This window comes from Rhinoderma darwinii, chromosome 2 (genome assembly GCF_050947455.1).
Source record: "Rhinoderma darwinii isolate aRhiDar2 chromosome 2, aRhiDar2.hap1, whole genome shotgun sequence".
Lineage (NCBI taxonomy): Eukaryota > Metazoa > Chordata > Amphibia > Anura > Rhinodermatidae > Rhinoderma > Rhinoderma darwinii.
The window spans coordinates 53,678,514-53,966,871 of NC_134688.1; the positions used below are offsets into that span (position 1 = coordinate 53,678,514).

At 43.7% G+C, this 288,358-nt stretch overlaps 4 long non-coding RNA genes across 7 annotated transcripts; all 4 read right to left on the bottom strand.

Annotated features, from left to right (window-relative positions):
• Window positions 1-13,767: 13,767 nt before the first annotated feature.
• Window positions 13,768-137,933, bottom strand: LOC142740552 (uncharacterized). Of its 3 annotated transcripts, XR_012880770.1 has the most exons (7): window positions 137,862-137,933; window positions 136,488-136,554; window positions 135,607-135,671; window positions 135,028-135,159; window positions 14,655-14,721; window positions 14,392-14,456; window positions 13,768-14,013 (listed from the first exon to the last, which is right to left on the bottom strand). It is a non-coding gene; the product is annotated as an uncharacterized LOC142740552 (long non-coding RNA). The 3 variants fall into 3 exon arrangements; XR_012880769.1 differs by lacking the exon at window positions 13,768-14,013 and having other exon boundaries at window positions 14,273-14,456; XR_012880771.1 differs by lacking the exons at window positions 13,768-14,013; window positions 14,392-14,456; window positions 14,655-14,721 and adding an exon at window positions 134,147-134,195.
• A 31,112-nt stretch (window positions 137,934-169,045) lies between these two features.
• LOC142740554 (uncharacterized) lies at window positions 169,046-172,828 on the bottom strand. Its single transcript, XR_012880772.1, has 5 exons — window positions 172,757-172,828; window positions 171,393-171,459; window positions 170,512-170,576; window positions 169,934-170,065; window positions 169,046-169,101 (listed from the first exon to the last, which is right to left on the bottom strand). It is a non-coding gene; the product is annotated as an uncharacterized LOC142740554 (long non-coding RNA).
• Window positions 172,829-201,636: 28,808 nt separating this feature from the next.
• Window positions 201,637-207,530, bottom strand: LOC142740555 (uncharacterized). Its single transcript, XR_012880773.1, has 8 exons — window positions 207,428-207,530; window positions 205,732-205,798; window positions 204,851-204,915; window positions 204,273-204,404; window positions 203,389-203,455; window positions 203,126-203,190; window positions 202,614-202,747; window positions 201,637-201,818 (listed from the first exon to the last, which is right to left on the bottom strand). It is a non-coding gene; the product is annotated as an uncharacterized LOC142740555 (long non-coding RNA).
• A 27,496-nt stretch (window positions 207,531-235,026) lies between these two features.
• LOC142740556 (uncharacterized) lies at window positions 235,027-240,748 on the bottom strand. Of its 2 annotated transcripts, XR_012880775.1 has the most exons (7): window positions 240,486-240,748; window positions 239,601-239,665; window positions 239,023-239,154; window positions 238,124-238,190; window positions 237,861-237,925; window positions 236,402-237,482; window positions 235,027-235,097 (listed from the first exon to the last, which is right to left on the bottom strand). It is a non-coding gene; the product is annotated as an uncharacterized LOC142740556 (long non-coding RNA). The 2 variants fall into 2 exon arrangements; XR_012880774.1 differs by lacking the exon at window positions 235,027-235,097 and having other exon boundaries at window positions 236,318-237,482.
• Between the last annotated feature and the right edge of the window lie 47,610 nt (window positions 240,749-288,358).

Sequence of the window (288,358 nt, forward strand, 5' to 3'; positions counted from 1 at the left end):
CCCCAGAAATACAATGTCCCGCACAAGGGTACCTGAATAGTCCAGATGGTGGCCGCAGCTCTGGCACAGATGAGATTGGAGCAACAGATGGTGCCAAACGTAGCGGATGACACAGGAGCCGCAAGTTCCTCCAGACGTGGCGGATTCCTCCAGACGTGGCAGACTCCTCCAGACGTGGCAGATGACACAGGACGTGGCGGATTCCTCCAGACGTGGCAGATTCATCTGGACGTGGCAGAAGACACAGGACGTGGCAGATTCCTCTGGTCATGGCAGATGACACAGGACGTGGCATATTCCTCTGGACGTGGCAGATGACACAGGACGTGGCAGATTCCTCTGGACGTGGCACTACTAGATACTAGGGCAAAGCACGGGAAACAGGAACGGGGAACAAGGTACGGGTAACAACAGGAACGGGAAACACTAAGGGACCATTTGCAAGACAGACTGGGAAAACTAACAACGCTCAGGCATTGAACTAGGGGGCTGGACCCCTCTTATAGCCCAGGGTACTCACGGGTCAAAGGTCGTTCAAGATGTCCGGTGCGCGCGCTGCCCCTTTAAGAGCGGGGACGAGCGTGCGCGCGCACCCTGCGAGTACCGGCGAAGGTGAGTGGATGCAAGCGCTGGCGTCTCCTGAGGAGGAGGCTGGGGCCAGCGCTTGCCGACTCGTGGCTGCGGCTGTCAGCGGTAGGTTGGAGCTAACAGCCTGCAGCCACGGACGTTACAGTATCCCACCTCTTACGCCCCCTCTTCTTGGGACCGGAGCGAGAGAGAAACTTCTTTAGAAGAGTAGGGGCATTGAGGTTCTCCTCTGGCTCCCAGGACCTCTCTTCGGGACCAAACCCCCTCCAATCCACCAAATACAAGGTCTTTCCTCTCACTCTCTTGGTGTCCAAGATCTCCTTTACCTCAAAGATGTCCAAGGAGCCGCTGGGAGCAACCGCAGGGCTGGGAGTCTTGGAATAGCGGTTTAGGATCACAGGCTTCAGGAGGGAGACGTGGAAGGAGTTGGGAATCCTGAGGGTAGGAGGCAGCCGAAGCTTGTAGGCGACAGGGTTGATCTGCTGTAGGACCACGAATGGTCCAAGGAACCTGGGAGCGAATTTGTATGAAGGCACCTTCAAGCGAATGTTCCGAGAGGACAGCCAGACTTTAGTCCCCGGAAGATACTGAGGCGGCTCTTTTCTCTTAATATCTGCCTTTCGCTTCATGCGATCTACTGCCAGCAAAATAGAGGACCGGGTCTGTTGCCAGATTTGCAGGAAGTCCCCATATGCAGTGTCAGCAGCGGGAACCTGAGATGAAGTCGACACAGGGAGAGGAACTCTGGGATGTTGACTGTACACGATGTGAAACGGAGTGGAAGTGGTGGACTCACTTGTGTGGTTGTTGTAAGAAAATTCGGCCCATGGTAGAAGCTGTACCCAGTTATCGTGCTGTGAAGAGATGAAATGGCGGAGATAATTTTCCATGATCTGGTTGATCCTCTCAACTTGCCCATTGGATTGGGGGTGATAGGGAGAGGAAAAGTCCAATCTCACATCCAGGACTTTACAGAGGGCTCTCCAGAACTTGGAGGTAAACTGAACCCCCCGGTCGGACACAATGTGAAGAGGCAAGCCATGCAAGCGGAAGATGTGCTGAATGAAGAGACTTGCCAGACGAGGAGCAGAAGGTAGGCCGGTCAGCGGGATAAAATGAGCCATCTTAGAGAACCGGTCCACCACCACCCAGACAGTGTTACATCCTGCTGACGGGGGAAGGTCAGTGACGAAGTCCATCGCAATGTGCTGCCAGGGGGCATTGGGTACAGGCAGAGGTTGATGCAGGCCGGCAGGCTTGGAGTGAGTCACTTTGTTAGAGGCACACACCGTGCAAGCAGAGACAAAGTCCAGAACATCCTTAGGCACCGTGGACCACCAAAAGTGACGAGCAATTAGGTCTCTGGTTTTACGGACACCGGCGTGCCCAGCAAGTTTAGAACTATGTCCCCAGCGGAGAATTCTACTCCTGTCCGCCAACCGAACAAAAGTCCTCCCAGGAGGGATGTCTCTAACCTGCAGAGGATTAGCAGAGACGATGCAGGACGGGTCTATGATGGTCTGGAGGGACTCCACCGTGTCTTCCGTCTCAAACGATCTGGACAGGGCATCGGCCCTCACATTCTTGTCCGCGGGACGGTAGTGGAGCGCAAACAGAAAACGGGTGAAGAACAGCGACCACCTGGCTTGACGAGGATTAAGTCTTTGAGCGGACTGAAGGTAAGTGAGATTCTTGTGGTCGGTGAAGATCAGGATGGGGTGAGCAGCACCCTCCAGAAGATGTCTCCACTCCTCCAGAGCCAATTTGATGGCCAGCAGCTCCCGATCTCCAATGGAGTAATTGCGCTCAGCAGAGGAAAACAGTCTAGAGTAGTAGCCACACACTACAGCCTTTCCTTTGGAGCTCCTCTGGAACAGAAGTGCGCCTGCACCAACAGAGGAAGCGTCCACTTCCAGTGAGAACTGCCGAGATACGTCAGGATGATGGAGGATCGAGGCTGAAGTGAAGGCACTCTTCAGGCTATTAAATGCAGACTCTGCCTCTGGAGTCCACACTTTGGCGTTCACACCCTTCTTGGTAAGGGTCGAGATGGGAGACGTCAGAGAAGAGAAGTTAGGAATAAACTGCCGGTAGAAATTGGCGAATTCCAGGAACCGCTGTATGGCCCTTAAGCCTTGGGGACGTGGCCACTCCAGGACAGCCTTCACTTTCTCAGGATCCATCTTGAGGCCTTGATCCGAGATGATGTAGCCCAGGAAGGGCAGAGAACTCTTCTCAAAGACGCACTTCTCCAGCTTGGCGTATAAATGATTCTCCCTCAATCGTAGTAGAACCTGACGAACATGCCTCCGATGAGTCGTTTGATCTGGGGAGAAAATTAAAATATCATCGAAATAAACAACAACACAGACATAGAGTAGATCTCGGAAGATGTCGTTAACGAACTCCTGAAACACTGCGGGAGCGTTACACAGTCCGAAGGGCATCACCAGGTATTCGTAGTGCCCGTCCCGGGTGTTAAATGCCGTCTTCCATTCGTCACCCCGGCGAATCCGGACTAGATTGTAAGCCCCACGCAGGTCTAGCTTAGAAAAAATTTTGGCCCCTCGTATGCGATCAAATAGCTCAGAGATGAGTGGCAACGGGTATTTGTTCTTGACTGTGATTAGGTTGAGGCCCCTGTAGTCAATGCAGGGACGAAGGGATCCATCCTTCTTTTTAACGAAGAAGAATCCAGCCCCGGCCGGGGAGGAAGATTTTCGTATAAAACCCCTCTCCAGATTCTCCTTTATATAGGCCGACATGGATAGAGACTCAGGCAGGGAGAGAGGATATACCCGTCCACGGGGAAGAGAGGCATTAGGAACCAGTTCAATGGGGCAGTCATAGGTGCGATGTGGAGGCAGCATCTCAGCCTCCTTTTTGCTGAAAACATCTGCATACTGAGCAAAATGGGGAGGCAGTCCCGACAGCGACTGAGGCAGAGAAGGCTTGACAGGATGGATCTGCAGCAGACAACGACCATGGCACTTGGAGCCCCATTGGAGAACCTTTCCAGAATTCCAGTCCAGGACTGGGGCATGTAGTCGAAGCCAAGGCAGGCCCAGCAGAACAGGATTGATGGCTTTGGGCAAAACAAGGAACGAAATAAATTCAGAATGAAGTACTCCAACCTGGAGCTTCAACCGCTTGGTTCTAGAGGTAATGGGATCAGGCAGAGGCAGTCCATTAACTGAGGCAACAGCCAAAGATGTCTCCAGGGGAACTGTGGGCAGCTGAAGATGAGCCACAAGCTGTTTCTGGATGAAATTTGCAGCAGAGCCAGAGTCAAGATATGCAGAGACTTGATGCGTCCTGTCGCCGGATACCAGGGTCACAGGAATAGTCAGTTTGGAAGCGAATCCTCTGTTAGATTCTGTTCCACCTAGTGTTGTCTCTCCAACCAATCCCAGGCAATGGGGTCTCTCCGGCCTCTGGGGGCACAGACGCACAACATGGCCTCCATGGCCGCAAAACAAACAAAGTCCAGAAGTGCGTCTGCGTTGTCTCTCCTGGGTAGACAATTTAACATAATTACTCTGCATCGGGTCCTCTGGTGGGACGACTGAGGAGGATTGCGGGACAGCAGAATCCAGCCTGGGAATTTCTCTCCCCCGGAGAACCTCTTGGGAACGTTCCCGGATCCTCATGTCGACACGTGAGGTGAGTAGGATAAGATCGTCCAGGGTAGATGGCAGAATTGCGAGCAGCCAGCTCGTCCTTGATCCCTGAAGACAGTCCCTGCCAGAATGTAGCCACCAAAGCCTCGTTGTTCCAGGTCAATTCAGCAGCCAGGATACGGAACTGAATGGCATACTCGCCCACGGAGAGGTCTCCCCGGTGTAGGGTCAGCAAGGATGCAGCAGCCGAAGAAACTCTCCCAGGTTCCTCAAAGATCGAGCGGAAGGTCTGTAAGAAGCACTGCAAGTCCCGGGTCTCTGGTCCCTGATGTTCCCACAGAGGATTGGCCCATGCCAGGGCTTTGCCGGTAAGGAGAGAGATGATAAAGGCGATCCTGACGTCATCCGAACAGAAGGACCTGGCATGTAGTCTGAAATGGATCAGGCACTGATTAAAAAATCCCCTGCAGGACCTCGGATCTCCGTGATAGCGTGGTGGTAGCGGCAAGAAACACAGGGGGTTGGTACCGGTACAGACAGGAAGTGTAGCAGGCGGAACCGCAGGAACGGGTGCGGTGATGACTGTGGACGGAGCAAGCAGCCGATGGGCTATGGCGTTCACCGACAGGAGGAGCTGGTCTTGTCGTGACTGGAGATCCTCCATCTCAGCCAGCATGGCTTGTGTAGACAACGTCGCAGGTTGACCAGCGGGGTCCATGGCCTGAGCGTACTGTCACGAAGCGGGTTAGTGGACCCACTAGGCCGTACCGCCGCAGCGGAGAGGCAGCTGGCCAAAGAGGACACCCCATAAATACAATGTCCCGCACAAGGGTACCTGAATAGTCCAGATGGTGGCCGCAGCTCTGGCACAGATGAGATGGGTGCAGCAGATGGCGCCAAACGTGGCGGATGACACAGGAGCCGCAATTTCCTCCAGATGTGGCGGATTCCTCCAGACGTGGCAGATGACACAGGACGTGGTGGATTCCTCCAGACGTGGCAGATTCCTCTGGACGTGGCAGATGACACAGGACGTGTCAGATTCCTCTGGACGTGGCATGACTAGATACTAGGGCAAAGCACGGGAAACAGGAACGGGGAACAAGGTACGGGTAACAACAGGAACGGGAAACACTAAGGGACCATTTGCAAGACAGACTGGGAAAACTAACAACGCTCAGGCATCGAACTAGGGGGCTGGACCCCTCTTATAGCCCAGGGTACTCACGGGTCAAAGGTCGTTCAAGATGTCCGGTGCGCGCGCTGCCCCTTTAAAAGCGGGGACGAGTGTGCGCATGCACCCTGCGGGTTCCGGCGAAGGTGAGTGGATGCAAGTGCTGGCGTCTCCTGAGGAGAAGGCTGGGGCCAGCGCTTGCCAACTCGTGGGCTTGCCAACTCGTGGCTGCGGCTGTCAGCTGGAGGCTGGAGCTGACAGCCCGCAGCCACGGACGTTACACCCCAGTTTTGACCGTTTGTACAAACTGAGACCCCTATTAGACCATTTCAGTGCTCGGTTTGCCCAAGCATACACCCCCGAGAAGTGTATTTCTATTGATGAGTCCCTGGTACATTTTAAAGGGAGGCTTCAATTCCGCCAGTACCTGCCGAGTAAGAGGGCAAGGTATGGCGTAAAGATGTATAAGCTGTGCGAGAGTGCATCAGGGTATACCTACAAATTTAGGATGTATGAAGGGAAGGACAGCAGTATTCAGCCCCCAGAATGCCCCCCCTTACTGGGAATTAATGCAAAAATTGTGTGGGATTTGGTGCACCCACTGCTGGACCAGGGTTACCACCTCTACTTGGATAATTTTTATACCAGCGTCCCACTCTTCAAGTGCCTCGCTTCCAGAAGTCCTGCGGCATGCGGCACTACTAGAAAAAATCTGAGAGGCCTCCCTAAGATTCTGCTTGGGCAAACACTCAGAAGGGGTGAAAGCAGGGCACAATCTAGCAGCAACATATTGTGTGTCAAGTACAAGGACAAGAGAGATGTCCTTGTATTAACAACAATACATGGCCACACCAGTACCCATGTACCTGTACGAGGTACCAGTATAGAGACCCCCAAACCAGACTGCATCCTGGACTACAATAGGTACATGGGAGGGGTTGACTTGTCAGATCAAGTCCTGAAGCCCTACAGCGCCATGCGGAAATCGAGGGTGTGGTATAAGAAGCTGGCCGTGCACATCATACAGATGGCATTGTACAATGCGTATGTGCTACGTCGATGTGCAGGCCAGAGGGGAACTTTCCTGGAATTTCAAGAGGTGATTATAAGGAACCTAATCTTTAGGATCAAGAATAGGGAGCATCCAGTACTTCTGGAAGCGAGGCCACACGCATCGTACCAGGGCAACACTTTCCAGGAGAAGTTCCCCAAACTGGCAAGAAGGGAAAAAGTCAAAAGAGGTGCAGAGTCTGCTCAAAGAGGGGGATAAGGAGCTAAACAATATACGAATGCAACACGTGTCCCGAAAAACCAGGGCTCTGTATGAAAGATTGTTTTCGAATTTATCATACATCCCTTAATTTTGAATTTACCCTGATACACTCCGCACAGCTTATGCCCCTCATCTTTCCCTTCTGAGCCCTGCCGTGTGCCCAGGCAGCTAATAACAGCCACTGTAAAGGATCTGCCAGGCACAGCGGGGTTAACGCCCATAGGTAATCAGTCGACACCTGAGTCTATGTCTCTGAGACTGACTCCAGCTTCCACCACTCAGGCTGGCAGGCTTAGGAGTGGGAGAGCCTATCGCAGCCTGGCCAGACTCAGCTAGCTCCCGCCCTCTGTCTATTTATACCTGCCTTTCCTGTTCCTCCAGTGCTTGTGATTCTTCTCGTGTGGTTTCCTGGCCCAGCTACAGCTCCTGACTATTTGATCCTGCTCCATACTGACCCTGGCTTACTGACTACTCTTCTGCTCTGCGTTTGGTAACTCGTACACTCCTGGTTTGACTCGGCTCGTTCACCTCTCTTGTTGCTCACGGTGTTGCCGTGGGCAACTGCCCCATTTCCCTTAGCTTTGTGTACCCTTGTCTGTTTGTCTCGTGCACTTACTGAGCGTAGGGACCGCCGCCCAGTTGTACCCCGTCGCCTAGGGCGGGTCGTTGCAAGTAGGCAGGGACAGAGTGGCGGGTAGATTAGGGCTCACTTGTCCGTTTCCCTACCTCTATCATTACAGCCACATGTAGGGTATTGCCGTACCCGGGAGAACCCAAATTACATCTTATGGTGTGTATATCTCCAGTGGCACATTCTGTGCACACTATATCGGGCATGGACATGCCATATATATATAGAAAATTGCAAATCTCACTCTGCCCCATCTGCTGCACATTATCTTTTACACAGTATCTGTGGGGTCAAAAGGCTCAATACACCTCTAGATGAATGTCTTAATGGGTGTAGTTTTTAAAATGGGGTCACTTCTCAGGGGTTTCAACTGTACTGGTACCTCAGGGGCTTCTGCATACATGACTTAGCACCAGAAAAACTCTAGTAGGCCAAATGGTGGTCCTTTCCTTCTGAGCCCTCCCATGGGTCCAAACCATCACCACAAATGGGGTATTGCCACACCAAGGACAAATTGGGCAACAATATGGGGTATTTTGTTTCCTGTGAAAATAAGAAATTTTGATAAAAAATGACATCTTATTGTTCTACACACAGGTATCCAGGCTACCAGGACTACTATTATGGGTAAGGCTATCTGAGTTATTAATGTTGGGAGTATTTTACTCTAGAAGACACCCTTTGGACACTTCTGTCCTTAACAAAACAGCTCACACTCAAACAACTAACGTTATATACGATAGCACACTGCCCTATTCATATGTCCTTAATATAAGGACATTAAACACACCACACACTTGGTTTTCCTACTTACCTGTGTTCATATCATATAGAGTCTCTCCACTCATGTACCTTTTTAACATGTATGTTTTTATATGTATTTAATAAAATTTGTTATTCTTTTCATATATACTTGGCTCTATACTCTGTTTCTTGTGTGTGTATAGGGTTTAAGTAGAGTATAACAGAGAGAGTTCCCAGCATTATCATTCCCTTACCCCCCTACAACATTACGAATTATATTCACTTGGGACTGGTGTTGTTTTATTAAATTTCTTTTGATTCTCTTGATTTTTTTGCTGTTTTTGACATTCCACTATGTTCTGCATAAAGCTTAGTGTCAGCTGTACTGTGACTTCTTTATCATAACGGAGCCATACCAGGCCCTTATACACCCTATATGCTTCCCCAATAGAATCCATAAAACATAAAAGGGCCGAGCAGTGCTCCTGGGTCTTTTCGCAAATCACTCTAGCTAGAATCGCAAATGAAAACGTTCACCATATTAACCAATTGGTAAACATTTGCGGAATCAGGAGATAACGCCTTTTCTCCTCCTCCTTCTTTTATGCTCTAGCCCCCTCTTCCCCTGATCCAGATAGAACTTCTCCAAGGGGAGGAGGGAGAACATCTCCACATACTCATCCTTCCATATTTGTTTCCTGACCTCCTGCTTAAAATGGGCACCGATCCCTCGAAGCAGACATACACAGCCAAGTTATCCCTGTTTACCTAATTAGGTGTTTCAGTCTGGACTGAGACCGCAACCGCCTCATAACTCACCGGAAGAGGGTTAACAAGGGAAAATGTTTTACAGGACCGCCCACACGAAAACCTGGGATGGACCCGCACCCTTCACCAGGGAACCGCCCACCATGTTCAGCAGGCACACCACTGAGTCCCTCAGGCATCTGCACACGCCTCCTGCTGTGTTACCCCACAGCCCCTAGCGGCAGGGGGCAAACCTGACCTAAACAATAATGGCACCAAGCACCAATAGTGATGCTTTTGAAAAGTATCAAAAAACTTTATTAAATATAGAGGACAAATGAATAAAAAGTGTCACACAATAGATATAGCAACATCTCCAGAGTGAAATACACAGGGTGAACACATGCCCATAACAATACGGATACATCTTATTTATAAAGTGTATAGTGCTAAGCAATATATATGAAATAAGGATATATATACCATATATAATATAAATTGTCTTTACAATACTGCAGGATGGACAAGGACATGGACAAGAAGCTAAATACAAGTAGTGATGGTCCTAGGATAGGTGCAACACATGTTCAAAAGAGTACAGCATATGAAATAACATGCCTCAGTATATACCCATCTATATGACACAACCGGGATGACGCCAACCACGACGCACGTTTCGGCACAGCCTTCATCTGGGGGTGACATCATCTCCTAACAGGTATAATATAATAATATATATATTATATATTATTATATTATATTATATTATATAAATTTCGGTATAATAATGATACAACAGTAAACTGGAGATGACCGTCCAACACTGCGAATTTAACCCCTTAATGACAATACGCCTTTTCACGGTGGTCATTAAAGGGGTTCTCTGGAAAAAACTTTATGGTCTCATGTTTACTTGATAAAGTGGTTCTGTTTCCACTAAACGCGTTGTACCTCAAGAGACCCTCTATCTCTCTTTTTTATGTATGTTTTATTATGATCTATTGTTTTAGACAATTAATTATATATATATATTTTCTCAAAAAAGTATTGCGCCTGGATGGTGTCTCTTTTTTACAGTGGATCCCACCTGGTTCCCACTGGTTTTATCTACCTGCTCTTACTGAAGATGTCCTCAAAACTGGCTTAATGAGATGGTAGATCGGAGAGTGACTGAGGCAGTGGAGGCAAAACAGGGCGGGCCTGTTGCAGGCAGCGGCTAAGGCATCTTGGCCCCCATTGGGGGACCTCTCCAGAACTCCAGTGAAGGACCTGGGCGTGTAGACAAAGCCAAGGCAGACCCAGCAGAACCGGGTTGATGGCTTTAGTGAAGGACTCCGATTTGTAACGTAAGTGGTTTCATGATAGCCACAATAGGATCGGGCAATGGTAGTCCATTTACAGAAGCAACAGCAAGGGATCTCTCTAGAAGAACTGTGGGTAGATGTAGTCGGTCTACTAAATCCTGCTGGATGAAATCTGCAGCTGCCCTGGAGTCAAAATAGGCAGAGGGGAAGTGTGATGTCTCTCCCGAGATGATGGTCACAGGAATAGATAATTTGGAAGAGGTTTTGATGTTTGGCATCATCCCACCTAGAGTTGCCTCTCTAGGAGTTGGAGTTTCCCGGCTTTTGTGGACATTGGCGCACGAAAGGGCCTTTAAGGCCGCAATACAAACACAGACCTGAAGAGCGTCAGCGCTGTTTCTCCTGCTCGGACAACTTGACTCTGTCTACCTGCATTGGTTCCTCAGGTAGAGCAACAAGAGGGGGCAGTAGTGGTCCCTGGAACGAGGGTGCTAATCTGTGAAAACGTCTCTCCACCGAACCTCCTCATCGCGTTCCTGGATCCTCATGTTGACCCGGGTAGCCAACAGGATATGGGCATCCAAGGTAGGTGGGAGGTCGCGGGCTGCCAGCTCGTCCATAGTGTGTGAGGACAGTCCATGCCATAGGTCGCCACCAATGCTTCATTGTTCCATGCCAACTCTGCTGCCAGGGTACGGAAGGAGATGGCATACTCTCCTGCTGTGGACCCCCTTGCTTGAGGGTTAGCAGAGTCGCTGTTGCTAAGGATGTTCGACCCAGCTTCTTGAACACGTCACAAAAAGTCTGTTCGAACAGGGCTAATTCCGAAAATTTGGGCCCCTGTCATTCCAGGATGGGGTTCGCCCATGCGAGGGACTTGCCAGCGAGGAGGGAAATAATGAACGCTACCTTGGCCTCATCAGAGGAGAAATGGTGAGCACGCAGTCATAGCGAGGAAAAAGAGGCAGTGCAACTGTGGATCCAGAAAACAGACAGTAGGAGTATTAGGCAGTGGAACGGCAGCAGTCTCTGGGGAAGGAACAGGGAGTTGATGCAGTCGGGCGATGATGGAGTTTACAGCCACGAGGAGTTGATCCTGACGTGCATATAGATACAATATATACTATTGGGGTCCACCCCTTAGTAATTGCTGACGTGCATATAGGTCACGCATATCCGTCTGTATGACCTGAACTGTGGTCTTAGGCTGGCCAGCGGGTTCCATGGCCTGAGCGTACTGTCACAATCTATGGAACATATGTAGCTGACTTTAGCTTGACTAATAACGCATTAAATACACGGTGGAAAGATCCCTTATCTTGACCTTTTCAATGACTTCTCAATGGTTATTTTTGTGTGATATCACGTTGCAACAAGTTATCAGAGTCAAGTTAAAGATGGCTACATCCCTATGTGGACCCACTAGGCCGTGGGCTCCAGCTCAGATAGGGCTAGGTGTGGCAGGTTGCGCCAGACGAAGCGGATGGCACCAGGAATGGTAGATGACACACAGACGTGGCATATCCAGCCGGCGGTACCACACGACTCTGATAAAAGGCAGGCACAGTTAGGAAACAGCAAGGGATACAGGAAATCGGATGCAGGGAACGGGAACTCTGGGATCAAGCAGGAAAATACTAAGGGACCCTTTGCAATACAAACATGGGAAAAGTACAAACAACGCTCAAGCAAGGGGTGGAAGGGCAGATACCTTTTTATAATCCAGGGTGCACTGGGGTAGGATAGAAAACTTTTAGGAAGTGCGCACGCTGGCCCTTTAAGGCACTCCTCGCACACTCCAGGAAGGGAAGGCCGCGCCAGCCGTGGTCTCTGGGGAGGTGGCCAGGAAGTTGCGGTCGCGGCCGTTCATCACAGGGTGAGCGACAGAGGTCCGCAGCCATAACACTGAGATTTTTTTGATGTTGTATATATGTACTGAGCAGTGGCGTAACTACCGCCGTAGCAGCCGTAGCGGCTGCTACGGGGCCCGCAGCATGAGTTGGCCCGTTACGCCCGCCGGCACGGGCACCCACCATGGCCGGAGGCTCCGCTGGCTGCCGCTATGGCTGCTACAGCGGGACGCCACTGAACTCTACTGCAGAGCAGGGAGGTATCTCCCCGCTCTGCCATTAACTGGTTCCCGACCGCTGGCTGTATTTTTACGGCCAGCGGTCAGGGTCCTTAAAACCCGAGCCATAGACTTTTTACGACTCCGGTTTTAACTTACTGCCCGCGCGATCGGGCTGCTGAATGTCGGGTCTCCGGAGGTGAGTGACTGCCGGGGACCCTGAGGAGAGGGTAGAAGCAGCTTTCGCTGCCAGCGATCACACATGTATCCCCTATCCTGTGGATAGGGGATACATGTATTTTGTAGGACACACTGTAGGTCGCATTTTTTTGGGAGGGGGACGCTGTATGGTGTTCCCTACAGGGGGGGGGGAACGCTGTATGGCGTTCCCTACAGGGGGGCTGTATGGCGTTCCCTACAGGGGGGCTATATGGCGTTCCCTACAGGGGGGGGGGCTCTATGGCGTTCTCTACAGGGGGGGATGTATGGCGTTCCCTACAGGGGGGGGCTGTATGGCGTTCTCTACAGGGGGGGGCTGTATGGCGTTCTCTACAGGGGGGCTGTATGGCGTTCTCTGCAGGGGGAATGTATGGCGTTCTCTACAGGAGGGCTGTATGGCGTTCTCTACAGAGAGGGCTGTATGGCGTTAGCACTGTCCAATAAATATACAGTAAACAGAAGAAAATACGGTCCAGCAATTCTCATGACAATGTGATGACTTTATTAGAAAAACATTTTATAAACCACACGGCATGTTGAAGTGATGATACAAGACTGCTTACGCGCTTCGAAAGCCAACTACATTCTTCGCAAATGTACGCCATCTCCTCCAAACAGTCAATTACATCAGAAGTCCAGTTCCTTGTGCTGCATGACTCGTGGACGCCCTATCCGTGGCGATATCCGTGTCCTTTCCACTGCTTCTCACTTGAGTCCTGTAGGCACAAAAAACATTCTGCAAGTATCCATTGTCATCCGTGCCTGCAGATTCTGCTTTAATGATGCAACTCACTCAACTCCTTGTCTATTTCATCGTTTACTGATGCCTCTTTTAGATGCGACAGATGTATTTTTTTTATACTTACCAGCCTGCTTCACAGGCACCATCCCTTTTTATTGGCACCTGATCAATAAGGGGGTCCTTGCTCCACCACCATAACACTGCAATACTAAACAAAATCTTCCATAGACATCACAAAAACTAAACAAGCCTTTCCTCCCTTATGTTTCCCAACAGTTCCTGGCACAAGTGTGTGTAGGTAGAAATCAACAAACATGTTTCCTGGCCCCAAACTTTACCCCCTCTTTCCAGTAAAGGATTGGCTTTTGGTATCACGCCTCCTCGCTTTTACCTTTTTACTTTATCCTGCGTAAACATTTTTTTCAGCATTTTAAACGTCTTGCCCATTAGCCCATCTATCCCCAACATCAGACCACTTATTATCATCTGACAGATCAGAATCAGACTCAACCAGCTACTGTTGCCTTCTTCTGCTTCTCTTTACATCCAGATGTGCTGCTCCTGTAATTCCAAACATTGTGCCAGTACCCCGTGTTCTAAACATTTTGGCAACCCCAAGGTGTCCCTCTCCCATGTTGAGATTATGAGGCCCTACTGGGATATTGCTGCCTTCATCGACCCTGGATCCCTGCGCAAGGATCCTGGCCCTTGGCCCATCATCGTGCCATGTTCCCTCAAATTTTTTCTAGAATGATACCATTGAGGATACCTGCCTTTATTCCTTGATGCCATTTGCTCCAAACAATCCAGTACACCCCAAGTCCAGGTCCTTGTGCTGCATGACTTGTGGGGTCTCTATACGTGGCAATATCCTGGCACCTTCCATTGCTTTCCGCTTGAGTGCTGTAAATATAAAAACATTCTGCCAGTGTCCATTATCACCTATGCCTGCAGATTATGACTGTGTAATGAAACTCACTTAAGTCCTTGTCTATTGCATCCTGGCCTTGACACATCGCAAATGTTCTTGGCAGACCAAAGCTGTCTAAAATCCCCCTACACTCCCTCACCCAATTACCTTACACCTACGTTCAGTCCCAAACCGACGCATGTGGCCAGCATTTTAGACAAAGATACCCCTAACTTACATTATGCCTATTCCTACCAACTATCCAAGGTTCCCCACTGCTACGCCTTTCTTGGCATTTTGCCCGCTCATTACTTTTTCAATGTACAGAGCTACTGGTGGATACTGTATATAGTAACTAATGATGGACATACCGCATATAGATGAAATATTACTTCAGAGAGTCCCCCTGGCAGCAGGCAGCCGATCTCAAGAAATTCTGGAACAAAAAGTATAAACTGTGAAGATATTATGACGTGCGCTTAGTATGGTTCATCATATCAACAAATATATGTTCAGCCTATTGAAAACATGTGGGAGATTGTTCCCACAGTCTTGTCATGTGTCTCTATAGGAACATTCTGGATGACATCACATTATAGAATTTCTATAGGTTGTTATTTGCTATAATACTTACATATATACAGTGCATCTTCTAGCATGTCGGCTGTCACTGGTGCCACATATTCAGATGTTATAAATGTCTGTAAAATACATAATGGGTTTAATGCACATACATAAAATAACCCCATATCTATAATGAATAATAATATATTTACTTTCACACATTTCATTTTCTATCACAGGGCGAGTCCAATGCCCCTCTGCCACACAAATAACACCAGCAGTATAATGGCACATAATAGTTGGAGGACCCTGGTATAGATTTTGTATCAGGGACCAGGAGCTTATTGTTATTCTTCTATATAATCTTATCCTTAATGGAAAACTTCTAATTTGTCTTTTGTGGAGTCTTTTGGACTGGAGTAGAGAGAGTAGAAAATGGTAAATTGGATTTCTGGATTCAACAGACAAAATAATTATTAAAGGGGTTCTCTGACAGTTTCATAAACCTTAGTCTAAGCCGCATATGGCTAAAAATAACAAATTGTCCCTACTCATTTTTTAAATTCCCTGTGCATGCACACATGGTGTTAAAAAAAATCCGGCCTCCTCCTACCCCTTCAGCCGGCCATTCCATCTCCAGAATTGGTGCATTTTTAGGAGTATTATTACACCAATATTTCCTAACATCTAGTTTAAATATAGGATAGTACCTGCTGGCCCAGAATATCCAACGCACCCGATTGCAAGTGCTGTCCATATCTTTCTTAAATTTGTTACTCCACGATCCAACAGGTGTGTAGCGCGCCAAGTTCCTCTTCATCCCGTGGAGGCGCGTTCTTCTGGTACCAATATTAGTACACCATTCCTCTTCTACCTACAACAAATGACCCATTCTTTATCCACAATATGGGAAAGAATGAGGGGCACAATGCCAATTCGAACTGGAAAACATTCTTTGTCTTAACATGAACAAACTTGTATGTATTCTGGACTATCAGACTGTAAAAAATGAATTTAACAACATGTGTGCAAGCCTTCAGTGCATGCACACATGGTGTTAAAACAAATCCGGCCTCCTCCTACCCCTTCAGCCGGCCATTCCATCTCCATAAGTGGTGCATTTTTAGTATTATTACACCAATATTTGCTAACATCTAGTTTAAAGTTAGGATAGTACCTGCTGGTCCAGAATATCCAACGCTCCCGATCGCAAGTGCTGTCCATACCTTTCTTAAATGTGTTACTCCAGGATCCAACAGGTGTGTAGCGCGCCAAGTTCCTCTTCATCCCTTGGATGCACGTTCTTCTGGTACCAATATTAGTACACCATTCCTCTACTACCTACAACAAATGACCCATTCTTTGCCCACAATATGGGAAAGAATGAGGGGCACAACGCCAATTCGAACTGGAAAACATTCTTTGTCTTAACATGAACAAACTTGTATGTATTCTGGACTATCAGGCTATAAAAAATAAATTTAACAACATGTGTGCAAGCCTTCAGTGCATGCACACATGGTGTTAAAACAAAATCCGGCCTCCTCCTACCCCTTCAGCCGGCCATTCCATCTCCAGAATTGGTGCATTTTTAGGAGTATTATTACACCAATATTTCCTAACATCTAGTTTAAAGTTAGGATAGTACCTGCTGGTCCAGAATATCCAACGCTCCCGATCGCAAGTCCTGTCCATACCTTTCTTAAATGTGTTACTCCGCGATCCAACAGGTGTGTAGCGCGCCAAGTTCCTCTTCATCCCTTGGAGGCGCGTTCTTCTGGTACCAATATTAGTACACCATTCCTCTTCTACCTACAACAAATGACCCATTCTTTTCCCACAATTTGGGAAAGAATGAGGGGCACAACGCCAATTCGAACTGGAAAACATTCTTTGTCTTAACATGAACAAACTTGTATGTATTCTGGACTATCAGGCTATAAAAAATAAATGTAACAACATGTGTGCAAGCCTTCAGTGCATGCTAACATGGTGTTAAAAAAAATCCGGCCTCCTCCTACCCCTTCAGCCGGCCATTCCATCTCCAGAATTGGTGCATTTTTAGGAGTATTATTACACCAATATTTCCTAACATCTAGTTTAAATATAGGATAGTACCTGCTGGCCCAGAATATCCAACGCTCCCGATTGCAAGTGCTGTCCATATCTTTCTTAAATTTGTTACTCCACCATCCAACAGGTGTGTAGCGCCAAGTTCCTCTTCATCCCTTGGAGGACAGTTCTTCTGGTACCAATATTAGTACACCATTCCTCTTCTACCTACAACAAATGACCCACTCTTTGCCCACAATATGGGAAAGAATGAGGGGCACAACGCCAATTCGAACTGGAAAACATTCTTTGTCTTAACGTGTGACAAACTTGTATATATTCTGGACTATTAGACTGTAAAAAATGAATTTAACAACATGTGTGCAAGCCTTCAGTGCATGCACACATGGTGTTAAAAAAAAATCCGGCCTCCTCCTAACCCTTCAGCCGGCCATTCCATGTCCAGAATTGGTGCATTTTTTGGAGTATTATTACACCAATATTTCCTAACATCTGGTTTAAATATAGGATAGTACCTTCTGGCCCAGAATATCCACTGCTCCCGATCGCAAGTGCTGTCCATACCTTTCCTAAATGTGTTACTCCACGATCCAACAGGTGTGTAGCGCGCCAAGTTCCTCTTCATCCCGTGGAGGCGCGTTCTTCTGGTACCAATATTAGTACACCATTCCTCTTCTACCTACAACAAATGACCCATTCTTTGTCCACAATATGGGAAAGAATGAGGGCACAACACCAATTCGAACTGGAAAACATTCTTTGTCTTAACGTGTGACAAACTTGTATGTATTCTGGACTATCAGGCTATAAAAAATGAATTTAACAACATGTGTGCAAGCCTTCAGTGCATGCACACATGGTGTTAAAAAAAATCCGGCCTCCTCCTACCCCTTCAGCCGGCCATTCCATCTCCATAAGTGGTGCATTTTTAGTATTATTACACCAATATTTGCTAACATCTAGTTTAAAGTTAGGATAGTACCTGCTGGTCCAGAATATCCAACGCTCCCGATCGCAAGTGCTGTCCATACCTTTCTTAAATGTGTTACTCCAGGATCCAACAGGTGTGTAGCGCGCCAAGTTCCTCTTCATCCCTTGGATGCACAATTTCTGGTACCAATATTAGTACACCATTCCTCTTCTACCTACAACAAATGACCCATTCTTTGCCCACAATATGGGAAAGAATGAGGGGCACAACGCCAATTCGAACTGGAAAACATTCTTTGTCTTAACATGAACAAACTTGTATGTATTCTGGACTATCAGGCTATAAAAAATAAATTTAACAACATGTGTGCAAGCCTTCAGTGCATGCACACATGGTGTTAAACAAAATCCGGCCTCCTCCTACCCCTTCAGCCGGCCATTCCATCTCCAGAATTGGTGCATTTTTAGGAGTATTATTACACCAATATTTCCTAACATCTAGTTTAAAGTTAGGATAGTACCTGCTGGTCCAGAATATCCAACGCTCCCGATTGCAAGTGCTGTCCATATCTTTCTTAAATTTGTTATTCCACGATCCAACAGGTGTGTAGCGCCAAGTTCCTCTTCATCCCTTGGAGGACAGTTCTTCTGGTACCAATATTAGTACACCATTCCTCTTCTACCTACAACAATTGACCCACTCTTTGCCCACAATATGGGAAAGAATGAGGGGCACATTGCTAATTCGAACTGGAAAACATTCTTTGTCTTAACGTGTGACAAACTTGTATGTATTCTGGACTATCAGGCTATAAAAAATAAATTTAACAACATGTGTGCAAGCCTTCAGTGCATGCACACATGGTGTTAAAAAAATCCGGCCTCCTCCTACCCCTTCAGCCGGCCATTCCATCTCCAGAATTGGTGCATTTTTAGGAGTATTATTACACCAATATTTGCTAACATCTAGTTTAAAGATAGGATAGTACCTGCTGATCCAGAATATCCAACGCTCCCGATCGCAAGTGCTGTCCATACCTTTCTTAAATGTGTTACTCCAGGATCCAACAGGTGTGTAGCGCGCCAAGTTCCTCTTCATCCCTTGGATGCACGTTCTTCTGGTACCAGTATTAGTACACCATTCCTCTTCTACCTACAACAAATGACCCATTCTTTGCCCACAATATGGGAAAGAATGAGGGGCACAACGCCAATTCGAACTGGAAAACATTCTTTGTCTTAACATGAACAAACTTGTATGTATTCTGGACTATCAGACTGTAAAAAATGAATTTAACAAAATGTGTGCAAGCCTTCAGTGCATGCACACATGGTGTTAAAAAAAATCCGGCCTCCTCCTACCCCTTCAGCCGGCCATTCCATCTCCAGAATTGGTGCATTTTTAGGAGTATTATTACACCAATATTTCCTAACATCTAGTTTAAAGATAGGATAGTACTTGCTGGTCCAGAATATCCAATGATCCCGTTCACAATTGCTGTCCATACCTTTCCTAAATGTGTTACCTCACAATCCAACAGGTGTGTAGCGCGCCGTGTTCCTCTTTATCCCTTGGAGGTGCGTTCTTCTGGTACCAATATTAGTACACCATTCCTCTTCTACATACAACAAATGACCCATTCTTTGCCCACAATATGGGAAAGAATGAGGGGCACAACGCCAATTCGAACTGGAAAACATTCTTTGTCTTAACATGAACAAACTTGTATGTATTCTGGACTATCAGGCTATAAAAAATAAATTTAACAACATGTGTGCAAGCCTTCAGTGCATGCACACATGGTGTTAAACAAAATCCGGCCTCCTCCTACCCCTTCAGCCCGCCATTTCATCTCCAGAATTGGTGCATTTTTAGGAGTATTATTACACCAATATTTCCTAACATCTAGTTTAAAGTTAGGATAGTACCTGCTGGTCCAGAATATCCAACGCTCCTGATCGCAAGTCCTGTCCATACCTTTCTTAAATGTGTTACTCCACGATCCAACAGGTGTGTAGCGCGCCAAGTTCCTCATCATCCCTTGGAGGCGCGTTCTTCTGGTACCAATATTAGTACACCATTCCTCTTCTACCTACAACAAATGACCCATTCTTTTCCCACAATTTGGGAAAGAATGAGGGGCACAACGCCAATTCGAACTGGAGAACATTCTTTGTCTTAACGTGTAACAAACTTGTATGTATTCTGGACTATTAGACTGTAAAAAATTAATTTAACAACATGTGTGCAAGGCTTCAGTGCATGCACACATGGTGTTAAAAAAAATCCGGCCTCCTCCTACCCCTTCAGCCGGCCATTCCATCTCCAGAATTGGTGCATTTTTAGGAGTATTATTACACCAATATTTCCTAACATCTAGTTTAAATATAGGATAGTACCTGCTGGCCAGAATATCCAACGCACCCGATTGCAAGTGCTGTCCATATCTTTCTTAAATTTGTTACTCCACGATCCAACAGGTGTGTAGCGCGCCAAGTTCCTCTTCATCCCTTGGAGGCACGTTCTTCTGGTACCAATATTAGTACACCATTCCTCTTCTACCTACAACAAATGACCCACTCTTTGCCCACAATATGGGAAAGAATGAGGGGCACATTGCTAATTCGAACTGGAAAACATTCTTTGTCTTAACGTGTGACAAACTTGTATGTATTCTGGACTATCAGGCTATAAAAAATAAATGTAACAACATGTGTGCAAGCCTTCAGTGCATGCACACATGGTGTTAAAAAAAATCCGGCCTCCTCCTACCCCTTCAGCCGGCCATTCCATCTCCAGAATTGGTGCATTTTTAGGAGTATTATTACACCAATATTTCCTAACATCTAGTTTAAATATAGGATAGTACCTGCTGGCCCAGAATATCCAACGCTCCCGATTGCAAGTGCTGTCCATATCTTTCTTAAATTTGTTACTCCACGATCCAACAGGTGTGTAGCGCGCCGTGTTCCTCTTTATCCCTTGGAGGTGCGTTCTTCTGGTACCAATATTAGTACACCATTCCTCTTCTACATACAACAAATGACCCATTCTTTGCCCACAATATGGGAAAGAATGAGGGGCACAACGCCAATTCGAACTGGAAAACATTCTTTGTCTTAACATGAACAAACTTGTATGTATTCTGGACTATCAGGCTATAAAAAATAAATTTAACAACATGTGTGCAAGCCTTCAGTGCATGCACACATGGTGTTAAACAAAATCCGGCCTCCTCCTACCCCTTCAGCCCGCCATTCCATCTCCAGAATTGGTGCATTTTTAGGAGTATTATTACACCAATATTTCCTAACATCTAGTTTAAAGTTAGGATAGTACCTGCTGGTCCAGAATATCCAACGCTCCTGATCGCAAGTCCTGTCCATACCTTTCTTAAATGTGTTACTCCACGATCCAACAGGTGTGTAGCGCGCCAAGTTCCTCTTCATCCCTTGGAGGCGCGTTCTTCTGGTACCAATATTAGTACACCATTCCTCTTCTACCTACAACAAATGACCCATTCTTTTCCCACAATTTGGGAAAGAATGAGGGGCACAACGCCAATTCGAACTGGAGAACATTCTTTGTCTTAACGTGTAACAAACTTGTATGTATTCTGGACTATTAGACTGTAAAAAATTAATTTAACAACATGTGTGCAAGGCTTCAGTGCATGCACACATGGTGTTAAAAAAAATCCGGCCTCCTCCTACCCCTTCAGCCGGCCATTCCATCTCCAGAATTGGTGCATTTTTAGGAGTATTATTACACCAATATTTCCTAACATCTAGTTTAAATATAGGATAGTACCTGCTGGCCAGAATATCCAACGCACCCGATTGCAAGTGCTGTCCATATCTTTCTTAAATTTGTTACTCCACGATCCAACAGGTGTGTAGCGCGCCAAGTTCCTCTTCATCCCTTGGAGGCACGTTCTTCTGGTACCAATATTAGTACACCATTCCTCTTCTACCTACAACAAATGACCCACTCTTTGCCCACAATATGGGAAAGAATGAGGGGCACATTGCTAATTCGAACTGGAAAACATTCTTTGTCTTAACGTGTGACAAACTTGTATGTATTCTGGACTATCAGGCTATAAAAAATAAATGTAACAACATGTGTGCAAGCCTTCAGTGCATGCACACATGGTGTTAAAAAAAATCCGGCCTCCTCCTACCCCTTCAGCCGGCCATTCCATCTCCAGAATTGGTGCATTTTTAGGAGTATTATTACACCAATATTTCCTAACATCTAGTTTAAATATAGGATAGTACCTGCTGGCCCAGAATATCCAACGCTCCCGATTGCAAGTGCTGTCCATATCTTTCTTAAATTTGTTACTCCACGATCCAACAGGTGTGTAGCGCGCCAAGTTCCTCTTCATCCCTCGGAGGCACGTACTTCTGGTACCAATATTAGTACACCATTCCTCTTCTACCTACAACAAATGACCCACTCTCTGCCCACTATATGGGAAAGAATGAGGGGCACAACGCCAATTCGAACTGGAAAACATTCTTTGTCTTAACATGAACAAACTTGTATGTATTCTGGACTATCAGGCTATAAAAAATAAATTTAACAACATGTGCGCAAGCCTTCAGTGCATGCACACATGGTGTTAAAAAAAATCCGGCCTCCTCCTACCCCTTCAGCCGGCCATTCCATCTCCAGAATTGGTGCATTTTTAGGAGTATTATTACACCAATATTTCCTAACATCTAGTTTAAATATAGGATAGTACCTGCTGGCCCAGAATATCCAACGCTCCCGATTGCAAGTGCTGTCCATGTCTTTCTTAAATTTGTTACTCCACGATCCAACAGGTGTGTAGCGCGCCAAGTTCCTCTTCATCCCTTGGAGTCACGTTCTTCTGGTACCAATATTAGTACACCATTCCTCTTCTACCTACAACAAATGACCCATTCTTTGCCCACAATATGGGAAAGAATGAGGGGCACAACGCCAATTCGAACTGGAAAACATTCTTTGTCTTAACATGAACAAACTTGTATGTATTCTGGACTATCAGGCTACAAAAAATAAATTTAACAACATGTGTGCAAGCCTTCAGTGCATGCACACATAGTGTTAAAAAAAATCCGGCCTCCTCCTACCCCTTCAGCCGGCCATTCCATCTCCAGAATTGGTGCATTTTTAGGAGTATTATTACACCAATATTTCCTAACATCTAATTTAAATATAGGATAGTACCTGCTGGCCCAGAATATCCAGCGCACCCGATTGCAAGTGCTGTCAATATCTTTCTAAAATTTATTACTCCACGATCCAACAGGTGTGTAGCGCTCCAAGTTCCTCTTCATCCCTTGGAGGCACGTTCTTCTGGTACCAATCTTAGTACACCATTCCTCTTCTACCTACAACAAATGACCCACTCTTTGCCCACAATATGGGAAAGAATGAGGGGCACATTGCCAATTCGAACTGGAAAACATTCTTTGTCTTAACGTGTGACAAACTTGTATGTATTCTGGACTATTAGACTGTAAAAAATTAATTTAACAACATGTGTGCAAGGCTTCAGTGCATGCACACATGGTGTTAAAAAAAAATCCGGCCTCCTCCTATCCCTTCAGCCAGCCGTTCCATCTCCAGAATTGGTGCATTTTTAGGAGTATTATTACACCAATATTTCCTAACATCTAGTTTAAATATAGGATAGTGCCTGCTTGCCCAGAATATCCAACGCTTCCGATCGCGAGTGCTGTCCATGCCTTTCCTAAATGTGTTACTCCACGATCCAACAGGTGTGTAGCGCGCCAAGTTCCTCTTCATCCCTTGGAGGCGCGTTCTTCTGGTACCAATATTAGTACACCATTCCTCTTCTACCTACAACAAATGACCCATTCTTTGCCCACAATATGGGAAAGAATGAGGGACACAACGCCAATTCGAACTGGAAAACATTCTTTGTCTTAACGTGTGACAAACTTGTATGTATTCTGGACTATCAGACAGTAAAAAATGAATTTAAAACATGTGTGCAAGCCTTCAGTGCATGCACACATGGTGTTAAAAAAAATCCGGCCTCCTCCTACCCCTTCAGCCGGCCATTCCATCTCCAGAATTGGTGCATTTTTAGGAGTATTATTACACCAATATTTCCTAACATCTAGTTTAAATATAGGATAGTACCTGCTGGCCCAGAATATAAAACGCTCCCGATCGCAAGTGCTGTCCATACCCTTCCTAAATGTGTTACTCCACGATCCAACAGGTTTGTAGCGCTCCAACTTCCTCTTCATCCCTTGGAGGCGCGTTCTTCTGGTACCAATATTAGTACACCATTCCTCTTCTACCTACAACAAATGACCCATTCTTTGCCCACAATATGGGAAAGAATGAGGGGCACAACGCCAATTCGAACTGGAAAACATTCTTTGTCTTAACATGTGACAAACTTGTATGTATTCTGGACTATCAGGCTATAAAAAATGAATTTAATTACATGTGTGCAAGCCTTCAGTGCATGCACACATGGTGTTAAAAAAAATCCGGACTCCTCCTACCCCTTCAGCCGGCCATTCCATCTCCAGAATTGGTGCATTTTTAGGAGTATTATTACACCAATATTTCCTAACATCTAGTTTAAATATAGGATAGGACCTGCTGGCCCAGAATATCCAACGCTCCCGATCGCAAGTGCTGTCCATACCTTTCCTAAATGTGTTACTCCACGATCCAACAGGTGTGTAGCGCTCCAAGTTCCTCTTCATCCCTTGGAGACGCGTTCTTCTGGTACCAATATTAGTACTTTATTCCTCATCTACCTACAACAAATGACCCATTCTTTGCCCACAATATGGGAAAGAATGAGGGGCACAACGCCAATTCGAACTGGAAAACATTCTTTGTCTTAACGTGTGACAAACTTGTATGTATTCTGGACTATCAGGCTATAAAAAATGAATTTCACAACATGTGTGCAAGCCTTCAGTGTATGCACACATGGTGTTAAAAAAAATCCGGCCTCCTCCTACCCCTTCAGCCGGCCATTCCATCTCCAGAATTGGTGCATTTTTAGGAGTATTATTACACCAATATTTCCTAACATCTAGTTTAAATATAGGATAGTACCTGCTGGCCCAGAATATCCAACGCTCCCGATCGCAAGTGCTGTCCATACCCTTCCTAAATGTGTTACTCCACGATCCAACAGGTTTGTAGCGCTCCAACTTCCTCTTCATCCCTTGGAGGCGCGTTCTTCAGGTACCAATATTAGTACACCATTCCTCTTCTACCTACAACAAATGACCCATTCTTTGCCCACAATATGGGAAAGAATGAGGGGCACAACGCCAATTCGAACTGGAAAACATTCTTTGTCTTAACGTGTGACAAACTTGTATGTATTCTGGACTATCAGGCTATAAAAAGTGAATTTAAAAACATGTGTGCAAGCCTCCAGTGCATGCACACATGGTGTTAAAAAAAATCTGGCCCCCTCCTAACCCTTCAGCCGGCCATTCCATCTCCAGAATTGGTGCATTTTTAGGAGTATTATTACACCAATATTTCCTAACATCTAGTTTAAATATAGGATAGTACCTGCTGGCCCAGAATATCCAACGCTCCCGATCGCAAGTGCTGTACATACCTTTCCTAAATGTGTTACTCCACGATCCAACAGGTTTGTAGCGCGCCAAGTTCCTCTTCATCCCTTGTAGGCGCATTCTTCTGGTACCAATATTAATACACCATTCCTCTTCTACCTACAACAAATGACCCATTCTTTGCCCACAATATGGGAAAGAATGAGGGACACAACGCAAATTCGAACTGGAAAACATTCTTTGTCTTAACGTGTGACAAACTTGTATGTATTCTGGACTATCAGGCTGTAAAAAATGAATTTAACAACATGTGTGCAAGCCTTCAGTGCATGCACACATGGTGTTAAAAAAAATCCGGCCTCCTCCTAACCCTTCAGCCGGCCATTCCATGTCCAGAATTGGTGCATTTTTAGGAGTATTATTACACCAATATTTCCTAACATCTAGTTTAAATATAGGATAGGACCTGCTGGCCCAGAATATCCAACGCTCCCGATCGCAAGTGCTGTCCATACCTTTCCTAAATGTGTTTCTCCACGATCGAACAGGTGTGTAGCGCTCCAAGTTCCTCTTCATCCCTTGGAGGCGCGTTCTTCTGGTACCAATATTAGTACTTTATTCCTCATCTACCTACAACAAATGACCCATTCTTTGCCCACAATATGGGAAAGAATGAGGGGCACAACGCCAATTCGAACTGGAAAACATTCTTTGTCTTAACGTGTGACAAACTTGTATGTATTCTGGACTATCAGGCTATAAAAAATGAATTTCACAACATGTGTGCAAGCCTTCAGTGTATGCACACATGGTGTTAAAAAAAATCCGGCCTCCTCCTACCCCTTCAGCCGGCCATTCCATCTCCAGAATTGGTGCGTTTTTAGGAGTATTATTACACCAATATTTCCTAACATCTAGTTTAAATATAGGATAGTACCTGCTGGCCCAGAATATCCAACGCTCCCGATCGCAAGTGCTGTCCATACCCTTCCTAAATGTGTTACTCCACGATCCAACAGGTTTGTAGCGCTCCAACTTCCTCTTCATCCCTTGGAGGCGCGTTCTTCTGGTACCAATATTAGTACACCATTCCTCTTCTACCTACAACAAATGACCCATTCTTTGCCCACAATATGGGAAAGAATGAGGGGCACAACGCCAATTCGAACTGGAAAACATTCTTTGTCTTAACGTGTGACAAACTTGTATGTATTCTGGACTATCAGGCTATAAAAAATGAATTTAATTACATGTGTGCAAGCCTTCAGTGCATGCACAAATGGTGTTAAAAAAAATCCGGCCTGCTCCTACCCCTTTAGCCGGCCATTCCATCTCCAGAATTGGTGCATTTTTAGGAGTATTATTACACCAATATTTCCTAACATCTAGTTTAAATATAGGATAGTACCTGCTTGCCCAGAATATCCAACGCTTCCGATCGCAAGTGCTGTCCATACCTTTCCTAAATGAGTTACTCCACGATCCAACAGGTGTGTAGCGCGCCAAGTTCCTCTTCATCCCTTGGAGGCGCGTTCTTCTGGTACCAATATTAGTACACCATTCCTCTTCTACCTACAACAAATGACCCATTCTTTGCCCACAATAAGGGAAAGAATGAGGGGCACAACGCCAATTCGAACTGGAAAACATTCTTTGTCTTAACGTGTGACAAACTTGTATGTATTCTGGACTATCAGACAGTAAAAAATGAATTTAACAACATGTGTGCAAGCCTTCAGTGCATGCACACATGGTGTTAAAAAAAATCCGGCCTCCTCCTACCCCTTCAGCCGGCCATTCCATCTCCAGAATTGGTGCATTTTTAGGAGTATTATTACACCAATATTTCCTAACATCTAGTTTAAATATAGGATAGGACCTGCTGGCCCAGAATATCCAACGCTCCCGATCGCAAGTGCTGTCCATACCTTTCCTAAATGTGTTACTCCACGATCCAACAGGTGTGTAGCGCTCCAAGTTCCTCTTCATCCCTTGGAGGCGCGTTCTTCTGGTACCAATATTAGTACTTTATTCCTCATCTACCTACAACAAATGACCCATTTTTGCCCACAATATGGGAAAGAATGAGGGGCACAACGCCAATTCGAACTGGAAAACATTCTTTGTCTTAACGTGTGACAAACTTGTATGTATTCTGGACTATCAGGCTATAAAAAATGAATTTAACAACATGTGTGCAAGCCTTCAGTGCATGCACACATGGTGTTAAAAAAAATCCGGCCTCCTCCTACCCCTTCAGCCGGCCATTCCATCTCCAGAATTGGTGCATTTTTAGGAGTATTATTACACCAATATTTCCTAACATCTAGTTTAAATATAGGATAGTACCTGCTGGCCCAGAATATCCAACGCTCCCGATCGCAAGTGCTGTCCATACCCTTCCTAAATGTGTTACTCCACGATCCAACAGGTTTGTAGCGCTCCAACTTCCTCTTCATCCCTTGGAGGCGCGTTCTTCTGGTACCAATATTAGTACACCATTCCTCTTCTACCTACAACAAATGACCCATTCTTTGCCCACAATATGGGAAAGAATGAGGGGCACAACGCCAATTCGAACTGGAAAACATTCTTTGTCTTAACGTGTGACAAACTTGTATGTATTCTGGACTATCAGGCTATAAAAAATGAATTTAACAACATGTGTGCAAGCCTTCAGTGCATGCACACATGGTGTTAAAAAAAATCCGGCCCCCTCCTAACCCTTCAGCCGGCCATTCCATCTCCAGAATTGGTGCATTTTTAGGAGTATTATTACACCAATATTTCCTAACATCTAGTTTAAATATAGGATAGTACCTGCTGGCCCAGAATATCCAACGCTCCCGATCGCAAGTGCTGTACATACCTTTCCTAAATGTGTTACTCCACGATCCAACAGGTTTGTAGCGCGCCAAGTTCCTCTTCATCCCTTGGAGGCGCGTTCTTCTGGTACCAATATTAGTATACCATTCCTCTTCTACCTACAACAAATGACCCATTCTTTGCCCACAATATGGGAAAGAATGAGGGGCACAACGCCAATTCGAACTGGAAAACATTCTTTGTCTTAACGTGTGACAAACTTGTATGTATTCTGGACTATCAGGCTATAAAAAATAAATTTAATTACATGTGTGCAAGCCTCCAGTGCATGCACACATGGTGTTAAAAAAAATCCGGCCTCCTCCTAACCCTTCAGCCGGCCATTCCATCTCCAGAATTGGTGCATTTTTAGGAGTATTATTACACCAATATTTCCTAACATTTAGTTTCAATATAGGATAGTACCTGCTGGCCCAGAATATCCAACGCTTCTGATCGCAAGTGCTGTCCATACCTTTCCTAAATGTGTTACTCCACGATCCAACAGGTTTGTAGCGCGCCAAGTTCCTCTTCATCCCTTGGAGGCGCGTTCTTCTGGTACCAATATTAGTACACCATTCCTCTTCTACCTACAACAAATGACCCATTCTTTGCCCACAATATGGGAAAGAATGAGGGGCACAACGCAAATTCGAAATGGAAAACATTTTTTGTCTTAACGTGTGACAAACTTGTATGTATTCTGGACTATCAGGCTATAAAAAATGAATTTAATTACATGTGTGCAAGCCTTCAGTGCATGCACACATGGTGTTAAAAAAAATCCGGCCTCCTCCTACCCCTTCAGCCGGCCATTCCATCTCCAGAATTGGTGCATTTTTAGGAGTATTATTACACCAATATTTCCTAACATCTAGTTTAAATATAGGATAGTACCTGCTGGCCAAGAATATCCAACGCTCCCTCTCGCAAGTGCTGTCCATACCTTTCCTAAATGTGTTACTCCATGATCCAACAGGTGTGTAGCACGCCAAGTTCCTCTTCATCCCTTGGAGGCGCTTTCTTCTGGTACCAATATTAGTACACCATTCCTCTTCTACCTACAACAAATGACCCATTCTTTGCCCACAATATGGGAAAGAATGAGGGGCACAACGCCAATTCGAACTGGAAAACATTCTTTGTCTTAACGTGTGACAAACTTGTATGTATTCTGGACTATCAGGCTATAAAAAATGAATTTAACAACATGTGTGCAAGCCTTCAGTGCATGCACACATGGTGTTAAAAAAAATCCGGCCTCTTCCTACCCTTTCAGACGGCCATTCCATCTCCAGAATTGGTGCATTTTTAGGAGTATTATTACACCAATATTTCCTAACATCTAGTTTAAAGATAGGATAGTACCTGCTGGTCCAGAATATATAACGCTCCCGATGGCAAGTGCTGTCCATACCTTTGTTAAATGTGTTACTCCAGGATCCAACAGGTGTGTAGCGCGCCAAGTTCCTCTTCATCCCTTGGAGGCACGTTCTTCTTGTACCAAGATTAGTACACCATTCCTCTTCTACCTACAACAAATGACCCATTCTTTGCCCACAATATGGGAAAGAATGAGGGGCACAATGCCAATTCGAACTGGAAAACATTCTTTGTCTTAACATGAACAAACTTGTATGTATTCTGGACTATCAGACTGTAAAAAATGAATTTAACAACATGTGTGCAAGCCTTCAGTGCATGCACACATGGTGTTAAGACAAATCCGGCCTCCTCCTACCCCTTCAGCCGGCCATTCCATCTCCATAAGTGGTGCATTTTTAGTATTATTACACCAATATTTGCTAACATCTAGTTTAAAGTTAGGATAGTACCTGCTGGTCCAGAATATCCAACGCTCCCGATCGCAAGTGCTGTCCATACCTTTCTTAAATGTGTTACTCCAGGATCCAACAGGTGTGTAGCGCGCCAAGTTCCTCTTCATCCCTTGAATGCACGTTCTTCTGGTACCAATATTAGTACACCATTCCTCTTCTACCTACAACAAATGACCCATTCTTTGCCCACAATATGGGAAAGAATGAGGGGCACAACGCCAATTCGAACTGGAAAACATTCTTTGTCTTAACATGAACAAACTTGTATGTATTCTGGACTATCAGGCTATAAAAAATAAATTTAACAACATGTGTGCAAGCCTTCAGTGCATGCACACATGGTGTTAAAACAAAATCCGGCCTCCTCCTACCCCTTCAGCGGCCATTCCATCTCCAGAATTGGTGCATTTTTAGGAGTATTATTACACCAATATTTCCTAACATCTAGTTTAAAGTTAGGATAGTACCTGCTGGTCCAGAATATCCAACGCTCCCGATCGCAAGTCCTGTCCATACCTTTCTTAAATGTGTTACTCCGCGATCCAACAGGTGTGTAGCGCGCCAAGTTCCTCTTCATCCCTTGGAGGCGCGTTCTTCTGGTACCAATATTAGTACACCATTCCTCTTCTACCTACAACAAATGACCCATTCTTTTCCCAAAATTTGGGAAAGAATGAGGGGCACAACGCCAATTCGAACTGGAAAACATTCTTTGTCTTAACATGAACAAACTTGTATGTATTCTGGACTATCAGGCTATAAAAAATTAATTTAACAACATGTGTGCAAGCCTTCATTGCATGCTAACATGGTGTTAAAAAAAATCCGGCCTCCTCCTACCCCTTCAGCCGGCCATTCCATCTCCAGAATTGGTGCATTTTTAGGAGTATTATTACACCAATATTTCCTAACATCTAGTTTAAATATAGGATAGTACCTGCTGGCCCAGAATATCCAACGCTCCCGATTGCAAGTGCTGTCCATATCTTTCTTAAATTTGTTACTCCACGATCCACCAGGTGTGTAGCGCCAAGTTCCTCTTCATCCCTTGGAGGCACGTTCTTCTGGTACCAATATTAGTACACCATTCCTCTTCTACCTACAACAAATGACCCACTCTTTGCCCACAATATGGGAAAGAATGAGGGGCACAACGCCAATTCGAACTGGAAAACATTCTTTGTCTTAACATGAACAAACTTGTATGTATTCTGGACTATCAGGCTATAAAAAATAAATTTAACAACATGTGTGCAAGCCTTCAGTGCATGCTAACATGGTGTTAAAAAAAATCCGGCCTCCTCCTACCCCTTCAGCCGGCCATTCCATCTCCAGAATTGGTGCATTTTTAGGAGTATTATTACACCAATATTTCCTAACATCTAGTTTAAATATAGGATAGTACCTGCTGGGCCAGAATATCCAACGCTCCTGATTGCAAGTGCTGTCCATATCTTTCTTAAATTTGTTACTCCACGATCCACCAGGTGTGTAGCGCCAAGTTCCTCTTCATCCCTTGGAGGCACGTTCTTCTGGTACCAATATTAGTACACCATTCCTCTTCTACCTACAACAAATGACCCACTCTTTGCCCACAATATGGGAAAGAATGAGGGGCACAACGCCAATTCGAACTGGAAAACATTCTTTGTCTTAACGTGTAACAAACTTGTATGTATTCTGGACTATTAGACTGTAAAAAATTAATTTAACAACATGTGTGCAAGGCTTCAGTGCATGCACACATGGTGTTAAAAAAAATCCGGCCTCCTCCTACCCCTTCAGCCGGCCATTCCATCTCCAGAATTGGTGCATTTTTAGGAGTATTATTACACCAATATTTCCTAACATCTAGTTTAAAGTTAGGATAGTACCTGCTGGTCCAGAATATCCAACGCTCCCGATTGCAAGTGCTGTCCATATCTTTCTTAAATTTGTTACTCCACGATCCAACAGGTGTGTAGCGCCAAGTTCCTCTTCATCCCTTGGAGGCACGTTCTTCTGGTACCAATATTAGTACACCATTCCTCTTCTACCTACAACAAATGACCCACTCTTTGCCCACAATATGGGAAAGAATGAGGGGCACAACGCCAATTCGAACTGGAAAACATTCTTTGTCTTAACGTGTAACAAACTTGTATATATTCTGGACTATTAGACTGTAAAAAATTAATTTAACAACATGTGTGCAAGGCTTCAGTGCATGCACACATGGTGTTAAAAAAAATCCGGCCTCCTCCTACCCCTTCAGCCGGCCATTCCATCTCCAGAATTGGTGCATTTTTAGGAGTATTATTACACCAATATTTCCTAACATCTAGTTTAAATATAGGATAGTACCTGCTGGCCCAGAATATCCAACGCTCCCGATCGCAAGTGCTGTACATACCTTTCCTAAATGTGTTACTCCACGATCCAACAGGTGTGTAGCGCGCCAAGTTCCTCTTCATCCCTTGGAGGCGCGTTCTTCTGGTACCAATATTAGTACACCATTCCTCTTCTACCTACAACAAATGACCCATTCTTTGCCCACAATAAGGGAAAGAATGAGGGGCACAACGCCAATTCGAACTGGAAAACATTCTTTGTCTTAACGTGTGACAAACTTGTATGTATTCTGGACTATCAGACAGTAAAAAATGAATTTAACAACATGTGTGCAAGCCTTCAGTGCATGCACACATGGTGTTAAAAAAAATCCGGCCTCCTCCTACCCCTTCAGCCGGCCATTCCATCTCCAGAATTGGTGCATTTTTAGGAGTATTATTACACCAATATTTCCTAACATCTAGTTTAAATATAGGATAGGACCTGCTGGCCCAGAATATCCAACGCTCCCGATCGCAAGTGCTTTGCATACCTTTCCTAAATGTGTTAGGCCTCATGCACACGACCGTGTTCGGTCCGTGATATACGGTCCGCATGTCGGCCGCATGTCCCGGACCGAACACAGTGCAGGGAGTCGGGCTCCTAGCATCACACTTATCTATGACGATAGGGGTCACTGCCTGTCCGCGGAACTACTGTCCCGTACTGTAATCATGTTTTAGTGTGTGACAGTAGTTACGTGGATAGGCAGTGACACCTAGCGTCATAGATAAGTATGATGCTAGGAGCCCGGCTCCCTGTACTTTGTACGGTCCGGGACAAGCGGCCGACATGCGGACCGTATATCACGGACCGAACACGGTCGTGTGCATCAGGCCTTACTCCACGATCCAACAGGTGTGTAGCGCTCCAAGTTCCTCTTCATCCCTTGGAGGCGCGTTCTTCTGGTACCAATATTAGTACTTTATTCCTCATCTACCTACAACAAATGACCCATTCTTTGCCCACAATATGGGAAAGAATGAGGGGCACAACGCCAATTCGAACTGGAAAACATTCTTTGTCTTAACGTGTGACAAACTTGTATGTATTCTGGACTATCAGGCTATAAAAAATGAATTTAACAACATGTGTGCAAGCCTTCAGTGCATGCACACATGGTGTTAAAAAAAATCCGGCCTCCTCCTACCCCTTCAGCCGGCCATTCCATCTCCAGAATTGGTGCATTTTTAGGAGTATTATTACACCAATATTTCCTAACATCTAGTTTAAATATAGGATAGTACCTGCTGGCCCAGAATATCCAACGCTCCCGATCGCAAGTGCTGTCCATACCCTTCCTAAATGTGTTACTGCACGATCCAACAGGTTTGTAGCGCTCCAACTTCCTCTTCATCCCTTGGAGGCGCGTTCTTCTGGTACCAATATTAGTACACCATTCCTCTTCTACCTACAACAAATGACCCATTCTTTGCCCACAATATGGGAAAGAATGAGGGGCACAACGCCAATTCGAACTGGAAAACATTCTTTGTCTTAACGTGTGACAAACTTGTATGTATTCTGGACTATCAGGCTATAAAAAATAAATTTAATTACATGTGTGCAAGCCTCCAGTGCATGCACACATGGTGTTAAAAAAAATCCGGCCTCCTCCTAACCCTTCAGCCGGCCATTCCATCTCCAGAATTGGTGCATTTTTAGGAGTATTATTACACCAATATTTCCTAACATTTAGTTTCAATATAGGATAGTACCTGCTGGCCCAGAATATCCAACGCTTCTGATCGCAAGTGCTGTCCATACCTTTCCTAAATGTGTTACTCCACGATCCAACAGGTTTGTAGCGCGCCAAGTTCCTCTTCATCCCTTGGAGGAGCGTTCTTCTGGTACCAATATTAGTACACCATTCCTCTTCTACCTACAACAAATGACCCATTCTTTGCCCACAACATGGGAAAGAATGAGGGGCACAACGCAAATTCGAACTGGAAAACATTTTTTGTCTTAACGTGTGACAAACTTGTATGTATTCTGGACTATCAGGCTATAAAAAATGAATTTAATTACATGTGTGCAAGCCTTCAGTGCATGCACACATGGTGTTAAAAAAAATCCGGCCTCCTCCTACCCCTTCAGCCGGCCATTCCATCTCCAGAATTGGTGCATTTTTAGGAGTATTATTACACCAATATTTCCTAACATCTAGTTTAAATATAGGATAGTACCTGCTGGCCAAGAATATCCAACGCTCCCTCTCGCAAGTGCTGTCCATACCTTTCCTAAATGTGTTACTCCACGATCCAACAGGTGTGTAGCACGCCAAGTTCCTCTTCATCCCTTGGAGGCGCTTTCTTCTGGTACCAATATTAGTACACCATTCCTCTTCTACCTACAACAAATGACCCATTCTTTGCCCACAATATGGGAAAGAATGAGGGGCACAACGCCAATTCGAACTGGAAAACATTCTTTGTCTTAACGTGTGACAAACTTGTATGTATTCTGGACTATCAGGCTATAAAAAATGAATTTAACAACATGTGTGCAAGCCTTCAGTGCATGCACACATGGTGTTAAAAAAAATCCGGCCTCTTCCTACCCTTTCAGACGGCCATTCCATCTCCAGAATTGGTGCATTTTTAGGAGTATTATTACACCAATATTTCCTAACATCTAGTTTAAAGATAGGATAGTACCTGCTGGTCCAGAATATATAACGCTCCCGATGGCAAGTGCTGTCCATACCTTTGTTAAATGTGTTACTCCAGGATCCAACAGGTGTGTAGCGCGCCAAGTTCCTCTTCATCCCTTGGAGGCACGTTCTTCTGGTACCAATATTAGTACACCATTCCTCTTCTACCTACAACAAATGACCCATTCTTTGCCCACAATATGGGAAAGAATGAGGGGCACATTGCTAATTCGAACTGGAAAACATTCTTTGTCTTAACATGAACAAACTTGTATGTATTCTGGACTATCAGACTGTAAAAAATGAATTTAACAACATGTGTGCAAGCCTTCAGTGCATGCACACATGGTGTTAAAACAAATCCGGCCTCCTCCTACCCCTTCAGCCGGCCATTCCATCTCCATAAGTGGTGCATTTTTAGTATTATTACACCAATATTTGCTAACATCTAGTTTAAAGTTAGGATAGTACCTGCTGGTCCAGAATATCCAACGCTCCCGATCGCAAGTGCTGTCCATACCTTTCTTAAATGTGTTACTCCAGGATCCAACAGGTGTGTAGCGCGCCAAGTTCCTCTTCATCCCTTGAATGCACGTTCTTCTGGTACCAATATTAGTACACCATTCCTCTTCTACCTACAACAAATGACCCATTCTTTTCCCACAATTTGGGAAAGAATGAGGGGCACAACGCCAATTCGAACTGGAAAACATTCTTTGTCTTAACATGAACAAACTTGTATGTATTCTGGACTATCAGGCTATAAAAAATAAATTTAACAACATGTGTGCAAGCCTTCAGTGCATGCACACATGGTGTTAAAAAAAATCCGGCCTCCTCCTACCCCTTCACCCGGCCATTCCATCTCCAGAATTGGTGCATTTTTAGGAGTATTATTACACCAATATTTCCTAACATCTAGTTTAAATATAGGATAGTACCTGCTGGCCCAGAATATCCAACGCTCCCGATCGCAAGTGCTGTCCATACCCTTCCTAAATGTGTTACTCCACGATCCAACAGGTTTGTAGCGCTCCAACTTCCTCTTCATCCCTTGGAGGCGCGTTCTTCTGGTACCAATATTAGTACACCATTCCTCTTCTACCTACAACAAATGACCCATTCTTTGCCCACAATATGGGAAAGAATGAGGGGCACAACGCCAATTCGAACTGGAAAACATTCTTTGTCTTAACGTGTGACAAACTTGTATGTATTCTGGACTATCAGGCTATAAAAAATAAATTTAATTACATGTGTGCAAGCCTCCAGTGCATGCACACATGGTGTTAAAAAAAATCCGGCCTCCTCCTAACCCTTCAGCCGGCCATTCCATCTCCAGAATTGGTGCATTTTTAGGAGTATTATTACACCAATATTTCCTAACATTTAGTTTCAATATAGGATAGTACCTGCTGGCCCAGAATATCCAACGCTTCTGATCGCAAGTGCTGTCCATACCTTTCCTAAATGTGTTACTCCACGATCCAACAGGTTTGTAGCGCGCCAAGTTCCTCTTCATCCCTTGGAGGAGCGTTCTTCTGGTACCAATATTAGTACACCATTCCTCTTCTACCTACAACAAATGACCCATTCTTTGCCCACAACATGGGAAAGAATGAGGGGCACAACGCAAATTCGAACTGGAAAACATTTTTTGTCTTAACGTGTGACAAACTTGTATGTATTCTGGACTATCAGGCTATAAAAAATGAATTTAATTACATGTGTGCAAGCCTTCAGTGCATGCACACATGGTGTTAAAAAAAATCCGGCCTCCTCCTACCCCTTCAGCCGGCCATTCCATCTCCAGAATTGGTGCATTTTTAGGAGTATTATTACACCAATATTTCCTAACATCTAGTTTAAATATAGGATAGTACCTGCTGGCCAAGAATATCCAACGCTCCCTCTCGCAAGTGCTGTCCATACCTTTCCTAAATGTGTTACTCCACGATCCAACAGGTGTGTAGCACGCCAAGTTCCTCTTCATCCCTTGGAGGCGCTTTCTTCTGGTACCAATATTAGTACACCATTCCTCTTCTACCTACAACAAATGACCCATTCTTTGCCCACAATATGGGAAAGAATGAGGGGCACAACGCCAATTCGAACTGGAAAACATTCTTTGTCTTAACGTGTGACAAACTTGTATGTATTCTGGACTATCAGGCTATAAAAAATGAATTTAACAACATGTGTGCAAGCCTTCAGTGCATGCACACATGGTGTTAAAAAAAATCCGGCCTCTTCCTACCCTTTCAGACGGCCATTCCATCTCCAGAATTGGTGCATTTTTAGGAGTATTATTACACCAATATTTCCTAACATCTAGTTTAAAGATAGGATAGTACCTGCTGGTCCAGAATATATAACGCTCCCGATGGCAAGTGCTGTCCATACCTTTGTTAAATGTGTTACTCCAGGATCCAACAGGTGTGTAGCGCGCCAAGTTCCTCTTCATCCCTTGGAGGCACGTTCTTCTGGTACCAATATTAGTACACCATTCCTCTTCTACCTACAACAAATGACCCATTCTTTGCCCACAATATGGGAAAGAATGAGGGGCACATTGCTAATTCGAACTGGAAAACATTCTTTGTCTTAACATGAACAAACTTGTATGTATTCTGGACTATCAGACTGTAAAAAATGAATTTAACAACATGTGTGCAAGCCTTCAGTGCATGCACACATGGTGTTAAAACAAATCCGGCCTCCTCCTACCCCTTCAGCCGGCCATTCCATCTCCATAAGTGGTGCATTTTTAGTATTATTACACCAATATTTGCTAACATCTAGTTTAAAGTTAGGATAGTACCTGCTGGTCCAGAATATCCAACGCTCCCGATCGCAAGTGCTGTCCATACCTTTCTTAAATGTGTTACTCCAGGATCCAACAGGTGTGTAGCGCGCCAAGTTCCTCTTCATCCCTTGAATGCACGTTCTTCTGGTACCAATATTAGTACACCATTCCTCTTCTACCTACAACAAATGACCCATTCTTTTCCCACAATTTGGGAAAGAATGAGGGGCACAACGCCAATTCGAACTGGAAAACATTCTTTGTCTTAACATGAACAAACTTGTATGTATTCTGGACTATCAGGCTATAAAAAATAAATTTAACAACATGTGTGCAAGCCTTCAGTGCATGCACACATGGTGTTAAAACAAAATCCGGCCTCCTCCTACCCCTTCAGCCGGCCATTCCATCTCCAGAATTGGTGCATTTTTAGGAGTATTATTACACCAATATTTCCTAACATCTAGTTTAAAGTTAGGATAGTACCTGCTGGTCCAGAATATCCAACGCTCCCGATCGCAAGTCCTGTCCATACCTTTCTTAAATGTGTTACTCCGCGATCCAACAGGTGTGTAGCGCGCCAAGTTCCTCTTCATCCCTTGGAGGCGCGTTCTTCTGGTACCAATATTAGTACACCATTCCTCTTCTACCTACAACAAATGACCCATTCTTTTCCCACAATTTGGGAAAGAATGAGGGGCACAACGCCAATTCGAACTGGAAAACATTCTTTGTCTTAACATGAACAAACTTGTATGTATTCTGGACTATCAGGCTATAAAAAATAAATGTAACAACATGTGTGCAAGCCTTCAGTGCATGCTAACATGGTGTTAAAAAAAATCCGGCCTCCTCCTACCCCTTCAGCCGGCCATTCCATCTCCAGAATTGGTGCATTTTTAGGAGTATTATTACACCAATATTTCCTAACATCTAGTTTAAATATAGGATAGTACCTGCTGGCCCAGAATATCCAACGCTCCCGATTGCAAGTGCTGTCCATATCTTTCTTAAATTTGTTACTCCACCATCCAACAGGTGTGTAGCGCCAAGTTCCTCTTCATCCCTTGGAGGACAGTTCTTCTGGTACCAATATTAGTACACCATTCCTCTTCTACCTACAACAAATGACCCACTCTTTGCCCACAATATGGGAAAGAATGAGGGGCACAACGCCAATTCGAACTGGAAAACATTCTTTGTCTTAACGTGTAACAAACTTGTATATATTCTGGACTATTAGACTGTAAAAAATTAATTTAACAACATGTGTGCAAGGCTTCAGTGCATGCACACATTGTGTTAAAAAAAATCCGGCCTCCTCCTACCCCTTCAGCCGGCCATTCCATCTCCAGAATTGGTGCATTTTTAGGAGTATTATTACACCAATATTTCCTAACATCTAGTTTAAAGATAGGATAGTACTTGCTGGTCCAGAATATCCAATGATCCCGTTCACAATTGCTATCCATACCTTTCCTAAATGTGTTACCTCACGATCCAACAGGTGTGTAGCGCGCCGTGTTCCTCTTTATCCCTTGGAGGTGCGTTCTTCTGGTACCAATATTAGTACACCATTCCTCTTCTACATACAACAAATGACCCATTCTTTGCCCACAATATGGGAAAGAATGAGGGGCACAACGACAATTCGAACTGGAAAACATTCTTTGTCTTAACGTGTGACAAACTTGTATGTATTCTGGACTATCAGGGTATAAAAAATGAATTTAACAACATGCGTGCAAGCCTTCAGTGCATGCACACATGGTGCTAAAAAAAAATCCGGCCTCCTCCTAACCCTTCAGCCGGCCATTCCATGTCCAGAATTGGTGCATTTTTTGGAGTATTATTACACCAATATTTCCTAACATCTGGTTTAAATATAGGATAGTACCTTCTGGCCCAGAATATCCACTGCTCCCGATCGCAAGTGCTGTCCATACCTTTCCTAAATGTGTTACTCCACGATCCAACAGGTGTGTAGCGCGCCAAGTTCCTCTTCATCCCGTGGAGGCGCGTTCTTCTGGTACCAATATTAGTACACCATTCCTCTTCTACCTACAACAAATGACCCATTCTTTGTCCACAATATGGGAAAGAATGAGGGCACAACGCCAATTCGAACTGGAAAACATTCTTTGTCTTAACGTGTGACAAACTTGTATGTATTCTGGACTATCAGGCTATAAAAAATGAATTTAACAACATGTGTGCAAGCCTTCAGTGCATGCACACATGGTGTTAAAAAAAATCCGGCCTCCTCCTACCCCTTCAGCCGGCCATTCCATCTCCATAAGTGGTGCATTTTTAGTATTATTACACCAATATTTGCTAACATCTAGTTTAAAGTTAGGATAGTACCTGCTGGTCCAGAATATCCAACGCTCCCGATCGCAAGTGCTGTCCATACCTTTCTTAAATGTGTTACTCCAGGATCCAACAGGTGTGTAGCGCGCCAAGTTCCTCTTCATCCCTTGGATGCACAATTTCTGGTACCAATATTAGTACACCATTCCTCTTCTACCTACAACAAATGACCCATTCTTTGCCCACAATATGGGAAAGAATGAGGGGCACAACGCCAATTCGAACTGGAAAACATTCTTTGTCTTAACATGAACAAACTTGTATGTATTCTGGACTATCAGGCTATAAAAAATAAATTTAACAACATGTGTGCAAGCCTTCAGTGCATGCACACATGGTGTTAAACAAAATCCGGCCTCCTCCTACCCCTTCAGCCGGCCATTCCATCTCCAGAATTGTTGCATTTTTAGGAGTATTATTACACCAATATTTCCTAACATCTAGTTTAAAGTTAGGATAGTACCTGCTGGTCCAGAATATCCAACGCTCCCGATCGCAAGTCCTGTCCATACCTTTCTTAAATGTGTTACTCCGCGATCCAACAGGTGTGTAGCGCGCCAAGTTCCTCTTCATCCCTTGGAGGCGCGTTCTTCTGGTACCAATATTAGTACACCATTCCTCTTCTACCTACAACAAATGACCCATTCTTTTCCCACAATTTGGGAAAGAATGAGGGGCACAACGCCAATTCGAACTGGAAAACATTCTTTGTCTTAACATGAACAAACTTGTATGTATTCTGGACTATCAGGCTATAAAAAATAAATTTAACAACATGTGTGCAAGCCTTCAGTGCATGCTAACATGGTGTTAAAAAAAATCCGGCCTCCGCCTACCCCTTCAGCCGGCCATTCCATCTCCAGAATTGGTGCATTTTTAGGAGTATTATTACACCAATATTTCCTAACATCTAGTTTAAATATAGGATAGTACCTGCTGGCCCAGAATATCCAACGCTCCCGATTGCAAGTGCTGTCCATATCTTTCTTAAATTTGTTACTCCACCATCCAACAGGTGTGTAGCGCCAAGTTCCTCTTCATCCCTTGGAGGACAGTTCTTCTGGTACCAATATTAGTACACCATTCCTCTTCTACCTACAACAAATGACCCACTCTTTGCCCACAATATGGGAAAGAATGAGGGGCACAACGCCAATTCGAACTGGAAAACATTCTTTGTCTTAACGTGTAACAAACTTGTATATATTCTGGACTATTAGACTGTAAAAAATTAATTTAACAACATGTGTGCAAGGCTTCAGTGCATGCACACATGGTGTTAAAAAAAATCCGGCCTCCTCCTACCCCTTCAGCCGGCCATTCCATCTCCAGAATTGGTGCATTTTTAGGAGTATTATTACACCAATATTTCCTAACATCTAGTTTAAAGATAGGATAGTACTTGCTGGTCCAGAATATCCAATGATCCCGTTCACAATTGCTGTCCATACCTTTCCTAAATGTGTTACCTCACGATCCAACAGGTGTGTAGCGCGCCGTGTTCCTCTTTATCCCTTGGAGGTGCGTTCTTCTGGTACCAATATTAGTACACCATTCCTCTTCTACATACAACAAATGACCCATTCTTTGCCCACAATATGGGAAAGAATGAGGGGCACAACGCCAATTCGAACTGGAAAACATTCTTTGTCTTAACATGAACAAACTTGTATGTATTCTGGACTATCAGGCTATAAAAAATAAATTTAACAACATGTGTGCAAGCCTTCAGTGCATGCACACATGGTGTTAAACAAAATCCGGCCTCCTCCTACCCCTTCAGCCGGCCATTCCATCTCCAGAATTGGTGCATTTTTAGGAGTATTATTACACCAATATTTCCTAACATCTAGTTTAAAGTTAGGATAGTACCTGCTGGTCCAGAATATCCAACGCTCCCGATTGCAAGTGCTGTCCATATCTTTCTTAAATTTGTTATTCCACGATCCAACAGGTGTGTAGCGCCAAGTTCCTCTTCATCCCTTGGAGGACAGTTCTTCTGGTACCAATATTAGTACACCATTCCTCTTCTACCTACAACAATTGACCCACTCTTTGCCCACAATATGGGAAAGAATGAGGGGCACATTGCTAATTCGAACTGGAAAACATTCTTTGTCTTAACGTGTGACAAACTTGTATGTATTCTGGACTATCAGGCTATAAAAAATAAATTTAACAACATGTGTGCAAGCCTTCAGTGCATGCACACATGGTGTTAAAAAAATCCGGCCTCCTCCTACCCCTTCAGCCGGCCATTCCATCTCCAGAATTGCTGCATTTTTAGGAGTATTATTACACCAATATTTGCTAACATCTAGTTTAAAGATAGGATAGTACCTGCTGATCCAGAATATCCAACGCTCCCGATCGCAAGTGCTGTCCATACCTTTCTTAAATGTGTTACTCCAGGATCCAACAGGTGTGTAGCGCGCCAAGTTCCTCTTCATCCCTTGGATGCACGTTCTTCTGGTACCAGTATTAGTACACCATTCCTCTTCTACCTACAACAAATGACCCATTCTTTGCCCACAATATGGGAAAGAATGAGGGGCACAACGCCAATTCGAACTGGAAAACATTCTTTGTCTTAACATGAACAAACTTGTATGTATTCTGGACTATCAGACTGTAAAAAATGAATTTAACAACATGTGTGCAAGCCTTCAGTGCATGCACACATGGTGTTAAAAAAAATCCGGCCTCCTCCTACCCCTTCAGCCGGCCATTCCATCTCCAGAATTGGTGCATTTTTAGGAGTATTATTACACCAATATTTCCTAACATCTAGTTTAAAGATAGGATAGTACTTGCTGGTCCAGAATATCCAATGATCCCGTTCACAATTGCTGTCCATACCTTTCCTAAATGTGTTACCTCACGATCCAACAGGTGTGTAGCGCGCCGTGTTCCTCTTTATCCCTTGGAGGTGCGTTCTTCTGGTAACAATATTAGTACACCATTCCTCTTCTACATACAACAAATGACCCATTCTTTGCCCACAATATGGGAAAGAATGAGGGGCACAACGCCAATTCGAACTGGAAAACATTCTTTGTCTTAACATGAACAAACTTGTATGTATTCTGGACTATCAGGCTATAAAAAATAAATTTAACAACATGTGTGCAAGCCTTCAGTGCATGCACACATGGTGTTAAACAAAATCCGGCCTCCTCCTACCCCTTCAGCCCGCCATTCCATCTCCAGAATTGGTGCATTTTTAGGAGTATTATTACACCAATATTTCCTAACATCTAGTTTAAAGTTAGGATAGTACCTGCTGGTCCAGAATATCCAACGCTCCTGATCGCAAGTCCTGTCCATACCTTTCTTAAATGTGTTACTCCACGATCCAACAGGTGTGTAGCGCGCCAAGTTCCTCTTCATCCCTTGGAGGCGCGTTCTTCTGGTACCAATATTAGTACACCATTCCTCTTCTACCTACAACAAATGACCCATTCTTTTCCCACAATTTGGGAAAGAATGAGGGGCACAACGCCAATTCGAACTGGAGAACATTCTTTGTCTTAACGTGTGACAAACTTGTATGTATTCTGGACTATCAGGCTATAAAAAATAAATGTAACAACATGTGTGCAAGCCTTCAGTGCATGCACACATGGTGTTAAAAAAAATCCGGCCTCCTCCTACCCCTTCAGCCGGCCATTCCATCTCCAGAATTGGTGCATTTTTAGGAGTATTATTACACCAATATTTCCTAACATCTAGTTTAAATATAGGATAGTACCTGCTGGCCCAGAATATCCAACGCTCCCGATTGCAAGTGCTGTCCATATCTTTCTTAAATTTGTTACTCCACGATCCAACAGGTGTGTAGCGCGCCAAGTTCCTCTTCATCCCTCGGAGGCACGTACTTCTGGTACCAATATTAGTACACCATTCCTCTTCTACCTACAACAAATGACCCACTCTTTGCCCACTATATGGGAAAGAATGAGGGGCACAACGCCAATTCAAACTGGAAAACATTCTTTGTCTTAACATGAACAAACTTGTATGTATTCTGGACTATCAGGCTATAAAAAATAAATTTAACAACATGTGCGCAAGCCTTCAGTGCATGCACACATGGTGTTAAAAAAAATCCGGCCTCCTCCTACCCCTTCAGCCGGCCATTCCATCTCCAGAATTGGTGCATTTTTAGGAGTATTATTACACCAATATTTCCTAACATCTAGTTTAAATATAGGATAGTACCTGCTGGCCCAGAATATCCAACGCTCCCGATTGCAAGTGCTGTCCATGTCTTTCTTAAATTTGTTACTCCACGATCCAACAGGTGTGTAGCGCGCCAAGTTCCTCTTCATCCCTTGGAGTCACGTTCTTCTGGTACCAATATTAGTACACCATTCCTCTTCTACCTACAACAAATGACCCATTCTTTGCCCACAATATGGGAAAGAATGAGGGGCACAACGCCAATTCGAACTGGAAAACATTCTTTGTCTTAACATGAACAAACTTGTATGTATTCTGGACTATCAGGCTATAAAAAATAAATTTAACAACATGTGTGCAAGCCTTCAGTGCATGCACACATGGTGTTAAAAAAAATCCGGCCTCCTCCTACCCCTTCAGCCGGCCATTCCATCTCCAGAATTGGTGCATTTTTAGGAGTATTATTACACCAATATTTCCTAACATCTAGTTTAAATATAGGATAGTACCTGCTGGCCCAGAATATCCAACGCTCCCGATTGCAAGTGCTGTCCATATCTTTCTTCAATTTGTTACTCCACGATCCAACAGGTGTGTAGCGCACCAAGTTCCTCTTCATCCCTTGGAGGCACGTTCTTCTGGTACCAATATTAGTACACCATTCCTCTTCTACCTACAACAAATGACCCACTCTTTGCCCAAAATATGGGAAAGAATGAGGGGCACAACGCCAATTCGAACTGGAAAACATTCTTTGTCTTAACGTGTAACAAACTTGTATGTATTCTGGACTATTAGACTGTAAAAAATTAATTTAACAACATGTGTGCAAGGCTTCAGTGCATGCACACATGGTGTTAAAAAAAATCCGGCCTCCTCCTACCCCTTCAGCCGGCCATTCCATCTCCAGAATTTGTGAATTTTTAGGAGTATTATTACACCAATATTTCCTAACATCTAGTTTAAATATAGGATAGTGCCTGCTTGCCCAGAATATCCAACGCTTCCGATCGCGAGTGCTGTCCATGCCTTTCCTAAATGTGTTAATCCACGATCTAACAGGTGTGTAGCGCGCCAAGTTCCTCTTCATCCCTTGGAGGCGCGTTCTTCTGGTACCAATATTAGTACACCATTCCTCTTCTACCTACAACAAATGACCCATTCTTTGCCCACAATATGGGAAAGAATGAGGGGCACAACGCCAATTCGAACTGGAAAACATTCTTTGTCTTAACATGAACAAACTTGTATGTATTCTGAACTATCAGGCTATAAAATATAAATTTAACAACATGTGTGCAAGCCTTCAGTGCATGCACACATGGTGTTAAAAAAAATCCGGCCTCCTCCTACCCCTTCAGCCGGCCATTCCATCTCCAGAATTGGTGCATTTTTAGGAGTATTATTACACCAATATTTCCTAACATCTAATTTAAATATAGGATAGTACCTGCTGGCCCAGAATATCCAGCGCACCCGATTGCAAGTGCTGTCAATATCTTTCTTAAATTTATTACTCCACGATCCAACAGGTGTGTAGCGCTCCAAGTTCCTCTTCATCCCTTGGAGGCACGTTCTTCTGGTACCAATCTTAGTACACCATTCCTCTTCTACCTACAACAAATGACCCACTCTTTGCCCACAATATGGGAAAGAATGAGGGGCACATTGCCAATTCGAACTGGAAAACATTCTTTGTCTTAACGTGTGACAAACTTGTATGTATTCTGGACTATTAGACTGTAAAAAATTAATTTAACAACATGTGTGCAAGGCTTCAGTGCATGCACACATGGTGTTAAAAAAAAATCCGGCCTCCTCCTACCCCTTCAGCCAGCCGTTCCATCTCCAGAATTGGTGCATTTTTAGGAGTATTATTACACCAATATTTCCTAACATCTAGTTTAAATATAGGATAGTGCCTGCTTGCCCAGAATATCCAACGCTTCCGATCGCGTGTGCTGTCCATGCCTTTCCTAAATGTGTTACTCCACGATCCAACAGGTGTGTAGCGCGCCAAGTTCCTCTTCATCCCTTGGAGGCGCGTTCTTCTGGTACCAATATTAGTACACCATTCCTCTTCTACCTACAACAAATGACCCATTCTTTGCCCACAATATGGGAAAGAATGAGGGACACAACGCCAATTCGAACTGGAAAACATTCTTTGTCTTAACGTGTGACAAACTTGTATGTATTCTGGACTATCAGACAGTAAAAAATGAATTTAAAACATGTGTGCAAGCCTTCAGTGCATGCACACATGGTGTTAAAAAAAATCCGGCCTCCTCCTACCCCTTCAGCCGGCCATTCCATCTCCAGAATTGGTGCATTTTTAGGAGTATTATTACACCAATATTTCCTAACATCTAGTTTAAATATAGGATAGTACCTGCTGGCCCAGAATATAAAACGCTCCCGATCGCAAGTGCTGTCCATACCCTTCCTAAATGTGTTACTCCACGATCCAACAGGTTTGTAGCGCTCCAACTTCCTCTTCATCCCTTGGAGGCGCGTTCTTCTGGTACCAATATTAGTACACCATTCCTCTTCTACCTACAACAAATGACCCATTCTTTGCCCACAATATGGGAAAGAATGAGGGGCACAACGCCAATTCGAACTGGAAAACATTCTTTGTCTTAACATGTGACAAACTTGTATGTATTCTGGACTATCAGGCTATAAAAAATGAATTTAATTACATGTGTGCAAGCCTTCAGTGCATGCACACATGGTGTTAAAAAAAATCCGGACTCCTCCTACCCCTTCAGCCGGCCATTCCATCTCCAGAATTGGTGCATTTTTAGGAGTATTATTACACCAATATTTCCTAACATCTAGTTTAAATATAGGATAGTACCTGCTGGCCCAGAATATCCAAAGCTCCCGATCGCAAGTGCTGTCCATACCTTTCCTAAATATGTTACTCCACGATCCAAAAGGTTTGTAGCGCTCCAACTTCCTCTTCATCCCTTGGAGGCGCGTTCTTCTGGTACCAATATTAGTACACCATTCCTCTTCTACCTACAACAAATGACCCATTCTTTGCCCACAATATGGGAAAGAATGAGGGACACAACGCCAATTCGAACTGGAAAACATTCTTTGTCTTAACGTGTGACAAACTTGTATGTATTCTGGACTATCAGGCTATAAAAAATGAATTTAACAACATGTGTGCAAGCCTTCAGTGCATGCACACATGGTGTTAAAAAAAATCCGGCCTCCTCCTAACCCTTCAGCCGGCCATTCCATGTCCAGAATTGGTGCATTTTTAGGAGTATTATTACACCAATATTTCCTAACATCTAGTTTAAATATAGGATAGGACCTGCTGGCCCAGAATATCCAACGCTCCCGATCGCAAGTGCTGTCCATACCTTTCCTAAATGTGTTACTCCACGATCCAACAGGTGTGTAGCGCTCCAAGTTCCTCTTCATCCCTTGGAGGCGCGTTCTTCTGGTACCAATATTAGTACTTTATTCCTCATCTACCTACAACAAATGACCCATTCTTTGCCCACAATATGGGAAAGAATGAGGGGCACAACGCCAATTCGAACTGGAAAACATTCTTTGTCTTAACGTGTGACAAACTTGTATGTATTCTGGACTATCAGGCTATAAAAAATGAATTTCACAACATGTGTGCAAGCCTTCAGTGTATGCACACATGGTGTTAAAAAAAATCCGGCCTCCTCCTACCCCTTCAGCCGGCCATTCCATCTCCAGAATTGGTGCATTTTTAGGAGTATTATTACACCAATATTTCCTAACATCTAGTTTAAATATAGGATAGTACCTGCTGGCCCAGAATATCCAACGCTCCCGATCGCAAGTGCTGTCCATACCCTTCCTAAATGTGTTACTCCACGATCCAACAGGTTTGTAGCGCTCCAACTTCCTCTTCATCCCTTGGAGGCGCGTTCTTCTGGTACCAATATTAGTACACCATTCCTCTTCTACCTACAACAAATGACCCATTCTTTGCCCACAATATGGGAAAGAATGAGGGGCACAACGCCAATTCGAACTGGAAAACATTCTTTGTCTTAACGTGTGACAAACTTGTATGTATTCTGGACTATCAGGCTATAAAAAGTGAATTTAAAAACATGTGTGCAAGCCTCCAGTGCATGCACACATGGTGTTAAAAAAAATCTTGCCCCCTCCTAACCCTTCAGCCGGCCATTCCATCTCCAGAATTGGTGCATTTTTAGGAGTATTATTACACCAATATTTCCTAACATCTAGTTTAAATATAGGATAGTACCTGCTGGCCCAGAATATCCAACGCTCCCGATCGCAAGTGCTGTACATACCTTTCCTAAATGTGTTACTCCACGATCCAACAGGTTTGTAGCGCGCCAAGTTCCTCTTCATCCCTTGTAGGCGCATTCTTCTGGTACCAATATTAATACACCATTCCTCTTCTACCTACAACAAATGACCCATTCTTTGCCCACAATATGGGAAAGAATGAGGGACACAACGCAAATTCGAACTGGAAAACATTCTTTGTCTTAACGTGTGACAAACTTGTATGTATTCTGGACTATCAGGCTGTAAAAAATGAATTTAATTACATGTGTGCAAGCCTTCAGTGCATGCACACATGGTGTTAAAAAAAATCCGGCCTCCTCCTACCCCTTTAGCCGGCCATTCCATCTCCAGAATTGGTGCATTTTTAGGAGTATTATTACACCAATATTTCCTAACATCTAGTTTAAATATAGGATAGTACCTGCTTGCCCAGAATATCCAACGCTTCCGATCGCAAGTGCTGTCCATACCTTTCCTAAATGAGTTACTCCACGATCCAACAGGTGTGTAGCGCGCCAAGTTCCTCTTCATCCCTTGGAGGCGCGTTCTTCTGGTACCAATATTAGTACACCATTCCTCTTCTACCTACAACAAATGACCCATTCTTTGCCCACAATAAGGGAAAGAATGAGGGGCACAACGCCAATTCGAACTGGAAAACATTCTTTGTCTTAACGTGTGACAAACTTGTATGTATTCTGGACTATCAGACAGTAAAAAATGAATTTAACAACATGTGTGCAAGCCTTCAGTGCATGCACACATGGTGTTAAAAAAAATCCGGCCTCCTCCTACCCCTTCAGCCGGCCATTCCATCTCCAGAATTGGTGCATTTTTAGGAGTATTATTACACCAATATTTCCTAACATCTAGTTTAAATATAGGATAGGACCTGCTGGCCCAGAATATCCAACGCTCCCGATCGCAAGTGCTGTCCATACCTTTCCTAAATGTGTTACTCCACGATCCAACAGGTGTGTAGCGCTCCAAGTTCCTCTTCATCCCTTGGAGGCGCGTTCTTCTGGTACCAATATTAGTACTTTATTCCTCATCTACCTACAACAAATGACCCATTCTTTGCCCACAATATGGGAAAGAATGAGGGGCACAACGCCAATTCGAACTGGAAAACATTCTTTGTCTTAACGTGTGACAAACTTGTATGTATTCTGGACTATCAGGCTATAAAAAATGAATTTAACAACATGTGTGCAAGCCTTCAGTGCATGCACACATGGTGTTAAAAAAAATCCGGCCCCCTCCTAACCCTTCAGCCGGCCATTCCATCTCCAGAATTGGTGCATTTTTAGGAGTATTATTACACCAATATTTCCTAACATCTAGTTTAAATATAGGATAGTACCTGCTGGCCCAGAATATCCAACGCTCCCGATCGCAAGTGCTGTACATACCTTTCCTAAATGTGTTACTCCACGATCCAACAGGTTTGTAGCGCGCCAAGTTCCTCTTCATCCCTTGGAGGCGCGTTCTTCTGGTACCAATATTAGTATACCATTCCTCTTCTACCTACAACAAATGACCCATTCTTTGCCCACAATATGGGAAAGAATGAGGGGCACAACGCCAATTCGAACTGGAAAACATTCTTTGTCTTAACGTGTGACAAACTTGTATGTATTCTGGACTATCAGGCTATAAAAAATAAATTTAATTACATGTGTGCAAGCCTCCAGTGCATGCACACATGGTGTTAAAAAAAATCCGGCCTCCTCCTAACCCTTCAGCCGGCCATTCCATCTCCAGAATTGGTGCATTTTTAGGAGTATTATTACACCAATATTTCCTAACATTTAGTTTCAATATAGGATAGTACCTGCTGGCCCAGAATATCCAACGCTTCTGATCGCAAGTGCTGTCCATACCTTTCCTAAATGTGTTACTCCACGATCCAACAGGTTTGTAGCGCGCCAAGTTCCTCTTCATCCCTTGGAGGCGCGTTCTTCTGGTACCAATATTAGTACACCATTCCTCTTCTACCTACAACAAATGACCCATTCTTTGCCCACAATATGGGAAAGAATGAGGGGCACAACGCAAATTCGAACTGGAAAACATTTTTTGTCTTAACGTGTGACAAACTTGTATGTATTCTGGACTATCAGGCTATAAAAAATGAATTTAATTACATGTGTGCAAGCCTTCAGTGCATGCACACATGGTGTTAAAAAAAATCCGGCCTCCTCCTACCCCTTCAGCCGGCCATTCCATCTCCAGAATTGGTGCATTTTTAGGAGTATTATTACACCAATATTTCCTAACATCTAGTTTAAATATAGGATAGTACCTGCTGGCCAAGAATATCCAACGCTCCCTCTCGCAAGTGCTGTCCATACCTTTCCTAAATGTGTTACTCCACGATCCAACAGGTGTGTAGCACGCCAAGTTCCTCTTCATCCCTTGGAGGCGCTTTCTTCTGGTACCAATATTAGTACACCATTCCTCTTCTACCTACAACAAATGACCCATTCTTTGCCCACAATATGGGAAAGAATGAGGGGCACAACGCCAATTCGAACTGGAAAACATTCTTTGTCTTAACGTGTGACAAACTTGTATGTATTCTGGACTATCAGGCTATAAAAAATGAATTTAACAACATGTGTGCAAGCCTTCAGTGCATGCACACATGGTGTTAAAAAAAATCCGGCCTCTTCCTACCCTTTCAGACGGCCATTCCATCTCCAGAATTGGTGCATTTTTAGGAGTATTATTACACCAATATTTCCTAACATCTAGTTTAAAGATAGGATAGTACCTGCTGGTCCAGAATATATAACGCTCCCGATGGCAAGTGCTGTCCATACCTTTGTTAAATGTGTTACTCCGCGATCCAACTGGTGTGTAGCGCGCCAAGTTCCTCTTCATCCCTTGGAGGCGCGTTCTTCTGGTACCAATATTAGTACACCATTCCTCTTCTACCTACAACAAATGACCCATTATTTTCCCAAAATTTGGGAAAGAATGAGGGGCACAACGCCAATTCGAACTGGAAAACATTCTTTGTCTTAACATGAACAAACTTGTATGTATTCTGGACTATCAGGCTATAAAAAATAAATTTAACAACATGTGTGCAAGCCTTCAGTGCATGCTAACATGGTGTTAAAAAAAATCCGGCCTCCTCCTACCCCTTCAGCCGGCCATTCCATCTCCAGAATTGGTGCATTTTTAGGAGTATTATTACACCAATATTTCCTAACATCTAGTTTAAATATAGGATAGTACCTGCTGATCCAGAATATCCAACGCTCCCGATCGCAAGTGCTGTCCATACCTTTCTTAAATGTGTTACTCCAGGATCCAACAGGTGTGTAGCGCGCCAAGTTCCTCTTCATCCCTTGGAGGCGCGTTCTTCTGGTACCAATATTAGTACACCATTCCTCTTCTACCTACAACAAATGACCCATTATTTTCCCAAAATTTGGGAAAGAATGAGGGGCACAACGCCAATTCGAACTGGAAAACATTCTTTGTCTTAACATGAACAAACTTGTATGTATTCTGGACTATCAGGCTATAAAAAATAAATTTAACAACATGTGTGCAAGCCTTCAGTGCATGCTAACATGGTGTTAAAAAAAATCCGGCCTCCTCCTACCCCTTCAGCCGGCCATTCCATCTCCAGAATTGGTGCATTTTTAGGAGTATTATTACACGAATATTTCCTAACATCTAGTTTAAATATAGGATAGTACCTGCTGATCCAGAATATCCAACGCTCCTGATCGCAAGTGCTGTCCATACCTTTCTTAAATGTGTTACTCCAGGATCCAACAGGTGTGTAGCGCGCCAAGTTCCTCTTCATCCCTTGGATGCACGTTCTTCTTGTACCAAGATTAGTACACCATTCCTCTTCTACCTACAACAAATGACCCATTCTTTGCCCACAATATGGGAAAGAATGAGGGGCACAATGCCAATTCGAACTGGAAAACATTCTTTGTCTTAACATGAACAAACTTGTATGTATTCTGGACTATCAGACTGTAAAAAATGAATTTAACAACATGTGTGCAAGCCTTCAGTGCATGCACACATGGTGTTAAGACAAATCCGGCCTCCTCCTACCCCTTCAGCCGGCCATTCCATCTCCATAAGTGGTGCATTTTTAGTATTATTACACCAATATTTGCTAACATCTAGTTTAAAGTTAGGATAGTACCTGCTGGTCCAGAATATCCAACGCTCCCGATCGCAAGTGCTGTCCATACCTTTCTTAAATGTGTTACTCCAGGATCCAACAGGTGTGTAGCGCGCCAAGTTCCTCTTCATCCCTTGAATGCACGTTCTTCTGGTACCAATATTAGTACACCATTCCTCTTCTACCTACAACAAATGACCCATTCTTTGCCCACAATATGGGAAAGAATGAGGGGCACAATGCCAATTCGAACTGGAAAACATTCTTTGTCTTAACATGAACAAACTTGTATGTATTCTGGACTATCAGGCTATAAAAAATAAATTTAACAACATGTGTGCAAGCCTTCAGTGCATGCACACATGGAGTTAAAACAAAATCCGGCCTCCTCCTACCCCTTCAGCGGCCATTCCATCTCCAGAATTGGTGCATTTTTAGGAGTATTATTACACCAATATTTCCTAACATCTAGTTTAAAGTTAGGATAGTACCTGCTGGTCCAGAATATCCAACGCTCCCGATCGCAAGTCCTGTCCATACCTTTCTTAAATGTGTTACTCCGCGATCCAACAGGTGTGTAGCGCGCCAAGTTCCTCTTCATCCCTTGGAGGCGCGTTCTTCTGGTACCAATATTAGTACACCATTCCTCTTCTACCTACAACAAATGATCCATTCTTTTCCCAAAATTTGGGAAAGAATGAGGGGCACAACGCCAATTCGAACTGGAAAACATTCTTTGTCTTAACATGAACAAACTTGTATGTATTCTGGATTATCAGGCTATAAAAAATAAATTTAACAACATGTGTGCAAGCCTTCAGTGCATGCTAACATGGTGTTAAAAAAAATCCGGCCTCCTCCTACCCCTTCAGCCGGCCATTCCATCTCCAGAATTGGTGCATTTTTAGGAGTATTATTACACCAATATTTCCTAACATCTAGTTTAAATATAGGATAGTACCTGCTGGCCCAGAATATCCAACGCTCCCGATTGCAAGTGCTGTCCATATCTTTCTTAAATTTGTTACTCCACGATCCACCAGGTGTGTAGCGCCAAGTTCCTCTTCATCCCTTGGAGGCACGTTCTTCTGGTACCAATATTAGTACACCATTCCTCTTCTACCTACAACAAATGACCCACTCTTTGCCCACAATATGGGAAAGAATGAGAGGCACAACGCCAATTCGAACTGGAAAACATTCTTTCTCTTAACGTGTAACAAACTTGTATATATTCTGGACTATTAGACTGTAAAAAATTAATTTAACAACATGTGTGCAAGGCTTCAGTGCATGCACACATGGTGTTAAAAAAAATCCGGCCTCCTCCTACCCCTTCAGCCGGCCATTCCATCTCCAGAATTGGTGCATTTTTAGGAGTATTATTACACCAATATTTCCTAACATCTAGTTTAAATAAAGGATAGTACCTGCTGGCCCAGAATATCCAACGCACCCGATTGCAAGTGCTGTCCATATCTTTCTTAAATTTGTTACTCCACGATCCAACAGGTGTGTAGCGCGCCAAGTTCCTCTTCATCCCTTGGTGGCACGTTCTTCTGGTACCAATATTAGTACACCATTCCTCTTCTACCTACAACAAATGACCCATTCTTTATCCACAATATGGGAAAGAATGAGGGCACAACGCCAATTCGAACTGGAAAACATTCTTTGTCTTAACGTGTGACAAACTTGTATGTATTCTGGACTATCAGGCTATAAAAAAGGAATTTAACAACATGTGTGCAAGCCTTCAGTGCATGCACACATGGAGTTAAAAAAAATCCGGCCTCCTCCTACCCCTTCAGCCGGCCATTCCATCTCCAGAATTGGTGCATTTTTAGGAGTATTATTACACCAATATTTCCTAACATCTAGTTTAAATATAGGATAGTACCTGCTGGCCCAGAATATCCAACGCTCCCGATTGCAAGTGCTGTCCATATCTTTCTTAAATTTGTTACTCCACGATCCACCAGGTGTGTAGCGCCAAGTTCCTCTTCATCCCTTGGAGGCACGTTCTTCTGGTACCAATATTAGTACACCATTCCTCTTCTACCTACAACAAATGACCCACTCTTTGCCCACAATATGGGAAAGAATGAGAGGCACAACGCCAATTCGAACTGGAAAACATTCTTTCTCTTAACGTGTAACAAACTTGTATATATTCTGGACTATTAGACTGTAAAAAATTAATTTAACAACATGTGTGCAAGGCTTCAGTGCATGCACACATGGTGTTAAAAAAAATCCGGCCTCCTCCTACCCCTTCAGCCGGCCATTCCATCTCCAGAATTGGTGCATTTTTAGGAGTATTATTACACCAATATTTCCTAACATCTAGTTTAAATAAAGGATAGTACCTGCTGGCCCAGAATATCCAACGCACCCGATTGCAAGTGCTGTCCATATCTTTCTTAAATTTGTTACTCCACGATCCAACAGGTGTGTAGCGCGCCAAGTTCCTCTTCATCCCTTGGTGGCACGTTCTTCTGGTACCAATATTAGTACACCATTCCTCTTCTACCTACAACAAATGACCCATTCTTTATCCACAATATGGGAAAGAATGAGGGCACAACGCCAATTCGAACTGGAAAACATTCTTTGTCTTAACGTGTGACAAACTTGTATGTATTCTGGACTATCAGGCTATAAAAAAGGAATTTAACAACATGTGTGCAAGCCTTCAGTGCATGCACACATGGAGTTAAAAAAAATCCGGCCTCCTCCTACCCCTTCAGCCGGCCATTCCATCTCCAGAATTGGTGCATTTTTAGGAGTATTATTACACCAATATTTCCTAACATCTAGTTTAAAGATAGGATAGTACCTGCTGATCCAGAATATCCAACGCTCCCGATCGCAAGTGCTGTCCATACCTTTCTTAAATGTGTTACTCCAGGATCCAACAGGTGTGTAGCGCGCCAAGTTCCTCTTCATCCCTTGGATGCACGTTCTTCTTGTACCAAGATTAGTACACCATTCCTCTTCTACCTACAACAAATGACCCATTCTTTGCCCACAATATGGGAAAGAATGAGGGGCACAACGCCAATTCGAACTGGAAAACATTCTTTGTCTTAACATGAACAAACTTGTATGTATTCTGGACTATCAGGCTATAAAAAATAAATTTAACAACATGTGTGCAAGCCTTCAGTGCATGCACACATGGTGTTAAAACAAAATCCGGCCTCCTCCTACCCCTTCAGCGGCCATTCCATCTCCAGAATTGGTGCATTTTTAGTATTTTTACACCAATATTTGCTAACATCTAGTTTAAAGTTAGGATAGTACCTGCTGGTCCAGAATATCCAACGCTCCCGATCGCAAGTGCTGTCCATACCTTTCTTAAATGTGTTACTCCAGGATCCAACAGGTGTGTAGCGTGCCAAGTTCCTCTTCATCCCTTGAATGCACGTTCTTCTGGTACCAATATTAGTACACCATTCCTCTTCTACCTACAACAAATGACCCATTCTTTGCCCACAATATGGGAAAGAATGAGGGGCACAACGCCAATTCGAACTGGAAAACATTCTTTGTCTTAACATGAACAAACTTGTATGTATTCTGGACTATCAGGCTATAAAAAATAAATTTAACAACATGTGTGCAAGCCTTCAGTGCATGCACACATGGTGTTAAAACAAAATCCGGCCTCCTCCTACCCCTTCAGCGGCCATTCCATCTCCAGAATTGGTGCATTTTTAGGAGTATTATTACACCAATATTTCCTAACATCTAGTTTAAAGTTAGGATAGTACCTGCTGGTCCAGAATATCCAACGCTCCCGATCGCAAGTCCTGTCCATACCTTTCTTAAATGTGTTACTCCGCGATCCAACAGGTGTGTAGCGCGCCAAGTTCCTCTTCATCCCTTGGAGGCGCGTTCTTCTGGTACCAATATTAGTACACCATTCCTCTTCTACCTACAACAAATGACCCATTCTTTTCCCAAAATTTGGGAAAGAATGAGGGGCACAACGCCAATTCGAACTGGAAAACATTCTTTGTCTTAACATGAACAAACTTGTATGTATTCTGGACTATCAGGCTATAAAAAATAAATTTAACAACATGTGTGCAAGCCTTCAGTGCATGCTAACATGGTGTTAAAAAAAATCCGGCCTCCTCCTACCCCTTCAGCCGGCCATTCCATCTCCAGAATTGGTGCATTTTTAGGAGTATTATTACACCAATATTTCCTAACATCTAGTTTAAATATAGGATAGTACCTGCTGGCCCAGAATATCCAACGCTCCCGATTGCAAGTGCTGTCCATATCTTTCTTAAATTTGTTACTCCACGATCCACCAGGTGTGTAGCGCCAAGTTCCTCTTCATCCCTTGGAGGCACGTTCTTCTGGTACCAATATTAGTACACCATTCCTCTTCTACCTACAACAAATGACCCACTCTTTGCCCACAATATGGGAAAGAATGATGGGCACAACGCCAATTCGAACTGGAAAACATTCTTTGTCTTAACGTGTAACAAACTTGTATGTATTCTGGACTATTAGACTGTAAAAAATTAATTTAACAACATGTGTGCAAGGCTTCAGTGCATGCACACATGGTGTTAAAAAAAATCCGGCCTCCTCCTACCCCTTCAGCCGGCCATTCCATCTCCAGAATTGGTGCATTTTTAGGAGTATTATTACACCAATATTTCCTAACATCTAGTTTAAAGTTAGGATAGTACCTGCTGGTCCAGAATATCCAACGCTCCCGATCGCAAGTCCTGTCCATAACTTTCTTAAATGTGTTACTCCGCGATCCAACAGGTGTGTAGCGCGCCAAGTTCCTCTTCATCCCTTGGAGGCGCGTTCTTCTGGTACCAATATTAGTACACCATTCCTCTTCTACCTACAACAAATGACCCATTCTTTTCCCACAATTTGGGAAAGAATGAGGGGCACAACGCCAATTCGAACTGGAAAACATTCTTTGTCTTAACGTGTAACAAACTTGTATGTATTCTGGACTATTAGACTGTAAAAAATTAATTTAACAACATGTGTGCAAGGCTTCAGTGCATGCTAACATGGTGTTAAAAAAAATCCGGCCTCCTCCTACCCCTTCAGCCGGCCATTCCATCTCCAGAATTGGTGCATTTTTAGGAGTATTATTACACCAATATTTCCTAACATCTAGTTTAAATATAGGATAGTACCTGCTGGCCCAGAATATCCAACGCTCCCGATTGCAAGTGCTGTCCATATCTTTCTTAAATTTGTTACTCCACGATCCAACAGGTGTGTAGCGCGCCAAGTTCCTCTTCATCCCTTGGCGGCACGTTCTTCTGGTACCAATATTAGTACACCATTCCTCTTCTACCTACAACAATTGACCCACTCTTTGCCCACAATATGGGAAAGAATGAGGGGCACATTGCTAATTCGAACTGGAAAACATTCTTTGTCTTAACGTGTGACAAACTTGTATGTATTCTGGACTATCAGGCTATAAAAAAGGAATTTAACAACATGTGTGCAAGCCTTCAGTGCATGCACACATGGAGTTAAAAAAAATCCGGCCTCCTCCTACCCCTTCAGCCGGCCATTCCATCTCCAGAATTGGTGCATTTTTAGGAGTATTATTACACCAATATTTCCTAACATCTAGTTTAAATATAGGATAGTACCTGCTGGCCCAGAATATCCAACGCACCCGATTGCAAGTGCTGTCCATATCTTTCTTAAATTTGTTACTCCACGATCCAACAGGTGTGTAGCGCGCCAAGTTCCTCTTCATCCCTTGGAGGCACGTTCTTCTGGTACCAATATTAGTACACCATTCCTCTTCTACCTACAACAATTGACCCACTCTTTGCCCACAATATGGGAAAGAATGAGGGGCACATTGCTAATTCGAACTGGAAAACATTCTTTGTCTTAACGTGTGACAAACTTGTATGTATTCTGGACTATCAGGCTATAAAAAAGGAATTTAACAACATGTGTGCAAGCCTTCAGTGCATGCACACATGGAGTTAAAAAAAATCCGGCCTCCTCCTACCCCTTCAGCCGGCCATTCCATCTCCAGAATTGGTGCATTTTTAGGAGTATTATTACACCAATATTTCCTAACATCTAGTTTAAATATAGGATAGTACCTGCTGGCCCAGAATATCCAACGCTCCCGATCGCAAGTGCTGTACATACCTTTCCTAAATGTGTTACTCCACGATCCAACAGGTTTGTAGCGCGCCAAGTTCCTCTTCATCCCTTGGAGGCGCGTTCTTCTGGTACCAATATTAGTACACCATTCCTCTTCTACCTACAACAATTGACCCACTCTTTGCCCACAATATGGGAAAGAATGAGGGGCACAACGCAAATTCGAACTGGAAAACATTCTTTGTCTTAACGTGTGACAAACTTGTATGTATTCTGGACTATCAGGCTATAAAAAATGAATTTAACAACATGTGTGCAAGCCTTCAGTGCATGCACACATGGTGTTAAAAAAAATCCGGCCTCCTCCTACCCCTTCAGCCGGCCATTCCATCTCCAGAATTGGTGCATTTTTAGGAGTATTATTACACCAATATTTCCTAACATCTAGTTTAAATATAGGATAGGACCTGCTGGCCCAGAATATCCAACGCTCCCGATCGCAAGTGCTGTCCATACCTTTCCTAAATGTGTTACTCCACGATCCAACAGGTGTGTAGCGCTCCAAGTTCCTCTTCATCCCTTGGAGGCGCGTTCTTCTGGTACCAATATTAGTACACCATTCCTCTTCTACCTACAACAAATGATACATTCTTTGCCCACAATATGGGAAAGAATGAGGGGCACAACGCCAATTCGAACTGGAAAACATTCTTTGTCTTAACGTGTGACAAACTTGTATGTATTCTGGACTATCAGGCTATAAAAAGTGAATTTAAAAACATGTGTGCAAGCCTCCAGTGCATGCACACATGGTGTTAAAAAAAATCCGGCCCCCTCCTAACCCTTCAGCCGGCCATTCCATCTCCAGAATTGGTGCATTTTTAGGAGTATTATTACACCAATATTTCCTAACATCTAGTTTAAATATAGGATAGTACCTGCTGGCCCAGAATATCCAACGCTCCCGATCGCAAGTGCTGTACATACCTTTCTTAAATGTGTTACTCCACGATCCAACAGGTTTGTAGCGCGCCAAGTTCCTCTTCATCCCTTGGAGGCGCGTTCTTCTGGTACCAATATTAGTATACCATTCCTCTTCTACCTACAACAAATGACCCATTCTTTGCCCACAATATGGGAAAGAATGAGGGGCACAACGCCAATTCGAACTGGAAAACATTCTTTGTCTTAACGTGTGACAAACTTGTATGTATTCTGGACTATCAGGCTATAAAAAATAAATTTAATTACATGTGTGCAAGCCTCCAGTGCATGCACACATGGTGTTAAAAAAAATCCGGCCTCCTCCTAACCCTTCAGCCGGCCATTCCATCTCCAGAATTGGTGCATTTTTAGGAGTATTATTACACCAATATTTCCTAACATTTAGTTTCAATATAGGATAGTACCTGCTGGCCCAGAATATCCAACGCTTCTGATCGCAAGTGCTGTCCATACCTTTCCTAAATGTGTTACTCCACGATCCAACAGGTTTGTAGCGCGCCAAGTTCCTCTTCATCCCTTGGAGGAGCGTTCTTCTGGTACCAATATTAGTACACCATTCCTCTTCTACCTACAACAAATGACCCATTCTTTGCCCACAATATGGGAAAGAATGAGGGGCACAACGCAAATTCGAACTGGAAAACATTTTTTGTCTTAACGTGTGACAAACTTGTATGTATTCTGGACTATCAGGCTATAAAAAATGAATTTAATTACATGTGTGCAAGCCTTCAGTGCATGCACACATGGTGTTAAAAAAAATCCGGCCTCCTCCTACCCCTTCAGCCGGCCATTCCATCTCCAGAATTGGTGCATTTTTAGGAGTATTATTACACCAATATTTCCTAACATCTAGTTTAAATATAGGATAGTACCTGCTGGCCAAGAATATCCAACGCTCCCTCTCGCAAGTGCTGTCCATACCTTTCTTAAATGTGTTACTCCAGGATGCAACAGGTGTGTAGCGCGCCAAGTTCCTCTTCATCCCTTGAATGCACGTTCTTCTGGTACCAATATTAGTACACCATTCCTCTTCTACCTACAACAAATGACCCATTCTTTGCCCACAATATGGGAAAGAATGAGGGGCACAACGCCAATTCGAACTGGAAAACATTCTTTGTCTTAACATGAACAAACTTGTATGTATTCTGGACTATCAGGCTATAAAAAATAAATTTAACAACATGTGTGCAAGCCTTCAGTGCATGCACACATGGTGTTAAAACAAAATCCGGCCTCCTCCTACCCCTTCAGCCGGCCATTCCATCTCCAGAATTGGTGCATTTTTAGGAGTATTATTACACCAATATTTCCTAACATCTAGTTTAAAGTTAGGATAGTACCTGCTGGTCCAGAATATCCAACGCTCCCGATCGCAAGTCCTGTCCATACCTTTCTTAAATGTGTTACTCCGCGATCCAACTGGTGTGTAGCGCGCCAAGTTCCTCTTCATCCCTTGGAGGCGCGTTCTTCTGGTACCAATATTAGTACACCATTCCTCTTCTACCTACAACAAATGACCCATTATTTTCCCAAAATTTCGGAAAGAATGAGGGGCACAACGCCAATTCGAACTGGAAAACATTCTTTGTCTTAACATGAACAAACTTGTATGTATTCTGGACTATCAGGCTATAAAAAATAAATTTAACAACATGTGTGCAAGCCTTCAGTGCATGCTAACATGGTGTTAAAAAAAATCCGGCCTCCCCCTACCCCTTCAGCCGGCCATTCCATCTCCAGAATTGGTGCATTTTTAGGAGTATTATTACACCAATATTTCCTAACATCTAGTTTAAATATAGGATAGTACCTGCTGGCCCAGAATATCCAACGCTCCCGATTGCAAGTGCTGTCCATATCTTTCTTAAATTTGTTACTCCACGATCCACCAGGTGTGTAGCGCCAAGTTCCTCTTCATCCCTTGGAGGCACGTTCTTCTGGTACCAATATTAGTACACCATTCCTCTTCTACCTACAACAAATGACCCACTCTTTGCCCACAATATGGGAAAGAATGAGGGGCACAACGCCAATTCGAACTGGAAAACATTCTTTCTCTTTACGTGTAACAAACTTGTATATATTCTGGACTATTAGACTGTAAAAAATTAATTTAACAACATGTGTGCAAGGCTTCAGTGCATGCACACATGGTGTTAAAAAAAATCCGGCCTCCTCCTACCCCTTCAGCCGGCCATTCCAACTCCAGAATTGGTGCATTTTTAGGAGTATTATTACACCAATATTTCCTAACATCTAGTTTAAATATAGGATAGTACCTGCTGGCCCAGAATATCCAACGCACCCGATTGCAAGTGCTGTCCATATCTTTCTTAAATTTGTTACTCCACGATCCAACAGGTGTGTAGCGCGCCAAGTTCCTCTTCATCCCTTGGAGGCACGTTCTTCTGGTACCAATATTAGTACACCATTCCTCTTCTACCTACAACAATTGACCCACTCTTTGCCCACAATATGGGAAAGAATGAGGGGCACATTGCTAATTCGAACTGGAAAACATTCTTTGTCTTAACGTGTGACAAACTTGTATGTATTCTGGACTATCAGGCTATAAAAAAGGAATTTAACAACATGTGTGCAAGCCTTCAGTGCATGCACACATGGAGTTAAAAAAAATCCGGCCTCCTCCTACCCCTTCAGCCGGCCATTCCATCTCCAGAATTGGTGCATTTTTAGGAGTATTATTACACCAATATTTCCTAACATCTAGTTTAAATATAGGATAGTACCTGCTGGCCCAGAATATCCAACGCACCCGATTGCAAGTGCTGTCCATATCTTTCTTAAATTTGTTACTCCACGATCCAACAGGTGTGTAGCGCGCCAAGTTCCTCTTCATCCCTTGGAGGCACGTTCTTCTGGTACCAATATTAGTACACCATTCCTCTTCTACCTACAACAATTGACCCACTCTTTGCCCACAATATGGGAAAGAATGAGGGGCACATTGCTAATTCGAACTGGAAAACATTCTTTGTCTTAACGTGTGACAAACTTGTATGTATTCTGGACTATCAGGCTATAAAAAAGGAATTTAACAACATGTGTGCAAGCCTTCAGTGCATGCACACATGGAGTTAAAAAAAATCCGGCCTCCTCCTACCCCTTCAGCCGGCCATTCCATCTCCAGAATTGGTGCATTTTTAGGAGTATTATTACACCAATATTTCCTAACATCTAGTTTAAAGATAGGATAGTACCTGCTGATCCAGAATATCCAACGCTCCCGATCGCAAGTGCTGTCCATACCTTTCTTAAATGTGTTACTCCAGGATCCAACAGGTGTGTAGCGCGCCAAGTTCCTCTTCATCCCTTGGATGCACGTTCTTCTTGTACCAAGATTAGTACACCATTCCTCTTCTACCTACAACAAATGACCCATTCTTTGCCCACAATATGGGAAAGAATGAGGGGCACAATGCCAATTCGAACTGGAAAACATTCTTTGTCTTAACATGAACAAACTTGTATGTATTCTGGACTATCAGACTGTAAAAAATGAATTTAACAACATGTGTGCAAGCCTTCAGTGCATGCACACATGGTGTTAAGACAAATCCGGCCTCCTCCTACCCCTTCAGCCGGCCATTCCATCTCCATAAGTGGTGCATTTTTAGTATTATTACACCAATATTTGCTAACATCTAGTTTAAAGTTAGGATAGTACCTGCTGGTCCAGAATATCCAACGCTCCCGATCGCAAGTGCTGTCCATACCTTTCTTAAATGTGTTACTCCAGGATCCAACAGGTGTGTAGCGCGCCAAGTTCCTCTTCATCCCTTGAATGCACGTTCTTCTGGTACCAATATTAGTACACCATTCCTCTTCTACCTACAACAAATGACCCATTCTTTGCCCACAATATGGGAAAGAATGAGGGGCACAACGCCAATTCGAACTGGAAAACATTCTTTGTCTTAACATGAACAAACTTGTATGTATTCTGGACTATCAGGCTATAAAAAATAAATTTAACAACATGTGTGCAAGCCTTCAGTGCATGCACACATGGTGTTAAAACAAAATCCGGCCTCCTCCTACCCCTTCAGCGGCCATTCCATCTCCAGAATTGGTGCATTTTTAGGAGTATTATTACACCAATATTTCCTAACATCTAGTTTAAAGTTAGGATAGTACCTGCTGGTCCAGAATATCCAACGCTCCCGATCGCAAGTCCTGTCCATACCTTTCTTAAATGTGTTACTCCGCGATCCAACAGGTGTGTAGCGCGCCAAGTTCCTCTTCATCCCATGGAGGCGCGTTCTTCTGGTACCAATATTAGTACACCATTCCTCTTCTACCTACAACAAATGACCCATTCTTTTCCCAAAATTTGGGAAAGAATGAGGGGCACAACGCCAATTCGAACTGGAAAACATTCTTTGTCTTAACATGAACAAACTTGTATGTATTCTGGACTATCAGGCTATAAAAAATAAATTTAACAACATGTGTGCAAGCCTTCAGTGCATGCTAACATGGTGTTAAAAAAAATCCGGCCTCCTCCTACCCCTTCAGCCGGCCATTCCATCTCCAGAATTGGTGCATTTTTAGGAGTATTATTACACCAATATTTCCTAACATCTAGTTTAAATATAGGATAGTACCTGCTGGCCCAGAATATCCAACGCTCCCGATTGCAAGTGCTGTCCATATCTTTCTTAAATTTGTTACTCCACGATCCACCAGGTGTGTAGCGCCAAGTTCCTCTTCATCCCTTGGAGGCACGTTCTTCTGGTACCAATATTAGTACACCATTCCTCTTCTACCTACAACAAATGACCCACTCTTTGCCCACAATATGGGAAAGAATGATGGGCACAACGCCAATTCGAACTGGAAAACATTCTTTGTCTTAACGTGTAACAAACTTGTATGTATTCTGGACTATTAGACTGTAAAAAATTAATTTAACAACATGTGTGCAAGGCTTCAGTGCATGCACACATGGTGTTAAAAAAAATCCGGCCTCCTCCTACCCCTTCAGCCGGCCATTCCATCTCCAGAATTGGTGCATTTTTAGGAGTATTATTACACCAATATTTCCTAACATCTAGTTTAAAGTTAGGATAGTACCTGCTGGTCCAGAATATCCAACGCTCCCGATCGCAAGTCCTGTCCATAACTTTCTTAAATGTGTTACTCCGCGATCCAACAGGTGTGTAGCGCGCCAAGTTCCTCTTCATCCCTTGGAGGCGCGTTCTTCTGGTACCAATATTAGTACACCATTCCTCTTCTACCTACAACAAATGACCCATTCTTTTCCACAATTTGGGAAAGAATGAGGGGCACAACGCCAATTCGAACTGGAAAACATTCTTTGTCTTAACGTGTAACAAACTTGTATGTATTCTGGACTATTAGACTGTAAAAAATTAATTTAACAACATGTGTGCAAGGCTTCAGTGCATGCTAACATGGTGTTAAAAAAAATCCGGCCTCCTCCTACCCCTTCAGCCGGCCATTCCATCTCCAGAATTGGTGCATTTTTAGGAGTATTATTACACCAATATTTCCTAACATCTAGTTTAAATATAGGATAGTACCTGCTGGCCCAGAATATCCAACGCTCCCGATTGCAAGTGCTGTCCATATCTTTCTTAAATTTGTTACTCCACGATCCAACAGGTGTGTAGCGCCAAGTTCCTCTTCATCCCTTGGAGGCACGTTCTTCTGGTACCAATATTAGTACACCATTCCTCTTCTACCTACAACAAATGACCCACTCTTTGCCCACAATATGGGAAAGAATGAGGGGCACAACGCCAATTCGAACTGGAAAACATTCTTTGTCTTAACGTGTAACAAACTTGTATATATTCTGGACTATTAGACTGTAAAAAATTAATTTAACAACATGTGTGCAAGGCTTCAGTGCATGCACACATGGTGTTAAAAAAAATCCGGCCTCCTCCTACCCCTTCAGCCGGCCATTCCATCTCCAGAATTGGTGCATTTTTAGGAGTATTATTACACCAATATTTCCTAACATCTAGTTTAAATATAGGATAGTACCTGCTGGCCCAGAATATCCAACGCTCCCGATCGCAAGTGCTGTACATACCTTTCCTAAATGTGTTACTCCACGATCCAACAGGTTTGTAGCGCGCCAAGTTCCTCTTCATCCCTTGGAGGCGCGTTCTTCTGGTACCAATATTAGTATACCATTCCTCTTCTACCTACAACAAATGACCCATTCTTTGCCCACAATATGGGAAAGAATGAGGGGCACAACGCAAATTCGAACTGGAAAACATTCTTTGTCTTAACGTGTGACAAACTTGTATGTATTCTGGACTATCAGGCTATAAAAAATGAATTTAATTACATGTGTGCAAGCCTTCAGTGCATGCACACATGGTGTTAAAAAAAATCCGGCCTCCTCCTACCCCTTCAGCCGGCCATTCCATCTCCAGAATTGGTGCATTTTTAGGAGTATTATTACACCAATATTTCCTAACATCTAGTTTAAATATAGGATAGGACCTGCTGGCCCAGAATATCCAACGCTCCCGATCGCAAGTGCTGTCCATACCTTTCCTAAATGTGTTACTCCACGATCCAACAGGTGTGTAGCGCTCCAAGTTCCTCTTCATCCCTTGGAGGCGCGTTCTTCTGGTACCAATATTAGTACTTTATTCCTCATCTACCTACAACAAATGACCCATTCTTTGCCCACAATATGGGAAAGAATGAGGGGCACAACGCCAATTCGAACTGGAAAACATTCTTTGTCTTAACGTGTGACAAACTTGTATGTATTCTGGACTATCAGGTTATAAAAAATGAATTTAACAACATGTGTGCAAGCCTTCAGTGCATGCACACATGGTGTTAAAAAAAATCCGGCCTCCTCCTACCCCTTCAGCCGGCCATTCCATCTCCAGAATTGGTGCATTTTTAGGAGTATTATTACACCAATATTTCCTAACATCTAGTTTAAATATAGGATAGTACCTGCTGGCCCAGAATATCCAACGCTCCCGATCGCAAGTGCTGTCCATACCCTTCCTAAATGTGTTACTCCACGATCCAACAGGTTTGTAGCGCTCCAACTTCCTCTTCATCCCTTGGAGGCGCGTTCTTCTGGTACCAATATTAGTACACCATTCCTCTTCTACCTACAACAAATGACCCATTCTTTGCCCACAATATGGGAAAGAATGAGGGGCACAACGCCAATTCGAACTGGAAAACATTCTTTGTCTTAACGTGTGACAAACTTGTATGTATTCTGGACTATCAGGCTATAAAAAGTGAATTTAAAAACATGTGTGCAAGCTTCCAGTGCATGCACACATGGTGTTAAAAAAAATCCGGCCCCCTCCTAACCCTTCAGCCGGCCATTCCATCTCCAGAATTGGTGCATTTTTAGGAGTATTATTACACCAATATTTCCTAACATCTAGTTTAAATATAGGATAGTACCTGCTGGCCCAGAATATCCAACGCTCCCGATCGCAAGTGCTGTACATACCTTTCCTAAATGTGTTACTCCACGATCCAACAGGTTTGTAGCGCGCCAAGTTCCTCTTCATCCCTTGGAGGCGCGTTCTTCTGGTACCAATATTAGTATACCATTCCTCTTCTACCTACAACAAATGACCCATTCTTTGCCCACAATATGGGAAAGAATGAGGGGCACAACGCCAATTCGAACTGGAAAACATTCTTTGTCTTAACGTGTGACAAACTTGTATGTATTCTGGACTATCAGGCTATAAAAAATAAATTTAATTACATGTGTGCAAGCCTCCAGTGCATGCACACATGGTGTTAAAAAAAATCCGGCCTCCTCCTAACCCTTCAGCCGGCCATTCCATCTCCAGAATTGGTGCATTTTTAGGAGTATTATTACACCAATATTTCCTAACATTTAGTTTCAATATAGGATAGTACCTGCTGGCCCAGAATATCCAACGCTTCTGATCGCAAGTGCTGTCCATACCTTTCCTAAATGTGTTACTCCACGATCCAACAGGTTTGTAGCGCGCCAAGTTCCTCTTCATCCCTTGGAGGAGCGTTCTTCTGGTACCAATATTAGTACACCATTCCTCTTCTACCTACAACAAATGACCCATTCTTTGCCCACAATATGGGAAAGAATGAGGGGCACAACGCAAATTCGAACTGGAAAACATTTTTTGTCTTAACGTGTGACAAACTTGTATGTATTCTGGACTATCAGGCTATAAAAAATGAATTTAATTACATGTGTGCAAGCCTTCAGTGCATGCACACATGGTGTTAAAAAAAATCCGGCCTCCTCCTACCCCTTCAGCCGGCCATTCCATCTCCAGAATTGGTGCATTTTTAGGAGTATTATTACACCAATATTTCCTAACATCTAGTTTAAATATAGGATAGTACCTGCTGGCCAAGAATATCCAACGCTCCCTCTCGCAAGTGCTGTCCATACCTTTCCTAAATGTGTTACTCCACGATCCAACAGGTGTGTAGCGCGCCAAGTTCCTCTTCATCCCTTGGAGGCGCGTTCTTCTGGTACCAATATTAGTACACCATTCCTCTTCTACCTACAACAAATGACCCATTCTTTTCCACAATTTGGGAAAGAATGAGGGGCACAACGCCAATTCGAACTGGAAAACATTCTTTGTCTTAACGTGTAACAAACTTGTATGTATTCTGGACTATTAGACTGTAAAAAATTAATTTAACAACATGTGTGCAAGGCTTCAGTGCATGCTAACATGGTGTTAAAAAAAATCCGGCCTCCTCCTACCCCTTCAGCCGGCCATTCCATCTCCAGAATTGGTGCATTTTTAGGAGTATTATTACACCAATATTTCCTAACATCTAGTTTAAATATAGGATAGTACCTGCTGGCCCAGAATATCCAACGCTCCCGATTGCAAGTGCTGTCCATATCTTTCTTAAATTTGTTACTCCACGATCCAACAGGTGTGTAGCGCCAAGTTCCTCTTCATCCCTTGGAGGCACGTTCTTCTGGTACCAATATTAGTACACCATTCCTCTTCTACCTACAACAAATGACCCACTCTTTGCCCACAATATGGGAAAGAATGAGGGGCACAACGCCAATTCGAACTGGAAAACATTCTTTGTCTTAACGTGTAACAAACTTGTATATATTCTGGACTATTAGACTGTAAAAAATTAATTTAACAACATGTGTGCAAGGCTTCAGTGCATGCACACATGGTGTTAAAAAAAATCCGGCCTCCTCCTACCCCTTCAGCCGGCCATTCCATCTCCAGAATTGGTGCATTTTTAGGAGTATTATTACACCAATATTTCCTAACATCTAGTTTAAATATAGGATAGTACCTGCTGGCCCAGAATATCCAACGCTCCCGATCGCAAGTGCTGTACATACCTTTCCTAAATGTGTTACTCCACGATCCAACAGGTTTGTAGCGCGCCAAGTTCCTCTTCATCCCTTGGAGGCGCGTTCTTCTGGTACCAATATTAGTATACCATTCCTCTTCTACCTACAACAAATGACCCATTCTTTGCCCACAATATGGGAAAGAATGAGGGGCACAACGCAAATTCGAACTGGAAAACATTCTTTGTCTTAACGTGTGACAAACTTGTATGTATTCTGGACTATCAGGCTATAAAAAATGAATTTAATTACATGTGTGCAAGCCTTCAGTGCATGCACACATGGTGTTAAAAAAAATCCGGCCTCCTCCTACCCCTTCAGCCGGCCATTCCATCTCCAGAATTGGTGCATTTTTAGGAGTATTATTACACCAATATTTCCTAACATCTAGTTTAAATATAGGATAGGACCTGCTGGCCCAGAATATCCAACGCTCCCGATCGCAAGTGCTGTCCATACCTTTCCTAAATGTGTTACTCCACGATCCAACAGGTGTGTAGCGCTCCAAGTTCCTCTTCATCCCTTGGAGGCGCGTTCTTCTGGTACCAATATTAGTACTTTATTCCTCATCTACCTACAACAAATGACCCATTCTTTGCCCACAATATGGGAAAGAATGAGGGGCACAACGCCAATTCGAACTGGAAAACATTCTTTGTCTTAACGTGTGACAAACTTGTATGTATTCTGGACTATCAGGTTATAAAAAATGAATTTAACAACATGTGTGCAAGCCTTCAGTGCATGCACACATGGTGTTAAAAAAAATCCGGCCTCCTCCTACCCCTTCAGCCGGCCATTCCATCTCCAGAATTGGTGCATTTTTAGGAGTATTATTACACCAATATTTCCTAACATCTAGTTTAAATATAGGATAGTACCTGCTGGCCCAGAATATCCAACGCTCCCGATCGCAAGTGCTGTCCATACCCTTCCTAAATGTGTTACTCCACGATCCAACAGGTTTGTAGCGCTCCAACTTCCTCTTCATCCCTTGGAGGCGCGTTCTTCTGGTACCAATATTAGTACACCATTCCTCTTCTACCTACAACAAATGACCCATTCTTTGCCCACAATATGGGAAAGAATGAGGGGCACAACGCCAATTCGAACTGGAAAACATTCTTTGTCTTAACGTGTGACAAACTTGTATGTATTCTGGACTATCAGGCTATAAAAAGTGAATTTAAAAACATGTGTGCAAGCTTCCAGTGCATGCACACATGGTGTTAAAAAAAATCCGGCCCCCTCCTAACCCTTCAGCCGGCCATTCCATCTCCAGAATTGGTGCATTTTTAGGAGTATTATTACACCAATATTTCCTAACATCTAGTTTAAATATAGGATAGTACCTGCTGGCCCAGAATATCCAACGCTCCCGATCGCAAGTGCTGTACATACCTTTCCTAAATGTGTTACTCCACGATCCAACAGGTTTGTAGCGCGCCAAGTTCCTCTTCATCCCTTGGAGGCGCGTTCTTCTGGTACCAATATTAGTATACCATTCCTCTTCTACCTACAACAAATGACCCATTCTTTGCCCACAATATGGGAAAGAATGAGGGGCACAACGCCAATTCGAACTGGAAAACATTCTTTGTCTTAACGTGTGACAAACTTGTATGTATTCTGGACTATCAGGCTATAAAAAATAAATTTAATTACATGTGTGCAAGCCTCCAGTGCATGCACACATGGTGTTAAAAAAAATCCGGCCTCCTCCTAACCCTTCAGCCGGCCATTCCATCTCCAGAATTGGTGCATTTTTAGGAGTATTATTACACCAATATTTCCTAACATTTAGTTTCAATATAGGATAGTACCTGCTGGCCCAGAATATTCAACGCTTCTGATCGCAAGTGCTGTCCATACCTTTCCTAAATGTGTTACTCCACGATCCAACAGGTTTGTAGCGCGCCAAGTTCCTCTTCATCCCTTGGAGGAGCGTTCTTCTGGTACCAATATTAGTACACCATTCCTCTTCTACCTACAACAAATGACCCATTCTTTGCCCACAATATGGGAAAGAATGAGGGGCACAACGCAAATTCGAACTGGAAAACATTTTTTGTCTTAACGTGTGACAAACTTGTATGTATTCTGGACTATCAGGCTATAAAAAATGAATTTAATTACATGTGTGCAAGCCTTCAGTGCATGCACACATGGTGTTAAAAAAAATCCGGCCTCCTCCTACCCCTTCAGCCGGCCATTCCATCTCCAGAATTGGTGCATTTTTAGGAGTATTATTACACCAATATTTCCTAACATCTAGTTTAAATATAGGATAGTACCTGCTGGCCAAGAATATCCAACGCTCCCTCTCGCAAGTGCTGTCCATACCTTTCCTAAATGTGTTACTCCACGATCCAACAGGTGTGTAGCACGCCAAGTTCCTCTTCATCCCTTGGAGGCGCTTTCTTCTGGTACCAATATCAGTACACCATTCCTCTTCTACCTACAACAAATGACCCATTCTTTGCCCACAATATGGGAAAGAATGAGGGGCACAATGCCAATTCGAACTGGAAAACATTCTTTGTCTTAACGTGTGACAAACTTGTATGTATTCTGGACTATCAGGCTATAAAAAATTAATTTAACAACATGTGTGCAAGCCTTCAGTGCATGCACACATGGTGTTAAAAAAAATCCGGCCTCTTCCTACCCTTTCAGACGGCCATTCCATCTCCAGAATTGGTGCATTTTTAGGAGTATTATTACACCAATATTTCCTAACATCTAGTTTAAAGATAGGATAGTACCTGCTGGTCCAGAATATATAACGCTCCCGATCGCAAGTGCTGTCCATACCTTTCCTAAATGTGTTACTCCACGATCCAACAGGTGTGTAGCGCTCCAAGTTCCTCTTCATCCCTTGGAGGCGCGTTCTTCTGGTACCAATATTAGTACTTTATTCCTCATCTACCTACAACAAATGACCCATTCTTTGCCCACAATATGGGAAAGAATGAGGGGCACAACGCCAATTCGAACTGGAAAACATTCTTTGTCTTAACGTGTGACAAACTTGTATGTATTCTGGACTATCAGGTTATAAAAAATGAATTTAACAACATGTGTGCAAGCCTTCAGTGCATGCACACATGGTGTTAAAAAAAATCCGGCCTCCTCCTACCCCTTCAGCCGGCCATTCCATCTCCAGAATTGGTGCATTTTTAGGAGTATTATTACACCAATATTTCCTAACATCTAGTTTAAATATAGGATAGTACCTGTTGGCCCAGAATATCCAACGCTCCCGATCGCAAGTGCTGTCCATACCCTTCCTAAATGTGTTACTCCACGATCCAACAGGTTTGTAGCGCTCCAACTTCCTCTTCATCCCTTGGAGGCGCGTTCTTCTGGTACCAATATTAGTACACCATTCCTCTTCTACCTACAACAAATGACCCATTCTTTGCCCACAATATGGGAAAGAATGAGGGGCACAACGCCAATTCGAACTGGAAAACATTCTTTGTCTTAACGTGTGACAAACTTGTATGTATTCTGGACTATCAGGCTATAAAAAGTGAATTTAAAAACATGTGTGCAAGCTTCCAGTGCATGCACACATGGTGTTAAAAAAAATCCGGCCCCCTCCTAACCCTTCAGCCGGCCATTCCATCTCCAGAATTGGTGCATTTTTAGGAGTATTATTACACCAATATTTCCTAACATCTAGTTTAAATATAGGATAGTACCTGCTGGCCCAGAATATCCAACGCTCCCGATCGCAAGTGCTGTACATACCTTTCCTAAATGTGTTACTCCACGATCCAACAGGTTTGTAGCGCGCCAAGTTCCTCTTCATCCCTTGGAGGCGCGTTCTTCTGGTACCAATATTAGTATACCATTCCTCTTCTACCTACAACAAATGACCCATTCTTTGCCCACAATATGGGAAAGAATGAGGGGCACAACGCCAATTCGAACTGGAAAACATTCTTTGTCTTAACGTGTGACAAACTTGTATGTATTCTGGACTATCAGGCTATAAAAAATAAATTTAATTACATGTGTGCAAGCCTCCAGTGCATGCACACATGGTGTTAAAAAAAATCCGGCCTCCTCCTAACCCTTCAGCCGGCCATTCCATCTCCAGAATTGGTGCATTTTTAGGAGTATTATTACACCAATATTTCCTAACATTTAGTTTCAATATAGGATAGTACCTGCTGGCCCAGAATATCCAACGCTTCTGATCGCAAGTGCTGTCCATACCTTTCCTAAATGTGTTACTCCACGATCCAACAGGTTTGTAGCGCGCCAAGTTCCTCTTCATCCCTTGGAGGAGCGTTCTTCTGGTACCAATATTAGTACACCATTCCTCTTCTACCTACAACAAATGACCCATTCTTTGCCCACAATATGGGAAAGAATGAGGGGCACAACGCAAATTCGAACTGGAAAACATTTTTTGTCTTAACGTGTGACAAACTTGTATGTATTCTGGACTATCAGGCTATAAAAAATGAATTTAATTACATGTGTGCAAGCCTTCAGTGCATGCACACATGGTGTTAAAAAAAATCCGGCCTCCTCCTACCCCTTCAGCCGGCCATTCCATCTCCAGAATTGGTGCATTTTTAGGAGTATTATTACACCAATATTTCCTAACATCTAGTTTAAAGATAGGATAGTACCTGCTGGTCCAGAATATATAACGCTCCCGATGGCAAGTGCTGTCCATACCTTTGTTAAATGTGTACTCCAGGATCCAACAGGTGTGTAGCGCGCCAAGTTCCTCTTCATCCCTTGGAGGCACGTTCTTCTGGTACCAATATTAGTACACCATTCCTCTTCTACCTACAACAAATGACCCATTCTTTGCCCACAATATGGGAAAGAATGAGGGGCACATTGCTAATTCGAACTGGAAAACATTCTTTGTCTTAACATGAACAAACTTGTATGTATTCTGGACTATCAGACTGTAAAAAATGAATTTAACAACATGTGTGCAAGCCTTCAGTGCATGCACACATGGTGTTAAAACAAATCCGGCCTCCTCCTACCCCTTCAGCCGGCCATTCCATCTCCATAAGTGGTGCATTTTTAGTATTATTACACCAATATTTGCTAACATCTAGTTTAAAGTTAGGATAGTACCTGCTGGTCCAGAATATCCAACGCTCCCGATCGCAAGTGCTGTCCATACCTTTCTTAAATGTGTTACTCCAGGATCCAACAGGTGTGTAGCGCGCCAAGTTCCTCTTCATCCCTTGAATGCACGTTCTTCTGGTACCAATATTAGTACACCATTCCTCTTCTACCTACAACAAATTACCCATTCTTTGCCCACAATATGGGAAAGAATGAGGGGCACAACGCCAATTCGAACTGGAAAACATTCTTTGTCTTAACATGAACAAACTTGTATGTATTCTGGACTATCAGGCTATAAAAAATAAATTTAACAACATGTGTGCAAGCCTTCAGTGCATGCACACATGGTGTTAAAACAAAATCCGGCCTCCTCCTACCCCTTCAGCCGGCCATTCCATCTCCAGAATTGGTGCATTTTTAGGAGTATTATTACACCAATATTTCCTAACATCTAGTTTAAAGTTAGGATAGTACCTGCTGGTCCAGAATATCCAACGCTCCCGATCGCAAGTCCTGTCCATACCTTTCTTAAATGTGTTACTCCGCGATCCAACTGGTGTGTAGCGCGCCAAGTTCCTCTTCATCCCTTGGAGGCGCGTTCTTCTGGTACCAATATTAGTACACCATTCCTCTTCTACCTACAACAAATGACCCATTATTTTCCCAAAATTTGGGAAAGAATGAGGGGCACAACGCCAATTCGAACTGGAAAACATTCTTTCTCTTTACGTGTAACAAACTTGTATATATTCTGGACTATTAGACTGTAAAAAATTAATTTAACAACATGTGTGCAAGGCTTCAGTGCATGCACACATGGTGTTAAAAAAAATCCGGCCTCCTCCTACCCCTTCAGCCGGCCATTCCAACTCCAGAATTGGTGCATTTTTAGGAGTATTATTACACCAATATTTCCTAACATCTAGTTTAAATATAGGATAGTACCTGCTGGCCCAGAATATCCAACGCACCCGATTGCAAGTGCTGTCCATATCTTTCTTAAATTTGTTACTCCACGATCCAACAGGTGTGTAGCGCGCCAAGTTCCTCTTCATCCCTTGGAGGCGCGTTCTTCTGGTACCAATATTAGTACACCATTCCTCTTCTACCTACAACAAATGACCCATTCTTTTCCCAAAATTTGGGAAAGAATGAGGGGCACAACGCCAATTCGAACTGGAAAACATTCTTTGTCTTAACATGAACAAACTTGTATGTATTCTGGACTATCAGGCTATAAAAAATAAATTTAACAACATGTGTGCAAGCCTTCAGTGCATGCTAACATGGTGTTAAAAAAAATCCGGCCTCCTCCTACCCCTTCAGCCGGCCATTCCATCTCCAGAATTGGTGCATTTTTAGGAGTATTATTACACCAATATTTCCTAACATCTAGTTTAAATATAGGATAGTACCTGCTGGCCCAGAATATCCAACGCTCCCGATTGCAAGTGCTGTCCATATCTTTCTTAAATTTGTTACTCCACGATCCACCAGGTGTGTAGCGCCAAGTTCCTCTTCATCCCTTGGAGGCACGTTCTTCTGGTACCAATATTAGTACACCATTCCTCTTCTACCTACAACAAATGACCCACTCTTTGCCCACAATATGGGAAAGAATGATGGGCACAACGCCAATTCGAACTGGAAAACATTCTTTGTCTTAACGTGTAACAAACTTGTATGTATTCTGGACTATTAGACTGTAAAAAATTAATTTAACAACATGTGTGCAAGGCTTCAGTGCATGCACACATGGTGTTAAAAAAAATCCGGCCTCCTCCTACCCCTTCAGCCGGCCATTCCATCTCCAGAATTGGTGCATTTTTAGGAGTATTATTACACCAATATTTCCTAACATCTAGTTTAAAGTTAGGATAGTACCTGCTGGTCCAGAATATCCAACGCTCCCGATTGCAAGTCCTGTCCATAACTTTCTTAAATGTGTTACTCCGTGATCCAACAGGTGTGTAGCGCGCCAAGTTCCTCTTCATCCCTTGGAGGCGTGTTCTTCTGGTACCAATATTAGTACACCATTCCTCTTCTACCTACAACAAATGACCCATTCTTTTCCACAATTTGGGAAAGAATGAGGGGCACAACGCCAATTCGAACTGGAAAACATTCTTTGTCTTAACGTGTAACAAACTTGTATGTATTCTGGACTATTAGACTGTAAAAAATTAATTTAATAACATGTGTGCAAGGCTTCAGTGCATGCTAACATGGTGTTAAAAAAAATCCGGCCTCCTCCTACCCCTTCAGCCGGCCATTCCATCTCCAGAATTGGTGCATTTTTAGGAGTATTATTACACCAATATTTCCTAACATCTAGTTTAAATAGAGGATAGTACCTGCTGGCCCAGAATATCCAACGCTCCCGATTGCAAGTGCTGTCCATATCTTTCTTAAATTTGTTACTCCACGATCCAACAGGTGTGTAGCGCCAAGTTCCTCTTCATCCCTTGGAGGCACGTTCTTCTGGTACCAATATTAGTACACCATTCCTCTTCTACCTACAACAAATGACCCACTCTTTGCCCACAATATGGGAAAGAATGAGGGGCACAACGCCAATTCGAACTGGAAAACATTCTTTGTCTTAACGTGTAACAAACTTGTATATATTCTGGACTATTAGACTGTAAAAAATTAATTTAACAACATGTGTGCAAGGCTTCAGTGCATGCACACATGGTGTTAAAAAAAATCCGGCCTCCTCCTACCCCTTCAGCCGGCCATTCCATCTCCAGAATTGGTGCATTTTTAGGAGTATTATTACACCAATATTTCCTAACATCTAGTTTAAATATAGGATAGTACCTGCTGGCCCAGAATATCCAACGCTCCCGATCGCAAGTGCTGTACATACCTTTCCTAAATGTGTTACTCCACGATCCAACAGGTTTGTAGCGCGCCAAGTTCCTCTTCATCCCTTGGAGGCGCATTCTTCTGGTACCAATATTAGTACACCATTCCTCTTCTACCTACAACAAATGACCCATTCTTTGCCCACAATATGGGAAAGAATGAGGGGCACAACGCCAATTCGAACTGGAAAACATTCTTTGTCTTAACGTGTGACAAACTTGTATGTATTCTGGACTATCAGGCTATAAAAAGTGAATTTAAAAACATGTGTGCAAGCCTCCAGTGCATGCACACATGGCGTTAAAAAAAATCCGGCCCCCTCCTAACCCTTCAGCCGGCCATTCCATCTCCAGAATTGGTGCATTTTTAGGAGTATTATTACACCAATATTTCCTAACATCTAGTTTAAATATAGGATAGTACCTGCTGGCCAAGAATATCCAACGCTCCCTCTCGCAAGTGCTGTCCATACCTTTCCTAAATGTGTTACTCCACGATCCAACAGGTGTGTAGCACGCAAAGTTCCTCTTCATCCCTTGGAGGCGCTTTCTTCTGGTACCAATATTAGTACACCATTCCTCTTCTACCTACAACAAATGACCCATTCTTTGCCCACAATATGGGAAAGAATGAGGGGCACAACGCCAATTCGAACTGGAAAACATTCTTTGTCTTAACGTGTGACAAACTTGTATGTATTCTGGACTATCAGGCTATAAAAAATGAATTTAACAACATGTGTGCAAGCCTTCAGTGCATGCACACATGGTGTTAAAAAAAATCCGGCCTCTTCCTACCCTTTCAGACGGCCATTCCATCTCCAGAATTGGTGCATTTTTAGGAGTATTATTACACCAATATTTCCTAACATCTAGTTTAAAGATAGGATAGTACCTGCTGGTCCAGAATATATAACGCTCCCGATGGCAAGTGCTGTCCATACCTTTGTTAAATGTGTTACTCCAGGATCCAACAGGTGTGTAGCGCGCCAAGTTCCTCTTCATCCCTTGGAGGCACGTTCTTCTGGTACCAATATTAGTACACCATTCCTCTTCTACCTACAACAAATGACCCATTCTTTGCCCACAATATGGGAAAGAATGAGGGGCACATTGCTAATTCGAACTGGAAAACATTCTTTGTCTTAACATGAACAAACTTGTATGTATTCTGGACTATCAGACTGTAAAAAATGAATTTAACAACATGTGTGCAAGCCTTCAGTGCATGCACACATGGTGTTAAAACAAATCCGGCCTCCTCCTACCCCTTCAGCCGGCCATTCCATCTCCATAAGTGGTGCATTTTTAGTATTATTACACCAATATTTGCTAACATCTAGTTTAAAGTTAGGATAGTACCTGCTGGTCCAGAATATCCAACGCTCCCGATCGCAAGTGCTGTCCATACCTTTCTTAAATGTGTTACTCCAGGATCCAACAGGTGTGTAGCGCGCCAAGTTCCTCTTCATCCCTTGAATGCACGTTCTTCTGGTACCAATATTAGTACACCATTCCTCTTCTACCTACAACAAATGACCCATTATTTTCCCAAAATTTGGGAAAGAATGAGGGGCACAACGCCAATTCGAACTGGAAAACATTCTTTGTCTTAACATGAACAAACTTGTATGTATTCTGGACTATCAGGCTATAAAAAATAAATGTAACAACATGTGTGCAAGCCTTCAGTGCATGCTAACATGGTGTTAAAAAAAATCCGGCCTCCCCCTACCCCTTCAGCCGGCCATTCCATCTCCAGAATTGGTGCATTTTTAGGAGTATTATTACACCAATATTTCCTAACATCTAGTTTAAATATAGGATAGTACCTGCTGGCCCAGAATATCCAACGCTCCCGATTGCAAGTGCTGTCCATATCTTTCTTAAATTTGTTACTCCACGATCCAACAGGTGTGTAGCGCCATGTTCCTCTTCATCCCTTGGAGGCACGTTCTTCTGGTACCAATATTAGTACACCATTCCTCTTCTACCTACAACAAATGACCCACTCTTTGCCCACAATATGGGAAAGAATGAGGGGCACAACGCCAATTCGAACTGGAAAACATTCTTTGTCTTAACGTGTAACAAACTTGTATATATTCTGGACTATTAGACTGTAAAAAATTAATTTAACAACATGTGTGCAAGGCTTCAGTGCATGCACACATGGTGTTGAAAAAAAATCCGGCCTCCTCCTACCCCTTCAGCCGGCCATTCCATCTCCAGAATTGGTGCATTTTTAGGAGTATTATTACACCAATATTTCCTAACATCTAGTTTAAATATAGGATAGTACCTGCTGGCCCAGAATATCCAACGCACCCGATTGCAAGTGCTGTCCATATCTTTCTTAAATTTGTTACTCCACGATCCAAAAGGTGTGTAGCGCGCCAAGTTCCTCTTCATCCCGTGGAGGCGCGTTCTTCTGGTACCAATATTAGTACACCATTCCTCTTCTACCTACAACAAATGACCCATTCTTTATCCACAATATGGGAAAGAATGAGGGGCACAATGCCAATTCGAACTGGAAAACATTCTTTGTCTTAACATGAACAAACTTGTATGTATTCTGGACTATCAGACTGTAAAAAATGAATTTAACAACATGTGTTCAAGCCTTCAGTACATGCACACATGGTGTTAAAACAAATCCGGCCTCCTCCTACCCCTTCAGCCGGCCATTCCATCTCCATAAGTGGTGCATTTTTATTATTATTACACCAATATTTGCTAACATCTAGTTTAAAGTTAGGATAGTACCTGCTGGTCCAGAATATCCAACGCTCCCGATCGCAAGTGCTGTCCATACCTTTCTTAAATGTGTTACTCCAGGATCCAACAGGTGTGTAGCGCGCCAAGTTCCTCTTCATCCCTTGGATGCACGTTCTTCTGGTACCAATATTAGTACACCATTCCTCTACTACCTACAACAAATGACCCATTCTTTGCCCACAATATGGGAAAGAATGAGGGGCACAACGCCAATTCGAACTGGAAAACATTCTTTGTCTTAACATGAACAAACTTGTATGTATTCTGGACTATCAGGCTATAAAAAATAAATTTAACAACATGTGTGCAAGCCTTCAGTGCATGCACACATGGTGTTAAAACAAAATCCGGCCTCCTCCTACCCCTTCAGCCGGCCATTCCATCTCCAGAATTGGTGCATTTTTAGGAGTATTATTACACCAATATTTCCTAACATCTAGTTTAAAGTTAGGATAGTACCTGCTGGTCCAGAATATCCAACGCTCCCGATCGCAAGTCCTGTCCATACCTTTCTTAAATGTGTTACTCCGCGATCCAACAGGTGTGTAGCGCGCCAAGTTCCTCTTCATCCCTTGGAGGCGCGTTCTTCTGGTACCAATATTAGTACACCATTCCTCTTCTACCTACAACAAATGACCCACTCTTTGCCCACAATATGGGAAAGAATGAGGGGCACAATGCCAATTCGAACTGGAAAACATTCTTTGTCTTAACGTGTAACAAACTTGTATATATTCTGGACTATTAGACTGTAAAAAATTAATTTAACAACATGTGTGCAAGCCTTCAGTGCATGCACACATGGTGTTAAAAAAAATCCGGCCTCCTCCTACCCCTTCAGCCGGCCATTCCATCTCCAGAATTGGTGCATTTTTAGGAGTATTATTACACCAATATTTCCTAACATCTAGTTTAAAGATAGGATAGTACTTGCTGGTCCAGAATATCCAATGATCCCTTTCACAATTGCTGTCCATACCTTTCCTAAATGTGTTACCTCACGATCCAACAGGTGTGTAGCGCGCCATGTTCCTCTTTATCCCTTGGAGGTGCGTTCTTCTGGTACCAATATTAGTACACCATTCCTCTTCTACATACAACAAATGACCCATTCTTTGCCCACAATATGGGAAAGAATGAGGGGCACAACGCCAATTCGAACTGGAAAACATTCTTTGTCTTAACGTGTGACAAACTTGTATGTATTCTGGACTATCAGGGTATAAAAAATGAATTTAACAACATGTGTGCAAGCCTTCAGTGCATGCACACATGGTGTTAAAAAAAAATCCGGCCTCCTCCTAACCCTTCAGCCGGCCATTCCATGTCCAGAATTGGTGCATTTTTTGGAGTATTATTACACCAATATTTCCTAACATCTGGTTTAAATATAGGATAGTACCTTCTGGCCCAGAATATCCACTGCTCCCGATCGCAAGTGCTGTCCATACCTTTCCTAAATGTGTTACTCCACGATCCAACAGGTGTGTAGCGCGCCAAGTTCCTCTTCATCCCGTGGAGGCGCGTTCTTCTGGTACCAATATTAGTACACCATTCCTCTTCTACCTACAACAAATGACCCATTCTTTATCCACAATATGGGAAAGAATGAGGGCACAACGCCAATTCGAACTGGAAAACATTCTTTGTCTTAACGTGTGACAAACTTGTATGTATTCTGGACTATCAGGCTATAAAAAATTAATTTAACAACATGTGTGCAAGCCTTCAGTGCATGCACACATGGTGTTAAAAAAAATCCGGCCTCCTCCTACCCCTTCAGCCGGCCATTCCATCTCCATAAGTGGTGCATTTTTAGTATTATTACACCAATATTTGCTAACATCTAGTTTAAAGTTAGGATAGTACCTGCTGGTCCAGAATATCCAACGCTCCCGATCGCAAGTGCTGTCCATACCTTTCTTAAATGTGTTACTCCAGGATCCAACAGGTGTGTAGCGCGCCAAGTTCCTCTTCATCCCTTGGATGCACAATTTCTGGTACCAATATTAGTACACCATTCCTCTTCTACCTACAACAAATGACCCATTCTTTGCCCACAATATGGGAAAGAATGAGGGGCACAACGCCAATTCGAAATGGAAAACATTCTTTGTCTTATCATGAACAAACTTGTATGTATTCTGGACTATCAGGCTATAAAAAATAAATTTAACAACATGTGTGCAAGCCTTCAGTGCATGCACACATGGTGTTAAACAAAATCCGGCCTCCTCCTACCCCTTCAGCCGGCCATTCCATCTCCAGAATTGGTGCATTTTTAGGAGTATTATTACACCAATATTTCCTAACATCTAGTTTAAAGTTAGGATAGTACCTGCTGGTCCAGAATATCCAACGCTCCCGATTGCAAGTGCTGTCCATATCTTTCTTAAATTTGTTACTCCACGATCCAACAGGTGTGTAGCGCCAAGTTCCTCTTCATCCCTTGGAGGACAGTTCTTCTGGTACCAATATTAGTACACCATTCCTCTTCTACCTACAACAAATGACCCACTCTTTGCCCAAAATATGGGAAAGAATGAGGGGCACAACGCCAATTCGAACTGGAAAACATTCTTTGTCTTAACGTGTAACAAACTTGTATGTATTCTGGACTATTAGACTGTAAAAAATTAATTTAACAACATGTGTGCAAGGCTTCAGTGCATGCACACATGGTGTTAAAAAAAATCCGGCCTCCTCCTACCCCTTCAGCCGGCCATTCCATCTCCAGAATTGGTGAATTTTTAGGAGTATTATTACACCAATATTTCCTAACATCTAGTTTAAATATAGGATAGTGCCTGCTTGCCCAGAATATCCAACGCTTCCGATCGCGAGTGCTGTCCATGCCTTTCCTAAATGTGTTACTCCACGATCTAACAGGTGTGTAGCGCGCCAAGTTCCTCTTCATCCCTTGGAGGCGCGTTCTTCTGGTACCAATATTAGTACACCATTCCTCTTCTACCTACAACAAATGACCCATTCTTTCCCACAATATGGGAAAGAATGAGGGGCACAACGCCAATTTGAACTGGAAAACATTCTTTGTCTTAACATGAACAAACTTGTATGTATTCTGAACTATCAGGCTATAAAATATAAATTTAACAACATGTGTGCAAGCCTTCAGTGCATGCACACATGGTGTTAAAAAAAATCCGGCCTCCTCCTACCCCTTCAGCCGGCCATTCCATCTCCAGAATTGGTGCATTTTTAGGAGTATTATTACACCAATATTTCCTAACATCTAATTTAAATATAGGATAGTACCTGCTGGCCCAGAATATCCAGCGCACCCGATTGCAAGTGCTGTCCATGCCTTTCCTAAATGTGTTACTCCACGATCCAACAGGTGTGTAGCGCGCCAAGTTCCTCTTCATCCCTTGGAGGCGCGTTCTTCTGGTACCAATATTAGTACACCATTCCTCTTCTACCTACAACAAATGACCCATTCTTTGCCCACAATATGGGAAAGAATGAGGGACACAACGCCAATTCGAACTGGAAAACATTCTTTGTCTTAACGTGTGACAAACTTGTATGTATTCTGGACTATCAGACAGTAAAAAATGAATTTAAAACATGTGTGCAAGCCTTCAGTGCATGCACACATGGTGTTAAAAAAAATCCGGCCTCCTCCTACCCCTTCAGCCGGCCATTCCATCTCCAGAATTGGTGCATTTTTAGGAGTATTATTACACCAATATATCCTAACATCTAGTTTAAATATAGGATAGTACCTGCTGGCCCAGAATATAAAACGCTCCCGATCGCAAGTGCTGTCCATACCCTTCCTAAATGTGTTACTCCACGATCCAACAGGTTTGTAGCGCTCCAACTTCCTCTTCATCCCTTGGAGGCGCGTTCTTCTGGTACCAATATTAGTACACCATTCCTCTTCTACCTACAACAAATGACCCATTCTTTGCCCACAATATGGGAAAGAATGAGGGGCACAACGCCAATTCGAACTGGAAAACATTCTTTGTCTTAACATGTGACAAACTTGTATGTATTCTGGACTATCAGGCTATAAAAAATGAATTTAATTACATGTGTGCAAGCCTTCAGTGCATGCACACATGGTGTTAAAAAAAATCCGGACTCCTCCTACCCCTTCAGCCGGCCATTCCATCTCCAGAATTGGTGCATTTTAAGGGTATGTTCACACGGCCTATTTACGGACGTAATTCGGGCGTTTTTGCCCCGAATTACGCCCGAAAATAGCGCCTCAATAGCGCTGACAAACATCTGCCCATTGAAAGCAATGGGCAGACGTTTGTCTGTTCACACGAGGCGTATATTTACGCGCCGCTGTCAAATGACGGCGCGTAAATAGACGCCCGCGTCAAAGAAGTGACCTGTCACTTCTTTGGCCGTAATTGGAGCCGTTCTTCATTCACTCCAATGAATAGCAGCGCCAATTACGGCCGTAAATGACGCGGCGTTCAAGCGCCTGCACATGCCGGTACGGCTGAAATTACGGGGATGTTTTCAGGCTGAAACATCCCCGTAATTTCAGCCGTAACGGACGCCCTCGTGTGAACATACCCTTAGGAGTATTATTACACCAATATTTCCTAACATCTAGTTTAAATATAGGATAGTACCTGCTGGCCCAGAATATCCAAAGCTCCCGATCGCAAGTGCTGTCCATACCTTTCCTAAATGTGTTACTCCACGATCCAAAAGGTTTGTAGCGCTCCAACTTCCTCTTCATCCCTTGGAGGCGCGTTCTTCTGGTACCAATATTAGTACACCATTCCTCTTCTACCTACAACAAATGACCCATTCTTTGCCCACAATATGGGAAAGAATGAGGGGCACAACGCCAATTCGAACTGGAAAACATTCTTTGTCTTAACATGTGACAAACTCGTATGTATTCTGGACTATCAGGCTATAAAAAATGAATTTAACAACATGTGTGCAAGCCTTCAGTGCATGCACACATGGTGTTAAAAAAAATCCGGCCTCCTCCTACCCCTTCAGCCGGCCATTCCATCTCCAGAATTGGTGCATTTTTAGGAGTATTATTACACCAATATTTCCTAACATCTAGTTTAAATATAGGATAGTACCTGCTGGCCCAGAATATCCAACGCTCCCGATCGCAAGTGCTGTCCATACCTTTCCTAAATGTGTTACTCCACGATCCAACAGGTTTGTAGCGCTCCAACTTCCTCTTCATCCCTTGGAGGCGCGTTCTTCTGGTACCAATATTAGTACACCATTCCTCTTCTACCTACAACAAATGACCCATTCTTTGCCCACAATATGGGAAAGAATGAGGGGCACAACGCCAATTCGAACTGGAAAACATTCTTTGTCTTAACGTGTGACAAACTTGTATGTATTCTGGACTATCAGGCTATAAAAAGTGAATTTAAAAACATGTGTGCAAGCCTCCAGTGCATGCACACATGGTGTTAAAAAAAATCCGGCCCCCTCCTAACCCTTCAGCCGGCCATTCCATTTCCAGAATTGGTGCATTTTTAGGAGTATTATTACACCAATATTTCCTAACATCTAGTTTAAATATAGGATAGTACCTGCTGGCCCAGAATATCCAACGCTCCCGATCGCAAGTGCTGTCCATACCTTTCCCAAATGTGTTACTCCACGATCCAAAAGGTTTGTAGCGCTCCAACTTCCTCTTCATCCCTTGGAGGCGCGTTCTTCTGGTACCAATATTAGTACACCATTCCTCTTCTACCTACAACAAATGACCCATTCTTTGCCCACAATATGGGAAAGAATGAGGGGCACAACGCCAATTCGAACTGGAAAACATTCTTTGTCTTAACATGTGACAAAATTGTATGTATTCTGGACTATCAGGCTATAAAAAATGAATTTAACAACATGTGTGCAAGCCTTCAGTGCATGCACACATGGTGTTAAAAAAAATCCGGCCTCCTCCTACCCCTTCAGCCGGCCATTCCATCTCCAGAATTGGTGCATTTTTAGGAGTATTATTACACCAATATTTCCTAACATCTAGTTTAAATATAGGATAGTACCTGCTGGCCCAGAATATCCAACGCTCCCGATCGCAAGTGCTGTCCATACCTTTCCTAAATGTGTTACTCCACGATCCAACAGGTTTGTAGCGCTCCAACTTCCTCTTCATCCCTTGGAGGCGCGTTCTTCTGGTACCAATATTAGTACACCATTCCTCTTCTACCTACAACAAATGACCCATTCTTTGCCCACAATATGGGAAAGAATGAGGGGCACAACGCCAATTCGAACTGGAAAACATACTTTGTCTTAACGTGTGACAAACTTGTATGTATTCTGGACTAGCAGGCTATAAAAAGTGAATTTAAAAACATGTGTGCAAGACTCCAGTGCATGCACACATGGTGTTAAAAAAAATCCGGCCCCCTCCTAACCCTTCAGCCGGCCATTCCATTTCCAGAATTGGTGCATTTTTAGGAGTATTATTACACCAATATTTCCTAACATCTAGTTTAAATATAGGATAGTACCTGCTGGCCCAGAATATCCAACGCTCCCGATCGCAAGTGCTGTACATACCTTTCCTAAATGTGTTACTCCACGATCCAACAGGTTTGTAGCGCGCCAAGTTCCTCTTCATCCCTTGGAGGCGCGTTCTTCTGGTACCAATATTAGTATACCATTCCTCTTCTACCTACAACAAATGACCCATTCTTTGCCCACAATATGGGAAAGAATGAGGGGCACAACGCAAATTCGAACTGGAAAACATTCTTTGTCTTAACGTGTGACAAACTTGTATGTATTCTGGACTATCAGGCTATAAAAAATGAATTTAATTACATGTGTGCAAGCCTTCAGGGCATGCACACATGGTGTTAAAAAAAATCCGGCCTCCTCCTACCCCTTTAGCCGGCCATTCCATCTCCAGAATTGGTGCATTTTTAGGAGTATTATTACACCAATATTTCCTAACATCTAGTTTAAATATAGGATAGTACCTGCTTGCCCAGAATATCCAACGCTTCCGATCGCAAGTGCTGTCCATACCTTTCCTAAATGTGTTACTCCACGATCCAACAGGTGTGTAGCGCGCCAAGTTCCTCTTCATCCCTTGGAGGCGCGTTCTTCTGGTACCAATATTAGTACACCATTCCTCTTCTACCTACAACAAATGACCCATTCTTTGCCCACAATAAGGGAAAGAATGAGGGGCACAACGCCAATTCGAACTGGAAAACATTCTTTGTCTTAACGTGTGACAAACTTGTATGTATTCTGGACTATCAGACAGTAAAAAATGAATTTAACAACATGTGTGCAAGCCTTCAGTGCATGCACACATGGTGTTAAAAAAAATCCAGCCTCCTCCTACCCCTTCAGCCGGCCATTCCATCTCCAGAATTGGTGCATTTTTAGGAGTATTATTACACCAATATTTCCTAACATCTAGTTTAAATATAGGATAGTACCTGCTGGCCCAGAATATCCAAAGCTCCCGATCGCAAGTGCTGTCCATACCTTTCCTAATTGTGTTACTCCACGATCCAAAAGGTTTGTAGCGCTCCAACTTCCTCTTCATCCCTTGGAGGCGCGTTCTTCTGGTACCAATATTAGTACACCATTCCTCTTCTACCTACAACAAATGACCCATTCTTTGCCCACAATATGGGAAAGAATGAGGGGCACAACGCCAATTCGAACTGGAAAACATTCTTTGTCTTAACGTGTGACAAACTTGTATGTATTCTGGACTATCAGGCTGTAAAAAATGAATTTAACAACATGTGTGCAAGCCTTCAGTGCATGCACACATGGTGTTAAAAAAAATCCGGCCTCCTCCTAACCCTTCAGCCGGCCATTCCATCTTCAGAATTGGTGCATTTTTAGGAGTATTATTACACCAATATTTCCTAACATCTAGTTTAAATATAGGATAGTACCTGCTGGCCCAGAATATCCAACGCACCCGATTGCAAGTGCTGTCCATATCTTTCTTAAATTTGTTACTCCACGATCCAAAAGGTGTGTAGCGCGCCAAGTTCCTCTTCATCCCGTGGAGGCGCGTTCTTCTGGTACCAATATTAGTACACCATTCCTCTTCTACCTACAACAAATGACCCATTCTTTATCCACAATATGGGAAAGAATGAGGGGCACAATGCCAATTCGAACTGGAAAACATTCTTTGTCTTAACATGAACAAACTTGTATGTATTCTGGACTATCAGACTGTAAAAAATGAATTTAACAACATGTGTGCAAGCCTTCAGTACATGCACACATGGTGTTAAAACAAATCCGGCCTCCTCCTACCCCTTCAGCCGGCCATTCCATCTCCATAAGTGGTGCATTTTTATTATTATTACACCAATATTTGCTAACATCTAGTTTAAAGTTAGGATAGTACCTGCTGGTCCAGAATATCCAACGCTCCCGATCGCAAGTGCTGTCCATACCTTTCTTAAATGTGTTACTCCAGGATCCAACAGGTGTGTAGCGCGCCAAGTTCCTCTTCATCCCTTGGATGCACGTTCTTCTGGTACCAATATTAGTACACCATTCCTCTACTACCTACAACAAATGACCCATTCTTTGCCCACAATATGGGAAAGAATGAGGGGCACAACGCCAATTCGAACTGGAAAACATTCTTTGTCTTAACATGAACAAACTTGTATGTATTCTGGACTATCAGGCTATAAAAAATAAATTTAACAACATGTGTGCAAGCCTTCAGTGCATGCACACATGGTGTTAAAACAAAATCCGGCCTCCTCCTACCCCTTCAGCCGGCCATTCCATCTCCAGAATTGGTGCATTTTTAGGAGTATTATTACACCAATATTTCCTAACATCTAGTTTAAAGTTAGGATAGTACCTGCTGGTCCAGAATATCCAACGCTCCCGATCGCAAGTCCTGTCCATACCTTTCTTAAATGTGTTACTCCGCGATCCAACAGGTGTGTAGCGCGCCAAGTTCCTCTTCATCCCTTGGAGGCGCGTTCTTCTGGTACCAATATTAGTACACCATTCCTCTTCTACCTACAACAAATGACCCACTCTTTGCCCACAATATGGGAAAGAATGAGGGGCACAATGCCAATTCGAACTGGAAAACATTCTTTGTCTTAACGTGTAACAAACTTGTATATATTCTGGACTATTAGACTGTAAAAAATTAATTTAACAACATGTGTGCAAGCCTTCAGTGCATGCACACATGGTGTTAAAAAAAATCCGGCCTCCTCCTACCCCTTCAGCCGGCCATTCCATCTCCAGAATTGGTGCATTTTTAGGAGTATTATTACACCAATATTTCCTAACATCTAGTTTAAAGATAGGATAGTACTTGCTGGTCCAGAATATCCAATGATCCCTTTCACAATTGCTGTCCATACCTTTCCTAAATGTGTTACCTCACGATCCAACAGGTGTGTAGCGCGCCATGTTCCTCTTTATCCCTTGGAGGTGCGTTCTTCTGGTACCAATATTAGTACACCATTCCTCTTCTACATACAACAAATGACCCATTCTTTGCCCACAATATGGGAAAGAATGAGGGGCACAACGCCAATTCGAACTGGAAAACATTCTTTGTCTTAACGTGTGACAAACTTGTATGTATTCTGGACTATCAGGGTATAAAAAATGAATTTAACAACATGTGTGCAAGCCTTCAGTGCATGCACACATGGTGTTAAAAAAAAATCCGGCCTCCTCCTAACCCTTCAGCCGGCCATTCCATGTCCAGAATTGGTGCATTTTTTTGAGTATTATTACACCAATATTTCCTAACATCTGGTTTAAATATAGGATAGTACCTTCTGGCCCAGAATATCCACTGCTCCCGATCGCAAGTGCTGTCCATACCTTTCCTAAATGTGTTACTCCACGATCCAACAGGTGTGTAGCGCGCCAAGTTCCTCTTCATCCCGTGGAGGCGCGTTCTTCTGGTACCAATATTAGTACACCATTCCTCTTCTACCTACAACAAATGACCCATTCTTTATCCACAATATGGGAAAGAATGAGGGCACAACGCCAATTCGAACTGGAAAACATTCTTTGTCTTAACGTGTGACAAACTTGTATGTATTCTGGACTATCAGGCTATAAAAAATTAATTTAACAACATGTGTGCAAGCCTTCAGTGCATGCACACATGGTGTTAAAAAAAATCCGGCCTCCTCCTACCCCTTCAGCCGGCCATTCCATCTCCATAAGTGGTGCATTTTTAGTATTATTACACCAATATTTGCTAACATCTAGTTTAAAGTTAGGATAGTACCTGCTGGTCCAGAATATCCAACGCTCCCGATCGCAAGTGCTGTCCATACCTTTCTTAAATGTGTTACTCCAGGATCCAACAGGTGTGTAGCGCGCCAAGTTCCTCTTCATCCCTTGGATGCACAATTTCTGGTACCAATATTAGTACACCATTCCTCTTCTACCTACAACAAATGACCCATTCTTTGCCCACAATATGGGAAAGAATGAGGGGCACAACGCCAATTCGAAATGGAAAACATTCTTTGTCTTATCATGAACAAACTTGTATGTATTCTGGACTATCAGGCTATAAAAAATAAATTTAACAACATGTGTGCAAGCCTTCAGTGCATGCACACATGGTGTTAAACAAAATCCGGCCTCCTCCTACCCCTTCAGCCGGCCATTCCATCTCCAGAATTGGTGCATTTTTAGGAGTATTATTACACCAATATTTCCTAACATCTAGTTTAAAGTTAGGATAGTACCTGCTGGTCCAGAATATCCAACGCTCCCGATTGCAAGTGCTGTCCATATCTTTCTTAAATTTGTTACTCCACGATCCAACAGGTGTGTAGCGCCAAGTTCCTCTTCATCCCTTGGAGGACAGTTCTTCTGGTACCAATATTAGTACACCATTCCTCTTCTACCTACAACAAATGACCCACTCTTTGCCCAAAATATGGGAAAGAATGAGGGGCACAACGCCAATTCGAACTGGAAAACATTCTTTGTCTTAACGTGTAACAAACTTGTATGTATTCTGGACTATTAGACTGTAAAAAATTAATTTAACAACATGTGTGCAAGGCTTCAGTGCATGCACACATGGTGTTAAAAAAAATCCGGCCTCCTCCTACCCCTTCAGCCGGCCATTCCATCTCCAGAATTGGTGAATTTTTAGGAGTATTATTACACCAATATTTCCTAACATCTAGTTTAAATATAGGATAGTGCCTGCTTGCCCAGAATATCCAACGCTTCCGATCGCGAGTGCTGTCCATGCCTTTCCTAAATGTGTTACTCCACGATCTAACAGGTGTGTAGCGCGCCAAGTTCCTCTTCATCCCTTGGAGGCGCGTTCTTCTGGTACCAATATTAGTACACCATTCCTCTTCTACCTACAACAAATGACCCATTCTTTCCCACAATATGGGAAAGAATGAGGGGCACAACGCCAATTCGAACTGGAAAACATTCTTTGTCTTAACATGAACAAACTTGTATGTATTCTGAACTATCAGGCTATAAAATATAAATTTAACAACATGTGTGCAAGCCTTCAGTGCATGCACACATGGTGTTAAAAAAAATCCGGCCTCCTCCTACCCCTTCAGCCGGCCATTCCATCTCCAGAATTGGTGCATTTTTAGGAGTATTATTACACCAATATTTCCTAACATCTAATTTAAATATAGGATAGTACCTGCTGGCCCAGAATATCCAGCGCACCCGATTGCAAGTGCTGTCAATATCTTTCTTAAATTTATTACTCCACGATCCAACAGGTGTGTAGCGCTCCAAGTTCCTCTTCATCCCTTGGAGGCACGTTCTTCTGGTACCAATCTTAGTACACCATTCCTCTTCTACCTACAACAAATGACCCACTCTTTGCCCACAATATGGGAAAGAATGAGGGGCACATTGCCAATTCGAACTGGAAAACATTCTTTGTCTTAACGTGTGACAAACTTGTATGTATTCTGGACTATTAGACTGTAAAAAATTAATTTAACAACATGTGTGCAAGGCTTCAGTGCATGCACACATGGTGTTAAAAAAAATCCGGCCTCCTCCTACCCCTTCAGCCAGCCGTTCCATCTCCAGAATTGGTGCATTTTTAGGAGTATTATTACACCAATATTTCCTAACATCTAGTTTAAATATAGGATAGTGCCTGCTTGCCCACAATATCCAACGCTTCCGATCGCGAGTGCTGTCCATGCCTTTCCTAAATGTGTTACTCCACGATCCAACAGGTGTGTAGCGCGCCAAGTTCCTCTTCATCCCTTGGAGGCGCGTTCTTCTGGTACCAATATTAGTACACCATTCCTCTTCTACCTACAACAAATGACCCATTCTTTGCCCACAATATGGGAAAGAATGAGGGACACAACGCCAATTCGAACTGGAAAACATTCTTTGTCTTAACGTGTGACAAACTTGTATGTATTCTGGACTATCAGACAGTAAAAAATGAATTTAAAACATGTGTGCAAGCCTTCAGTGCATGCACACATGGTGTTAAAAAAAATCCGGCCTCCTCCTACCCCTTCAGCCGGCCATTCCATCTCCAGAATTGGTGCATTTTTAGGAGTATTATTACACCAATATTTCCTAACATCTAGTTTAAATATAGGATAGTACCTGCTGGCCCAGAATATAAAACGCTCCCGATCGCAAGTGCTGTCCATACCCTTCCTAAATGTGTTACTCCACGATCCAACAGGTTTGTAGCGCTCCAACTTCCTCTTCATCCCTTGGAGGCGCGTTCTTCTGGTACCAATATTAGTACACCATTCCTCTTCTACCTACAACAAATGACCCATTCTTTGCCCACAATATGGGAAAGAATGAGGGGCACAACGCCAATTCGAACTGGAAAACATTCTTTGTCTTAACATGTGACAAACTTGTATGTATTCTGGACTATCAGGCTATAAAAAATGAATTTAATTACATGTGTGCAAGCCTTCAGTGCATGCACACATGGTGTTAAAAAAAATCCGGACTCCTCCTACCCCTTCAGCCGGCCATTCCATCTCCAGAATTGGTGCATTTTTAGGAGTATTATTACACCAATATTTCCTAACATCTAGTTTAAATATAGGATAGTACCTGCTGGCCCAGAATATCCAAAGCTCCCGATCGCAAGTGCTGTCCATACCTTTCCTAAATGTGTTACTCCACGATCCAAAAGGTTTGTAGCGCTCCAACTTCCTCTTCATCCCTTGGAGGCGCGTTCTTCTGGTACCAATATTAGTACACCATTCCTCTTCTACCTACAACAAATGACCCATTCTTTGCCCACAATATGGGAAAGAATGAGGGGCACAACGCCAATTCGAACTGGAAAACATTCTTTGTCTTAACATGTGACAAACTTGTATGTATTCTGGACTATCAGGCTATAAAAAATGAATTTAACAACATGTGTGCAAGCCTTCAGTGCATGCACACATGGTGTTAAAAAAAATCCGGCCTCCTCCTACCCCTTCAGCCGGCCATTCCATCTCCAGAATTGGTGCATTTTTAGGAGTATTATTACACCAATATTTCCTAACATCTAGTTTAAATATAGGATAGTACCTGCTGGCCCAGAATATCCAACGCTCCCGATCGCAAGTGCTGTCCATACCTTTCCCAAATGTGTTACTCCACGATCCAAAAGGTTTGTAGCGCTCCAACTTCCTCTTCATCCCTTGGAGGCGCGTTCTTCTGGTACCAATATTAGTACACCATTCCTCTTCTACCTACAACAAATGACCCATTCTTTGCCCACAATATGGGAAAGAATGAGGGGCACAACGCCAATTCGAACTGGAAAACATTCTTTGTCTTAACATGTGACAAAATTGTATGTATTCTGGACTATCAGGCTATAAAAAATGAATTTAACAACATGTGTGCAAGCCTTCAGTGCATGCACACATGGTGTTAAAAAAAATCCGGCCTCCTCCTACCCCTTCAGCCGGCCATTCCATCTCCAGAATTGGTGCATTTTTAGGAGTATTATTACACCAATATTTCCTAACATCTAGTTTAAATATAGGATAGTACCTGCTGGCCCAGAATATCCAACGCTCCCGATCGCAAGTGCTGTCCATACCTTTCCTAAATGTGTTACTCCACGATCCAACAGGTTTGTAGCGCTCCAACTTCCTCTTCATCCCTTGGAGGCGCGTTCTTCTGGTACCAATATTAGTACACCATTCCTCTTCTACCTACAACAAATGACCCATTCTTTGCCCACAATATGGGAAAGAATGAGGGGCACAACGCCAATTCGAACTGGAAAACATTCTTTGTCTTAACGTGTGACAAACTTGTATGTATTCTGGACTAGCAGGCTATAAAAAGTGAATTTAAAAACATGTGTGCAAGACTCCAGTGCATGCACACATGGTGTTAAAAAAAATCCGGCCCCCTCCTAACCCTTCAGCCGGCCATTCCATTTCCAGAATTGGTGCATTTTTAGGAGTATTATTACACCAATATTTCCTAACATCTAGTTTAAATATAGGATAGTACCTGCTGGCCCAGAATATCCAACGCTCCCGATCGCAAGTGCTGTACATACCTTTCCTAAATGTGTTACTCCACGATCCAACAGGTTTGTAGCGCGCCAAGTTCCTCTTCATCCCTTGGAGGCGCGTTCTTCTGGTACCAATATTAGTATACCATTCCTCTTCTACCTACAACAAATGACCCATTCTTTGCCCACAATATGGGAAAGAATGAGGGGCACAACGCAAATTCGAACTGGAAAACATTCTTTGTCTTAACGTGTGACAAACTTGTATGTATTCTGGACTATCAGGCTATAAAAAATGAATTTAATTACATGTGTGCAAGCCTTCAGGGCATGCACACATGGTGTTAAAAAAAATCCGGCCTCCTCCTACCCCTTTAGCCGGCCATTCCATCTCCAGAATTGGTGCATTTTTAGGAGTATTATTACACCAATATTTCCTAACATCTAGTTTAAATATAGGATAGTACCTGCTTGCCCAGAATATCCAACGCTTCCGATCGCAAGTGCTGTCCATACCTTTCCTAAATGTGTTACTCCACGATCCAACAGGTGTGTAGCGCGCCAAGTTCCTCTTCATCCCTTGGAGGCGCGTTCTTCTGGTACCAATATTAGTACACCATTCCTCTTCTACCTACAACAAATGACCCATTCTTTGCCCACAATATGGGAAAGAATGAGGGGCACAACGCCAATTCGAACTGGAAAACATTCTTTGTCTTAACGTGTGACAAACTTGTATGTATTCTGGACTATCAGGCTATAAAAAGTGAATTTAAAAACATGTGTGCAAGCCTCCAGTGCATGCACACATGGTGTTAAAAAAAATCCGGCCCCCTCCTAACCCTTCAGCCGGCCATTCCATTTCCAGAATTGGTGCATTTTTAGGAGTATTATTACACCAATATTTCCTAACATCTAGTTTAAATATAGGATAGTACCTGCTGGCCCAGAATATCCAACGCTCCCGATCGCAAGTGCTGTCCATACCTTTCCCAAATGTGTTACTCCACGATCCAAAAGGTTTGTAGCGCTCCAACTTCCTCTTCATCCCTTGGAGGCGCGTTCTTCTGGTACCAATATTAGTACACCATTCCTCTTCTACCTACAACAAATGACCCATTCTTTGCCCACAATATGGGAAAGAATGAGGGGCACAACGCCAATTCGAACTGGAAAAACATTCTTTGTCTTAACATGTGACAAAATTGTATGTATTCTGGACTATCAGGCTATAAAAAATGAATTTAACAACATGTGTGCAAGCCTTCAGTGCATGCACACATGGTGTTAAAAAAAATCCGGCCTCCTCCTACCCCTTCAGCCGGCCATTCCATCTCCAGAATTGGTGCATTTTTAGGAGTATTATTACACCAATATTTCCTAACATCTAGTTTAAATATAGGATAGTACCTGCTGGCCCAGAATATCCAACGCTCCCGATCGCAAGTGCTGTCCATACCTTTCCTAAATGTGTTACTCCACGATCCAACAGGTTTGTAGCGCTCCAACTTCCTCTTCATCCCTTGGAGGCGCGTTCTTCTGGTACCAATATTAGTACACCATTCCTCTTCTACCTACAACAAATGACCCATTCTTTGCCCACAATATGGGAAAGAATGAGGGGCACAACGCCAATTCGAACTGGAAAACATTCTTTGTCTTAACGTGTGACAAACTTGTATGTATTCTGGACTAGCAGGCTATAAAAAGTGAATTTAAAAACATGTGTGCAAGACTCCAGTGCATGCACACATGGTGTTAAAAAAAATCCGGCCCCCTCCTAACCCTTCAGCCGGCCATTCCATTTCCAGAATTGGTGCATTTTTAGGAGTATTATTACACCAATATTTCCTAACATCTAGTTTAAATATAGGATAGTACCTGCTGGCCCAGAATATCCAACGCTCCCGATCGCAAGTGCTGTACATACCTTTCCTAAATGTGTTACTCCACGATCCAACAGGTTTGTAGCGCGCCAAGTTCCTCTTCATCCCTTGGAGGCGCGTTCTTCTGGTACCAATATTAGTATACCATTCCTCTTCTACCTACAACAAATGACCCATTCTTTGCCCACAATATGGGAAAGAATGAGGGGCACAACGCAAATTCGAACTGGAAAACATTCTTTGTCTTAACGTGTGACAAACTTGTATGTATTCTGGACTATCAGGCTATAAAAAATGAATTTAATTACATGTGTGCAAGCCTTCAGGGCATGCACACATGGTGTTAAAAAAAATCCGGCCTCCTCCTACCCCTTTAGCCGGCCATTCCATCTCCAGAATTGGTGCATTTTTAGGAGTATTATTACACCAATATTTCCTAACATCTAGTTTAAATATAGGATAGTACCTGCTTGCCCAGAATATCCAACGCTTCCGATCGCAAGTGCTGTCCATACCTTTCCTAAATGTGTTACTCCACGATCCAACAGGTGTGTAGCGCGCCAAGTTCCTCTTCATCCCTTGGAGGCGCGTTCTTCTGGTACCAATATTAGTACACCATTCCTCTTCTACCTACAACAAATGACCCATTCTTTGCCCACAATAAGGGAAAGAATGAGGGGCACAACGCCAATTCGAACTGGAAAACATTCTTTGTCTTAACGTGTGACAAACTTGTATGTATTCTGGACTATCAGACAGTAAAAAATGAATTTAACAACATGTGTGCAAGCCTTCAGTGCATGCACACATGGTGTTAAAAAAAATCCAGCCTCCTCCTACCCCTTCAGCCGGCCATTCCATCTCCAGAATTGGTGCATTTTTAGGAGTATTATTACACCAATATTTCCTAACATCTAGTTTAAATATAGGATAGTACCTGCTGGCCCAGAATATCCAAAGCTCCCGATCGCAAGTGCTGTCCATACCTTTCCTAATTGTGTTACTCCACGATCCAAAAGGTTTGTAGCGCTCCAACTTCCTCTTCATCCCTTGGAGGCGCGTTCTTCTGGTACCAATATTAGTACACCATTCCTCTTCTACCTACAACAAATGACCCATTCTTTGCCCACAATATGGGAAAGAATGAGGGGCACAACGCCAATTCGAACTGGAAAACATTCTTTGTCTTAACATGTGACAAACTTGTATGTATTCTGGACTATCAGGCTATAAAAAATGAATTTAACAACATGTGTGCAAGCCTTCAGTGCATGCACACATGGTGTTAAAAAAAATCCGGCCTCCTCCTACCCCTTCAGCCGGCCATTCCATCTCCAGAATTGGTGCATTTTTAGGAGTATTATTACACCAATATTTCCTAACATCTAGTTTAAATATAGGATAGTACCTGCTGGCCCAGAATATCCAACGCTCCCGATCGCAAGTGCTGTACATACCTTTCCTAAATGTGTTACTCCACGATCCAACAGGTTTGTAGCGCGCCAAGTTCCTCTTCATCCCTTGTAGGCGCATTCTTCTGGTACCAATATTAATACACCATTCCTCTTCTACCTACAACAAATGACCCATTCTTTGCCCACAATATGGGAAAGAATGAGGGGCACAACGCAAATTCGAACTGGAAAACATTCTTTGTCTTAACGTGTGACAAACTTGTATGTATTCTGGACTATCAGACAGTAAAAAATGAATTTAACAACATGTGTGCAAGCCTTCAGTGCATGCACACATGGTGTTAAAAAAAATCCAGCCTCCTCCTACCCCTTCAGCCGGCCATTCCATCTCCAGAATTGGTGCATTTTTAGGAGTATTATTACACCAATATTTCCTAACATCTAGTTTAAATATAGGATAGGACCTGCTGGCCCAGAATATCCAACGCTCCCGATCGCAAGTGCTGTCCATACCTTTCCTAAATGTGTTACTCCACGATCCAACAGGTGTGTAGCGCTCCAAGTTCCTCTTCATCCCTTGGAGGCGCGTTCTTCTGGTACCAATATTAGTACTTTATTCCTCATCTACCTACAACAAATGACCCATTCTTTGCCCACAATATGGGAAAGAATGAGGGGCACAACGCCAATTCGAACTGGAAAACATTCTTTGTCTTAACGTGTGACAAACTTGTATGTATTCTGGACTATCAGGCTATAAAAAGTGAATTTAAAAACATGTGTGCAAGCCTCCAGTGCATGAACACATGGTGTTAAAAAAAATCCGACCCCCTCCTAACCCTTCAGCCGGCCATTCCATCTCCAGAATTGGTGCATTTTTAGGAGTATTATTACACCAATATTTCCTAACATCTAGTTTAAATATAGGATAGTACCTGCTGGCCAAGAATATCCAACGCACCCGATCGCAAGTGCTGTCCATACCTTTCTTAAATGTGTTACTCCAGGATCCAACAGGTGTGTAGCGCGCCAAGTTCCTCTTCATCCCTTGGAGGCACGTTCTTCTGGTACCAATATTAGTACACCATTCCTCTTCTACCTACAACAAATGACCCATTCTTTGCCCACAATATGGGAAAGAATGAGGGGCACAACGCCAATTCGAACTGGAAAACATTCTTTGTCTTAACGTGTGACAAACCTGTATGTATTCTGGACTATCAGGCTGTAAAAAATGAATTTAATAACATGTGTGCAAGCCTTCAGTGCATGCACACATGGTGTTAAAAAAAATCCGGCCTCCTCCTACCCCTTCAGCCGGCCATTCCATCTCCATAAGTGGTGCATTTTTAGGAGTATTATTACACCAATATTTCCTAACATCTAGTTTAAATATAGAATAGTATCTGCTGGCCCAGAATATCCAACGCTCCCGATCGCAAGTGCTGTCCATACCTTTCCTAAATGTGTTACTCCACGATACAACAGGTGTGTAGCGCGCCAAGTTCCTCTTCATCCCTTGGAGGCGCGTTCTTCTGGTACCAATATTAGTACACCATTCCTCTTCTACCTACAACAAATGACCCATTCTTTGCCCACAATAAGGGAAAGAATGAGGGGCACAATGCCAATTCGAACTGGAAAACATTCTTTGTCTTAACGTGTGACAAACTTGTATGCATTATGGACTATCAGGCTATAAAAAATGAATTTAACAACATGTGTGCAAGCCTTCAGTGCATGCACACATGGTGTTAAAAAAAAATCTGGCCTCTTCCTACCCTTTCAGCCGGCCATTCCATCTCCAGAATTGGTGAATTTTTAAGAGTATTATTACACCAATATTTCCTAACATCTAGTTTAAAGATAGGATAGTACCTGCTGGCCCAGAATATCCAACGCTCCCGATCGCAAGTGCTGTCCATACCTTTCCTAAATGTGTTACTCCACGATCAAACAGGTGTGTAACGCGCCAAGTTCCTCTTCATCCCTTGGAGGCGCGTTCTTCTGGTACCAATATTAGTACACCATTCCTCTTCTACCTACAACAAATGACCCATTCTTTTCCCACAATATGGGAAAGAATGAGGAGCACAACGCCAATTCGAACTGGAAAACTTTCTTTGTCTTAACATTAATAAACTTGTATGTATTCTGGACTATCAGGCTATAAAAAATAAATTTAACAACATGTGTGCAAGCCTTCAGTGCATGCCAAACTGTTGGGAAAAGAAAATACTATAACGTCTTGGTGCCACAGATCGCATCTTGTCTGGCATGCAAGCTTACAAACCCTCTCTGCACAGAGAATCCCTGTGACATCATTAGTGATGTCACAGGGTTCCCTATCAACTTCGCCAATGCAGAAGCAGCTCTTTAACATCCGGCAGCTATCCATATGAGCGCGTGTTTAGGGCTTTTTGTAACAGGGAATTCATTATTTTATTCCCTGTCACTTTACAGGATCGGGCTGCCAGTGTGACAGCCTGATCGTAACGATGGGATTGTATGCAGGATCGCGCAGTGTTATAAACACATGTAAATGAACAGGTTCCTGGCACAGGGATGAGTCCATTAGCCCACTAATTTACGTGGCTGGGGCGGGAAGGGGGTTCAATTGCACGGTATTTGGTGTCAGAAAGATGTCATACTCCACAGCAGCCACTAGATGGATCCACCGTCTAAATTTACAATCCGCATACCTTCAATATAAGCTTCCCATTCTATGGCCGGGGATGCTGCTACAGGAGAAGTGAGTGACTACACTGTCCATATATGGACACAGCGAAGTCACTCACTTCTGCAGCGGAATCCCTGACTCTATGGCCGGGGATTCCGCTACAGGAGAAGTGAGTGACTACACTGTCCATATATGGACACAGCGATGTCACTCACTTCTGCAGCGGAATCCCCGACTCTATGGCCGGGGATTCTGCTACAGGAGAAGTGAGTGACTACACTGTCCATATATGGACACAGCGATGTCGCTCACTTATGCAGCGGAATCCACGACTCTATGGCCGGGGATTCCGCTACAGGAGAAGTGAGTGACTACACTGTACATATATGGACACAGTGACGTCACTCACTTCTGAAGCAGAATTCCCGACCTGTGGCAGGGGGCTGGGTGGCATCACCTACAGGGGGCTGGGTGGCATTACCTACCAGGGGGGCTGTGGCATTATCTACAAAGGGCTGCGTGTGGCAACAAATTTAATTGAAATTCATCCGATTTTAAAACGGACAGGGAAAAAAACGGATGCAAATCGGGTCCAAATCGGCCGGTAAAAACGGCAACTCGGCCCGGAACGGATGCAAACCGGATGCAAACCGGCCGGGAAAATCGGCCAAAAACGGCCGATTTTCCCGGCCGACACTCGGACCATGTCGTGTGAATGAGGCCTCAGAGTCGTGTTACACTGCAATACATTAGTATTGCAGTATATCGTGCAAGCGATCTAACGATGATATAAAATGAAATGAAATAACAAGTGATCAAAAAGTCTCACGTACCCCAAAATGGTACCAATATAAACTGCAGCTCGCCCTGCAAAAATAAGCCCTCACACGGCTAAATCAACAGAAAAATAAAACCGTTATGGCTCTCAGAATGTGGCGACAAAACTCAAATTTTATTTTTAACAATCAGTTTTTTCCTTGTAAAAGTAGTAAAACATAAAGAAAACAATATAAATTTGGTATCGCTGTAATCGTATCGACCCGCAGAATAAATGTAACATGCCGTTTTTATCGGACGGTGAACGCCGTAAAAACAAAACCACCCAAAAGGTTGAGGAATCGCTGTTTTTTTCCTATTCCTCACGAGATATATATTTTTTCTTGTTTCCCACTATATTATATGGTACAAAAAATGCTGCTGTGAAAATCTACAACTCGTCCCGCAAAAAACAAGTCCCATACGGCAATATTGATGGAAAAATAAAAGAGTTATGGTTTTTGGAAGGTGGGGAGGAAAAAACAAATGTTCAAATCCGAAAAATGGCTGCGGAGGGAAGGGGTTAATACAGAATCCATATAAATGACCACATATCATCAGTAGACAACTTTATATCAAGTTCATCTAATCTAAATATACAACCATATATATATATATATATATATATATATATATATATATATATACACATACAAACTCTAGTTATAGCAAAGACAATGCTATTAATACTAAAACCAAGCAGAAGAACTACAAGTCCCAGCAAATGTATTCAAATAATGGTTGGTAGAACCACAGATCCCAGCAATTTCAGTTCAATGGAGTTCATAAAAAAACAGGCACTTTACAATGTTCTTTTGTAGAACTATAAGTCTCAGCAACTCTAAATCAGATGTATATAGATACCACTAAAGATATTCTTATCTTCACATACAGTATATACTCACAAATGTTTCTCATTACAATATGGAGGGGGCTCTATTGGTCTTCTTATAATCCACAGGTAATACCACAGATGAATCCTCACTGGTTTTCTTTATAATCCACAAGTAGTAGGCAGATATTTCCTCACTGTAGGCCCATCTCAGAGGCAACCCACACAGAGGCCACCACACAGGTTCAACTGCCATCCACACAAAGATAGGTAGACTCACCATGGGTCCAACTGTCATCCACACAAAGATAGGTAGACTCTCCCTGGCTCCAATTGTCATCCACACGAAGATAGGTAGACTCTCAGTGGCTCCAACTGTCATTCACAGGTAGTTTGGTTGACTCTCACTGGCTCTATTTGTAATCCTCATATAGGTAATGACTGCAGTCCAATCTCACTGTCAGCCTATACAGAGGCTATTATTATCCTGGACACAGGCTATGGTCTATAACTCAACTCCTAAGTCACAGTCTTCTGTTGGGTCCTCTTCAAATATCATCAAAAAATAAAAGATTTCCATTGGCTGCTCTGCTTGGGGGTGGGACTTTCTGTAGGCAGCTCTCCTATTGGCCAGTGGGGGGGTCTTCTGGTAGGCGGAGCTTCCTCTCTCCAATGACTCTTTATCTTGGCTTACTATCGCTGGTGCTGTTGCTTCTGTCCTATCAGCATCATCGCCACTCCTGCTCCTGTGACTCTCTTCGGGCCCTCTTCAGCTCCTGATTCCATTTTGAATTGCCTCTGTGCCACAGTTACCATAGTAACAGTAATCCAGTGGCCTATCAACAGAACAAAGGCCTTTATATAGGCCCATACATTAAAAAAAAAAAGCTGTTTCTCCCCCTCACACATACAAGGATGCAGCCGCAAGCGGCCGAAAATGCACGTCAGTGCAGTGGAAATTCCCACACGATTTAACCCGTTAATCGTGTGGCCATTCGCCATCGCATGAAGCTTGGTTTAGTCACGTGCAGCTTCCGACAAGTCTGTTATTACCCCCAGATTCCGCAGCTTTATTCGCTAGCTGAGTCAGCCAATAACGAAGTCTGCTCATTATCTAACCCAGATAAGCTGCCAAATGTCCGCAACTCACATGTGGAGTAGAAAGCTTTACAGCTACAGATGATAGTTAGTTCTGCAAATGAGGGCAGGTGCAGGTCAGTGCAAGAGTCAGACGATCTTTAGGGCAGGGCCAGTCTCCCAGTAGACATTTACGGCCGCACCAAACTTAGGCCCGTGGATCAGTTAGCATGGCTGCAATTACTTACCGCTCCTCAGACTTCTTCTCCTCCTTTTGTGCCGTCTGCAACACATTGCGTCCTGACGCCGTCCAGCGTTAGGACGTGGTGAGTGGTGGCTGTAATGCGTGGCGGATGGCAGAAGAGGAGGAGAAGACGCCGGGGAGAAAAAAGCGGTACGTATAAGTAAGCATCTGATCTGGGGTAAGCGTCTGATCTGGGGTCTGATTAGTTTAGGGGGTCTGGTCTGAGGTCAGATTAATTTAGGGGCCTGGACTGGGATCTGATTGGTTAGGGGATCTGGTTAATTAGAGGAATCTGTCACCGCATTAGTGTTAGGAAGGAATTTCTATATATTCATGAGCTCCTGACTCCCCCTGCCCACTGTTTGATAGCTTTCTTGCTATGCACAGTAATTGGGAGAAAACTGTCAATAAGCGTTGGCCGGGGGGGGGGGGGGGTGACAGCTTATGAATATGATGGACTCATTCTCCACAATGCGATGCAAGCGCTACAGCAAATAGAGTGTACATTTTACAAAAACTACACCACAGGCAGACATAACACTCACAAATCTGAAATCAGTTTTTCTGTCTCTACATTATGCTGCCCTGAGAGAGAGCATCATAGAGGTGGTGATAGATTTCCTCTAAGGGGTCTGGTGTCTGAATTTATTTGTGTTGCCATAGGTGTTGGGAATGGCTGTAAAACAAAGGGGCCAAATATGTGTCAGCATCAAACTCTACAGTCGGCAGAAAAAGTCGTCATAATGGCCTGAAATGAAAAGAGAAAGGCTACATACGGAGAAGATGTCACCTGTGAATCACTGGATATATAGAGGAGCTGTCACCTCTCCTGACCTCTCAGGCAATGCCTCTGCACAAAAAAGCATAATAAGCAATGCATTTCTATGCAGCAATGTATATGTATACCGGCCCGACGGAGGCCAAAAGTACACTCTTTTAGCCTCTGCGAGTGAATACAGGCCAATTGGTAAGTTTGGCATATTTGCTGGGAGCTTTACCCTGCATATACGCCAAAAGTAGGGCTAAAACGTGATGTGAACAGAGTCTATTGACAGGCTTGGTGACTGTTGCCAATGATAACCAGCAGAATTTTGAATGCAGCTCATGGACAATGTAGATGTCACATGACTGCATGTCCATGATGGTTGATAGTTTACATATAGTCACAATGTTTCTGAAGAGTGGACCCTGGGGAGATTTTCTACAAAATGTGTGTTATAAAATGTCACCTTTTTTATCATATCCTAAAAAAAAACAAATAAACCCTTTAACCCCTTCCCGCAAAGCGCAGTACTATTACGTTGCGGTGATAGTGCGGGCTCAGGAGCTGAGCCCGCACCATCACCGCCAGGTGACAGCTGTATGTTACTAGCATCCGATATGGCTGATTAACCCCTCAGATGCTGCGTTCAATAGAGATCGCAGCATGTGAGGAGTTTTTAGGTATTGACACCCCAGCAACGTGATCGCTGAGTTGCCGGTGGCTGCAAAGGCTATCAGAGGCCTAATACTTAACTTCCAGTTTGCCAGCAATGGAAGCCTCCTATGCCCAGCTCGGCAGCGGGGCCTAAAAGGCTTCCTGTACCATCGTCAAGATGGCGCCGGCTCAGCTTCCGGCTCAGAAGCTGCGCCGGCGTCATCAGCAGTGGGTGTCCGCTGTATGTTACAGCAGACAACCCTCTGTAATGGCAGTAACCCGGAGCTAGCCACCGTGCACGCAAAAATAAAAAAGTTATGGTTCTTAGAATATGGCGACGCAGAAAACAAATGATTTTATAAAAAAAAGTGATTTTATTGTGCAAAAGCTGCAATACATTAAAAAAAACTATATAAATTTGGTGTCACCGTAATCATATCAATCCGCAGAATAAAGTTAACATGTGATTTAGGGAGCACTGTGGATGCCGAAAAAAAAAACAATAAACAACTATTCCAGAATTGCTTGTTTTTGGTAATTTCCTTTACCAAAAAATGAAATAAAAAGTGATCAAAAAGTCGTATGTGTTCTAAAATGGTACCAATAAAATCTACAGCCCGTCTGGCAAAAAACAAGCCCGCACACCGCTCAATCAACTGAAAAATAAAAAAGTTATGGCACTAGTAATGCGGTGATGAAAAACATCTCAATGCGCAGGCCGGAGGGGAACATTCCTTCAGTTTCAGGGCCACAGTATTGAGGAACTAGGAAGATAAGGGACATAGCACATCCCCTGGAAGCGAGGGTGCCCGTATAATACCAGCGGAAAACTTTCCCAGCAATATTTCCCAAACTACAAAGGAGAAAAAGTCCCCAAAAGGTGCAGAGCGTTACAAAAGGGGGATAAGAAAGAAAAGCGTTTATCAGTGTGACACCGGCCTGTGCATAACGGATCGCTTCACATCGTAACACACATCTATGGATAATTGTATTATTTACCCCATTATTATACCCTCTTATTATGCCCTGATGTTCTCCGCACAGATTACATATGCCACCACATTATAAACTGAAATACCAGCAAAACCCCAAACAGAAAAACGAACTAGGAAAATCCATGCTCAAAATGGCGGTCTTTCACTTCTTAGCCGTACAGTGTGCCCAAACAGCAATTTATGGCCACAAGTAAGGCATTACCATACCCGGGAGAACACGCTTAACAATTTATGGGGTAAGATTCTCTAGGGGCACAACATATTGTGCGGTGAATAGGCATATCAGTGGAAAAATTGCAATTTTCCCTTTGCACCATCCACTGCGTATTCATTTCTGAAAAACACCTGTGGAGTGAGTCTAAATTCTCACTACACCCCTTGATAAATGCCTTTAGGGGTGTCGTTTCTAAAACGGGGTCACTTTTGTTTGGTACATCAGTGGTTTTGCAAATGCAACATGGCGTCCGTAAACCATTCCAGCAAAATCTACGCTCCAAAAGATAAATACCGCTCCTTTTCTTCTGAATGCTCCCATACACGTAAACAGCTGATTATAACCACATATGGGGTGTTACCGTACTCGGGAGAAATTTCTTTACAAATGTTGGCATGCTTTTTCTTCTCTATTACTTGTAAAAATGAAAAATGTTGATCTAAAACTACATCTTGGTGGAAAAAATTATTTTTCATTTTCATGGCTTAATTCTAATTAATTCAGCAAAAAAACTTTGGGATCAAAATTTTCACTATACCCCTAGATGATTCCTCAGGGGGTGCAGTTTCCCAAATGGAGTCACTTTTGGGGTGTTTCCATTGTACTAGTACTACAGGAGCTCAGCAAATGTGACATGGCGCCCAGAAACCATTCCAAAGTCCAAATGGTGCTCCTTCCATTCTGAGCCGTACCGTGTGTCCAAACAGATGTTTATGACCACATGTGGGGTATTTTTTTACTCGGGAGAAATGTCTTTACAAATTTTACGATGCTTTTTCTCCTTTAGTCCTTGTGGAAATTAAAAAAAATTAGCTAAACCTACATTTTATTTGAAAAAAATTTAGATTTTCATTTTCACAGCCTACTTCCAAAAATTTCTGCAAAAAACCTGTGGGGTCAAACTGCTCACTGTACCCCTAGATAATTTCCTCAAGGGGTATAGTCTCTAAAATGGGGTCACTTGTTGTGGGTTTCCACTGTTTTGTCCCCTCAGGGGCTTTGCAAATGCGACATGGCCTCCGCAAACCATTCCTGCTAAATTTGAGTTCCAAAAGCCAAATGGCGCTCTTTCCCTTCTAAGCCCAGCTGTGTGTCCAAACAGCCGTTCATGACCACATGTGGGTTATTGTTTTACTCGGGAGAAATTGCTCTACAAATGTTGTGGTGCTTTTTCTACTTTAGTTCTTTTGGAAATGAAAGAAAATTAGCTAAAGCTACATTTTATTTGAAATAATGTAGATTTTCACTTTCATGGCCTAGTTCCAAAAATTTTTGCAAAAAAACTGGCAGGTCAAAATGCTTGCTACACCCCTAAATAAATTCCTCGAATGGTGTAGTTTCCCAAATGGGGTCACTTTTGGGGGGCTTCCAGTGTTTTAGTTCCACAAGACCTCTTCAAAGCTGACATGGTACCTAAAATATATTCTAATAAAAAGGAGGCCCAAAATCCTCTAGGTGCTACTTTTTCTTCGGAGGCTGGTGCTTCAGTCCAGTAGCACACTAGAGCCACATGTGGGATATTTCCTAAAACTGGAGAACATGGGTAATAAATATTGAGTTGCATTTCTCTGGTAAAACCTTCTGTGGTACAAAAAAAATGGATTCAAAATGAATTTCTGGAAAAAAATAATGAACTTTGTCAATTTCACCTCTACTTTGCCTTAATTCCTGCGCAATGTCTAAAGGGTTGAGAAACTTTCTAAATGCTGTTTTGAATACTTTGAGGGGTGCAGTTTTTAAAATGGGGTGACTTATTGGGGGTTTCTAATATCTAAGGACCTCAAAGCCACTTAACAACTGAACTGCCCCCTGTAAAAATAGCATTTTGACATTTTTTTGAAAATGTGAGAAATTGCTGCTAAAATTCTAAGCCTTGTAACGTCCTAGAAAAATACAAGGATGTTCAAAAAACGATGCCAAACTAAAGTAGACATATGGGGGATGTTAATTAGCAACAATTTTGTGTGGTATAACTATTTGTCTTACAAGCAGATACATTTAAATTGAGAAAAATGCAAATTTTTGCAATTTTTCGCTAAATTTTGGTGTTTTTCACAATTAAATACTGATTGTATCGGGCAAATTTTGCCAGTATCATAAAGTCCAATGTGTCACGAGAAAAGAATCTCAGAATCGCTTGGATAGGTAAAAGCATTCCGGAGTTATTACCACATAAAGTGAAACATGTCAGATTTGAAAAATGAGGCTCTGTCAGGAAGGTCAAAAGTGGCCAAAGAGGGAAGGGGTTAAGCTTACTGGTCTATAATTACCCGGGGAAGACCTAGAGCCCTTTTTGAAAATAGTCACCACATTTTCCCTGCGCCAGTCCCTTGGCACTATACCGGTCACTAGAGAATCTCTAAATATTATGAAGAGGGGGACAGAAATAACTGAACTAAGCTCTTTAACCCCTTCAGGACCCAGCCACTCTTGGACCAAATGTCACAGCCTCATTTTTTAAATCTGACGTGTGTTACTATATGTGGTAATAACTTGGGAATGCTTTTACCTATCCAAGCGATTCTGAGATTGTTTTCTCGTGACATATTGTACTTTAAGTTAGTGAAAAAATGTGGTCGATATATTCAATATTTTTGTGTGAAAAACACCAAAATTTAGAGAAAATTTGCAAAAAATTAGCATTTTCTAAATTCAAATGTATCTGCTTGTAAGACAGATAGTTATACCACACAAAATAGTTACTAGCTAACATTTCCCATATGTCTACTAAAGATTGGCATCATTTTTTGAACATACTTTTATTTATTTTTTTTATAAGTTTAGCAGCAATTTCTCACATTTTCAAGAAAATTTAAAAAGCCTATTTTTTAGGGACCAGTTCAGTTCTGAAGTGGCTTTGAGGGCCCCAACATTTGTAAAGCAACTTTTCCAGAGTACGGAAATACCCAACATGTGGTCATAAACTGCTGTTTGGGCAAGCAGCAGGACTCAGAAGGTAAGGCACGCCATTTAGCTTTTGGAGTACAGATTTTGCTGGTTTGATTTCTCGGCACCATGTCGCATTTGTAAAGCTCCTAAGGTACCAGTACAGTGGAAAAAAAGTGACTCCATTTGGCAAACTACACCCATTGAGGAATTCATATAGGGGTTTAGTGAGCATTTTGACCCCACAGGTGTCTCATATTTTATTAGAAATGGGCAGTGAAAATTAAAAATTACATTATTTTCCAATAAGATGCAGCATTAGTTCAAAATTTTTCATTTTCTCAACAAATAAAGGAGAAAAAGCACCGTAACATTTGTAAAGCAACTTCTTCAGAGTAGGGAAATACCCCACACGTGGTCATAAACTGCTATTTGGACACACAGCAAGGCTCTAAAGGGAAGGAGCGCCATTTAGGATTTGGAGTGGAGATTTATTATTTTTTGACACCATGTTGCATTGAGCTATAGTACCAGTACAGTGGAACCCCCGATAAATTACCCCATTTTGGAAACTAGATCCCTCAAAGAATTTATCTAGGGGTGTAGTGTTTTGCAAAAATGAGTAAACTTTAGATGTTGCAGATTGAAAATTGCTGTTTCCCCCAGATATGCCATTTCAGTGCCCAATGTGTTGTGCCCAGCTTGTACCACCGTAGACACACATCAAAGCGGTTTCTCCAGAATACAGTAATACCCCATATGTGGTCATAAATTGCCGTTTCGGCACACTGCCAGGCTCAGTTGGACCACCATTTGGCTTTTAAAGCGCAGATTTTGTTTGGTGTTTTAGTGGTATTTTATCTTATAATGTGGGGGCATATGAAAGCTGGGCGGAGTACATCAGGGTACATGTAAACTGGGTGGAGTACATCAGGGTATATGTAATATGTGCGGAGTACATCAGGGTATATGTAAGATGGGCAGAGTACATCAGGGTATATGTAATATGTGAGGAGTACATCAGGGTATATGTAATATGCGGGGAGTACATCAGGGTATATGTAATATGTGAGGAGTACATCAGGGTATATGTAATATGTGAGGAGTACATCAGGCTATATGTAAACTGTGAGGAGTACATCAGGGTATATGTAATATGTGAGGAGTACATCAGGGTATATGTAAGCTGTGAGGAGTACATCAGGCTATATGTAATATGTGCGGAGTACATCAGGGTATATGTAATATGTGAGGAGTACATCAGGCTATATGTAAACTGTGAGGAGTACATCAGGGTATATGTAATATGTGCGGAGTACATCAGGGTATATGTAACATGTGCGGGTACATCAGGCTATATGTAAGCTGTGAGGAGTACATCAGGGTATATGTAATATGTGAGGAGTACATCAGGGTATATGTAATATGTGAGGAGTACATCAGGCTATATGTAAACTGTGAGGAGTACATCAGGGTATATGTAATATGTGAGGAGTACATCAGGGTATATGTAATATGTGAGGAGTACATCAGGCTATATGTAAGCTGGGCTGAGTACATCAGGCTATATGTAAACTGTGAGGAGTACATCAGGGTATATGTAATATGTGAGGAGTACATCAGGGTATATGTAAGCTGTGAGGAGTACATCAGGCTATATGTAATATGTGAGGAGTACATCAGGCTATATGTAATATGTGAGGAGTACATCAGGGTATATGTAATATGTGAGGAGTACATCAGGGTATATGTAATATGTGAGGAGTACATCAGGCTATATGTAATATGTGAGGAGTACATCAGGGTATATGTAATATGTGAGGAGTACATCAGGGTATATGTAATATGTGAGGAGTACATCAGGGTATATGTAATATGTGCGGAGTACATCAGGGTATATGTAATATGTGCGGAGTACATCAGGGTATATGTAATATGTGAGGAGTACATCAGGGTATATGTAATATGTGAGGAGTACATCAGGCTATATGTAAGCTGTGAGGAGTACATCAGGCTATATGTAAACTGTGAGGAGTACATCAGGGTATATGTAATATGTGAGGAGTACATCAGGGTATATGTAAGCTGGGCGGAGTACATCAGGGTATATGTAATATGTGAGGAGTACATCAGGGTATATGTAATATGCGCGGAGTACATCAGGGTATATGTAATATGTGAGGAGTACATCAGGGTATATGTAAGCTGTGAGGAGTACATCAGGGTATATGTAATATGTGAGGAGTACATCAGGGTATATGTAATATGTGAGGAGTACATCAGGGTATATGTAAGCTGGGCGGAGTACATCAGGGTATATGTAATATGTGCGGGTAGATCAGGCTATATGTAAGCTGGGCGGAGTACATCAGTGTATATGTAAGCTGGGCGGATTACATGAGGGTATATGTAAGCTGGGCGGAGTACATCAGGGTATATGTAAGCTGGGCGGAGTACATCAGGATATATTTAATATGTGCGGGTAGATCAGGGTATATGTAAGCTGGGCGGAGTACATCAGTGTATATGTAAGCTGGGCGGCGTACATCAGGGTATATGTAATATGTGCGGGTAGATCAGGGTATATGTAAGCTGGGCGGAGTACATCAGTGTATATGTAAGCTGTGCGGGTAGATCAGGGTATATGTAAGCTGGGCGGAGTACATCAGTGTATATGTAAGCTGGGCGGAGTACATCAGGGTATATGTAATATGTGCGGGTAGATCAGGGTATATGTAAGCTGGGCGGAGTACATCAGTGTATATGTAAGCTGGGCGGCGTACATCAGGATATATGTAATATGTGCGGGTAGATCAGGGTATATGTAAGCTGGGCGGAGTACATCAGTGTATATGTAAGCTGGGTGGAGTACATCAGGGTATATGTAAGCTGGGCGGAGTGCATCAGGCAGACCTCCCAACCGTCCCGAATCCGGCGGGACAGTCCCGGTATTTGACTTCTGTCCCGCCGTCCCGGCGGTCTGAGCAATGTCCCACCCTGCCCCCGACTCCCCCTGTTGCCAGCCACGCCCCCCTGCAACGACGACGCTGCCTGCACAGAGTCTGCTTGGAGCAAGGGAACAGAGTGCAGCAGACACACTAAAGCGGAACGCTGGAGGGGAGAAGAACGAAGCCACAGGACAGGGGTGACTGGTGAGTACACAGATTAAACTATTTAGTGCCTGGGAACACTAGCATTTATAAAATCATAAAATAAATTACATTATTTTATGGTTTTAGAAAATATTGTGTCTCCAGGCACATTCTTTTTGCAGCTCCCGCCCCCCCTCCCCCCCCCGTGCTCCTCCCCCCCTCCCCCCCCCCGTGCTCCTCCCCCTTCTCTGGACTGCTGTAACTTCTGGCAGGAGAGGGAGAGTAGTGATAATAAAAAATACCCACACTTCTCCATTAAACATCTATCTAATCTATATGTCTGTCTATCTATCTATCTATCTATCTATCTATCTATCTATCTATCTATCTATCTATCTATCTATCTATCTATCTATCTATCTATCTCATATCTATCAATCTATCTATCTATCTATCTATCTATCTATCTATCTATCGATCGATCGATCGATCTATCTATCTATCTATCTATCTATCTATCTATCTATCTATCTATCTATCTATCTCATATCTATCAATCTATCTATCTATCTATCTATCTATCTATCTATCTATCTATCTATCTATCGATCGATCGATCTATCTATCTATCTATCTATCTATCTATCTATCTATCTATCTATCTATCTATCTATCTATCTATCTATCTATCTATCTATCTTGTCTATCTATCTATCTATCTATCTATCTATCTATCTATCTATCTATCTATCTATCTATCTATCTATCTATCTATCTATCTATCTATCTATCTATCTATCTCATATCTATCTATCTATCTATCTATCTATCTATCTATCTATCTATCTATCTATCTATCTATCTATCTATCTATCTATCTATCTAATCTATCTATCTATCTCATATCTATCTATCTATCTATCTATCTATCTATCTATCTATCTATCTATCTATCTATCTATATCATATCATATCATATCATATCTATCTATCTATCTATCTATCTATCTATCTATCTATCTATCTATCTATCTATCTATCTATCTATCTATCTATCAATCTATCTATCTATCTATCTATCTATCATCATCTATCTATCTATCTATCTATCTATCTATCTATCTATCTATCTATCTATCTATCTATCTATCTATCTATCTATCTATCTATCTATCTATCTTTCTATCATCTAATCTATCTACAAAAATAGAATCCTGCAGCACAGGCTTAAATGAAAGAGGGTGCAAGCCTTAGGGAACAGATCACTGTCCCTATAGACAAAAAGCAGTAAATAGAACAGACACAAAGCAGCTGAGCGCTCACACGAATGCTTCAGCGTCTTCGTTTTAGCGATTGGTGGGGGTCTCAGTGCTCGGACCCCCACCAATGCAAACTTCTGACATGTCACTATGACACGTCAGAAGTTTGTTAAACGTTTACCAAACACTTTAAGTATAAAAATGCCTAAATGGATGCTCCATATGGAGTTAAAAGGGTTATCCAGTCCCTAAAAATGCATGACCTATCCTCAGGATAGGCCATCAAAAGATGATGGGTCGGGGTCCGACTTCCGGGACCCCCTGCCGATCAGCATTTTTGAAGGGGGTGCAGCGCTCGTATGAGTATTCAGTATTGCCGCCTTCTAACATTGAAGTGAATTGGGAGAACAGGCTGAAATACCTGTGAATCGCCGCTGCATCTGTGTCGGAGATTCACAGTGAGCAAGAAAAAACGAAGGGGAAGCAGTGTTCGTACGAGCACTGCGGCCCCTTCGAAACAGCTGATCGGCGGGGGTCGCAGGAGTCGGACCCCGAGCCATTAGCTATAGATGGCCTATCCTGTGAATAGGCCATCAATTTTTAGGGATTGCAAAACCCCTTTAAAGGGGTTTTCCCACAACCACATGTATCCCCTATCCACAGAATAGGGGATACATGTGTGTTCGCTGAGGGTCTGACCACTGGGACTCCCGGCAATGAGATCGGGGGACCGAAATTCCCCCGAAGTGCTCCATGAGAATGGAGCACTAGTGCACTTGCTTGACCATTGCTTTATTAATTTCTATGGAGCTGCCGGAGATAGTGGTCTATGAACAAAGGAACGGGGAGTGGGAAAAGTAGTGTGTTACATCAATGTTAAAAATAAAAAATACTTTATTGAATAATTATTAAAAACAATGTTAGATGAAAAAATGATGACGTTGTGCCAAAGTCCCCTAGATTGGCACACTAAGACAATATTATGTCTAAATTAATTGCTCCGTTTTATTAAAGATATATGTGTCTAGCCTCCCCCTGTGTATATGCGAGGAGGCTCTGTAGTAGTCCCTGATCCAGAGATTAAAGTGTTAAATATTAGCAAATGGCTGTCCCCCTCAGTATCAATGACGAGACAGTCAACCTGCATATGACACTAAAGGTTCCTCCAACGGGCTGTGATTAAAGCCCTGCGGTGGAGAAATCCCTGCATCAATACAACCATACGGGTTGTATGTGCATGTGTCCTATGCAAGTAGACACGGCACAGCAGAGTTGAGACTGTTGCGTGCTAGCTAGTCCTCTATGTATAAGCTTGACATAGCAGAGCTGTAACTGCTCCGTGAGGACAACTCTGCAGGAGGAGTAACTGATCAGATAGTGTGCTCACACAGTGATCTCCAGTCCCACGTAACCATTAGTATTCTGCCTGTCAGGCAGTTGTATCACTAAATCGAGGTGTGTTTACTTTGTGCAGATAAGGCTGCCGAAGTCAGTCACATACACATGGGAAGGGCTGAGAGGAGGTGAGCCGCGGTCAGCTGTTTGAGTGTGCTCGCAACTCAAGCATAGCTCAGCTCTGTCCCTCCATGTATTGTGACCGAGTCTGCAGCCCAACATGCGGTATTGACGTGCTTAAGTATTTTAAAATCATCACAATGTTAGATGGTCACACATTGCTCCGTACTGTTCAAATAACAATTTGATTTAATCATTTATCTGGCAGAATATCTGCCCTGGTCAGGGACTTAAGCACGTCAATACCGCATGTTGGGCTGCAGACTCGGTCACAATACATGGAGGGACGGAGCTGAGCTATGCTTGAGTTGCGAGCACACTCAAACAGCTGATCGCGGCTCACCTCCTCTCAGCCCTTCCCATGTGTATGTGACTGACTTCGGCAGCCTTATCTGCACAAAGTAAACACACCTCGATTTAGTGATACAACTGCCTGACAGGCAGAATACTAATGGTTACGTGGGACTGGAGATCACTGTGTGAGCACACTATCTGATCAGTTACTCCTCCTGCAGAGTTGTCCTCACGGAGCAGTTACAGCTCTGCTATGTCAAGCTTATACATAGAGGACTAGCTAGCACGCAACAGTCTCAACTCTGCTGTGCCGTGTCTACTTGCATAGGACACATGCACATACAACCCATATGGTTGTATTGATGCAGGGATTTCTCCACTGCAGGGCTTTAATCACAGCCCGTTGGAGGAACCTTTAGTGTCATATGCAGGTTGACTGTCTCGTCATTGATACTGAGGGGGACAGCCATTTGCTAATATTTAACACTTTAATCTCTGGATCAGGGACTACTACAGAGCCTCCTCGCATATACACAGGGGGAGGCTAGACACATATATCTTTAATAAAACGGAGCAATTAATTTAGACATAATATTGTCTTAGTGTGCCAATCTAGGGGACTTTGGCACAACGTCATCATTTTTTCATCTAACATTGTTTTTAATAATTATTCAATAAAGTATTTTTTATTTTTAACATTGATGTAACACACTACTTTTCCCACTCCCCGTTCCTTTGTTCATATATCGATAATTGGTGGTGTACACCTAGTGTGAATTACTCCAACATATTATATATAAAATTGTAAGAGGGTAATACCTATCTAAATATATCACGGAGATAGTGGTCCCCTAAGTCCCTAGAAATGAATGGACCGCTGGCCACTTCGGCTGACTTTCAGTCCCCAGTTCTCATCTCTGGGGGCCCCAGTGGTCGGACCCCCAGCGATCACATATATATCCCCTATCCTGTGGATAGGGGATACATGTGTTTGTGCGGAAAACCCTTTTAATTTGTAATATATGACATTTCAGAAGTTCATTGATGTCTAGTTTCTATTGCATCGCAGGGAAGAAGACAGAAGACTGCTGGAGGTAAGTTTAATATTTTTTATTTTTCAAATTACTAACTTTATTTTTATTTTTTTTGTTTTGCAGGTTCCGCTGGACCGTTTTAACTAGGGCGTAGATTCGTTGTACTACTTCGATGATCTACATATTTTTTTTATGTGGGGAAGTTCTTATTTCAATAAAAAAATAAATTCTTACGTGTCTGTTTTCTTTAATACTTTAATAGTGCCTTAGTAATGGCAGCAGTCTGATTGACAACGTCCATTACTAAGGTGGGGCTTAATGTTTGCTAGTAAAATGGCTGCAACTAACCCCCCATTATTACCCCTGTACCCACCGCCACCAGGGGTGCTGGGAAGAGCCGGGTGCGATCCAGTACCAGACCAACTGTAGTGATGGTCGGGCACTGGGCAGCAGCAGGCTGGTATTATGAGGCTGGAAAGGGCCAAAAACCTTGGCCTTTCCCACCCTTGTAATGCTAGGCTGCTGCTGTGTTGTATCTGGCTGGTTAGGGAAAATGGGGGGGACCCCAGGTCGATTTAAAAAAAAAAAAGAAAACAACATTGCTTTCCCCCCATTTTCCTAACCAGCCAGATACAACACAGCAGCAGCAGGCTAGCATTACTAGGGTGGGAAGGGCCACAGTTTCTGGCCTTTCATAGCCTAATAATATCAGCCTGCGGCAACCCCAGTGTCCGGCCATCACTACAGATGGTCGGGTACTGGATCGTACCCGCTTCTTCCCGACACCCCTGGTGGTGATGGGCACCAGGGTAATATAGGGGGTTAGTTGCAGCCTTTTTACTGGCTCACACTAAGCCCCGCCTTAGTAATGGACGCAGTCAATCAGACAACTGCCATTACCAAGGCGCTAATAAAGGATTAAAAAAAACAAACACATAAGAAAATATTTTTTTTATTGAAATAAGAACTCCCCCACACAACCCTCTTTGACCATTTTATTTTTAAAAAAACGGAGATCATCGCGGTAGTCCAAATGGTCCAGCGGAACCTGCAAAACAAAATAATAAGGTTCGTAATATGAAGAATAAAAATACTTCTCCTCACCTCTAGCGACTTCTGTCTTCTTCCCTTCGCTGCGATATATACTAGACGTCAATGAAAAATAATTCCCCTTCATGTAACTCTGCTACCTGTCAGCTGAAAAGTCATCCACCACAGGGAAAAAAATGTCCCCACCATGTCTGATTGCCCAGTGTTTCTTTGTGGTACTCCGCCATGGGCAAACATTTTTCCCTCTGGCAGATGATTTTTCCATTGACAGGTAGCAGAGTTATACAACAGGAAAACCAATTCCCCATCATGTAACTCTGCTACCTGTTAACTGAAAAGTCATCCACCACAGGGTCTCCCTCTTGACTTTCATTGTTCTCAGCCTTTTGGTTTGTCCTGCAGCTGCTGCCGTGATGAGCAAATGTTATACCCAAGATAGGAAAAGTAACATAAAGACGATATAACCGGATCCATAATATCTGTAATATCCAGACAGTCCAGAGATCCGCAGTGACAATGTACGCGTGTTATTTGCAGAAGCATCTGGCCGTGATTTGATGTGTCTATGCGGGATATTGGGCGTGGTTAGGGGGCGTGGCTTAAAAATGTCCCTCTTTTCCGAATTCAAAAGTTGGGAGGTATGCATCAGGGTATATGTAAGCTGTGCGGAGTACATCAGGTCATAATAGGATGATGTAATAATGGATGTAATAATGGGGAGAATGAATAATCCATGGATTGGTGTGGTACGCTTTGAACCAATCCTTTATACACAGGCCGGGTTTATTGGGTATTATACAAAATATCTGCGCTCCAGTGTTGCCTAATGTTTGACTTCTTCATTAGCCCTATAAGCCACACAAGGCCCTAAAGTTTCCTCATCTCCGCTGCATCTACAGGGTCCACCTGTGGGGTCCAGCAAATGACTGTAGTTTCTATTGGTACCACTTTGCGTTACTTGCAACTTTTTGATCACTTTTTATTACATTTTTTTTGAGACAAGATGACGAAAAAAGAAAATGCTGTCATTTATTAAAAATTTGTACGGTGTTCACCGTGCGCTAAAAATAATGTGAAATTTTTATAGATCAGGCCGTTCCGAACGCGGCGATACCTATTATGTATCGTTTTTTTTTCAGTGATTGGTGAGGATCACCTATCTCACAGGGATGTATTAGGTCAGGGAGACCACATTGGTGTGCACCACCAAGCAAAGCTAAATTGAGTCAGGAATTGGGGAAGTCAAACACAAACATTTAATACAATACCTCACTACATCATTTGTGGCCAAGGGTATGTGAGTTTGCGGGTCACTCACACATACCAGTTTGCACCATTGGATTTTAAACAATTTTAATGCAGATCAATAAAAGTTAATTATTAATTTACCCACAGACCACATTCTTTCCCCCTTCCCCAATTCCTGACTCAATTTAGTTTTTTTTTCATGTTTTCATTTTTTTTCTAATAATAAAGGAGTTGATCAGGGAGACAGGGCAAGTGTTGTTTTTATTATTTATTTATTATTTATATATTTTTCTTTCACATTTTTTTTACAATTTTTTACTTTTTCTTTTACACTGACCTGGGAGCATGAAGATCTGGTCTTCTGATCCCCGATACAATACAATACTTATGTAGTGCAGTGTATTGTAACTGTCATTCATCAACTGACAGTTAGCGTATTAGGTCCTGCCATACCTGGGCAACCAGGAAGCCTAGCAACGGCTTCCTGGTAACCCGGGGTTACAGAGGGAGCTCCCTCCCTCTGTAAACCACTTCAATGCGGCGGACGTCATTGACAGCCGCATTGAAGGGGTTAAATTGCTGCGATCGGCGGTAACAGCCATTGCAGCCATCGCAGCGGCATGTCAGCTGTGTATAACAGCTGACAGCCGCTGAAGATAAAGCGCGCACAGCTCCTGTGCTCGCTTTATCTGCAGGGCGTGACTATACGCCCGTGTGCGGGAACTCACTTGGTTTCTGGACGTACAGTCACGCCCAATCGCGGGAAGGGGTTAAGAACTTTAAGGTGTAAACCATCTGATCCCGGGGCCTTGTGTACATTTATTTTGTTTAATTTAGCTTGCACCATCTCTACATTCATCAAATTCAGTATATTAACCCCTTCCCGACATTTGCCGTACATGTACGTCATGGAAAGCATTGACTTCCCGCATCTTGCCGTACATGTACGCCGAATGTTTGGGACCGGCTCAGAAGCTGAGCCGGTGCCATCATCACCGGATCTCAGCTGTATCTTACAGCTGACATCCGGCTGTAACGGCGGGGACGGAAATTAGCTTCGATCCCCGCCATTAACCCCTTAAGTGCAGCGCTCAAACGCGATCGCTGCACTTAAGGTGTTTGCCACTCATCGGAACCCCAGTAATGAAATTGCCGGGGTTCCGGTGGCTGCAATGGCAACCGGAGGCCTAATACTGGCCTCCCGGTCTGCCTAGCACCGAAGCCGGTCAAGATCCGCCCGGCGGCGGAGCCTGATCGGCTTCCGTAGCTGCCGGCAAGATAGCGCCGGGTCAGGAGCTGATCCGGCGTCATCAGCGGTGGAAGTCAGCTGTACTGTACAGCTGACATCCACCTGTAACGGCAGGAACCGGAGCTAGCTCCGATCCCTGCCATTAACCCCTTCGATGCAGCAATCGAAAGCGATTGCTGCATCGTAGCGGTTACTAGCAGATCGCCAGCCCTGACAGGCAATCAGGACTGGCGACTGCTGTTATGGCAACAGGAGACACAATGGTCTCCTGCTCTGCCATTACGGAAGCCGATTTAGGCCCCGCCGGGAGGCGAAGCCTAATCGGCTTGCTGTCAGTGAATGACTGACAGATCTAATACATTGCACTACATAGGTAGTGCAATGTATTAGAAAAAAAAAAATATGACCGTTGGACCTTCAAGTCCCCTAGTGGGACTTGAGAAAAAGTGTAAAAAAAGTATAAAAAAGTGTAAAAAAAAGTGCAAATAATATAAGTTTGAAAACAATAAAAGTTTCAAGTAATCAAATAAAACACAATCCCCCTTTTACTCTTATCAAGTCCTTTATTATTGAAAAATAATAATAAACCATATGTATTTGGTATCGCCGCGACCGTAACGACCTGAGGTATCAAAATATTATATTATTTATTGCACGCGGTGAACAGCGTAAAAAAAAACGTAAAAAACGTTACCAGAGTTTCTGTTTTTTAGTCACTTTGCCCTACAAATGTTAGAATAAAAAGTGATCAAAAAGTCGCACGTATCCAAAAATGGTACCTATAAAAACTATAGCTCGTCCCGCAAAAAACAAGCCCTCATACACCTCCGTCGACAAAAAAAATAAAAAGTTATGGTTCTCATAACTTGGCGACAGAAAAAAAATACATTCTTTTTACAAAAGTAATTTTATTGTGCAAAAAGTTGTAAAACATAAAAAAGTGCTATAAATTAGGTATCGCCGGAATCGTACTGACCCGCAGAATAAAGTTAATACGTAATTTATAACGCATGGTGAACGCTGTATAAAAAAACCCGAAAAAAGCTGTGCCAGAATTGCGTTTTTTTGTTTACCTGGCATCCCAAAAAATAGTATAAAAGGTGATCAAAAAGTTGCATGTACCCCAAAATGGTACCAATAATAACTACAGCTCGTCCCGCAACAAACCAGCCCTCATACCGCTACGTCTATGAAAAATAAAATGAGTTATGGCTCCAATAAGTCAGGAAATAAAAAAATATGCAGTTGTGTCCGAGGGGAACATTTCTTCTGTTTGAAGAGGCGATTTATCAAGGACCTAAAATTAGGGAACCAGGAAAGGGAGGGCCCAAACATATCCGCTGGAAGCGACGGTGCCCGTATTACACCAGGACAACACTTCCTAGCAAAATTCCCCAAACTACAAAGGCGCGGAGTGTGGACCAAAAGGGGGATAAGAAAGGACGCCATTTATCAGTGCGACACTGGCCTGTGCGGAAATGATTGTGTCACAGCGTAACACACATCTATGGATTATTTTATTGTTTTTTTTTACCCCATTATTATACCACCTGACTATGCCCCTTATATACTCCGCCCGGCTTACATATGCCCTACATTATAAACGGAAACACCAGTAAGACTCCAAACAAAACTACTACCAAGCAAAATCCACGCTCCAAAAGCCAAATGGCGTTTCCTCCCATCTGAACCCTACAGCGTGCCCAAACAGCAGTTTCCTTCCACATATATGGCACTGTCATACCCGGGAGAACCCTTTTAGCAATTTTTGGGGTGTGTGTCTCCAGTGGCATAAGCTGGGCACGACATATTTGCCACTGAATGGCATATCTAGGGAAAAATATAAATTTTAAATTTGCACCATCCACCGCACATTCATTTATGGAAAAGACCTGTGGGGTGAAAATGCTCACTACACCCCTTAATAAATGCCTTGAGGGGTGCAGTTTCCATAATGGGGTCACTTCCCAGGGGTTTATTTTTATTATTTCACATCTGAGCCTCTGCAGTTGTGAACCAATACTTTGTAAATCGCCAAATTAGGCCTCAATTTTACATGGTACGCTTTAACTCCTGAGCCTGGTCGACTGTCCAGGCAAGAGATTAGGGCCACATGTAGGGTGTTTCTAAAACCAGGAAACCCAGCATAATAATTAGAGAGCTGTCTTGTTATGGTGGCACAAGCCGGGTACCACATATTGTCCACATATCTGTGGAAAAAATCCCATTTTCACTCTGCAACATCGAGTTCACACTAATTTCTACAAAACATCTGCAGGATTAACATGCTCACTACACCCCTAGGTAAATGCATTGAGGGGTGTAGTTTCCAAAATTGGGTCACTTCTGGGGGGTTTCCACTGTTTTGGGCCCACAGGCGCCCAGAAACCAATCCAGCAACATCTGCACTCCAAATGGCGGTCCTTCCCTTCTGAGTCCTGCCGTGTGCCCAAACAGCAGTTTATGACCACATATGGGGTATTGCCGTACTCGGGAGAAATTGCTTTACAAATGTTGGGTTCTTTTTTTTCCTTTATTTGTTGCGAAAATGAAAAAAATTGCGCTAAAGCTACGTCTTATTGAAGAAAAAGGATTGTTTTTATTTTCACTGCCCAATTCTAATAAATTCTATGAAACATCTGTGGGGTCAAAATGCTCACTACGCCCCTAGATGAATTCCTCAAGAGGTGTAGTTTCCTAAATGGTGTCACTTTTTGGGCGTTTTCATTGTTTTTTCCCCTCAGGGGCTTTGCAAATGTGACATGGCCGCCGCAACCCATTCCTGCTCAATGTGATCTCCAAAAGCCAAATAGCGCTCTTTCCCTTCTAAGCCAAGCCGTGTCTCCAAACAGCCGTTTATTACCACATGTGGGGCATTGTTTTACTCGGGAGAAATTGCTTTACAAATTTTGTGGTGCTTTTTCTCCTTCAGTCCTTCTGGAAATTAGTAAAAATAAGCTAAACCTACATTTTCTTTGAAAAAATGTTGATTTTTATTTTCAGGGCCTACTTCCAATAATTTCTGCAAAAAACCTGTGGGGTCAAATCGCTCACTATACCCCTAGATAATTTCCTCAATGGGTGTAGTCTCCAAAATGGGGTCACTTGTGGGGGGTTTCCACTGTTTTGTCTCCTCAGGGACTTCGTAAATGTGACATGGCCTCCGCAAACCATTCCTGCTAAATTTGAACTCCAAAAGCCAAATAGCGCTCTTTCCCTTCTCAGCCCTGCCGTGTCTCCAAACAACCGTTTATTACCACATGTGGGGTATTGTTTTACTCGGGAGAGATTGGTTTACAAATTTTACGGTGCTTTTTCTCCTTCAGTCCTTGTGGAAATGAGAAAAAATTAGCTAAACCTACATTTTCTTTGAAAAAATTTAGATTGTAATTTTCAGGGCCTATTTCCAATAATTTATGCAAAAAACCTGTTGGGTCAAAACGCTCACTATACCCCTAGATAATTTCCTCAATGGGTGTAGTTTCCAAAATGGGGTCACTTGTGGGGGGTTTCCACTGTTTTGTCCCCTCAGGGGCTTTGTAAATGTGACATGGCCTCCGCAAACCATTCCTGCTAAACTTGAGCTCCAAAAGCCAAATAGCGCTCTTTCCCTTCTCAGCCCTGCCGTGTCTCCAAACAACCGTTTATTACCACATGTGGGGTAGTGTTTTACTCGGGAGAAATTGCTTTACAAATTTTACGGTGCTTTTTCTCCTTTAGTCCTTGTGGAAATGAGAAAAAAAATCGCTAAACCTACATTTTCTTTGAAGAAATGTTGATTTTAATTTTCACGGCCTACTTCCAATAATTTCTGTAAAAAACCTGTGCGGTCAAAATGCTCACTGTACCCCTAGATAATTTCCTTGAGGTGTATAGTTTCCCAGATGGGGTCACTTTTGGGGGATTTTGACTGTTTTGGCACCGCAAGAGCCCTTCAAACCTGACATGGTGCCTAAAATTTATTCTAACAAAAATAAGGCCCCAAAATCCACTAGGTGTTCCTTTGCTTCTGAGGCCGGTGCTTCAGTCCAGTAGCATGCTAGGGCCACATGTGGGATATTTCCTAAAACTGCAGAAACTGGGCAACAAATATTGAGTTGCATTTCTCTGGTAAAACCTTCTGTGTTATAAAAAAAATTGTACTAAAAATTTATTTCTGCAAAAAAATATGAAATTTGTAAATTTCACCTCTACTTTGCTTTAATTCCTGTGACATGTGTAAAGGGTTAAGACATTTTCTAAATGCTGTTTTGAATACTTTGAGGGGTGAAGTTTTTAAAATGGGGTGACTTTTTGGGGGTTTCTAATATATAAGGCCCTCAAAGCCACTTCAGAACTGAACTGGCCCCTGTAAAAATGGCCTTTTGAAATTTTCATGAAAATGTGAGAAATTGCTGCTAAAGTTCTAAGCCTTGTAACGTCATAGAAAAATAAAAGGATGTTCAAAAAACGATGCCAATCTAAAGTAGACATATGGGGGATGTTAATTAGCAACAATTTTGTGTTGTATAACTGCCTGTCTTACAAGCAGATACATTTAAATTGAGAAAAATGCTAATTTTTGCAATTTTTCACTAAATTTTTGTGTTTTTCACAATTAAATACTGAACATATCGAGCAAATTTTGACAGTAACTTAAAGTCCAATGTGTCACGAGAAAACAATCTCAGAATCGCTTGGATAGGTGAAAGCATTCCGGAGTTATTACCACATAAAGTGACACATGTCAGATTTGAAATATGAGGCTCGGTCAGGAAGGTCAAAAGTGGCTAAAGAGGGAAGGGGTTAACTGATATATTAACAACATTTGCTCTTTCTTCTGTTGTATATACAGAACTAAAGAACCCATTTAGTAACTCTGCCTTCTCTTGATCCCCTGTGACCAACTCCCCATTACCACTATCTAGGGGTCCTACATGTTCAGACCTTGGCTTTTTTGCATTTATATACTTGAAGAATTTTTTGGGATTTATTTTACTATCCTTGGCCACCTGCCTTTTATTTTGTATTTTTGCTGATTTTATTACCTTTTTACAACTTTTATTAAGCTGTTTATAATTTACAAAGGCTACAGCTGTACCCTCAGATTTCTATTTTTCAAATGCCCTTTTTTTGTCATGTATTGCCTTTTTTACAGAAGTTGATTCCCCTTGATTAAGGGACAGCAGTGAAGCAGCTGCAGAGAATGTTCGGCCCGGTTCTTCAAACACTGTACAGAAAGTCTCTAGAAACAGTTGTAAATCAGAGCATTCCGGACCCTCTCGTTCCAATATGGGGTTCGCTCATGCCAGGGCTTTGCCAGAGAGGAGGGAGATAATAAAAGCGATATTGGCCTCATCAGAGGGGAAGAGATGAGTTTGTAACTTGAAGTGGATCGTACACTGGTTGATGAAGCCGCTACAGGTTTTAAGATTCCCATCATAGCGGGGAGGTGGAGGCAATGAAATTGCAGAATCAGGACAGGCAGTAGGGTTAGACGGTGGTGGAGTAGCAGAAGCAGCCATAGGAGGAACAGAAGGAAGATCCAAACAGGTAATTATGGAGTTTACAGCCTGTAGGAGCTGATTCTGGCGTGCACGGAGGTCACGCATGTCCGCTTGCAACATCTGAATTGCGGTTTTCGGTTGACCAGTGGGACCCATTGCCCGAGCGTACTGTTATGACTATGGGGTATGTACCGGAATATGTACCGGAGTAGCAGCTGGCCAAGCAATATTCAAAGATAGTCTTTAGGACAAGTGTACCTGGATAGATTTGGCAGACACTTGGCTTGGCAGACACTTGGCACAGATGACTCGACTCCGACATTAGACTTCGCACTGGAACAAACATAATTACTGGATACAGGATACGGGAACACAGGATACAGGATACAACTAAGGGACCATTTGTAAACGAACATGGGAAGACACAACAATGATCAGGCATTGTGGAAATGGGCAGAGTCCTTTTTATAATCCAGGGTGCGTTGGGATTGGGCAGGGAGTATTTTACAGATGCGTGCGCTGGTCCTTTAGAGACACCCTAGGAGAAACAGTGGAGCAGTGCAACCGCGTGTGCTGGCCTCTCTGGGAAGGGAGACACCGGCTAGAGTTCATTGGTCTGCGGCCACTGTAGGGTAAGTGATGCCGGTAATGGCGGTCCGCAACCATGGCGATTACAGTACTGATCTTTGGTTTGGTTCTGTATTTATGTACTGATCTTGGTTCTGGTTCTGTATTTATGTATTGATCTTTGTTCTGGTGCTGTATTTATGTACTGAGCTTGGTTCTGGTGCTTTATTTATGTACTGAGCTTGGTTCTTGTGCTGTATTCATGTACTGGGCTTGGTTCTTGTGCTGTATTCATGTACTGAACTTAAATTTATCACCGTATGTATGCATTATGCTTGAATCTGATATTGTATTTGTACACAAAATTTTTGTATTTGGGGGTCGTCTTAACTAGCTAAGTGATTTGCTGTGGCATGCTATGCACGCCACATTGCTCTCCACCGTTCTCACAGTGCACTAAATAAGCTGAGCACTACTGTACTGAATGTGCACATACAGTTCTATACGTAATAGGTCAATTTAATATAATTACTGTGGGTAGGTATGTATGCTATATATATTAGTAATTATATAAATAGGAGCAGATTTACTAATATAATCATAGGCAGTTCAAACTTAGACAAGACAGTCAGAAAACATGCCAAATGTATCAAAGTGGTTCATTCTGCATGATAAATTTGGCGCATTTAGCTAGACATGCTGGACACTTTTCTCTTCCTAACACCTCCTCTTAGTTGGCTTAATTTACGCCAGTTATTTTGCACCAAAATCTTGGTGCCCGTTGTTGCATTTTTAACCACGCCCGTTTTGATAGATCATGTCCCTTGCTGAGAATGTAAAAAAAGTGTCTAAAACAGTTAATAAATGTGTCCCACGGCATGTACTCCAGAACTCCGGATCATTTTGAATAGTAAATTTGCCCCATATGCTGGACAGGGAGTCACACAGGCTTGGAAAGTTTATAGAATATTAGTCATACATAGAAACATATTTATTTAAAAGTCAACATTAATATATGGTGCATTTGGAATATCGTAATTGTTTTATTCGAGAATTTTTTTATTAGATTATTTGAGTAGGAATAATGTTCCACGATGCACTATACTATTCTATACAGCGTTCTTCCTTATAATTAAATACAACATCCTCCATTATTATTACTGTTTTTACTGCGTCGTCCCTTATTAGGGCGGGTTCACACATGGCGGAATTGCACTTAAATTCCGCTGCGGACACTCCGCAGCGTTAATCCGCAGCGGAGCCGTTTCTACATTGACTTTCACTTTAATTTAGCAGTGTTCGTTTACACGATGCGTACAATTCCGCTGCGGAGCATAGGCTGCGGAGCGGAATTTGGTGTCCGCAGCATGCTCTGTCTGTTGCGGAGCAGTGGCGGACTCATGGCGGAATTTCTCCATTGACTTCAATGGAGATTCAAAGTTCCGCAATGAAGTCCGCAGCTGTCATGCACATGTCATGTGTGCTGCGGATGCGTCTTGCTTTTTTTACTTGACATTTCTTCATTCTGGCTGGACCTATGTATTTCTAGGTCTACAGCCAGACTGAGGAAGTCAATGGGGCTCCCGTAATGACGGGAGCGTTGCTAGGAGACGTCAGTAAATAGTCACTGTCCAGGGTGCTGAAAGAGTTAAGCGATCGGCAGTAACTGTTTCTGCACCCGGGACAGTGACTACCGATCTCAATATACATGTATCTGTAAAAAAACATATAAGTTCATACTTACCGAGAACTCCCTGTTTCTGTCTCCAGTCCGGCCTCCCAGGATGACGTTTCAGTGTAAGTGACGGCTGCAGCCAATCACAGGCCAAGCACAGGCTGCAGCGGTCACATGGACTGGCGCGTCATCCAGGGAGGTCGGGCTGGATGCCGAAGGAGGGACGCGTCATAAAGACAACGGGCGGTAAGTATGAATTTCTTTTACTTTCACTAGGGAAAGTGCTGTCCCTTCTCTCTATCCTGCACTGATAGGGAGAAGGGAAGCACTTTTCCCGCAGTCCGCAGCAGCTAGTCCGCATCAATTTTCTGCACATTTTGTGCAGATCCGCAGCCGTAATCCGCAACCCGGATTAGGTGCGGCATTGATGCGGACAGTTGCGGAGGAATTCCGCCATGTGTGGTCATGCCCTTATATACAGTCCTCTATTTTTATTTATTTTACACTACGTCTGTTTGTTATATAAAGCAACTAATGTCTGTACGTCTATAGGCGATTTGGTGCGTGGTCTGTATTCCTTTTTGGGTGTGTTGCATTGGATAGATTTGTAATTAAAATACCATAGGTTGTAGGCCTGGTCTATGTAAATAGGCAGGGCTTACATTTTTTTTTGCAACTGGCCTACTTTGCCCCCACCAATTATCACTTTTTAAACCATCTTCTACCGTGCTTGCAGGTAGTTAACAGATCAAGATCGATGTCTAGCCAATATATACCATGCTCTTTGAACTGTCCATTGCATCTAAAATCCTTGTTCTGCACCATCAGGCAACTAAACCCGCTTCTGCCGTGCCCGCCTGCACCAGCTGGCTCCCTACCTAGGTAGCCATTGTACACCCTGACCAATCTTCGTGACTCCCCCGACCACCACTATCAAACAGATGTACTGCTAACAGAAGAAAATATGGTCCTGCAATGCACTTGACAATGTGAGGACTTTATTCTAAAAACATTTCATAAACCACCCGGCCTGGTGAAGTGATCATACAAGACTCCTTGCACATTTCGAACGCCAACTGTGTTCTTCGCCAACAAATATATGCCATCTCCTCCGAACAGTCTATTACATCTCAAACCAGGTCCTTATGTTGCATTACTTGTGGACGCTATATTCGTGCCGATATCCTTCCACTGCTTCCCGCTTGAGTCCTGTTTGCACAAAAACATTCTGCCAGTATCCATTGTCACCCATACCTGCAACCTATACCTGGGTAATGCAACTCACTCAACTCCTTGTCTATTGCATCGTTTACTGGTGATTCTTTTAGATGCCACAGATGTTGTATTGTTCTATACCTACCAGCCTTCTTTCCGGGCACCATCAGTTTTTATTGACACTTCATCAAAAAAGGGGGCTTTGCACCAGCATCATAATACTGCACTACTCAAAAAAATCCCTTCACCCAATCCCTACTAACCTCCTATGCTTCTTTTTCACTTGACAAGTAACTGCAGCAGCCGCCAGCACCCTCATTCCCATCTCCCTGAAGCCCCTACATATACTTTTACTGGGCCTTGATGTGTCCCAACCTTGCCTAAAATCCCCCTACACTGCTCCACGCCTAATCCCCTCACCTAATTACCTTTACTCCACCCCTTGTCCCCTCACACAATTACCTTACACCTATTTTCAGGCCCAAAGCGGGCCATATGGCTACTCCATTGTGGACAAAGAATCCCTTTAACTGCACTATGTCTACCATGCTATCCAAAGTTCCCAACTACTAACCTTTTCTGGGGGCCACGTGGCCCTTCTTATCATTCCTTATGGGTATTTTGCCCGCTCGTGACTTTCAGTGTAGAGAGCTACTAGCGGGTACTGTACATAGTAACTGTCACGGGCACAGGGTATGTGGACCCACTAGGCCGCTCCGCCGCAGTGGGGAGGCAGCTGACCAGGTCACAGTCTAAGCAGAAGTAAATGGCAGACAGTATGCTTGGGTACCTGAAATAGTCCGGGTGGTGGCTGTGGCTTCAGCATGGATGGAGGCAGGTGCGGCAAGTGGCGCCAGACGTGGCGGGCAGTATCCGATGACACTTGACGTGGCAGATGGCACTTGACGTGGCAGATGGCACATGAAGTGGCAGATGGCACTTGACGTGGCAGAAGACACTTGACGTGGCAGATGGCATTTGACGTGGCAGAAGACACTTGACGTGGCAGATGGCACTTGACATGGCAGATGGCACTTGACGTGGCAGATGCCACTTGACGTGGCAGAAGACACTTGAACGCGGGTAGGCACAGGAACAACACGGAATACAGGAACGGTAACAGGGCATGGGTAACAGCTGGAACGGGAGACACTACGGAACCATTTGCGAGACAGACTGGGAAAGACTAACAACGCTCAGGCAAGGATTAGAAGGCCAGGGGCCTTCTTATAGACCAGGAAATCGTGGCAGTTGATGGTGATGACAATTTCCTAATTGCGCGCGCTGGCCCTTTAAGGCCGGGCGCGAGCGTGCGTGCGCACCCTACGGGATCTAGCCGAACGGAGCGGAAGTGAGCGCTGGCATCTCCTAGGAGGGAGACGGAGGCCAGCGCTCACAGATCCATGGCTGCGGGCGTCGGGAGGTGAGTAAACTCGACGGCCCGCAGCCATGGGCGCTACAGTATCCCCCCTCTTACGCCCCCTCTTCTTTGGGCCAGAGTGAGAGAGGAACTTTTTAATAAGAGCAGGAGCACTGAGGTTCTCTTCTGGCTCCCAGGACCTCTCCTCAGGACCAAACCCTCTCTAGTCCACCAAATAGAAAGTCCTTCCTCCTACTCTCTTGCGGTCCAGGATCTCCTTTACCTCAAATACATCAGAAGGACCGCTGGGAGCAACTGTGGAACTAGAGGTCTTGCTGTAGCGGTTCAGGACCACTGGTTTCAGGAGGGACACATGGAAGGAGTTAGGGATTCTGAGGGTAGGAGGCAGCCGCAGCTTATAGGAGACAGGGTTAAATTGTTGCAGGACCTCGAAAGGACCAAGGAACCTGGGAGCGAACTTGTATGAGGGCACCCTCAAGCAAATGTTCCGAGAGGACAGCCAGACTTTAGTCCCCGGAAGATACTGAGGCGGCTCTCTTCTCCTAGTATCTGCCTTTCGCTTCATGCGTTCGACCACCAGCAAAATAGAGGACCGGGTCTGTTGCCAGATTTGCAGGAAGTCCCCATATGCAGAGTCAGAAGCGGGTACCTGAGATGAAGTCGACACAGGAAGAGTGTATGACCTGAACTGTGGTCTTAGGCTGGCCAGCGGGTTCCATGGCCTGAGCATACTGTCACAATCTAGGGAACATATGTAGCTGACTTTAGCTTGACTAATAACGCATTAAATACACAGTGGAAAGATCCCTTATCTTGACCTTTTCAATGACTTCTCAATGGTTATTTTTGTGTGATATCACGCTGCAACAAGTTATCAGAGTCAAGTTAAAGATGGCTACATCCGTATGTGGACCCACTAGGCCGTGGGCTCCGGCTCAGATAGGGCTAGGTGTGGCAGGTTGCGCCAGACGAAGCGGATGGCACCAGGAATGGTAGATGACACACAGATGTGGCATATCCAGCCGGCGGTACCACACGACTGATAAAAGGCAGGCACAGTTAGGAAACAGCAAGGGATACAGGAAATAGGATGCAGGGAACGGGAACTCTGGGATCAAGCAATACTAAGGGACCCTTTGCAATACAAACATGGGAAAAGTACAAACAACGCTCAAGCAAGGAGTGGAAGGGCAGAGACCTTTTTATAATCCAGGGTGCACTGGGGTAGGATAGAAAACTTTTAGGAAGTGCGCACGCTGGCCCTTTAAGGCACTCCTCGCACACTCCAGGAAGGGAAGGCCGCGCCAGCCGTGGTCTCTGGGGAGGTGGCCAGGAAGTTGCGGTCGCGGCCGTTCATCACAGGGTGAGCGACAGAGGTCCGCAGTCATAACACTGAGATTTTTTTTGGTGTTGTATATATGTACTGAGCAGTGGCGTAACTACCGCCATAGCAGCCGTAGCGGCTGCTACGGGGCCCGCGGAATGAGGGGGCCCGCGTTGCCCGCCGGCACGGGCCGACCACCATGGCCGGAGGCTCCGCTGGCAGCCGCTATGGCTGCTACAGCGGGACGCCACTGAACACTACGGCAGAGCAGGGAGGTATCTCCCCGCTCTGCCATTAACTGGTTCCCGACCGCTGGCTGTATTTTTACGGCCAGCGGTCAGGGTCCTTAAAACCCGAACCATAGACTTTTTACGACTCCGGTTTTAACTTACTGACCGCGCGATCGGGCTGCTGAATGTCGGGTCTCCGGCTGTCAGTGACTGCCGGGGACCCTGAGGAGAGGATAGAAACAGCTTTCGCTGCCAGCGATCACACATCTATCCCCTATTCTGTGGATAGGGGATACATGTATTTTGTAGGACACACTGTAGTTCACATTTTTTTGGGAGGGGGGACGCTGTATGGCGCTCTCTACAGGGGGGGGGGAACGCTGTATGGCATTCCCTAAAGGGGGGGCTGTATGGCGTTCCCTACAGGGGGCTGTATGGCGTTCCCTACAGGGGGTGGGCTCTATGGCGTTCTCTACAGGGGGGGATGTATGGCGTTCCCTACAAGGGGGGCTGTATGGCGTTCTCTACAGGGGGGGCTGTATGGCGTTCTCTACAGGGGGGGGCTGTATAGCGTTCTCTGCAGGGGGACTGTATGGCGTTCTCTACAGGAGGGCTGTATGGCGTTCTCTACAGGGAGGGCTGTATGGCGTTAGCACTGTCCAATAAATATACAGTAAACAGAAGAAAATACGGTCCAGCAATCCTCATGACAATGTGATGACTTTATTAGAAAAACATTTTATAAACCACACGGCATGTTGAAGTGATGATACAAGACTGCTTACGCGCTTCGAAAGCCAACTACATTCTTCGCAAATGTACGCCATCTCCTCCAAACAGTCAATTACATCAGAAGTCCAGTTCTTTGTGCTGCATGACTCGTGGACGCCCTATCCGTGGCGATATCCGGGTCCTTTCCACTGCTTCTCACTTGAGTCCTGTAGGCACAAAAAACATTCTGCAAGTATCCATTGTCATCCGTGCCTGCAGATTCTGCTTTAATGATGCAACTCACTCAACTCCTTGTCTATTTCATCGTTTACTGATGCCTCTTTTAGATGCGACAGATGTATTTTTTTTTATACTTACCAGCCTGCTTCACAGGCACCATCCCTTTTTATTGGCACCTGATCAATAAGGGGGTCCTGCTCCACCACCATAACACTGCAATACTAAACAAAATCTTCCATAGACATCACAAAAACTAGACAAGCCTTTCCTCCCTTATGTTTCCCAACATTTCCTGGGACAAGTGTGTGTGTAGGTAGAAATCAACAAACATGTTTCCTGGCCCCAAACTTTACCCCCTCTTTCCAGTAAAGAATTGGCTTTCGGTATCACGCCTCCTCGCTTTTACCTTTTTACTTTATCCTGCGTAAACATTTTTTTCAGCATCTTAAACGTCTTGCCCATTAGCCCATCTATCCCCAACATCAGACCACTTATTATCATCTGACAGATCAGAATCAGACTCAACCAGCTACTGTTGCCTTCTTCTGCTTCTCTTTACATCCAGATGCGCTGCTCCTGTAATTCCAAACATTGTGCCAGTACCCCGTGTTCTAAACATTTTGGCAACCACAAGGTGTCCCTCTCCCATGTTGAGATTATGAGGCCCTACTGGGATATTGCTGCCTTCATCGACCCTGGATCCCTGCGCAAGGATCCTGGCACTTGGCCCATCATCGTGCCATGTTCCCTAAAATTTTTGCTTGAATGATACCATTGAGGATACCTGCCTTGCTTCCTTGATGCCATTTGCTCCAAACAATCCAGTACACCCCAAGTCCAGGTCCTTGTGCTGCATGACTTGTGGGGGCTCTATACATGGCAATAACCTGGCACCTTCCATTGCTTTCCGCTTGAGTGCTGTAAATATAAAAACATTCTGCCAGTGTCCATTATCACCTATGCCTGCAGATTATGACTGTGTAATGAAACTCACTTAAGTCCTTGTCTATTGCATGCAGGCCTTGACACATCGCAAATGTTCTTGGCAGACCAAAGCTGTCTAAAATCCCCCTACACTCCCTCACCCAATTACCTTACACCTACGTTCAGTCCCAAACCGAGCCATGTGGCCAGCATTTTGGACAAAGATACCCCTAACTTACATTATGCCTATTCCTACCAACTATCCAAGGTTCCCCACTGCTACGCCTTTCTTGGCATTTTGCCCGCTCATTACTTTTTCAATGTACAGAGCTACTGGTGGATACTGTATATAGTAACTAATGATGGACATACCGCATATAGATGAAATATTACTTCAGAGAGTCCCCCTGGCAGTAGGCAGCCGATCTCAAGAAATTCTGGAACAAAAAGTATAAACTGTGAAGATATTATGACGTGCGCTTAGTATGGTTCATCATATCAACAAATATATGTTCAGCCTATTGAAAACATCAGGGAGATTGTTCCCACAGTCTTGTCATGTGTCTCTATAGGAACATTCTGGATGACATCACATTATAGAATTTCTATAGGTTGTTATTTGCTATAATACTTACATATATACAGTGGATCTCCTAGCATGTCGGCTGTCACTGGTGCCACATATTCAGATGTTATAAATGTCTGTAAAATACATAATGGGTTTAATGCACATACATAAAATAACCCCATATCTATAATGAATAATAATATATTTACTTTCACACATTTCATTTTCTATCACAGGGCGAGTCCAATGCCCCTCTGCCACACAAATAACACCAGCAGTATAATGGCACATAATAGTTGGAGGACCCTGGTATAGATTTTGTATCAGGGACCAGGAGCTTATTGTTATTCTTCTATATAATCTTATGATTAATGGAAAACTTCTAATTTGTCTTTTGTGGAGTCTTTTGGACTGGAGTAGAGAGAGTAGAAAATGGTAAATTGGATTTCTGGATTCAACAGACAAAATAATTATTAAAGGGGTTTTCTGACAGTTTCATAAACCTTAGTCTAAGCCGCATATGGCTAAAAATAACAAATTGTCCCTACTCATTTTTTAAATTCCCTGTGTCTCCTGCGCTGGTGGTTCTGTTGTCTTTAGTTGCTAGGCCACAGCGGTCATGTCCGTGTGGATGGCATGTCACGTGGCAGCTATTGTGTCACATCCAGGGCCGGCCTTAGGTTTATTGGTGACATGTGCAGTATCTGTGACGTCCTCCCCCTTATGATGCACCATGTAGTGTCCAAATAATTTAATCATACAGTGCCCAAATAACATCACCCAGTCAATAAACTAGTGATTGTATCTTTCTATTTTTTTATATTATAGGTTTGGGCCCTAAATGCCGGATCGGCAGTGTAAGTTGAGGGTGCCCAGGCCATCTATGGTGGTAGTGCCCTCTTCAGTATTGACCAGTAATACACACTATGTGATCATTTAGAGATGCAGTTAATAAAATACACTGACCTTGGACTCTCCTACTGAATACATCCGACTGAATGTAGAACGTTATGTGATGTGAGGTGGAGGGCTCTGCTTAATCTTTGATCTGCCCTCCTGGGACGTGTGGTTATCATTAACTCTTATGAGGAATTAATTCTAGGAGAAAGAAAGACAATGTATTAGGACAAATCTCAATCAATGGCAACATTTCTATCTAGAACCGAGTCCAGTCCCCAACCAGTGTAAAATTACCAAAGGGGTAAATAGGATGACCGGCTGGGGTCCAGGGATTTGGGGTGGCCCACAGCTCTGGAGCTCCATACACCCCTAAAAATTGGACAAACAATAACGGCGCAGGGAGGAAGCAAAATGTCTGACCCGGTTGGTCGTCTATTAGGTGAGTATAATTTTTTATTTTATAGGAGCAAAGGGGGCACTATTAATATGGGGGATAAAAGGACTGAGTCGGGGCTTAGAAAAGGGGGCTTCATTACTGTGGGGCCATACAAAAGGGGCATTCTGACCCAGGACATACAAAAAGTGTCATTCTAACTGTGGAGGGTATTGGTGGATACTGCATATAGTAACTAATAAGAGACGCACCTTGCATTTATGAAATATTGCTTCAGAGAGTCCCCCTGGCAGCAGGCAGCCGATCTTAAGGTGTTCTGGAAAAAACAATAATTGTGTCGTTTTATTTCTCCAGACAGACGTGTGCTCAGTATAGACCACCCAACAATGAAGGAAATGTACATTAGGGCTCATGTACACAGCAACTTCATGTGGACGGACCTGTATGGTGGCGCACAGACTGCAGTACTGGTAATGTAGACACTCTGTGTGCGCTGTGTGCTCCCCCATAAGCCAAATGTGTATTAGGAAATTACATAAATAACAAGTCCCTTATATATTACTAATACCATAATATCTTCTTTATGGAGCATTTCTATAATAATAATAATATAAAGCTGCAGCAAAATTCCCAGCGTTTACTTTTGCTACATGTGGATGAGTTTTTGAGACTGTAACTATTCACCTGTAACACTTGTGAATTTTGCCGCGCAGCAAATCTGCAGCGTCTGAATTCAGCTTTATGGCGTAGAATATAGTACTCAAATACTGCAATCATACAGTGCCCAAATAACACTGCCAGACAAGTATTGTCTGCCACACTGTAATGTAATCCATTATCAAGGAATTGTATCTGCATCCTGAGCAGTGCCCTTTACTTTTTTTACATGAAGAGTGGGATTGAGTGTTCAAGCAATGGGTGCCCCAGACATCAAGACCAGTGGCGCCCCATTCATTAGTGACAGGTGATGCACCCAGTGTAACCGCACAGGTCGCACACCACTAAAACAGGCCCTGGATGAACAACATTGGGGAATTTGTTCCCACAGTCTTGTCATGTGTCTCTATAGGAACATTCTGGATGACATCAGATTATAGAATTTCTATAGGTTGTCATTTGCTATAATACTTACATATATACAGTGTATGTCCTAGCATGTCGGCTGTCACTGGTGCCACATATTCAGATGTCATAAATGTCTGTAAAATACATAATGGAATAAACATAAAATAACCCCATATCCATAATGAATAATAATATATTTACTTTCACACCTTTCATTTTCTATCACAGGACGAGTCAGACATTGAAAACATTTTGTAATGTTAGTGTAAACCTAGGGAACATAACTATAGGGGTGAAGAGGTTGCAGTCACACCCAGGCCCAGGTGTCCATGACTGACATTAGGGGGGGTCACAATGTGGGCAATTTACAAATGCCAATCCCCAATGCCCCCTTCTCCTAGAGGAATCCCGATTTTCGCTGCTAGAAACGCGATGTCAGTGAGAGAAGCACCCAGGCGGAAAGGCAGCTGCTGAGTTGCCCGGCCGCTTCTAAAACACAAGCAGTGGAAGGGAGCCAGCGCAGCGCCCCGTTCCACCTGCTGGAGGGATGCGCCCTATGTAATGGCACAGGTCGCACACCCCTAAGGCCGGCCCTGGCTACTGCTGAGCCTTATTAGGATAATATACGGTAGCTTTTTAAGACTATTTAATTAAATTAAATTAGACATCATATTGAAAACGACTGAGAAGTCACATTCCACATTACTGACAGCTGCAATTCTCAGACAATGGTAAGGGTATGTTCACACACTTAACTAAAAAACGTCTCTAAAATACAGAGCTCTTTTCAAGGGAAAACAGCCTCTGATTTTCAGCCATTTTTTAAACCACAAACATTTTTTGAGGCGTTTTTACCAACGTTCTTGGAGCTGTTTTTCTATTGAGACAATGAAAAACGGCTCCAAAAACGGCCGAAGGAGTGAAATGCACTTCTTTTTACAGGGTGTTTTTTATGCGCCGCTTTATCAAACGCCCACGTAAAATGCACCATCGGAAAAAAAAACTGTTTTTCCCATTGAAATCAATGGGCAGATGTTTGGAGGCGTCTAGCCTCCGTATTTTCGGCTGTTTTTCGGGGTGTTTACGGCCAGGAAAACGGCTGAAAATAGGCCATGTGAACATACTCTGATGTACTGAGTTGTAACTTTAATGAGAAAATATGAAACATTGAAATCTGAATGCAAAATGTTCAGTTGTTACTTGCATTAATAGAAACATTTTACTGGAACTTGAACTGTTTGTCTAAAAAAAAAAAACAACCCCCGACAATCACCAGAAAAAAATCCTTCTACAATCATATAGTTGTGGTGAGGTGTTGGTGTGGTTAGAAATTTCTGCAGTAATGTCCAGTGTGAATCTGGCCTTATATGAGAATTCTAGAGCGTATATATTTCATGTGTCCAGTAACATGTAGAATTAATGATAAAATGCTGCATCTTACCTGTCAATCACACAGTCAATCACAGTCCCGGTCCAGACGTCATTGGCAGAAATTGTAAAAAATATGTAATCCAGCTGCACATAGAACCTAACGGCTAGTACTGCCTATGACATCATCAGTGACATCATAAGCGGCTGCAGTATCTGTTACATCATCTAATTATCTCCTACTGCCTGGATAGACTGTCTGTGCATACACTGGATATAGGCGTTACATGGGACTGCTGTTTATAAACATGGAAGAAAGATACATGTGTGGTTATAGGGGCTACGACTAAGAACATGTAATGTATGAAACGTGTAATCTGTTACTAGATGGATTTTATACTGTAATACAGATGTAGCCATCTTTAACTTGACTCTGATAACTTGTTGCAGCGTGATACTTTCTTGATCCCGCAGCACTCCGTGTTTCAAGTGTGCGTTAGTAGGCTTCCACGCCAATGTGTAAAAAATTGGAACTCAGCGCTCCAAGGTATTATGCAATAAGTGATATTTGATTTCACATATAGCGAAAAGTAGTAATCCAAAAATAATGGCGCCATTACCCAACAGCGACCGAGGTCACAAGCGCCGCATATCCGTGTCTAAAGAAGGTTGAATGTATAGACCGAAACGTTAAAAACCTATTTTTGGATTACTACTTTTCGCTATATGTGAAATAAAATATCATTTGTTGCAGCGTGATATCACACAACAAAAGCCATTGAAAAAGTCAAGATAAGGGATTGTTTATTTCAGAACAATGATGTTCTATGGGTATATTCACACGGCCTTTTTTTAACCACCCGTGAATATTGGCCGTCAAAAAATAGAACATGTCCTATTTTTGGCCGCTTTCACGGCCAGACGGCCCCCATAGAAGTCAATGGATCAATTTTTAACGGCCGTCAATATATGTAACAGCCGTTAAAAACGGTTCTGTGATTTGGGGATTCAAGAGCCAAGGGAACTATTGGCTCCCTTGATGGTATTCGGCGGCGCAATGACACATACTCACCGTTGCAGCGCCGTCCTCTACAGGTGTGGTCTCTAGTCTCATGGGTTCTGCGAAGGTGACGAGATGACGTCCTCTCGTCGCCTTCGCAGAACCAGTGAGACTAGAGATCACTCGTGGCGTAGATGGTCATGCATCGGTGAGTATGTAGGGCATTCAGGCGGACAAAAATTACGGATATTGTTGCGCTCACTACTATGGTAGCATGGCGCTAGTACAGGGGACATTGTTGTCTACTGTAGCAAATTTTTCGGCACGGTCCTGAATTTACAAAGAGAGTCCCGGAAGATTACCACAGGGAGGGGGGGTGTGGTGCTTTCTCCGGAGAGGTGTCTATGTCATCATCTACAGGGGGGCTGTGTGCCATCGTCTACAGGGGGCTGTGTGCCATCGTCTACAAGGGGGCTGTGTGCCATCATCTACATGGGGCGGTGTGCCATCATCTACAGGGGGGCTGTGTGCCATCATCTACAGGGGGGCTGTGTGCCATCATCTACAGGGGGGCTGTGTGCCATCGTCTACAGGGGGCTGTGTGCCATCGTTTACAAGGGGGCTGTGTGCCATCATCTACATGGGGCGGTGTGCCATCATCTACAGGGGGGCTGTGTGCCATCATCTACAGGGGGGCTGTGTGCCATCATCTACAGGGGGGCTGTGTGACATCATCTACAGGGAGGCTGTGAGCCATCATCTACAGGGGGTCTGTGTGCCATCATCTACAGGGGGTCTGTGTTTCATCATCTACAGGGGGTCTGTGTGGCATCATATACAGGGAGTCCGTGTGCCATCATCTACAGGGGGGCTGTGTGGCATCATCTCTAGGGGGGCTGTGAAACAATCATGACAATGACCTTTGTTTGGGTGTTTTCAGGGGGTTGGTACAAAAGAAGCCAGACAAATGAAATTCATCAGTTTTTTTAACGGCCATGAAAAACGGATGCAAAATGGATGTCAAACGGCCATTAAAAACGGACAGACGGACTGGAAGTGTATACAAATTTGCAGACACAATGATGCAAAACAGCCATGAAAAACTGACAGTTGATCAGTTTTTTTTTTTTTTGTCAAACTTTGTTTATTGGTTTTTTCCAAATTTTTTAACATACATGTTATAAAATACAATTCGGATGAATCATTTGTACTAGAGATACATATAATTCCATTGTTAATTACATAACCCTTTAATACCTTTCGTGACAACATCATACAAGATTCCCCTATTCCATTTAAATTTGCATCCAATATTTCTCTTTTACTTCTCTACTTCTTAACTTGCCATCAACCGATCCACATATTGTCTCTGTATTGGTGTTATGACTCCTTACCATTGGTAGACACATCATTCGATCTCGTTACTACTTTGTATGGCGATGAGACCTACAGATACCCACTGTTTCATTCCTCTAAGCATTCCATATATCCCTTTGTGTCATTTAGGAAGTTCAACCAAGGTTGCCAAATACTATAGTATTTACCTACGTTTCTTAAGGCCAGATAGCTAAGTTCCTCTAGTCTCGACATTTGAGCTATTTTGTTTAATATTGGGTAATTGATGGGGAGGTTGTCTTCCTCCAATTTAGCGGTATCAAAGCCTTTGCTGCTAAAACTAATTGTGGCCACAGTTTCTCCCGTGAATGACCTGAGGGGTTGACAGAGTGAAGGTTCAGCAGTAAATAGGTAAGTGTTAAAGTCTGTGCTGTGGGGCAAATAATTGTCAGAATTCATTGTACTTTTCTCCAAAAGGATTGAATATTTGTACACTCCCACCAGATGTGCGTATATGTTCCTACCTGTTGGTTACATCTCCAGCAAAGGGGAGATATCGTTGGGTCTATACGATGCAATAGTTCCGGCGTTTTGTACCATCTAGTGACTAATTTATAGGAGGTTTCTTGTAGGTTTATGCATCTAGAGGGCCCGCTGCTGGATTTATAGATATATTGTATTTCCGCCTTTGTAAATTGAACCTTCAGCTCTTTCTCCCATGATAAGATATGTGGTAAATCGCTCTTTCCCTTCATGGAAGCTAGCTTCTTATATAGTAAGGAGAGGGATTTCGGTATTGGTGTTGCTGAGGACAGCAGTGACTCAAACCATGTCAGTGGTCTGATAACAAAGCCATGTTTTACCAGAAATTTATAGTTTGAGAGCAGTTGTAAGTACTCCAGATAATGTATTCTCATTTGAGGGTATTTACCTCTAATGTACTCTAATGAGGGAAATTTATCCATGTGTACAATGTTTCCTAAGGCCACTTCTCTCAATTCTGATCCCATGCAGATATGAGCCCCTTCCCTCTTCTCTTTAAGCCCTAATAGATCACCTAGTGTTGTCAGTAATGTAGGAGTGTGGGGGCGTGGCTTGCACTGCAGACCGGATGGTCGCATAAGTTCGGAGCTCCGGTGTAACGAGGCTACTCTAGCGGCAAAACACATCTAACAAGCGGCCACAACACTCACCCTGAATAGGGGAATGATACCGACAGAGATGGGCAGGAAGAAGCCCCAAAAAGCGGTGTCAGAGAGATCCTTGGACAGCTTCTTCTTCCCCGACGGAGGGATCAAAGATGGCGCCGCCGACTCACAGGCATCAGCAACACGTGAATGGGACCGCCCTGTCTCATCACGGAGAAGCGAGACAGAGCAAGAAGGTACGTCGGCTGATACCCCGGGAGCTCTACATACCAGCCAGTTCTCTTTAAATGATGACTGGTGCTCGCCAGTAACACACCCGGGGATAGTGACACCTCTACCCCAGAGAAGGGACTCGAGCCCTGGGATACACTTACCTGCAGCCATGAGGGAAAGCACTTCACCCTCCTCTCCCCCTGGTAGATCTCAGTCACCAATACGCAGCCCAGCAAAACACCGTCAGCGACTATCAAGCCCGGGAGAAGAGGGGAATAATCCACCGATTGTGGAATTAACAGACACCTTCACCTCATTCCAAACTTCTGATAAAATGGTGTCAGAGTCTACGCTCAAAGCCATGCTGCTGGCACTGCGCAGCTCTTTGCATCAGGACTTTACTAAAGTCATACTACCATTTCAAAGTACCATAACTGACCTGGGAGACAGGATCTCCACGGTGGAAAGTAAAATGGATTCCTATGCAGCGGCTCACAATGAAGTGGTAGATTCCCACAGCTCCATGGAAGATAAATTATCCAAACTACAAGCTAAAATGGTGGACTATGAAGATAGGAACCGAAGAAATAACATAAAATTCCGGGGGATACCGGAAAATGTTACCTCTGCAGAGTTACAGCCCTATCTGAAGAAGTTCACACAACGTTTATTGCCGTCATGCGTTGAATACGAGCTTAGCATCGACAGGGCGCATAGAATCCCTAAGCCTAAGAATCTTCCGGACTCCGTACCCAGAGATGTACTGGCCAGATATACATTTTTCACGACCAAAGACCGGCTAATGGAAAAGGCCAGAAGGCAACAACCACTTCCACCGCCATACACAAATATTAAGCTATTCGCTGATCTCTCAGCGGCGACTCTCCAGGCCAGGAGGGACTTGACAGACATCACAAATCCTCTTCGCAAGCATGAAATTCCTTACAGGTGGGGGTTCCCTACGAAACTTATAATAAACCGAGCTGGGGCTATCCACGTTGTTTCATCCCTCAGAGAGGGTATTGCCCTCCTAAAAAATTGGAACATTCAGGTGACACAAGCAACATCTACCCCAAGGGTTGGTCCCCCTTTGCGGCGATTGACAGAAGAATGGACTGTAGTTGGTAGTACCTAACTTTTAGCTGAGCCGTTTAAATAGTATTCAAGAGTGGCTCGAACACCGAGCATTGTCGTGTTTAAATAGTTCTTACTCCCCAGAACTATTGGTTCATCATGATACCAAGGCACTATGGTGCGGTAATGTATGTGCATTGTTTTTCTGTTTTTGTTTTATATGTTTGCTTTCAGTCTTCAATGTTTAACCTGATATGCGCATCATATTGTTCGATCAAGCAAAAGGTGCGATATTTGACCACAACCTATATGTCTAGTATGCCTGGCCCATATATACTCCACCGAGTATGCACATATTTGCAACACTCAGTCTCTAATAGACTCAATGGCTCTTAAGATTCTGTCTCTGAATGTGAAGGGCTTGAATAGCCCCTTCAAAAGATCTATGGTATGGAGGGAGCTTACTAAGCAAAAATGCGATGTTGCATGTATACAGGAGACCCATATATCTAACAGAGGGCCATCGCGAATGTGCCATAAGGCCTTTCCCACTATATTGTATTCATCATTCCCTGAAAAAAAGAGAGGAGTCCTTATTGCTTTCAGCAGTTCTAGTACTGTACAAATTCACCAGTCAGTGGTGGACCCGCTTAGCAGATACATAATAGTACATTGTTCTATTAACGCGGTAGAATACACTATAGTGAACCTGTATGCCCCCAACTGCAACCAATATAGATTTTTGAATAAATTACTGAAAAAAGTGAATGCCATTAAAAAAGGCCTATTACTTGTGTGCGGGGACTTCAATGCTATCTGCGATCCTTTACTGGATACCTCGTCTTCTCAGGTGCCGAGGAGAAATAAGATTGGCTCATTGAAACAGAGAGAGAACCTACATGATATTTGGCGAGTGCTTCATGACAGTGAAAAGGATTATACATTTTACTCAGCTAGACATAAATCCTATTCTAGGATAGATATGTTCTGGATAGACCAAAGATTGATAGACCACATTCCCTCGGCTGATATAGGGGTGATACACTGGTCCGACCATGCCCCCATATCAATTACAATAGCGACACAATATCCCCAAGTATCAGATTATGTATGGCGGGCTAACTCATTCATAATCTCACACACAAAGCTATCACAAGAACTACGAGAGTCACTAGCAGAATATTTCAAATTTAATGCCACTCCGGATATTAATGCATTTACACTATGGAACGCACATAAGGCGTGCATTAGGGGGACTTTTATACGTCTGGGTAGCAGGTTAAAAAAACAAAGGGATAGGGATATACAGGTGGCCATGGATGATATCCAAAAACTAGAATTACAAAACAAAAAGCAACAATCACTCCATGTCACCACTTCTTTGGCGAATGCTCGCCTACATCTGAAACGCCTGCTTCTCCAGAAACACGATAAGGCTCTCAACATAATGCGTACACGCTATTACTCTCAAGACAATAAATCCGGGGCATTACTTGCAAAACGGCTGAAAACAATAGCTCTCAAATCACGAATACCAGTAATTAAACACCCCGATAACTCTCAGCCTGTCCACACACCTAGGGGTATCGCTAATGCTTTCCAAGCATATTACAAATCTCTATATAACCTCAGAGATGATAGCACAACACCTCAACCTACTAGAGAGGGAATCAATTCCTTTCTTTCTAAAATAAAACTGCCCTCTGTATCACAGGAACAACTAAATGCACTGAATCTCCCAATGACCAGGGAAGAAATAAGCAAAGCTATCAAGAATCTTCCCCTGCATAAAGCTCCAGGCCCAGATGGCTTTTCAAATGACTATTACAAGACCTTTGAGGCCATTCTGACAGAACACATGCTACCAATGTTTAACCTGGCAATATCAACTGGATCATTTCCTAAAGAGATGTTGACAGCTCTTATTGTCACGTTACCTAAACCTGGGAAACCGACTGATTCCACCGCAAATTACAGACCTATTTCATTATTAAATGGAGATGTAAAAATCTATGCTAAAATACTAGCCAATAGATTACTATCCATAATACCAGTGTTAGTTAAAAATGACCAAACGGGATTTGTTACGGGAAGGCAGGCTCCAGACAATACTAGAAGACTGTTATCACTGTTACAAATAGTAGAGAAATCTATTTCCCCCGCGGTTTTTCTATCACTAGATGCAGAAAAAGCATTTGATAGGGTAAATTGGGAATACGCATTTTCGGTCTTGGAAAAATTTGGCTTGGTGGGCACAATACACTCAGCAATTCGGGCTCTATACTCTAATCCCGCAGCCAAGGTATATGTGAACAATACCCTATCGTCCCCGTTTGACATCACCAATGGCACTAGACAGGGATGCCCGCTCTCCCCGATTTTTTTTATTTTGTCTATTGAACCCCTGGCGGAAACTATTCGGAACTCCACAGATATAACTGGGGTAGTAGTAGGCGGGTCTACACACAAAGTGGCATTATTTGCCGATGACGTTATGCTAGTGGGTACAAACCCCATAACCTCTCTTAGGGCGACATTCGAAATTCTGGAGGAGTATGGTCGGGTCTCATACTATAAATTGAACAGGGAAAAGTCGCAAATCCTTCCTATTCACATACCCCTACCCCTGCTCCTGACTTTAAAAAGAGAATTTACACTAGACTGGCGCAATACGGATATTTCTTATTTGGGCGTTCACCTGACCTTTCCTTCTAACAAAATGTATCAAACTAATTTTCCCCCTATACTGTCAACTATAAAAGAGGACATTACCAAATATTCAAAATGTATCGTTTCGTGGTTTGGGAGAGTGGCGGCATACAAAATGCTGATTCTCCCCAAGCTCCTATACCTGTTTCGAACTCTACCGATTCATATTCCGCAGTCCTTCTTCTCACAAGCACATAATATACTTCTAAAATTTATATGGAACAATAAACGTCCCCGAATAGCGGCTAAAATCCTGACTAAACATAGGAGGGTTGGAGGACTGGGCTTACCTAGTCTCAAAGATTATTACAAAGCCTGCATTTTGGATCAGACAACATTCTGGTGGAATAACACAGGGGATAAAAGATGGGTGGAGATTGAGACTTCTATTAGCGGTTGCAAGTCACTACAATCTCTTCTAATTAACACTCTATGGCAACGACCTAATGGCCCTGCATTTCTCACACCCATCATAGTCACAAACAGCATCTGGCTTCAATTTATATCCACAATGGGACGGGACTCACAACTCCCATTAACTCAGATTCCTATATCTTTTTTGGAGGATCAGATCCCGGATCTGGATCTGAACACCTGGAAAGAATGGGGGATTGGGTCGATACATGACCTCTATGATCAGCATAACACTCTCCACTTCCAAAACCTCAGAGATAGATTCGACCTGCCACATAAAGAATTCTATAGGTTTCTCCAGGTGAGAGATTTTCTTCAAAGAGTAGTCCCCAAGACCGAATATGTTGCGGGAAATATTGTTAGACACCTGATACACTCGGGAGGGAAGAGCAAGGGGATCTCGTTCTATTACAACCTTCTGGGGGGGAAAAATATACTTGTGAAAACTGTGGCCATGCTGAAATGGGAAAGGGATTTGAGAATATCCGTCTCTGAGGAGCAGTGGGAAAGAACATTTCACTGTATATATAAAATATTTCGATGCACCTCATTTCAGGAGGCCATTATCAAAACCAACATGAGGTGGTACTATACTCCCTCCAGACTTCATTTAATGTTCCCAACCACTTCGATCTTTTGTTGGAGAAAATGTGGAGAGCCGGGAACCCTCTTACATACTCTGTGGTCCTGCCCAGTTGTCCAATCATTATGGATAGCTGCACATCAAATAGCACAATCTGTGGCTAACCTGTGCTTTCCTCTGACGCCGGAGTTGGCGTTGCTACTAATAGGTATAGGAGACATCCCGACTACCACACGGACAGTTGTAGCCCATATTTATATGGCTACCAAACTAACCATAACCCGACATTGGAAATCCCAAACACAGCCTCATGTGTTGGAAATCACAAATATAATAAACTCAACTTATATGTATGAGAAAATGATAGCGTCACAACAGCTCCAGTATGCCAAATTCCAAAGGTCTTGGGAAAGTTGGGCGCAGAGTTCTTACTACAGGGGATAGGAGGTGAGGGAGGGGAGGAGATTGGCTGAGTTGGCACGAACTGAAATCTGAATCTAATTCAGCTTACTATGCACATAACAAAAGGATAGTCAGGTTTGGAAAAGGGATCAATGGCTGTAATGTGATGTGATATAAAACAATGAATATTGATATGTCATCAGGTAACTTTGTTTGCTTTGTTTATATGTTATCCTTGTTTTTTGGATGTGAGAATATCGTTTTCAATGTAATGTTATGCAAAATTGGGAAAATAAAAACTTTTTTGATTTAAAAAGTAATGTAGGAGTGTGACAAACATCTTCTTCTAGTGACAACTTTTTCCATACAGCTAATACCGCTTTTGTGAGGATATTAGTGGTTGTATCATTCATGCCAGGCAACACTGACCGTATTAACCTCTGAGTTAAAGGCCTACCACTCACCTCTTCTTCTATATATACATATAGTTTGTGTCGTGTTACCCCATACCAGTCTAGTATTCTGTTCATCTGAGTAGCTTGGTAGAAGGTTTGGAGGTCTGTGAAATTTATTCCCCCTAGTGCTTTTGGTCTAATCAAGGTTTTGAACGCCAGCCGATGTCCCCTTCCGCCCCATATGTATCTTAGCAGTTTCTTGTTAATGTTATGAAAGTATTTTTGTGGTAGGTAAATTGGCATTGTCTGTATCAGGTAGGTTATTTTGGGAATTATCAACATTTTTATTAGGTTACATCTGCCTAGCCAGGATATATATGGTAATTTCCAATTCGTCAGTATACTCTCAATTTGTGAGATCAAGGGTTTATAGTTCATTGAAAACCATGAGTCCGGGGAAGGTGCAATCTGTATGCCCAAATACTTAATCGAGTTTAATGACCATTTAAATGGGGACGAAAGCTGGGTCTCCGCTACCACCTCTTCAGAGCACGTGATGTTCAATGCAACCGACTTATCTGGGTTAATTTTAAAGTTAGAGATTCCTTCAAATTTGACAAACATGTCGGCCAGTATGGGGAATGAGATTTGTGGGTTTGAGGTTAATATCAAGAGATCATCAGCGAAGGATGCCGTCAGGTGTACTCTGCCCCCAATCTCCACCCCTTGAATCTGTTTGCATTGACAAACTTGTTGAATCATCGTTTCAATAGCTAAGACAAATAAAAGAGGCGATAGCGGACAACCCTGTCTCGTTCCATTCATAATCCGAAAAGGGGGGGATAGGATACCATTCACTCTAACCTTTGCTGAAGGACAGGCGTATAAGGCCATAATTTGCTTAATCATGAGTTCCGGTAAGCCAAATTTGTGAAGTGTTTTGACCATAAAAGTACAATCTACGCGGTCAAATGCCTTTTCGGCGTCGGTAGATAACAGTGCCAAGGGAATTTTACGTCTACGAGCCAGCTGTATCAGATGTAGTACTCTCAGTGTGTTGTCTCTTCCCTCCCTCCCCGCTACAAACCCCACTTGCTCCATATTGACAAAATTCGTTATCAGCAGCCTCAGTCTATTCGTGATGATTTTAGCATAAATTTTTATATCTACATTTAGTAATGATATCGGTCTGTAACTACTACAAAGAGCCGGGTCTTTTTCAGCTTTGGGGATTATAGAGATGTGTGCCTCTAAAGTCTGACGGGTAAACCCACTACCCTCAGATATTGAGTTATATGTCGAAACCATATGTGGCAAAAGCAATTCTTGAAAGGTTTTGTAGTATACCGCTGGGAGCCCATCAGGTCCCGGGCTCTTCCCCAGAGGCATACCTTTCAAGGCCTCTTCTACTTCCGTGGGAGAGAAGGGTCGAGACAACACTTCTCTCTGATTGTCGTCTAGCCTAGGAAGATTTATATTCTCCAAAAAATTATCTATTTCTTCGCTTCGCTGTGCAAATTGTTCCCCGGATTCCTGTGCTCTTATCCCATATAAAGCCTCATAGTAGGTTTTAAATTGTTGTGCAATATTTTCTGTTGTTGTGTGTATTTTCCCATTTTCTGTCTTGATTGTTCTAATATAGGCTTGGTCCTGTCGTTTTTTAGCCATTAGGGCCATGAGTTTTGACCCCCTATTCCCGTGAAGGTACACTGCATGTTTGGAGTTTAAATATGCTTTGGAGGCTCTTAAGTTAAGTATCTGCTTGAGGTGTTCTCGTTGTGTAACTAACTCTCTTTGGGTCTTTGCTGCCAAGGATAATTTATGTTGTCCTTCTAACTCTAAAATTTTCCTCATAGTCTCATCTATTTCCTGCATATGAATCTTTTTAGCACGAGAGCCAATAGAAATGAACTCACCCTTAATTACTGTCTTGTGTGCCTCCCATGTGTTAGCCAGTGATATATCTTCATTTATATTTTCTTTAAAATAGTGACTAAGGCTATCTGAAATCCTCTGTGTGTGTACCGAGGACCTCAGTAGTGTTTCATTTAATCTCCAGACATTTGACGATTTGGGTAGAGACATTACCTTAAAGCCCATAACCACCGGGGCATGATCTGATACTACAATTTGTTTAATTGTTATTGCGGACACCTTAGTGAGCTGTGGGGCTTGAACAAATATATAGTCCAGCCGTTGATAGGACTGATGGGGCGCAGAAAAGTGTGTATAGTCTTTAACCGTTGGGTGAAACGACCTCCATGTGTCTCTCAATTGTAGGTCTGCTAGTGTTTTTTGTAGCAATCTAAGACTCCTATACGATTGCTGTGAGCTACCTTTGGACGAATCTAGCAATGGCTCTAGAGTGACATTTAAATCACCTCCTAAAATACATATCCCATGTTGGAACAGCTTCAGTTGTTTCAAAGTGGTTACCAACCATTTGAGTTGTTGAGTGTTTGGCGCATAAATGTTCGCAAACGTGATTGGTGTATTCGCAATCAAGCCTTTAACAAAGAGGAATCTCCCTTCTGCATCAGAAAGCTGTGATATATATGTAAAGGGCACTGATTTTTTGATAGCTATTGATACACCACATTTTTTTAAATCAGGGTGTTGTGAATGAAACCACTTGTTGAAGTATGTTGTGGATAGCTGGGGCATTTTCCTCTTTGTCAAGTGCGTTTCTTGCAACATCGCCACGTCTGTGTTCTGAGATCTCAGGATCTGGAAAAGTCTAGATCGCTTTGTTGGTGAATTCATCCCTTTTACATTCCATGTTGTTACGTGTATGTCGGACATATTTGGTGTAAGTTTAGCAATGTGTTGGACAAGATCAATAACAATATCCTATACAAGTACAGTGGATTACTTAAATAGGTATTTCACAATACGTGATGAACCAGGAGAGGAGAGCATAGAATAAACTGAGCTAAATACACAAAACCTTCAAAAGTGCAGATATTGACCATATATGGCGTAACTCCTCGCGTCTAACTCAAATTTAAAAATTAAACATTAAACATTCCTGCGTAATATTTTAGAAACATTTCGAAAACACGCATTCCAGGTAAGGATACGAGTATCTCTTCAAGGAGTCTTCTCTGGGTCAACTTCTGTTTGGGTGGAAAGTCTCTTCCTACTGTTATGTCCCCGCGCCGTTATTCCTGATGCAGTGATGGTAGGGATCGGGGGTCTCGGAAGCGATGCGACATCCACGATTTGAAGCCAGGACAAGGGTCGTTGCGAGTCCATGCCAAGCTCATTGTATAAAGGTGTTAAGTCATCCGGACATCTTATGGTTTTCATAGCCCCATTTATTCCGAAGGCGATCCCAAAAGGAAATAACCATCTGTACTGGATACCTTTGGCTCTTAAAGCTTCCGTCAACGGTTTTAGTTGTCGTCTTTTGTTCATAGTAACTGGAGAGATGTCTTGAAATATTGTGTAATTATAGCCATTGTACATTAACGTATGAGCTTCTCTGGCTGCTCGGAGAATTTTATCTCTGTGTGATGAGTTTAAAAGTCGGCAGATAACGTCTCTTGGAGGGTCTCCATCCTTTGGCTTTGGCCTCAGCGCCCTTTCTACTACTAGAGTGCCGCCTTGGTCGTCTGGTATTAACACTTGTAACATTTTGCTTACTGTCGACGGGATTTCAGTTGGCATGACCGTCTCTGGAATACCTTTTATTCGCAAGTTGTTTCTCCGCCCCCTATTATCTTGATCCTCTACATAGGAGAGAATACTATTAAAATGAATTTGGCAGTTCTCCATTGCGGTAGTTGTTGCTGCACTGTGCATTATCAATTTGCTTTGGGTTTCCTCTAGTACTTCGACCCTCTTGTGCATTTGTCGCACCTCTTGCTTGAAGTCTACAAGTTCTTTCAGAACCGGTTTCAAAGCGTTTTCAATTATCTTTTGCATTGCCGCTGTGGATATATTTATTGAACCAGCACCTCTTGGAGCTTCCTCATCTGAACTCTCATCTGAAGATTCTAACTGATCTACTTGTTGGGAGGGCACTTGCTCACTTTTGCGGCCTTCTTTTTTCGATGTAGGAGATTTTTTATGTAGGAATTTATCCATATCTGTCTGTCCTTTTTTCTTCTGTTTGGGGGTGTCCCAGCTATCCATTTTATGTCCTCTGACCATTTTTGAACGCTATGTTTGGTAAGACTCAACGTATACGTCTTGTGCTTGTCCACCAGTTTCTCCTCTCCTAGTTTCACTTCTCAGACTGGTTCCATTATATAAATAGTTCCAATTTGGGAAAAAATTGGGCCTATGACCCTAATAGGTGTTTTATATCAGTATTCGTATTAGAGGCTTGAGTAGTCCTCAAGAAAAATTTGAGCTATGCCCATATACCCAGGTGTATACACAGTCCCGCTTGTGTCAATCACTGCTGCTATGTAGCCTCTCTCACCCGTTCACTCCTGTGTGCGCCTGTGTTGCTAATTGAGGTCCTGGTCTCACAGTACCAACAGGCCTCCGTGGCAGGGTTACAGTCTTGTAATATATAGGTATAGTAGTGAGTGAGTAGGTAAACCCCACCAAGTCTGTTTACTCACGGCTCAGCAGAGATCTCCTTCCGTTCAATTTATGCTGATATCTTAAGTTGTTGCAGCAGCGGTGTAATGGCGGCGTAATGGCGTCGTAATGGCGTCGTACTGGCGATGATAACGCCGTCTCCTTCCCACCTCAAGTGCTGCTGTGTGAGAGCAATGCAGCAGGCTTTCATTCCCACTGCCTGGCAGTAGTAATCCGTCTCCGTGTTCCGGTATTCTCGGGTAACACTCTCCGATGTGCTATCCGGAGGGGGAGAGATCTGGGGGAGAGGGTTGCTAGCAGGAGAGTTCTCCTCGTGTCGGCTACTCTTATCGCAGGCCTGTGGCTGGTCTCGTGTTACCACGCCACCTTCTCCAGCCGTCTGATTTTTACCTCTTATCACTCCTGATGTCCTCACCGTAAGTGTCAGATGGATCAGGGTGAGATCTATTCTGCTAAGTCGGTATAATCTGGTATTTGTCCTCAGTCACCGGGAGAGCTCTCCTTTCACACGTCCATCTTGTTCAGCGAGCTAGCAGTTGATCTGTTTTTAATGGCCATTTTTTTTCACTGTCGTGTGAATGTAGCCTAAGTTCTGGATCGTCTCCATTTTAATGGATAAAGTTACCGGACAATTATCCGCCCACCGAGAGTTTATTGGACACATGAACTTCTTGTTTCTTTGTTTGGAGTCGTGTACAGATATAGCAATCCTTATCCTGACTCTGATAACTTGCTGCAGCGTGATAATTTATCACTTAAGTCACTGAAGACCATTGAAAAAGTGAAATTAAAGTTTCTTGACACTGTGTATTCAATGTATTTAACCCCTTCGAGCTCAGCAATGTAATATTCCGTCGCGCTGACCGCCCCATTCGCGCTCAGCGACGGAATATTATGTCGCAGGGAAAATGCATCGCCATTTTCCACCGGCGCGTCCACGAGCTGTGACAGCTGCTGTTTCCGACAGCAGGCTATCACAGCTCAATACGCCGGGACCTATTGCGATGGTCCCGCCTCCACAATCGCCACTATTGGTCAGTCAGTGAGTAACTGTCCAATAGTGGCGATCGGTCTCTTCACTTCCTCTCCCTGACATCACATCCTGCCGCACCCGCCCTGAGATGGAGATAGCGAGGCGTTCAGAGCGGTTGTGAGTAGAGGGAGAGAAGAAAAAGAATGAACAAAAGTGAAAAAAAGACAACTTTTTTCTGCTTCCCACCTCCCCAATCCACTACCCAGTCCTTTACCCTTCCTCCTTGTGTTCCCCCCACATTTTTGGTCAGTGATCTCCTATCACTGACCACTTCTTAGTCTTCAGGACCAATTTCTTGGTCCCTGGGGATTATTTTTTTCTTTATAAAACATATAAAATAAAAAAAATTATAAAAAAAAAAAAAACGAAAAAAAAACCTGTTAATTTAGACAATTTATCTAGTTAGTTTAGTATTAGTGTTAGTTAGTGTCAGGGAACCGTCAAAAAGCATAGTTAGGTATAGCGTCAGGAATCCATCACCATAGTTAGATCTAGCGTTAGGGGTCCATCACAGTATTTAGGTTTAGCGTCAGGGAAGCTCGGAATAATCTAGATAGGTTTAGTGTCAGGCACCTGTCACCGTAGTTAGGTTTAGTGTTAGGGAAGCTCAGAATAATCTAGTTAGGTTTAGTGTCAGAGAATAGTCGCCGTAGTTAGATTTAGTCTCAGGGAAGTTCAAATAAAATCTAGTTAGGTTTAGTGTTAGGAACCCTCGCCCTTGTTAGGTTTAGTCTCAGGGAAGCCCACTCGTTCTATAAAAACACCAATTTTTTTAGCTAGTTTAGGTAGCAGCCTATTGCTCCTAGTTAGGAAAGCAATCAAACATGTCCCAACGGACATTTAGTGCCGAAGAGGCATATTCATTTCTTGCCTCCGACACAGAGTCGTCGGATGGTGAGACTCTGTTTTATTTATCCACCTCCTCATCCAGTGATGAAGAAGAGGAACCTCCTTGGAGATGCCCCTTGACCACCAGTGCAGTTGAAGCCCCCGAGCAAAATGACCCCGCCGCAGTTCAAGCCCCCATTTGGACCCCCACACCAGACATTTATGAGCCCAAAATCCCAGAGTTAAAATTTAATACGGCAGGGCTCAGTGAAATGGGCTTTTTCAAGTTCTTCTTCACTGATGACTTTATAGATCTTATGGTCTCCCAGACAAATTTATATGTCCAACAGTATATTACTAAGAACCCTACATCATTTTATGCCCAATCCTACAGGTGGACCCCTGTAGATGTAGCAGAGTTGGGCAAGTTCTGGGGACTTCACTTGAACATGGGGCTTCTGAAAAAGCCATCCATTAGGACCTACTGTAGCATGGACATCTTATACCATACCCCCAATGTACCGTATGGCCATGTCCAGGATGCATTATGAGGCAATATTTCGCTTCTTAAATTATAAGGATAATGAGCAGTGCCCACCCCGAGATGACCCCAGTTTTGACCGTTTGTACAAACTGAGACCCCTATTAGACCATTTCAGTGCTCGGTTTGCCCAAGCATACACCCCCGAGAAGTGTATTTCTATTGATGAGTCCCTGGTACATTTTAAAGGGAGGCTTCAATTCCGCCAGTACCTGCCGAGTAAGAGGGCAAGGTATGGCGTAAAGATTTATAAGCTGTGCGAGAGTGCATCAGGGTATACCTACAAATTTAGGATGTATGAAGGGAAGGACAGCAGTATTCAGCCCCCAGAATGCCCCCCCTTACTGGGAATTAATGCAAAAATTGTGTGGGATTTGGTGCACCCACTGCTGGACCAGGGTTACCACCTCTACTTGGATAATTTTTATACCAGCGTCCCACTCTTCAAGTACCTCGCTTCCAGAAGTCCTGCGGCATGCGGCACTGCTAGAAAAAATCTGAGAGGCCTCCCTAAGACTCTGCTTGGGCAAACACTCAGAAGGGGTGAGAGCAGGGCACAATCTAGCAGCAACATATTGTGTGTCAAGTACAAGGACAAGAGAGATGTCCTTGTATTAACAACAATACATGGCCACACCAGTACCCATGTACCTGTACGAGGTACCAGTATAGAGACCCCCAAACCAGACTGCATCCTGGACTACAATAGGTACATAGGAGGGGTTGACTTGTCAGATCAAGTCCTGAAGCCCTACAGCGCCATGCGGAAATCGAGGGTGTGGTATAAGAAGCTGGCAGTGCACATCATACAGATGGCATTGTACAATGCATATGTGCTACGTCGATGTGCAGGCCAGAGGGGAACTTTCCTGGAATTTCAAGAGGTGATTATCAAGAACCTAATCTTTAGGACCAAGAATAGGGAGCATCCAGTACTTCCGGAAGCGAGGCCACACACATCGTACCAGGGCAACACTTTCCAGGAGAAGTTCCCCAAACTGGCAAGAAGGGAAAAAGTCAAAAGAGGTGCAGAGTCTGCTCAAAGAGGGGGATAAGGAGGTAAACAATATACGAATGCGACACGTGTCCCGAAAAACCAGGGCTCTGTATGAAAGATTGTTTTCGAATTTATCATACATCCCTTAATTTTTAATTTACCCTGATACACTCCGCACAGCTTATGCCCCTCATCTTTCCCTTCTGAGCCCTGCCGTGTGCCCAGGCAGCTAATAACAGCCACTGTAAAGGATCTGCCAGGCACAGCGGGGTTAACACCCATAGGTAATGAGTCGACACCTGAGTCTATGTCTCTGAGACTGACTCCAGCTTCCACCACTCAGGCTGGCAGGCTTAGGAGTGGGAGAGCCTATCGCATCCTGGCCAGACTCAGCTAGCTCCCGCCCTCTGTCTATTTATACCTGCCTTTCCTGTTCCTCCAGTGCTTGTGATTCTTCTCGTGTGGTTTCCTGGCCCAGCTACAGCTCCTGACTATTTGATCCTGCTCCATACTGACCCTGGCTTACTGACTACTCTTCTGCTCTGCGTTTGGTACCTCGTACACTCCTGGTTTGACTCGGCTCGTTCACCTCTCTTGTTGCTCACGGTGTTGCCGTGGGCAACTGCCCGATTTCCCTTAGCTTTGTGTACCCTTGTCTGTTTGTCTCGTGCACTTACTGAGCATAGGGACCGCCGCCCAATTGTACCCCGTCGCCTAGGGCGGGTCAGTGCAAGTAGGCAGGGACAGAGTGGCGGGTAGATTAGGGCTCACTTGTCCGTTTCCCTACCCCTATCATTACAGCCACATGTAGGGTATTGCCGTACCCGGGAGAATCCACATTACATCTTATGGTGTATATATCTCCAGTGGCACATGCTGGGCACACTATATCGGGCACGGAAATGCCATATATATATAGAAAATTGCAAATCTCACTCTGCCCCATCTGCTGCACATTATCTTTTACACAGTACCTGTGGGGTCAAAGGGCTCACTACACCTCTAGATGAATGTCTTAAGGGGTGTAGTTTTTAAAATGCGGTCACTTCTCAGGGGTTTCAACTGTACTGGTACCTCAGGGGCTTCTGCATACATGACTTAGCACCAGAAAAACTCCAGTAGGCCAAATGGTGGTCCTTTCCTTCTGAGCCCTCCCATGGGCCCAAACGGCAGTTTATCACCACAAATGGGGTATTGCCGCACCAAGGACAAATTGGGCAACAAAATGGGGTATTTTGTTTCCTGTGAAAATAAGAAATTTTGATAAAAAATGACAACTTATTGTTCTACACACAGGTATCCAGGCTACCAGGACTACTATTATGGGTAAGGCTATCTGAGTTATTAATGTTGGGAGTATTTTACTCTAGAAAACACCCTTTGGACACTTCTGTCCTTAACAAAACAGCTCACACTCAAACAACTAACGTTATATACGATAGCACACTGCCCTATTCATATGTCCTTAATATAAGGACTTTAAACACACCATACACTTGGTTTTCCTACTTACCTGTGTTCATATCATATAGAGTCTCTCCACTCATGTACCTTTTTAATATGTATGTTTTTATATGTATTTAACCCCTTCCCGACATTTGCCGTACATGTACGTCATAAAAAGCATTGACTTCCCGCAAAATGCCGTACATGTACGTCAAATGTTTGGCACCGGCTCAGAAGCTGAGCCGGTGCCATCATCACCGGATCTCAGCTGTATCTTACAGCTGACATCCGACTGTAACGGCGGGGACCGAAATTAGCTTCGATCCCCGCCATTAACCCCTTAAGTGCAGCGCTCAAACGCGATCGCTGCACTTAAGGTGTTTGCAGCTCATCGGAGCCCCAGCAATGAAATTGCCGGGGTTCCGGTGGCTGCAATGGCAACCGGAGGCCTAATACTGGCCTCCCGGTCTGCCTAGCACCGAAGCCGGTCAAGATCCGCCCGGCGGCGGAGCCTGATCGGCTTCCGTAGCTGCCGGCAAGATGGCGCCGGGTCAGGAGCTGATCCGGCGTCATCAGCGGTGGAAGTCAGCTGTACTGTACAGCTGACATCCACCTGTAACGGCAGGAACCGGAGCTAGCTCCGATCCCTGCCATTAACCCCTTCGATGCAGCAATCGAAAGCGATTGCTGCATCGTAGCGGTTACTAGCAGATCGCCAGCCCTGACAGGCAATCGGGACTGGCGACTGCTGTTATGGCAACAGGAGACACAATGGTCTCCTGCTCTGCCATTACGGAAGCCGATTTAGGCCCCGCCGGGAGGCGAAGCCTAATCGGCTTGCTGTCAGTGAATGACTGACAGATCTAATACATTGCACTACATAGGTAGTGCAATGTATTAGAAAAAAAAAAATCTGACCGTTGGACCTTCAAGTCCCCTAGTGGGACTTGAAGAAAAGTGTAAAAAAAGTATAAAAAAGTGTAAAAAAAAGTGCAAAAAATAAAAGTTTGAAAACAATAACAGTTTCAAGTAGTCAAATAAAACACAATCCCCCTTTTACTCTTATCAAGTCCTTTATTATTGAAAAATAATAATAAACCATATGTATTTGGTATCGCCACGACCGTAACGACCTGAGGTATCAAAATATTGTATTATTTATTGCACGCGGTGAACAGCGTAAAAAAAAAAGTAAAAAACGTTACCAGAGTTTCTGTTTTTTAGTCACTTTGCCCTACAAATATTAGAATAAAAAGTGATCAAAAAGTCGCACGTATCCAAAAATGGTACCTATAAAAACTATAGCTCGTCCCGCAAAAAACAAGCCCTCATACACCTCCGTCGACAAAAAAATTAAAACGTTATGGTTCTCACAACTTGGCGACAGAAAAAAAATACATTCTTTTTACAAAAGTAATTTTATTGTGAAAAAAGTTGTAAAACATAAAAAAATGCTATAAATTAGGTATCGCCGGAATCGTACTGACCCGCAGAATAAAGTTAACATGTAATTTACAACGCATCGTGAACGCTGTATAAAAAAACGAAAAAAGCTGTGCCAGAATTGCATTTTTTTGTTTACCTGGCATCCCAAAAAATAGGATAAAAGGTGATCAAAAAGTCACATGTACCCCAAAATGGTACCAATAATAACTACAGCTCGTCCCGCAACAAACCAGCCCTCATACCGCTACGTCTATGAAAAATAAAATTAGTTATGGCTCCAATAAGTCAGGAAATAAAAAAATATGCAGTTGTGCCCGAGGGGAACATTTCTTCAGTTTGAAGAGGCGATTTATCAAGGACCTAAAATTAGGGAACCAGGAAAGGGAGGGCCCAAACATATCCGCTGGAAGCGACGGTGCCCGTATTATACCAGGACAACACTTTCCCAGCAAAATTCCTCAAACTACAAAGGTGCAGAGTGTGGACCAAAAGGGGGATAAGAAATTACACCATTTATCAGTGCGACACTGGCCTGTGCGGAAAGGATTGCTTCACAGCGTAACACACATCTATGGATTATTTTTATTTTTTTATACCACCTGACTATGCCCCTTATATACTCTGCCCCGCTTACATGTATCCCCACATTATAAAACACCAGCAATACTCAAACAAATTTAGTACCAAGCAAAATCCGCTCTCCAAAAGCCAAATGGTGCTCCCTCGGCTCTGAACCCTACAGCGTGCCCAAACAGCAGTTTCCTTCAACATATATGGCATCGTCATACCCGGGAGAACCCTTTTAACAATTTTTGTGGTGTGTGTCTCCAGTGTCATAAGCTTGGCATGACATATTTGCCACTGAATGGCATATCTAGGGAAAAATATAAATTTTTAATTTGCACCATCCGCAGTGCATTCATTTATGGAAAAGACCTGTGGGGTGAAAATGCTCACTACACCTCTTAATAAATGCCTTGAGGGGTGCAGTTTCCATAATGGGGTCACTTCTCAGGGGTTTCTTTTTATTATTTCACATCTGAGCCTCTGCAGTTCTGAACCAATACATTGTAAATCGCCAAATTAGGCCTCCACTCCGCATGGTACTCTTCACTCCTGAGCCCTGTCATATGTCCAGGCAAAAGATTAGGGCCACATGTAGGGTGTTTCTAAAACCGGGAAACACCGCATAATAATTAGAGGGCTGTCTTGTTATGGTGGCACAAGCCGGGCACCACATATTGGCATATCTATGGAAGAAAATCCCATTTTCACTCTGCAACATCGAGTGAACACTAATATCTACAAAAGACCTGCAGGGTTAAAATGCTTACTACACCCCTTGGTAAATGCATTGAGGGGTGTCGTTTCCAAAATGGGGTCACTTCTGGGGGGTTTCCACTGTTTTGGGCCCACAGGCGCCCAGAAACCAATCCAGCAACATCTGCACTCCAAATGGCGGTCCTTTCCTTCTGAGCCCTGCCGTTTGCCCAAACAGCAGTTTATGACCACATATGGGGTATTGCCGTACTCGGGAGAAATTGCTTTACGAATTTTGGGTTCTTTTTTTCCTTTATTTGTTGAGAAAATGAAAAAATTTGCGCTAAAGCTACGTCTTATTGAAGAAAAAGGACTGTTTTTATTTTCACTGCCTAATTCTAATAAATTCTATGAAACATCTGTGGGGTCAAAATGCTTACTACACCCCTAGATGAATTCCTCAAGAGGTGTAGTTTCCTAAATGGAGTTCCTTTTTGGGCGTTTTCATTGTTTTGTCCCCTCAGGGGCTTTGCAAATGTGTCCTGGCCTCCGCAAACCATTCCTGCTAAATGTGATCTCAAAAAGCCAAATAGTGCTCGTTCCCTTCTAAGCCCTGCCGTGTGTCCAAACAGCCGTTTATTACCACATGTGGGGTATTGTTTTACTCGGAAGAAATTGCTTTACAAATTTTGTGGTGCTTTTTCTCCTTCAGTCCTTCTGGAAATGAGAAAAAATTAGCTAAACCTAGATTTTTTTTGAAAAAAATGTAGATTATTATTTTCAGGGCCTACTTCCAATATTTTCTGCAAAAAAACTGTGGGGTCAAATCGCTCACTATACCCCTAGATAATTTCCTCAATGGGTGTAGTCTCCAAAATGGGGTCACCTGTGGGGGGTTTCCAATGTTTTGTCACCTCAGGGGCTTCGTAAATGTGACATGGCCTCCGCAAACCATTCCTGCTAAATGTGGACTCCAAAAGCCAAATGGCGCTCTTTCCCTTCTAAGCCCTGCCGTGTGTCCAAACAGCCGTTTATTACCACATGTGGGGTATTGTTTTACTCGGGAGAAATTGCTTTACAAATTTTACGGTGCTTTTTCTCCTTCAGTCCTTGTGGAAATGAGAATAAATTAGCTAAACCTAAATTTTCTTTGAAAAAAATTAGATTGTCATTTTCACAGCCTACTTCCAATAATTTATGCAAAAAACCTGTGGGGTCAAAACGCTCACTATACCCCTAGATAATTTCCTCAATGGGTGTAGTTTCCGAAATGGGGTCACTTGTGGGGGGTTTCCACTGTTTTGTCCCCTCAGGGGCTTTGTAAATGTGACATGGCCTCTCAAACCATTCCTGCTAAATTTGAGCTCCAAAAGCCAAACGGCGCTCTTTCCCTTCTAAGCCCTGCCGTGTGTCCAAATATCCATTTATTACCACATGTGGGGTAGTGTTTTACTCGGGAGAAATTGCTTTACAAATTTTGCGATGCTTTTTCTCCTTTAGTCCTTGTGGAAATGAGAAAAAAAATCGCTAAACCTACATTTTCTTTGAAGAAATGTTGATTTTAATTTTCACGGCCTACTTCCAATAATTTCTGTAAAAAACCTGTGTGGTCAAAATGCTCACTACACCCCTAGATAATTTCCTTGAGGTGTCTAGTTTCCCAGATGGGGTCACTTTTGGGGGATTTTCACTGTTTTGGCACCGCAAGAGCCCTTCAAACCTGACATGATGCCTAAAATATATTCTAACACAAATAAGGCCCCAAAATCCACTAGGTGCTCCTTTGCTTCTGAGGCCGGTGCTTCAGTCCAGTAGTACGCTACGGCCACATGTGGGATATTTCCTAAAACTGCAGAAACTGGGCAACAAATATTGAGTTGCATTTCTCTGGTAAAACCTTCTGTGTTATAAAAAAAATTGTATTCAAAATTTATTTCTACAAAAAAATATGAAATTTGTACATTTCACCTCTACTTTGCTTTAATTCCTGTGAAATGTGTAAAGGGTTAAGACATTTTCTAAATGCTGTTTTGAATACTTTGAGGGGTGAAGTTTTTAAAATGGGGTGACTTTTTGGGGGTTTCTAATATATAAGGCCCTCAAAACCACTTCACAACTGAACTGGCCCCTGTAAAATTAGCCTTTTGAAATTTTCTTAAAAATGTGAGAAATTGCTGCTAAAGTTCTAAGCCTTGTGAGGTCATAGAAAAATAAAAGGATGTTCAAAAAACGATGCCAATCTAAAGTAGACATATGGGGGATGTTAATTAGCAACAATTTTGTGTGGTATAACTGCCTGTCTTACAAGCAGATACATTTAAATTGAGAAAAATGCTAATTTTTGCAATTTTTCACTATATTTTCGTGTTTTTCACAATTAAATACTGAATGTATCGACCAAATTTTACCACTATCTTAAAGTCCAATGTGTCACGAGAAAACATTCTCAGAATCGCCCGGATAGGTGAAAGCATTTCAACGTTATTACCACATAAAGTGAAACATGTCAGATTTGAAAAATGAGGCTCTGTCAGGAAGGTCAAAAGTGGCTAAAGAGGGAAGGGGTTAATAAAATGTGTTATTCTTTTCATATATACTTGGCTCTATACTCTGTTTCTTGTGTGTGTATAGGGTTTAAGTAGAGTATAACAGAGAGAGTTCCCAGCAATATCATTCCCTTACCCCCCTACAACATTATGAATTATATTCACTTGGGACTGGTGTTGTTTTATTAAATTTCTTTTGATTCTCTTGATTTTTTTTGCTGTTTTTGACATTCCACTATGTTCTGCATAAAGCTTAGTGTCAGCTGTACTGTGACTTCTTTATCATAACGGAGCCATACCAGGCCCTTATACACCCTCTATGCTTCCCCAATAGAATCCATAAAAAATAAAAGGGCCGAGCCGTGCTCCAGGGTCTTTTCGCAAATCACTCTAGCTAGAATCGCAAATGAAAACATTCACCATATTAACCAATTGGTAAACATTTGCGGAATCAGGAGATAACGCCTTTTCTCCTCCTCCTTCTTTTATGCTCTAGCCCCTCTTCCCCTGATCCAGATAGAACTTCTCCAAGGGGAGGAGGGAGAACATCTCCACATACTCATCCTTCCCTATTTGTTTCCTGACCTCCTGCTTAAGATGGGCACCGATCCCTCGAAGCAGACATACACAGCCAAGTTATCCCTGTTTACCTAATTAGGTGTCTCAGTCTGGACTGAGACCGCAACCGCCTCATAACTCACCGGAAGAGGGTTAACAAGGGAAAATGTTTTACAGGACCGCCCACGCGAAAACCTGGGATGGACCCGCACCCTTCACCAGGGAACCGCCCACCATGTTCAGCAGGCACACCACTGAGTCCCTCAGGCATCTGCACACGCCTCCTGCTGTGTTACCCCACAGCCCCTAGCGGCAGGGGGCAAACCTGACCTAAACAATAATGGCACCAAGCACCAATAGTGATGCTTTTGAAAAGTATCAAAAAACGTTATTAAATATAGAGGACAAATTAATAAAAAGTGTCACACAATAGATATAGATATAGATATTTCCAGAGTGAAATACACAGGGTGAACACATGCCCATAACAATACGGATACATCTTATTTATAAAGTGTATAGTGCTAAGCAATATATATGAAATAAGGATATATATACCATATATAATATAAATTGTCTTTACAATACTGCAGGATGGACAAGGACATGGACAAGAAGCTAAATACAAGTAGTGATGGTCCTAGGATAGGTGCAACACATGTTCAAAAGAGTACAGCATATGAAATAACATGCCTCAATATATACCCATCTATATGACACAACCGGGATGGCGCCAACCACGACGCACGTTTCGGCACAGCCTTCATCTGGGGGTGACATCATCTCCTAACAGGTATAATATAATAATATATATATTATATAATATATTATTATATTATATTATATAATATAAATTTAGGTATAATAATGATACAACAGTAAACTGGAGATGACCGTCCAACACTGCAAATTTAACCCCTTAATGACAATACGCCTTTTCACGGTGGTCATTAAAGGGGTTCTCTGGAAAAAACTTTATGGTCTCATGTTTACTTGATAAAGTGGTTCTGTTTCCACTAAACGCGTTATACCTCAAAAGACCCTCTATCTCTCTTTTTTATGTATGTTTTATTATGATCTATTGTTTTAGACAATTAATTATATATATATTTTTTCTCAAAAAAGTATTGTGCCTGGATGGTGTCTCTTTTTTACAGTGGATCCCACCAGGTTCCCACTGTTTTTATCTACCTGCTCTTACTGAAGATGTCCTCAAAACTGGCTTAATGAGATGGTAGATCGGAGAGTGACTGAGGCAGTGGAGGCAAAACAGGGCGGACCTGTTGCAGGCAGCGGCTAAGGCATCTTGGCCCCCATTGGGGGACCTCTCCAGAACTCCAGTGAAGGACCTGGGCGTGTAGACGAAGCCAAGGCAGACCCAGCAGAACCGGGTTGATGGCTTTAGGCAAGACGAGGAAGTTGATCTATTCTGAATGAAGGACTCCGATTTGTAACGTAAGTGGTTTCATGATAGCCACAATAGGATCGGGCAATGGTAGTCAATTTTCAGAAGCAACAGCAAGAGATCTCTCTAGAAGAACTGTGGGTAGATGTAGTCGGTCTTCTAAATCCTGCTGGATGAAATCTGCAGCTGCCCTGGAGTCAAAATAGGCAGAGGAGAAGTGTGATGTCTCTCCCGAGATGATGGTCACAGGAATAGATAATTTGGAAGAGGTTTTGATGTTTGGCATCGTCCCACCTAGAGTTGCCTCTCTAGGAGCTGGAGTTTCCCGGCTTTTGTGGACATTGGCGCACGAAAGGGCCTTTAAGGCCGCAATACAAACACAGACCTGAAGAGCGTCAGCGCTGTTTCTCCTGCTCGGACAACTTGACTCTGTCTACCTGCATTGGTTTCTCAGGTAGAGCAACAAGAGGGGGCAGTAGTGGTCTCTGGAACGAGGGTGCTAATCTGTGAAAACGTCTCTCCACCGAACTTCCTCATCGCGTTCCTGGATCCTCATGTTGACCCGGGTAGCCAACAGGATATGGGCATCCAAGGTAGGTGGGAGGTCGCGGGCTGCCAGCTCGTCCATGGTGTGTGAGGACAGTCCATGCCATAGGTCGCCACCAATGCTTCATTGTTCCATGCCAACTCTGCTGCCAGGGTACGGAAGGAGATGGCATACTCTCCTGCTGTGGACCCCCTTGCTTGAGGGTTAGCAGAGTGGCTGCTGCTAAGGATGTTCGACCCGGCTTCTTGAACACGTCACAAAAAGTCTGTAAGAACAGGGCTAAGTCCGAAAATTTGGCCCCCTGTCATTCCAGGATCGGGTTCGCCCATGCGAGGGACTTGCCAGCGAGGAGGGAAATAATGAACGCTATGTAATGACCGGGGGGTAGGGAAACGGACAAGTGAGCCCTAATCTACCCGCCACTCTGTCCCTGCCTACTTGCAACGACCCGCCCTAGGCGACGGGGTACAACTGGGCGGCGGTCCCTGCACTCAGTAAGTGCACGACAAACATACAAGGGAATACAAGCAAGGGAAAGGGGCAGTTGCCCACGGCAACACCGTGAGCAACAAGAGTGGTGAACGAGCCGAGTCAAGCCAGGAGTGTGCGAGGTACCAAACGAAGAGCAGAAGAGTAGTCAGTAAGCCAGGGTCTGTATGGAGCAGGAACAAAAAAGAAGGAGCTGTAGCTGGGCCAGGAAACCACACAAAAAAGAATAACAAGCAAGGAGGAACAGGAAATGCAGGTATAAATAGACAGAGGGCGGGAGCTAGCTGAGTCTGGCCAGGCTGCGATAGGCTCTCCCACTCCTAAGCCTGCCAGCCTGAGTGGTGGAAGCTGGAGTCAGTCTCAGGGATGTAGATTCAGGTGCTGACTGATTAATTAAGGGAGTTAACCCCGAAGCTGTGCCTGGCAGATCCTTTACACGCTACCTTGGCCTCATCAGAGGAGAAATGGTGAGCACGCAGTCATAGCGAGGAAAAAGAGGCAGTGCAACTGTGGATCCGGAAAACAGACAGTAGGAGTATTAGGCAGTGGAACGGCAGCAGTCTCTGGGGAAGGATCAGGGAGTTGATCCAGTCGGGCGATGATGGAGTTTACAGCCACGAGGAGTTGATCCTGACGTGCATATAGATACAATATATACTATTGGGGTCCACCCCTTAGTAATTGCTGACGTGCATATAGGTCATGCATATCCGTCTGTATGACCTGAACTGTGGTCTTAGGCTGGCCAGCGGGTTCCATGGCCTGAGCGTACTGTCACAATCTAGGGAACATATGTAGCTACTTTAGCTTGACTAATAACGCATTAAATACACAGTGGAAAGATCCCTTATCTTGACCTTTTCAATGACTTCTCAATGGTTATTTTTGTTTGATATCACGCTGCAACAAGTTATTAGAGTCAAGTTAAAGATGGCTACATCCGTATGTGGACCCACTAGGCCGTGGGCTCCGGCTCAGATAGGGCTAGGTTTGGCAGGTTGCGCCAGACGAAGCGGATGGCAGCAGGAATGGTAGATGACACACAGACGTGGCAATCTAGCCGGCGGTACCACACGACTCTGATAAAAGGCAGCCACAGTTAGGAAACAGCAAGGGATACAGGAAATAGGATGCAGGGAACGGGAACTCTGGGATCAAGCAGGAAAATACTAAGGGACCCTTTGCAATACAAACATGGGAAAAGTACAAACAACGCTCAAGCAAGGAGTGGAAGGGCAGAGACCTTTTTATAATCCAGGGTGCACTGGGGTAGGATAGAAAACTTTTAGGAAGTGCGCACGCTGGCCCTTTAAGGCACTCCTCGCACACTCCAGGAAGGGAAGGCCGCGCCAGCCGTAGTCTCTGGGGATGTGGCCAGGTAGTTGCGGTCGCGGCCGTTCATCACAGGGTGAGCGACAGAGGTCCGCAGTCATAACACTGAGATTTTTTTTGGTGTTGTATATATGTACTGAGTAGTGGCGTAACTACCGCCGTAGCAGCTGTAGCGGCTGCTACGGGGCCCGCGGCATGAGGGGGCCCGTGTCGCCCGCCGACACGGGCCCCCACCATGGCCGGAGGCTCCGCTGGCAGCCGCTATGGCTGCTACAGCGGGACGCCACTGAACACTACGGCAGAGCAGGGAGGTATCTCCCCGCTCTGCCATTAACTGGTTCCCGACCGCTGGCTGTATTTTTACGGCCAGCGGTCAGGGTCCTTAAAACCCGAGCCATAGACTTTTTACGACTCCGGTTTTAACTTACTGCCCGCGCGATCGGGCTGCTGAATGTCGGGTCTCCGGCTGTCAGTGACTGCCGGGGACCCTGAGGAGAGGATAGAAGCAGCTTTCGCTGCCAGCGATCACACATGTATCCCCTATCCTGTGGATAGGGGATACATGTATTTTGTAGGACACACTGTAGGTCGCATTTTTTTGGGAGGGGGGACGCTGTATGGTGTTCCCTACAGGGGGGGGAACGCTGTATGGCGTTCCCTACAGGGGGGCTGTATGGCGTTCCCTATAGGGGGGGCTATATGGCGTTCCCTACAGGGGGGGGGCTCTATGGCGTTCTCTACAGGGGGGGGATGTATGGCATTCCCTACAGGGGGGGCTGTATGGCGTTCTCTACAGGGGGGGCTGTATGGCGTTCTCTACAGGGGGGGCTGTATGGCGTTCTCTGCAGGGGGACTGTATGGCGTTCTCTACAGGAGGGCTGTATGGCGTTCTCTACAGGGAGGGCTGTATGGCGTTAGCACTGTCCAATAAATATACAGTAAACAGAAGAAAATACGGTCCAGCAATCCTCATGACAATGTGATGACTTTATTAGAAAAACATTTTATAAACCACACGGCATGTTGAAGTGATGATACAAGACTGCTTACGCGCTTTGAAAGCCAACTACATTCTTCGCAAATGTACGCCATCTCCTCCAAACAGTCAGTTACATCAGAAGTCCAGTTCCTTGTGCTGCATGACTCGTGGACGCCCTATCCGTGGCGATATCCGTGTCCTTTCCACTGCTTCTCACTTGAGTCCTGTAGGCACAAAAAACATTCTGCAAGTATCCATTGTCATCCGTGCCTGCAGATTCTGCTTTAATGATGCAACTCACTCAACTCCTTGTCTATTTCATCGTTTACTGATGCATCTTTTAGATGCGACAGATGTATTTTTTTTATACTTACCAGCCTGCTTCACAGGCACCATCCCTTTTTATTGGCACCTGATCAATAAGGGGGTCCTGCTCCACCACCATAACACTGCAATACTAAACAAAATCTTCCATAGACATCACAAAAACTAGACAAGCCTTTCCTCCCTTATGTTTCCCAACATTTCCTGGGACAAGTGTGTGTAGGTAGAAATCAACAAACATGTTTCCTGGCCCCAAACTTTACCCCCTCTTTCCAGTAAAGGATTGGCTTTCGGTATCACGCCTCCTCGCTTTTACCTTTTTACTTTATCCTGCGTAAACATTTTTTTCAGCATCTTAAACGTCTTGCCCATTAGCCCATCTATCCCCAACATCAGACCACTTATTATCATCTGACAGATCAGAATCAGACTCAACCAGCTACTGTTGCCTTCTTCTGCTTCTCTTTAGATCCAGATGCGCTGCTCCTGTAATTCCAAACATTGTGCCAGTACCCCGTGTTCTAAACATTTTGGCAACCCCAAGGTGTCCCTCTCCCATGTTGAGATTATGAGGCCCTACTGGGATATTGCTGCCTTCATCGACCCTGGATCCCTGCGCAAGGATCCTGGCACTTGGCCCATCATCGTGCCATGTTCCCTCAAATTTTTGCTAGAATGATACCATTGAGGATACCTGCCTTGCTTCCTTGATGCCATTTGCTCCAAACAATCCAGTACACCCCAAGTCCAGGTCCTTGTGCTGCATGACCTCTCCCATGTTGAGATTATGAGGCCCTACTGGGATATTGCTGCCTTCATCGACCCTGGATCCCTGCGCAAGGATCCTGGCACTTGGCCCATCATCGTGCCATGTTCCCTCAAATTTTTGCTAGAATGATACCATTGAGGATACCTGCCTTGCTTCCTTGATGCCATTTGCTCCAAACAATCCAGTACACCCCAAGTCCAGGTCCTTGTGCTGCATGACTTGTGGGGGCTCTATACGTGGCAATATCATGGCACCTTCCATTGCTTTCCGCTTGAGTGCTGTAAATATAAAAACATTCTGCCAGTGTCCATTATCACCTATGCCTGCAGATTATGACTGTGTAATGAAACTCACTTAAGTCCTTGTCTATTTCATCCAGGCCTTGACACATCGCAAATGTTCTTGGCAGACCAAAGCTGTCTAAAATCCCCCTACACTCCCTCACCCAATTACCTTACACCTACGTTCAGTCCCAAACCGAGCCATGTGGCCAGCATTTTGGACAAAGATACCCCTAACTTACATTATGCCTATTCCTACCAACTATCCAAGGTTCCCCACTGCTACGCCTTTCTTGGCATTTTGCCCGCTCATTACTTTTTCAATGTACAGAGCTACTGGTGGATACTGTATATAGTAACTAATGATGGACATACCGCATATAGATGAAATATTACTTCAGAGAGTCCCCCTGGCAGCAGGCAGCCGATCTCAAGAAATTCTGGAACAAAAAGTATAAACTGTGAAGATATTATGACGTGCGCTTAGTATGGTTCATCATATCAACAAATATATGTTCAGCCTATTGAAAACATCAGGGAGATTGTTCCCACAGTCTTGTCATGTGTCTCTATAGGAACATTCTGGATGACATCACATTATAGAATTTCTATAGGTTGTTATTTGCTATAATACTTACATATATACAGTGGATCTCCTAGCATGTCGGCTGTCACTGGTGCCACATATTCAGATGTTAGAAATGTCTGTAAAATACATAATGGGTTTAATGCACATACATAAAATAACCCCATATCTATAATGAATAATAATATATTTACTTTCACACATTTCATTTTCTATCACAGGGCGAGTCCAATGCCCCTCTGCCACACAAATAACACCAGCAGTATAATGGCATATAATAGTTGGAGGACCCTGGTATAGATTTTGTATCAGGGACCAGGAGCTTATTGTTATTCTTCTATATAATCTTATCCTTAATGGAAAACTTCTAATTTGTCTTTTGTGGAGTCTTTTGGACTGGAGTAGAGAGAGTAGAAAATGGTAAATTGGATTTCTGGATTCAACAGACAAAATAATTATTAAAGGGGTTCTCTGACAGTTTCATAAACCTTAGTCTAAGCCGCATATGGCTAAAAATAACAAATTGTCCCTACTCATTTGTTAAATTCCCTGTGGCTCCTGCGCTGGTGGTTCTGTTGTCTTTAGTTGCTAGGCCACAGCGGTCATGTCCGTGTGGATGGCATGTCACGTGGCAGCTATTGTGTCACATCCAGGGCCGGCCTTAGGTTTATTGGTGACATGTGCAGTATCTGTGACGTCCTCCCCCTTATGATGCACCATGTAGTGTCCAAATAATTTAATCATACAGTGCCCAAATAACATCACCCAGTCAATAAACTAGGGATTGTATCTTTCTGTTTTTTTATATTATAGGTTTGGGCCCTAAATGCCGGATCGGCAGTGTAAGTTGAGGGTGCCCAGGCCATCTATGGTGGTAGTGCCCTCTTCAGTATTGACCAGTAATACACACTATGTGATCATTTAGAGATGCAGTTAATAAAATACACTGACCTTGGACTCTCCTACTGAATACATCCGACTGAATGTAGAACGTTATGTGATGTGAGGTGGAGGGCTCTGCTTAATCTTTGATCTGCCCTCCTGGGACGTGTGGTTATCATTAACTCTTATGAGGAATTAATTCTAGGAGAAAGAAAGACAATGTATTAGGACAAATCTCAATCAATGGCAACATTTCTATCTAGTACAGAGTCCAGTCCCCAACCAGTGTAAAATTACCAAAGGGGTAAATAGGATGACCGGCTGGGGTCCAGGGATTTGGGGTGGCCCACAGCTCTGGGGCTCCATACACCCCTGAAATTGGACAAACAATAACGGCGCAGGGAGGAAGCGAAATGTCTGACCCGGTTGGTCGTCTATTAGGTGAGTATAATTTTTTATTTTATAGGAGCAAAGGGGGCACTATTAATATGGGGGATAAAAGGACTGAGTCGGGGCTTAGAAAAGGGGGCTTCATTACTGTGGGGCCATTAAAAAGGGGCATTCTGACCCAGGACATACAAAAAGTGTCATTCTAACTGTGGAGGGTATTGGTGGATACTGCATATAGTAACTAATAAGAGACGCACCTTGCATTGATGAAATATTGCTTCAGAGAGTCCCCCTGGCAGCAGGCAGCCGATCTTAAGGTGTTCTGGAAAAAACAATAATTGTGTCGTTTTATTTCTCCAGACAGACGTGTGCTCAGTATAGACCACCCAACAATGAAGGAAATGTACATTAGGGCTCATGTACACAGCAACTTCATGTGGACGGACCTGTATGGTGGCGCACAGACTGCAGTACTGGTAATGTAGACACTCTGTGTGCGCTGTGTGCTCCCCCATAAGCCAAATGTGTATTAGGAAATTACATAAATAACAAGTCCCTTATATATTACTAATACCATAATATCTTCTTTATGGAGCATTTCTATAATAATAATAATATAAAGCTGCAGCAAAATTCCCAGCGTTTACTTTTGCTACATGTGGATGAGTTTTTGAGACTGTAACTATTCACCTGTAACACTTGTGAATTTTGCCGCGCAGCAAATCTGCAGCGTCTGAATTCAGCTTTATGGCGTAGAATATAGTACTCAAATACTGCAATCATACAGTGCCCAAATAACACTGCCAGACAAGTATTGTCTGCCACACTGTAATGTAATCCATTATCAAGGAATTGTATCTGCATCCTGAGCAGTGCCCTTTACTTTTTTTACATGAAGAGTGGGATTGAGTGTTCAAGCAATGGGTGCCCCAGACATCAAGACCAGTGGCGCCCCATTCATTAGTGACAGGTGATGCACCCAGTGTAACCGCACAGGTCGCACACCCCTAAGACAGGCCCTGGATGAACAACATTGGGGAATTTGTTCCCACAGTCTTGTCATGTGTCTCTATAGGAACATTCTGGATGACATCAGATTATAGAATTTCTATAGGTTGTCATTTGCTATAATACTTACATATATACAGTGTATATCCTAGCATGTCGGCTGTCACTGGTGCCACATATTCAGATGTCATAAATGTCTGTAAAATACATAATGGAATAAACATAAAATAACCCCATATCTAGAATGAATAATAATATATTTACTTTCACACCTTTCATTTTCTATCACAGGACGAGTCAGACATTGAAAACATTTTGTAATCTTAGTGTAAACCTAGGGAACATAACTATAGGGGTGAAGAGGTTGCAGTCACACCCAGGCCCAGGTGTCCATGACTGACATTAGGGGGGGTCACAATGTGGGCAATTTACAAATGCCAATCCCCAATGCCCCCATCTCCTAGAGGAATCCCGATTTTCGCTGCTAGAAACGCGATGTCAGTGAGAGAAGCTCCCAGGCGGAAAGGCAGCTGCTGAGTTGCCCGGCCGCTTCTAAAACACAAGCAGTGGAAGGGAGCCAGCGCAGCGCCCCGTTCCACCTGCTGGAGGGATGCGCCCTATGTAATGGCACAGGTCGCACACCCCTAAGGCCGGCCCTGGCTACTGCTGAGCCTTATTAGGATAATATACGGTAGCTTTTTAAGACTATTTAATTAAATTAAATTAGACATCATATTGAAAACGACTGAGAAGTCACATTCCACATTACTGACAGCTGCAATTCTCAGACAATGGTAAGGGTATGTTCACACACTTAACTAAAAAACGTCTCTAAAATACAGAGCTCTTTTCAAGGGAAAACAGCCTCTGATTTTCAGCCATTTTTTAAACCACAAACATTTTTTGAGGCGTTTTAACCAACGTTCTTGGAGCTGTTTTTCTATTGAGACAATGAAAAACGGCTCCAAAAACGGCCGAAGGAGTGAAATGCACTTCTTTTTACAGGGTGTTTTTTATGCGCCGCTTTATCAAACGCCCACGTAAAATGCACCATCGGAAAAAAAAACTGTTTTTCCCATTGAAATCAATGGGCAGATGTTTGGAGGCGTCTAGCCTCCGTATTTTCGGCTGTTTTTCGGGGTGTTTATGGCCATGAAAATAGGCCATGTGAACATACTCTGTTGTACTGAGTTGTAACTTTAATGAGAAAATATGAAACCTTGAAATCTGAATGTAAAATGTTCAGTTGTTACTTGCATTAATAGAAACATTTTACTGGAACTTGAACTGTTTGTCTAAAAAAAAAAAACAACCCCCGACAATCACCAGAAAAAAATCCTTCTACAATCATATAGTTGTGGTGAGGTGTTGGTGTGGTTAGAAATTGCTGCAGTAATGTCCAGTGTGAATCTGGCCTTATATGAGAATTCTAGAGCGTATATATTTCATGTGTCCAGTAACATGTAGAATTAATGATAAAATGCTGCATCTTACCTGTCAATCACACAGTCAATCACAGTCCCGGTCCAGACGTCATTGGCAGAAATTGTAAAAAATATGTAATCCAGCTGCACATAGAACCTAACGGCTAGTACTGCCTATGACATCATCAGTGACATCATAAGCGGCTGCAGTATCTGTTACATCATCTAATTATCTCCTACTGCCTGGATAGACTGTCTGTGCATACACTGGATATAGGCGTTACATGGGACTGCTGTTTATAAACATGGAAGAAAGATACATGTGTGGTTATAGGGGCTACGACTAAGAACATGTAATGTATGAAACGTGTAATCTGTTACTAGATGGATTTTATACAGATGTAGCCATCTTTAACTTGACTATGATAACTTGTTGCAGCGTGATACTTTCTTGATCCCGCAGCACTCCGTGTTTCAAGTGTGCGTGAGTAGGCTTCCACGCCAATGTGTAAAAAATGGGAACTCAGCACTCCAAGGTATTATGCAATAAGTGATATTTGATTTCACATATAGCGAAAAGTAGTAATCCAAAAATAATGGCGCCATTACCCAACAGCGACCGAGGTCACAAGCGCCGCATATCCGTGTCTAAAGAAGGTTGAATGTATAGACCGAAACGTTAAAAACCTATTTTTGGATTACTACTTTTCGCTATATGTGAAATAAAATATCATTTGTTGCAGCGTGATATCACACAACAAAAGCCATTGAAAAAGTCAAGATAAGGGATTGTTTATTTAATGCGTTAAAAGTCAAGCTAAAGACGGCAACATCTGAACTAATAAAGGATACGTTTTATTGAATTTCGTTTTAGGCTACATTCACACAACAGTAAAAAACGTCCGCTTTCAGAACAATGATGTTCTATGGGTATATTCACACGGCCTTTTTTTAACCACCCGTGAATATTGGCCGTCAAAAAATAGAACATGTCCTATTTTTGGCCGCTTTCACGGCCAGACGGCCCCCATAGAAGTCAATGGATCAATTTTTAACGACCATCAATACATGTAACAGCCGTTAAAAACGGTTCTGTGATTTGGGGATTCAAGAGCCAAGGGAACTATTGGCTCCCTTGCTGGTAATCGGCGGCACAATGACACATACTCACCGTTGCAGCGCCGTCCTCTACAGGTGTGGTCTCTAGTCTCATGGGTTCTGCGAAGGTGACGAGATGACGTCCTCGCGTCGCCTTCGCAGAACCAGTGAGACTAGAGATCACTCGTGACGTAGACGGTCATGCATCGGTGAGTATGTAGGGCATTCAGGCAGACAAAAATTACGGATATTGTTGCGCTCACTACTATGGTAGCATGGCGCTAGTACAGGGGGCATTGTTGTCTACTGTAGCAAATTTTTCGGCACGGTCCTGAATTTACAGAGAGAGTCCCGGAAGATTACCACAGGGAGGGGGGGTGTGGTGCTTTCTCCGGAGAGGTGCCTGTGTCATCATCTACAGGGGGGCTGTGTGCCATCGTCTACAGGGGGCTGTGTGCCATCGTCTACAAGGGGGCTGTGTGCCATCATCTACATGGGGCGGTGTGCCATCATCTACAGGGGGGCTGTGTGCCATCATCTACAGGGGGGCTGTGTGACATCATCTACAGGGAGGCTGTGTGCCATCATCTACAGGGGGTCTGTGTGCCATCATCTACAGGGGGTCTGTGTGCCATCATCTACAGGGGGTCTGTGTTTCATCATCTACAGGGGGTCTGTGTGGCATCATATAGAGGGGGTCCGTGTGCCATCATCTACAGGGGGGCTGTGTGGCATCATCTCTAGGGGGGCTGTGAAACAATCATGACAATGACCTTTGTTTGGGTGTTTTCAGGGGGTTGGGACAAAAGAAGCCAGACAAATGAAATTCATCAGTTTTTTTAACGGCCATGAAAAACGGATGCAAAATGGATGTCAAACGGCCATTAAAAACGGACAGACGGACTGGAAGTGTATAAAAATTTGCAGACACAATGATGCAAAACGGGCATGAAAAACTGACAGTTGATCAGTTTTTAATGGCCATTTTTTTTCACTGTCGTGTGAATGTAGCATAAGTTCTGGATCGTATCCATTTTAATGGATAAAGTTACCGGACAATTATCCGCCCACCGAGAGTTTATTGGACACATGGACGGCCTGGTGAGCAGATGAACTTCTTGTTTCTTTGTTTGGAGACATGTACAGATATAGCAATCCTTATCCTGACTCTGATAACTTGCTGCAGCGTGATAATTTATCACTTAAGTCACTGAAAACCATTGAAAAAGTGAAATTAAAGTTTCTTGACACTGTGTATTCAATGTATTTAACCCCTTCGAGCTCAGCAACGTAATATTCCGTCGCGCTGACCGCCCCGCTCGCGCTCAGCGACCGAATATTATGTCGCATGGAAAATGCATCGCCATTTTCCACTGGCGCGTGCACGAGCTGTGACAGCTGCTGTTTCCGACAGCAGGCTATCACAGCTCAATACGCCGGGACCTATTGCGATGGTCCCGCCTCCACAATCGCCACTATTGGTCAGTCAGTGAGTAACTGTCCAATAGTGGCGATCGGTCTCTTCACTTCCTCTCCCTGACATCACATCCTGCCGCACCCGCCCTGAAATGGAGATAGCGAGGCGTTCAGAGCGGTTGTGAGTAGAGGGAGAGAAGAAAAAGAGTGAAAAAAAAGTGAAAAAAAGACAACTTTTTTCTGCTTCCCACCTCCCCAATCCACTACCCAGTCCTTTACCCTTCCTCCTTGTGTTCCCCCCACATTTTTGGTCAGTGATCTCCTATCACTGACCACTTCTTAGTCTTCAGGACCAATTTATTGGTCCCTGGGGATTATTTTTTTCTTTATAAAACATATAAAATAAAAAAATATATAAAAAAAAAAAAACGAAAAAAAAACCTGTTAATTTAGACAATTTATCTAGTTAGTTTAGTATTAGTGTTAGTGTCAGGGAACCGTCAAAAAGCATAGTTAGGTATAGCGTCAAGAATCCTTCACCATAGTTAGATCTAGCGTTAGGGGTCCATCACAGTAGTTAGGTTTAGCGTCAGGGAAGCTCGGAATAATCTAGATAGGTTTAGTGTCAGGCACCCGTCACCGTAGTTAGGTTTAGTGTTAGGGAAGCTCAGAATAATCTAGTTAGGTTTAGTGTCAGAGAATAGTCGCCATAGTTAGATTTAGTCTCAGGGAAGTTCAAATAAAATCTAGTTAGGTTTAGTGTTAGGAACCCTCGCCCTTGTTAGGTTTAGTCTCAGGGAAGCCCACTCGTTCTATAAAAACACCAATTTTTGAGCTGGTTTAGGTAGCAGCCTATTGCTCCTAGTTAGGAAAGCAATCAAACATGTCCCAATGGACATTTAGTGCCGAAGAGGCATATTCATTTCTTGCCTCCGACACAGAGTCGTCGGATGGTGAGACTCTGTTTTATTTATCCACCTCCTCATCCAGTGATGAAGAAGAGGAACCTCCTAGGAGATGCCCCTTGACCACTAGTGCAGTTGAAGCCCCCGAGCGAAATGACCCCGCTGCAGTTCAAGCCCCCATTTGGACCCCCACACCAGACATTTATGAGCCCAAAATCCCAGAGTTAAAATTTAATACGGCAGGGCTCAGTGAAATGGGCTTTTTCAAGTTCTTCTTCACTGATGACTTTATAGATCTTATGGTCTCCCAGACAAATTTATATGTCCAACAGTATATTACTAAGAACCCTACATCATTTTATGCCCAATCCTACAGGTGGACCCCTGTAGATGTAGCAGAGTTGGGCAAGTTCTGGGGACTTCACTTGAACATGGGGCTTCTGAAAAAGCCATCCATTAGGACCTACTGGAGCATGGACATCTTATACCATACCCCCAATGTACCATATGGCCATGTCTAGGATGCATTATGAGGCAATATTTTGCTTCTTAAATTATAAGGATAATGAGCAGTGCCCACCCCGAGATGACCCCAGTTTTGACCGTTTGTACAAACTGAGACCCCTATTAGACCATTTCAGTGCTCGGTTTGCCCAAGCATACACCCCCGAGAAGTGTATTTCTATTGATGAGTCCCTGGTACATTTTAAAGGGAGGCTTCAATTCCGCCAGTACCTGCCGAGTAAGAGGGCAAGGTATGGCATAAAGATTTATAAGCTGTGCGAGAGTGCATCAGGGTATACCTACAAATTTAGGATGTATGAAGGGAAGGACAGCAGTATTCAGCCCCCAGAATGCCCCCCCTTACTGGGAATTAATGCAAAAATTGTGTGGAATTTGGTGCACCCACTGCTGGACCAGGGTTACCACCTCTACTTGGATAATTTTTATACCAGCGTCCCACTCTTCAAGTGCCTCGCTTCCAGAAGTCCTGCGGCATGCGGCACTGCTAGAAAAAATCTGAGAGGCCTCCCTAAGACTCTGCTTGGGCAAACACTCAGAAGGGGTGAGAGCAGGGCACAATCTAGCAGCAACATATTGTGTGTCAAGTACAAGGACAAGAGAGATGTCCTTGTATTAAAAACAATACATGGCCACACCAGTACCCATGTACCTGTACGAGGTACCAGTATAGAGACCCCCAAACCAGACTGCATCCTGGACTACAATAGGTACATGGGAGGGGTTGACTTGTCAGATCAAGTCCTGAAGCCCTACAGCGCCATGCGGAAATCGAGGGTGTGGTATAAGAAGCTGGCCGTGCACATCATACAGATGGCATTGTACAATGCGTATGTGCTACGTCGATGTGCAGGCCAGAGGGGAACTTTCCTGGAATTTCAAGAGGTGATTATCAAGAACCTAATCTTTAGGACCAAGAATAGGGAGCATCCAGTACTTCCGGAAGCGAGGCCACACGCATCGTACCAGGGCAACACTTTCCAGGAGAAGTTCCCCAAACTGGCAAGAAGGGAAAAAGTCAAAAGAGGTGCAGAGTCTGCTCAAAGAGGGGGATAAGGAGGTAAACAATATACGAATGCAACACGTGTCCCGAAAAACCAGGGCTCTGTATGAAAGATTGTTTTTGAATTTATCATACATCCCTTAATTTTTAATTTACCCTGATACACTCCGCAGAGCTTATGCCCCTCATCTTTCCCTTCTGAGCCCTGCCGTGTGCCCAGGCAGCTAATAACAGCCACATGTAGGTTATTGCTGTACCCGGGAGAACCCACATTACATCTTATGGTGTGTATATCTCCAGTGGCACAATATCGGGCACGGACATGCCATATATATATAGAAAATTGCAAATCTCACTCTGCCCCATCTGCTGCGCATTATCTTTTACACAGTACCTGTGGGGTCAAAAGGCTCAATACACCTCTAGATGAATGTCTTAAGGGGTGTCGTTTTTAAAATGGGGTCACTTCTCAGGGGTTTCAACTGTACTGGTACCTCAGGGGCTTCTGCATACATGACTTAGCACCAGAAAAACTCCAGTAGGCCAAATGGTGGTCCTTTCCTTCTGAGCCCTTCCATGGGCCCAAACGGCAGTTTATCACCACAAATGGGGTATTGCCGCACCAAGGACAAATTGGGCAACAAAATGGGGTATTTTGTTTCCTGTGAAAATAAGAAATTTCGATAAAAAATGACATCTTATTGTTCTACACACAGGTATCCAGGCTACCAGGACTACTATTATGGGTAAGGCTATCTGAGTTATTAATGTTGGGAGTATTTTACTCTAGAAAACACCCTTTGGACACTTCTGTCCTTAACAAAACAACTCACACTCAAACAACTAACGTTATATACGATAGCACACTGCCCTATTCATATGTCCTTAATATAAGGACTTTAAACACACCATACACTTGGTTTTCCTACTTACCTGTGTTCATATCATATAGAGTCTCTCCACTCATGTACCTTTTTAACATGTATGTTTTTATATGTATTTAATAAAATTTGTTATTCTTTTCATATATACTTGGCTCTATACTCTGTTTCTTGTGTGTGTATAGGGTTTAAGTAGAGTATAACAGAGAGAGTTCCCAGCATTATCATTCCCTTACCCCCCTACAACATTACGAATTATATTCACTTGGGACTGGTGTTGTTTTATTAAATTTCTTTTGATTCTCTTGATTTTTTTTGCTGTTTTTGACATTCCACTATTTTCTGCATAAAGCTTAGTGTCAGCTGTACTGTGACTTCTTTATCATAACGGAGCCATACCAGGCCCTTATACACCCTATATGCTTCCCCAATAGAATCCATAAAACATAAAAGGGCCGAGCAGTGCTCCGGGGTCTTTTCACAAATCACTCTAGCTAGAATCGCAAATGAAAACGTTCACCATATTAACCAATTGGTAAACATTTGCCTTTTCTCCTTCTCCTTCTTTTATGCTCTAGCCCCTCTTCCCCTGATCCAGATAGAACTTCTCCAAGGGGAGGAGGGAGAACATCTCCACATACTCATCCTTCCTTATTTGTTTCCTGACCTCCTGCTTAAGATGGGCACCTATCCCTCGAAGCAGACATACACAGCCAAGTTATCCCTGTTTACCTAATTAGGTGTCTCAGTCTGGACTGAGACCGCAACCGCCTCATAACTCACCGGAAGAGGGTTAACAAGGGAAAATGTTTTACAGGACCGCCCACGCGAAAACCTGGGATGGACCCGCACCCTTCACCAGGGAACCGCCCACCATGTTCAGCAGGCACACCACTGAGTCCCTGTCACGGCGCGTGGTGTGGACCCACTGGGCCGTACCGCGTAGCGGGGTAGCAGCTGGCCAACTAGGTACAAAACAATGTCTATAGTTCAAAACGGGTACCTGACGCAATAGTAGACAGTGGCAGGATCACGACTTGGCTTTCACAGCAGGTGACGCCGCGGATTCAGCGGGAAGGCACGACTTGGCTTTCACAGCAGGTGACGCCGCGGATGCAGCGGGAAGGCACGACTTGGCTCTAACAGCAGGTGACGCCGCGGATGCGGCGTAAGACACGACTTGGCTTTTACAGCAGGTAACGATAGTACGGGATACAGGGTACAGACAGCAGGAACGGGCAACACTGGGAACTGGAAAACACTGGGAGACCTTTAGCAAGACAGACTAGGGTATACAACAACGCTCAGGCAAGGAACCAGTGGGCAGAGCTCATTTTTATAGTCCAGCAGCCATTTGGGCTAATAACTGATTACTGGCAGCTGGACGCGTACTGACCCTTCAAGGCCGTGCACGCGTGGGCGTGCGCGCCCTGCGGGGAACGGCGCGAGGACCCGAAAGACAGTGCCGGCGCCTGCCAGAGGGAGGAGGACGCCGAGCAGAGAGGTGTCCATGGCCGGGATCGTCAGGGGGTGAGTTCGAACGGCGATCCCCGGCCATGGACGTAACAGTATCCCCCCTCTTACGCCCCCTCCTCTTGGGACCAGAGCGGGAAAGAAATTTCTTCACGAGGACCGGGGCATCGATATTCTCCTCTGGCTCCCAAGACCTCTCCTCTGGACCAAATCCCCTCCAATCCACCAAGTAAAATGTCCTGCCTCCTACTTTCTTGGTGGCCAGGATCTCCCTCACTTCAAAAGTTCTGGTTGAACTGCCAGGAGCCACTGCGGAACTAGGAGTCCTGGAGTAGCGGTTTAGAACCACGGGTTTTAGCAAGGAGACGTGGAAGGAATTAGGGATCTTGAGGGTAGGAGGCAGTCGAAGCTTGTACGACACAGGATTTATCTGCAGCAGAATCTCGAAGGGTCCAAGGAACCTGGGGGCAAACTTGCAAGATGGCACCCTCAGCCGGATATTCCTGGAAGACAGCCAGACCTTTGTACCTGGAAGAAACTGGGGAGGTTCTCGTCTTCTAGTGTCTGCCTTTCTCTTCATGCGGTCCACCGCCAGCAGAATAGAAGACCGTGTCTGCTGCCATATTTGCAGAAAGTTCCTGAAGGTAGAATCGGCTGCAGGCACCTGAGACATAGTAGAGCCGGGCAGGGGTATTCGAGGATGTTGGCCATAGACTATAAAGAACGGACTGGAAGTGGTGGACTCACTGGTATGATTATTATAAGAGAACTCCGCCCATGGAAGCAGCTGCACCCAGTCATCATGTCTTCTGGAAACAAAGTGCCGTAGGTAGTTCTCCATAATTTGATTAATCCTCTCAACTTGCCCATTGGACTGAGGGTGATAAGCTGAGGAGAAGTCCAACTTTACCCCGAGTAGGCCACAGAGTGCTCTCCAGAACTTAGAGGTGAACTGGACCCCTCGATCCGAGACAATATGCAGAGGTAATCCATGCAGACGGAAGATGTGTTGCATGAAGAGGTCAGCCAGTCGAGCGGCAGAAGGCAAGCCAGTCAGGGGAACAAAATGAGCCATCTTTGAAAAACGATCCAACACCACACAGATCACACTGCATCCTGCAGAGGGAGGCAGATCCTTAACAAAATCCATAGCAATATGCCGCCAGGGGGCCTCGTGCACCGGCAGTGGTTGGAGCAGACCGGCTGGTCTGGAGTGGGGACCCTTGTTGGCTGCACACACCGTACATGAGGAGACAAAGTCTATGACGTCTTTGGGCAGCGTGGGCCACCAGAACTGATGGGCAATCAGGTCTCGGGTCTTACGGGCACCCACATGTCCTGCCAGCTTGGAACAGTGACCCCAGCGAAGGATTCTTCCTCTGTCTGCCAGCCGTACGAAAGTTTTTCCTGTGGGAATGCCTCTAACCTGCAGACGGTTGACAGGGTAGATGCAGGAGGGATCGATAATATTCTGTGGGGGCTCCACAGTGTCCTCTGTTTCAAAAGACCTAGACAAGGCATCGGCCCTCACATTCTTGTCGGCAGGTCGGTAGTGGAGTTCGAACTGGAACCGTGCAAAAAACAATGACCATCTGGCTTGACGAGGATTCAGTCGTTGAGCCGTCTGTAGATAGGTCAAGTTCTTGTGGTCCGTGAAGACCAGGATAGGATGAGCTGCGCCTTCCAGTAGGTGTCTCCATTCCTGCAGAGCCATCTTGATGGCCAGTAACTCCCGGTCCCCAATCGAGTAGTTGCGCTCTGCAGAAGAAAACAGCTTGGAGTAGTAACCACATACCACCGTCTTGCCTTTCGAACCCCTCTGGTACAATAGAGCCCCGGCACCAATAGAGGAGGCGTCCACCTCTAACGAAAACTGCAGAGACACATCAGGATGGTGCAGAATGGAGGCAGACGTGAAGGCTTTCTTTAAGGTTTCAAATGTGATCTCCACCTCTGGAGTCCATACTTTGGCATTCATACCCTTTTTAGTAAGGGTGGAGATGGGAGCTGTCAGAGAAGAGAAGTTGGGGATGAATAGTCTGTAGAAGTTGGCGAATCCCAGGAAGCGTTGTATGGCCCTTAAGCCTTGGGGACGTGGCCACTCCAGGACAGCCTTGACCTTCTCAGGATCCATCTTGAGACCCTGATCAGAGATAATGTAGCCCAGGAAGGGAGAGACTTTTCTTGGAACACACACTTCTCCAACTTGGCATATAGATGATTCTCTCTTAATCTAAGCAACACCTGGCGGACATGGCCCTGATGAGTCACAAGATCTGTGGAAAAAATCAAGATATCATCGAGGTACACCACAACACAGACACAGGAGGTCACGAAATATGTCATTCACAAATTCTTGGAATACTGCGGGAGCGTTACACAGGCCGAAGGGCATGACCAAATATTCGTAGTGTCCATCACGTGTGTTAAAGGCAGTCTTCCACTCGTCTCCCTGACGGATCCGGATTAGATTGGACATGACCTAGACAGCGGTCTAGACACTTGGGACCCCACTGAAGAACCTCTCCAGAGTTCCAATTCAGGACAGGGGCGTGAAGACGGAGCCAAGGCAAGCCCAGCAGCACGGGGTTGACGGCCTTGGACAGGACATACAGAGAGATCAGCTCGGAATGAAGAGCTCCCACCTGGAGTCTCAACGGCTTGGTCACAGACAATACTGGGTCAGGCAAAGGCAGTCCATCTACCGAGGCAACGATCAATGGTCTCTCCAGCAAAACAGTGGGCAACTGAAGGAGATCCACAAGGTCTTGACAGATGAAATTGGCTGCGGAGCCAGAGTCCAGGTAGGCAGAGACTGGATGAGGTCTCCCGCCAGCGACAATGGTTACAGGAATTAACAGCTTGGACGAGAATTCTCTATCAAGTGCAGTAGCGCCCAGGGTTGTCTCTCCAACCAATCCCAGACATTGGGGTTTCTTAGGCCTCTGGGGACACAGACGCACGACATGGCCAGCGAGGCCGCAATACAGACAGAGTCCAGAGGTGCGCCTGCGCTGTTTCTCCTGACCAGACAGTTTAAGCCGATCCACCTGCATCGGGACCTCGGACGCAGCAGAAGAACAGGGCAAGAGGGGTTGCTGGAAGTTGGGCGCCAGTCTAGGAAGCCGTATCTCCTGAAGAATCTCTTGGGATCTCTCTCTGAGCCTTATGTCCACGCGGCTAGCCAGCTGAATCAGGTCATCCAGGGCAGCTGGGAGATCTCGAGCAGCCAGTTCGTCTTTGATCTCAGGCGATAGGCCATGCCAAAAATGGTGTGTAGGAAAGGCAGATCCAGCACTCTGATATGTAAAAAATTAGATTTTTATTAGGTCATATTAAAAATAGGGATAAAACAACAATCCCGGGACCACGCTTACGCGTTTCAGACCACTAGGGTCCTTAATCATAGCATACTGAATAAAAGTAAAATTCACGTGTATATATAGTCAAGACATTCGATCACATGATTGTTTAGGGCTGGGTTAGAAAATTTTAACCCTATGCGGTAATGAACAGAACTTATGTCGTAGTTATCTCTAAATATCAGAAATCACAGAATTATCTTGCTGTAACGATATATGTTATCACAGAAAGCACAGGAATAAATAGATGTTACGGAACAGAAACTTCTTTTCAAAGGTATATGTTGAAGGAGTGTCTATACATCTCTCCATTGTATTTCTATGGTTGGAGCCTAGTGGATTAGTAAGGTGGTGGTTAGTTGGACACCAGGTGTGTAATGACGTCAAGCTTAATTAAACAGAATAAGTTTCATGCCTAAATGGTTACTAGGATATATATATATAATTATGTGTAACATACTATTTCATATTGTTTTCTATTGATAGTAGAAAGCGCCAGGCATCAAAATTAATTTACAATCTATATTATTATAGGATATGTTTTATATAAAGATTTCTCTGTATATGTAAATTTTATTACTTTTCAAAAAATTGAGAAATTATGTGTATGCCGCTCCTCACTTATGTCTCAACAATCATTATAAAGTCAGATGCGTTGTCTGTTGGATTAATGAAAAAATTAAAAAATTAGTTGAGATTAACCTGGAGAAAGCAACTAAAACAACAGAGTTAAACAAGAAAACGGCATGTGTGAATAGGTTATATTAATGTTATCTCCGTGGTGTTGAATGGACAGCTCTGGTTACTCTGTTTGTGATATATCTGTAAAAGCACTATCCACTGTCTCCGTGGTGCTGAAGGGACAGCTCCACTCTAGAATTTATTATAAAGGCAATGCCCCTAAATGAAAAAACGGCAGTAGTTGATAAAAATTGGCTTGAAGATTGTAAGCATAACAAAAAAGTTATTTAAACTATAATTTTCATAATATTTCGACCAATGAAAATGTATTCCAGATTTAATTAGTAAATATACATCAAATCATTCCTGTAATTCAACGAGTATCTAGTTTTAAAATCCATAAAGCTTCTCTGTTTAGTATTAGTTTTCTCCAATTGCCCCCTCTTTTAGGACAAAATACTCTTTCCAAGCCACAAACATTTAATGTACTAATATTCCCTTGATGTTTTTCTCTAAAATGCTTTGCTGCTCCTGAAATGTTAATTTTATTTGCATTTTTTATATCTGCTAAATGTTCAGCTATTCTCCTTTTTAAAGGTCTTATAGTACATCCTACATATTGTGTATTGCAAATATTGCAAGATATAACATATACCACATGAGTAGTACTGCAATTGATAAAAGATTTTATGGGAAAAGAAATATTAGTTGAAAAAGATGTTAAATTGTTTGAGATTATCATGAATTGACAAATGTTACATTTGTTACCCCCACATTTACAGGAACCTGTATATTTCAGCCATGTGGTTATCTTGTCTGAGGTTTTAGGGAAAATACTAGGTGAAATTCTATTGCCTATCGTGGTTGAATTTCTGGCCACAAAATTACAACCTGTTTTTAATATTTTTCTAAGATCCTGGTCTTTATCTAGAATGGGTAAATATCGTTTCATGATGGATATTATTTGGTTGTACTCATTGCTGTAAGGAGTGGAAAAAGTTAAAGATTTACTTTGATGCTGACTATGTTTAATATTTTTCATTGTGGGGTACAACAATTCAGATCTAGATTTAGCTATTACTTTGTTTTTCGCTTCTTGTAATGTTTGTTTTGAATAACCCCGTGTTGTGAGTCTAGTGTCAATAATATTACATTCGGCAAGAAAAGCTGAATTCTGGGTGCATATTCTTTTTGCACGTGTGTATTCTCCTATTGGAAGATTATTGATAACATGCTTTGGATGTGCACTTGAAGCATGTAAAATTGAATTCCCAGAAGTGGGTTTACGGTATAAACTACTTACAATGTTAGGTTCTGAAGAGTCACCCGTTAGTGTAATATCAAGAAAAGATAAAGAAGTTCAATTTTTATTGTGTGTAAACTTTAAATTATCCTCATTGTTGTTTATATACACTACAAATTCCTCAATTGTTGTGTATGAACCTGACCAAATGATCAATATATCATCAATGAAGCGACCGTAATAGTGAATGTCTTTCGAAAATGGATTAGAGTTGTTATAAATGTAGCGTTCTTCCCACCAAGTTACATAGATATTAGCTAATGAAGGGGAAAATGTATCCCCCATAGAGCATCCCAAACTTTGTAGATAAAAGGAATTATCAAACAAAAAATAATTATGTATTAATAGATGAAAAGTGACACTAAGAATATATTCTTTGAGATTATCTGAGTAGTTGGTATATTTGTGTAGTTGATCACTAAGAGCTACAATGGCTTTGTTATGTGGGATAGATGAATATAGAGCACTGATGTCACATGTAACCCAACTAAAAGTATCCGACCACTTTAATCTGTCCATTATTTGAAGAACATTGGTGCTGTCTTTAATATAGCTAGGGGCTCTCTTAACCAGAGGTTGCAGTAAATTATCTAACCACTCCCCCAAACGTTCATTTAGTGAGTCTATGCTCGAGACTATTGGTCTTAAAGGCGGTGGAAAAATCTCTTTATGAATTTTGGGGAGAGCGTGAAAAATAGGTATTACCGGAAAATTTTTATTTAGATATTTTGTTTCTTTTTCTGAGAGAATACCCAAAGAAAAACCCTCTTGAATGACTTTAGCTAGTTTGCTTTTAAAAAAATTAGTTACATAGTTACATAGTTTGTATGGTTGAAAAAAGACACATGTCCATCAAGTTCAACCAAGGGATGGGAAAGGGGAAGTGGGATGGGAAAGGGGAAGTAAAAAATTTCTACACATAGCAGTTAATATTTTTTTGTTCTAGGAAATTATCTAAGCCTTTTTTAAAGCCATCTACTGTCCCTGCTGCGACCAGCTCCTGCGGTAGGCTATTCCATAGATTCACAGTTCTCACAGTAAAGAAGGCTTGTCGCCTCTGCAGGTTGAACCTTTTTTTCTCCAGACGGAGGGAGTGCCCCCTTGTTTTTTGAGGGGGTTTTACATGGAACAGGATTTCACCATATTTTTTGTATGCGCCATTCATATATTTATATAAGTTAATCATGTCCCCCCTTAGTCGTCTTTTCTCAAGGCTAAATAGGTTTAGTTCTTTTAATCTTTCCTCATAACTTAGATTCTCCATGCCCCTTATTAGCTTCGTTGCTCTTCTTTGTATTTTTTCCAACTCCAGGGCATCCTTTCTATGAACCGGAGCCCAGAACTGGACTGCATATTCTAGATGAGGCCTCACTAATGCTTTGTAAAGTGGTAATATTACATCCCTGTCCCGCGAGTCCATGCCTCTTTTGATACACGATAATATTTTGCTGGCCTTTGAAGCAGCTGATTGACACTGCATGCTGAAATTTAGTTTATGATTTACAAGTACACCCAGATCCTTCTCAACAATTGACTCCCCCAGTGTAGCTCCCCCTAGGACATATGATGCTTGCAGGTTTTTCGTACCCAGATGCATAACTTTACATTTATCTACATTAAACTTCATTTGCCAAGTGGATGCCCAAACACTTAGTTTGTTTAAATCTGCCTGCAATTCACAAACATCTTCCATAGTCTGAACTATATTGCATAGCTTGGTGTCATCTGCAAAAATAGAAATAGTGCTATTAATCCCATCCTCTATATCATCAATAATGATGATCTGATTCAAGTTTTTTATATGTGTTTTTGTCTTCTAATAATTCCATAACCAATTTTTTATATAGTTCAGAATCAATAATAACAACCGACCCTCCCTTGTCTGCATTTTTTATTGTTATGTTTTTATTTTCGTGTAATTCCTTCAAGGCTAAATTTTCCCCTTTAGAGAGATTGTAAATAGGAATTTTTTTCTCTTGGTATAGAGATTTTAGAGCTTGCTCTATAGCCGTTTGGAAATCATCCATAGCATTGGATCTGCATATTAAGAGATAAAAATCAGGTTTAGATAAGGTAATTTGGTTAGTAGGAAAAATAGACAGTTCCGTAGAAGCAGAGCTTTCATTTTCCAAGGTTTGCAAGTTCATAATCGTCATCTGTTCTTCGAATATGAAGTTGTCAAAGTCATTTATTGCTGATAAATTACTTTTCTTTTCCTCTGGTGGAATGGTATCTTCTTTCAAAAAATATTTTTTGACAGTTAGTAGTCGTACAAATTTGTTGACATCAATTAAAGTCTGATATAAATCAAAACTTCTAGTTGGTACAAAATTGAGTCCTCTTTTCAATAATTTTAATTGGTTGGGATTGAAAATATATGCTGATAGATTCACAACAGTGAAATCATTATTCTGATGTTCAGCTGTAGCAGTAATTATATTTTCTCCATATATAGTAATATCTTGATTGGTATAATGTGAATTTAAGCTATTATTTGCACTTTCTACATGTTTCAGCATGTCTTGATTAGTGTGATGAGGATTTGAAGATCTTATGCCTTTGTTCACATTTTCTTCATGCATAGTCGTGTTTAGTTGCGGATTTGAGGATCTTATGCCTTTATTCACACCTATTATTTGTAAGTTCTCCTTTTTGGATACCTGCTGTTTCCTCTCGGAGGTTCCCCTGGATCTTCTTGTACGCGTCCGCGTCCGCCTGGATCTAAAAAAGTGGCAGTGCGTGTATCACCAAAATCTCGTGACTGGATCCTAGCCCTAGATGGGGGTAAAGACCCCCTCGGGATCTCGGTTGTTGCGTTTCCCAAATAACCATCGGAGTCTGATGCCACATCCGTGGAGTCATGGTCAGAGGACGAGAAATTCACTCTGTTCGTGTTTCTTTTCCATTTCCATTTTTTATCTTGATTTCGTTTTTTTAAAATGGATTGCAATCCTGCGTTATGACTGCGGAAATTTTTCCAGGTGTAAACACTGTTTTCCTTATAATCTCTGCTGTCACGTTCAAATTAGTTGCGTTTAATTTTCATTATATCTTCTTCAAGATGATATATGTTCTCCTTAACTTTTGTATTAAGGTCATCATAATTGCTCAGATGGTTCAGCTTAGTTAAACTATTACGAATTTCTTTTATGGTGGTTTCCACATCTTTTAATTTGATTTTCTCATGTTTTATGATGAGTAGAGATGAGCGAACCGGGACAACCGAACCCGGTTTCGGTCCGATCTTCCGGAAAAGTTCGGTTCGCAGCGAATCCGAACTTCACCGGGTTCGGCCGAACCCGTTTTGACCGAACCCGGTCAAAAATATTATACAAATCGGCTGATAGAGAAAAGAGGCTGCTGATTAAAAATAAAATAAAAAGCATTTCATACGTACCTGGTCGTTGTCTTGCGGACGAGTCCCTCTTCTTCCTCCAGTCCGACCTTCTTTTCTGACGCGGCAGCCTGTGATTGGCTGCAGAGGCCTCTGCAGCCTGTGATTGGCTGCAGAGGCCTCTGCAGCCCGTGATTGGCTGCAGAGGCCTCTGCAGCCCGTGATTGGCTGCAGCGCTTACATGGGCTGCATCGTCATCAAGGAATGTCGGGCTGGATGTCGCGAGGGACGCGTCACCAAGGCAACGGCCAGGAGACCGGACTGGAGGAAGCAGGGAGTTCCCGGTAAGTATGAACGTCTTTTTTTTTTTACAGGTACTCTATATTGTGATCGGTAGTCACTGTCCAGGGTGCTGAAACAGTTACTGCCGATCAGTTAACTCTTTCAGCACCCTGAAGAGTGACTATTTACTGACGTCGCCTAGCAACGCTGCCGTAATGACGGGTGCACACATGTAGCCACCCGTCATTACGGGGCCTCATGCACACGACCGTAAAAACACCCGTTATTAAGGGTCGTAATTACGACCCGAAATAGCGGGCCCATAGACTTCTGTTAGCCATGGGTACCTTCCCGTTTTCTCACGGGAAGGTGCCCGTGCCGTTAAAAAGATAGAACATGTTCTATTTTTTTATTTTACGGGTCGTGCTCGTAATTACGAGCACGGCCGGCCACGGGCAGCCGGCCGCTTTTACGAGCCGTGCTGTCATTATGTGGGTATGTTCACACGACAGCGTCCGTTACGGCTGAAATTACGGGGATGTTTCCGCCTGAAAACATCCCCGTAATTTCAGCCGTTACGGCATATGCAGGCGCTTGAACGCCGCGTCCATTACGGACGTAATTGGCGCTGCTATTCATTGGAGTCAATGAATAACGGCTCCAATTACGGCCAAAGAAGTGACAGGTCACTTCTTTGACGCGGGCGTCTATTTACGCGCCGTCATTTGACAGCGGCGCGTAAATTACGCCTCGTGTGAACAGACAAACGTCTGCCCATTGCTTTCAATGGGCAGATGTTTGTCAGCGCTATCGAGGCGCTATTTTTGCACGTAATTCGGGGCAAAAACGCCCGAATTACATCCGTAATTAGTGCGTGTGATCATACCCTGTGTTCACACGCACTAATTGCGGATGTAATTCGGGATTTTTTGCCCCGAATTACGCCCGAAAATAGCGCCTCGATAGCGCTGACAAACATCTGCCCATTGAAAGCAATGGGCAGACGTTTGTCTGTTCACACGAGGCGTAATTTACGCGCCGCTGTCAAATGACGGCGCGTAAATAGACGCCCGCGTCATCTTTGGCCGTAATTGGAGCCGTTATTCATTGACTCCAATGAATAGCAGCGCCAATTACGTCCGTAATGGACGCGGCGTTCAAGCGCCTGCACATGCCGTTACGGCTGAAATTACGGGGATGTTTTCAGGCGGAAACATCCCCGTAATTTCAGCCGTTACGGACGCTGTCGTGTGAACATACCCTAAATTTTATAGCAGCACGGCCCATAAAATAGAAAATGTTCTATTTTTTTAACGGCACGGGCACCTTCCCGTGAGAAAACGGGAAGGTACCCGTGGGTAACAGAAGTCTATGAGCCCGTTATTGCGGGTCGTAATTACGACCCGCAATAACGGGTGTTTTTACAGTCGTGTGCATAATGGGAGCACGGCTTGGAAAAACGACCGGCTGCCTGTGGCCGGCCGTGCTCCTCTCCTGAAATACTCTGTGCTGCCTTAAACTCTGTGGACAGGTCAGGATCCTGTTTCTTTTAAATGCTGCTAGGGAACCCGCTCGATCCACTATATAAGGCTGCGCTACAGTGCAGCATTTAAAAGAAACAGGATCCTGACCTGTCCACAGAGTTTAAGGCAGCACAGAGTATTTCAGGAGATGAGCGTGTAGATTCAGTGCTGCTGTGAACTCTGCTCTTACCATTACGTAGCTCTCAGTCTGTTACCTCTCCTCCACTACTGTCCTCAATAACACCTTCATGATTGGCAAGTCACCACGTAACGGTAAGAGCAGAGTTCACAGCAGCACAGAGTATTTCAGGAGATGAGCGTGCGGATCTTGTGCGCAGTGGTGACTTGCCAATCATGTGAAGGTGTTCTTGAGGACAGGAGTGGAGGAGAGGTAACAGACTGAGAGCTACGTAATGGTAAGAGCAGAGTTCACAGCAGCACAGAATATTTCAGGAGAGGAGCGTGCAGATTCTGTGCTGTTGTGAACTTTGCTCTTACCATTACGTAGCTCAGTCTGTTACCTCTCCTCCACTCCTGTCCTCAATAACACCTTCACATGATTGGCAAGTCACCACCCCGCACAAGATCCGCACGCTCATCTCCTGAAATACTCTGTGCTGCTGTGAACTCTGCTCTTACCATTATGTGGTGACTTGCCAATCATGTGAAGGTGTTCTTGAGGACAGGAGTGGAGGAGAGGTAACAGACTGAGAGCTACGTAATGGTAAGAGCAGAGTTCACAGCAGCACTGAATCTGCACGCTCATCTCCTGAAATACTCTGTGCTGCCTTAAACTCTATGGACAGGTCAGGATCCTGTTTCTTTTAAATGCTGCACTATAGCGCAGCCTTATATAGTGGATCGAGTGGGTTCCCCAGCAGCAGTTAAAAGAAACAGTGTGTGTGTTTGGGTATGTGTCTTTGTCTGTTTTTGTTTTTATATGTGTGTTTGTGTTTATGTGTGTTTGTGTATATATGGGTGTGTTTGTGTATATGTGTTTGTGTATATATGTGTGTCTATATATGGGTGTATGTGTATATGTTTGTGTGTGTGTTTTTGTATATGTGTGTGTTTGTGTATATGGGTGTGTGTTTGTGTATATATGGGTGTGTTTGTGTATATATATGGGTGTATTTGTATATATGTTTGTGTGTAGATGTGTGTGTGTGTGTGTGTGTGTGTGTGTGTTTGTGTATATGGGTGTGTGTGTGTATATGTGTGTTTGTGTATATGTGTGTGTTTGTGTATGGTTGTTTGTGTGTGTGCGTGTATATATGTGAGTAGAAGTATTGTTATTGTTCACATTGATAACTGTTTTTTTATGTTGTTGCAGATTTTGATGTACCGATTGGACTACATCTTCGATTCGTTGGACTACTGCGTAGATCTACGTTTTTTCAAATTTTAATAAAATGGTTAACGAGGGTTTTGTTGGGGATTTCTTATTTCAATAAAAAAGAATTGTCTTTGTGTTTTTTTTTAAACTTTATTAGTGCCTAGATAATGGCAGTTGGCTGATTGACAGCGTCCATTATTAAGGCGGTACTTCGTGTTAGCCGGTGCAGAGGCTAGCACTAACCACCCATTATTACCCCGGTACCCACCACCACCAGGGGTGCCGGGAAGAGCTTGGTACGATCCAGTACCCGACCATCTGTTGTGATGGTCGGGTACTGGGGCGGCCGTAGGCTGGTATTATGAGGCTGGGAAGGGCCAAAAACAGTGGAGCTTCCCACCCTTGTAATGCTAGGCTGCTGCTGCTGCTGTGTTGTATCGGGCTGGTTATAAAAATGGGGGGGGACCCCACGTCGTTTTTTTTTTTGAATTTAACAAATTTAACAATAGATGTTGGGTCCCCCACATTTTTAATAACCAGCCATATACAAGGCCGCAGCAGTCTGGCATTACATGGGTGGGAAGGGCCACTGGTTTTGTCCATTCCCAGGCTAATAACACTGTGTTGTATGTGGCTGGTTATGATAAATTGGGTGGAACCCCATGTCTTTTTAAAAAAAAAAAAAAAATAAATAAATAATTTAAAAAAAATGACGTGGGGGTCCCCCCCACTTTTATAACCAGCCAGATACAACACAGCAGCAGCAGCCTAGCATTACAAGGGTGGGAAGGTCCACTGTTTTTGGCCCATTCCAGCCTCATAATACCAGCCTGCGGCCGCCCCAGAGCCCGACCATCACAACAGATGGTCGGGTACTGGATCGTACCTGGCTCTTCCCGGCACCCCTGGTGGTGGTGGGTACCTGGGTAATAATGGTGGTCAGTGTTAGCCTCTGCACCGGCTAACACTAAGCCTCGCCTTAGTAATGGATGTTGTCACTCAGACAGCGGCCATTACTAAAGTGGTAGTAATAAAATTTGAAAAGACAAAGATATAGATAAAATATTTTATTGAAATAAAGCACCCCCAACACAACCCTCATTAACCATTTTATTGTAGAAAAAAAAACCGTCATCGAAGTAGTCCTCGAAACCGACGTAGTCCAAACACCAAACCTGTAAAAAAAAATAAAAAATGAAATAAAACATGTCGTAGGCTTAGATTCAGTTTAATGTGTGATACTGACTGTTATACAATGTATAGAAGCCTGCCACGAAGTTGACTTAGATACAGGGCGCCAGCAGACATTATCATACATGGCCATACAGACATATATACAAACAAACATACATGCAAACATACATACATACAAACATGTATACATACATGCCAACATACATGACAACATACATACATACATGCAAATATACATTCATGCAAACATACATGCAAATATATACATGCAAATATACATACAAACATGCACATATATACATACATGACGACATACATACATGACGACATACATACATACATGCAAACATACATACATACATACATACATAAAATGCAAACATACATACATACATGCAAATATATACATGCACATATATACATACATGCCAACATACATACATACATACATGCAAACATACACACATGCAAACATACATACATGCAAATATATACATGCAAATATACATACAAACATACATGCACATATATACATACATATATGACAACATACATACATACATACATGACAACATACATACATGACAACATACATACATGCAAACATACATTCATGCAAACATACATACATACATACATACAAACATACATTCATGCAAACATACATACATGCAAACATACATACATGCAAACATACATACATACATACATACACACACATACATACATACATGCAAATATATACATACATGACGACATACATACATGACGACATACATACATACATGCAAACATACATACATACATACATAAAATGCAAACATACATACATACATGCAAATATATACATGCACATATATACATACATGCCAACATACATACATACATACATGCAAACATACACACATGCAAACATACATACATGCAAATATATACATGCAAATATACATACAAACATACATGCACATATATACATACATATATGACAACATACATACATACATACATGACAACATACATACATGACAACATACATACATGCAAACATACATTCATGCAAACATACACACATACATACATACAAACATACATTCATGCAAACATACATACATGCAAACATACATACATGCAAACATACATACATACATACATACATACACACACATACATACATACATGCAAATATATACATGCAAATATACATACACACATGCACATATATACATACATGCCAACATACATGCAAACATACATGCACATATATACATACATACAACATGCATACATACATACATGCAAACATACATACATGCCAAAAAAAATAATATGTTTATACTTACTTTCCTCCTGTCCGGCCTCCAGCGATGACGTTTGCAGAGGCGGTCACGTGGGATGAAGCGTCATCCTGACGTGCGTGACCGCCACTACAGCCTGTGATTGGCTGCAGCGGCGAAAGGGATGAAACGTCATCGCTGGAGGCCGGACAGGAGGAAAGTAAGTACGAACGTATAATTTTTATTTTTTTATTACATTTAAATTGTATTTTCCACGCGCCGAGCATGTACTGTCAAGGTTGCTGAAAGAGTTAGTGCAGCCCATTAACTCTATCAGCACCCGAGACAGTAGCATGCTCGGCGCACGTAAGTGACAGGTTCGGTCCGAACTAGTTCGGTCCGAATCAAACTTTTTTGTGAAATTCGGCGAACTAGCCGAACCGAACTTTTGAAAAGTTCGCTCATCTCTAATGATGAGATTCATTAGTTTGAGTGAAGCGTCACTGAGAATGTTATCCCAATCTGAAGTAAATTCAGTGTTGTAAATGGTTGTAGGGGATTTGTGAATACGCAGACCTCTTGGAACCATATTCTTATCCACATACGATTGCAGAGTTATGCTGTCCCACCATATTTTAATTTGTTGGCTGAGATTTATTTCCAATTCATGCATTAATTTAGTTAAATTGTGATTAACATCATTAGTCAGCACATGATTGTCTGAAAAAAGGGTTGCAGCCCGATTGAGTCTTTCTTGACTGTTGATATCTATTAATTCAAAAGCATTCAAGCTTGTGGATATCGGAATGTTCGTTTCCATTGTATAATTTGAAAATATAAATAAGTCTAAATAGACTATCGGATGTGGAAAACTTAGTCCGAGTTGACCATATGGTAATAAGTAGTACAGCTGGGATTTATTTCTGATTTCAGCATTGGTTTGTTTCCACAGATTGTGAAAAAAATCCCGTATTTAGGATTTTGGTATGGGGAGCATATAACTTAGGTATTGACGACCAACAAAGTTTTGATTTTTATTAGGTCATATTAAAAATAGGGATAAAACAACAATCCCGGGACCACGCTTACGCGTTTCAGACCACTAGGGTCCTTAATCATAGCATACTGAATAAAAGTAAAATTCACATATATATAGTCAAGACATTCGATCACATGATTGTTTAGGGCTGGGTTAGAAAATTTTAACCCTATGCGGTAATGAACAGAACTTATGTCGTAGTTATCTCTAAATATCAGAAATCACAGAATTATCTTGCTGTAACGATATATGTTATCACAGAAAGCACAGGACTAAATAGATGTTACGGAACAGAAACTTCTTTTCAAAGGTATATGTTGAAGGAGTGTCTATACATCTCTCCATTGTATTTCTATGGTTGGAGCCTAGTGGATTAGTAAGGTGGTTAGTTGGACACCAGGTGTGTAATGACGTCATGCTTAATTAAACAGAATAAGTGTTTCATGCGTAAATGGTTACTAGGATATATATATATAATTATGTGTAACATACTATTTCATATTGTTTTCTATTGATAGTAGAAAGCGCCAGGCATCAAAATTAATTTACAATCTATATTATTATAGGATATGTTTTATATAAAGATTTCTCTGTATATGTAAATTTTATTACTTTTCAAAAAATTGAGAAATTATGTGTATGCCGCTCCTCAATTATGTCTCAACAATCATTATAAAGACAGATGCGTTGTCTGTTGGATTAATGAAAAAATTAAAAAATTAGCTGAGATTAACCTGGAGAAAGCAACTAAAACAACAGAGTTAAACAAGAAAACGGCATGTGTGAATAGGTTATATTAATGTTATCTCCGTGGTGTTGAATGGACAGCTCTGGTTACTCTGTTTGTGATATATCTGTTTTATCCCTATTTTTAATATGACCTAATAAAAATCGAATTTTTTACATATCAGAGTGCTGGATCTGCCTTTCCTACACACCATTTTTGTTTCTATAGCCTGCTGTCGACACAGGATTAAGTTCAGGAGGATCTGCGAGCACCTACAGCCTTTTTGGATTTCTTATACCTACATTGGTTTTTACCAAACTTCATCAAAACGCATTGGAATAACGCAATTCAGTATGAAGGTCATGAGGTGAGCAAAACTTTTGGTTAAATCTTTTTTCATTTTTTCACTTTGTTGATAGGCCATGCCAGAAGGATGCTACCAAGGCCTCATTATTCCAAGACAATTCTCCTGCCAGAGTCCGGAACTGGATGGTGTATTCGCCCACGGAGACGTCCTCCTGACGCAGGTTAAAAATAGCAGTAGCAGCCGATGAGGCTCCTCAAATACGGAACAGAACAACCGCACAAACCCCAGGAAGTCTCTGTCGTTCCCAGATTGGGTTAGCCCACGCAAAGGCCTTGCTGGCGAGTAGGGATACAATAAAGGCGATCCTGGCTCTGTCCGAAGGAAATGCTTGGGCGTGCAGAGTGAAATGGATTTGGCATTGGTTCAGGAACTCCCTGCACGAACTTGCATCTCCATGAAACCGTGGTGGCAATGGCAGCGAGAACCGAGAGTCCGAACTGGAGCTGCCAGGAGGTGTAGCTGGAGGGTTGATGGGAGGAGTTTCACTAGGAGCGATGACGGAAGAAACTAGTGCACCAAGATGCTGCGCCATGGAGTCTACTGCCACAATGAGTTGATCCTGTCACGCTTGCAGATCCTGCAGGTCTGCCTGCATGGCTTGGGAGGATGACAGACTCTTGACTTGGCCAGCGGGGTCCATGGCCTGAGCGTACTGTCACGGCGCGGGGTGTGGACCCACTGGGCCGTACCGCGTAGCGGGGTAGCAGCTGGCCAACTAGGTACAAAACAATGTCTATAGTTCAAAACGGGTACCTGACACAATAGTAGACAGTGGCAGGATCACGACTTGGCTTTCACAGCAGGTGACACCGCGGATTCAGCGGGAAGGCACGACTTGGCTTTCACAGCAGGTGACGCCGCGGATGCAGCGGGAAGGCACGACTTGGCTTTTACAGCAGGTAACGATAGTACGGGATACAGGGTACAGGCAGCAGGAACGGGCAACACTGGGAACTGGAAAACACTGGGAGACCTTTAGCAAGACAGACTAGGGTATACAACAACGCTCAGGCAAGGAACCAGTGGGCAGAGCTCATTTTTATAGTCCAGCAGCCATTTGGGCTAATAACTGATTACTGGCAGCTGGACGCGTACTGGCCCTTTAAGGCCGTGCATGCGCGGGCGCGCGCGCCCTGCGGGGAACGGCGTGAGGACCTAGAAGACAGTGCCGGCGCCTGCCAGACGTAGGAGGACGCCGAGCAGAGAGGTGTCCATGGCCGGGATCGTCAGGGGGTGAGTTAGAACGGCGATCCCCGGCCATGGACGTAACAGTTCCTCAGGCATCTGCACACGCCTCCTGCTGTGTTACCCCACAGCCCCTAGCGGCAGGGGGCAAACCTGACCTAAACAATAATGGCACCAAGCACCAATAATGATGCTTTTGAAAAGTATCAAAAAACTTTATTAAATATAGAGGACAAATGAATAAAAAGTGTCACACAATAGATATAGCAACATCTCCAGAGTGAAATACACAGGGTGAACACATGCCCATAACAATACGGATACATCTTATTTATAAAGTGTATAGTGCTAAGCAATATATATGAAATAAGGATATATATACCATATATAATATAAATTGTCTTTACAATAGTGCAGGATGGACAAGGACATGGACAAGAAGCTAAATACAAGTAGTGATGGTCCTAGGATAGGTGCAACACATGTTCAAAAGAGTACAGCATATGAAATAACATGCCTCAATATATACCCATCTATATTACACAACCGGGATGGCGCCAACCACGACACACGTTTCGGCACAGCCTTCATCTGGGGGTGACATCATCTCCTAACAGGTATAATATAATAATATATATATTATATAATATATTATTATATTATATAATATAATATAAATTTTGGTATAATAATGATACAACAGTAAACTGGAGATGACCGTCCAACACTGCGAATTTTACCCCTTAATGACAATACGCCTTTTCACGGTGGTCATTAAAGGGGTTCTCTGGAAAAAACTTTATGGTCTCATGTTTACTTGATAAAGTGGTTCTGTTTCCACTAAATGCGTTGTACCTCAAGAGACCCTCTATCTCTCTTTTTTATGTATGTTTTATTATGATCTATTGTTTTAGACAATTAATTATATATATATATTTTCTCAAAAAAGTATTGCGCCTGGATGGTGTCTCTTTTTTACAGTGGATCCCACCAGGTTCCCACTGTTTTTATCTACCTGCTCTTACTGAAGATGTCCTCAAAACTGGCTTAATGAGATGGTAGATCGGAGAGTGACTGAGGCAGTGGAGGCAAAACAGGGCGGACCTGTTGCAGGCAGCGGCTAAGGCATCTTGGCCCTCATTGGGGGACCTCTCCAGAACTCCAGTGAAGGACCTGGGCATGTAGACGAAGCCAAGGCAGACCCAGCAGAACCGGGTTGATGGCTTTAGGCAGGACGAGGAAGTTGATCTGTTCTGAGTGAAGGACTCCGATTTGTAACGTAAGTGGTTTCATGATAGCCACAATAGGATCGGGCAATGGTAGTCCATTTACAGAAGCAACAGCAAGGGATCTCTCTAGAAGAACTGTGGGTAGATGTAGTCGGTCTACTAAATCCTGCTGGATGAAATCTGCAGCTGCCCTGGAGTCAAAATAGGCAGAGGAGAAGTGTGATGTCTCTCCCGAGATGATGGTCACAGGAATAGATAATTTGGAAGAGGTTTTGATGTTTGGCATCATCCCACCTAGAGTTGCCTCTCTAGGAGCTGGAGTTTCCCGGCTTTTGTGGACATTGGCGCACGAAAGGGCCTTTAAGGCCGCAATACAAACACAGACCTGAAGAGCGTCAGCGCTGTTTCTCCTGCTCGGACAACTTGACTCTGTCTACCTGCATTGGTTCCTCAGGTAGAGCAACAAGAGGGGGCAGTAGTGGTCTCTGGAACGAGGGTGCTAATCTGTGAAAACGTCTCTCCACCGAACCTCCTCATCGCGTTCCTGGATCCTCATGTTGACCCGGGTAGCCAACAGGATATGGACATCCAAGGTAGGTGGGAGGTCGCGGGCTGCCAGCTCGTCCATGGTGTGTGAGGACAGTCCATGCCATAAGTCGCCACCAATGCTTCATTGTTCCATGCCAACTCTGATGCCAGGGTACGGAAGGAGATGGCATACTCTCCTGCTGTGGACCCCCTTGATTGAGGGTTAGCAGAGTGGCTGCTGCTAAGGATGTTCGACCCGGCTTCTTGAACACGTCACAAAAAGTCTGTAAGAACAGGGCTAAGTCCGAAAATTTGGGCCCCTGTCATTCCAAGATGGGGTTCGCCCATGCGAGGGACTTGCCAGCGAGGAGGGAAATAATGAACGCTACCTTGGCCTCATCAGAGGAGAAATGGTGAGGACGCAGTCATAGCGAGGAAAAAGAGGCAGTGCAACTGTAGATCCGGAAAACAGACAGTAGGAGTATTAGGCAGTGGAACGGCAGCAGTCTCTGGGGAAGGAACAGGGAGTTGATCCAGTCGGGCGATGATGGAGTTTACAGCCACGAGGAGTTGATCCTGACGTGCATATAGATACAATATATACTATTGGGGTCCACCCCTTAGTAATTGCTGACGTGCATATAGGTCACGCATATCCGTCTGTATGACCTGAACTGTGGTCTTAGGCTGGCCAGCGGGTTCCATGGCCTGAGCGTACTGTCACAATCTAGGGAACATATGTAGCTGACTTTAACTTGACTAATAACACATTAAATACACAGTGGAAAGATCCCTTATCTTGACCTTTTCAATGACTTCTCAATGGTTATTTTTGTGTGATATCATGCTGCAACAAGTTATCAGAGTCAAGTTAAAGATGGCTACATCTGTATGTGGACCCACTAGGCCGTGGGCTCCGGCTCAGATAGGGCTAGGTGTGGCAGGTTGCGCCAGACGAAGCGGATGGCACCAGGAATGGTAGATGACACACAGACGTGGCATATCCAGCCGGCGGTACCACACAACTCTGATAAAAGGCAGGCACAGTTAGGAAACAGCAAGGGATACAGGAAATAGGATGCAGGGAACGGGAACTCTGGGATCAAGCAGGAAAATACTAAGGGACCCTTTGCAATACAAACATGGGAAAAGTACAAACAACACTCAAGCAAGGAGTGGAAGGGCAGAGACCTTTTTATAATCCAGGGTGCACTGGGGTAGGATAGAAAACTTTTAGGAAGTGCGCACGCTGGCCCTTTAAGGCACTCCTCGCACACTCCAGGAAGGGAAGGCCGCGCCAGCCGTGGTCTCTGGGGAGGTGGCCAGGAAGTTGCGTTCATCACAGGGTGAGCGACAGAGGTCCGCAGTCATAATACTGAGATTTTTTTTGGTGTTGTATATATGTACTGAGCAGTGGCGTAACTACCGCCGTAGCAGCCTCATGCTACGGGGCCCGTGGCATGAGGGGGCCCGTGTCGCCCGCCGGCACGGGCCCCCACCATGGCCGGAGGCTCCGCTGGCAGCCGCTATGGCTGCTACAGCGGGACGCCACTGAACACTACGGCAGAGCAGGGAGGTATCTCCCCACTCTGCCATTAACTGGTTCCCGACCGCTGGCTGTATTTTTACGGCCAGCGGTCAGGGTCCTTAAAACCTGAGCCATAGACTTTTTACGACTCCGGTTTTAACTTACTGCCCGCGCGATCGGGCTGCTGAATGTCGGGTCTCCGGCTGTCAGTGACTGCCGGGGACACTGAGGAGAGGATAGAAGCAGCTTTTGCTGCCAGCGATCACACATGTATCCCCTATCCTGTGGATAGGGGATACATGTATTTTGTAGGACACATTGTAGGTCGCAATTTTTTGGGAGGGAGGACGCTGTATGGCGTTCCCTACAGGGGGGGGGACACTGTATGGCGTTCCCTACAGGGGGGGCTGTATGGCGTTCCCTACAAGGGAGGCTGTATGGCGTTCCCTACAGGGGGGGGGGCTCTATGGCGTTCTCTACAGGGGGGGATGTATGGCGTTCCCTACAGGGGGGCCTGTATGGCGTTCTCTACAGGGGGGGCTGTATGGCGTTCCCTACAGGGGGGGCTGTATGGCGTTCTCTACAGGGGGGGCTGTATTGCGTTCTTTACAGGAGGGCTGTATGGCGTTCTCTACAGGGAGGGCTGTATGGCGTTAGCACTGTCCAATAAATATACAGTAAACAGAAGAAAATACGGTCCAGCAATCCTCATGACAATGTGATGACTTTATTAGAAAAACATTTTATAAACCACACGGCATGTTGAAGTGATGATACAAGACTGCTTACGCGCTTCGAAAGCCAACTACATTCTTCGCAAATGTACGCCATCTCCTCCAAACAGTCAATTACATCAGAAGTCCAGTTCCTTGTGCTGCGTGACTCGGGGATGCCCTATCCGTGGCGATATCCGTGTCCTTTCCACTGCTTCTCACTTGAGTCCTGTAGGCACAAAAAACATTCTGCAAGTTTCCATTGTCATCCGTGCCTGCAGATTCTGCTTTAATGATGCAACTCACTCAACTCCTTGTCTATTTCATCGTTTACTGATGCCTCTTTTAGATGCGACAGATGTATTTTTTTTTATACTTACCAGCCTGCTTCACAGGCACCATCCCTTTTTATTGGCACCTGATCAATAAGGGGGTCCTGCTCCACCACCATAACACTGCAATACTAAACAAAATCTTCCATAGACATCACAAAAACTAGACAAGCCTTTCCTCCCTTATGTTTCCCAACATTTCCTGGGACAAGTGTGTGTAGGTAGAAATCAACAAACATGTTTCCTGGCCCCAAACTTTACCCCCTCTTTCCAGTAAAGGATTGGCTTTCGGTATCACACCTCCTTGCTTTTACCTTTTTACTTTATCCTGCGTAAACATTTTTTTCAGCATCTTAAACGTCTTGCCCATTAGCCCATCTATCCCCAACATCAGACCACTTATTATCATCTGACAGATCAGAATCAGACTCAACCAGCTACTGTTGCCTTCTTCTGCTTCTCTTTACATCCAGATGCGCTGCTCCTGTAATTCCAAACATTGTGCCAGTACCCCGTGTTCTAAACATTTTGGCAACCCCAAGGTGTCCCTCTCCCATGTTGAGATTATGAGGCCCTACTGGGATATTGCTGCCTTCATCGACCCTGGATCCCTGCGCAAGGATCCTGGCACTTGGCCCATCATCGTGCCATGTTCCCTCAAATTTTTGCTAGAATGATACCATTGAGGATACCTGCCTTGCTTCCTTGATGCCATTTGCTCCAAACAATCCAGTACACCCCAAGTCCAGGTCCTTGTGCTGCATGACTTGTGGGGGCTCTATACGTGACAATATCCTGGCACCTTCCATTGCTTTCCGCTTGAGTGCTGTAAATATAAAAACATTCTGCCAGTGTCCATTATCACCTATGCCTGCAGATTATGACTGTGTAATGAAACTCACTTAAGTCCTTGTCTATTGCATCCAGGCCTTGACACATCGCAAATGTTCTTGGCAGACCAAAGCTGTCTAAAATCCCCCTACACTCCCTCACCCAATTACCTTACACCTACGTTCAGTTCCAAACCGAGCCATGTGGCCAGCATTTTGGACAAAGATACCCCTAACTTACATTATGCCTATTCCTACCAACTATCCAAGGTTCCCCACTGCTACGCCTTTCTTGGCATTTTGCCCGCTCATTACTTTTTCAATGTACAGAGCTACTGGTGGATACTGTATATAGTAACTAATGATGGACATACCGCATATAGATGAAATATTACTTCAGAGAGTCCCCCTGGCAGCAGGCAGCCGATCTCAAGAAATTCTGGAACAAAAAGTATAAACTGTGAAGATATTATGACGTGCGCTTAGTATGGTTCATCATATCAACAAATATATGTTCAGCCTATTGAAAACATCAGGGAGATTGTTCCCACAGACTTGTCATGTGTCTCTATAGGAACATTCTGGATGACATCACATTATAGAATTTCTATAGGTTGTTATTTGCTATAATACTTACATATATACAGTGGATCTTCTAGCATGTCGGCTGTCACTGGTGCCACATATTCAGATGTTATAAATGTCTGTAAAATACATAATGGGTTTAATGCACATACATAAAATAACCCCATATCTATAATGAATAATAATATATTTATTTCACACATTTCATTTTCTATCACAGGGCGAGTCCAATGCCCCTCTGCCACACAAATAACACCAGCAGTATAATGGCACATAATAGTTGGAGGACCCTGGTATAGATTTTGTATCAGGGACCAGGAGCTTATTGTTATTCTTCTATATAATCTTATCCTTAATGGAAAACTTCTAATTTGTCTTTTGTGGAGTCTTTTGGACTGGAGTAGAGAGAGTAGAAAATGGTAAATTGGATTTCTGGATTCAACAGACAAAATAATTATTAAAGGGGTTCTCTGACAGTTTCATAAACCTTAGTCTAAGCCGCATATGGCTAAAAATAACAAATTGTCCCTACTCATTTTTTAAATTCCCTGTGGCTCCTGCGCTGGTGGTTCTGTTGTCTTTAGTTGCTAGGCCACAGCGGTCATATACGTGTGGATGGCATGTCACGTGGCAGCTATTGTGTCACATCCAGGGCCGGCCTTAGGTTTATTGGTGACATGTGCAGTATCTGTGACGTCCTCCCCCTTATGATGCACCATGTAGTGTCCAAATAATTTAATCATACAGTGCCCAAATAACATCACCCAGTCAATAAACTAGGGATCGTATCTTTCTGTTTTTTTATATTATAGGTTTGGGCCCTAAATGCCGGATCGGGGTGCCCAGGCCATCTATGGTGGTAGTGCCCTCTTCAGTATTGACCAGTAATACACACTATGTGATCATTTAGAGATGCAGTTAATAAAATACACTGACCTTGGACTCTCCTACTGAATACATCCGACTGAATGTAGAACGTTATGTGATGTGAGGTGGAGGGCTCTGCTTAATCTTTGATCTGCCCTCCTGGGACGTGTGGTTATCATTAACTCTTATGAGGAATTAATTCTAGGAGAAAGAAAGACAATGTATTAGGACAAATCTCAATCAATGGCAACATTTCTATCTAGAACAGAGTCCAGTCCCCAACCAGTGTAAAATTACCAAAGGGGTAAATAGGATGACCGGCTGGAGTCCAGGGATTTGGGGTGGCCCACAGCTCTGGAGCTCAATACGCCCCTAAAAATTGGACAAACAATAACGGCGCAGGGAGGAAGCGAAATGTCTGACCCGGTTGGTTGTCTATTAGGTGAGTATAATTTTTTATTTTATAGGAGCAAAGGGGGCACTATTAATATGGGGGATAAAAGGACTGAGTCAGGCTTAGAAAAGGGGGCTTCATTACTGTGGGGCCATACAAAAGGGGCATTCTGACCCAGGACATACAAAAAGTGTCATTCTAACTGTGGAGGGTATTGGTGGATACTGCATATAGTAACTAATAAGAGACGCACCTTGCATAGATGAAATATTGCTTCAGAGAGTCCCCCTGGCAGCAGGCAGCCGATCTTAAGGTGTTCTGGAAAAAACAATAATTGTGTAGTTTTATTTCTCCAGACAGACGTGTGCTCAGTATAGACCACCCAACAATGAAGGAAATGTACATTAGGACTCATGTACACAGCAACTTCATGTGGATGGACCTGTATGGTGGCGCACAGACTGCAGTACTGGTAATGTAGACACTCTGTGTGCGCTGTGTGCTCCCCCATAAGCCAAATGTGTATTTGGAAATTACATAAATAACAAGTCCCTTATATATTACTAATACCATAATATCTTCTTTATGGAGCATTTCTATAATAATAATAATATAAAGCTGCAGCAAAATTCCCAGCGTTTACTTTTGCTACATGTGGATGAGTTTTTGAGAATGTAACTATTCACCTGTAACACTTGTGAATTTTGTCGCGCAGCAAATCTGCAGCGTCTGAATTCAGCTTTATGGCGTAGAATATAGTACTCAAATACTGCAATCATACAGTGCCCAAATAACACTGCCAGACAAGTATTGTCTGCCACACTGTAATGTAATCCATTATCAAGGAATTGTATCTGCATCCTGAGCAGTGCCCTTTACTTTTTTTACATGAAGAGTGGGATTGAGTGTTCAAGCAATGGGTGCCCCAGACATCAAGACCAGTGGCGCCCCATTCATTAGTGACAGGTGATGCACCCAGTGTAACCGCACAGGTCGCACACCCCTAAAACAGGCCCTGGATGAACAACATTGGGGAATTTGTTCCCACAGTCTTGTCATGTGTCTCTATAGGAACATTCTGGATGACATCACATTATAGAATTTCTATAGGTTGTCATTTGCTATAATACTTACATATATACAGTGGATCTTCTAGCATGTCGGCTGTCACTGGTGCCACATATTCAGATGTCATAAATGTCTGTAAAATACATAATGGAATAAACATAAAATAACCCCATATCCATAATGAATAATAATATATTTACTTTCACACCTTTCATTTTCTATCACAGGACGAGTCAGACATTGAAAACATTTTGTAATGTTAGTGTAAACCCAGGGAACATAACTATAGGGGTGAAGAGGTTGCAGTCACACCCAGGCCCAGGTGTCCATGACTGACATTAGGGGGGGTCACAATGTGGGCAATTTACAAATGCCAATCCCCAATGCCCCCATCTCCTAGAGGAATCCCGATTTTCGCTGCTAGAAACGCGATGTCAGTGAGAGAAGCACCCAGGCGGAAAGGCAGCTGCTGAGTTGCCCGGCCGCTTCTAAAACACAAGCAGTGGAAGGGAGCCAGCGCAGCGCCCCGTTCCACCTGCTGGAGGGATGCGCCCTATGTAATGGCACAGGTCGCACACCCCTAAGGCCGGCCCTGGCTACTGCTGAGCCTTATTAGGATAATATACGGTAGCTTTTTAAGACTATTTAATTAAATTAAATTAGACATCATATTGAAAACGACTGAGAAGTCACATTCCACATTACTGACAGCTGCAATTCTCAGACAATGGTAAGGGTATGTTCACACACTTAACTAAAAAACGTCTCTAAAATACAGAGCTCTTTTCAAGGGAAAACAGCCTCTGATTTTCAGCCATTTTTTAAACCACAAACATTTTTTGAGGCGTTTTTACCAACGTTCTTGGAGCTGTTTTTCTATTGAGACAATGAAAAACGGCTCCAAAAACGGCCGAAGGAGTGAAATGCACTTCTTTTTACAGGGTGTTTTTTATGCGCCGCTTTATCAAACGCCCACGTAAAATGCACCATCGGAAAAAAAAACAGTTTTTCCCATTGAAATCAATGGGCAGATGTTTGGAGGCGTCTAGCCTCCGTATTTTCGGCTGTTTTTCGGGGTGTTTACGGCCAGGAAAACGGCTGAAAATAGGCTGTGTGAACATACTCTGTTGTACTGAGTTGTAACTTTAATGAGAAAATATGAAACATTGAAATCTGAATGTAAAATGTTCAGTTGTTACTTGCATTAATAGAAACATTTTACTGGAACTTGAACTGTTTGTCTAAGAAAAAAACAACCCCAACTCCTGACAATCACCAGAAAAAAATCCTTCTACAGTTTTTTTTAAACGGCCACGTAAAAAACGCCTCATCGGAACAAACCCCCGTTTTTCCCATTTAAATCAAAGCGCAGATGTTTGGAGGCGTTCAGCCTCTGTCGTTTTAGATGTTTTTCGGGGCGTTTATGGCCATGAAAATAGGCCATGTGAACATACTCTGAGTTGTAACTTTAATGAGAAAATATGAAACCTTGAAATCTGAATGTAAAATGTTCAGTTGTTACTTGCATTAATAGAAACATTTTACTGGAACTTGAACTGTTTGTCTAAAAAAAAAAACAACCCCCGACAATCACCAGAAAAAAATCCTTCTACAATCATATAGTTGTGGTGAGGTGTTGGTGTGGTTAGAAATTGCTGCAGTAATGTCCAGTGTGAATCTGGCCTTATATGAGAATTCTAGAGCGTATATATTTCATGTGTCCAGTAACATGTAGAATTAATGATAAAATGCTGCATCTTACCTGTCAATCACACAGTCAATCACAGTCCCGGTCCAGACGTCATTGGCAGAAATTGTAAAAAATATGTAATCCAGCTGCACATAGAACCTAACGGCTAGTACTGTCTATGACATCATCAGTGACATCATAAGCGGCTGCAGTATCTGTTACATCATCTAATTATCTCCTACTGCCTGGATAGACTGTCTGTGCATACACTGGATATAGGCGTTACATGGGACTGCTGTTTATAAACATGGAAGAAAGATACATGTGTGGTTATAGGGGCTACGACTAAGAACATGTAATGTATGAAACGTGTAATCTGTTACTAGATGGATTTTATACAGATGTAGCCATCTTTAACTTGACTATGATAACTTGTTGCAGCGTGATACTTTCTTGATCCCGCAGCACTCCGTGTTTCAAGTGTGCGTGAGTAGGCTTCCACGCCAATGTGTAAAAAATGGGAACTCAGCACTCCAAGGTATTATGCAATAAGTGATATTTGATTTCACATATAGCGAAAAGTAGTAATCCAAAAATAATGGCGCCATTACCCAACAGCGACCGAGGTCACAAGCGCCGCATATCCGTGTCTAAAGAAGGTTGAATGTATAGACCGAAACGTTAAAAACCTATTTTTGGATTACTACTTTTCGCTATATGTGAAATAAAATATAATTTGTTGCAGCGTGATATCACACAACAAAAGCCATTGAAAAAGTCAAGATAAGGGATTGTTTATTTAATGCGTTAAAAGTCAAGGTAAAGACGGCAACATCTGAACTAATAAAGGATACATTTTATTGAATTTCGTTTTAGGCTACATTCACACAACAGTAAAAAACGTCCGCTTTCAGAACAATGATGTTCTATGGGTATATTCACACGGCCTTTTTTTAACCACCCGTGAATATTGGCCGTCAAAAAATAGAACATGTCCTTGTTTTGGCTGCTTTCACGGCCAGACGGCCCCCATAGAAGTCAATGGATCAATTTTTTAACGGCCGTCAATACATGTAACAGCCGTTAAAAACGGTTCTGTGATTTGGGGATTCAAGAGCCAAGGGAACTATTGGCTTCCTTGCTGGTAATCGGAGGCGCAATGACACATACTCACGATGCAGCGCCGTCCTCTACAGGTGTGGTCTCTAGTCTCATGGGTTCTGCGAAGGTGACGAGATGACGTCCTCGCGTCGCCTTTGCAGAACCAGTGAGACTAGAGATCACTCGTGACGTAGATGGTCATGCATCGGTGAGTATGTAGGGCATTCAGGCGGACAAAAATTACGGATATTGTTGCGCTCACTACTATGGTAGCATGGCGCTAGTACAGGGGACATTGTTGTCTACTGTAGCAAATTTTTCGGCACGGTCCTGAATTTACAGAGAGAGTCCCGGAAGATTACCACAGGGAGGGGGGGTGTGGTGCTTTCTCCGGAGAGGTGTCTATGTCATCATCTACAGGGAGGCTGTGTGCCATCGTCTACAGGGGGCTGTGTGCCATCGTCTACAAGGGGGCTGTGTGCCATCATCTACATGGGGCGGTGTGCCATCATCTACAGGGGGGCTGTGTGCCATCATCTACAGGGGGGCTGTGTGCCATCATCTACAGGGGGGCTGTGTGCCATCGTCTACAGGGGGCTGTGTGCCATCGTCTACAAGGGGGCTGTGTGCCATCATCTACATGGGGCGGTGTGCCATCATCTACAGGGGGGCTGTGTGCCATCATCTACAGGGGGGCTGTGTGCCATCATCTACAGGGGGGCTGTGTGACATCATTTACAGGGAGGCTGTGAGCCATCATCTACAGGGGGTCTGTGTGCCATCATCTACAGGGGGTCTGTGTGCCATCATCTACAGGGGGTCTGTGTTTCATCATCTACAGGGGGTCTGTGTGGCATCATATACAGAGGGTCCGTGTGCCATCATCTACAGGGGGGCTGTGTGGCATCATCTACAGGGGGGCTGTGAAACAATCATGACAATGACCTTTGTTTGGGTGTTTTCAGGGGGTTGGGACAAAAGAAGCCAGACAAATGAAATTCATCAGTTTTTTTAACGGCCATGAAAAACGGATGCAAAATGGATGTCAAACGGCCATTAAAAACGGACAGACAGACTGGAAGTGTATAAAAATTTGCAGACACAATGATGCAAAACGGCCATGAAAAACTGACAGTTGATCAGTTTTTGTTTTTTTTTGTCAAACTTTGTTTATTGTTTTTTTCCAAATTTTTTAACATACATGTTATAAAATACAATTCGGATGAATCATTTGTACTAGAGATACATATAATTCCATTGTTAATTACATAACACTTTAATACCTTTCGTGACAACATCATACAAGATTCCCCTATTCCATTTAAATTTGCATCCAATATTTCTCTTTTACTTCTCTACTTCTTAACTTGCCATCAACTGATCCACATATTGTCTCTGTATTGGTGTTATGACTCCTTACCATTGGTAGACACATCATTCGATCTCGTTACTACTTTGTATGGCGATGAGACCTACAGATACCCACTGTTTCATTCCTCTAAGCATTCCATATATCCCTTTGTGTCATTTAGGAAGTTCAACCAAGGTTGCCAAATACTATAGTATTTACCTACGTTTCTTAAGGCCAGATAGCTTAGTTCCTCTAGTCTCGACATTTGAGCTATTTTGTTTAATATTGGGTAATTGATGGGTAGGTTGTCTTCCTCCAATTTAGTATCAAAGCCTTTGCTGCTAAAACTAATTGTGGCCACAGTTTCTCCCGTGAATGACCTGAGGGGTTGACAGAGTGAAGGTTCAGCAGTAAATAGGTAAGTGTTAAAGTCTGTGCTGTGGGGCAAATAATTGTCAGAATTCATTGTACTTTTCTCCAAAAGGATTGAATATTTGTACACTCCCACCAGATGTGCGTATATGTTCCTACCTGTTGGTTACATCTCCAGCAAAGGGGAGATATCGTTGGGTCTATACGATGCAATAGTTCCGGCGTTTTGTACCATCTAGTGACTAATTTATAGGAGGTTTCTTGTAGGTTTATGCATCTAGAGGGCCCGCTGCTGGATTTATAGATATATTGTATTTCCACCTTTGTAAATTGAACCTTCAGCTCTTTCTCCCATGATAAGATATGTGGTAAATCGCTCTTTCCCTTCATGGAAGCTAGCTTCTTATATAGTAAGGAGAGGGATTTCGGTATTGGTGTTGCTGAGGACAGCAGTGACTCAAACCATGTCAGTGGTCTGATAACAAAGCCATGTTTTACCAGAAATTTATAGTTTGAGAGCAGTTGTAAGTACTCCAGATAATGTATTCTCATTTGAGGGTATTTACCTCTAATGAGGGAAATTTATCCATGTGTACAATGTTTCCTAAGGCCACTTCTCTCAATTCTGATCCCATGCAGATATGAGCCCCTTCCCTCTTCTCTTTAAGCCCTAATAGATCACCTAGTGTTGTCAGTAATGTAGGAGTGTGACAAACATCTTCTTCTAGTGACAACTTTTTCCATACAGCTAATACCGCTTTTGTGAGGATATTAGTGGTTGTATCATTCATGCCAGGCAACACTGACCGTATTAACCTCTGAGTTAAAGGCCTACCACTCACCTCTTCTTCTATATATACATATAGTTTGTGTCGTGTTACCCCATACCAGTCTAGTATTCTGTTCATCTGAGTAGCTTGGTAGAAGGTTTGGAGGTCTGTGATATTTTTTCCCCCTAGTGCTTTTGGTCTAATCAAGGTTTTGAACGCCAGCCGATGTCCCCTTCCGCCCCATATGTATCTTAGCAGTTTCTTGTTAATGTTATGAAAGTATTTTTGTGGTAGGTAAATTGGCATTGTCTGTATCAGGTAGGTTATATTGGGAATTATCAACATTTTTATTAGGTTACATCTGCCTAGCCAGGATATATATGGTAATTTCCAATTCGTCAGTATACTCTCAATTTGTGAGATCAAGGGTTTATAGTTCATTGAAAACCATGAGTCCGGGGAAGGTGCAATCTGTATGCCCAAATACTTAATCGAGTTTAATGACCATTTAAATGGGGACGAAAGCTGGGTCTCCGCTACCACCTCTTCAGAGCACGTGATGTTCAATGCAACCGACTTATCTGGGTTAATTTTAAAGTTAGAGATTCCTTCAAATTTGACAAACATGTCGGCCAGTATGGGGAATGAGATTTGTGGGTTTGAGGTTAATATCAAGAGATCATCAGCGAAGGATGCCGTCAGGTGTACTCTGCCCCCAATCTCCACCCCTTGAATCTGTTTGCATTGACAAACTTGTTGAATCATCGTTTCAATAGCTAAGACAAATAAAAGAGGCGATAGCGGACAACCTTGTCTCGTTCCATTCATAATCCGAAAAGGGGGGGATAGGATACCATTCACTCTAACCTTTGCTGAAGGACAGGCGTATAAGGCCATAATTTGCTTAATCATGAGTTCCGGTAAGCCAAATTTGTGAAGTGTTTTGACCATAAAAGTACAATCTACGCGGTCAAATGCCTTTTCGGCGTCGGTAGATAACAGTGCCAAGGGAATTTTACGTCTACGAGCCAGCTGTATCAGATGTAGTACTCTCAGTGTGTTGTCTCTTCCCTCCCTCCCCGCTACAAACCCCACTTGCTCCATATTGACAAAATTCGTTATCAGCAGCCTCAGTCTATTCGTGATGATTTTAGCATAAATTTTTATATCTACATTTAGTAATGATATCGGTCTGTAACTACTACAAAGAGCCGGGTCTTTTTCAGCTTTGGGGATTATAGAGATGTGTGCCTCTAAAGTCTGACGGGTAAACCCACTACCCTCAGATATTGAGTTATATGTCGAAACCATATGTGGCAAAAGCAATTCTTGAAAGGTTTTGTAGTATACCGCTGGGAGCCCATCAGGTCCCAGGCTCTTCCCCAGAGGCATACCTTTCAAGGCCTCTTCTACTTCCGTGGGAGAGAAGGGTCGAGACAACACTTCTCTCTGATTGTCGTCTAGCCTAGGAAGATTTATATTCTCCAAAAAGTTATCTATTTCTTCGCTTCGCTGTGCAAATTGTTCCCTGGATTCCTGTGCTCTTATCCCATATAAAGCCTCATAGTAGGTTTTAAATTGTTGTGCAATATTTTCTGTTGTTGTGTGTTTTTTCCCATTTTCTGTCTTGATTGTTCTAATATAGGCTTGGTCCTGTCGTTTTTTAGCCATTAGGGCCATGAGTTTTGACCCCCTATTCCCGTGAAGGTACACTGCATGTTTGGAGTTTAAATATGCTTTGGAGGCTCTTAAGTTAAGTATCTGCTTGAGGTGTTCTCGTTGTGTAAATAACTCTCTTTGGGTCTTTGCTGCCAAGGATAATTTATGTTGTCCTTCTAACTCTAAAATTTTCCTCATAGTCTCATCTATTTCCTGCATATGAATCTTTTTAGCACGAGAGCCAATAGAAATGAACTCACCCCTAATTACTGTCTTGTGTGCCTCCCATGTGTTAGCCAGTGATATATCTTCATTTATATTTTCTTTAAAATAGTGACTAAGGCTATCTGAAATCCTCTGTGTGTGTACCGAGGACCTCAGTAGTGTTTCATTTAATCTCCAGACATTTGACGATTTGGGTAGAGACATTACCTTAAAGCCCATAACCACCGGGGCATGATCTGATACTACAATTTGTTTAATTGTTATTGCGGACACCTTAGTGAGCTGTGGGGCTTGAACAAATATATAGTCCAGCCGTTGATAGGACTGATGGGGCGCAGAAAAGTGTGTATAGTCTTTAACCGTTGGGTGAAACGACCTCCATGTGTCTCTCAATTGTAGGTCTGCTAGTGTTTTTTGTAGCAATCTAAGACTCCTATACGATTGCTGTGAGCTACCTTTGGACGAATCTAGCAATGGCTCTAAAGTGACATTTAAATCACCTCCTAAAATACATATCCCATGTTGGAACAGCTTCAGTTGTTTCAAAGTGGTTACCAACCATTTGACTTGTTGAGTGCTTGGCGCATAAATGTTCGCAAACGTGATTGGTGTATTCGCAATCAAGCCTTTAACAAAGAGGAATCTCCATTCTGCATCAGAAAGCTGTGATATATATATGTAAAGGGCACTGATTTTTTGATAGCTATTGATACACCACATTTTTTTAAATCAGGGTGTTGTGAATGAAACCACTTGTTGAAGTATGTTGTGGATAGCTGGGGCATTTTCCTCTTTGTCAAGTGCGTTTCTTGCAACATCGCCACGTCTGTGTTCTGAGATCTCAGGATCTGGAAAAGTCTAGATCGCTTTGTTGGTGAATTCATCCCTTTTACATTCCATGTTGTTACGTGTATGTCGGACATATTTGGTGTAAGTTTAGCAATGTGTTGTACAAGATCAATAACAATATCCTATACAAGTACAGTGGATTACTTAAATAGGTATTTCACAATACGTGATGAACCAGGAGAGGAGAGCATAGAATAAACTGAGCTAAATACACAAAACCTTCAAAAGTGCAGATATTGACCATATATGGCGTAACTCCTCGCGTCTAACTCAAATTTAAAAATTAAACATTAAACATTCCTGCGTAATATTTTAGAAACATTTCGAAAACACGCATTCCAGGTAAGGATACGAGTATCTCTTCAAGAAGTCTTCTCTGGGTCAACTTCTGTTTGGGTGGAAAGTCTCTTCCTACTGTTATATCCCCGCGCCGTTATTCCTGATGCAGTGATGGTAGGGATCGGGGGTCTCGGAAGCGATGCGACATCCACGATTTGAAGCCAGGACAACGGTCGTTGCGAGTCCATGCCAAGCTCATTGTATAAAGGTGTTAAGTCATCCGGACATCTTATGGTTTTCATAGCCCCATTTATTCCGAAGGCGATCCCAAAAGGAAATAACCATCTGTACTGGATACCTTTGGCTCATAAAGCTTCCGTCAACGGTTTTAGTTGTCGTCTTTTGTTCATAGTAACTGGAGAGATGTCTTGAAATATTGTGTAATTATAGCCATTGTACATTAACGTATGAGCTTCTCTGGCTGCTCGGAGAATTTTATCTCTGTGTGATGAGTTGGCAGATAACATCTCTTGGAGGGTCTCCATCCTTTGGCTTTGGCCTCAGCGCCCTGTGCGCTCTTTCTACTACTAGAGTGCCGCCTTGGTCGTCTGGTATTAACACTTGTAACATTTTGCTTACTGTCGACAGGATTTCAGTTGGCATGACCGTCTCTGGAATACCTTTTATTCGCAAGTTGTTTCTCCGCCCCCTATTATCTTGATCCTCTACATAGGAGAGAATACTATTAAAAGGAATTAGGCAGTTCTCCATTGCGGTAGTTGTTGCTGCACTGTGCGTTATCAATTTGCTTTGGGTTTCCTCTAGTACTTCGACCCTCTTGTGCATTTGTCGCACCTCTTGCTTGAAGTCTACAAGTTCTTTCAGAACCGGTTTCAAAGCGTTTTCAATTATCTTTTGCATTGCCGCTGTGGATATATTTATTGAACCAGCACCTCTTGGAGCTTCCTCATCTGAACTCTCATCTGAAGATTCTAACTGATCTGCTTGTTGGGAGGGCACTTGCTCACTTTTGCGGCCTTCTTTTTTCGATGTAGGAGATTTTTTATGTAGGAATTTATCCATATCTGTCTGTCCTTTTTTCTTCTGTTTGGGGGTGTCCCAGCTATCCATTTTATGTCCTCTGACCATTTTTGAACGCTATGTTTGGTAAGACTCAAAGTATATGTCTTGTGCTTGTCCACCAGTTTCTCCTCTCCTAGTTTCACTTCTCAGACTGGTTCCATTATATAAATAGTTCCAATTTGGGAAAAAATTGGGCCTATGACCCTAATAGGTGTTTTATATCAGTGTTCGTATTAGAGGCTTGAGTAGTCCTCAAGAAAAATGTGAGCTATGCCCATATACCCAGGTGTATACACAGTCCCGCTTGTGTCAATCACTGCTGCTATGTAGCCTCTCTCACCCGTTCACTCCTGTGTGCGCCTGTGTTGCTAATTGAGGTCCTGGTCTCACAGTACCAACAGGCCTCCGTCGCAGGGTTACAGTCTTGTAATATATAGGTATAGTAGTGAGTGAGTAGGTAAACCCCACCAAGTCTGTTTACTCACGGCTCAGCAGAGATCTCCTTCCGTCCAACTTATGCTGATATCTTAAGTTGTTGCAGTAGCGGTGTAATGGCGGCGTAATGGCGTCGTACTCGCGATGATAACGCCGTCTCCTTCCCACCTCAAATGCTGCTGTGTGAGAGCAATGCAGCAGGCTTTCATTCCCACTGCCTGGCAGTAGTAATCCGTCTCCGTGTTCCGGTATTCTCCGGTAACACTCTCCGATGTGCTATCCGGAGGGGGAGAGATCTGGGGGAGAGGGTTGCTAGCAGGAGAGTTCTCCTCGTGTCGGCTACTCTTATCGCAGGCCTGTGGCTGGTCTCGTGTTACCACCCCACCTTCTCCAGCCGTCTGATTTTTACCTCTTATCACTCCTGATGTCCTCACCGTAAGTGTCAGATGGATCAGGGTGAGATCTATTCTGCTAAGTCGGTATAATCTGGTATTTGTCCTCAGTCACCGGGAGAGCTCTCCTTTCACACGTCCATCTTGTTCAGCGCGCTAGCAGTTGATCAGTTTTTAATGGCCATTTTTTTTCACTGTCGTGTGAATGTAGCCTAAGTTCTGGATCGTCTCCATTTTAATGGATAAAGTTACCGGACAATTATCCGCCCACCGAGAGTTTATTGGACACATGGACGGCCTGGTGAGCAGATGAACTTCTTGTTTCTTTGTTTGCAGTCGTGTACAGATATAGCAATCCTTATCCTGACTCTGATAACTTGCTGCAGCGTGATAATTTATTACTTAAGTCACTGAAAACCATTGAAAAAGTGAAATTGTTAGGGATCTGCCAGGTACTACGTCTAGGTATACTCCTGGGATTAATCAATCCACACCTGAGGCCAGACCTGTTCGACTGACACCATCTCCCACCAACCAGGGTGGCAGGCTCAGGAGTGGGAGAGCCTATCGCGGCCTGGTCAGTCGGAGTTAGCTCCGCCCCCTGTCCTTTATTACCTGCTGTGTTCTCCTCCTCAGTGCTTGTAATTCTTTTGGATTCCTGGCCCCACTGCTGCTTGCTCCAGCCTGCTTCTGCCGTGCTTCTGCCTTGCTCCCGTTCTGCTTAACCCGCTTTGCCTCCGGCTTGCTTCCTCCTCCGTGCTCACTTGGGTATACTCCACTTCATCCTGGTCCTGACAACTCATTCTCCTCGCGGCGTTCCGTGGGCTACTGCCCCTTCCCTTGCGTGTTCCCTGTTTGTTCTCCCGTGCACTTAGACAGCGTAGGGACCGCCGCCCAGTTGTACCCCGTCGCCTAGGGCGGGTCGTTGCATGTAGGCAGGGACAGGGCGGTGGGTAGATTAGGGCTCACTTTCCCTTCACCTCCTTCCTACCATTACATAATTACAAGCCCCTTACCTAGTCTACCATTTCCCCTACGCTGACGCTATCATGGACCCCCTTGAGACCCTGACCCAGCAGATGCAGGGCCTCTCCCTACAGGTCCAGGCCCTGGCCTAGAGGGTCAACCAGGGTGACGCTGCCGTAGTAGTTCCCCTCACCTCACCTCTAGAACCCGACCTCAAGTTACCTGACCGGTTCTCAGGGGACCGTAAGACGTTTCTCTCCTTCCGGGAGAGTTGCAGACTGTATTTCCGCCTTAAACCCCACTCCTCAGGTTCCGAGAACCAGCGGGTGGGTATCATCATATCCCGACTCCAGGAAGGGCCCCAAGAGTGGGCCTTCTCCTTGGCTCCTGACGCCCCTGAACTTTCCTCTGTTGATCGCTTTTTCTCTGCCCTCGGACTCATTTACGACGAGACTGACAGGACTGCTTTAGCCGAGAGTCAGCTGGTCACCTTACGTCAGGGTAGGAAACCGCTTGAGGAGTACTGTTCTGATTTTAGAAAGTGGTGCGTAGCTTCTCGGTGGAACGATCCAGCCCTAAGGTGCCAGTTTAGGTTAGGATTATCTGATGCCCTGAAGGATCTGCTGGTTAGTTACCCCTCTTCTGACTCCCTTGACCAGGTTATGGCCCTAGCAGTACGACTTGACCGACGTCTCAGGGAACGTCAGCTTGAACGCTTCAATGTGCTCCCCTCTGACTTTTCTGCGATTCCCCCCGAGGTCCCGTCTCCTCGCCCCTCCACGGAGGACTCGGAGGTACCTATGCAACTCGGGGCCTCCATGTCCCCTCGACAACGTAGGGAGTTTCGCAGAATGAATGGTCTCTGCTTCTACTGTGGGGACGACAAGCATCTTCTGAACACCTGTCCCAGGCGCAAGAATAAAAAGCCGGAAAACTTCCGCGCCTAAGTGATCATCGGGGAGGTCACTTGGGCGCACAGGTATTTCCCGTTAATGTGAAACGCAATAAAATTTTACTTCCCTTTTAGGTCTCGTTTGCTGGCCGGTCTGCCACTGGCAGTGCCTTCGTGGATTCTGGCTCATCTGCTAATATCATGTCTGTGGAATTTGCTATGTCTCTAAAAATGCCTTTTATTGATTTACCTTATCCTATCCCTGTAGTAGGTATCGACTCAACTCCCCTTGCTAATGGTTATTTTACTCAGCATACTCCTGTTTTTGAACTCCTGGTTGGCTCCATGCATTTGGAGCAGTGCTCTGTACTGGTGATGCAGGGATTATCGTCTGATCTGGTATTAGGTCTTCCCTGGTTGCAGTTGCATAATCCCACGTTTGATTGGAATACTGGGGATCTCACCAAATGGGGTAGTGAATGTCTTATGTCATGTCTTTCTGTTAACTCTATTTCTCCCCGGGAGGAGGTAAACACGCTTCCTGAGTTTGTTCAGGACTTCGCCGATGTGTTTTCTAAGGAGGCCTCCGAGGTGTTGCCCCCCCATAGAGATTACGATTGCGCCATCGATTTGGTGCCTGGTGCCAAGCTTCCTAAGGGTAGGATATTTAATCTTTCATGTCCTGAACGTGAAGCTATGAGGGTGTATATCCAAGAATGCCTGGCCAAGGGTTTCATTCGCCCCTCGACTTCTCCTGTAGGTGCTGGCTTCTTCTTTGTGGGGAAGAAGGATGGTGGTCTTAGGCCGTGCATTGATTATCGTAACCTGAATAAGGTCACCGTAAGGAACCAGTACCCACTTCCTTTGATTCCGGATCTTTTTAATCAGGTTCAGGGAGCCCAATGGTTTTCTAAGTTCGATCTACGGGGGGCATATAACCTTATCCGCATCAAAGAGGGGGATGAGTGGAAAACTGCGTTCAACACACCCGAGGGTCATTTCGAATACCTGGTCATGCCCTTTGGGTTGTGTAATGCCCCTACTGTCTTCCAGAATTTTATTAATGAAATCCTGAGAGATTACCTGTGTAATTTTCTTGTTGTGTACCTTGATGACATACTGGTGTTTTCCAAGGACTGGTCCTCCCACGTGGAGCATGTCAGGAAGGTGCTCCAGGTCCTTCGGGAGAATAATCTGTTTGCTAAGACTGAAAAATGTGTCTTTGGGGTACAGGAGATACCATTTTTAGGGCAAATCCTCACTCCTCATGAATTCCGCATGGACCCTGCCAAGGTTCAGGCTGTGGCGGAATGGGTCCAACCTGCCTCCCTTAAGGCGTTACAGTGTTTTTTAGGGTTCGCCAACTATTACAGGAGATTTATTGCCAACTTCTCGGTCGTCGCTAAGCCTCTTACGGACCTTACTCGCAAGGGTGCTGATGTCCTCCATTGGCCCCCTGAGGCCGTCCAGGCCTTTGAGACCCTCAAGAAGTGCTTTATCTCGGCCCCCGTGCTGATTCAGCCCAACCAAGAGGAGCCATTTATTGTGGAGGTTGACGCATCCGAGGTGGGAGTGGGGGCCGTCTTGTCCCAGGGTACCAGCTCCCTCACCCATCTCCGCCCCTGTGCTTACTTCTCTAGGAAGTTTTTGCCCACGGAGAGTAACTATGATATTGGCAACCGCGAACTTCTAGCCATTAAATGGGCTTTTGAAGAGTGGCGGCACTTCCTGGAGGGGGCCAGACACCAGGTAACGGTCCTTACGGATCACAAGAATCTGGTTTTCCTAGAATCGGCCAGGAGGCTTAATCCTAGACAAGCTCGGTGGGCACTATTCTTTACCAGATTTAATTTCTTGGTTACCTATAGGGCTGGGTCCAAGAATATTAAGGCTGATGCCCTGTCACGTAGTTTCATGGCCAATCCTCCTTCCGAGAAGGATCCTGCTTGTATTTTATCCCCTGGTATAATAGTTTCTGCCACGGATTCTGATTTAGCTTCTGATATCGTGGCTGATCAGGGTGCAGCTCCCGGGAACGTCCCTGGGGACAAACTGTTTGTTCCCCTGCAATACCGGCTAAGGGTACTCAGGGAAAACCATGACTCCACTCTATCTGGTCATCCTGGCATCTTGGGCACCAAACACCTCATTACCAGAAACTATTGGTGGCCTGGGTTGCCTAAAGACATTAGAGCTTACGTCGCCGCTTATGAGGTTTGCGCTAGGTCCAAAACCCCTAGGTCCCGACCTGCGGGCCTACTACGTTCCTTGCCCATTCCCCAGAGACCTTGGACCCATATCTCCATGGATTTTATCACCGATTTGCCTCCATCTCAGGGCAAGTCGGTGGTGTGGGTGGTAGTAGACCGCTTCAGCAAGATGTGCCACTTTGTGCCCCTTAAGAAGCTACCTAACGCCAAGACGTTAGCTTCTTTGTTTGTGAAACACATCCTGCGTCTCCATGGGGCCCCAGTCAATATCCCTGACAGAGGGGTACAATTTGTTTCCTTATTTTGGAGAGCCTTTTGTAAAAAGTTGGAGATTGATCTGTCCTTCTCCTCCGCCTTCCATCCCGAAACTAATGGCCAAACGGAGAGGACTAACCAGTCCCTGGAACAATATTTAAGGTGTTTCATCTCTGACTGTCAATTCGATTGGGTCTCATTCCTTCCCCTTGCTGAATTTTCCCTGAATAACCGGGTCAGTAACTCGTCAGGGGTCTCCCCGTTTTTCTGTAATTTCGGGTTTAACCCAAGGTTCTCCTCCGTTTCCCCTGGTTGTTCCAATAATCCTGAGGTAGAGGATGTTCATCGGGAACTGTGCACTGTCTGGGCCCAGGTTCAGAAGAACCTAGAGGCGTCCCAGAGCGCACAAAAGATTCAGGCGGATAGTAGACGTTCTGCTAACCCCCGGTTTGTCATCGGGGATTTGGTCTGGTTGTCGTCCAGGAACTTGCGCCTTAAGGTCCCGTCCAGGAAGTTTGCTCCCCGATTTATTGGGCCTTATAAGATCATTGAAGTCCTCAATCCTGTATCCTTCCGTCTGGAGCTGCCACCATCCTTTCGCATACATGACGTCTTCCATGCCTCCCTCCTTAAACGCTGCTCCCCGTCCTGGTCCCCCTCGAGGAAACCTCCTGTTCCCGTTCTCACCCCTGAGGGGGTGGAATTCGAGGTGGCCAAGATTATGGACAGTAGGATGGTCCAGGTCTCCCTCCAGTACCTGGTCCATTGAAAAGGGTACGGGCCGGAGGAGAGGACTTGGGTACCTGCCCGTGATGATCACGCTGGGGTATTGATCAGGAGGTTCCACCTTCTCTTCCCTACTAAACCGGGTCCTCTTAGTAAGGGTCCGGTGGCCCCTCATAAAAGGGGGAGTACTGTTAGGGATCTGCCAGGTACTACGTCTAGGTATACTCCTGGGATTAATCAATCCACACCTGAGGCCAGACCTGTTCGACTGACACCATCTCCCACCAACCAGGGTGGCAGGCTCAGGAGTGGGAGAGCCTATCGTGGCCTGGTCAGTCGGAGTTAGTTCCGCCCCCTGTCCTTTATTACCTGCTGTGTTCTCCTCCTCAGTGCTTGTAATTCTTTTGGATTCCTGGCCCCACTGCTGCTTGCTCCAGCCTGCTTCTGCCGTGCTTCTGCCTTGCTGCTGTTCTGCTTAACCCGCTTTGCCTCCGGCTTGCTTCCTCCTCCGTGCTCACTTGGGTATACTCCACTTCATCCTGGTCCTGACAACTCATTCTCCGCTCGTTTCCTCGCGGCGTTCCGTGGGCTACTGCCCCTTCCCTTGCGTGTTCCCTGTTTGTTCTCCCGTGCACTTAGACAGCGTAGGGACAGCCGCCCAGTTGTACCCCGTCGCCTAGGGCGGGTCGTTGCAAGTAGGCAGGGACAGGGCGGTGGGTAGATTAGGGCTCACTTTCCCTTCACCTCCTTCCTACCATTACAGAAATTAAAGTTTCTTGACACTGTGTATTCAATGTATTTAACCCCTTCGAGCTCAGCAACGTAATATTCCGTCGCGCTGACCGCCCCGTTCGCGCTCAGCGACGGAATATTATGTCGCAGGGAAAATGCATCGCCATTTTCCACCGGCGCGTGCACGAGCTGTGACAGCTGCTGTTTCCGACAGCAGGCTATCACAGCTCAATACGCCAGTACCTATTGCGATGGTCCCGCCTCCACAATCGCCACTATTGGTCAGTCAGTGAGTAACTGTCCAATAGTGGCGATCGGTCTCTTCACTTCCTCTCCCTGACATCACATCCTGCCGCACCCACCCTGAGATGGAGATAGCGAGGCGTTCAGAGCAGTTGTGAGTAGAGGGAGAGAAGAAAAAGAGTGAAAAAAAGTGAAAAAAAGACAACTTTTTTTCTGCTTCCCACCTCCCCAATCCACTACCCAGTCCTTTACCCTTCCTCCTTGTGTTCCCACCACATTTTTGGTCAGTGATCTCCTATCACTGACCACTTCTTAGTCTTCAGGACCAATTTCTTGGTCCCTGGGGATTATTCTTTATAAAACATATAAAATAAAAAAAGATATAAAAAAAAACTAATAAAAAACCTGTTAATTTAGACAATTTATCTAGTTAGTTTAGTATTAGTGTTAGTTAGTGTCAGGGAACCGTAAAAAAGCATAATTAGGTATAGCGTCAGGAATCCATCACCATAGTTAGATCTAGCGTTAGGGGTCCATCACAGTAGTTAGGTATAGCGTCAGGGAAGCTTGGAATAATCTAGATAGGTTTAGTGTCAGGCACCCGTCACCGTAGTTAGGTTTAGTGTTAGGGAAGCTCAGAATAATCTAGTTAGGTTTAGTGTCAGAGAATAGTCGCCGTAGTTAGATTTAGTCTCAGGGAAGTTCAAATAAAATCTAGTTAGGTTTAGTGTTAGGAACCCTCGCCCTTGTTAGGTTTAGTCTCAGGGAAGCCCACTCGTTCTATAAAAACACCAATTTTTTGAGCTGGTTTAGGTAGCAGCCTATTGCTCCTAGTTAGGAAAGCAATCAAACATGTCCCAACGGACATTAAGTGCCGAAGAGGCATATTCAATTCTTGCATCCGACACAGAGTCGTCGGATGGTGAGACTCTGTTTTATTTATCCACCTCCTCATCCAGTGCTGAAGAAGAGGAACCTCCTAGGAGATGCCCCTTGACCACCAGTGCAGTTGAAGCCCCCGAGCGAAATGACCCCGCCGCAGTTCAAGCCCCCATTTGGACCCCCACACCAGACATTTATGAGCCCAAAATCCCAGAGTTAAAATTTAATACGGCAGGGCTCAGTGAAATGGGCTTTTTCAAGTTCTTCTTCACTGATGACTTTATAGCTCTTATGGTCTCCCAGACAAATTTATATTTCCAACAGTATATTACTAAGAACCCTACATTATTTTATGCCCAATCCTACAGGTGGACCCCTGTAGATGTAGCAGAGTTGGGCAAGTTCTGGGGACTTCACTTGAACATGGGGCTTCTGAAAAAGCCATCCATTAGGATCTACTGGAGCATGGACATCTTATACCATACCCCCAATGTACCATATGGCCATGTCCAGGATGCATTATGAAGCAATATTTTGCTTCTTAAATTATAAGGATAATGAGCAGTGAACACCCCGAGATGACCCCATGTCACGAAGCGGGTTAGTGGACCCACTAGGCCGTACCGCCACAGCGGGGAGGCAGCTGGCCAAACAGGACACCCCAGAAATACAATGTCCCGCACAAGGGTACCTGAATAGTCCAGATGGTGGCCGCAGCTCTGGCACAGATGAGATTGGAGCAACAGATGGTGCCAAACGTAGCGGATGACACAGGAGCCGCAAGTTCCTCCAGACGTGGCGGATTCCTCCAGACGTGGCAGACTCCTCCAGACGTGGCAGATGACACAGGACGTGGCGGATTCCTCCAGACGTGGCAGATTCATCTGGACGTGGCAGAAGACACAGGACGTGGCAGATTCCTCTGGTCATGGCAGATGACACAGGACGTGGCAGATTCCTCTGGACGTGGCAGATGACACAGGACGTGGCAGATTCCTCTGGACGTGGCACTACTAGATACTAGGGCAAAGCACGGGAAACAGGAACGGGGAACAAGGTACGGGTAACAACAGGAACGGGAAACACTAAGGGACCATTTGCAAGACAGACTGGGAAAACTAACAATGCTCAGGCATTGAACTAGGGGGCTGGACCCCTCTTATAGCCCAGGGTACTCACGGGTCAAAGGTCGTTCAAGATGTCCGGTGCGCGCGCTGCCCCTTTAAGAGCGGGGACGAGCGTGCGCGCGCACCCTGCGAGTACCGGCGAAGGTGAGTGGATGCAAGCGCTGGCGTCTCCTGAGGAGGAGGCTGGGGCCAGCGCTTGCCGACTCGTGGCTGCGGCTGTCAGCGGTAGGTTGGAGCTAACAGCCTGCAGCCACGGACGTTACAGTATCCCACCTCTTACGCCCCCTCTTCTTGGGACTGGAGCGAGAGAGAAACTTCTTTAGAAGAGTAGGGGCATTGAGGTTCTCCTCTGGCTCCCAGGACCTCTCTTCGGGACCAAACCCCCTCCAATCCACCAAATACAAGGTCTTTCCTCTCACTCTCTTGGTGTCCAAGATCTCCTTTACCTCAAAGATGTCCGAGGAGCCGCTGGGAGCAACCGCAGGGCTGGGAGTCTTGGAATAGCGGTTTAGGATCACAGGCTTCAGGAGGGAGACGTGGAAGGAGTTGGGAATCCTGAGGGTAGGAGGCAGCCGAAGCTTGTAGGCGACAGGGTTGATCTGCTGTAGGACCACGAATGGTCCAAGGAACCTGGGAGCGAATTTGTATGAAGGCACCTTCAAGCGAATGTTCCGAGAGGACAGCCAGACTTTAGTCCCCGGAAGATACTGAGGCGGCTCTTTTCTCTTAATATCTGCCTTTCGCTTCATGCGATCTACTGCCAGCAAAATAGAGTACCGGGTCTGTTGCCAGATTTGCAGGAAGTCCCCATATGCAGTGTCAGCAGCGGGAACCTGAGATGAAGTCGACACAGGGAGAGGAACTCTGGGATGTTGACTGTACACGATGTGAAACGGAGTGGAAGTGGTGGACTCACTTGTGTGGTTGTTGTAAGAAAATTCGGCCCATGGTAGAAGCTGTACCCAGTTATCGTGCTGTGAAGAGATGAAATGGCGGAGATAATTTTCCATGATCTGGTTGATCCTCTCAACTTGCCCATTGGATTGGGGGTGATAGGGAGAGGAAAAGTCCAATCTCACATCCAGGACTTTACAGAGGGCTCTCCAGAACTTGGAGGTAAACTGAACCCCCCGGTCGGACACAATGTGAAGAGGCAAGCCATGCAAGCGGAAGATGTGCTGAATGAAGAGACTTGCCAGACGAGGAGCAGAAGGTAGGCCGGTCAGCGGGATAAAATGAGCCATCTTAGAGAACCGGTCCACCACCACCCAGACAGTGTTACATCCTGCTGAGGGGGGAAGGTCAGTGACGAAGTCCATCGCAATGTGCTGCCAGGGGGCATTGGGTACAGGCAGAGGTTGATGCAGGCCGGCAGGCTTGGAGTGAGTCACTTTGTTAGAGGCACACACCGTGCAAGCAGAGACAAAGTCCAGAACATCCTTAGGCACCGTGGACCACCAAAAGTGACGAGCAATTAGGTCTCTGGTTTTACGGACACCGGCGTGCCCAGCAAGTTTAGAACTATGTCCCCAGCGTGGAATTCTACTCCTGTCCGCCAACCGAACAAAAGTCCTCCCAGGAGGGATGTCTCTAACCTGCAGAGGATTAGCAGAGACGATGCAGGACGGGTCTATGATGGTCTGGAGGGACTCCACCGTGTCTTCCGTCTCAAACGATCTGGACAGGGCATCGGCCCTCACATTCTTGTCCGCGGGACGGTAGTGGAGCGCAAACAGAAAACGGGTGAAGAACAGCGACCACCTGGCTTGACGAGGATTAAGTCTTTGAGCGGACTGAAGGTAAGTGAGGTTCTTGTGGTCGGTGAAGATCAGGATGGGGTGAGCAGCACCCTCCAGAAGATGTCTCCACTCCTCCAGAGCCAATTTGATGGCCAGCAGCTCCCGATCTCCAATGGAGTAATTGCGCTCAGCAGAGGAAAACAGTCTAGAGTAGTAGCCACACACTACAGCCTTTCCTTTGGAGCTCCTCTGGAACAGAAGTGCGCCTGCACCAACAGAGGAAGCGTCCACTTCCAGTGAGAACTGCCGAGATACGTCAGGATGATGGAGGATCGAGGCTGAAGTGAAGGCACTCTTCAGGCTATTAAATGCAGACTCTGCCTCTGGAGTCCACACTTTGGCGTTCACACCCTTCTTGGTAAGGGTCGAGATGGGAGACGTCAGAGAAGAGAAGTTAGGAATAAACTGCAGGTAGAAATTGGCGAATTCCAGGAACCGCTGTATGGCCCTTAAGCCTTGGGGACGTGGCCACTCCAGGACAGCCTTCACTTTCTCAGGATCCATCTTGAGGCCTTGATCCGAGATGATGTAGCCCAGGAAGGGCAGAGAACTCTTCTCAAAGACGCACTTCTCCAGCTTGGCGTATAAATGATTCTCCCTCAATCGTAGTAGAACCTGACGAACATGCCTCCGATGAGTCGTTTGATCTGGGGAGAAAATTAAAATATCATCGAGATAAACAACAACACAGACATAGAGTAGATCTCGGAAGATGTCGTTAACGAACTCCTGAAACACTGCGGGAGCGTTACACAGTCCGAAGGGCATCACCAGGTATTCGTAGTGCCCGTCCCGGGTGTTAAATGCCGTCTTCCATTCGTCACCCCGGCGAATCCGGACTAGATTGTAAGCCCCACGCAGGTCTAGCTTAGAAAAAATTTTGGCCCCTCGTATGCGATCAAATAGCTCAGAGATGAGTGGCAACGGGTATTTGTTCTTGACTGTGATTAGGTTGAGGCCCCTGTAGTCAATGCAGGGACGAAGGGATCCATCCTTCTTTTTAACGAAGAAGAATCCAGCCCCGGCCGGGGAGGAAGATTTTCGTATAAAACCCCTCTCCAGATTCTCCTTTATATAGGCCGACATGGATAGAGACTCAGGCAGGGAGAGAGGATATACCCGTCCACGGGGAAGAGAGGCATTAGGAACCAGTTCAATGGGGCAGTCATAGGTGCGATGTGGAGGCAGCATCTCAGCCTCCTTTTTGCTGAAAACATCTGCATACTGAGCAAAATGGGGAGGCAGTCCTGACAGCGACTGAGGCAGAGAAGGCTTGACAGGATGGATCTGCAGCAGACAACGACCATGGCACTTGGAGCCCCATTGGAGAACCTTTCCAGAATTCCAGTCCAGGACTGGGGCATGTAGTCGAAGCCAAGGCAGGCCCAGCAGAACAGGATTGATGGCTTTGGGCAAAACAAGGAACGAAATAAATTCAGAATGAAGTACTCCAACCTGGAGCTTCAACCGCTTGGTTCTAGAGGTAATGGGATCAGGCAGAGGCAGTCCATTAACTGAGGCAACAGCCAAAGATGTCTCCAGGGGAACTGTGGGCAGCTGAAGATGAGCCACAAGCTGTTTCTGGATGAAATTTGCAGCAGAGCCAGAGTCAAGATATGCAGAGACTTGATGCGTCCTGTCGCCGGATACCAGGGTCACAGGAATAGTCCGTTTGGAAGCGAATCCTCTGTTAGATTCTGTTCCAGCTAGTGTTGTCTCTCCAACCAATCCCAGGCAATGGGGTCTCTCCGGCCTCTGGGGGCACAGACGCACAACATGGCCTCCATGGCCGCAATACAAACAAAGTCCAGAAGTGCGTCTGCGTTGTCTCTCCTGGGTAGACAATTTAACATAATTACTCTGCATCGGGTCCTCTGGTGGGACGACTGAGGAGGATTGCGGGACAGCAGAATCCAGCCTGGGAATTTCTCTCCCCCGGAGAACCTCTTGGGAACGTTCCCGGATCCTCATGTCGACACGTGAGGTGAGTAGGATAAGATCGTCCAGGGTAGATGGCAGAATTGCGAGCAGCCAGCTCGTCCTTGATCCCTGAAGACAGTCCCTGCCAGAATGTAGCCACCAAAGCCTCGTTGTTCCAGGTCAATTCAGCAGCCAGGATACGGAACTGAATGGCATACTCGCCCACGGAGAGGTCTCCCCGGTGTAGGGTCAGCAAGGATGCAGCAGCCGAAGAAACTCTCCCAGGTTCCTCAAAGATCGAGCGGAAGGTCTGTAAGAAGCACTGCAAGTCCCGGGTCTCTGGTCCCTGATGTTCCCACAGAGGATTGGCCCATGCCAGGGCTTTGCCGGTAAGGAGAGAGATGATAAAGGCGATCCTGACGTCATCCGAACAGAAGGACCTGGCATGTAGTCTGAAATGGATCAGGCACTGATTAAAAAATCCCCTGCAGGACCTCGGATCTCCGTGATAGCGTGGTGGTAGCGGCAAGAAACACAGGGGGTTGGTACCGGTACAGACAGGAAGTGTAGCAGGCGGAACCGCAGGAACGGGTGCGGTGATGACTGTGGACGGAGCAAGCAGCCGATGGGCTATGGCGTTCACCGACAGGAGGAGCTGGTCTTGTCGTGACTGGAGAGCCTCCATCTCAGCCAGCATGGCTTGTGTAGACAACGTCGCAGGTTGACCAGCGGGGTCCATGGCCTGAGCGTACTGTCACAAAGCGGGTTAGTGGACCCACTAGGCCGTACCGCCGCAGCGGAGAGGCAGCTGGCCAAACAGGACACCCCATAAATACAATGTCCCGCACAAGGGTACCTGAATAGTCCAGATGGTGGCCGCAGCTCTGGCACAGATGAGATGGGTGCAGCAGATGGCGCCAAACGTGGCGGATGACACAGGAGCCGCAATTTCCTCCAGATGTGGCGGATTCCTCCAGACGTGGCAGATGACACAGGACGTGGCGGATTCCTCCAGACGTGGCAGATTCCTCTGGACGTGGCAGATGACACAGGACGTGTCAGATTCCTCTGGACGTGGCATGACTAGATACTAGGGCAAAGCACGGGAAACAGGAACGGGGAACAAGGTACGGGTAACAACAGGAACGGGAAACACTAAGGGACCATTTGCAAGACAGACTGGGAAAACTAACAACGCTCAGGCATCGAACTAGGGGGCTGGACCCCTCTTATAGCCCAGGGTACTCACGGGTCAAAGGTCGTTCAAGATGTCCGGTGCGCGCGCTGCCCCTTTAAGAGCGGGGACGAGTGTGCGCGTGCACCCTGCGGGTTCCGGCGAAGGTGAGTGGATGCAAGTGCTGGCGTCTCCTGAGGAGAAGGCTGGGGCCAGCGCTTGCCAACTCGTGGGCTTGCCAACTCGTGGCTGCGGCTGTCAGCTGGAGGCTGGAGCTGACAGCCCGCAGCCACGGACGTTACACCCCAGTTTTGACCGTTTGTACAAACTGAGACCCCTATTAGACCATTTCAGTGCTCGGTTTGCCCAAGCATACACCCCCGAGAAGTGTATTTCTATTGATGAGTCCCTGGTACATTTTAAAGGGAGGCTTCAATTCCGCCAGTACCTGCCGAGTAAGAGGGCAAGGTATGGCGTAAAGATGTATAAGCTGTGCGAGAGTGCATCAGGGTATACCTACAAATTGAGGATGTATGAAGGGAAGGACAGCAGTATTCAGCCCCCAGAATGCCCCCCCTTACTGGGAATTAATGCAAAAATTGTGTGGGATTTGGTGCACCCACTGCTGGACCAGGGTTACCACCTCTACTTGGATAATTTTTATACCAGCGTCCCACTCTTCAAGTGCCTCGCTTCCAGAAGTCCTGTGGCATGCGGCACTACTAGAAAAAATCTGAGAGGCCTCCCTAAGATTCTGCTTGGGCAAACACTCAGAAGGGGTGAGAGCAGGGCACAATCTAGCAGCAACATATTGTGTGTCAAGTACAAGGACAAGAGAGATGTCCTTGTATTAACAACAATACATGGCCACACCAGTACCCATGTACCTGTACGAGGTACCAGTATAGAGACCCCCAAACCAGACTGCATCCTGGACTACAATAGGTACATGGGAGGGGTTGACTTGTCAGATCAAGTCCTGAAGCCCTACAGCGCCATGCGGAAATCGAGGGTGTGGTATAAGAAGCTGGCCGTGCACATCATACAGATGGCATTGTACAATGCGTATGTGCTACGTCGATGTGCAGGCCAGAGGGGAACTTTCCTGGAATTTCAAGAGGTGATTATCAAGAACCTAATCTTTAGGACCAAGAATAGGGAGCATCCAGTACTTCTGGAAGCGAGGCCACACGCATCGTACCAGGGCAACACTTTCCAGGAGAAGTTCCCCAAACTGGCAAGAAGGGAAAAAGTCAAAAGAGGTGCAGAGTCTGCTCAAAGAGGGGGATAAGGAGGTAAACAATATACGAATGCAACACGTGTCCCGAAAAACCAGGGCTCTGTATGAAAGATTGTTTTCGAATTTATCATACATCCCTTAATTTTTAATTTACCCTGATACACTCCGCACAGCTTATGCCCCTCATCTTTCCCTTCTGAGCCCTGCCGTGTGCCCAGGCAGCTAATAACAGCCACTGTAAAGGATCTGCCAGGCACAGCGGGGTTAACCCCCATAGGTAATCAGTCGACACCTGAGTCTATGTCTCTGAGACTGACTCCAGCTTCCACCACTCAGGCTGGCAGGCTTAGGAGTGGGAGAGCCTATCGCAGCCTGGCCAGACTCAGCTAGCTCCCGCCCTCTGTCTATTTATACCTGCCTTTCCTGTTCCTCCAGTGCTTGTGATTCTTCTCGTGTGGTTTCCTGGCCCAGCTACAGCTCCTGACTATTTGATCCTGCTCCATACTGACCCTGGCTTACTGACTACTCTTCTGCTCTGCGTTTGGTAACTCGTACACTCCTGGTTTGACTCGGCTCGTTCACCTCTCTTGTTGCTCACGGTGTTGCCGTGGGCAACTGCCCCATTTCCCTTAGCTTTGTGTACCCTTGTCTGTTTGTCTCGTGCACTTACTGGGCGTAGGGACCGCCGCCCAGTTGTACCCCGTCGCCTAGGGCGGGTCGTTGCAAGTAGGCAGGGACAGAGTGGCGGGTAGATTAGGGCTCACTTGTCCGTTTCCCTACCTCTATCATTACAGCCACATGTAGGGTATTGCCGTACCCGGGAGAACCCAAATTACATCTTATGGTGTGTATATCTCCGGTGGCACATGCTGTGCACACTATATCGGGCATGGACATGCCATATATATATAGAAAATTGCAAATCTCACTCTGCCCCATCTGCTGCGCATTATCTTTTACACAGTATCTGTGGGGTCAAAAGGCTCAATACACCTCTAGATGAATGTCTTAATGGGTGTAGTTTTTAAAATGGGGTCACTTCTCAGGGGTTTCAACTGTACTGGTACCTCAGGGGCTTCTGCATACATGACTTAGCACCAGAAAAACTCTAGTAGGCCAAATGGTGGTCCTTTCCTTCTGAGCCCTCCCATGGGCCCAAACCATCACCACAAATGGGGTATTGCCGCACCAAGGACAAATTGGGCAACAATATGGGGTATTTTGTTTCCTGTGAAAATAAGAAATTTTGATAAAAAATGACATCTTATTGTTCTACACACAGGTATCCAGGCTACCAGGACTACTATTATGGGTAAGGCTATCTGAGTTATTAATGTTGGGAGTATTTTACTCTAGAAGACACCCTTTGGACACTTCTGTCCTTAACAAAACAGCTCACACTCAAACAACTAACGTTATATACGATAGCACACTGCCCTATTCATATGTCCTTAATATAAGGACATTAAACACACCACACACTTGGTTTTCCTACTTACCTGTGTTCATATCATATAGAGTCTCTCCACTCATGTACCTTTTTAACATGTATGTTTTTATATGTATTTAATAAAATTTGTTATTCTTTTCATATATACTTGGCTCTATACTCTGTTTCTTGTGTGTGTATAGGGTTTAAGTAGAGTATAACAGAGAGAGTTACCAGCATTATCATTCCCTTACCCCCCTACAACATTACGAATTATATTCACTTGGGACTGGTGTTGTTTTATTAAATTTCTTTTGATTCTCTTGATTTTTTTGCTGTTTTTGACATTCCACTATGTTCTGCATAAAGCTTAGTGTCAGCTGTACTGTGACTTCTTTATCATAACGGAGCCATGCCAGGCCCTTATACACCCTATATGCTTCCCCAATAGAATCCATAAAACATAAAAGGGCCGAGCAGTGCTCCTGGGTCTTTTCGCAAATCACTCTAGCTAGAATCGCAAATGAAAACGTTCACCATATTAACCAATTGGTAAACATTTGCGGAATCAGGAGATAACGCCTTTTCTCCTCCTCCTTCTTTTATGCTCTAGCCCCTCTTCCCCTGATCCAGATAGAACTTCTCCAAGGGGAGGAGGGAGAACATCTCCACATACTCATCCTTCCATATTTGTTTCCTGACCTCCTGCTTAAGATGGGCACCGATCCCTCGAAGCAGACATACACAGCCAAGTTATCCCTGTTTACCTAATTAGGTGTTTCAGTCTGGACTGAGACCGCAACCGCCTCATAACTCACCGGAAGAGGGTTAACAAGGGAAAATGTTTTACAGGACCGCCCACACGAAAACCTGGGATGGACCCGCACCCTTCACCAGGGAACCGGCCACCATGTTCAGCAGGCACACCACTGAGTCCCTCAGGCATCTGCACACACCTCCTGCTGTGTTACCCCACAGCCCCTAGCGGCAGGGGGCAAACCTGACCTAAACAATAATGGCACCAAGCACCAATAGTGATGCTTTTGAAAAGTATCAAAAAACTTTATTAAATATAGAGGACAAATGAATAAAAAGTGTCACACAATAGATATAGCAACATCTCCAGAGTGAAATACACAGGGTGAACACATGCCCATAACAATACGGATACATCTTATTTATAAAGTGTATAGTGCTAAGCAATATATATGAAATAAGGATATATATACCATATATAATATAAATTGTCTTTACAATACTGCAGGATGGACAAGGACATGGACAAGAAGCTAAATACAAGTAGTGATGGTCCTAGGATAGGTGCAACACATGTTCAAAAGAGTACAGCATATGAAATAACATGCCTCAATATATACCCATCTATATGACACAACCGGGATGGCGCCAACCACGACGCACGTTTCGGCACAGCCTTCATCTGGGGGTGACATCATCTCCTAACAGGTATAATATAATAATATATATATTATATAATATATTATTATATTATATTATATAATATAAATTTAGGTATAATAATGATACAACAGTAAACTGGAGATGACCGTCCAACACTGCAAATTTAACCCCTTAATGACAATACGCCTTTTCACGGTGGTCATTAAAGGGGTTCTCTGGAAAAAACTTTATGGTCTCATGTTTACTTGATAAAGTGGTTCTGTTTCCACTAAACGCGTTGTACCTCAAGAGACCCTCTATCTCTCTTTTTTATGTATGTTTTATTATGATCTATTGTTTTAGACAATTAATTATATATATATATTTTCTCAAAAAAGTATTGCGCCTGGATGGTGTCTCTTTTTTACAGTGGATCCCACCTGGTTCCCACTGGTTTTATCTACCTGCTCTTACTGAAGATGTCCTCAAAACTGGCTTAATGAGATGGTAGATCGGAGAGTGACTGAGGCAGTGGAGGCAAAACAGGGCGGACCTGTTGCAGGCAGCGGCTAAGGCATCTTGGCCCCCATTGGGGGACCTCTCCAGAACTCCAGTGAAGGACCTGGGCGTGTAGACAAAGCCAAGGCAGACCCAGCAGAACCGGGTTGATGGCTTTAGGCAGGACGAGGAAGTTGATCTGTTCTGAGTGAAGGACTCCGATTTGTAACGTAAGTGGTTTCATGATAGCCACAATAGGATCGGGCAATGGTAGTCCATTTACAGAAGCAACAGCAAGGGATCTCTCTAGAAGAACTGTGAGTAGATGTAGTCGATCTACTAAATCCTGCTGGATGAAATCTGCAGCTGCCCTGGAGTCAAAATAGGCAGAGGGGAAGTGTGATGTCTCTCCCGAGATGATGGTCACAGGAATAGATAATTTGGAAGAGGTTTTGATGTTTGGCATCATCCCACCTAGAGTTGCCTCTCTAGGAGTTGGAGTTTCCCGGCTTTTGTGGACATTGGCGCACGAAAGGGCCTTTAAGGCCGCAATACAAACACAGACCTGAAGAGCGTCAGCGCTGTTTCTCCTGCTCGGACAACTTGACTCTGTCTACCTGCATTGGTTCCTCAGGTAGAGCAACAAGAGGGGGCAGTAGTGGTCCCTGGAACGAGGGTGCTAATCTGTGAAAACGTCTCTCCACCGAACCTCCTCATCGCGTTCCTGGATCCTCATGTTGACCCGGGTAGCCAACAGGATATGGGCATCCAAGGTAGGTGGGAGGTCGCGGGCTGCCAGCTCGTCCATAGTGTGTGAGGACAGTCCATGCCATAGGTCGCCACCAATGCTTCATTGTTCCATGCCAACTCTGCTGCCAGGGTACGGAAGGAGATGGCATACTCTCCTGCTGTGGACCCCCTTGCTTGAGGGTTAGCAGAGTCGCTGTTGCTAAGGATGTTCGACCCAGCTTCTTGAACACGTCACAAAAAGTCTGTTCGAACAGGGCTAATTCCGAAAATTTGGGCCCCTGTCATTCCAGGATGGGGTTCGCCCATGCGAGGGACTTGCCAGCGAGGAGGGAAATAATGAACGCTACCTTGGCCTCATCAGAGGAGAAATGGTGAGCACGCAGTCATAGCGAGGAAAAAGAGGCAGTGCAACTGTGGATCCAGAAAACAGACAGTAGGAGTATTAGGCAGTGGAACGGCAGCAGTCTCTGGGGAAGGAACAGGGAGTTGATGCAGTCGGGCGATGATGGAGTTTACAGCCACGAGGAGTTGATCCTGACGTGCATATAGATACAATATATACTATTGGGGTCCACCCCTTAGTAATTGCTGACGTGCATATAGGTCACGCATATCCGTCTGTATGACCTGAACTGTGGTCTTAGGCTGGCCAGCGGGTTCCATGGCCTGAGCGTACTGTCACAATCTATGGAACATATGTAGCTGACTTTAGCTTGACTAATAACGCATTAAATACACGGTGGAAAGATCCCTTATCTTGACCTTTTCAATGACTTCTCAATGGTTATTTTTGTGTGATATCACGTTGCAACAAGTTATCAGAGTCAAGTTAAAGATGGCTACATCCCTATGTGGACCCACTAGGCCGTGGGCTCCAGCTCAGATAGGGCTAGGTGTGGCAGGTTGCGCCAGACGAAGCGGATGGCACCAGGAATGGTAGATGACACACAGACGTGGCATATCCAGCCGGCGGTACCACACGACTCTGATAAAAGGCAGGCACAGTTAGGAAACAGCAAGGGATACAGGAAATCGGATGCAGGGAACGGGAACTCTGGGATCAAGCAGGAAAATACTAAGGGACCCTTTGCAATACAAACATGGGAAAAGTACAAACAACGCTCAAGCAAGGGGTGGAAGGGCAGATACCTTTTTATAATCCAGGGTGCACTGGGGTAGGATAGAAAACTTTTAGGAAGTGCGCACGCTGGCCCTTTAAGGCACTCCTCGCACACTCCAGGAAGGGAAGGCCGCGGCAGCCGTGGTCTCTGGGGAGGTGGCCAGGAAGTTGCGGTCGCGGCCGTTCATCACAGGGTGAGCGACAGAGGTCCGCAGTCATAACACTGAGATTTTTTTTGGTGTTGTATATATGTACTGAGCAGTGGCGTAACTACCGCCATAGCAGCCGTAGCGGCTGCTACGGGGCCCGCGGCATGAGGGGGCCCGTGTTGCCCGCCGGCACGGGCCGACCACCATGGCCGGAGGCTCCGCTGGCAGCCGCTATGGCTGCTACAGCTGGACGCCACTGAACTCTACTGCAGAGCAGGGAGGTATCTCCCCGCTCTGCCATTAACTGGTTCCCGACCGCTGGCTGTATTTTTACGGCCAGCGGTCAGGGTCCTTAAAACCCGAGCCATAGACTTTTTACGACTCCGGTTTTAACTTACTGCCCGCGCGATCGGGCTGCTGAATGTCGGGTCTCCGGCTGTCAGTGACTGCCGGGGACCCTGAGGAGAGGATAGAAGCAGCTTTCGCTGCCAGCGATCACACATGTATCCCCTATCCTGTGGATAGGGGATACATGTATTTTGTAGGACACACTGTAGGTCGCATTTTTTTGGGAGGGGGACGCTGTATGGTGTTCCCTACAGGGGGGGGAACGCTGTATGGCGTTCCCTACAGGGGGGCTGTATGGCGTTCCCTACAGGGGGGGCTATATGGCGTTCCCTACAGGGGGGGGGCTCTATGGCGTTCTCTACAGGGGGGGATGTATGGCGTTCCCTACAGGGGGGGGCTGTATGGCGTTCTCTAAAGGGGAGGGCTGTATGGCGTTCTCTACAGGGGGGGCTGTATGGCGTTCTCTGCAGGGGGAATGTATGGCGTTCTCTACAGGAGGGCTGTATGGCGTTCTCTACAGAGAGGGCTGTATGGCGTTAGCACTGTCCAATAAATATACAGTAAACAGAAGAAAATACGGTCCAGCAATTCTCATGACAATGTGATGACTTTATTAGAAAAACATTTTATAAACCACACGGCATGTTGAAGTGATGATACAAGACTGCTTACGCGCTTCGAAAGCCAACTACATTCTTCGCAAATGTACGCCATCTCCTCCAAACAGTCAATTACATCAGAAGTCCAGTTCCTTGTGCTGCATGACTCGTGGACGCCCTATCCGTGGCGCTATCCGTGTCCTTTCCACTGCTTCTCACTTGAGTCCTGTAGGCACAAAAAACATTCTGCAAGTATCCATTGTCATCCGTGCCTGCAGATTCTGCTTTAATGATGCAACTCACTCAACTCCTTGTCTATTTCATCGTTTACTGATGCCTCTTTTAGATGCGACAGATGTATTTTTTTTATACTTACCAGCCTGCTTCACAGGCACCATCCCTTTTTATTGGCACCTGATCAATAAGGGGGTCCTGCTCCACCACCATAACACTGCAATACTAAACAAAATCTTCCATAGACATCACAAAAACTAAACAAGCCTTTCCTCCCTTATGTTTCCCAACAGTTCCTGGCACAAGTGTGTGTAGGTAGAAATCAACAAACATGTTTCCTGGCCCCAAACTTTACCCCCTCTTTCCAGTAAAGGATTGGCTTTTGGTATCACGCCTCCTCGCTTTTACCTTTTTACTTTATCCTGCGTAAACATTTTTTTCAGCATCATAAACGTCTTGCCCATTAGCCCATCTATCCCCAACATCAGACCACTTATTATCATCTGACAGATCAGAATCAGACTCAACCAGCTACTGTTGCCTTCTTCTGCTTCTCTTTACATCCAGATGCGCTGCTCCTGTAATTCCAAACATTGTGCCAGTACCCCGTGTTCTAAACATTTTGGCAACCCCAAGGTGTCCCTCTCCCATGTTGAGATTATGAGGCCCTACTGGGATATTGCTGCCTTCATCGACCCTGGATCCCTGCGCAAGGATCCTGGCCCTTGGCCCATCATCGTGCCATGTTCCCTCAAATTTTTTCTAGAATGATACCATTGAGGATACCTGCCTTTATTCCTTGATGCCATTTGCTCCAAACAATCCAGTACACCCCAAGTCCAGGTCCTTGTGCTGCATGACTTGTGGGGTCTCTATACGTGGCAATATCCTGGCACCTTCCATTGCTTTCCGCTTGAGTGCTGTAAATATAAAAACATTCTGCCAGTGTCCATTATCACCTATGCCTGCAGATTATGACTGTGTAATGAAACTCACTTAAGTCCTTGTCTATTGCATCCTGGCCTTGACACATCGCAAATGTTCTTGGCAGACCAAAGCTGTCTAAAATCCCCCTACACTCCCTCACCCAATTACCTTACACCTACGTTCAGTCCCAAACCGAGCCATGTGGCCAGCATTTTAGACAAAGATACCCCTAACTTACATTATGCCTATTCCTACCAACTATCCAAGGTTCCCCACTGCTACGCCTTTCTTGGCATTTTGCCCGCTCATTACTTTTTCAATGTACAGAGCTACTGGTGGATACTGTATATAGTAACTAATGATGGACATACCGCATATAGATGAAATATTACTTCAGAGAGTCCCCCTGGCAGCAGGCAGCCGATCTCAAGAAATTCTGGAACAAAAAGTATAAACTGTGAAGATATTATGACGTGCGCTTAGTATGGTTCATCATATCAACAAATATATGTTCAGCCTATTGAAAACATGTGGGAGATTGTTCCCACAGTCTTGTCATGTGTCTCTATAGGAACATTCTGGATGACATCACATTATAGAATTTCTATAGGTTGTTATTTGCTATAATACTTACATATATACAGTGGATCTTCTAGCATGTCGGCTGTCACTGGTGCCACATATTCAGATGTTATAAATGTCTGTAAAATACATAATGGGTTTAATGCACATACATAAAATAACCCCATATCTATAATGAATAATAATATATTTACTTTCACACATTTCATTTTCTATCACAGGGCGAGTCCAATGCCCCTCTGCCACACAAATAACACCAGCAGTATAATGGCACATAATAGTTGGAGGACCCTGGTATAGATTTTGTATCAGGGACCAGGAGCTTATTGTTATTCTTCTATATAATCTTATCCTTAATGGAAAACTTCTAATTTGTCTTTTGTGGAGTCTTTTGGACTGGAGTAGAGAGTGTAGAAAATGGTAAATTGGATTTCTGGATTCAACAGACAAAATAATTATTAAAGGGGTTTTCTGACAGTTTCATAAACCTTAGTCTAAGCCGCATATGGCTAAAAATAACAAATTTTCCCTACTCATTTGTTAAATTCCCTGTGGCTCCTGCGCTGGTGGTTCTGTTGTCTTTAGTTGCTAGGCCACAGCGGTCATGTCCGTGTGGATGGCATGTCACGTGGCAGCTATTGTGTCACATCCAGGGCCGGCCTTAGGTTTATTGGTGACATGTGCAGTATCTGTGACGTCCTCCCCCTTATGATGCACCATGTAGTGTCCAAATAATTTAAACATACAGTGCCCAAATAACATCACCCAGTCAATAAACTAGGGATTGTATCTTTCTGTTTTTTTATATTATAGGTTTGGGCCCTAAATGCCGGATCGGCAGTGTAAGTTGAGGGTGCCCAGGCCATCTATGGTGGTAGTGCCCTCTTCAGTATTGACCAGTAATACACACTATGTGATCATTTAGAGATGCAGTTAATAAAATACACTGACCTTGGACTCTCCTACTGAATACATCCGACTGAATGTAGAACGTTATGTGATATGAGGTGGAGGGCTCTGCTTAATCTTTGATCTGCCCTCCTGGGACGTGTGGTTATCATTAACTCTTATGAGGAATTAATTCTAGGAGAAAGAAAGACAATGTATTAGGACAAATCTCAATCAATGGCAACATTTCTATCTAGAACAGAGTCCAGTCCCCAACCAGTGTAAAATTACCAAAGGGGTAAATAGGATGACCGGCTGGGGTCCAGGGATTTGGGGTGGCCCACAGCTCTGGGGCTCCATACACCCCTGAAATTGGACAAACAATAACGGCGCAGGGAGGAAGCGAAATGTCTGACCCGGTTGGTCGTCTATTAGGTGAGTATAATTTTTTATTTTATAGGAGCAAAGGGGGCACTATTAATATGGGGGATAAAAGGACTGAGTCGGGGCTTAGAAAAGGGGGCTTCATTACTGTGGGGCCATACAAAAGGGGCATTCTGACCCAGGACATACAAAAAGTGTCATTCTAACTGTGGAGGGTATTGGTGGATACTGCATATAGTAACTAATAAGAGACGCACCTTGCATAGATGAAATATTGCTTCAGAGAGTCCCCCTGGCAGCAGGCAGCTGATCTTAAGGTGTTCTGGAAAAAACAATAATTGTGTAGTTTTATTTCTCCAGACAGACGTGTGCTCAGTATAGACCACCCAACAATGAAGGAAATGTACATTAGGGCTCATGTACACAGCAACTTCATGTGGACGGACCTGTATGGTGGCGCACAGACTGCAGTACTGGTAATGTAGACACTCTGTGTGCGCTGTGTGCTCCCCCATAAGCCAAATGTGTATTAGAAAATTACATAAATAACAAGTCCCTTATATATTACTAATACCATAATATCTTCTTTATGGAGCATTTCTATAATAATAATAATAATATAAAGCTGCAGCAAAATTCCCAGCGTTTACTTTTGCTACATGTGGATGAGTTTTTGAGACTGTAACTATTCACCTGTAACACTTGTGAATTTTGCCGTGCAGCAAATCTGCAGCGTCTGAATTCAGCTTTATGGCGTAGAATATAGTACTCAAATACTGCAATCATACAGTGCCCAAAATAACACTGCCAGACAAGTATTGTCTGCCACACTGTAATGTAATCCATTATCAAGGAATTGTATCTGCATCCTGAGCAGTGCCCTTTACTTTTTTTACATGAAGAGTGGGATTGAGTGTTCAAGCAATGGGTGCCCCAGACATCAAGACCAGTGGCGCCCCATTCATTAGTGACAGGTGATGCACCCAGTGTAACTGCACAGGTCGCACACCCCTAAGACAGGCCCTGGATGAACAACATTGGAGAATTTGTTCCCACAGTCTTGTCATGTGTCTCTATAGGAACATTCTGGATGACATCAGATTATAGAATTTCTATAGGTTGTCATTTGCTATAATACTTACATATATACAGTGTATGTCCTAGCATGTCGGCTGTCACTGGTGCCACATATTCAGATGTCATAAATGTCTGTAAAATACATAATGGAATAAACATAAAATAACCCCATATATAGAATGAATAATAATATATTTACTTTCACACCTTTCATTTTCTATCACAGGACGAGTCAGACATTGAAAACATTTTGTAATGTTAGTTTAAACCCAGGGAACATAACTATAGGGGTGAAGAGGTTGCAGTCACACCCAGGCCCAGCTGTCCATGACTGACATTAGGGGGGGTCACAATGTGGGCAATTTACAAATGCCAATCCCCAATGCCCCCATCTCCTAGAGGAATCCCGATTTTCGCTGCTAGAAACGCGATGTCAGTGAGAGAAGCACCCAGGCGGAAAGGAAGCTGCTGAGTTGCCCGGCCGCTTCTAAAACACAAGCAGTGGAAGGGAGCCAGCGCAGCGCCCCGTTCCACCTGCTGGAGGGATGCGCCCTATGTAATGGCACAGGTCGCACACCCCTAAGGCCGGCCCTGGCTACTGCTGAGCCTTATTAGGATAATATACGGTAGCTTTTTAAGACTATTTAATTCAATTAAATTAGACATCATATTGAAAACGACTGAGAACAACATGTGTGCAAGCCTTCAGTGCATGCACACATGGTGTTAAAAAAAATCCGGCCTCCTCCTACCCCTTCAGCCGGCCATTACATCTCCAGAATTGGTGCATTTTTAGGAGTATTATTACACCAATATTTCCTAACATCTAGTTTAAATATAGGATAGTACCTGCTGGCCCAGAATATCCAACGCACCCGATTGCAAGTGCTGTCCATATCTTTCTTAAATTTGTTAATCCACGATCCAACAGGTGTGTAGCGCGCCAAGTTCCTCTTCATCCCTTGGAGGCACGTTCTTCTGGTACCAATATTAGTACACCATTCCTCTTCTACCTACAACAAATGACCCACTCTTTGCCCACAGTATGGGAAAGAATGAGGGGCACAACGCCAATTCGAACTGGAAAACATTCTTTGTCTTAACGTGTAACAAACTTGTATGTATTCTGGACTATTAGACTGTAAAAAATTAATTTAACAACATGTGTGCAAGGCTTCAGTGCATGCACACATGGTGTTAAAAAAAATCCGGCCTCCTCCTACCCCTTCAGCCGGCCATTACATCTCCAGAATTGGTGCATTTTTAGGAGTATTATTACACCAATATTTCCTAACATCTAGTTTAAATATAGGATAGTACCTGCTGGCCCAGAATATCCAACGCACCCGATTGCAAGTGCTGTCCATATCTTTCTTAAATTTGTTAATCCACGATCCAACAGGTGTGTAGCGCGCCAAGTTCCTCTTCATCCCTTGGAGGCACGTTCTTCTGGTACCAATATTAGTACACCATTCCTCTTCTACCTACAACAAATGACCCACTCTTTGCCCACAATATGGGATAGAATGAGGGGCACATTGCCAATTCGAACTGGAAAACATTCTTTGTCTTAACGTGTGACAAACTTGTATGTATTCTGGACTATTAGACTGTAAAAAATTAATTTAACAACATGTGTGCAAGGCTTCAGTGCATGCACACATGGTGTTAAAAAAAATCCGGCCTCCTCCTACCCCTTCAGCCGGCCATTCCATCTTCAGAATTGGTGCATTTTTAGGAGTATTATTACACCAATATTTCCTAACATCTAGTTTAAAGATAGGATAGTACTTGCTGGTCCAGAACATCCAACGATCCCGTTCACAATTGCTGTCCATACCTTTCCTAAATGTGTTACTCCACGATCCAACAGGTGTGTAGCGCGCCGTGTTCCTCTTTATCCCTTAGAGGCGCGTTCTTCTGGTACCAATATTAGTACACCATTCCTCTTCTACATACAACAAATGACCCATTCTTTGCCCACAATATGGGAAAGAATGAGGGGCACAACGCCAATTCGAACTGGAAAACATTCTTTGTCTTAACGTGTGACAAACTTGTATGTATTCTGGACTATCAGGCTATAAAAAATGAATTTAACAACATGTGTGCAAGCCTTCAGTGCATGCACACATTGTGTTAAAAAAAAATCCGGCCTCCTCCTAACCCTTCAGCCGGCAATTCCATGTCCAGAATTGGTGCATTTTTTGGAGTATTATTACACCAATATTTCCTAACATCTGGTTTAAATATAGGATAGTACCTTCTGGCCCAGAATATCCACTGCTCCCGATCGCAAGTGCTGTCCATACCTTTCCTAAATGTGTTACTCCACGATCCAACAGGTGTGTAGCGCGCCAAGTTCCTCTTCATCCCGTGGAGGCGCGTTCTTCTGGTACCAATATTAGTATACCATTCCTCTTCTACCTACAACAAATGACCCATTCTTTATCCACAATATGGGAAAGAATGAGGGCACAACGCCAATTCGAACTGGAAAACATTCTTTGTCTTAACGTGTGACAAACTTGTATGTATTCTGGACTATCAGGCTATAAAAAATGAATTTAACAACATGTGTGCAAGCCTTCAGTGCATGCAGACATGGAGTTAAAAAAAATCTGGCCTCCTCCTCCTACCCCTTCAGCCGGCCATTCCATCTCCAGAATTGGTGCATTTTTAGGAGTATTATTACACCAATATTTCCTAACATCTAGTTTAAAGTTAGGATAGTACCTGCTGGTCCAGAATATCCAACGCTCCCGATCGCAAGTGCTGTCCATACCTTTCTTAAATGTGTTACTCCAGGATCCAACAGGTGTGTAGCGCGCCAAGTTCCTCTTCATCCCTTGGATGCACGTTCTTCTGGTACCAATATTAGTACACCATTCCTCTTCTACCTACAACAAATGACCCATTCTTTGCCCACAATATGGGAAAGAATGAGGGGCACAACGCCAATTCGAACTGGAAAACATTCTTTGTCTTAACATGAACAAACTTGTATGTATTCTGGACTATCAGGCTATAAAAAATACATTTAACAACATGTGTGCAAGCCTTCAGTGCATGCACACATGGTGTAAAAAAAAATCCGGCCTCCTCCTACCCCTTCAGCCGGCCATTCCATCTCCAGAATTGGTGCATTTTTAGGAGTATTATTACACCAATATTTCCTAACATCTAGTTTAAAGTTAGGATAGTACCTGCTGGTCCAGAATATCCAACGCTCCCGATCGCAAGTGCTGTCCATACCTTTCTTAAATGTGTTACTCCACGATCCAACAGGTGTGTAGCGCGCCAAGTTCCTCTTCATCCCTTGGAGGCGTGTTCTTCTGGTACCAATATTAGTACACCATTCCTCTTCTACCTACAACAAATGACCCATTCTTTTCCCACAATTTGGGAAAGAATGAGGGGCACAACGCCAATTCGAACTGGAAAACATTCTTTGTCTTAACGTGTGACAAACTTGTATGTATTCTGGACTATCAGGCTATAAAAAAGGAATTTAACAACATGTGTGCAAGCCTTCAGTGCATGCACACATGGAGTTAAAAAAAATCCGGCCTCCTCCTACCCCTTCAGCCGGCCATTCCATCTCCAGAATTGGTGCATTTTTAGGAGTATTATTACACCAATATTTCCTAACATCTAGTTTAAAGTTAGGATAGTACCTGCTGGTCCAGAATATCCAACGCTCCCGATCGCAAGTGCTGTCCATACCTTTCTTAAATGTGTTACTCCAGGATCCAACAGGTGTGTAGCGCGCCAAGTTCCTCTTCATCCCTTGGATGCACGTTCTTCTTGTACCAAGATTAGTACACCATTCCTCTTCTACCTACAACAAATGACCCATTCTTTGCCCACAATATGGGAAAGAATGAGGGGCACAATGCCAATTCGAACTGGAAAACATTCTTTGTCTTAACATGAACAAACTTGTATGTATTCTGGACTATCAGACTGTAAAAAATGAATTTAACAACATGTGTGCAAGCCTTCAGTGCATGCACACATGGTGTTAAAACAAATCCGGCCTCCTCCTACCCCTTCAGCCGGCCATTCCATCTCCATAAGTGGTGCATTTTACTATTATTACACCAATATTTGCTAACATCTAGTTTAAAGTTAGGATAGTACCTGCTGGTCCAGAATATCCAACGCTCCCGATCGCAAGTCCTGTCCATACCTTTCTTAAATGTGTTACTCCGCGATCCAACAGGTGTGTAGCGCGGCAAGTTCCTCTTCATCCCTTGGAGGCGCGTTCTTCTGGTACCAATATTAGTACACCATTCCTCTTCTACCTACAACAAATGACCCATTCTTTTCCCACAATTTGGGAAAGAATGAGGGGCACAACGCCAATTCGAACTGGAAAACATTCTTTGTCTTAACATGAAAAAACTTGTATGTATTCTGGACTATCAGGCTATAAAAAATAAATTTAACAACATGTGTGCAAGCCTTCAGTGCATGCTAACATGGTGTTAAAAAAAATCCGGCCTCCTCCTACCCCTTCAGCCGGCCATTCCATCTCCAGAATTGGTGCATTTTTAGGAGTATTATTACACCAATATTTCCTAACATCTAGTTTAAAGATAGGATAGTACTTGCTGGTCCAGAATATCCAATGATCCCGTTCACAATTGCTGTCCATACCTTTCCTAAATGTGTTACCTCACGATCCAACAGGTGTGTAGCGCGCCGTGTTCCTCTTTATCCCTTGGAGGTGCGTTCTTCTGGTACCAATATTAGTACACCATTCCTCTTCTACATACAACAAATGACCCATTCTTTGCCCACAATATGGGAAAGAATGAGGGGCACAACGCCAATTCGAACTGGAAAACATTCTTTGTCTTAACGTGTGACAAACTTGTATGTATTCTGGACTATCAGGGTATAAAAAATGAATTTAACAACATGTGTGCAAGCCTTCAGTGCATGCACACATGGTGTTAAAAAAAAATCCGGCCTCCTCCTAACCCTTCAGCCGGCCATTCCATGTCCAGAATTGGTGCATTTTTTGGAGTATTATTACACCAATATTTCCTAACATCTGGTTTAAATATAGGATAGTACCTTCTGGCCCAGAATATCCACTGCTCCCGATCGCAAGTGCTGTCCATACCTTTCCTAAATGTGTTACTCCACGATCCAACAGGTGTGTAGCGCGCCAAGTTCCTCTTCATCCCGTGGAGGCGCGTTCTTCTGGTACCAATATTAGTACACCATTCCTCTTCTACCTACAACAAATGACCCATTCTTTATCCACAATATGGGAAAGAATGAGGGCACAACGCCAATTCGAACTGGAAAACATTCTTTGTCTTAACGTGTGACAAACTTGTATGTATTCTGGACTATCAGGCTATAAAAAATGAATTTAACAACATGTGTGCAAGCCTTCAGTGCATGCACACATGGAGTTAAAAAAAATCCGGCCTCCTCCTACCCCTTCAGCCGGCCATTCCATCTCCAGAATTGGTGCATTTTTAGGAGTATTATTACACCAATATTTCCTAACATCTAGTTTAAAGATAGGATAGTACCTGCTGATCCAGAATATCCAACGCTCCCGATCGCAAGTGCTGTCCATACCTTTCTTAAATGTGTTACTCCAGGATCCAACAGGTGTGTAGCGCGCCAAGTTCCTCTTCATCCATTGGATGCACGTTCTTCTTGTACCAAGATTAGTACACCATTCCTCTTCTACCTACAACAAATGACCCATTCTTTGCCCACAATATGGGAAAGAATGAGGGGCACAATGCCAATTCGAACTGGAAAACATTCTTTGTCTTAACATGAACAAACTTGTATGTATTCTGGACTATCAGACTGTAAAAAATGAATTTAACAACATGTGTGCAAGACTTCAGTGCATGCACACATGGTGTTAAAACAAATCCGGCCTCCTCCTACCCCTTCAGCCGGCCATTCCATCTCCATAAGTGGTGCAATTTTAGTATTATTACACCAATATTTGCTAACATCTAGTTTAAAGTTAGGATAGTACCTGCTGGTCAGGAATATCCAACGCTCCCGATCGCAAGTGCTGTCCATACCTTTCTTAAATGTGTTACTCCAGGATCCAACAGGTGTGTAGCGCGCCAAGTTCCTCTTCATCCCTTGGATGCACGTTCTTCTGGTACCAATATTAGTACACCATTCCTCTTCTACCTACAACAAATGACCCATTCTTTGCCCACAATATGGGAAAGAATGAGGGGCACAACGCCAATTCGAACTGGAAAACATTCTTTGTCTTAACATGAACAAACTTGAATGTATTCTGGACTATCAGGCTATAAAAAATAAATTTAACAACATGTGTGCAAGCCTTCAGTGCATGCACACATGGTGTTAAACAAAATCCGGCCTCCTCCTACCCCTTCAGCCGGCCATTCCATCTCCAGAATTGGTGCATTTTTAGGAGTATTATTACACCAATATTTCCTAACATCTAGTTTAAAGTTAGGATAGTACCTGCTGGTCCAGAATATCCAACGCTCCCGATCGCAAGTCCTGTCCATACCTTTCTTAAATGTGTTACTCCACGATCCAACAGGTGTGTAGCGCGCCAAGTTCCTCTTCATCCCTTGAAGGCGCGTTCTTCTGGTACCAATATTAGTACACCATTCCTCTTCTACCTACAACAAATGACCCATTCTTTTCCCACAATTTGGGAAAGAATGAGGGGCACAACGCCAATTCGAACTGGAAAACATTCTTTGTCTTAACATGAACAAACTTGTATGTATTCTGGACTATCAGGCTATAAAAAATAAATTTAACAACATGTGTGCAAGCCTTCAGTGCATGCACACATGGTGTTAAAAAAAAATCCGGCCTCCTCCTAACCCTTCAGCCGGCCATTCCATGTCCAGAATTGGTGCATTTTTTGGAGTATTATTACACCAATATTTCCTAACATCTGGTTTAAATATAGGATAGTACCTTCTGGCCCAGAATATCCACTGCTCCCGATCGCAAGTGCTGTCCATACCTTTCCTAAATGTGTTACTCCACGATCCAACAGGTGTGTAGCGCGCCAAGTTCCTCTTCATCCCGTGGAGGCGCGTTCTTCTGGTACCAATATTAGTACACCATTCCTCTTCTACCTACAACAAATGACCCATTCTTTATCCACAATATGGGAAAGAATGAGGGCACAACGCCAATTCGAACTGGAAAACATTCTTTGTCTTAACGTGTGACAAACTTGTATGTATTCTGGACTATCAGGCTATAAAAAATGAATTTAACAACATGTGTGCAAGCCTTCAGTGCATGCACACATGGAGTTAAAAAAAATCCGGCCTCCTCCTACCCCTTCAGCCGGCCATTCCATCTCCAGAATTGGTGCATTTTTAGGAGTATTATTACACCAATATTTCCTAACATCTAGTTTAAAGATAGGATAGTACCTGCTGATCCAGAATATCCAACGCTCCCGATCGCAAGTGCTGTCCATACCTTTCTTAAATGTGTTACTCCAGGATCCAACAGGTGTGTAGCGCGCCAAGTTCCTCTTCATCCATTGGATGCACGTTCTTCTTGTACCAAGATTAGTACACCATTCCTCTTCTACCTACAACAAATGACCCATTCTTTGCCCACAATATGGGAAAGAATGAGGGGCACAACGCCAATTCGAACTGGAAAACATTCTTTGTCTTAACATGAACAAACTTGAATGTATTCTGGACTATCAGGCTATAAAAAATAAATTTAACAACATGTGTGCAAGCCTTCAGTGCATGCACACATGGTGTTAAACAAAATCCGGCCTCCTCCTACCCCTTCAGCCGGCCATTCCATTTCCAGAATTGGTGCATTTTTAGGAGTATTATTACACCAATATTTCCTAACATCTAGTTTAAAGTTAGGATAGTACCTGCTGGTCCAGAATATCCAACGCTCCCGATCGCAAGTCCTGTCCATACCTTTCTTAAATGTGTTACTCCACGATCCAACAGGTGTGTAGCGCGCCAAGTTCCTCTTCATCCCTTGAAGGCGCGTTCTTCTGGTACCAATATTAGTACACCATTCCTCTTCTACCTACAACAAATGACCCATTCTTTTCCCACAATTTGGGAAAGAATGAGGGGCACAACGCCAATTCGAACTGGAAAACATTCTTTGTCTTAACATGAACAAACTTGTATGTATTCTGGACTATCAGGCTATAAAAAATAAATTTAACAACATGTGTGCAAGCCTTCAGTGCATGCTAACATGGTGTTAAAAAAAATCCGGCCTCCTCCTACCCCTTCAGCCGGCCATTCCATCTCCAGAATTGGTGCATTTTTAGGAGTATTATTACACCAATATTTCCTAACATCTAGTTTAAATATAGGATAGTACATGCTGGCCCAGAATATCCAACGCTCCCGATTGCAAGTGCTGTCCATATCTTTCTTAAATTTGTTACTCCACGATCCAACAGGTGTGTAGCGCCAAGTTCCTCTTCATCCCGTGGAGGCGCGTTCTTGTGGTACCAATATTAGTATACCATTCCTCTTCTACCTACAACAAATGACCCATTCTTTATCCACAATAAGGGAAAGAATGAGGGCACAACGCCAATTCGAACTGGAAAACATTCTTTGTCTTAACGTGTGACAAACTTGTATGTATTCTGGACTATCAGGCTATAAAAAAGGAATTTAACAACATGTGTGCAAGCCTTCAGTGCATGCACACATGGAGTTAAAAAAAATCCGGCCTCCTCCTACCCCTTCAGCCGGCCATTCCATCTCCAGAATTGGTGCATTTTTAGGAGTATTATTACACCAATATTTCCTAACATCTAGTTTAAAGATAGGATAGTACCTGCTGATCCAGAATATCCAACGCTCCCGATCGCAAGTGCTGTCCATACCTTTCTTAAATGTGTTACTCCAGGATCCAACAGGTGTGTAGCGCGCCAAGTTCCTCTTCATCCCTTGGATGCACGTTCTTCTTGTACCAAGATTAGTACACCATTCCTCTTCTACCTACAACATATGACCCATTCTTTGCCCACAATATGGGAAAGAATGAGGGGCACAATGCCAATTCGAACTGGAAAACATTCTTTGTCTTAACATGAACAAACTTGTATGTATTCTGGACTATCAGACTGTAAAAAATGAATTTAACAACATGTGTGCAAGCCTTCAGTGCATGCACACATGGTGTTAAAACAAATCCGGCCTCCTCCTACCCCTTCAGCCGGCCATTCCATCTCCATAAGTGGTGCATTTTTAGTATTATTACACCAATATTTGCTAACATCTAGTTTAAAGTTAGGATAGTACCTGCTGGTCCAGAATATCCAACGCTCCCGATCGCAAGTCCTGTCCATACCTTTCTTAAATGTGTTACTCCGCGATCCAACAGGTGTGTAGCGCGGCAAGTTCCTCTTCATCCCTTGGAGGCGCGTTCTTCTGGTACCAATATTAGTACACCATTCCTCTTCTACCTACAACAAATGACCCATTCTTTTCCCACAATTTGGGAAAGAATGAGGGGCACAACGCCAATTCGAACTGGAAAACATTCTTTGTCTTAACATGAACAAACTTGTATGTATTCTGGACTATCAGGCTATAAAAAATAAATTTAACAACATGTGTGCAAGCCTTCAATGCATGCTAACATGGTGTTAAAAAAAATCCCGCCTCCTCCTACCCCTTCAGCCGGCCATTCCATCTCCAGAATTGGTGCATTTTTAGGAGTATTATTACACCAATATTTCCTAACATCTAGTTTAAATATAGGAAAGCACCTGCTGGCCCAGAATATCCAACGCTCCCGATTGCAAGTGCTGTCCATATCTTTCTTAAATTTGTTACTCCACGATCCAACAGGTGTGTAGCGCCAAGTTCCTCTTCATCCCTTGGAGGCATGTTCTTCTGGTACCAATATTAGTACACCATTCCTCTTCTACCTACAACAAATGACCCACTCTTTGCCCACAATATGGGAAAGAATGAGGGGCACAACGCCAATTCGAACTGAAAAACATTCTTTGTCTTAACGTGTAACAAACTTGTATGTATTCTGGACTATTAGACTGTAAAAAATTAAATTAACAACATGTGTGCAAGGCTTCAGTGCATGCACACATGGTGTTAAAAAAAATCCGGCCTCCTCCTACCCCTTCAGCCGGCCATTCCATCTCCAGAATTGGTGCATTTTTAGGAGTATTATTACACCAATATTTCCTAACATCTAGTTTAAATATAGGATAGTACCTGCTGGCCCAGAATATCCAACGCACCCGATTGCAAGTGCTGTCCATATCTTTCTTAAATTTGTTACTCCACGATCCAACAGGTGTGTAGCGCGCCAAGTTCCTCTTCATCCCTTGGAGGCACGTTCTTCTGGTACCAATATTAGTACACCATTCCTCTTCTACCTACAACAATTGACCCACTCTTTGCCCACAATATGGGAAAGAATGAGGGGCACAATGCTAATTCGAACTGGAAAACATTCTTTGTCTTAACGTGTGACAAACTTGTATGTATTCTGGACTATCAGGCTATAAAAAATAAATGTAACAACATGTGTGCAAGCCTTCAGTGCATGCACACATGGTGTTAAAAAAAATCCGGCCTCCTCCTACCCCTTCAGCCGGCCATTCCATCTCCAGAATTGGTGCATTTTTAGGAGTATTATTACACCAATATTTCCTAACATCTAGTTTAAAGATAGGATAGTACCTGCTGATCCAGAATATCCAACGCTCCCGATCGCAAGTGCTGTCCATACCTTTCTTAAATGTGTTACTCCAGGATCCAACAGGTGTGTAGCGCGCCAAGTTCCTCTTCATCCCTTGGATGCACGTTCTTCTGGTACCAGTATTAGTACACCATTCCTCTTCTACCTACAACAAATGACCCATTCTTTGCCCACAATATGGGAAAGAATGAGGGGCACAATGCCAATTCGAACTGTAAAACATTCTTTGTCTTAACATGAACAAACTTGTATGTATTCTGGACTATCAGACTGTAAAAAATGAATTTAACAACATGTGTGCAAGCCTTCAGTGCATGCACACATGGTGTTAAAAAAAATCCGGCCTCCTCCTACCCCTTCAGCCGGCCATTCCATCTCCAGAATTGGTGCATTTTTAGGAGTATTATTACACCAATATTTCCTAACATCTAGTTTAAAGATAGGATAGTACTTGCTGGTCCAGAATATCCAATGATCCCGTTCACAATTGCTGTCCATACCTTTCCTAAATGTGTTACCTCACGATCCAACAGGTGTGTAGCGTGCCGTGTTCCTCTTTATCCCTTGGAGGTGCGTTCTTCTGGTACCAATATTAGTACACCATTCCTCTTCTACATACAACAAATGACCCATTCTTTGCCCACAATATTGGAAAGAATGAGGGGCACAACGCCAATTCGAACTGGAAAACATTCTTTGTCTTAACGTGTGACAAACTTGTATGTATTCTGGACTATCAGGGTATAAAAAATGAATTTAACAACATGTGTGCAAGCTTTCAGTGCATGCACACATGGTGTTAAAAAAAAATCCGGCCTCCTCCTAACCCTTCAGCCGGCCATTCCATGTCCAAAATTGGTGCATTTTTTGGAGTATTATTACACCAATATTTCCTAACATCTGGTTTAAATATAGGATAGTACCTTCTGGCCCAGAATATCCACTGCTCCCGATCGCAAGTGCTGTCCATACCTTTCCTAAATGTGTTACTCCACGATCCAACAGGTGTGTAGCGCGCCAAGTTCCTCTTCATCCCGTGGAGGCGCGTTCTTCTTGTACCAATATTAGTACACCATTCCTCTTCTACCTACAACAAATGACCCATTCTTTATCCACAATATGGGAAAGAATGAGGGCACAACGCCAATTCGAACTGGAAAACATTCTTTGTCTTAACGTGTGACAAACTTGTATGTATTCTGGACTATCAGGCTATAAAAAATGAATTTAACAACATGTGTGCAAGCCTTCAGTGCATGCACACATGGTGTTAAAAAAAATCCGGCCTCCTCCTACCCCTTCAGCCGGCCATTCCATCTCCATAAGTGGTGCATTTTTAGTATTATTACACCAATATTTGCTAACATCTAGTTTAAAGTTAGGATAGTACCTGCTGGTCCAGAATATCCAACGCTCCCGATCGCAAGTGCTGTCCATACCTTTCTTAAATGCGTTACTCCAGGATCCAACAGGTGTGTAGCGCGCCAAGTTCCTCTTTATCCCTTGGATGCACAATTTCTGGTACCAATATTAGTACACCATTCCTCTTCTACCTACAACAAATGACCCATTCTTTTCCCACAATTTGGGAAAGAATGAGGGGCACAACGCCAATTCGAACTGGAAAACATTCTTTGTCTTAACGTGTAACAAACTTGTATGTATTCTGGACTATTAGACTGTAAAAAATAAATTTAACAACATGTGTGCAAGGCTTCAGTGCATGCACACATGGTGTTAAAAAAAATCCGGCCTCCTCCTACCCCTTCAGCCGGCCATTCCATCTCCAGAATTGGTGCATTTTTAGGAGTATTATTACACCAATATTTCCTAACATCTAGTTTAAATATAGGATAGTACCTGCTGGCCAGAATATCCAACGCACCCGATTGCAAGTGCTGTCCATATCTTTCTTAAATTTGTTACTCCACGATCCAACAGGTGTGTAGCGCGCCAAGTTCCTCTTCATCCCTTGGAGGCACGTTCTTCTGGTACCAATATTAGTACACCATTCCTCTTCTACCTACAACAAATGACCCACTCTTTGCCCACAATATGGGAAAGAATGAGGGGCACATTGCTAATTCGAACTGGAAAACATTCTTTGTCTTAACGTGTGACAAACTTGTATGTATTCTGGACTATCAGGCTATAAAAAATAAATGTAACAACATGTGTGCAAGCCTTCAGTGCATGCACACATGGTGTTAAAAAAAATCCGGCCTCCTCCTACCCCTTCAGCCGGCCATTCCATCTCCAGAATTGGTGCATTTTTAGGAGTATTATTACACCAATATTTCCTAACATCTAGTTTAAATATAGGATAGTACCTGCTGGGCCAGAATATCCAACGCTCCTGATTGCAAGTGCTGTCCATATCTTTCTTAAATTTGTTACTCCACGATCCAACAGGTGTGTAGCGCGCCAAGTTCCTCTTCATCCCTCGGAGGCACGTTCTTCTGGTACCAATATTAGTACACCATTCCTCTTCTACCTACAACAAATGACCCACTCTTTGCCCACAATATGGGAAAGAAAGAGGGGCACATTGCCAATTCGAACTGGAAAACATTCTTTGTCTTAACGTGTGACAAACTTGTATGTATTCTGGACTATTAGACTGTAAAAAATTAATTTAACAACATGTGTGCAAAGCTTCAGTGCATGCACACATGGTGTTAAAAAAATCCGGCCTCCTCCTACCCCTTCAGCCGGCCATTCCATCTCCAGAATTGGTGCATTTTTAGGAGTATTATTACACCAATATTTCCTAACATCTAGTTTAAAGATAGGATAGTACCTGCTGATCCAGAATATCCAACGCTCCCGATCGCAAGTGCTGTCCATACCTTTCTTAAATGTGTTACTCCAGGATCCAACAGGTGTGTAGCGCGCCGTGTTCCTCTTCATCCCTTGGATGCACGTTCTTCTGGTACCAGTATTAGTACACCATTCCTCTTCTACCTACAACAAATGACCCATTCTTTGCCCACAATATGGGAAAGAATGAGGGGCACAATGCCAATTTGAACTGGAAAACATTCTTTGTCTTAACATGAACAAACTTGTATGTATTCTGGACTATCAGACTGTAAAAAATGAATTTAACAATATGTGTGCAAGCCTTCAGTGCATGCACACATGGTGTTAAAAAAAATCCGGCCTCCTCCTACCCCTTAAGCCGTCTAACCATCTCCATAAGTGGTGCATTTTTAGTATTATTACACCAATATTTGCTAACATCTAGTTTAAAGTTAGGATAGTACCTGCTGGTCCAGAATATCCAACGCTCCCGATCGCAAGTGCTGTCCATACCTTTCTTAAATGTGTTACTCCAGGATCCAACAGGTGTGTAGCGCGCCAAGTTCCTCTTCATCCCTTGGATGCACGTTCTTCTGGTACCAATATTAGTACACCATTCCTCTTCTACCTTCAACAAATGACCCATTCTTTTCCCACAATTTGGGAAAGAATGAGGGGCACAACGCCAATTCGAACTGGAAAACATTCTTTGTCTTAACATGAACAAACTTGTATGTATTCTGGACTATCAGGCTATAAAAAATAAATTTAACAACATGTGCGCAAGCCTTCAGTGCATGCACACATGGTGTTAAAAAAAATCCGGCCTCCTCCTACCCCTTCAGCCGGCCATTCCATCTCCAGAATTGGTGCATTTTTAGGAGTATTATTACACCAATATTTCCTAACATCTAGTTTAAATATAGGATAGTACCTGCTGGCCCAGAATATCCAACGCTCCCGATTGCAAGTGCTGTCCATACCTTTCCTAAATGTGTTACTCCACGATCCAACAGGTGTGTAGCGCGCCAAGTTCCTCTTCATCCCGTGGAGGCGCGTTCTTCTGGTACCAATATTAGTACACCATTCCTCTTCTACCTACAACAAATGACCCATTCTTTATCCACAATATGGGAAAGAATGAGGGCACAACGCCAATTCGAACTGGAAAACATTCTTTGTCTTAACGTGTGACAAACTTGTATGTATTCTGGACTATCAGGCTATAAAAAATGAATTTAACAACATGTGTGCAAGCCTTCAGTGCATGCACACATGGAGTTAAAAAAAATCCGGCCTCCTCCTACCCCTTCAGCCGGCCATTCCATCTCCAGAATTGGTGCATTTTTAGGAGTATTATTACACCAATATTTCCTAACATCTAGTTTAAAGATAGGATAGTACCTGCTGATCCAGAATATCCAACGCTCCCGATCGCAAGTGCTGTCCATACCTTTCTTAAATGTGTTACTCCAGGATCCAACAGGTGTGTAGCGCGCCAAGTTCCTCTTCATCCCTTGGATGCACGTTCTTCTTGTACCAAGATTAGTACACCATTCCTCTTCTACCTACAACATATGACCCATTCTTTGCCCACAATATGGGAAAGAATGAGGGGCACAATGCCAATTCGAACTGGAAAACATTCTTTGTCTTAACATGAACAAACTTGTATGTATTCTGGACTATCAGACTGTAAAAAATGAATTTAACAACATGTGTGCAAGCCTTCAGTGCATGCACACATGGTGTTAAAACAAATCCGGCCTCCTCCTACCCCTTCAGCCGGCCATTCCATCTCCATAAGTGGTGCATTTTTAGTATTATTACACCAATATTTGCTAACATCTAGTTTAAAGTTAGGATAGTACCTGCTGGTCCAGAATATCCAACGCTCCCGATCGCAAGTGCTGTCCATACCTTTCTTAAATGTGTTACTCCAGGATCCAACAGGTGTGTAGCGCGCCAAGTTCCTCTTCATCCCTTGGATGCACGTTCTTCTGGTACCAATATTAGTACACCATTCCTCTTCTACCTACAACAAATGACCCATTCTTTGCCCACAATATGGGAAAGAATGAGGGGCACAACGCCAATTCGAACTGGAAAACATTATTTGTCTTAACATGAACAAACTTGTATGTATTCTGGACTATCAGGCTATAAAAAATAAATTTAACAACATGTGTGCAAGCCTTCAGTGCATGCACACATGGTGTTAAAACAAAATCCGGCCTCCTCCTACCCCTTCAGCCGGCCATTCCATCTCCAGAATTGGTGCATTTTTAGGAGTATTATTACACCAATATTTCCTAACATCTAGTTTAAAGTTAGGATAGTACCTGCTGGTCCAGAATATCCAACGCTCCCGATCGCAAGTCCTGTCCATACCTTTCTTAAATGTGTTACTCCGCGATCCAACAGGTGTGTAGCGCGGCAAGTTCCTCTTCATCCCTTGGAGGCGCGTTCTTCTGGTACCAATATTAGTACACCATTCCTCTTCTACCTACAACAAATGACCCATTCTTTTCCCACAATTTGGGAAAGAATGAGGGGCACAACGCCAATTCGAACTGGAAAACATTCTTTGTCTTAACATGAACAAACTTGTATGTATTCTGGACTATCAGGCTATAAAAAATAAATTTAACAACATGTGTGCAAGCCTTCAATGCATGCTAACATGGTGTTAAAAAAAATCCCGCCTCCTCCTACCCCTTCAGCCGGCCATTCCATCTCCAGAATTGGTGCATTTTTAGGAGTATTATTACACCAATATTTCCTAACATCTAGTTTAAAGTTAGGATAGTACCTGCTGGTCAGGAATATCCAACGCTCCCGATCGCAAGTGCTGTCCATATCTTTCTTAAATTTGTTACTCCACGATCCAACAGGTGTGTAGCGCCAAGTTCCTCTTCATCCCTTGGAGGCATGTTCTTCTGGTACCAATATTAGTACACCATTCCTCTTCTACCTACAACAAATGACCCACTCTTTGCCCACAATATGGGAAAGAATGAGGGGCACAACGCCAATTCGAACTGAAAAACATTCTTTGTCTTAACGTGTAACAAACTTGTATGTATTCTGGACTATTAGACTGTAAAAAATTAAATTAACAACATGTGTGCAAGGCTTCAGTGCATGCACACATGGTGTTAAAAAAAATCCGGCCTCCTCCTACCCCTTCAGCCGGCCATTCCATCTCCAGAATTGGTGCATTTTTAGGAGTATTATTACACCAATATTTCCTAACATCTAGTTTAAAGATAGGATAGTACCTGCTGATCCAGAATATCCAACGCTCCCGATCGCAAGTGCTGTCCATACCTTTCTTAAATGTGTTACTCCAGGATCCAACAGGTGTGTAGCGCGCCAAGTTCCTCTTCATCCCTTGGATGCACGTTCTTCTGGTACCAGTATTAGTACACCATTCCTCTTCTACCTACAACAAATGACCCATTCTTTGCCCACAATATGGGAAAGAATGAGGGGCACAATGCCAATTCGAACTGTAAAACATTCTTTGTCTTAACATGAACAAACTTGTATGTATTCTGGACTATCAGACTGTAAAAAATGAATTTAACAACATGTGTGCAAGCCTTCAGTGCATGCACACATGGTGTTAAAAAAAATCCGGCCTCCTCCTACCCCTTCAGCCGGCCATTCCATCTCCAGAATTGGTGCATTTTTAGGAGTATTATTACACCAATATTTCCTAACATCTAGTTTAAAGATAGGATAGTACTTGCTGGTCCAGAATATCCAATGATCCCGTTCACAATTGCTGTCCATACCTTTCCTAAATGTGTTACCTCACGATCCAACAGGTGTGTAGCGCGCCGTGTTCCTCTTTATCCCTTGGAGGTGCGTTCTTCTGGTACCAATATTAGTACACCATTCCTCTTCTACATACAACAAATGACCCATTCTTTGCCCACAATATTGGAAAGAATGAGGGGCACAACGCCAATTCGAACTGGAAAACATTCTTTGTCTTAACGTGTGACAAACTTGTATGTATTCTGGACTATCAGGGTATAAAAAATGAATTTAACAACATGTGTGCAAGCCTTCAGTGCATGCACACATGGTGTTAAAAAAAAATCCGGCCTCCTCCTAACCCTTCAGCCCGCCATTCCATGTCCAAAATTGGTGCATTTTTTGGAGTATTATTACACCAATATTTCCTAACATCTGGTTTAAATATAGGATAGTACCTTCTGGCCCAGAATATCCACTGCTCCCGATCGCAAGTGCTGTCCATACCTTTCCTAAATGTGTTACTCCACGATCCAACAGGTGTGTAGCGCGCCAAGTTCCTCTTCATCCCGTGGAGGCGCGTTCTTCTGGTACCAATATTAGTACACCATTCCTCTTCTACCTACAACAAATGACCCATTCTTTATCCACAATATGGGAAAGAATGAGGGCACAACGCCAATTCGAACTGGAAAACATTCTTTGTCTTAACGTGTGACAAACTTGTATGTATTCTGGACTATCAGGCTATGAAAAATGAATTTAACAACATGTGTGCAAGCCTTCAGTGCATGCACACATGGTGTTAAAAAAAATCCGGCCTCCTCCTACCCCTTCAGCCGGCCATTCCATCTCCATAAGTGGTGCATTTTTAGTATTATTACACCAATATTTGCTAACATCTAGTTTAAAGTTAGGATAGTACCTGCTGGTCCAGAATATCCAACGCTCCCGATCGCAAGTGCTGTCCATACCTTTCTTAAATGCGTTACTCCAGGATCCAACAGGTGTGTAGCGCGCCAAGTTCCTCTTTATCCCTTGGATGCACAATTTCTGGTACCAATATTAGTACACCATTCCTCTTCTACCTACAACAAATGACCCATTCTTTTCCCACAATTTGGGAAAGAATGAGGGGCACAACGCCAATTCGAACTGGAAAACATTCTTTGTCTTAACGTGTAACAAACTTGTATGTATTCTGGACTATTAGACTGTAAAAAATAAATTTAACAACATGTGTGCAAGGCTTCAGTGCATGCACACATGGTGTTAAAAAAAATCCGGCCTCCTCCTACCCCTTCAGCCGGCCATTCCATCTCCAGAATTGGTGCATTTTTAGGAGTATTATTACACCAATATTTCCTAACATCTAGTTTAAATATAGGATAGTACCTGCTGGCCAGAATATCCAACGCACCCGATTGCAAGTGCTGTCCATATCTTTCTTAAATTTGTTACTCCACGATCCAACAGGTGTGTAGCGCGCCAAGTTCCTCTTCATCCCTTGGAGGCACGTTCTTCTGGTACCAATATTAGTACACCATTCCTCTTCTACCTACAACAAATGACCCACTCTTTGCCCACAATATGGGAAAGAATGAGGGGCACATTGCTAATTCGAACTGGAAAACATTCTTTGTCTTAACGTGTGACAAACTTGTATGTATTCTGGACTATCAGGCTATAAAAAATAAATGTAACAACATGTGTGCAAGCCTTCAGTGCATGCACACATGGTGTTAAAAAAAATCCGGCCTCCTCCTACCCCTTCAGCCGGCCATTCCATCTCCAGAATTGGTGCATTTTTAGGAGTATTATTACACCAATATTTCCTAACATCTAGTTTAAATATAGGATAGTACCTGCTGGGCCAGAATATCCAACGCTCCTGATTGCAAGTGCTGTCCATATCTTTCTTAAATTTGTTACTCCACGATCCAACAGGTGTGTAGCGCGCCAAGTTCCTCTTCATCCCTCGGAGGCACGTTCTTCTGGTACCAATATTAGTACACCATTCCTCTTCTACCTACAACAAATGACTCACTCTTTGCCCACAATATGGGAAAGAAAGAGGGGCACATTGCCAATTCGAACTGGAAAACATTCTTTGTCTTAACGTGTGACAAACTTGTATGTATTCTGGACTATTAGACTGTAAAAAATTAATTTAACAACATGTGTGCAAAGCTTCAGTGCATGCACACATGGTGTTAAAAAAATCCGGCCTCCTCCTACCCCTTCAGCCGGCCATTCCATCTCCAGAATTGGTGCATTTTTAGGAGTATTATTACACCAATATTTCCTAACATCTAGTTTAAAGATAGGATAGTACCTGCTGATCCAGAATATCCAACGCTCCCGATCGCAAGTGCTGTCCATACCTTTCTTAAATGTGTTACTCCAGGATCCAACAGGTGTGTAGCGCGCCATGTTCCTCTTCATCCCTTGGATGCACGTTCTTCTGGTACCAGTATTAGTACACCATTCCTCTTCTACCTACAACAAATGACCCATTCTTTGCCCACAATATGGGAAAGAATGAGGGGCACAATGCCAATTTGAACTGGAAAACATTCTTTGTCTTAACATGAACAAACTTGTATGTATTCTGGACTATCAGGCTATAAAAAATAAATTTAACAACATGTGTGCAAGCCTTCAGTGCATGCACACATGGTGTTAAACAAAATCCGGCCTCCTCTTTCCCCTTCAGCCGGCCATTCCATCTCCAGAATTGGTGCATTTTTAGGAGTATTATTACACCAATATTTGCTAACATCTAGTTTAAAGTTAGGATAGTACCTGCTGGTCCAGAATATCCAACGCTCCTGAACGCAAGTCCTGTCCATACCTTTCTTAAATGTGTTACTCCACGATCCAACAGGTGTGTAGCGCGCCAAGTTCCTCTTCATCCCTTGGAGGCGCGTTCTTCTGGTACCAATATTAGTACACCATTCCTCTTCTACCTTCAACAAATGACCCATTCTTTTCCCACAATTTGGGAAAGAATGAGGGGCACAACGCCAATTCGAACTGGAAAACATTCTTTGTCTTAACATGAACAAACTTGTATGTATTCTGGACTATCAGGCTATAAAAAATAAATGTAACAACATGTGCGCAAGCCTTCAGTGCATGCACACATGGTGTTAAAAAAAATCCGGCCTCCTCCTACCCCTTCAGCCGGCCATTCCATCTCCAGAATTGGTGCATTTTTAGGAGTATTATTACACCAATATTTCCTAACATCTAGTTTAAATATAGGATAGTACCTGCTGGCCCAGAATATCCAACGCTCCCGATTGCAAGTGCTGTCCATATCTTTCTTAAATTTGTTACTCCACGATCCAACAGGTGTGTAGCGCGCCAAGTTCCTCTTCATCCCTTGGAGTCACGTTCTTCTAGTACCAATATTAGTACACCATTCCTCTTCTACCTACAACAAATGACCCACTCTTTGCCCACAATATGGGAAAGAATGAGGGGCACAACGCCAATTCGAACTGGAAAACATTCTTTGTCTTAACGTGTAACAAACTTGTATATATTCTGGACTATTAGACTGTAAAAAATTAATTTAACAACATGTGTGCAAGGCTTCAGTGCATGCACACATGGTGTTAAAAAAAATCCGGCCTCCTCCTACCCCTTCAGCCGGCCATTCCATCTCCAGAATTGGTGCATTTTTAGGAGTATTATTACACCAATATTTCCTAACATCTAGTTTAAAGATAGGATAGTACCTGCTGATCCAGAATATCCAACGCTCCCGATCGCAAGTGCTGTCCATACCTTTCTTAAATGTGTTACTCCAGGATCCAACAGGTGTGTAGCGTGCCAAGTTCCTCTTCATCCCTTGGATGCACGTTCTTCTTGTACCAAGATTAGTACACCATTCCTCTTCTACCTACAACAAATGACCCATTCTTTGCCCACAATATGGGAAAGAATGAGGGGCACAATGCCAATTCGAACTGGAAAACATTCTTTGTCTTAACATGAACAAACTTGTATGTATTCTGGACTATCAGACTGTAAAAAATGAATTTAACAACATGTGTGCAAGCCTTCAGTGCATGCACACATGGTGTTAAAACAAATCCGGCCTCCTCCTACCCCTTCAGCCGGCCATTCCATCTCCATAAGTGGTGCATTTTTAGTATTATTACACCAATATTTGCTAACATCTAGTTTAAAGTTAGGATAGTACCTGCTGGTCCAGAATATCCAACGCTCCCGATCGCAAGTGCTGTCCATACCTTTCTTAAATGTGTTACTCCAGGATCCAACAGGTGTGTAGCGCGCCAAGTTCCTCTTCATCCCTTGAATGCACGTTCTTCTGGTACCAATATTAGTACACCATTCCTCTTCTACCTACAACAAATGACCCATTCTTTGCCCACAATATGGGAAAGAATGAGGGGCACAACGCCAATTCGAACTGGAAAACATTCTTTGTCTTAACATGAACAAACTTGTATGTATTCTGGACTATCAGGCTATAAAAAATAAATTTAACAACATGTGTGCAAGCCTTCAGTGCATGCACACATGGTGTTAAAACAAAATCCGGCCTCCTCCTACCCCTTCAGCGGCCATTCCATCTCCAGAATTGGTGCATTTTTAGGAGTATTATTACACCAATATTTCCTAACATCTAGTTTAAAGTTAGGATAGTACCTGCTGGTCCAGAATATCCAACGCTCCCGATCGCAAGTCCTGTCCATACCTTTCTTAAATGTGTTACTCCGCGATCCAACAGGTGTGTAGCGCGCCAAGTTCCTCTTCATCCCTTGGAGGCGCGTTCTTCTGGTACCAATATTAGTACACCATTCCTCTTCTACCTACAACAAATGACCCATTCTTTTCCCACAATTTGGGAAAGAATGAGGGGCACAACGCCAATTCAAACTGGAAAACATTCTTTGTCTTAACGTGTAACAAACTTGTATGTATTCTGGACTATTAGACTGTAAAAAATTAATTTAACAACATGTGTGCAAGGCTTCAGTGCATGCACACATGGTGTTAAAAAAAATCCGGCCTCCTCCTACCCCTTCAGCCCGCCATTCCATCTCCAGAATTGGTGCATTTTTAGGAGTATTATTACACCAATATTTCCTAACATCTAGTTTAAAGTTAGGATAGTACCTGCTGGTCCAGAATATCCAATGCTCCCGATCGCAAGTCCTGTCCATACCTTTCTTAAATGTGTTAATCCGCGATCCAACAGGTGTGTAGCGCGCCAAGTTCCTCTTCATCCCTTGGAGGCGCGTTCTTCTGGTACCAATATTAGTTCACCATTCCTCTTCTACCTACAACAAATGACCCATTCTTTTCCCACAATTTGGGAAAGAATGAGGGGCACAACGCCAATTCGAACTGGAAAACATTCTTTGTCTTACCATGAACAAACTTGTATGTATTGTGGACTATCAGGCTATAAAAAATAAATTTAACAACATGTGTGCAAGCCTTCAGTGCATGCTAACATGGTGTTAAAAAAAATCCGGCCTCCTCCTACCCCTTCAGCCGGCCATTCCATCTCCAGAATTGGTGCATTTTTAGGAGTATTATTACACCAATATTTCCTAACATCTAGTTTAAATATAGGATAGTACATGCTGGCCCAGAATATCCAACGCTCCCGATTGCAAGTGCTGTCCATATCTTTCTTAAATTTGTTACTCCACGATCCAACAGGTGTGTAGCGCCAAGTTCCTCTTCATCCCTTGGAGGCACGTTCTTCTGGTACCAATATTAGTACACCATTCCTCTTCTACCTACAACAAATGACCCACTCTTTGCCCACAATATGGGAAAGAATGAGGGGCACAACGCCAATTCGAACTGGAAAACATTCTTTGTCTTAACGTGTAACAAACTTGTATATATTCTGGACTATTAGACTGTAAAAAATTAATTTAACAACATGTGTGCAAGGCTTCAGTGCACGCACACATGGTGTTAAAAAAAATCCGGCCTCCTCCTACCCCTTCAGCCGGCCATTCCATCTCCATAAGTGGTGCATTTTTAGTATTATTACACCAATATTTGCTAACATCTAGTTTAAAGTTAGGATAGTACCTGCTGGTCCAGAATATCCAACGCTCCCGATCGCAAGTCCTGTCCATACCTTTCTTAAATGTGTTACTCCGCGATCCAACAGGTGTGTAGCGCGCCAAGTTCCTCTTCATCCCTTGGAGGCGCGTTCTTCTGGTACCAATATTAGTACACCATTCCTCTTCTACCTACAACAAATGACCCACTCTTTGCCCACAATATGGGAAAGAATGAGGGGCACATTGCTAATTCGAACTGGAAAACATTCTTTGTCTTAACGTGTGACAAACTTGTATGTATTCTGGACTATCAGGCTATAAAAAATAAATGTAACAACATGTGTGCAAGCCTTCAGTGCATGCACACATGGTGTTAAAAAAAATCCGGCCTCCTCCTACCCCTTCAGCCGGCCATTCCATCTCCAGAATTGGTGCATTTTTAGGAGTATTATTACACCAATATTTCCTAACATCTAGTTTAAATATAGGATAGTACCTGCTGGGCCAGAATATCCAACGCTCCTGATTGCAAGTGCTGTCCATATCTTTCTTAAATTTGTTACTCCACGATCCAACAGGTGTGTAGCGCGCCAAGTTCCTCTTCATCCCTCGGAGGCACGTTCTTCTGGTACCAATATTAGTACACCATTCCTCTTCTACCTACAACAAATGACTCACTCTTTGCCCACAATATGGGAAAGAAAGAGGGGCACATTGCCAATTCGAACTGGAAAACATTCTTTGTCTTAACGTGTGACAAACTTGTATGTATTCTGGACTATTAGACTGTAAAAAATTAATTTAACAACATGTGTGCAAAGCTTCAGTGCATGCACACATGGTGTTAAAAAAATCCGGCCTCCTCCTACCCCTTCAGCCGGCCATTCCATCTCCAGAATTGGTGCATTTTTAGGAGTATTATTACACCAATATTTCCTAACATCTAGTTTAAAGATAGGATAGTACCTGCTGATCCAGAATATCCAACGCTCCCGATCGCAAGTGCTGTCCATACCTTTCTTAAATGTGTTACTCCAGGATCCAACAGGTGTGTAGCGCGCCATGTTCCTCTTCATCCCTTGGATGCACGTTCTTCTGGTACCAGTATTAGTACACCATTCCTCTTCTACCTACAACAAATGACCCATTCTTTGCCCACAATATGGGAAAGAATGAGGGGCACAATGCCAATTTGAACTGGAAAACATTCTTTGTCTTAACATGAACAAACTTGTATGTATTCTGGACTATCAGGCTATAAAAAATAAATTTAACAACATGTGTGCAAGCCTTCAGTGCATGCACACATGGTGTTAAACAAAATCCGGCCTCCTCTTTCCCCTTCAGCCGGCCATTCCATCTCCAGAATTGGTGCATTTTTAGGAGTATTATTACACCAATATTTGCTAACATCTAGTTTAAAGTTAGGATAGTACCTGCTGGTCCAGAATATCCAACGCTCCTGAACGCAAGTCCTGTCCATACCTTTCTTAAATGTGTTACTCCACGATCCAACAGGTGTGTAGCGCGCCAAGTTCCTCTTCATCCCTTGGAGGCGCGTTCTTCTGGTACCAATATTAGTACACCATTCCTCTTCTACCTTCAACAAATGACCCATTCTTTTCCCACAATTTGGGAAAGAATGAGGGGCACAACGCCAATTCGAACTGGAAAACATTCTTTGTCTTAACATGAACAAACTTGTATGTATTCTGGACTATCAGGCTATAAAAAATAAATGTAACAACATGTGCGCAAGCCTTCAGTGCATGCACACATGGTGTTAAAAAAAATCCGGCCTCCTCCTACCCCTTCAGCCGGCCATTCCATCTCCAGAATTGGTGCATTTTTAGGAGTATTATTACACCAATATTTCCTAACATCTAGTTTAAATATAGGATAGTACCTGCTGGCCCAGAATATCCAACGCTCCCGATTGCAAGTGCTGTCCATATCTTTCTTAAATTTGTTACTCCACGATCCAACAGGTGTGTAGCGCGCCAAGTTCCTCTTCATCCCTTGGAGTCACGTTCTTCTAGTACCAATATTAGTACACCATTCCTCTTCTACCTACAACAAATGACCCACTCTTTGCCCACAATATGGGAAAGAATGAGGGGCACAACGCCAATTCGAACTGGAAAACATTCTTTGTCTTAACGTGTAACAAACTTGTATATATTCTGGACAATTAGACTGTAAAAAATTAATTTAACAACATGTGTGCAAGGCTTCAGTGCATGCACACATGGTGTTAAAAAAAATCCGGCCTCCTCCTACCCCTTCAGCCGGCCATTCCATCTCCAGAATTGGTGCATTTTTAGGAGTATTATTACACCAATATTTCCTAACATCTAGTTTAAAGATAGGATAGTACCTGCTGATCCAGAATATCCAACGCTCCCGATCGCAAGTGCTGTCCATACCTTTCTTAAATGTGTTACTCCAGGATCCAACAGGTGTGTAGCGTGCCAAGTTCCTCTTCATCCCTTGGATGCACGTTCTTCTTGTACCAAGATTAGTACACCATTCCTCTTCTACCTACAACAAATGACCCATTCTTTGCCCACAATATGGGAAAGAATGAGGGGCACAATGCCAATTCGAACTGGAAAACATTCTTTGTCTTAACATGAACAAACTTGTATGTATTCTGGACTATCAGACTGTAAAAAATGAATTTAACAACATGTGTGCAAGCCTTCAGTGCATGCACACATGGTGTTAAAACAAAATCCGGCCTCCTCCTACCCCTTCAGCGGCCATTCCATCTCCAGAATTGGTGCATTTTTAGGAGTATTATTACACCAATATTTCCTAACATCTAGTTTAAAGTTAGGATAGTACCTGCTGGTCCAGAATATCCAACGCTCCCGATCGCAAGTCCTGTCCATACCTTTCTTAAATGTGTTACTCCGCGATCCAACAGGTGTGTAGCGCGCCAAGTTCCTCTTCATCCCTTGGAGGCGCGTTCTTCTGGTACCAATATTAGTACACCATTCCTCTTCTACCTACAACAAATGACCCATTCTTTTCCCACAATTTGGGAAAGAATGAGGGGCACAACGCCAATTCAAACTGGAAAACATTCTTTGTCTTAACGTGTAACAAACTTGTATGTATTCTGGACTATTAGACTGTAAAAAATTAATTTAACAACATGTGTGCAAGGCTTCAGTGCATGCACACATGGTGTTAAAAAAAATCCGGCCTCCTCCTACCCCTTCAGCCCGCCATTCCATCTCCAGAATTGGTGCATTTTTAGGAGTATTATTACACCAATATTTCCTAACATCTAGTTTAAAGTTAGGATAGTACCTGCTGGTCCAGAATATCCAATGCTCCCGATCGCAAGTCCTGTCCATACCTTTCTTAAATGTGTTAATCCGCGATCCAACAGGTGTGTAGCGCGCCAAGTTCCTCTTCATCCCTTGGAGGCGCGTTCTTCTGGTACCAATATTAGTTCACCATTCCTCTTCTACCTACAACAAATGACCCATTCTTTTCCCACAATTTGGGAAAGAATGAGGGGCACAACGCCAATTCGAACTGGAAAACATTCTTTGTCTTACCATGAACAAACTTGTATGTATTGTGGACTATCAGGCTATAAAAAATAAATTTAACAACATGTGTGCAAGCCTTCAGTGCATGCTAACATGGTGTTAAAAAAAATCCGGCCTCCTCCTACCCCTTCAGCCGGCCATTCCATCTCCAGAATTGGTGCATTTTTAGGAGTATTATTACACCAATATTTCCTAACATCTAGTTTAAATATAGGATAGTACATGCTGGCCCAGAATATCCAACGCTCCCGATTGCAAGTGCTGTCCATATCTTTCTTAAATTTGTTACTCCACGATCCAACAGGTGTGTAGCGCCAAGTTCCTCTTCATCCCTTGGAGGCACGTTCTTCTGGTACCAATATTAGTACACCATTCCTCTTCTACCTACAACAAATGACCCACTCTTTGCCCACAATATGGGAAAGAATGAGGGGCACAACGCCAATTCGAACTGGAAAACATTCTTTGTCTTAACGTGTAACAAACTTGTATATATTCTGGACTATTAGACTGTAAAAAATTAATTTAACAACATGTGTGCAAGGCTTCAGTGCACGCACACATGGTGTTAAAAAAAATCCGGCCTCCTCCTACCCCTTCAGCCGGCCATTCCATCTCCATAAGTGGTGCATTTTTAGTATTATTACACCAATATTTGCTAACATCTAGTTTAAAGTTAGGATAGTACCTGCTGGTCCAGAATATCCAACGCTCCCGATCGCAAGTCCTGTCCATACCTTTCTTAAATGTGTTACTCCGCGATCCAACAGGTGTGTAGCGCGCCAAGTTCCTCTTCATCCCTTGGAGGCGCGTTCTTCTGGTACCAATATTAGTACACCATTCCTCTTCTACCTACAACAAATGACCCATTCTTTTCCCACAATTTGGGAAAGAATGAGGGGCACAACGCCAATTCGAACTGGAAAACATTCTTTGTCTTAACGTGTAACAAACTTGTATGTATTCTGGACTATTAGACTGTAAAAAATTAATTTAACAACATGTGTGCAAGGCTTCAGTGCATGCACACATGGTGTTAAAAAAAATCCGGCCTCCTCCTACCCCTTCAGCCCGCCATTCCATCTCCAGAATTGGTGCATTTTTAGGAGTATTATTACACCAATATTTCCTAACATCTAGTTTAAAGTTAGGATAGTACCTGCTGGTCCAGAATATCCAATGCTCCCGATCGCAAGTCCTGTCCATACCTTTCTTAAATGTGTTAATCCGCGATCCAACAGGTGTGTAGCGCGCCAAGTTCCTCTTCATCCCTTGGAGGCGCGTTCTTCTGGTACCAATATTAGTTCACCATTCCTCTTCTACCTACAACAAATGACCCATTCTTTTCCCACAATTTGGGAAAGAATGAGGGGCACAACGCCAATTCGAACTGGAAAACATTCTTTGTCTTACCATGAACAAACTTGTATGTATTGTGGACTATCAGGCTATAAAAAATAAATTTAACAACATGTGTGCAAGCCTTCAGTGCATGCTAACATGGTGTTAAAAAAAATCCGGCCTCCTCCTACCCCTTCAGCCGGCCATTCCATCTCCAGAATTGGTGCATTTTTAGGAGTATTATTACACCAATATTTCCTAACATCTAGTTTAAATATAGGATAGTACATGCTGGCCCAGAATATCCAACGCTCCCGATTGCAAGTGCTGTCCATATCTTTCTTAAATTTGTTACTCCACGATCCAACAGGTGTGTAGCGCCAAGTTCCTCTTCATCCCTTGGAGGCACGTTCTTCTGGTACCAATATTAGTACACCATTCCTCTTCTACCTACAACAAATGACCCACTCTTTGCCCACAATATGGGAAAGAATGAGGGGCACAACGCCAATTCGAACTGGAAAACATTCTTTGTCTTAACGTGTAACAAACTTGTATATATTCTGGACTATTAGACTGTAAAAAATTAATTTAACAACATGTGTGCAAGGCTTCAGTGCACGCACACATGGTGTTAAAAAAAATCCGGCCTCCTCCTACCCCTTCAGCCGGCCATTCCATCTCCATAAGTGGTGCATTTTTAGTATTATTACACCAATATTTGCTAACATCTAGTTTAAAGTTAGGATAGTACCTGCTGGTCCAGAATATCCAACGCTCCCGATCGCAAGTCCTGTCCATACCTTTCTTAAATGTGTTACTCCAGGATCCAACAGGTGTGTAGCGCGCCAAGTTCCTCTTCATCCCTTGGATGCACGTTCTTCTGGTACCAATATTAGTACACCATTCCTCTACTACCTACAACGAATGACCCATTCTTTGCCCACAATATGGGAAAGAATGAGGGGCACAACGCCAATTCGAACTGGAAAACATTCTTTGTCTTAACATGAACAAACTTGTATGTATTCTGGACTATCAGGCTATAAAAAATAAATTTAACAACATGTGTGCAAGCCTTCAGTGCATGCTAACATGGTGTTAAAAAAAATCCGGCCTCCTCCTACCCCTTCAGCCGGCCATTCCATCTCCAGAATTGGTGCATTTTTAGGAGTATTATTACACCAATATTTCCTAACATCTAGTTTAAATATAGGATAGTACCTGCTGGCCCAGAATATCCAACGCTCCCGATTGCAAGTGCTGTCCATATCTTTCTTAAATTTGTTACTCCACCATCCAACAGGTGTGTAGCGCCAAGTTCCTCTTCATCCCTTGGAGGACAGTTCTTCTGGTACCAATATTAGTACACCATTCCTCTTCTACCTACAACAAATGACCCACTCTTTGCCCACAATATGGGAAAGAATGAGGGGCACAACGCCAATTCGAACTGGAAAACATTCTTTGTCTTAACGTGTAACAAACTTGTATATATTCTGGACTATTAGACTGTAAAAAATTAATTTAACAACATGTGTGCAAGCCTTCAGTGCATGCACACATGGTGTTAAAAAAAATCCGGCCTCCTCCTACCCCTTCAGCCGGCCATTCCATCTCCAGAATTGGTGCATTTTTAGGAGTATTATTACACCAATATTTCCTAACATCTAGTTTAAAGATAGGATAGTACTTGCTGGTCCAGAATATCCAATGATCCCGTTCACAATTGCTGTCCATACCTTTCCTAAATGTGTTACCTCACGATCCAACAGGTGTGTAGCGCGCCGTGTTCCTCTTTATCCCTTGGAGGTGCGTTCTTCTGGTACCAATATTAGTACACCATTCCTCTTCTACATACAACAAATGACCCATTCTTTGCCCACAATATGGGAAAGAATGAGGGGCACAACGCCAATTCGAACTGGAAAACATTATTTGTCTTAACATGAACAAACTTGTATGTATTCTGGACTATCAGGCTATAAAAAATAAATTTAACAACATGTGTGCAAGCCTTCAGTGCATGCACACATGGTGTTAAACAAAATCCGGCCTCCTCCTACCCCTTCAGCCGGCCATTCCATCTCCAGAATTGGTGCATTTTTAGGAGTATTATTACACCAATATTTCCTAACATCTAGTTTAAAGTTAGGATAGTACCTGCTGGTCCAGAATATCCAACGCTCCTGATCGCAAGTCCTGTCCATACCTTTCTTAAATGTGTTACTCCACGATCCAACAGGTGTGTAGCGCGCCAAGTTCCTCTTCATCCCTTGGAGGCGCGTTCTTCTGGTACCAATATTAGTGCACCATTACTCTTCTACCTACAACAAATGACCCATTCTTTTCCCACAATTTGGGAAAGAATGAGGGGCACAACGCCAATTCGAACTGGAGAACATTCTTTGTCTTAACGTGTAACAAACTTGTATGTATTCTGGACTATTAGACTGTAAAAAATTAATTTAACAACATGTGTGCAAGGCTTCAGTGCATGCACACATGGTGTTAAAAAAAATCCGGCCTCCTCCTACCCCTTCAGCCGGCCATTCCATCTCCAGAATTGGTGCATTTTTAGGAGTATTATTACACCAATATTTCCTAACATCTAGTTTAAATATAGGATAGTACCTGCTGGCCAGAATATCCAACGCACCCGATTGCAAGTGCTGTCCATATCTTTCTTAAATTTGTTACTCCACGATCCAACAGGTGTGTAGCGCGCCAAGTTCCTCTTCATCCCTTGGAGGCACGTTCTTCTGGTACCAATATTAGTACACCATTCCTCTTCTACCTTACAACAAATGACCCACTCTTTGCCCACAATATGGGAAAGAATGAGGGGCACATTGCTAATTCGAACTGGAAAACATTCTTTGTCTTAACGTGTGACAAACTTGTATGTATTCTGGACTATCAGGCTATAAAAAATAAATGTAACAACATGTGTGCAAGCCTTCAGTGCATGCACACATGGTGTTAAAAAAAATCCGGCCTCCTCCTACCCCTTCAGCCGGCCATTCCATCTCCAGAATTGGTGCATTTTTAGGAGTATTATTACACCAATATTTCCTAACATCTAGTTTAAATATAGGATAGTACCTGCTGGCCCAGAATATCCAACGCTCCCGATTGCAAGTGCTGTCCATATCTTTCTTAAATTTGTTACTCCACGATCCAACAGGTGTGTAGCGCGCCAAGTTCCTCTTCATCCCTCGGAGGCACGTACTTCTGGTACCAATATTAGTACACCATTCCTCTTCTACCTACAACAAATGACCCACTCTTTGCCCACTATATGGGAAAGAATGAGGGGCACAACGCCAATTCGAACTGGAAAACATTCTTTGTCTTAACATGAACAAACTTGTATGTATTCTGGACTATCAGGCTATAAAAAATAAATTTAACAACATGTGCGCAAGCCTTCAGTGCATGCACACATGGTGTTAAAAAAAATCCGGCCTCCTCCTACCCCTTCAGCCGGCCATTCCATCTCCAGAATTGGTGCATTTTTAGGAGTATTATTACACCAATATTTCCTAACATCTAGTTTAAATATAGGATAGTAACTGCTGGCCCAGAATATCCAACGCTCCCGATTGCAAGTGCTGTCCATGTCTTTCTTAAATTTGTTACTCCACGATCCAACAGGTGTGTAGCGCGCCAAGTTCCTCTTCATCCCTTGGAGTCACGTTCTTCTGGTACCAATATTAGTACACCATTCCTCTTCTACCTACAACAAATGACCCATTCTTTGCCCACAATATGGGAAAGAATGAGGGGCACAACGCCAATTCGAACTGGAAAACATTCTTTGTCTTAACATGAACAAACTTGTATGTATTCTGGACTATCAGGCTATAAAAAATAAATTTAACAACATGTGTGCAAGCCTTCAGTGCATGCACACATGGTGTTAAAAAAAATCCGGCCTCCTCCTACCCCTTCAGCCGGCCATTCCATCTCCAGAATTGGTGCATTTTTAGGAGTATTATTACACCAATATTTCCTAACATCTAGTTTAAATATAGGATAGTACCTGCTGGCCCAGAATATCCAACGCTCCCGATTGCAAGTGCTGTCCATATCTTTCTTCAATTTGTTACTCCACGATCCAACAGGTGTGTAGCGCACCAAGTTCCTCTTCATCCCTTGGAGGCACGTTCTTTTGGTACCAATATTAGTACACCATTCCTCTTCTACCTACAACAAATGACCCATTCTTTGCCCACAATATGGGAAAGAATGAGGGGCACAACGCCAATTCGAACTGGAAAACATTCTTTGTCTTAACATGAACAAACTTGTATGTATTCTGAACTATCAGGCTATAAAATATAAATTTAACAACATGTGTGCAAGCCTTCAGTGCATGCACACATGGTGTTAAAAAAAATCCGGCCTCCTCCTACCCCTTCAGCCGGCCATTCCATCTCCAGAATTGGTGCATTTTTAGGAGTATTATTACACCAATATTTCCTAACATCTAATTTAAATATAGGATAGTACCTGCTGGCCCAAAATATCCAGCGCACCCGATTGCAAGTGCTGTCAATATCTTTCTTAAATGTGTTACTCCACGATCCAAAAGGTTTGTAGCGCTCCAACTTCCTCTTCATCCCTTGGAGGCGCGTTCTTCTGGTACCAATATTAGTACACCATTCCTCTTCTACCTACAACAAATGACCCATTCTTTGCCCACAATATGGGAAAGAATGAGGGGCACAACGCCAATTCGAACTGGAAAACATTCTTTGTCTTAACATGTGACAAACTTGTATGTATTTTGGACTATCAGGCTATAAAAAATGAATTTAACAACATGTGTGCAAGCCTTCAGTGCATGCACACATGGGGTTAAAAAAAATCCGGCCTCCTCCTACCCCTTCAGCCGGCCATTCCATCTCCAGAATTGGTGCATTTTTAGGAGTATTATTACACCAATATTTCCTAACATCTAGTTTAAATATAGGATAGTACCTGCTGGCCCAGAATATCCAACGCTCCTGATCGCAAGTGCTGTACATACCTTTCCTAAATGTGTTACTCCACGATCCAACAGGTTTGTAGCGCGCCAAGTTCCTCTTCATCCCTTGTAGGCGCATTCTTCTGGTACCAATATTAATACACCATTCCTCTTCTACCTACAACAAATGACCCATTCTTTGCCCACAATATGGGAAAGAATGAGGGACACAACGCAAATTCGAACTGGAAAACATTCTTTGTCTTAACGTGTGACAAACTTGTATGTATTCTGGACTATCAGGCTGTAAAAAATGAATTTAACAACATGTGTGCAAGCCTTCAGTGCATGCACACATGGTGTTAAAAAAAATCCGGCCTCCTCCTAACCCTTCAGCCGGCCATTCCATGTCCAGAATTGGTGCATTTTTAGGAGTATTATTACACCAATATTTCCTAACATCTAGTTTAAATATAGGATAGTACCTGCTGGCCCAGAATATCCAACGCTCCCGATCGCAAGTGCTGTCCATACCTTTCCTAAATGTGTTACTCCACGATCCAACAGGTGTGTAGCGCTCCAAGTTCCTCTTCATCCCTTGGAGGCGCGTTCTTCTGGTACCAATATTAGTACTTTATTCCTCATCTACCTACAACAAATGACCCATTCTTTGCCCACAGTATGGGAAAGAATGAGGGGCACAACGCCAATTCGAACTGGAAAACATTCTTTGTCTTAACGTGTGACAAACTTGTATGTATTCTGGACTATCAGGCTATAAAAAATGAATTTCACAACATGTGTGCAAGCCTTCAGTGTATGCACACATGGTGTTAAAAAAAATCCGGCCTCCTCCTACCCTTTCAGCCGGCCATTCCATCTCCAGAATTGGTGCATTTTTAGGAGTATTATTACACCAATATTTCCTAACATCTAGTTTAAATATAGGATAGTACCTGCTGGCCCAGAATATCCAACGCTCCCGATCGCAAGTGCTGTCCATACCCTTCCTAAATGTGTTACTCCACGATCCAACAGGTTTGTAGCGCTCCAACTTCCTCTTCATCCCTTGGAGGCGCGTTCTTCTGGTACCAATATTAGTACACCATTCCTCTTCTACCTACAACAAATGACCCATTCTTTGCCCACAATATGGGAAAGAATGAGGGGCACAACGCCAATTCGAACTGGAAAACATTCTTTGTCTTAACGTGTGACAAACTTGTATGTATTCTGGACTATCAGGCTATAAAAAGTGAATTTAAAAACATGTGTGCAAGCCTCCAGTGCATGCACACATGGTGTTAAAAAAAATCCGGCCCCCTCCTAACCCTTCAGCCGGCCATTCCATCTCCAGAATTGGTGCATTTTTAGGAGTATTATTACACCAATATTTCCTAACATCTAGTTTAAATATAGGATAGTACCTGCTGGCCCAGAATATCCAACGCTCCCGATCGCAAGTGCTGTACATACCTTTCCTAAATGTGTTACTCCACCATCCAACAGGTTTGTAGCGCGCCAAGTTCCTCTTCATCCCTTGGAGGCGCGTTCTTCTGGTACCAATATTAGTATACCATTCCTCTTCTACCTACAACAAATGACCCATTCTTTGCCCACAATATGGGAAAGAATGAGGGGCACAACGCCAATTCGAACTGGAAAACATTCTTTGTCTTAACGTGTGACAAACTTGTATGTATTCTGGACTATCAGGCTATAAAAAATAAATGTAATTACATGTGTGCAAGCCTCCAGTGCATGCACACATGGTGTTAAAAAAAATCCGGCCTCCTCCTAACCCTTCAGCCGGCCATTCCATCTCCAGAATTGGTGCATTTTTAGGAGTATTATTACGCCAATATTTCCTAACATTTAGTTTCAATATAGGATAGTACCTGCTGGCCCAGAATATCCAACGCTTCTGATCGCAATTGCTGTCCATACCTTTCCTAAATGTGTTACTCCACGATCCAACAGGTTTGTAGCGCTCCAACTTCCTCTTCATCCCTTGGAGGCGCGTTCTTCTGGTACCAATATTAGTACACCATTCCTCTTCTACCTACAACAAATGACCCATTCTTTGCCCACAATATGGGAAAGAATGAGGGGCACAACGCCAATTCGAACTGGAAAACATTCTTTGTCTTAACGTGTGACAAACTTGTATGTATTCTGGACTATCAGGCTATAAAAAATGAATTTAATTACATGTGTGCAAGCCTTCAGTGCATGCACACATGGTGTTAAAAAAAATCCGGCCTCCTCCTACCCCTTCAGCCGGCCATTCCATCTCCAGAATTGGTGCATTTTTAGGAGTATTATTACACCAATATTTCCTAACATCTAGTTTAAATATAGGATAGTACCTGCTGGCCAAGAATATCCAACGCTCCCGAACACAAGTGCTGTCCATACCTTTCCTAAATGTGTTACTCCACGATCCAACAGGTGTGTAGCACGCCAAGTTCCTCTTCATCCCTTGGAGGCGCTTTCTTCTGGTACCAATATTAGTACACCATTCCTCTTCTACCTACAACAAATGACCCATTCTTTGCCCACAATGTGGGAAAGAATGAGGGGCACAACGCCAATTCGAACTGGAAAACATTCTTTGTCTTAACGTGTGACAAACTTGTATGTATTCTGGACTATCAGGCTATAAAAAGTGAATTTAAAAACATGTGTGCAAGCCTCCAGTGCATGCACACATGGTGTTAAAAAAAATCCGGCCTCCTCCTAACCCTTCAGCCGGCCATTCCATCTCCAGAATTGGTGCATTTTTAGGAGTATTATTACACCAATATTTCCTAACATCTAGTTTAAATATATGATAGTACCTGCTGGCCAAGAATATCCAACGCTCCCGATCGCAAGTGCTGTCCATACCTTTCTTAAACGTGTTACTCCATGATCTAAGAGATGTGTAGCGTGCCAAGTTCCTCTTCATTCCTTGGAGGCACGTTCTTCTGGTACCAATATTAGTACACCATTCCTCTTCTACCTACAACAAATGACCCATTCTTTGCCCACAATGTGGGAAAGAATGAGGGGCACAACGCCAATTCGAACTGGAAAACATTCTTTGTCTTAACGTGTGACAAACTTGTATGTATTCTGGACTATCAGGCTATAAAAAATAAATGTAATTACATGTGTGCAAGCCTCCAGTGCATGCACACATGGTGTTAAAAAAAATCCGGCCTCCTCCTAACCCTTCAGCCGGCCATTCCATCTCCAGAATTGGTGCATTTTTAGGAGTATTATTACGCCAATATTTCCTAACATTTAGTTTCAATATAGGATAGTACCTGCTGGCCCAGAATATCCAACGCTTCTGATCGCAATTGCTGTCCATACCTTTCCTAAATGTGTTACTCCACGATCCAACAGGTTTGTAGCGCTCCAACTTCCTCTTCATCCCTTGGAGGCGCGTTCTTCTGGTACCAATATTAGTACACCATTCCTCTTCTACCTACAACAAATGACCCATTCTTTGCCCACAATATGGGAAAGAATGAGGGGCACAACGCCAATTCGAACTGGAAAACATTCTTTGTCTTAACGTGTGACAAACTTGTATGTATTCTGGACTATCAGGCTATAAAAAATGAATTTAATTACATGTGTGCAAGCCTTCAGTGCATGCACACATGGTGTTAAAAAAAATCCGGCCTCCTCCTACCCCTTCAGCCGGCCATTCCATCTCCAGAATTGGTGCATTTTTAGGAGTATTATTACACCAATATTTCCTAACATCTAGTTTAAATATAGGATAGTACCTGCTGGCCAAGAATATCCAACGCTCCCGAACACAAGTGCTGTCCATACCTTTCCTAAATGTGTTACTCCACGATCCAACAGGTGTGTAGCACGCCAAGTTCCTCTTCATCCCTTGGAGGCGCTTTCTTCTGGTACCAATATTAGTACACCATTCCTCTTCTACCTACAACAAATGACCCATTCTTTGCCCACAATGTGGGAAAGAATGAGGGGCACAACGCCAATTCGAACTGGAAAACATTCTTTGTCTTAACGTGTGACAAACTTGTATGTATTCTGGACTATCAGGCTATAAAAAGTGAATTTAAAAACATGTGTGCAAGCCTCCAGTGCATGCACACATGGTGTTAAAAAAAATCCGGCCTCCTCCTAACCCTTCAGCCGGCCATTCCATCTCCAGAATTGGTGCATTTTTAGGAGTATTATTACACCAATATTTCCTAACATCTAGTTTAAATATATGATAGTACCTGCTGGCCAAGAATATCCAACGCTCCCGATCGCAAGTGCTGTCCATACCTTTCTTAAACGTGTTACTCCATGATCTAAGAGATGTGTAGCGTGCCAAGTTCCTCTTCATTCCTTGGAGGCACGTTCTTCTGGTACCAATATTAGTACACCATTCCTCTTCTACCTACAACAAATGACGCATTCTTCGCCCACAATATGGGAAAGAATGAGGGGCACAACGCCAATTCGAACTGGAAAACATTCTTTGTCTTAACGTGTGACAAACTTGTATGTATTCTGGACTATCAGGCTATAAAAAATGAATTTAACAACATGTGTGCAAGCCTTCAGTGCATGCACACATGGTGTTAAAAAAAAATCTGGCCTCTTCCTACCCTTTCAGCCGGCCATTCCATCTCCAGAATTGGTGAATTTTTAGGAGTATTATTACACCAATATTTCCTAACATCTAGTTTAAATATAGGATAGTACCTGCTGGCCCAGAATATCCAACGCTCCCGATCACAAGTGCTGTCCCTACCTTTCCCAAGTGTGTTACTCCACGATCCAACAGGTGTGTAGCGCGCCAAGTTCCTCTTCATCCCTTGGAGGCGCATTCTTCTGGTACCAATATTAGTACACCATTCCTCTTCTACCTACAACAAATGACCCATTCTTTGCCCACAATATGGGAAAGAATGAGGGGCACAACGCCAATTCGAACTGGAAAACATTCTTTGTCTTAACGTGTGACAAACCTGTATGTATTCTGGACTATCAGGCTGTAAAAAATGAATTTAATAACATGTGTGCAAGCCTTCAGTGCATGCACACATGGTGTTAAAAAAAATCCGGCCTCCTCCTACCCCTTCAGCCGGCCATTCCATCTCCATAAGTGGTGCATTTTTAGGAGTATTATTACACCAATATTTCCTAACATCTAGTTTAAATATAGAATAGTATCTGCTGGCCCAGAATATCCAACGCTCCCGATCGCAAGTGCTGTCCATACCTTTCCTAAATGTGTTACTCCACGATACAACAGGTGTGTAGCGCGCCAAGTTCCTCTTCATCCCTTGGAGGCGCGTTCTTCTGGTACCAATATTAGTACACCATTCCTCTTCTACCTACAACAAATGACCCATTCTTTGCCCACAATAAGGGAAAGAATGAGGGGCACAATGCCAATTCGAACTGGAAAACATTCTTTGTCTTAACGTGTGACAAACTTGTATGCATTATGGACTATCAGGCTATAAAAAATGAATTTAACAACATGTGTGCAAGCCTTCAGTGCATGCACACATGGTGTTAAAAAAAAATCCGGCCTCTTCCTACCCTTTCAGCCGGCCATTCCATCTCCAGAATTGGTGAATTTTTAGGAGTATTATTACACCAATATTTCCTAACATCTAGTTTAAAGATAGGATAGTACCTGCTGGCCCAGAATATCCAACGCTCCCGATCGCAAGTGCTGTCCATACCTTTCCTAAATGTGTTACTCCACGATCAAACAGGTGTGTAACGCGCCAAGTTCCTCTTCATCCCTTGGAGGCGCGTTCTTCTGGTACCAATATTAGTACACAATTCCTCTTCTACCTACAACAAATGACCCATTTTTTGCCCACAATATGGGAAAGAATGAGGGGCACAACGCCAATTCGAACTGAATAACATTCTTTGTCTTAACGTGTGACAAACTTGTATGTATTCTGGACTATCAGGCTATAAAAAAATGAATTTAACAACATGTGTGCAAGCCTTCAGTGCATGCACACATGGTGTTAAAAAAAATCCGGCCTTCTCCTACCCCTTCAGCCGGCCATTCCATGTCCAGAATTGGTGCATTTTTAGAAGTATTATTACACCAATATTTCCTAACATCTAGTTTAAATATAGGATAGTACCTGCTGGCCCAGAATATCCAATGCTCCCGATCGCAAGTGCTGTCCATACCTTTCCTAAATGTGTTACTCCACGATCCAACAGGTGTGTAGCGCGCCAAGTTCCTCTTCATCCCTTGGAGGCGCGTTCTTCTGGTACCAATATTAGTACACCATTCCTCTTCTACCTACAACAAATGACCCATTCTTTTCCCACAATATGGGAAAGAATGAGGAGCACAACTCCAATTCGAACTGGAAAACTTTCTTTGTCTTAACATTAATAAACTTGTATGTATTCTGGACTATCAGGCTATAAAAAATAAATTTAACAACATGTGTGCAAGCCTTCAGTGCATGCCAAACTGTTGGGAAAAGAAAATACTATAACGTCTTGGTGCCACAGATCGCATCTTGTCTGGCATGCAAGCTTACAAACCCTCTCTGCACAGAGAATCCCTGTGACATCATTAGTGATGTCACAGGGTTCCCTATCAACTTCGCCAATGCAGAAGCAGCTCTTTAACATCCGGCAGCTATCCATATGAGCGCGTGTTTAGGGCTTTTTGTAACAGGGAATTCATTATTTTATTCCCTGTCACTTTACAGGATCGGGCTGCCAGTATGACAGCCCGATCGTAACGATGGGATTGTATGCAGGATCGCGCAGTGTTATAAACACATGTAAATGAACAGGTTCCTGGCACAGGGATGAGTCCATTAGCCCACTAATTTACGTGGCTGGGGCGGGAAGGGGGTTCATTTGCACGGTATTTGGTGTCAGAAAGATGTCATACTCCACAGCAGCCACTAGATGGATCCACCGTCTAAATTTACAATCCGCATACCTTCAATATAAGCTTCCCATTCTATGGCCGGGGATGCTGCTACAGGAGAAGTGAGTGACTACACTGTCCATATATGGACACAGCGAAGTCACTCACTTCTGCAGCGGAATCCCTGACTCTATGGCCGGGGATTCCGCTACAGGAGAAGTGAGTGACTACACTGTCCATATATGGACACAGCGATGTCACTCACTTCTGCAGCGGAATCCCCGACTCTATGGCGGGGGATTCTGCTACAGGAGAAGTGAGTGACTACACTGTCCATATATGGACACAGCGATGTCACTCACTTATGCAGCGGAATCCACGACTCTATGGCCGGGGATTCTGCTACAGGAGAAGTGAGTGACTACACTGTCCATATATGGACACAGCGATGTCACTCACTTATGCAGCGGAATCCACGACTCTATGGCCGGGGATTCCACTACAGGAGAAGTGAGTGACTACACTGTACATATATGGACACAGTGACGTCACTCACTTCTGAAGCAGAATTCCCGACCTGTGGCAGGGGGCTGGGTGGCATCACCTACAGGGGGCTGGGTGGAATTACCTACCAGGGGGGCTGTGGCATTATCTACAAAGGGCTGCGTGTGGCAACAAATTTAATTGAAATTCATCCGATTTTAAAACGGACAGGGAAAAAAACGGATGCAAATCGGGTCCAAATCGCCCGGTAAAAACGGCAACTCGGCCCGGAACGGATGCAAACCGGATGCAAACCGGCCGGGAAAATCGGCCAAAAACGTCCGATTTTCCCGGCCGACACTCGGACCATGTCGTGTGAATGAGGCCTCAGAGTCGTGTTACACTGCAATACATTAGTATTGCAGTATATCGTGCAAGCGATCTAACGATGATATAAAATGAAATGAAATAACAAGTGATCAAAAAGTCTCACGTACCCCAAAATGGTACCAATATAAACTGCAGCTCGCCCTGCAAAAATAAGCCCTCACACGGCTAAATCAACAGAAAAATAAAAACGTTATGGCTCTCAGAATGTGGCGACAAAACTCAAATTTTATTTTTAACAATCAGTTTTTTCCTTGTAAAAGTAGTAAAACATAAAGAAAACAATATAAATTTGGTATCGCTGTAATCGTATCGACCCGCAGAATAAATTTAACATGCCGTTTTTATCGGACGGTGAACGCCGTAAAAACAAAACCACCCAAAAGGTTGAGGAATCGCTGTTTTTTTCCTATTCCTCACGAGATATATATTTTTTCTTGTTTCCCACTATATTATATGGTACAAAAAATGCTGCTGTGAAAATCTACAACTCGGCCCGCAAAAAACAAGTCCCATACGGCAATATTGATGGAAAAATAAAAGAGTTATGGTTTTTGGAAGGTGGGGAGGAAAAAACAAATGTTCAAATCCGAAAAATGGCTGCGGAGGGAAGGGGTTAATACAGAATCCATATAAATGACCACATATCATCAGTAGACAACTTTATATCAAGTTCATCTAATCTAAATATACAACCATATATATATATATATATATATATATATATATATATATGTATATACACATACAAACTCTAGTTATAGCAAAGACAATGCTGTTTATACTAAAACCAAGCAGAAGAACTAGAAGTCCCAGCAAATGTATTCAAATAATGGTTGGTAGAACCACAGATCCCAGCAATTTCAGTTCAATGGAGTTCATAAAAAAACAGGCACTTTACAATGTTCTTTTGTAGAACTATAAGTCTCAGCAACTCTAAATCAGATGTATATAGATACCACTAAAGATATTCTCATCTTCACATACAGTATATACTCACAAATGTTTCTCATTACAATATGGAGGGGGCTCTATTGGTCTTCTTATAATCCACAGGTAATACCACAGATGAATCCTCACTGGTTTTCTTTATAATCCACAAGTAGTAGGCAGATATTTCCTCACTGTAGGCCCATCTCAGAGGCAACCCACACAGAGGCCACCACACAGGTTCAACTGCCATCCACACAAAGATAGGTAGACTCACCATGGGTCCAACTGTCATCCACACAAAGATAGGTAGACTCTCCCTGGCTCCAATTGTCATCCACACGAAGATAGGTAGACTCTCCCTGGCTCCAATTGTCATCCACACGAAGATAGGTAGACTCTCAGTGGCTCCAACTGTCATTCACAGGTAGTTTGGTTGACTCTCACTGGCTCTATTTGTAATCCTCATATAGGTAATGACTGCAGTCCAATCTCACTGTCAGCCTATACAGAGGCTATTATTATCCTGGACACAGGCTATGGTCTATAACTCAACTCCTAAGTCACAGTCTTCTGTTGGGTCCTCTTCAAATATCATCAAAAAAGAAAAGATTTCCATTGGCTGCTCTGCTTGGGGGTGGGACTTTCTGTAGGCAGCTCTCCTATTGGCCAGTGGGGGGGTCTTCTGGTAGGCGGAGCTTCCTCTCTCCAATGACTCTTTATCTTGGCTTACTATCGCTGGTGCTGTTGCTTCTGTCCTATCAGCATCATCGCCACTCCTGCTCCTGTGACTCTCTTCGGGCCCTCTTCAGCTCCTGATTCCATTTTGAATTGCCTCTGTGCCACAGTTACCATAGTAACAGTAATCCAGTGGCCTATCAACAGAACAAAGGCCTTTATATAGGCCCATACATTAAAAAAAAAAAGCTGTTTCTCCCCCTCACACATACAAGGATGCAGCCGCAAGCGGCCGAAAATGCACGTCAGTGCAGTGGAAATTCCCACACGATTTAACCCGTTAATCGTGTGGCCATTCGCCATCGCATGAAGCTTGGTTTAGTCGCGTGCAGCTTCCGACAAGTCTGTTATTACCCCCAGATTCCGCAGCTTTATTCGCTAGCTGAGTCAGCCAATAACGAAGTCTGCTCATTATCTAACCCAGATAAGCTGCCAAATGTCCGCAACTCACATGTGGAGTAGAAAGCTTTACAGCTACAGATGATAGTTAGTTCTGCAAATGAGGGCAGGTGCAGGTCAGTGCAAGAGTCAGACGATCTTTAGGGCAGGGCCAGTCTCCCAGTAGACATTTACGGCCGCACCAAACTTAGGCCCGTGGATCAGTTAGCATGGCTGCAATTACTTACCGCTCCTCAGACTTCTTCTCCTCCTTTTGTGCCGTCTGCAACACATTGCGTCCTGACGCCGTCCAGCGTTAGGACGTGGTGAGTGGTGGCTGTAATGCGTGGCGGATGGCAGAAGAGGAGGAGAAGACGCCGGGGAGAAAAAAGCGGTACGTATAAGTAAGCGTCTGATCTGGGGTAAGCGTCTGATCTGGGGTCTGATTAGTTTAGGGGGTCTGGTCTGAGGTCAGATTAATTTAGGGGCCTGGACTGGGATCTGATTGGTTAGGGGATCTGGTTAATTAGAGGAATCTGTCACCGCATTAGTGTTAGGGTGGAATTTCTATATATTCATGAGCTCCTGACTCCCCCTGCCCACTGTTTGATAGCTTTCTTGCTATGCACAGTAATTGGGAGAAAACTGTCAATAAGCGTTGGCTGGGGGGGGGGGGGGTGACAGCTTATGAATATGATGGACTCATTCTCCACAATGCGATGCAAGCGCTACAGCAAATAGAGTGTACATTTTACAAAAACTACACCACAGGCAGACATAACACTCACAAATCTGAAATCAGTTTTTCTGTCTCTACATTATGCTGCCCTGAGAGAGAGCATCATAGAGGTGGTGATAGATTTCCTCTAAGGGGTCTGGTGTCTGAATTTATTTGTGTTGCCATAGGTGTTGGGAATGGCTGTAAAACAAAGGGGCCAAATATGTGTCAGCATCAAACTCTACAGTCGGCAGAAAAAGTCGTCATAATGGCCTGAAATGAAAAGAGAAAGGCTACATACGGAGAAGGTGTCACCTGTGAATCACTGGATATATAGAGGAGCTGTCACCTCTCCTGACCTCTCAGGCAATGCCTCTGCACAAAAAAGCATAATAAGCAATGCATTTCTATGCAGCAATGTATATGTATACCGGCCCGACGGAGGCCAAAAGTACACTCTTTTAGCCTCTGCGAGTGAATACAGGCCAATTGGTAAGTTTGGCATATTTGCTGGGAGCTTTACCCTGCATATACGCCAAAAGTAGGGCTAAAACGTGATGTGAACAGAGTCTATTGACAGGCTTGGTGACTGTTGCCAATGATAACCAGCAGAATTTTGAATGCAGCTCATGGACAATGTAGATGTCACATGACTGCATGTCCATGATGGTTGATAGTTTACATATAGTCACAATGTTTCTGAAGAGTGGACCCTGGGGAGATTTTCTACAAAATGTGTGTTATAAAATGTCACCTTTTTTATCATATCCTAAAAAAAAACAAATAAACCCTTTAACCCCTTCCCGCAAAGCGCAGTACTATTACGTTGCGGTGATAGTGCGGGCTCAGGAGCTGAGCCCGCACCATCACCGCCAGGTGACAGCTGTATGTTACTAGCATCCGATATGGCTGATTAACCCCTCAGATGCTGCGTTCAATAGAGATCGCAGCATGTGAGGAGTTTTTAGGTATTGACACCCCAGCAACGTGATCGCTGAGTTGCCGGTGGCTGCAAAGGCTATCAGAGGCCTAATACTTAACTTCCAGTTTGCCAGCAATGGAAGCCTCCTATGCCCCGCTCGGCAGCGGGGCCTAAAAGGCTTCCTGTACCATCGTCAAGATGGCGCCGGCTCAGCTTCCGGCTCAGAAGCTGTGCCGGCGTCATCAGCAGTGGGTGTCCGCTGTATGTTACAGCAGACAACCCTCTGTAATGGCAGTAACCGGAGCTAGCCACCGTGCACGCAAAAATAAAAAAGTTATGGTTCTTAGAATATGGCGACGCAGAAAACAAATGATTTTATAAAAAAAAGTGATTTTATTGTGCAAAAGCTGCAATACATTAAAAAAAACTATATAAATTTGGTGTCACCGGAATCGTATCAATCCGCAGAATAAAGTTAACATGTGATTTAGGGAGCACTGTGGATGCCGAAAAAAAAACCAATAAACAACTATTCCAGAATTGCTTGTTTTTGGTAATTTCCTTTACCAAAAAATGAAATAAAAAGTGATCAAAAAGTCGTATGTGTTCTAAAATGGTACCAATAAAATCTACAGCCCGTCTGGCAAAAAACAAGCCCGCACACCGCTCAATCAACTGAAAAATAAAAAAGTTATGGCACTAGTAATGCGGTGATGAAAAACATCTCAATGCGCAGGCCGGAGGGGAACATTCCTTCAGTTTCAGGGCCACAGTATTGAGGAACTAGGAAGATAAGGGACATAGCACATCCCCTGGAAGCGAGGGTGCCCGTATTATACCAGCGGAAAACTTTCCCAGCAATATTTCCCAAACTACAAAGGAGAAAAAGTCCCCAAAAGGTGCAGAGCGTTACAAAAGGGGGATAAGAAAGAAAAGCGTTTATCAGTGTGACACCGGCCTGTGCATAACGGATCGCTTCACATCGTAACACACATCTATGGATAATTGTATTATTTACCCCATTATTATACCCTCTTATTATGCCCTGATGTTCTCCACACAGATTACATATGCCACCACATTATAAACTGAAATACCAGCAAAACCCCAAACAGAAAAACAAACTAGGAAAATCCATGCTCAAAATGGCGGCCTTTCACTTCTTAGCCGTACAGTGTGCCCAAACAGCAATTTATGGCCACAAGTAAGGCATTACCATACCCGGGAGAACCCGCTTAACAATTTATGGGGTAAGATTCTCTAGGGGCACAACATATTGTGCGGTGAATAGGCATATCAGTGGAAAAATTGCAATTTTCCCTTTGCACCATCCACTGCGTATTCATTTCTGAAAAACACCTGTGGAGTGAGTCTAAATTCTCACTACACCCCTTGATAAATGCCTTTAGGGGTGTCGTTTCTAAAACGGGGTCACTTTTGTTTGGTACATCAGTGGTTTTGCAAATGCAACATGGCGTCCGTAAACCATTCCAGCAAAATCTACGCTCCAAAAGATAAATACCGCTCCTTTACTTCTGAATGCTCCCATATACGTAAACAGCTGATTATAACCACATATGGGGTGTTACCGTACTCGGGAGAAATTTCTTTACAAATGTTGGCATGCTTTTTCTTCTCTATTACTTGTAAAAATGAAAAATGTTGATCTAAAACTACATCTTGGTGGAAAAAATTATTTTTCATTTTCATGGCTTAATTCTAATTAATTCAGCAAAAAACCTTTGGGATCAAAATTTTCACTATACCCCTAGATGATTCCTCAGGGGGTGCAGTTTCCCAAATGGAGTCACTTTTGGGGTGTTTCCATTGTACTAGTACTACAGGAGCTCAGCAAATGTGACATGGCGCCCAGAAACCATTCCAAAGTCCAAATGGTGCTCCTTCCATTCTGAGCCGTACCGTGTGTCCAAACAGATGTTTATGACCACATGTGGGGTATTTTTTTACTCGGGAGAAATGTCTTTACAAATTTTACGATGCTTTTTCTCCTTTAGTCCTTGTGGAAATTAAAAAAAATTAGCTAAACCTACATTTTATTTGAAAAAAATGTAGATTTTCATTTTCACAGCCTACTTCCAAAAATTTCTGCAAAAAACCTGTGGGGTCAAACTGCTCACTGTACCCCTAGATAATTTCCTCAAGGGGTATAGTCTCCAAAATGGGGTCACTTGTTGTGGGTTTCCACTGTTTTGTCCCCTCAGGGGCTTTGCAAATGCGACATGGCCTCCGCAAACCATTCCTGCTAAATTTGAGTTCCAAAAGCCAAATGGCGCTCTTTCCCTTCTAAGCCCAGCTGTGTGTCCAAACAGCCGTTCATGACCACATGTGGGTTATTGTTTTACTCGGGAGAAATTGCTCTACAAATGTTGTGGTGCTTTTTCTACTTTAGTTCTTTTGGAAATGAAAGAAAATTAGCTAAAGCTACATTTTATTTGAAATAATGTAGATTTTCACTTTCATGGCCTAGTTCCAAAAATTTTTGCAAAAAAACTGGCAGGTCAAAATGCTTGCTACACCCCTAAATAAATTCCTCGAATGGTGTAGTTTCCCAAATGGGGTCACTTTTGGGGGGCTTCCAGTGTTTTAGTTCCACAAGACCTCTTCAAAGCTGACATGGCACCTAAAATATATTCTAATAAAAAGGAGGCCCAAAATCCTCTAGGTGCTACTTTTTCTTCGGAGGCTGGTGCTTCAGTCCAGTAGCACACTAGAGCCACATGTGGGATATTTCCTAAAACTGGAGAACATGGGTAATAAATATTGAGTTGCATTTCTCTGGTAAAACCTTCTGTGGTACAAAAAAAATGGATTCAAAATGAATTTCTGGAAAAAAATAATGAACTTTGTCAATTTCACCTCTACTTTGCCTTAATTCCTGCGCAATGTCTAAAGGGTTGAGAAACTTTCTAAATGCTGTTTTGAATACTTTGAGGGGTGCAGTTTTTAAAATGGGGTGACTTATTGGGGGTTTCTAATATCTAAGGACCTCAAAGCCACTTAACAACTGAACTGTCCCCTGTAAAAATAGCATTTTGAAATTTTTTTGAAAATGTGAGAAATTGCTGCTAAAATTCTAAGCCTTGTAACGTCCTAGAAAAATACAAGGATGTTCAAAAAACGATGCCAAACTAAAGTAGACATATGGGGGATGTTAATTAGCAACAATTTTGTGTGGTATAACTATTTGTCTTACAAGCAGATACATTTAAATTGAGAAAAAT